The 240,613-nt window shown below is 42.1% G+C and overlaps 13 protein-coding genes and 5 non-coding genes across 21 annotated transcripts; 9 read left to right on the top strand and 9 right to left on the bottom strand.

Annotated features, from left to right (window-relative positions):
* Positions 1-5,632: 5,632 nt before the first annotated feature.
* CCDC180 (coiled-coil domain containing 180) lies at positions 5,633-24,301 on the bottom strand. The gene is made up of 36 exons (XM_053472498.1): positions 24,207-24,301; positions 23,420-23,559; positions 23,113-23,195; positions 22,315-22,424; positions 22,074-22,202; positions 20,955-21,065; positions 20,737-20,832; positions 19,944-20,107; positions 19,699-19,818; positions 18,922-19,001; positions 18,157-18,245; positions 17,611-17,737; positions 17,221-17,390; positions 17,023-17,138; positions 16,378-16,504; positions 15,396-15,740; positions 14,915-15,162; positions 14,499-14,674; positions 14,161-14,341; positions 13,487-13,633; positions 12,336-12,480; positions 12,051-12,167; positions 11,168-11,266; positions 10,896-10,982; positions 10,204-10,394; positions 9,718-9,788; positions 9,151-9,274; positions 8,651-8,725; positions 8,465-8,531; positions 7,962-8,106; positions 7,298-7,458; positions 7,040-7,177; positions 6,709-6,820; positions 6,397-6,502; positions 6,001-6,145; positions 5,633-5,795 (listed from the first exon to the last, which is right to left on the bottom strand). The coding sequence occupies exons 1-36, from the start codon at positions 24,273-24,275 to the stop codon at positions 5,664-5,666; spliced, it is 4,743 nt and encodes a 1,580-aa protein (XP_053328473.1). The 5' UTR covers positions 24,276-24,301; the 3' UTR covers positions 5,633-5,663.
* A 2,311-nt stretch (positions 24,302-26,612) lies between these two features.
* LOC128502639 (histo-blood group ABO system transferase-like) lies at positions 26,613-31,324 on the bottom strand. Its single transcript, XM_053472503.1, has 6 exons — positions 31,276-31,324; positions 30,402-30,461; positions 28,770-28,829; positions 28,206-28,241; positions 27,588-27,722; positions 26,613-27,365 (listed from the first exon to the last, which is right to left on the bottom strand). Exons 4-6 carry the CDS (start codon positions 28,238-28,240, stop codon positions 26,678-26,680), a joined length of 858 nt encoding a protein of 285 aa, XP_053328478.1. The 5' UTR covers position 28,241; positions 28,770-28,829; positions 30,402-30,461; positions 31,276-31,324; the 3' UTR covers positions 26,613-26,677.
* A 2,897-nt stretch (positions 31,325-34,221) lies between these two features.
* On the bottom strand, positions 34,222-37,595 carry LOC128503012 (histo-blood group ABO system transferase-like). Its single transcript, XM_053473015.1, has 6 exons — positions 37,552-37,595; positions 37,005-37,064; positions 36,286-36,351; positions 35,799-35,834; positions 35,362-35,496; positions 34,222-35,275 (listed from the first exon to the last, which is right to left on the bottom strand). The coding sequence occupies exons 4-6, from the start codon at positions 35,831-35,833 to the stop codon at positions 34,534-34,536; spliced, it is 912 nt and encodes a 303-aa protein (XP_053328990.1). The 5' UTR covers position 35,834; positions 36,286-36,351; positions 37,005-37,064; positions 37,552-37,595; the 3' UTR covers positions 34,222-34,533.
* Positions 37,596-44,574: 6,979 nt separating this feature from the next.
* LOC128503244 (histo-blood group ABO system transferase-like) lies at positions 44,575-54,111 on the bottom strand. The gene is made up of 5 exons (XM_053473283.1): positions 54,044-54,111; positions 47,639-47,698; positions 46,753-46,788; positions 45,833-45,967; positions 44,575-45,433 (listed from the first exon to the last, which is right to left on the bottom strand). The coding sequence occupies exons 1-5, from the start codon at positions 54,109-54,111 to the stop codon at positions 44,737-44,739; spliced, it is 996 nt and encodes a 331-aa protein (XP_053329258.1). The 3' UTR covers positions 44,575-44,736.
* A 1,298-nt stretch (positions 54,112-55,409) lies between these two features.
* On the bottom strand, positions 55,410-60,557 carry SURF6 (surfeit 6). Its single transcript, XM_053472482.1, has 5 exons — positions 60,484-60,557; positions 59,615-59,715; positions 59,276-59,407; positions 56,619-56,704; positions 55,410-56,182 (listed from the first exon to the last, which is right to left on the bottom strand). Exons 2-5 carry the CDS (start codon positions 59,706-59,708, stop codon positions 55,517-55,519), a joined length of 978 nt encoding a protein of 325 aa, XP_053328457.1. The 5' UTR covers positions 59,709-59,715; positions 60,484-60,557; the 3' UTR covers positions 55,410-55,516.
* A 1,128-nt stretch (positions 60,558-61,685) lies between these two features.
* Positions 61,686-65,994, bottom strand: MED22 (mediator complex subunit 22). 3 transcript variants are annotated; one of them, XM_053473022.1, is made up of 4 exons: positions 65,863-65,994; positions 65,297-65,377; positions 64,755-64,963; positions 61,686-62,393 (listed from the first exon to the last, which is right to left on the bottom strand). In XM_053473022.1, the coding sequence occupies exons 1-4, from the start codon at positions 65,983-65,985 to the stop codon at positions 62,201-62,203; spliced, it is 606 nt and encodes a 201-aa protein (XP_053328997.1). In that variant the 5' UTR covers positions 65,986-65,994; the 3' UTR covers positions 61,686-62,200. The 3 variants fall into 3 exon arrangements, with proteins under 3 accessions (XP_053328997.1, XP_053328998.1, XP_053328999.1); XM_053473023.1 differs by having other exon boundaries at positions 61,686-62,387; XM_053473024.1 differs by lacking the exon at positions 61,686-62,393 and having other exon boundaries at positions 64,745-64,963.
* Positions 65,995-68,435: 2,441 nt separating this feature from the next.
* On the top strand, positions 68,436-71,942 carry RPL7A (ribosomal protein L7a). Its single transcript, XM_053472911.1, has 8 exons — positions 68,436-68,453; positions 69,163-69,283; positions 69,712-69,861; positions 70,216-70,356; positions 70,632-70,711; positions 70,982-71,112; positions 71,318-71,387; positions 71,770-71,942. Exons 1-8 carry the CDS (start codon positions 68,451-68,453, stop codon positions 71,872-71,874), a joined length of 801 nt encoding a protein of 266 aa, XP_053328886.1. The 5' UTR covers positions 68,436-68,450; the 3' UTR covers positions 71,875-71,942.
* Positions 68,968-69,041, top strand: LOC128504153 (small nucleolar RNA SNORD24). The gene has a single exon (XR_008355386.1). It is a non-coding gene; the product is annotated as a small nucleolar RNA SNORD24 (small nucleolar RNA).
* LOC128504154 (small nucleolar RNA SNORD24) lies at positions 70,058-70,129 on the top strand. Its single transcript, XR_008355387.1, has one exon. It is a non-coding gene; the product is annotated as a small nucleolar RNA SNORD24 (small nucleolar RNA).
* On the top strand, positions 70,475-70,549 carry LOC128504151 (small nucleolar RNA SNORD36). The gene has a single exon (XR_008355384.1). It is a non-coding gene; the product is annotated as a small nucleolar RNA SNORD36 (small nucleolar RNA).
* On the top strand, positions 70,821-70,896 carry LOC128504150 (small nucleolar RNA SNORD36). Its single transcript, XR_008355383.1, has one exon. It is a non-coding gene; the product is annotated as a small nucleolar RNA SNORD36 (small nucleolar RNA).
* Positions 71,169-71,243, top strand: LOC128504152 (small nucleolar RNA SNORD36). The gene has a single exon (XR_008355385.1). It is a non-coding gene; the product is annotated as a small nucleolar RNA SNORD36 (small nucleolar RNA).
* A 3,494-nt stretch (positions 71,943-75,436) lies between the features above and the next one.
* Positions 75,437-81,279, top strand: LOC128503045 (sulfotransferase 1C2-like). The gene is made up of 7 exons (XM_053473055.1): positions 75,437-75,634; positions 76,167-76,289; positions 78,486-78,583; positions 78,889-79,015; positions 79,401-79,495; positions 79,595-79,775; positions 80,970-81,279. The coding sequence occupies exons 1-7, from the start codon at positions 75,508-75,510 to the stop codon at positions 81,080-81,082; spliced, it is 864 nt and encodes a 287-aa protein (XP_053329030.1). The 5' UTR covers positions 75,437-75,507; the 3' UTR covers positions 81,083-81,279.
* Positions 81,280-82,212: 933 nt separating this feature from the next.
* LOC128502754 (surfeit locus protein 1) lies at positions 82,213-86,802 on the bottom strand. Of its 2 annotated transcripts, XM_053472662.1 has the most exons (9): positions 86,648-86,802; positions 86,020-86,101; positions 84,885-85,012; positions 84,660-84,742; positions 84,045-84,236; positions 83,647-83,719; positions 83,127-83,289; positions 82,729-82,810; positions 82,213-82,395 (listed from the first exon to the last, which is right to left on the bottom strand). In XM_053472662.1, exons 1-9 carry the CDS (start codon positions 86,711-86,713, stop codon positions 82,329-82,331), a joined length of 936 nt encoding a protein of 311 aa, XP_053328637.1. In that variant the 5' UTR covers positions 86,714-86,802; the 3' UTR covers positions 82,213-82,328. The 2 variants fall into 2 exon arrangements, with proteins under 2 accessions (XP_053328637.1, XP_053328638.1); XM_053472663.1 differs by lacking the exons at positions 84,660-84,742; positions 84,885-85,012.
* Positions 86,803-87,362: 560 nt separating this feature from the next.
* SURF2 (surfeit 2) lies at positions 87,363-90,667 on the top strand. The gene is made up of 6 exons (XM_053473048.1): positions 87,363-87,485; positions 88,113-88,264; positions 88,588-88,691; positions 89,474-89,644; positions 89,857-89,972; positions 90,374-90,667. The coding sequence occupies exons 1-6, from the start codon at positions 87,411-87,413 to the stop codon at positions 90,452-90,454; spliced, it is 699 nt and encodes a 232-aa protein (XP_053329023.1). The 5' UTR covers positions 87,363-87,410; the 3' UTR covers positions 90,455-90,667.
* Positions 90,668-91,310: 643 nt separating this feature from the next.
* On the bottom strand, positions 91,311-96,310 carry FBXW2 (F-box and WD repeat domain containing 2). The gene is made up of 8 exons (XM_053473414.1): positions 96,238-96,310; positions 95,533-95,599; positions 94,864-95,373; positions 93,891-94,085; positions 93,318-93,451; positions 92,967-93,053; positions 92,613-92,782; positions 91,311-92,389 (listed from the first exon to the last, which is right to left on the bottom strand). Exons 3-8 carry the CDS (start codon positions 95,351-95,353, stop codon positions 92,101-92,103), a joined length of 1,365 nt encoding a protein of 454 aa, XP_053329389.1. The 5' UTR covers positions 95,354-95,373; positions 95,533-95,599; positions 96,238-96,310; the 3' UTR covers positions 91,311-92,100.
* An 876-nt stretch (positions 96,311-97,186) lies between these two features.
* Positions 97,187-101,991, top strand: SLC2A8 (solute carrier family 2 member 8). The gene is made up of 10 exons (XM_053473493.1): positions 97,187-97,271; positions 97,973-98,135; positions 99,308-99,514; positions 99,817-99,916; positions 100,219-100,430; positions 100,531-100,680; positions 100,769-100,877; positions 100,964-101,131; positions 101,243-101,388; positions 101,678-101,991. The coding sequence occupies exons 1-10, from the start codon at positions 97,192-97,194 to the stop codon at positions 101,855-101,857; spliced, it is 1,515 nt and encodes a 504-aa protein (XP_053329468.1). The 5' UTR covers positions 97,187-97,191; the 3' UTR covers positions 101,858-101,991.
* A 4,979-nt stretch (positions 101,992-106,970) lies between these two features.
* On the bottom strand, positions 106,971-219,213 carry GARNL3 (GTPase activating Rap/RanGAP domain like 3). The gene is made up of 30 exons (XM_053472617.1): positions 218,952-219,213; positions 170,158-170,178; positions 154,865-154,934; positions 134,781-134,855; positions 130,439-130,538; positions 129,913-130,031; positions 128,828-128,892; positions 128,374-128,437; positions 127,485-127,511; positions 126,649-126,724; positions 126,397-126,495; positions 125,735-125,838; positions 122,887-122,995; positions 122,524-122,569; positions 121,904-122,010; positions 121,209-121,324; positions 119,032-119,136; positions 118,721-118,795; positions 118,440-118,551; positions 116,989-117,087; positions 115,509-115,625; positions 114,009-114,184; positions 113,436-113,594; positions 111,827-111,893; positions 111,412-111,519; positions 110,985-111,103; positions 110,512-110,647; positions 108,479-108,688; positions 107,746-107,863; positions 106,971-107,485 (listed from the first exon to the last, which is right to left on the bottom strand). Exons 1-30 carry the CDS (start codon positions 219,050-219,052, stop codon positions 107,317-107,319), a joined length of 3,069 nt encoding a protein of 1,022 aa, XP_053328592.1. The 5' UTR covers positions 219,053-219,213; the 3' UTR covers positions 106,971-107,316.
* Between the last annotated feature and the right edge of the window lie 21,400 nt (positions 219,214-240,613).

Raw genomic sequence — 240,613 nt, 5'->3', positions numbered from 1 at the left:
GATGGGATAGATAGGGAGGGAGAGGGGGTAGATGGGATAGATAGGGAGGGAGAGGGGGTAGATGGGATAGATTGGCAGGGAGAGGGGGTAGATAGGATAGATTGGGAGGGAGAGGGGGGTAGATAGGATAGATTGGGAGGGAGAGTAGGTATATAGGGAGGCAGAGGTGGTAGATAGGGAGGGAGAGGGGGTAGATAGGATAGATTGGGAGGGAGAGGGGGTAGATAGGATAGATTGGGAGGGAGAGGGGGTAGATAGGATAGATTAGGAGGGAGAGGAGGGGACAAACTTGGCGTACGTTCAGCTGTTTGGGGACTAAGTTGACACAATATGTAATTTGGGTGCTGGTCGGGTTCTATGTGGGCAGTGTGGACACCAGGGCTGGCTTTGGGGTGTGTGACCAGTGATCTATGCCTGTAATTTAGGGTGTTTTATCTATACCTTTAATGCAGAGTTTATATGTAATTTCCAATTGATTTATACCTGCAAAGCTGGGTTTTGTGTCATTCTGTTCATCTGTATCGGCTATATTTCCATACATTATTTATGTTTACCTGCAAATATAGGATTTGCATGTCTTATTCAGTTGATCAATACCTGGAGTGCTGTTTCCATGTGTTGTTTATTTGATCTATACCTGCAATGCTGGGTTTGTGTGTTCTGTTGGTTTATACCTGCAATGCTATGTTTCCATACATTATTTATGTATACCTGCAAATACAAGTTGTTGTTTTTTATATCTCATTTAGTTGCATGTGCTGTTTCCATGTGTTGTTTATTTGATCTATACCTGAACTACAGGGTGTAAGTAAAAGAGCGGTATGGTTTAGTGAATGAGGGGATAAAGGGACTCTGGGGATGATTACAGGGGAGAGGACCTCTCAATGTCACGGTGTAGGACTGACTCTCACGGTCTTTCCCTGATCTGCAGTCAGTGTGGGAAATATTTCTTTTTTTGTTGTGGTAGCGGAGGGAGTGATTGCATGCAAGGAAGCGTTGAGCGGGGCCCAAGGAAATGCTTATTAGGGTCCAATTTTTTCACTATAAAATATATTGGCAGCAGGGGCAAATATTTATATATGTTTTGGCAGCAGGGGCTAATATTTATATATTGGCAACAGGGTCTAATATTAATATGTATAGGAAGCAGGGACCAATACTATATAAATAGGCAGCAGGGTCCAATATTAATATATACCAGCAGCAGGGGCTAATATTAATATATATCGGCAGCAGGGGCTAATATATATTGGCAGCAGGAGCTAATATTAACATATATTGGCAGCAGGAGCTAATATTAACATATATTGGCAGCAGGGTCTAGTATTTATATTCATATTGGCAGCAGGGTCTAGTATTTATATATATATCGGCAGCAGGGGTTAATATTAATATATATTGGCTGCAGGGGCTAATTATATATATTGGCAGTAGGGGCTAATATTAATATATACTGGTAGCAGGGTCAAATATTTATATATATCAGCAGCAGGGTATAATATAAGTATATATCCGCAGCAGGGGCTAATATCAACATATATCCCCAGCAGGGGTTAATATTAATATATATCAGAAGCAGGGTGTAATATTTCTATATATCGGCAGCAGGGTCTAATATTTATATGTATTGTCAGCAGGGGCAAACTTCAAAGAGATAAGTGCATATTATGTAGTTAAAAATGCACGTCTAACGTGTGTGTGTATATATATATATATATATATATATATATATATAGTGTATATGTACCGTTTTATAATTGGCCCCCCTACTTTGGTCCCTGGCCCCCCATGTGCCCCCCCTAAATATGAAAGCTGGAGACGCCACTGTCTGAGATCCCAGAAAAGAGGGGGATCAGGGGAGGAAAGAGGGGCATCAGGGGAGGAGTTTGGGGCTAAAACAGGGATACTGCTGTAATCTTGTGTCTATATCAAGATGAAGAGGGACGGCGTTCCCGCCGTGGGTGTAAAATATGGGATATTGAATCATATTAAAGAAATATAATATTTAAATCCCCATCATGCATGAGTTGTAAAGACAGCGTCACATCGATTTAAACTCACCAGCAGAACAAGAATGTGAAAACGAAAGAAAAGGCAGCTAGAATATAACATCTTCTCCGAGAAAAGGTATCCCCTGAAATAGAGGACGCAAAATAAAGGGGACACCACTAAAAGTCAACGATACACATTTACATTATTTTATTTAGTTTTTAAAAGGATTCCACAACTTATGATCATGTTTTTCAATATTGTGCTTTAGCCTCGTATCCCCGCAATGATAGCTATAAAATGGGGTGGGAAGTGGGTGGAACCTGGGTGGGGCAGATGTCACTCCTCTGCCAATCACTTACACACCTACTCTCTAACACCATACATTTACACACTCTCGCTCTAACTCCATACACCAACACACACTATTACACAATACACTAACACACATACCATGTTCTAACATACACACAATACACTAACACACATACCATGTACTAACATACACACAATACACTAACACACATACCATGTACTAACATACACACACAATACACTAACACACATACCATGTACTAACAAACACACACAATACACTAACACACATACCATGTACTAACAAACACACACAATATACTAACACACATACCATGTACTAAAATACACACAATACACTAACACACACACCATGTACTAACATACACACAATACACTAACACACATACCATGTACTAACATACACACAATACACTAACACACATACCATGTACTAACATACACACACAATACACTAACACACATACCATGTACTAACAAACACACACAATACACTAACACACATACCATGTACTAACAAACACACACAATATACTAACACACATACCATGTACTAAAATACACACAATACACTAACACACACACCATGTACTAACATACACACAATACACTAACACACATAGCATGTACTAACATACACACACAATATACTAACACACATACCATGTACTAACAAACACACACAATACACTAACACACATACCATGTACTAACATACACACACAATATACTAAGACACACACCATGTACTAACATACACACACTTTAACACAATACACTAACACACATACCATGTACTAAAATACATACAATACACTAACACGCATACCATGTACTAACAAACACACAATACACTAACACACATACCATGTACCAACATACACAACACTTTAACACAAAATACTTACATACACTCTAACATTATTTGTTTATAGATTAAAAAAAATTTATACACTGTTTTAAATTATCACTGAATTGGGTGAATTTACAGATTCTGCATATTATCAGAATCCAGTAGAATTATCAGAAAATTCTAATAATGCATTGATATCCTGATGATTTTGGATCATCCGGAACCCAGCTGTGTGATCCTAGCCAATCACAATGCTTTCTCTATACCATTATCACGAAAAGATAAGGGACAAAAGTCTGTAATGTTTATCTGTCAGGAATAACACATAAAAGGGGTTCTAAAAATATATAATAAATAAATATAAAATATATGAATTTTAAACAAAATACCCTTAAATAAAATAGTTAAATTCTAATTAAGAAACCATCTTCCCTTCATGGGTAGAAATTATTTATGAAATATGTGAAAGTCCTTTTATAACCCTGAAATATCCACAGATTTAGAGCAACTAGTAGGATAATAGAAATATACAAGCTATACCCAACACAATATGTACAGGTGCAGGACTCAGCTCCCCTCCCCCATACAGAGACGAAAAATGCAGACACTTAACATTTGTGATTTCAAAATATTTTAGCAAATTAGAACACCTGAATCCATCTTTTTTAATCGTACGTGTCTTCTCTGCAGTAGCCGGAGGAACCAAACGGCCTGTCTGAGACACCTCAAGGAGGGGAATTATTTAAACAGACAAACGGGCAAAAGTCTACTTTGTATCAGGTCTCGAATTGTGAAATTTCAAGCCTCCCCGACAATAAATGTTCATCTCGTTGCGATACATATCAAGGTTTAGCGATTCTACCCCTTAGACTGCGGTCCTCAGATTCTAGAACGCATATTTGTTTCTCTTTCTCGAAACAGCTGGGATTAGTCACAATGCAGTAAAAAAATTATATATATCATTTGTTGTCGAGTTACTTACTGATTTGAGTTATTTTCATTTTTCCAGAGATTTGAGAGAATGGGTGATGATGTATTCTGTCACGTTGGATGACTATATGAGTCCTTTGTACAGTCGGTACGAGATGTTCCACCCCTCCTATAATTATTCTGGTAAGGAACGGTAATAACTATGTATTATCAGTCAAACCACACCTCACAAGCGTCAATGTTTAGGAGAACCTATTTGGGGTTAATTCTCCCATCCTGCATTCATACCACCCAACTGTCAACCATTCATTTGCTAGAACGCAACTCCTCAGAATTCATTTATATATATTTTTATTTGTCAACCCCATCCGCTAAGGATGAGCCTTCTGCTGAGTCTGCAGAGAGTAGGTAAGGTGTGAGGTGTGATTTAAATGTAAATGTGTAGATATGTATATAAGGCACAGAGTGAGGTACATGTGAGTGTGTATATGTTTAAGTGTGTGTATAGATATAAAAGTGTGTGTATATATATATATATATATATATATATATATACGTATAAGTGTGTGTATATGTATGTGTGTGTGTTGGTATATGTATAAGTGTGTGTATATGTACATGTGTGTAGATATAAAAGTGTGTATATATATATATATATATGTAGACGTGTGTGTATATGTATGTGTGTGTTGGTATATGTATAAGTGTGTGTATATGTATGTATGTGTGTGTTGGTATATGTATAAGTGTGTGTATATGTATGTATGTGTGTGTTGGTATATGTATGTATGTGTGTGTTGGTATATGTATAAGTGTGTGTATATGTACGTGTGTGTAGATATAAAAGTGTGTGTATATATATATATATATATATATATATATATATATGTATGTATACGTGTGTGTATATGTATGTGTGTGTTGGTATATGGATAAGTGTGTATATGTATAAGTGTGTGTTTTAATGCTTTTGTTAAAAAGAATAATCTCCGCTTAAATGTTTTGGGTTTTGTTTGTAATTCCCAAGAATTAATTAATAATAATTAAATAATGTCGTAACTCCATATAATTGTGAGATGCCAGATGGGCCTATGAATTATACATCGGCAAGCAACTCCCTAACAGACAGGATCGTACACGTTTTATTAGATTGGGAAAAATGCATTTGCTTTTTAATATATTATCAGAAACATAGAACCTGCCAGCAGATCGGCTCCATTTGACCCCATCTAGTCGCCCGTTTTTCCTGCTGTAAAGACACAAACCTTAATCAGTGGTTGGTCTCGTCTTAGAGAGACAGCTGCAGCTGCGGGGGATCTGGATCTTAGTCGTCTCATAGTCAGACCTATTTGAGGTCTGATTATAAGACGAGGGGTATTTTTCAGAGCATTTGCTCTGAAATAAACCTTGTCTTATAATCGAGCAAATACGGTAAAACAATAAATAATAATAATAATAAATCACAAAGACAAGTTAAAAAAGGTTAAAAATGTAGCCAAGCGTCAATACTTTATAGATAAAGCTGAATAATAAAACATAGTTTGTAAGGCGGCGTTCACAGGTACAATTCTTTTATTTTCTGAATGGATTGTCTCCACCATTCCCTCCAGCGCTGAGCTTCACAGAACTGCTGTTCCTTCTCCTCCTTAATTTTAGCCAGCTCAGTTTCTGTGTCCTGGATAAATTTCTAGATAAAAAAAGGAAATTCTTTAAAAAAAAACAAAACGCGCCTTTCTACTTTTCACAGTATCGTGGATTACGATAGCAGATAAAGGGCTGGAGCCAATTGTCCAGCTGTGCAGAAGTGCTGGTAGCCGGATGTATTGCGCAGGTAGTAGACAGCAGTAGCCACCGGATTGCTTACACATGGTGCTAGCTGAGTAAACACTCACCTTGTAAGCAGAATCCCGAGACTCCACTGTGGACAGGTGGCTGAGAGTTGTCTTAGCGGTGGTCACTGTGGCCGTTGACTGGAAACCTGAGGTGTCTTCATGCTTTGCGTCTGAGGACTTGACGTGCAGAATTCCTGGCCAGACCCTGAGAGGGAAAACGATGCGATCGGTTAAAGCTTTGGTTTATTACATCATTTTTTATTTATTTATGCCAACGAATTGACTAAACTGGTAATCCTTTTAATCATGTGGTCTAAGGAACAAGCCATAGGGCTTTAATCTTCTGGAATAGCAGCTCTATAAAGGGTTCTGTAAACCTTTGTGAGGGTCTCTTGGTGTAATAGATCTGTAAAGCTCACGGCCCTTGGTGCATTAGTAAGGAGAGGTTATGATTACCTGCTGCCACGCTCAATCAGTGGTTGGTATTCCGCGTTTTCCAAGGGAAGTCCTGCCTGCTTGAGTCGGATCAACGTGGATAATTTCTCCTTTGGCGTCTTGGTCTCTACGTGGGTTAACAAGAATTGTTCACAACATTTTGACATATCAACAACATTCATTAGTTTGGACTGATACCAAAGTAATCTATGGCTTGGTTACACGTCATTCATTATTTGTCAAACGTTTCAATAGAGTTCCGTTTGCTTTTCATGTCACTGATTCCTTTGGAGATTTCGCGGAGCGGAATTGTGCTGCCACGCGGTCACTTACTGGCTTGAACGACATCGTCCACCGTAAGTGCTTCATCAAACTCTAGTAACATTGTCTCCGTCAGTGAAGCCAGTGATGCGATAAAGCTTTCTCTGCACTCCAAAGCACAGTCCTATAAGGGAAATGCAGACCAGGAGTCCATCATTTTTTCTCGGATGATACTCTGATGTTTACGCTGATGATTCTGATGACCATTATCTAAATGGGAATCGTTTTTTCTAGACTGTATCCACTCGCAGACAAGATACTTGTTGAGATGTTTCTTTAAATTAATAAAAAAATATAATATAATAATATTAAATAGCACCCAGGGAACGGTAGATTTCCTCACGTGTAAATTTTTGGCTCTGTCCTCAATCCCTCGAGTCTCTTCTTCTTGCCTCAGCTCTTCTTGTCGGCACAAGTCCTCCAGAATCTCGCTGTTTTCGGGATGTCCCAGACTTGGCCTCAGCAAGTTCTTTCTCTTCTCCTGAGGATTAAACAGACTTTTCAGTAGGTCACTCTACACTCAAGAGGTTTACAACGTAAAGTTTGGAGATTTGGACGCAGAATGCACGCAGTCAGATGAAGAGGGTTAGATAAAAAATACCTTCAGAAGGTCCCATCTGTCGAAGTCCTTTCTGAAGAGTTGTCGGATCTGGTCAGTGATGGTTTGTAGATTGTGCAGATGCTGTCTCCGTAGATCCTCTATGACCAACGAGGGGACTTCACTTAAGAGTTTCTCAAACCGTTCCAGCTGCTCCCTGAACTCTAAACATAAAGAAGGTACATGGGAAGGCTGTAAGAGACTTCACGCTGCATTTTGTGTATGAGTTTTTTTTTTACTGGTCGTTCTGGTGAATGGAACATGATTAAAAGTATCATGATCGGCAGTCATGCCTTAGAGGACTGGCAGGTGACAATGGACATTTGGGAACTATGGGCCACAACAGCTGGCATGTCGAAAGTCAGCCATCACTTTGTAGCCCAGAGGGCTACTTATCCTGGGCCGAAATGAGAAGACCGTGAATTTAGACAACACTTTGTGACAGCTCCAACGAATAAAGTGTATGCTATTCCAGAAGAACATACTGAATCGCAGTTTTTGAGGTCTAATTAAGTAGGCCAAATGCTAGCAAATCCTATAGTATTCACATAATGAAATAAAAAAAACAATGTCTGCAGATTAGGGAGAAATCTTGTCTTTTTGCTGCCCCTGAAGGTAAGTTGGGTGTTTTAAGGAACCCCTATGACATTGACTATGGCCTATTTACCCATTAAGCAGTTGTTATGATACTCCTGGGCTTGCTTCTCGTATGATTGAAGCTTTAAGACCACCATGTCCGCACACTCTTCAAACGTCTTCTGTAGGAGGTCGGGGCGGCTGGCGGTACGCTTATCTTTCTTTTTATAGAACTCCTATGGAGGAGAAAACAGCTCAGTGGTATTTTGGGTAATTTTGCTTAATTTGTTGGTGCTTAATAAATAAAGGGTAGTAATAATAATAATAATATCCTATAACACGCACACACGTCAAAAACGCCTTCGAGGTCGCAGACTGCTTTTAGGAATATATGGAAGCAATGGGAAAAGGGCTCTAAACACTTAAAAGTGTTATAAGATTATGGTAGAGTTTAAATGTATTATTTATTTTTGCAATTTAATAATTCAATTAATAAAAGTAATATAAATAACAACTAATGAGCCTTTCACAAAGAATACAGCACAAGCTAATAAAAAATGTAGCAAGTAGTCAAGAAAGGAGTCTTAATGTTACCTCCGCCGTATACAGCAGCGCGTCGTTGCCCTCCCAGAGAATCGCAGTCACCATCCCTTTAAAATTTCTAAAAAAATACAAAATTAAATGATTCATAAACTTAGAGGAGAGTCAAGGTAATGGAAAGGTTTTTTTTTATTAGAAGTTGATTTAAAGGAATATTGAAGTGACATATTCAGAACTTACTCAGATTCCTCTTTCTTCTCCCCGAACACTTGGTATTTCTCGTCAAATCTGGTAGGTTTTACAAGTTTTCGAATGCTGGAATTGCAAAGAATGTCTCATTAAAAATGTGGAGCTGGGATGTGCAAAGGGTGGCCAAGAGGCATATCAGTAATGGGTGTCCATCTATATCTCCAAGGGTCCATGGCACCTCCGTGACTGTAGAATATGTATATCTCACAAGTGTCCCAGCCAAATCCATATACCTCTCTTTCCTCTTCTGATGCCCTTCTTTCCTCTTCAGATGCCCCTCTTTCCTCCCCTGATGCCCCTCTTTCCTCCCCTGATGCCCCTCTTTTCTAGGAGGTCAGAATGTTTGCTGGGTATGAGGGTATCGCAGGGTTCTACAGCCCTAAAAGCCCTGATAATGTGTCTAGACATAGCGGGTAACGGGCCTTCTAAATTACGTTATGTTTATCACAAAAAAAAGCTGATTGGCTACCCTGAGTTTTTGTTTCACTTACTTGATTGGTGGATGTTTTGGAGTGCTGGTTTTCATGTGTTTTTTCCCGGCTTTCCTTTTACTTAAGGCATCACTAGTGGGTCGGGATGGTGGATGGGGTATAATGGGAGGATTCGGCCGCTGAACTGGAAAACAAAAAAAGTATTAAGCGAATGGGTATTATTATTATACTTGATCACTTACCACAATAAAAGCGGAAAAGATCATGAATTTGATCAAAAAGATGTTCCTTATTAGTTACGTAACATCGTACAAGGTCACTTCCCATTACATGGATGTCTAGTAGCTTTAGGTTGGCTAATAAAATGTATAAAACCAACATGTTATACAGTATTTTCACTACTTGTATATAAAAAGGACCGTTTGTATAGGGAGTAATTCTGGTGCAAAGTTCTAAATATAGAGCAATGGACAGTAGCATTTCATTGGTTTCCATGGCGACTGTGACACATTGAGAGCTTGGGCTTTACAAATATAGCCAATATATCCATCCATTAGGTCAGATTTCAAACAAAGGGTATTATTATTAGTATATTTAGCTGGGTGGACCCCCCGTGTTGTTACGTACCTCCTTCTTCAGGCTGATTGCTGCTTACATTGTCCGGGCCGTGTTGTGAATCCCCTACTGTTTTCTGTGATCTGGAGACGAGTAATGAAGGAATGACTTGTCTTGTAACAAATACAACCGTTTAATGATTAATTAACCCACGTAAAACAATGCTTCACTCATCATTTTTCAGGGGATGCTCAATGGCCATGTGATGCAAAAAGCAGGCACTGATAGGTTGTTGCTGGAGAACCGTTTGAAAAGTTTATTGTGTTGTTTCTATGACAAGAAACCTTCAGAAGAAGGAATACAATTAGGGATTTGCTGAAATTTCTTTGACATGTTAGAGTGTGTATGTGTGTGTGTATGTAAAGACCCATATGCAAATTAACACACAATAATTTACATATGGGAGTGTAAAGAACTGGTGCAGACACCAAGGCTCTCTATACTATTACCATTCGCCCCATTACAGCCTTATTAAATAAGCACATTGCGCACACTCACTTCATGATGTTCTTGATCACGTTCACTACAGCGTCATCCACAGCCAGCTTCCCGATTCTGCTTGGATTTAGAAGGTTATCCGGGGTCTCCAAAGCGACCCTGCTTTCCTGACGCAGCGGGACCTCCAAGCGAGACGCTGCTGCTGCTATAGGTCCTTGCAAAGGAGTTTCAGAAAGAACCGGCCTGGGTTCCTTTTTCAAGGTTAAAAAAAAATAAAACAAATAAAAATGAAAAAAAAAGAAAATATAAATAATAAATTAATGAATTCAAAAGCAAGGTCTACACGGTAACGTAATTTAGGTAGCTATTAGGTAAGTACAGGGCTACCAGACCTCCGATGGCGCAATATTCAGAGAAAATTCATATTTACCCCCCCCTAGTTGCCCAAATTTAGCATATTTGACATCTCCTAATTAATTAATGCTTTGATGGAGCATACAATGTTGTTTTTTAGTGCCCGGAAGGGAATTGTGACGCCAAAGGGTGTGATGAAGACATGTAGGTGTTTGGGTTGATTGTTAAGGAAAGGGTTAATAGGAAGATATGTTGTTTTTCCAGCTAGTTTTGAGCAAGATACAGAATAGCTTGAAAATTCACTTGTATCCACTAACAGGATACTCCTGTAATAAATGGTTTATTTAATCAAAGTTGTTGACGGGCGCCGGATTTAAAAGTACCAAACGCCGACTCACCACAAGGCACGACAGAAAAAAGCTTCTCTTGGCCAGTTCTGACATTATAGTTTTGGAAAAGGCGTACAGCTGATCACTGGTCACTCCCTGCGAACAACCCAAAAACACGTCAAGGCCTGTAATGATGATATCGATACAACTGCCCCGCATATATTTATACAACGTTATAATATCCCCTCTAACACACAATTATTCTAGTGTATATAGCATGCTGTATATGCAACTTTTTAGTCTTCCTTTCTAAAAGTATCATATTTTATTTGAGACGTTACTTCTTTATCGATATTAGGATGGGCGCAGGCATCTGTCTTCTTCCGGAGCTGGTCCAGGTAGGTGTTAATCCGCTGAGATTGAGAATTGCTGTCTGTAACCTACACAAAGGAAAGAAATCACGGTGTAAGCGTGTCTTCAACATTCCCCACCATCGATACCACCATCACTCAGCCTTTTAAACTTAAACTTGGATCAGTGAACACAACGTGCCACAGGAGTGATGGGAGTGATAAAGGGCCATTGGAACACAGGAGTGATGGGAGTGATAAAGGGCCATTGGAACACAGGAGTGATGGGAGTGATAAAGGGCCATTGGAGCACAGGAGTGATGGGAGTGATAAAGGGCCATTGGAACACAGGAGTGATGGGAGTGATAAAGGGCCATTGGAACACAGGAGTGATGGGAGTGATAAAAGGCCATTGGAAAACAGGAGTGATGGGAGTGATAAAGGGCCATTAGAACACAGGAGTGATGGGAGTGATAAAAGGCCATTGGAACACAGGAGTGATGGGAGTGATAAAGGGCCATTGGAACACAGGAGTGATGGGAGTGATAAAGGGCCATTGGAACACAGGAGTGATGGGAGGGATAAAGGGCCATTGGAACACAGGAGTGATGGGAGTGATAAAAGGCCATTGGAACAAAGGAGTGATGGGAGTGATAAAAGGCCATTGGAACACAGGAGTGATGGGAGTGATAAAAGGCCATTGGAACACAGGAGTGATGGGAGTGATAAAAGGCCATTGGAACACAGGAGTGATGGGAGTGATAAAAGGCCATTGGAACACAGGAGTGATGGGAGTGATAAAGGGCCATTGGAACACAGGAGTGATGGGAGTGATAAAGGGCCATTGGAACACAGGAGTGATGGGAGTGATTACCAGCACTTTAATTTTCACTTGAAGGTTAGTCAGCACTCTCTGGATGTTTTCTAGAAAAATCATGTCTGTAGTTAAAGAGAGAAACTTGTCTTCGAATCTTTTGACGACGTCCGTTGCCTAAATAAAAAGAAAAAGAAATTGCTTTCTTAAACATGAAAAAAAGGAGAGGAACCGACATTAGAAATACTTTTAAGGTTAATTCATGAAAATCTATGAATATTTATAACGATGTATTTAAAGTTTATGATCCCAACGTGTTACAAACTATTGTTCTGATGAACTTACCTGTTGTAAACATACAGATTCAAGCCCCTCCAGGTCTAATATAATGGACCCTTCAAACGATGCAATGGTGGCTGAGGCTTTGTGGATTTTATTACGGAGGATTTCAATTTCATCGGGAGAAAAGTTACCGCCTTCCGAGAATAATCTGCATACAAAGAGTAATATCAAGAGGTTATTGTGTGATTTTAAGCCAAACTCATATAAAAGGTGCTTTTCCGCTTATACTGGGCATTGAGTGTTTTCCTCGTGCTTAGGAAACGCAATTAAGAAGATCTGCCGTTTTATTCTTTACGCAAAAAAAAAGTTGAAAAACAAAGAACAGCATTGAGGGTTTTACAAAGCCAATTCTGTGCAATGGCAACAGCCTATCGATGATCTTTCCTTATGCCACATGACTACAGGTTACAGTTAAGCATTCCTGGAAGAAAACATGTCTGTGTTAAAATAATATAATAATGTTATATAATATAATAATAATAAAAATAATAATAATAATAATAATATATTAATATAAGACTCAAACCTTAATCAGCCGTTGGTATCGTCTTAGATTCAGGAGCCGTATGTCTATTCCATGCATGTTTCAATTTCCTCACTGTATCACCCTCTACCACTTCTGTTGAGAGGCTGTTCCACTTATCTACCACCCTCTTAGTAAAGTAAAACTTTCTTCCATTCCATCTAAGGCTCTTTAATCTACAGCTTTTTTACAGCTTTAGACACACAGTTCTTCCATAGACTCTTCTATCACTGACATTCTGAGATTCTTTCCCAAATGACTTGGGGATACACCATGCCAAATATTATATTGCATTGCTTGTCTATATTTGAAATGATGGTGGTAGAATTAAGTTACACTGATTAAGATAAATTTCTCTTTTTTTAATACTGACAGGTACATTTAAATGTAATTAAATTAATTTAATTATACCTTACATATATTTTTTTGTGTGTCAAATGATTCCAATGTAATTACATTAACTCAATTTAACTATAACTTATCGATAATATGTTTCATCTTTTTAATACCGACAGATAAACGCATATAAACCCATTGTTTAAATGCAATTAATTTAATTATAAACTATCTAGAATATTTTTGTGTTTCAAAATTAACTAGAGAGTTTTACTAGGAAAAGGAATTTTAATACCGAAAGGAGTTGATAAAATCCGAATTAGTGTCACGCAGAGTCCCGAGGGATTCTTCGACGCGTTGCCGATAGTTTCGTATGGTAGTCTTGATTTCGGTTACATGCCGGTCCAACATGGAGGGAAGAGAATTGTTCAGCGCAACAAGCCTGAAATAGAGTAATGACGATCAAATAACGGGTTCCAGAGCTGGGTTGTATATTTCGCAATAGTGGTTACCAGATCCAAAATGCCGACAATTACCCAGGAGGGGTTTCTAGTGAAACCCCCCCCCCCCAGTTATGGTGAGTTTCCCAATATTTGTGGTACCCACAAGTAGCTTGGGGAACTTGGGGCAGAAGCGCAAAGCTGATGGGTGAATAGTGTATCCGAAGATTCCTCTATTAGAGGCTTACCTTTCTAATATCGCATTGTACAGCGCTATAGGGTGGTTCTATATACAGTAATAAATAATAATAATAAAATAATAACAAAATCCAGTCCCGCTATAATAACCAGCTCTCCATGCAGCTCACGTTCCTCTCATTCGTAGCTATTTAAGTGCTTTAATAACAAACTGTGTAGGGACCTCAGGGTTAGCTCCGCGGTCCTCTCCTTGGCCGAATCGCCGCGGGACGAGTAGGTTATACGTTGGGACCTCTCAAGAGTCTAAGTTAAAATACAAACGATTTCTTACTTGTTGGACTTGTTGGAGTTGAGGAATACAGTTTCCATGCCGCTTATCTCGTTGCAGAACTCCGTGGTCTTTCGTTTAATGTCCTCTATGAGCAGAGAGCATCGGTTTTTCAGCTGGTTGAGAGACTGGGTCACCCCATCGCAGTGGAGGTCAACGCGTTCATCGTGCAGGAGAAGCTCGGCTGGTGGATAAATCAGAGCCATTTTTCGATAGAAATTCCACAAAATTGTCTAAATTACAACAGAGTAGGACACCCGGGGCCGGCATATAAGAATACAATTAGGAACTCCATTTCGTTAAAAGTGACAAATGTCGATTTGAGAGCAATCTAAACGTACCGGCACGCACGTTATGGATATCCATCTCTATACGCTTGCTTCTCGGTTCGTGTATCTGATAGAACACTTTCAGCTCGGATTCCAACTTTTCCTTCATTGTCACTACAACACTGTGGGACCTGGAAACGGATTCATCCAGCCAGCGTTCGAGGTGCTCGAAGAAGCCAAGCCGGATTCTGGAAGTGTGAATGGAATAGACAGTTTGGCACAAAATAGAGAACTAAAACGTGGATGGATGAAGCTGGGAAGCACCACCAGCCTCTTCTCCAGTCTCTGCTGGATAGTAAATGCATTTAGCATGATGTCAACGAGGACACCTTTTAGGCGCTCAAACTTGATGGACCCAGTACGGTGCTGGCATTAAATGCTCTGCCCTCTCAATATAACACTTAATGAACTGCTCTTTGGAAACCTACTTTTCCTTCAGTTCTGTAAAGAAGTTCTCCGGTATAGCCATTACTTCCAGGTTCGAGGGGATATAATCCTCTATCATTGCTTCAGTCATAAATGCTTCTGTAATCCCAGCCTGTTCATCGAAGGAGACCTTGTGTTCAACGTCATCATTTTGCTCTGAGCGAAGAACAGTGTAGGTGTTTCCGCTGGATGTAGTGAAGATCTCTGCCGCGTCCTGAGCTGCAGGTCCGTCACTTATTGGTGGTATAGCCTTCATATAAAATACAGAGGTTTTTTATGGGCTAAATATTGATGGTGTTGTTTGTCCTAAACAGTTTAGAAGCTTCAGTACCTTTTTAACAAGTTTGGCACGAGATCCATCTGAGTTATTCCATACATTCTAATGCAAACACATTCTCCCAAGTTGACTACCAAGTGGTAATGGTGCAGTAAACATGTACCCAAGCGCTTTAAAAAGCTCTAAAGAATCTAAACTCTCAGTACCTCAGTTGGCTTTCCTGGACTTTCAGAATCCTGAAAAAGCTGCTCCCCATTTGGTTGAATTGAATTTCCTTCTAGGTTCTCCTGAAGCTCCTCTCCAGACCCTGTTGGTAACTCTTCAGTGTCTTGTCTCCCTGTGTCTCCCTCCGGGGATTCCTTTGAACCCTTGTCCTCTACGTTCGAGTCAGTTTCTTCTACTGGCTGATTCTCCACAGCTTTAGTGTGATACACCGTCTCACCCCGAGGAATATCTTCCAAGCTTCCAGAAGCCACGCCAACTGGTGGAGAACCTGCACCCTCGTTGGCTTGACCCGTGATCTGCTGTTCACAAATGTTTGAACGACCACCCTTTAGGGCAAAAAAGAAAAAACGCATAATGAAACCTAAAGCAGATGAAAATTACTAGGATGCAATCAATAATTTCCAGCTAGGTAATCCACGCAATAGGGCTTGGGGTCTACATAATCATTCCTCTTCATTGAGTTATCTTTCTGATATTGTTAAATTATTCCTTGCTTTTCATAAAGCCGATCCGGCAGCCTTTGTAGGGTTAGATTAAGAAGCAGACAGACAGGGACATTTTTGGTTATGGAGATATTGCCACTCTTTGCCACTAGGTTTGGAAATCACCGATACCCTTGCAAATCAATAATAGCTCCATCTTCAGTCCAGCTTGGAGACAGCTAATCTGTATAAGCTTCCATTTTCAAGCACGCTTTATGAAATTATTTGACTTCACTGTGAGGGTGGTAGATAAATGAAAGCGCTTTCCAGCAGAAGTGGTAGGCATTAATACAGTGAGTAAATTTGAACATGCATTGGGAAGGCATTTGGCTGTTGAATCTTAGACAAGACCAAGATATGAGTTTTTTACAGAAGGAAATATTTGGCAGTCTATTTGGCTCTGTTGTGCGCGTTTCTGTCACTTCAATTATCATCAGAAATGTAGAAATGTCCCCAAATCCTTTATATCATGTTTCATTACCTGTCCAAAGACTTCCTTGACACAAAAATATTTGCTGACAGCGGTGCTATAGGCTATCAATTCCTTCATAACCAACGCAGGGAAGGTGTTCACCATTTTTATTTGGTCCTTGTGAAACCTTTCGTACCTGTGAAGATTGTTAGCAGAATATAGATAATAGATCAACAATAACGCATAAAACAGGAATTTCTCTAACCACCAGTTTAAAGATCGCTAGATAAGAAGACAGTTTTATAGCAAGTAAACATTTAAAGTATATTCTATAAATCACAACTTTATATAAATGCATATAATCTGTAGTACCTTGTGAACTATTATTATCTTAAAACCTTCCTGTGGATTTTATTTACACCGTTTCATTTATAAAGCGGATTCCTGCTGTTTCTATACACATTATCAGGGCTTTTAGGGCTGTAGAACCCTGCGATACCCTCATACCCAGCAAACATTCTGACCTCCTAGAAAAGAGGGGCATTAGGTGAGGAAAAAGGGGCATTAGGTGAGGAAAAAAGGGGCATTAGGCGAGGAAAGAGAGCTGATCCTCCTCGTACTACTTCTTTTCTGAAGTTTTTATGCAATCTGGTAGAACTCCTGCTTATGAAGTAAAGGATGTTCTGGTTCTAAGCAAAATGAAGCATCACAAACCCAGCTTTGATGTCTTTCAAGGATGCCAGAGCCTTCCCCATCATGCTCTGCAAGCGTTCTCGAGTGCTCTCTTGTCTCAGCGTATCCAGAATTATACCCAAATTTACTTCCTTTTCCTGCACAGAAAAAAACCACACTTTCTCTCACAGTGAGCCGAGTCATGTACAGAAAACAAGGGAAAATGAGGTTCTAGCGTACCTGGCTCTCCCTATCATACTTCTGTCGACGGTTTTCCATTTTGTCCTGAAAACTGTTGTTTTCTCTGGAGAGGCTGATTTCCAACACGTCCCAGAGGTGGACCGCTTTCTTTGAGAACTTGAGCAACTTTTTGATTTGAAGATCCGTCTGTCGCTCCAATGTTTTCAGAGCTTCCTGAAGGTGGAAATAACATAGTGAAGTCGTGTGCTTGGTGGCATCACCAGCATTCACCTGACGTGAAAACCAAACTGCACCCGATGTTACGCTCTACTCGGTTCTAACCATATCCTAGAGTAGGATGAAAAAACTCTTTACAATGGGTTAACATCGTAACACTTATTTAATTAACCAGTGCAGTTTGGTCTGAATATACTGTGATGGTGGGCACACATGCCTCCCACTGCTCTTGGTCCGTATTGTGCTTGCTCTGGAGCCCTTGCGTTAGTGCGCGGAGTTCGCTGGATATAAGGTTTTCAGCCTCCTCCGTGTTGCAGATATTCAGGGACACCAGTTGATCCTAGTAGAAAGCAGAGGGAGACACAGGCAAACTGTTTGAAGGCATAGGTGGCGCAGGCAAGCTGTTTGTGGACAAAGATGTCTTAGGCAAGCTGGGGACAAAAAAGGCACAGACAGCATGTTTGGTGGGCTAAGAAGGCACAGACAAGCTATTTGAGGGCTAAAATGGCACAGAAAAGCTGTTTGGGGATATGGTTGGCACTATATTCACCCTTTCAACACAAGTCGGATAAGTTGAAATGTGATTTGATACAGCGCTGATGTAAAATCATTACAAAGTGCTCTTGTAACTAGCAACATTGTTTAAAACTTGGCACTATAGCCTGAAAAGGGACGGGTAACCGCCAGAGGTTTCCGTTCTGTGTGTCCCATTAATCACTGTATGCAAACATTGAAAGAGATATGGCTCAAGGTACTTACCCTCCTGTTTTTAGACTCCTTGACCCATTTTTGGTAGACTTCCTTCTGGAAGTTAATGGATCGGTCTAAAAATTGTTTGTTCAAAGACTCTACATGAAGAGAAAACCAGAAGAAAATGGTCAGTCATATAAAGTATGGATACTGCGCTTATAAACCTTAAAGGGGAGAGACTTTTGGGTCACTGCTCTGGTAAAGGTTTGGATGTAGCTTCTCTAGTATTCCTCTGCATTCTGTATATTCATGCTGTCTTATTCCTAAAACTGATATTGGCATTTCTCACTGTTCCAAATTACAACACTGACATTACACGCATCATGACATGTATGTCACAACGCACACATTTCCGAAAGCAGACATTTGCTACGTGATGCCAGCAAGTGGATATGCAAAGTTGTTTGTTTTTTTAAGGGATATCTTCATAGGCATACAGAGGCTCTTTATCACTCCCATCACTCCTGTGTTCCAATGGCCCTTTATCACTCCCATCACTCCTGTGTTCCAATGGCCCTTTATCACTCCCATCACTCCTGTGTTCCAATGGCCCTTTATCACTCCCATCTCTCCTGTGTTCCAATGGCCCTTTATCACTCCCATCACTCCTGTGTTCCAATGGCCCTTTATCACTCCCATCACTCCTGTGTTCCAATGGCCCTTTATCACTCCCATCACTCCTGTGTTCCAACAGTTTTCCATGGAAACAGCTGCGTGACCCCAAACCTTTGAACAGTAGTGTATGACTGCTATTGTTTTTATATCTTTGCTAACCTATTTGCTTGGTCAGGGCTGTGATGGATGTGTACCACTCGCTCACTTCCGTCTTGGTGCATACTGGAGGCACAAAGTTACTGTAGAAAGAAATGTAGTTATACTTTTGTAGAACAACGAGTTTGTCAGTTTGTGTATGACATCAATTAGAAAACCGCAAAAGCATTTACAAAGCTTGCATTTTACTTATGCTGTCATTCATGTGAGCAAATACAGCCTTCTGATGTCATTCTCCTAATTAGCAAATATTCAAGATGAAAAAGCAGACAACCCTGGATAATCCGCGCATAATTAATATGGCGCTAAATAAAAGAAAAAAACAAAAAATAAACAAATAAAATTAAAAGAAAAAGCAGACAACATAATTATCACTTAAAGGCACGCTGCAGCCATCATATGTACTTTAACCCCTTAAGGACAATGGGCGGTCCCTAATCCCATTGAAAACAATGCATTTTGAGCCCGTACATGTACGGGCTTTGTCATTAAGGGGTTAATGCATATGATAGCTGAGCGGTCCCTTTACATTTCCAAAATGCATGGGGGGATCTGCAGAACCCCCTGTGCACAAGCTTGAAATAGCCAGTTGTAGGAGCTGCAGCTTCTCCTATTCACATTTTACTTTAATATGCGATCTCCTTTGATGACGCTATCAGGGACATTAAACTGTCCCTTTAAACACTATAGCCTGCGTGAACATATATAACATTATTAGCGTAGACCCCCACTTTTTCACCATTGATAGTGTGAGATGTAATACATTTAGGAAAGGCGTACCTGATTGAAGAAAGAATCTCCATCCTTTTCTCATTAAGGGACTTGAGCGACGCAATCCATGCATCCACCTCTTTCTCCAAGCTAATGGGGGCCAATCTCACTTCATTGTTTACATATTCCCTGCAAAGCCGGACACCAGACCCCATAAGAAACAGCTCTTTGCGCATTGTTCTTTAAATGTAAAATTCTGTGGCCAGACATAAAACCAAACTTAAGTAGGTTTGGGGTTAGTAGTGTGTACAGACCTGAACTCGACAACGATATTCTCCTGTTGGTAACATTTCCACGCCTTGCTCATATCTTGCCACCGGAGACGCTGTGAATTCTCCTTTTTCAGTTCAGCCTCCATCAGATTGATCGAGAGTTTGGCAACCGCCCGGTGATTTGCCAATATAGCCTGGTTTATCATCTATGGTACGTTGTGCGTGTGGCACAGAATAAAAGCACATGATTAAAGTGCCATGAATCTTTGAATAAACACCCAAACTAGTGTGATATATTTTCACAAGCCACATAAACATTATTTTATTACAGAATGTCTGAATGTTCCAAAATACATATATGTCAGTTACACGTTCCTGCCCAAAAAGTCTGAAGAAACCCACGCAACCCACCTGAAACAGATTTGGGACACTGGCAGTAATTCATGGCAAATGTTGACCCTTATCTTTCTAGTCTGGTTACTAGACCAGGGTGGAAAAAGGAAAATGTTCTCCTCCCAGGAGTTTTGTTGAATGGCTTGTGATTGTTCTACTTTTTGCGGGCAGAGGGCATCACTGTTGATGAGACCCTCTGATCTCCCGTGACTGGCCAAAGGGGCTATAAAAGCAAATAAGGGCTGTGCTGTTGGAGCACTGATCTCCATTGTAGCTCCAACCCTTGCACTGCTAGGGTTGCGGGGTGGCTATTCCGGTAAGGCTGGTGGGTGACCACATCCCTGGCCAGATCTTGGGTGGTCCCATCCCGCTCGCTTCTGCGAAAGGCCCTGCCCCTGGTTACTCGCAACTCCAACAAAAACCACAAGTCAACCCAACTCACCATGGCTTCTTCATGTATCAGCCTGTAGACATCGGACGGCATCAGGTAGTAAATCTCTATTAAAAGACGTGTGGATTTCTTCAACACGTCCGCAATCTGAGAACACGTTAACAATGTTACAACACCAGTCAATTAATGATAAAAAAGAGCTGGTTACTGTTACAAATATCTTCATTGTAAAAAAAAAAAACTGTCTATTTATTTATTTTATTACTTACACCACGGGCTCGTTTTTCCTCCAGCTCAAATAACGTCCTCTCGGTCTCTTTGACCCGACGCCTTCGGCAGCGTGACTCTTCAGCAACCTCGGCCCAAAATTCCTCTAGATCCTGCAAGGAAAAATGGAATGGAAAAATATGTTGGTATTGAGCTGGTATTTTTAAGGTTTGTCCTGATAGAAAAGCCTGGGAATCATAAAGGGGTCTCCATAGCTTTAGGAAGGTTAGACAGATATTAAGGGAGAAGATGTTTCAGAAGGGGGGCAAAAGTTGAGTGGGTCGGCAGCATCAAAGAATCCCCCCATTTCTTATGAATTTCCCCAGCTGAGGTTTAGAAGGAGGTGCAAATGTTCTTTTCTTCATCAATTTGGGTCCCTGAATCCCTGCGCTCCCAATGAACAACTGGACAGTACTGTTTTGAATAATGGTCCACATTTTAAAGACAATGAATGTTTTAATGGAATTAGTTCAAAATAATAATTTGTACACCATGATGCGGTGGTTGCGGTAATCTTCGGTTACGGACATGTGTAACTGTGTTACTTTTGGGTCACCAGAGTGTTGTTTTAAATGATTTTGTTACTGGCTCTAGTGCAGGGAGGAAGAAGACCCCCCATTAGAAATCAAAAGGACTATGGTTTGCTTTCATGGGGCCATGTATACGAGGACTCATGAGGACTTACTCACCAGATACCCAGCTTCCTTCATTAGCCAAGCCATACAGGCAACTGCCTATCAGCTGTAAAAGCAAATGTGGCTTTGTCCCCAACACCTGACTTGGTCTGGCTAGTCAGTAGGGGAAGAGCGGATAAAACAATGTCCTCTTCCATCTTTGGGAGCGTCCTTCTGTGTATATGAAGCGCAGGTCTAGCTAGACACTTGGCAAGCTGGCCCAGGGTTCTTCTAACCCATGTTAATTGGCAATAACTGCAGTTAGATCTGAAGTTATATCATCTGCAGTTAATAAGCAGTAACGATGTATACGCTCAACAAAACACCCCAGGGCCAACACTTGCCCATCAACCCTCGGAGAAAGTGACTTGGTGGCCCTACAATTACTTCCCGAGGCTTTCTCTTCCCATGCGCGGTGTGGTAAACGATCTGCTATCACATATTTACTTTGGATGTAAAACCCGTGCTGTTCACGCTGTCTTCCGTCTGCCCGAACAAGAGGTCGATTTTTTTATCGGATTCGGAAAGCTGTTCTTGGAGATTCCAACCGGTTTCCAAAACAAGGGCTTCTGTTTCCTAAACATGAAGACAAACGTAAGAAAAAAAAATATCAAAGTAAGAAAAAAAAATAGTTTGACCCTATAATATTTTTGTGGTTTTTTTTGCACTCGATTTTGTTACCCCCAACCTTGCTAATGGCGGCTAATTCTTTGTGCAGTTCAGACAAGGCCGCGTCATGCCGCTCTTGTCTGTTGGCGGCTATTCGCTGAAGGATTCCGCTGTCTTTCTTCTCGTTACCTGAAAAAGAAAAAAATCTTTAAAAAGAAAACAATTCCAAAAGACATATTTATATAAAATACATTTTTTTATTTGCCAAATTCAACATCTGATATTTGCGTTTTTCCTTTTAATTTCCAAATCCGCGCTTCTCAGTGTGGCAGTTCTGAGCCTAATTATTACTTGGGTCTATGTTGGGTCTTTTTCAGACTCAAAAACTTTTTTTAACCCTTAGGGGTTTGCAATATGACAGCTTTTGAACACAATAAAAAAAGGCATAATGAAGAAGTGGGTGGTATGATAGCAAAATCAACATATGAACAGGGGGGGTGGGTCCGATTAAAGAAGAATGTATTTTAACCCCTAAACCCATTGAAAACAATTAATTTTGAGCCCGTACATGTACAGGCTTTGTCATTAAGGGGTTAATGTACTTTATGACTATATGCATTCTTCAAAACACAAAAGAAAACAAAAATAAAACACTTGAGCTAAAGGCTGCAACATTGCTGCTTCAGCTGCCCTCCTTCTCTGTGGTCTGACTGGTTTGGGTGCTTGACATTTAAAGGGACCATGCGGCTACTATCTGCATTACAGGGTCCCTAACCAGGTCTCATAGGCTTCTTTGGCACGGCCAGTGACTGTAGACCCCAAACCTCTCCGGCGATCGGCCCCTTATATTTAAATAGAATACATATATATTTATTACCTATCCTATCGCGCAGGCCTCGCACTTCTCTGGCGGCCGCCGTGACCTCACTTTCACGTCTTTTCTTGCACGGGGATGTCTCTCTGTTAAAAAATAATATCCATCGGAAAAAGTATAGAGAAAGACAGAAGACACAACAAACCGCCAGAAGTACCCGGGGACGTGTCGCATTGGACCTGGGATGTATTGGTCATTTCACGCCACACGCATGTGCAGTCAGGAAGTGGCAGCATCCGGCTGGTTAATCAAACCCGTGAAATCAGGAGGAACCTGGAGGAGGCTATAGATTTGCTTCCTTTGGCTGTACCTGCGCCACACGGGTGACGTGCTGTCCTCCCACACGGGCCGCGTCTCCGTGTCAGTAACATAGATCTCCCCGCTGTCCATGGAGGTGCCATACTGCGGAACTCGGTTTCTTGCTTCGTGAAGCGATCGGACCAGCTGAACCTTAAATTAAATTACAAGTCAAATATTTCCTCTACTGCAGCTAAAGCACTTCCTCCAGAGTCAGAGGCTTAGATGTAAGTCTTACTTTGCTGAAAGGGAGGTGGATGATTGGGACAGCCTCCCAGCAGAGGTGGCAGAGCATATTACAGTGATGGGATTGAAACATGCATGGGATAGACATATGGCTACTGGATCTAAGACGAGACCAACGACTGATTAAGGTTTGAGTCTTTACAGCAAGACAAAAGGGCCGCCTAGCCGGGGGGGGGGGGGGGCTGGGGGCGAATGGGGCGACTGCCGGCTAATTCTTTAGTTGGTTGACCTGTCCGGCCCTCCTGCTTTCGGGTTAAAGTCCTCCAGACTTATCTTATTTAAACAAGAACTATATGGGGGTCATTGGGAAAAAAACTGCTTTGCTTAGTTATCTGTATCTTTGACAAATTAAAGAGACTGTTTAACCCCTTCAGTCCCGGGGGTTTTGGTACCCGCAGGCATGGATGTCATGGACGCCTCGCAGGCTCCTAACTTTTTGTATCATATAAAATTCTAGAAATGCAGCCATTTAAGCAAAACAAGTAAATAAATAAAGAGTCCTTTTTTTAGCATTAGCTATTTTTGAGGGAAAGGTAATAAATGAATGAGCGAACCTCGGCATCAAAGATCTGTCGGTACACCTTTCCGCTCGGAACGACGTTTATCTCTCCCACCGGCGCCATGGCGGCGCACCTTCTTTCAGAACCGCGACTCGTTAGTTATTTCTATCTAGGAATTAACGGCTCATGAAGAAACGATGCAAATATTAATACATTTTAGTATTATGCAAATATTTACCCTCCTCCTGCAATTCTGTAGGTTATATCAGGGTTTTGTTGCAAAAAATGTAATTATTTTACTTTTATGATATATATAAATACATTAAAAATCATACATACACACACACACACACACACATATATATATATAAAAAATATTTATTTAATGTGTTTAATTCTAAAATAGGTGACAGATGAGTTCATGTAAATTAAAGGAAAATTTCATAAACTCATTATATTTCATTATTTTATTATTCATTTATATAAGTTCCATAAGTTCTATTTATAAACACCGGGCTATGTTTAGAAACATTAAACTTTCTGGGGTTCTACGTGTGCAGCTATGGTTACTATGGTAACTGGTAGAACGCCCGTGCTGACCTGCTGCGCAGGGAGATCTTTGCGTCAGAATGATTCTTTATAAATATGACGCAAAAAGTGACAGTGGCTCTGAGGCCTCGCATGCCTCGTCTCTCACCCGAATCCTCGCAGTGCCATGCTGGAAAGGGGCCCGGGGCCCAGGGGCTCTCAGTCCTGGAAAGGGGCCCGGGGCCCAGGGGCTCTCAGTCCTGGAAAGGGGTCCGGGGCCCAGGGGCTCTCAGTCCTGGAAAGGGGTCCGGGGCCCAGGGGCTCTCAGTCGGGAAAGATCAATGGCCTCCGTACCCGGCGTCAGACCGTTTCCCTGGTAACAGGCCACCCCCGCCATCAGCAAGGGACTGGTTCCCATGGCAACCAACAACACCGTGCTGCCGACACCTCCCTGCAGCTCAATACGGATCACCTCAGCCTCACTGAACTACAACTCCCATCATCCCCAGCACGAGAGCACAATAATAAAACGTGTATAAACTTTATAAATATTTTGAAGAATAATGTTTTTTGTTTTATGAAGCTTTATTTATCAGATTCTTCTCATCTGTAACAATTGTGTTTTGTTTCTCTGTAATTAAAACAAACAAACCAGCATTTATTGAACCAAATCGCTATGGAGGTGATGCATGGGAACAAAACAGCAAAAACTTGATGAAAGAACCCAAACTTATTATTAGTAGTAGTAATATTATTTAATAGTAATAGTAGTATTCTTAGTAGTAGTAGTAATAGTATTATTTAATAGTAATAGTAGTATTCTTAGTAGTAGTAGTAATAGTATTATTTAATAGTAGTAGTGGTATTACTATTCTAATTAATAGTATTATTATTATTAGTAGTAGTATTACTATTCTAATTAATAGCATTATTATTTATTATTATTAGTAGTAGTAGTATTACTTTGTATTAGTATTATTAGTGGTAGTAGTAGTAGTAGTTATAGCATTATTATTTTTATTATTATTATTATTGTAGGAGTGATAGTACTATTATTACTATTAGTATTATTATAATTAGTAGTAGTAGTATTATAATAAGTAGTAGTAGTAGTATTACTAGTATTATAAGTAGTAGTAGTAGTAGTGGTAACAGTAGTAGTATTGCTTTGTATTATTATTAGTAGTCTTATTAATACCATTATTATTATTATTACTATTATTGTTAGTACTATAATTACTAGTAGCAGTGGCAACAGTAGTAGCATTAGTTTGTATTATTATTTTTAGTATTAGTAATAGCATTATTATTATTATTATTATTATTATTATAGTAGTAGTATTATAATAAGTAGTAGTAGTAGTATTACTAGTATTATAAGTAGTAGTAGTAGTAGTGGTAACAGTAGTAGTATTGCTTTGTATTATTATTAGTAGTCTTATTAATACCATTATTATTATTATTACTATTATTGTTAGTACTATAATTACTAGTAGCAGTGGCAACAGTAGTAGCATTAGTTTGTATTATTATTTTTAGTATTGGTAATAGCATTATTATTATTATTATTATTATTATTATTATTATTATTATAGTAGTAGTATTGCTATTATAATTAGCAATACTACACATTTTTTAAAAGAACCAATTAATTTCTTTGAACAAGATGTCTTATTCTTTAAACAATTAAACTATGGGGCCACTGGCCCATAAAGCACACAATGGGGCTACCAGGTTCCAAAATCCTGATAGGGGGCCTGTGGCAGATCAGGGAGGCTACTGGTGGTACCATCTCTGGTAGTCCTGTTAGCAACAATCATACCTATAATTCCGACTTGTCACATTGTAAACAAGTTCTAGTATAATTCTTTACAAACAAATAAGGAGTAAAGGGTTCGCTGCTATACACACCCTTACGAGGATAATACATGATGTTTTAATAAAATATTACGGATAAAAGGAAATTATTGGCTAAAGAGGTATATTATCCACGCTGGTCAGTTGCTTCGGACGGCCTTGACGTCTTTGTCGACGTGGAGAAGTCTTTTTACCTTTACGACGGCTGGAGAGCCATAATAATTATTCCAGGCATACTCAGGAGAGAGGACTTTGGTCGGTTTGTGAGAAAGAAAATATTTGTTTAAATAGCTCTCGTCATGCCAGAGAGCCTCCATGTTTTTCGCTTTGTCTGCCAACATAGCATGATGGGTGAAATTAGTCAACTTATAAATCTCTTCTACTGCACCCCCAAAAAAACACCCCGTGTAATAGAAGTCCCCCTCATCTACAGCAATGTAGCCTGCAGACTCTGGTCGGCGTTCATGCGTATAAGCTTCACGAGATGCTGCGAAGAACCCAGGATGGATGACTCCGACCACATCGCCTAAGATCTCCACTCCAATGTGCTCGGAAAAAACCATGTCCACGTCGACGCACACTAAGTAGTCTACCTCATTGACAAAGCGATCGCGAGTGTGATCTCTGATCATCTGCATCCTCCTCATGGTAACATCTTGCCATCTTTTGTATCCGGGGACTTCAAGAACAGACAGAGACCTGCCTTCTGCGAGAGTGAAGTTGGGAATGTCGTTGGGACGATCGGTGAAGATGTAATAGTTGACCTTGTGTCCCACCATGAAGAATTTCTCAGCCGTTTCAATATAATCTTTGATAAAAATAACATATCTAAAAAAAAATAAAAAACACCACACACAAAGCCAAACATTATTTTTCTAGCGTAGACTTTATAAAAGTTTTATTTGGGAGATCAATGGTGTCCTACAATTGGAGAGGTTGATATCGTTTGTCGCAAAAATAAAATAAAAATATAGAGCTTTTATAAAAATAAGACATAAGCTATAGACATAAATCATACAATGTCTAAAAGTTACAAGCCTTGGTACTTACTTTTTAATGGCAAACACCGTAAGACCGATTCGGACTCCAGCCTGGTGGTATTGGGCGTTCAGAATGTCTCTGTTGTAAAAGCCGTTCCAGACAATGGGTGCAAGCCAGGGAGTTATCGCTAAAACATCTGTCCTCCTAGAAATTGTAAAGATCCTTATCATTCTGATGTCACTTTGATTATTCATAAAGCACTAAAGCCTTCTTCAGAGATAACAATCTTTATAGATCGCATGAGGAAATTCCGTCACCTTTGCGTAATTCACAAGATACATTCAAAGAAATGGAGGAACCTCTTGTCCTCCCGCAGTGTAATTATTCACCTTACTATAATACTATTGTGTACTTTTATTCAATACATGGAGCCATCGTGTTCTACAGAGCTGTAATATGGAACGTATCCAACGATAGTCATAAGTGCTACTTTTCCGGATAATAGTGATTTGGGCACAAAGGTGCAAAGAGACCAACATTAAAAAAAAAAGCTTCGGTATGTTTCGGTCAGACATCATTTGTAGGCAATGGAGAACGTATCTAGAATATATAAAACCATATGGCTTTTGGTTATATCCGATTCCAATTACACGCAAAGCCGGGAACACCAAGGTCAAGGAAACTTACGGTGGACGAAGAACATCAGGCCTCTCGTAGCACATTCTGAAGACAGAATCAAGATGAGGTTAGAATAATAATGTTTTCTTCATTTATGGTAGGCATAATGAGAAAGAAATGTCAAGATGAGAGAAGCTAAGAGGTCATTTCATGGCTACATGGCTTTACTCCCATCTCATTAAACCACCCACCATGTCTTCTACATGAAGAAGAACAAGGAGAGGTCCGGGGATGTTCTGAAATAGCAGTTACCTAGAATTACATGTTAGGAGTGTCATACTCAGCATATGTAAAATGCATAGATGTTCCCCTTTAGTGTATAGACCCCCAAAGGGTCCTTTTTATTGTTTGCACACCTACAATTACCTGAATGGCCTTTCCTTACAAGACTTCAACGCGCTTCAACGGTGGTTTATTGAGCTCTGTAGAAGAACAGGCTAAGTTGGTCCTGCTGGTTCTAGAATCCAGAACCTAGACTTACTCTGACATAGTCAATGCTCATTCCCCCCCCCCAAAAAAAAGGGGGCTATGAGGCGATGCTCATTGAGTCACTACTCAGGGGTATATTTTTACCTCTCCAATTGTACTTCTTTCAGCTGGTTTAGATGTGAAATATGAATGTTCTCTTTTGTGCTTTGGAAAGATATTGAACAATAATTAGAGGTTGAAAAGCCACATAGAAAGATATAATATATATATATAATTTATTAATTTAGTTAAGCACATAATTCCTATGTTTGAAACATTTTTCAATACATATTTGGAGGTAGTTGCTATAAAATTTTAATTCATCATAGGTAACCGTCATCAATGAAAGATCAGAGAACCATAAAGTAGATTTACATTGATTTTCTTATTTTATTTTTCTTTTTTTTGTTTTAAATTGTCTCTTGAAAATAATATTTTTAGTATTTAGTCTCTATTTTTCTCCTTTTTAATTAGTTACCAATTCCATCACTTGCAATGCTACCCAAAAATAACAAGTTAAGTGGCATTGCTGTGCCGTATTTTAAAAAGGTCTCCAATATATCAGTAAATTACATTGAAAATAATTATACATTATATAAATAATAAAATAATGAATAAATAATTGTATACATGATGAAATCAATAATGACACATTATAAGCACATAAAAAGTACCAGATTGATAAAAAAAAATAATAATAATAACTTTTGGGGGGGAATCAGATTTATCTTTTTTTTTATTTTTTTTATTTGACAAACATGACCATTTACCGTAATAAATCAGTCAGTTTTGTTGAGATATAATCTGAAAGTGCTCTCACAGTGCTATAGCCTATGTCAGGGGCGTCCAACTGGCGGCCCTCCAGCTGTTGCAGGACTACATCTCCCATACTCCTCAGCCAGCCCCTTACCGAAAAAGCATTATGGGAGATGTAGTCCTGAAGCAGCTGGAGGGCCGCAGGTTGGACGCCCCTGGCCTATGTGATACAATTGTATGGTTACGATAAGTATAAATAAAGTTTATGTTGTTATCGCCTCCTTCCTCCTGAACAGGAAGAGAAGCAGTTTATATGTTTCAATAAAGACACAGAAGCAAGGAGTACCTGTGTGTTTTGCCTCCATCTTTATATATATAAGTTTCTTATATACCCGGTTATCCTATCCTAATAATTCAAATGGCAACAAGTTTAGAAAATATTTTCCTATCCATCGACATTGGTTTCCATTTGATGGTTTGTCCTGGCTCTGTTTCCCCCCCCCCCACGCCCTTTTTTTGTGGACATTATTAAAGTTAATCATAATGTCTCTGTTATCTTTGTGAGTATTTCACAGAAGCATTGAGTTATTCTGTTTCATGAGCGTGTTTAGAGGTATTGCTAATGGGACACGGCTTTTGATGTGACTTTGTGGCCTGTTGGTATGAACAAGATGAACAATGGGTTTATTTACCCCATTTAATTTATAAAGCCATTCCTTGCTGTTTCTATACACATTATGGGGCTTTTAGGGCTGTAGAACCCCTTGCTGGATGCTCCTGGGTGACGGCGCATGTGACACCGAGAACATCCTAGGGTTGGCTACCCAGGGCTCCCCTCTTCTGGAAAGACCCATATGTGTTATAGTGAGTGTGAGTGTAAGCTCTCCTAAGAGCTGGCCTCTGGTTTAAACGGCCCCAGCGTTGAGTTACGCCACCAGTTGCACAAATAGTAAAAGTGTAAACATGCTGTTGGTAACATACTTATTTACGGGACAGGTAAGTATGATGCCAGGTTGCCATTGTATGTATTTCAAGCTGTACCTGTAATTAGAAGATGGGTACAATTAAGTTATTATTACACCATTTAGTTTGTTGAGATATAATAAGTGGGGACAAATAACCTATTGTTACATTTAATTTACTATCGCCTACTATCTAGTGTCTTCTAAGGGTCTGGAAGTATGGCTGACCCTTACAAAAAATTACTGCAGTTTTTCTGAAGTAATACTGCAGTTTTTTGGACATGAAAAAACTGCAATACTGCACTTTTACTGCAGCATTACTGCACATTTACTGCAGTTTTACTGCATTTGTACTTCACTGTACTGCAGTTTTACTGCACATTTACTGCACTTTTTTTTTTATATTGCAAACCTACATTTGTAATTCAATGTACCGCAGCTTTATTGCATTTGTGCTTCCGTACAAAAATAACTGCAGTACAACTGCAGTACAGTGAAGTACAAATGCAGTAAAACTGCAGTAAATGTGCAGTAATACTGCAGTAAAAGTGCAGTATTGCAGTTTTTTCATGTCCAAAAAACTGCAGTATTACTTCAGAAAAACTGCAGTAATTTTTTCGTAAGGGGAGGGCTCCCCAAGGTCTCACCCAAGGCAGCGCCAAAGCTCCCCCCAGCGTTGAACTCTGCGCCTGCCGTCCTGTATGGACATGGGGTGCTGGGAAAGGCTACTATGGAGGCTATGTACATGTACGGGCTAAAAATGCATTGTTTTCAATGGCTTTAGGGACCGCCCATTGTCCTTAAGGGGTTAAGCAGGAGTTTAGGAGCGGTCCCGATATTCTTTATGCCCTTGGCACACATGAGAACAGCACATCGCCTCGTCTTAAACTCACCAGCCAAAAAATAAACTGAAAACAATAGAAAAGGTAACCAGGATACACCATCTCCTCTGAAACAGATTGTCCCCTAAAACAGACGACACGGGACGTGTTAACCCTTGAGATTGCAGCTGCGTGTACGTTAAATTAAAAGACAATGCAACCTGACATTATACCCTAAATTATACTAAAAGTATAGATTTTTGGACATTTTTTTAAATAAAAACATTTTTTTTTTGGCCCCACCCTTCTCTACCACCTGTCACACGACAGCGCATGCGTCGCAATTTGGAATTAACAGTTTTCTTTAAATTTCCCTGAATAATTGTTTCTAATTTCCATAAAAAAGTTATTCTTATAGCTTTAAATTGTCAAGAGAATGTTCTGATCTGCTGAATCTTTCATGATTAATTCTACTGGATCCACTAGCGTTAGTAAGGAAATTCTTAACGTGATGTCATGATGATCTCATTCGATTGCAACATTCTGTGCAATACCACTAATAATAAAAACAGAAAATCTAATAATTAAAAAAAAAACTTAAATTGAACACAAACACATACATTCTAATTGTTTTGTAGAAGATTCATGGCAACCCCAAGGACTAGTTTCGAAGGGCCTTAGGACCCTCAGCGAATGATGGAACATTAAACACAATTTGCCTTTAAAAATGTATTTTTTTTTAAAGAAGAAAAAAAATCAATATGCACAGATACAAGCCCCAGCCCCCAACGCAGAGAGATAAGGAGATATCTGAGCCGGAGGAACCAACTGGACTGTCGTCCTCAACGCAAGGAGGTGAATAACTTTTACAGGCATTTACAGACTTTTGCATTGGGTGATTTTATTTATTTTTAATTTTTTTTTACACATTTTGAATGTTTTTGCAGAAATTTCAGTCCTTTTTTCTCATCGGTAGAATCCTACGGCAAATATATCACATCTCCAACCATAAATATCGATATCAGTACACTAACATATCAAGGTTTACCGATTAAATCCCTCGGGACCCCGGTCTTCAACCGCAAGGACGCCCACTCTCACAATCAAACTCATGAGATCAGTCCAAATCCGCCTGTTTTAACTCTTTCTAAGTCACAACTAAAAACATATGTATATGTTTTTTATGGGATGAGTGTTGCGTGGCAATTTAATACTTGCATGCAAATCTGAAATGAAATACGACAAGAAAAATTCCAGATATACTCACTTTTTTTTTCCATTTTGTCAGAGAGCAGAGGTAACAATGTATTCCGTCCGAGTGCAGGGAGACCGCGAGTCTTGTGTGGAGCGGATTATGTCCCTCCTCTTGTAGATAAGAAAGAAACACACACGTTGCCTACCAAGTGTCGCCCTTTGAGACACAAATCCCTTCTCCTCTACAATTGTCCCTCCCTCCTCCCCTGATGCCCCTCGTTACTTCCTTGATGCCCCTCTTTCCTCCTCTGATGCCCCTCTTTTCTTGCTGGGTATGAGGGAATCACAGGGTTCTATATGTGGGAGCTTCCCATGGTAGGCTATCTAGAGCTGTGGACCACACGGGGAAGGGACAGGGATAAGTGTGCATGTGGCTAGTCACTTGTTTGGGTGGACAGTGACAAATTCTGGCCTAGGCCAACTAGGACCACAGAGCAGCAACCCCCCTACTGCAAAATCAGGAGGCAGATCTTGGTCTTGGATGATCAAGCACCCCTGTGCGCTGATGCTTAATGGGCTGGTTCCAGGGGAGATCTCTGATTGGCCCATTTGCCCTTATGGAGGTTATGTCGGCTCAGCACAGCCTCTGTAGGCTGCACGAAAAGGCCCTCATAGGAGCTCCGTGTCTTCAAGGCATGCAGTACCTTTTAATGACTTGAGGGGCGGCCTGTTTCGGGCCTGTTTTTGTCCTGTTTCGGGCCTAGGGCAGTGTGGAAATCGCCTTCAGTGGGTGTGCCCAAATGCCGCTACCCTGCCTGGAGTACAAAAAAGAAACTGGAGACCCAGGGAAGTGGGCTTCCCCCAGATACCCTACATGAAACCCAAAGAGCTCCCAGATATGGTTTTACGTTCATAAAATTCACTTTAAGGTGCAGTAGCCAAGAAGATGTGTTACAGGGTGACAATGTGTGTTGTGAGTTCAAGTTGGTGTTGTGAGATCATTTGCACACCTTGGAACTACAGGCAACCCGGAGCTCTCCCTCTTCCCATGGAGGGGTTCATGTGTGCTCAGGGATGGGGCTAACTGGTCATGTATGTAGGACTAGCCATGCTTGGGTCCATTGGCACCCCATACTCACATGCAGATATTCTCAGGCACGCTCTGTCAGAATAAAAACGTAGTGTGTGGCTTCCCATATCCAGCTATCAGCCAGTCCGGCCAGGGTCGCCAGTCCGGCCCACACAAGTTTTATGTTGTTTATTTCAGGACAAGAATGGCTTTCTTCAGATACCATTTTTTGATCATATTATCTTTATTTTTTTGATCGTAGATCACTTTCTAAGCTTGTTTAATGACATGACGTGTCAGGCACGTCATAGGTCGTTAAGTGACCGTTTTTTTCGTGATGTGCCTGACTCTTCAATGGACATTAAGGGGTTAAGAAAGATGATGCAATAAGAAGATTAGCTGGTTCCTCCCACCATTTCTCTCTCTTTTTTTGTGTATGGAATATTGCTATAGTCGGAGGGGTCAGAAATAGACTAGGGGCTAAAGTCTGTCCTGGCACTTTAAGGCCAGTAGCAAGTAAATTGTGTGTGTTCGAGCAGTCTGTACCCTGAAGGAAGCCACACGCGTCATCTGTCGGCCGTTGGCCACATATTATTTACGAGATTGCATCCAAATTCCTTACCACCATAATATTTAGGTATAGGTGTGATGGAGCGGCAGTTAAAGGGGCCAGACCAGCCTTTATAGGGACGAGACCAATGAGGTTTGAGGCTGAATGTGTTCTATACACTTACTATCCCTTTTTTTACATTATTAGTATTGCATATAGTCCAACTTATAGTCAATAAAATCATGGTATATTTTATTATATTTCCATAAATAATTATAATTTCCCAGGCGCATGATATAATATACATATATTTTTTTTATAGAGGTTCTCTCCTCGGTATGCAAAGAAACTTGCGCTCCGTATTGTAAACTTCTTTTTATCCACTACTTAAAAAGGTTTTGTGGACAGCTCAAAATCAGGAACTTGGATCATAATCGGGGAACACGGGCACGTATTCGGGCAAAGCCTTAATGTCCAAAAAGGCCCTCGTTGGCCCGAAGAGAAATCCAAAACGGAGCTACGAGCGGTGAAATTTTTCTGTGACTTTTCGTTTGGCGCCGGCTTCCCTCCTGTTCCGGATCGCGTTGTGGTTCTTTGGAACAGCAACAAATCTTCTTCTTTTTAGGAATTCTCGCGTCCCGAACCCATTGTCCCAAAGATACTCGGGAGAAAGGATCTTGGTTGGCTTGTGATACAAAAAGTACTTGTTCAAGTAGCTCTCGTCGTGCCAAACGGCTTCAATGTTTTTTTGCTTGTCTGCCATCATTGCGTTGTGGCAGAAATTAGTCAACTTGTAAACTTCTTCTATCGTACCCCCGAAATAACCCCCTGCGTAGTAAAAGTCTCCTTCATCAGCCGGAATATAGGCTTCGGATTGCGACCTCCGCTCATAAGTGCAACGTGACCGAGGCGCTCCATAAAAACCGGGATGCAGCGTTCCAAATAAATCACTCAAAATCTCCACGCCGACGTCATCGGTGAACTTCATGTCTACGTCCACGCACACTAAGTAGTCCACCTCGTTGACGAATCGTTGGCGAGAGTAGTCGCGGATCATCTCCATGCGCCTCATGGAGACTTCCTGCCATCTTTTATAAGCGGGCACTTCCAAAACGACCAAACGTCTCCCCGCCGGTAGAGTAATATTGTACTGGCGGACCTCATCGGCGCGATCGGTGAACACGTAGTAGTTCACGTCGTGTCCGACCATGAAGAACTTTTCGGCTGTTTCAACGAAGGTTTTAATAAAAACTACATACCTGAAATATATATATAAAAAAATTTTTTTTTTATAAAAATAAGATTTTGTTGTTGTTTGGACACTTTTTAAATAAAATGCACTTACTTTTTAATAGCAAATACTGTAATTCCGACACGTACGCCTCTCTGGTGGAATTGTGCATTGAGTATGTCGATGTTGTATGTGCCGTCCCAAACTATGGGCGCAAACCAAGGCGTCATCATCAGCACGTCGGTTCTCCTAGAAAGGGTAAAGTATACATCGTTACAAAGTTACAAATCACCTTGCGCTTCTAACTGTATCCAGCCAGCGGCCCCACTTAGGTCATTGGGCAGCCAACATCCTTAACCCCTTAATGACAAAGCCCATACATGGGCTCAAAATGCATTGTTTTCAATAGGTTTTGAGACCGCCCATTGTCCTTAAGGGGTTAAAGTGCCAGGGCCGCCTCTTTTTTGTCTCTTTTTGTTGACAGCATTTTGTGGAGGTCATCATTACTTAGTTTGATCAGATATATTCAAAAGTAAAGAAATTTAACTCACGGGGGTTTGAGGGCCTCTGGCTTCTCGTAAAGCATTCTGCAAAGAGAAGAATTTATTAATGTGCAAAGCTCTGTATTAAAGAATAATTTCCCCCATATTTACCTAAATTAGTATGAATTAGCTTAGCTGCCAAAACAGTCTAGAATTTCCCAGACAAGGAAAGATGATATTGTTGACCACAAAACGGCAATGGCGTAAAGCGTGATGTCCCACCGAACTCGCTAGTCCTCTTTCTTGATATTACTAGAGAGTCTTTATCTACAGACACAAGATTTAAAGAGACCCAGAGATGGACAGACCAAGAGAGAGACCGATATACACTCAGAAAGAAAGAACCAGGGAAACAGGACGCCGACGAGACGCAAATAAAGAATGAGCCGCGCAGGAGAGACAGATAGAAAGGCGCAGAAGCTTAACGGCTGTACATTGGAATTCCGGTGGGCAGTAACACTAATTTAATGGTAACGTCATCAAAAACTGTAGTTACCTTTCAAGTTTCACCTCCTTTAATAGGTCCAAGTGGGATGAATTGCTGACAGTATTATGGTTAGGTCTACAAAAGAAAAAGGAAAGTATCGCCAAATGACGAGATCTTGTACAATGTAGGTGGCATCAAAACTACCCACAGATTCCTCGATGTTCCTGCTATAGAATGCAATAAAGGTTGTAGATGAAGCAAAGGCTGATATTGGATCCAGCATTCCTACAAATCTTGGGATTATTCCTAAAAAGAGGTCTGCGGAGGGCTAACTCTACCCTACGTGTTTCCGGCTAAGCCCTTCTACTCCCCAAATCCCATGAAGACCAAGAGTGGGTAAACGACAAAGGGCCGGCCGGGTGAAATTCTCAGGTATGACAATGTATCAGATGATAATTCTAGAAACATACAGTGTATCCCTCTACTTGGAGACCTTCCAATGCTTGTCCTCAGGAGGTCTCCCTCTCAATAGCCATTAAAGGGTGCTGGAACCTGGAGTACGGACTTGGTGATGCTCGGCACCACTCCTTCTCACCAAGAAATCCAGCTCTGTCCCAGTGGCCCTGTTATCAGGTCTAGTTCTCGAAGCTTCTTGGCCAAACCTGGAGCGTTCCCAGGGATGGGTATGAGTACAAACGACGTACGTTGAAAAATGGTGGAGACGCCTAACTGGTATAATGCATAATGGTAAAGCTACTAGGCCCGGGAAGCTCCCACCCTATACTCACATCTCAGCTTTGCAGAAAAATAGGGCCGTGGGATGCCATTCGCTCTCCTTAAAATTATACCTGAAATACAGAAGTGTAACAAAACTCGGTTTGCTGCAGACGTGCCATACATTTTATCGTAAAGTCGCCTGACCACGAAAAGATTTAAAAAGGGGATTTATAAAAGAAAAGGACGTGTGTCGGAAATGGGTATCTATTTGGGGTAAATAAAGGGTTTGGAGGTGCCGACACACCTAGGAGTCAATTGTTTAAATCCACGTAGCTCAAATAATAACAAGAAAATGCTTCTTTAAGAATACAGAGGGTTTAATGTGATGAAGCCTATGAAAAGTGTTCATTGTTGTGCCTCATATACATGGAATGAGAGCGTCACCTAAGGAGGATACCAAATTCATATTTGACTTGAGAATTGGAGGTTATATATATATATATATATATATATATACAGATATTGCATATAGGATATATTTTCTTCTATATTGGTCATGTAGGACTTGAGGTCCATGGAGATCCTATTTAAGGATAGTTTTCGATGTCATCAACTCACCAGCTAAATGAAAAGGAGAACACAAGGAGAAGACATAAGCCAAGAAGGTACCATCTGTTTTGGGAATGTCCATCCCCTACAATAAACGGGAAAATCACTTTGTTATACATTTATATTTTTTTGCAACTTTGTTGTATAAACAAATGTAGTTTTATTTAAAAAAAATAATAATAATAATAATAAAAAAATTGTATATATATATATATATATATATATATATATATATATATATAAATATATATAGTCATGGAATTCAGGAAGGTTCACGATTTCTCTAAATCTATCATAATTAATTCTTTAGAAAGATAAAAATGAATCATTCTTCCTTGTTACCAGATACGTGGAATACACCCATAAACCTGTTACTCAGGTGGCATTAAGAATGATTTTATTAATTCCAAACATTTTAACACTAAGGGCGGGATTGTATAGGCTGAAAACATTATATATATATCACATTTTATTTAAGACATAATTCCACTAGAATTATATTATCTATCTCTTGCTCTCTCGCTTTCTTTACACATATATATTTATTTGAAACTAATATTCTATTATATATATTCTATTTTATTCTATTTATCTCTCTCTCTCTCTCTCTCTCTCTCTCTCTCTATATATATATATATATTATATTATATATATTATAATTTATTCTGTTTATCTCTCTGAATATATTCTATTATATATATTCTATTTTATTCTATTTATCTCTCTCTCTCTCTCTATATATATATATATATATATTATATTAGATATATTCTTTTTTATTCTGCTTATCTCACTATATATCTTATATTATATGTATATTCTATTGTATTCTATTTATCTCTCTCTCTCTCTCTATATATATATATATATATATTATATTATATATATTATAATTTATTCTGTTTATCTCTCTGAATATATTCTATTATATATATTCTATTGTATTCTATTTATCTCTCTCTCTCTATATATATATATATATATTATATATTTTCTATTTTATTCTATTTCTCTCTCTCTCTATATATATATATTATATATATTCTTTTTTATTCTGTTTATCTCACTAGATATCTTATATTATATATATATATATATTCTATTTTATTCTATTTATCTCTCTCTATATATATATTCTATTATATTGTGTTATATTATCTATCTCTCGCTCTCTCTCTTTTCCCTGGTTAAAGATTAAGCGGCTCTTTATAACTAGAGCAGAGCTTCACAAACTGCCCCAGTCTCACGGGGGGGGGGGTTAATGCACCCACACAACCGACATTGGTACCGTGCGATGAATGATCACCATTATTTGTATAGTAACATCATTCTGCATTTTTCTGCATTCTTTGTTACAACAACAAAAAAAGTATTTTTTTTCCTGTACAACTGCCTTTTTTTCTCGAACCAGCATGAAAAGACTAAATACAAATTAGTCATCGGTCCCCACCCTGTAAAAAGACTTTGGGCACACTGCTAAGTACACATTTACGACAAGTTTAATGCAAATATTGGATGTATTTCCTCATTATCTTGAATATGTCACACACCTGTTTAAAATTGATAAAAAAATATGATATATATATATACATGGACCAAAAAATATGATATATATATACATGGACCAAACACACGTGCAAGGCTCAGCTGGTATATAGACATAGAATATATATATATATATAGAGAGAAAATAGAAAATAATAGAATAAAATAGAAATACATACATACATATATATATATATAGAGGGGGGGGAGATATAATAGAATATATATAGAGAGAGAGATAGATAGATAGATAGATAGATAGATAGATAGATAGATAGATAGATAGATAGATAGATAGATAGATAGATAGATAGAGACAGATGTATTGATAGATAATAATAATAGATAATAGATAATTTATATATTACAATCGCTTTAATGTATCAAACTGAACTTCTAGATTGACTGACCATTAACCAAGTGTTCTGGCATGGACCATCACTGCCACTTGTCCTCGTTCCACAGTGAAGTACGAAGAATTACCATGGCAAGTTTGACCCAAAGCTGAGACCCCCCAAACTAGACTAGGTGTGGACCAGATCTCCTCCCCCAAATATCTACCTCTTCCCAGGACCTATTTATACCCAGGACTGGATCTATAACAAGGGGACATCCTCTACGGCTGGAGGAAAGAAGGTTTCTACACCAGCACAGACGGGGGTTCTTTACAGTAAGAGCGGTGAGACTATGGAACTCTCTGCCAGAGGAAGTGGTAATGGTAAACTCAATAAAAGAGTTTAAAAGGAGCCTGGAGGTGTTTCTTGAAAGCAATAACATTACAAGTTATGGATATTAGGGATAGAACGTTGATCCAGGGATTTATTCCCATATTTGGAGTCGGGAAGGAATTTTCCCCCTGGTATGGGGCAATTGGCATCTGCTTCATAAGGGTTTTTTTGCCTTCCTCTGGATCGACACAGTAGGGACACAATATGTATATAGGTTGAACTTGATGGACTTTTGTCTTTTTTCAACCTTATGAACTACGTTACTATGTTACCATCAGACACCCAGAATGTACATTTTTTCACCCGCATGTAACTTGTTTTACTTGGGGAAGAGAAGGTCACGCAGCAAACCCATATGTTGAAAAAAATATTTCCCTCTTCACCGGTTCTTTCTATATCGGCTTCAGAGCAACTGGCAAAACCCCCGCAAGAAAATGCCCTTTAAAAAATACTCCATTATATACATAGCGGTATTTCAAAAAGTGAGAAAAAATGTTTCTTATACGTATATTATAAATTATATCCTGTATTACATATTTTATATGTTCCTTTTTTAGTACAGGCTGCCTACAATATTTCTTCTGTAAGAAAAGGAAAAAAAATCTTAATTTTTTATGTTTTTTTTTTTTTTTATATTTTTTCTATATATTTTTCCCCATTAGCCAGATGATTTTTTTATGTATTTTTTTTTACCCCCGTACCTTCTCACCTTGCTTTATTTAAGGTATGGAAGTGGTAAAAAGGTACTTACGGTTCCCCATGTCTGTAGGACCAGGATATTCCAGAGGGAAAGAAGAAGCTGATGAGAAACAAATGATTGTTTTTTAAAGGAAGGTCGCTTGGCTAGTTTTCCAGTCTGCCGGACCAGCAGCACCTGCCTTCCAGTAGCTCGCAGGCGTTGGGAATTACCATACACGTCAAACTACTCTTCTCCGTTGGGAGGGCAGTCACCTAGTAGAAAGCCTCAGGCATTGTGTAATGCTGCATTGATTGAGCAATTCCTTACACTGCATCCTTTCTTCTTCATATTATAATCTTTTTTTAATCTTTTTTTACATAGATTTCATCTTGTTATAAATTGATGTATAGGAAGCAATGGGACAGGTGAGAGGGGAGGCTGTCAAAGGGGGGGGTCAATTGCCCCCTGGGCTGCCCTCTTTCGGGCTACTATCTGAAGCCTTTTCTATAAATCTGTTTTGGACAGCATGTCGCCTGGACCACTTGGCTGCACCCCCCCCAGACCAATTATTGCCCCAGTTTGGGGGGACATTTTAAGTCACACATGATGCCCAGTGGATTGCAGTTTTTTTGAGTGTCCTGGACAGCATCTTAAACAAGAGAGGCTTATTTGTAAGTACTTGTCAGGGTTCCGCCCTACCACCCTGGACTATGTGTTAATTATTTATTGTGATGTCTATCTGCAGCCACTAGTGGCCACCCTTCCCTTTCTAATGACTCGGACAGCGGAGCCCCATTACCTGGGTTTAGCCCTGCCCTTATATACCTGCTCTGCCCTTCAGTCTGGGCATTTGCATTGTATGGCTTGGGTTCCTGTTAGTCTGCTTGCAGCTAAAGCTCTGAGTACTTCATTCTGATCTCCTGTGTATGACCTTGGCTACGTTCACGACCCAGATTTGTGTACCAGACCCCGGAGTGTCCCAGGCTTGCCTACCTGCCCAGCCGTTTCCAAGCCGTGTGCCCTGTCTGAAGGCTTCCAAGCCGTGTGCCCTGCCTGAGGGCTTCCAAGCCGTGTGCCCTGCCTGAGGGCTTCCAAGCCGTGTGCCCTGCCTGAGGGCTTCCAAGCCGTGTGCCCTGCCTGAGGGCTTCCAAGCCGTGTGCCCTGCCTGAGTTCTTCCAAGCTGTGTGCCCTGCCTGAGGGCTTCCAAGCCGTGTGCCCTGCCTGAGGGCTTCCAAGCCGTGTGCCCTGCCTGAGGGCTTCCAAGCCGTGTGCCCTGCCTGAGGGCTTCCAAGCCGTGTGCCCTGCCTGAGTTCTTCCAAGCTGTGTGCCCTGCCTGAGGGCTTCCAAGCCGTGTGCCCTGCCTGAGTTCTTCCAAGCCGTGTGCCCTACCTGTGGGCTTCCAAGTCATGTGCCCTGCTTCTCTACAGTTCCTCTGTCCTCGCTACAGTTCTCCTTTATTCTTCAATTCCAGTCCTGCTTTTCTGACGAGACCAACGACTTATTAAGGTTTGGGTCTTTACAGCAGGAAAAACTGGCAGACTAGACGGGGGCCGAATGGGGGCCGATCTGCCGGCAGATTCTATATTTCTAATTCAAACTATTATGACCTGTCCAGCCCTCCTGCTTTCATTAAGAAGAATGTACGGGTTAAAGTCCTCCAAAGTTATCTTGTTTAAACAAGACTTATATGGTGGTCATTGACAAAAACAGCTTTGTTTAGTTATCTGTAGTGTTTGACAAATTGTAGAAATTGTAGAAAAACTGGTCGATGGAATAGAGACTGTTTAACCCCTTCAGCCCCGGGGGGGGTTTTGGTATCTTAATTCCCAGAGCTATCTTTGACAAATGTTTAATTAAGATTCACGTTTGATGAGCCCACAGGAATTACACAAATAGAACAAATGGGGCTTTTGTTTAAAACCATAGAAACATGCAGAAAAATAATAATTGTGAGTGCTTGCATGTAAATGTTCTTGGATTCCGTAGCGCTGTTACGAGAACTTGAAATCACACACTGACAAACGTATGAGAAAAAGGAGAAAAGGCCCTGCTCTTGTGAGCTTACAATCTAGACTTGGGGTCGTTGTGGCTAATCTTTCCCACCCCAGCTATTCTAAACTACAGTTCCCGTGTTGCGCAGGTACATGCTGTTCTGTAGCTATTACTACTGTGATCATACGCTTGTTCCTCCCACCAGAAAACCCCCTTCTCCTGAACCAACAAAGGCAGGCAATGGAGAGGAGGTAAGGGGGTCTTGAGGTAGGAGAGGAGAAAGGTGGGGGATAGTTTACCCCTCCCCCAGGAAAAATGCTGACGCTGGTAATACTTTTCCAGTGGTCAACAGGGCATCAAGTTAAGTTAGCCTAGTATAATTCATCTAAACGGAACCAATAAACCTTAGTACATCCAACACGCGTTGTAAAGTCTTTATTAATTAACAGCACGTTCCCTTTATTTTTCCTCCTACTTTGCATTTCATTCTTTAGCTCGATTTTCTCCTTCGAGCATACATATATTTTTTCCGGTCTATGCACATTTTTATTGAAATACACACCGAATTTTTATTATTTTTCTCGATAAAATGGTCCAAAAAAGTCAGCCTTTATTTGAATCTTACTCTAGTCTCCGCCTAGTGGCCATGTGTGGAATTGAAATTATTAGCAAAAATCTTTAACCTAGAATTGAACTTCTCTTTTATCTGTTTTATTATTTTTTTATCCATGTAGCGCCAACAATCTCTACAGCGCTTCTCACGTCCGCACAGTAAAAGGTTATATCATTTAAGACCTTTTCTTAGTCTTCCACAATGTTTAAAGTAATAACAAATAATAGTGTCAAGACTAATGTGCGATTTATACACTATACACTCACACACACCCACTCGTTCTAACACACCATAAACTTCTCCATCATACCCCCTTATACCTATACCCATCACACCCTTACCTTGCCATTCTTTTACCCACTGTGCTCCTGCCTCCCTGGGTGGCATGCTCCAAGTTGGCCTCTCTTTGAAGAATTTTGGACCGGCTCATGGGGGCAATAGCTACCTGCCCCAAGGCCAGCCTTTTTGTTCATAAGAAATATATGGGGCTTTTAAAGCGCATCTGTTACCCCCCCCCCCCTTAATGGCCTTCCTTTTAAAATAAACATAGCCCCCTGATATTATTCACTATGAACCAAAGGCTCCTATTGACCTATAAAATATGTTTTTTTTTTAATTCAAGAGAAACATAGATGTTAATATTTTACGCTGAATTTTATCCAGCGATACATTGTAATTGTTTCGTTGTGCGCTGTTGGAACAATGTGAAATTTGGAACAAAACTGAAAACCTAAACTAAAAAACGTAACTTTATGATAGATGTAACATGTTTTCAGTTTGAAAAATAATCCCACTTTAAAGCTTTACTATTCCAGTCCTCAAGGGCCACCAACTGGGCACAATTTTTGGGAGTCCCGGCTTAAGCACTGGAACGGGGTCCGGACTGGCCATCTAACACATCGGGCAAATGCTTGATGGGCCACTGGCCGAGAGCACCACACACTCCCCCGATCTGCCGCTCCAGGCATTAAAGTTCCGGGGCCGCCTCGCCATTGCCAGTCCGGCCCTGACAGGCATCTCAATAAAAAAACATTACTAAACCACTCATTTTCAGGCATTAATATAGATAGATTATGCTTTAGTAAAAATAGACAAACGCATCTTCTTTCAGGTTTAATAAATTAAGATTTTTTTTATCAGCATTTTATACGTGTCAGTACTACTCCGACACCGCCTTAGCTTTTGACTTTCAACATCTAGCAAATTGTGTATAAACAGTACAAGATGACCAAGACGAAACTCTTTAACAACAAACATTACAAGAACCTTGAACAAGAACCTTCATGACCATGAGATATCCCACCGTTGGCCACACACAACAGATGTCCAGGTATTGTTGAAGGCATCTAGGGAATCCACCCATGGAAACACTCCTTGGTCTACAACATATAAATATATATATGGAATTGCTGGCCAAAATGATAAAACAGTTACTAACATTGTAGGCCTTTTAACTTTAATAAGCCCATTTAATAACAAAAAAGATATATATAATGTAACTATGAGGTCTGAAGTTTTGCTACAGTACATTTTTTTTGTTCTCATGGAACGTCGCAGTCTGTCAATCCAGAAAAGTTCTATAAATAAGATAATAAACACATTGAGTGGGATTGAAATGTTGTCTTGGGATTCCGGATTCATCTTCTGTTCCGGATCTCATCGTGGTTTTTTGGAACAGCAACAAATCTTCTTCTTTTCAGGAACTCTGGAACGCCAAAACTATTGTCCCATAGATACTCGGGAGAAAGGATCTTGGTTGGCTTGTACTGGAGCAAATACTTGTTTAAATAGCTCTCGTCGTGCCAAATAGCTTCGATGTTGTTCTGTTTGTCTGTCATCATTGCGTTGTGACAGAAATTGGACAATTTATAAACCTCTTCTACTTTACCTCCAAAATACCCCCCCGCGTAATAGAAGTCCCCCTCGTCCAATGGAATATAGGCTTCAGATTTAGGATCTCTTTCGTAGGTAAACTTATTACGAGGAGATCCATAAAGACCAGGGTGCAACGTTCCAAATAAATCGCTCAAGATCTCAACTCCAACGTCATCGGTGAACTTCATGTCAACGTCCACGCAAACCAAGTAGTCCACCTCATTGATGAATCGTTGACGGGAAAAGTCACGAATCATCTCCATCCGCCTCATGGAGACCTCCTGCCATCTTTGGTAGCTTTGAACTTTAAGAATAATTAATTTTCGGCCGTCCTTGAGTGCAATATTGGCTTGGTCAATGTCCTCAACTCGATCTGTGAATATGTAATAGGTGACATTGTGTCCCAGCATGAAGAACTCTTCGGCTGTTTCGATGAAAGTTTTGACAAAACTTGTGTATCTAAGGGAAATAAAATGTTTAAATTAAAACGGGAACCAACTTGTTTTATTTCTAGTATGAGAAAGAATGGAATGACTCGGTCTTAATCACACAACAGACTTTCTTACTCATTGAAGTCTATAGAGGAACGAACTTCATTAGCATTGCCATAAAGCATCAGCTCAGTGTGGTGTTTGAGCCGGTAAATTCACTCAGTATATCACATGAATGACAGCGATGGCGGCCTCCGGCAGATAAAGAGGGTTTATTGGAACAAAACGAGATAAAACCAGGTTTTTGTCACTGTAAAGTAGAACAGCCTCCCGGCAGAAGTGGAAGACATTAGTACAATAGAGGAATTTAAACATGTTGTATTAGCTATGAACCTATCACTGGATAGGCCGCCATATTGTAACTTACTTTTTAATTGCAAAGACCGTAAGCCCAACTCGGACGCCTCTCCGTCTGAACTGATCATTCAGTATATCAATGTCATAGGTTCCGTTCCAAATAATCAGTGCAAGCCACGGGGTCATCACTTGCACATCGCTTCTCCTAAGAAAATAGAACACATCTTCAGTTAGCTTAGGAACGGGGAAGACGCCAGCGTTCCCAGTTACATATGCCCCCCCCCGTTATGTTTCCCCAGTATGCTTTACTGGAGTGCTAAAACCAGCCATGGCACTTTTAGGCCAGTGGCGGCCACGCGAGCGACCCCGTCGGACAGAAACCATTTCGCTGGTCTGCCCGACGGCCAGCATAGACCCAAAACTCTCCATCGTGTTTATTTATGATACTTATTCATTTATTCTTTCCCAGAATCCATTGCTTTGTCAGGCCAAATGTTGGAATCTTTGTAGGGAACACTTTATTGTCATGTGACGCCAAAGCAGACAGCGATAGGTTATTGCCATAGAATCTAGAAGAGCTCCTTGAGTTTCTGTGTTCTCTTTAATATTTCTTTGTGTAACATACTAACGAGGGTAATTAATGTCTGCTACCTGCGTCCACCCTTAATCCCTTAGTTGTTGGTCTCGTCTTAGATTCAGGAGCCGTATGTCTATCCCATGCGCGTTTAATACCCTCACTGTATGAGCCTCTACCACTTCTGCTGGGAGGCTGTTCCTCCGATGGAAGGCTGTGCCATATAGTCAACATGAAGCCAGGAGGATCTGGACTCGATATGGGATGGAGAACCAACCCAAAGTACACAAAAAAAAACAATGTACCTAGAACTGGGTCGGCATCAAGGATAGAACTTTAGGTTCTAGATGCATAATTGTCCAGAACCATAGCTTATGCTCTAGCACAACGCGCACTGACAACCAATTAAAACTCACCATAGCTGGGTGGCTTCAGGGGTCGGATACTCCCTACTGAAAACCAAAAATAGATGGTTAGAATAATTACATATAATTCACTGATATGGTTCGGGGGAGGGGTTAATGCGACAATTTCTGAAAAAATTCCACATTTTCTGGAAGAATAAAAATCTGGGAATAAAAATTGTCATTTTTCTTTATCGGTATTTGGAAAGATAAATACGGTTATTTCTCTACAGCTATGACATTTCTATAAAAGTTTTTTTGTTTTTTTTTTAATCTAAATTAAAAGTTCAATTTTAAGCCAAAATCAAAATACGTACATTGTCCTGTTTTTTTTTTTTCTTATTTTATCCCAATATTTTAACTGTTGAATAGCACAAAAAAATATATAAATTGAATAAAACAAAAATAAAAAATATATATACTATTTAGCTGATTATGTCATTGTTATTGTGCTTGTTATAAAATAATATAATAATATATGATAGTATTTATAATATAACAATATAATATACCTATATATTATTATTTAATGATTGTGTTTGTGTTTTTTTTAAAAACATAGCACCATCGTATACCGCAGCGCTGTACAATGGGTAAGTATGACATAACAAGTAGTGTATCACAGTTTGGAAACAAATGGTCCAAAGAGCTTACAATCAATTTTTGTGTGTAATATGTATTTTGGGTGCATAATTCTCGAGGGGGGGGTGGATTGTGATTCACTAATAATTCGCAATTTGGTCAAGCGAGCAAGAATTATTTGGAGAAAAAATGACTAAACTCAACGGGTTGGTTCTGCATTTGTGTTATTATTTGTTCGCTAATGTTAATAGTTATATTATTATTAATAAAGGTTAAGGCGAAGGAATGAGAGGAAGCCAACGCTAAAGCTACTTACACCACCTCGATACAGGGAATCGCCCCCTTGGGATTCGAGTCGATTCTCCTCAGGCCGTACCTGAAACGAGATTGTGTTGGAGAACCAGGTGTGAAATATTTTCATAGAACCTGCTGGCAGATCGGCCCCCGTCTAGTCGCCCGTTTCTCCTGCTGTAAAGACTCAAACCTTAATCAGTCGTTGGTCTCGTCTTAGATTCAGGAGCCGGATGTCTATTCCCATGTATGTTTAATACCCTCACTGTATTACCCTCTACCACCTCTGCTGGGAGGCTGTTCCACTCATCTAGCACCCTCTCCATAAAGTAAAACCTCCTTACATTCCATCTAAACCTCCGACCCTCTAGTTTTATTTTATAGTCTCTTTTTCTAACTATTTCTCCTCCAGAAACGCCTGCCAACTCATGTTTGACTACAGTAATATCTGTCCTTCACCTGCAAAGTAATTGGGAGCAAAGTACGTAACAGTGGCTCTATCAGTCTACTGTTTAACTTGATGACTTTCATTATTGAAGAGGTTTTATGGTTCTCGTAGAGACGATGACATCATACAGTGACGATGTAAGCTACCCTTACTATGGGGAGAGGGCTGGAGGCTGATAGGAGATCATTGTGTATCGGAATTTGGTTCCTGCTCTTGGGAGGTTGGTGGTAAATGTTCTGAAGAATCGTAGGGTTGGGCCACCCCGGGAATTTCCCAGGAATAATAATGTTACACGTATATAATTTAGAGCTGCGCAGTTGGAAGAAGAATATGACCGGTTTTAAGGACTCACCAGGTGAACGAAATTAAAAGAAGTATCACAAAGAATGAAAATACGCCCGCTTTTTTCCGAGAGACCTTCTGCCCTACAACGCAAAAAAAGTGTATATAATATTTTATCAGATTATGTAGAATAATTCTGAAAAACACATACAATGATTTGTTTCAGAAAATATTTGTACTTCCTCCTCGCCGTCTGCTTAAAACGAGGTATTAACCAGCAGGCAACTCAACAACCAAACCAGATTCGGTGGGACCGGCCGGTGTCCTTCAAGCTTGCGTAGGGTTTAGCTGCTACAATTTAACAAGAAAAGTAGGAATACGCTAATTTCTCTAAAAAAAAAAAGGGAGAAAATCGCAGTCTTTTCAAGAAATGTCATTCTTACCAAGTAAGTTATCAACCCCAGACCTCAAAAGACGAGCTGCTTTCGTTAGGAGGCAGAACGAGGGCTTTTCAACAACGATTTTGCCCCATACCTTTCAAGTGTGCCTACGTCTACTTTAATTACACAGAAAAAAGACTTAGTTCACATTTCATATTTTATTCTTTTTTGACCATGGAAAAAAAAAAAAAAAAAAAATATCAACAAAAAAAAGATCTTAAAAAGAGGTTAATGTGTCAAGAATCATCCGCAGGCAAAAAAAAGACATTGGATACATCAATTCTTCTTCTGGAAAGTAACAAAATATCAGGTTCACAGGCTTCTAGAAACCTGCCTGCATATTGTTCCGCCGGTCAGTCTTCGTGCCTCCAAGGCATGGATTGAAATGCGCCGGGTGTCCACACCCTAATGCTGATAGCACATGATGTAATTGTATATAATAATGCCCCAGACGTGGCCAGGGACTTTTGCTGCCGTTACGAGACATGAGGAACACATGAAACACATAGGGACACCTTTTGTTTTTATTTCAAGAACAAGTTGAGTTAGGTGGTCTGATCAAAGAGCATCAAATATCATGGCCATTAACTTAAAACAAAGGACAATCATGCTCTTTGTCCACAGAATTAACGCTTTTCTTTTGTGTTTCAGATTTTTATTCTCTTCTTTTTTTTTTTTTATTTAATTTACATTTTTTTTGTTATTTTTTTTTTTTTTTTTTATATTTTAGACTATTTTACCCACAGGAAATTGAGATCTTTGTAAAAAAAAAAAAAATAATAAAATAAATATAAAAAAAATATAAAATAAAATTGATTACGGTATCTAATCAATGTCTTATCAAGAAGTTCTCTCCCTTCTCCTCACCCATCCTTACCAAGGCTGTATGAACCAATCAGCAACTTATCAAGAGAGAAAAGAAGGGAAAACATAATTTAGCCGTTATGTGGATTTTCTTGGAATTTTTTTTTTTTTTGGTGCAAAAAAAAGTAACATTTTGACTAAATTACCGATATTTTTTTAATACTCAAGGTGGCGTAGCAGGATTTTCAAGTCCTGGTTTTTCTGCGTCTATCGTAGGACGATTCCAACCTACATCGATTAAAGCTCGACGTCCCAGGGTGTGTAAATACAGGAAGAATAAATGTTTAAAATTTGATTACCATCTGAACGCGATATTTGTTTGCGTTCATTCAATATCGGGCTTTGCCATGGAAAGAATGTTTTGCATGACGGCAGGACGGATAGGGGCTGAGACGGTTTCCACGCCACTTAAATAAATATATTTCTAACTATAGCATTATACTCTCTACCGGCAGCTATGGGGTGGGGGCACCCTCCGTCCTGCCCCTTCTTATTTGTTCAGGTTGTGCCTTTACAAAAAATGTTACTTTGTTAACTTTTAATAAAAATGGATTTGATTGATGGTTTTTTTTTAAACTGCTTCTTGGTGTTGATGTTTTAACCAACCTGAAAGACAAGTTTAGCAATTATTATGAAGGTGACTTGTAGAGGCGAGAGAATGTCGTCTCTAATATATATTTAGCCAGTGATGTTATATGCCCCAGGATGGTGGATACAATGTTTCAGCATTAAACAGGGTTGCCACGACATCAAGAAGGGAAAATTCAAAGTGTAGCCACTGAAAGTGGGTTTTTTTTTTTTTTTTTTGGGCAAAAAGCAGAAAAATCAAGGTTTTTTTTGAATAATCCTGTTCTGCTCCGCTGCGTACATGTATGGAAAGTTCTTCTACTGATTTAAATGGTAATGCTTTCTCAATGCTGATTGGCTGCTTCAAGCCCGACTATGGAGGAGGAGGGCAAGCATCTGATTTAGTAAATCAGACCGCAATATGCAAATATGGGCGAACCAGCGCACTGCCAATTAAGGCAAAAACTGGCAAATCCGGAACATATAAAAGCAAGAAGAACCTTGATCAGAGAACTACAAAACAAAAAGTATCTCCTGGTGCATCAGCGGCGTTCAGGCCAGTATTACGGTACAAAGAAAAGAAAAAATGTCCCCCCAGGCAAACAGTTAGGCTAATGAAGGACTGCCAAAGGTGTGCTGGGTAATTATCTATAAAGGACCTCGTACAGCTTATCTTACAGCAGGAAAAACCTGTGAACGTAAAGGACCTCTGAGGTCAAAGCCAACAAAAAGGCAGTAGTGTTTTGCAAACCGTTCTTTGTAAAAACCTTGTCTTTCTGCTAAAAAAAAAAACAGCTTTATGGGTAAGACAGGCGTATAGAACAATCGCTTTCCGAGGGCAAAAGGCCAGGAGGCATATATGGTTTCCTTCCGACGCTTGGTCATGCAAACAGTAATCTCTTATTGACAGGCAACAATTTCTTACAACAGACAGCGGGGCATATAAAAAGCTTTTTACGCTCTGTATAAACGCTTAAAAAAAATTAAAATATAAAAAAATAAATAAATGTGCATTCAAGGAATTTTTTTTTATTTTGTAAAAAATATTTCCTGCAGGAAAAGTAGATGTTTAAGCAGTATAATAAAAATGTTTAAATATATATATCGTTTTAAAAAATATATGAAAAAATATAAAAAAGTAAGATTTGTGCATTCATTATATAGAAAAAAAATAATAATAAAAAATATTTTATAGTTCGTAGCATCTGCCTCCATAGAGAATGCCCAGGAAAACATTAAGAAGCATTATCAGTGCTATAACACAATCTATTTTTTTTTTCAATGGCCTTATGACAATTAAATTTTGATTTATTACATATAATTTTTGCTGAATAATATATATATGATTAAACATATTGAATAGCATATAATAAACATAGCAAAGCATTTAGTAATTTTTATATAAAAAGGAGCAGCAAACACACATATACATAGTATCAGATTCAACTTCAGATTTTATAATAGGTGCAGAAAATTTAGAATTTGCCGGTGAATTTCAGATTTATATTAAATAATATAATATAAATAACATCTGCACCTATAGAAGTCTCCTATATATTGCTCCAGGAAGCACTGAATCAAAGGAGCCGCTACATCACAAGGGGTAATTGTTATTATTCTACCCTCCTGGATATGCATTTAGAGATTGTTTGGAGTATGAATATTTTTTTGTTATATTTTTTTTTTATCCCTTTAGATTTTTTTCACACCCTCCCGTGCGATTATGTACGAGAAGACAGGGGTACTTACGTTTGTCGCTATGCATTGTTACAGCGTTCCAATGCGATCTGAGCACAGGTAGGAGTGTACAGGTACACGGGCTCTGAGTATATGAGTCATGTGACTAGGTTGGGTTTCCCCCTCCTCCCTCCCCCGATGGATATAGATTACACCTGGGTCTGTCCGCAGGTGTATATAAAACCTAAACACTAAAAGGCTGAACCTCCCTTTTCCCAGAAGACACAACCGAGACACCTGCTTTTGTCGACAGCAAATGTTTGAATTCGAGTAAGCGCTGCAAGAAAACAAAAAACAAAATTAGAAAAAAAAAAGAAAAAAGAGGGAAAAAAAGAAATTAAAGGTTTACAAAAAACATGTCATTTTTTTTGCATGTTTTTAGAAATTACCTTAAGAGGGCACAGCTTTGTCGATTCAGGGGTACAGATATTTGGCCGTGTTTTAAATTTTTTGACCCCCTGAAATGTTGAAGTTTGGCAATTTCGGTGAAAATCTGCCAAAGTAATAAAATTCCCAAAGTGAAATATCTATAATAGCAGCCAGATGATAAAAGCAATACCATGTCGACAGATGACATGTTTGTGAAAATTTACCACACAGAGGGAGTTTTGTTTTGTTCTTCAATGAGAGGGTGGAAGATAAGTGGAACCGTCTCTCAGCAGAAGTGGCAGAGGGTGATACAGAGAGGGTATTAAACATGCATGGGGAAGGCATACGGCTTCTGAATGTACGACGAGACAAACGACTGATTAAGGTTTGAGTCTTTACAGCAGGAGAAACGGGCGACTAGACGGGGGCCAGCGGGGGCCGATCTGCCGGCAGGATTTCTTATGCCCCTTCGTCTTACCTTGTGGGGGGGATAATATGCGGAAACTAAATGGAGTGATGTGCAGAAATCGGGGTAACTCGCTTATAATGGGTGGATCATGCAAGTGGCCGGGGCGTCCAACATTCCAAAAGCCTGAGGGGGACACTTTTTTTAGGGGGGGTGGTTAGAGGCATGGCTGGGGGTGGGGCTTCCACTTTTATGTGACTTTGTGCCCTATTTATTTATTCCTAGAATCCTAAGGTATCTCGTGCTTCTCCTCATCATGTGAAGATTGGGGCCACAGTGGAAACCGGATCCCCCAACCGTCTACACACCCCTAAGGAGCCTCTTCCCTCCCAGGCCGAAGCCTCAAGGAGCGCCGGATCTTCTTTCCCCTCTGCACCCTAAAGGAGGAAACCATGGAAGCCTTCAGGGAGGGATGGCGGCCAAAAGGCCCAGCCAACCCCCTCACAGACGAGTTTTTGGGGACCCGACCCCACTGTGCCATTTTTCAGTGGAAAAACAAAAAAAAAAAGATGTATATATTTCAACACATACATACACAAAAATAATAGAAACAAGAACATGAATGTGAGGAAAAAAACATTCCCAACCTTCCATACCTTAAAACCAGGCTTCCCCCTCTCACAGATACTCATTAATCTTAGCCAGAATTTACATAACCAAGTGGGGCATTTAGAATAATGTGCTTTTTTTTGCCCCGTTTAATTTATAAAGCCGTTTCCTGCTGTTTCTATACACATTATCGGGGCTTTTAGGGCTGTAGAACCCTGCGATCCCCTCATACCCAGCAAACGTTCTGACTTTGGGTAATTTGTGGAAAATCAGGCTTGACAGGTTGCAGGCGGGATCATTCTGTGGGTCGCCTCGCTCACAAATTCTTTATTTTTGAGAATTTGACACATTCTGCGGGTAAAGTGTTTTAATCTTTCGTGCAGCGAAGAAGAAAGAAATTAATCGTTGAAATAGCTGTAATCCACCAATGTTTGTTTAACGCCATTGCTCGTTCCTCGAGCTATTTAAAAAAAAAAAAAAAAAAAAGAATAAAAAAGCCCTAATCCATTTAGAACAATGAGATTTCCCCTCCCTGGGACGGTGCGGGGCTTGCAGTTGCGAGAGAAAGCCGTATTCATTCGTTCCCGTGGTTACCTTGTATACTGGGAATAATATTTCATAAAAAACAGGTATGACCAGTCTGTAAGAGCCGAACCGTGTATGATTTTTACCAGCATTCTGTGAGGACCGGGTCCCTCCATGCCCTACCTTGCATTCTGTGACAGGGTCCCCTCCATACCGTACTCTGCATTCTGTGAGGACCGGGTCCCCTCCATGCCTTACTCTCCATTCCGTGAGGACAAGATCACCTCCATGTTCCTACCTTGCATTCTGTGAGGACCGGCTCCCCTCCATGTCCCAGCCCTGCATTCTGCGAGGACCGGATCCCCTCCATGACCCACTCTGCATTCTGCGAGGACCGGATCCCCTCCATGTCCTACCATGCATTATTTGAGGACCGGATCCCCTCCATGTCCTACCTTGCATTCTCAGAAACGAAGGTTGGAATACAGTAGTAAGATGGCGCACGAGCCAGGATACCACCAAGTCCTTCAATAAATCCAAAATAAAGAATCAGAGACTCAGCACTCGAGTGGTTAGGTGAGTCTATTTCACACAGGCATCGTTTCGACATACACAGCCTTGCGAAAGACTTGTGTCGAAATGTTGCCTGTGTGAAATAAACTCACCTTACCACTCGAGTGCTGAGCCTCTGCTTCTCTACCTAGCATTCTGTGAGGACCGGATCCCCTCCATGCCTTAACCAGCATTCTGTGAGGACCGGATCCCCTCCATGACCCACTCTGCATTCTGTGAGGACCGGATCCCCTCCATGCCTTAACCAGCATTCTGTGAGGACCGGATCCCCTCCATGCCTTAACCTGCATTCTATGAGGACTGGATCCCCTCCATGACCCACTCTGTATTCTGCGAGGACCGGATCCCCTCCATGCCTTAACCTGCATTCTATGAGGACCGGATCCCCTCCATGCCTTAACCTGCATTCTATGAGGACCGGATCCCCTCCATGCCTTAACCTGCATTCTATGAGGACTGGATCCCCTCCATGACCCACTCTGTATTCTGCGAGGACCGGATCCCCTCCATGCCTTAACCTGCTTTCTATGAGGACCGGATCCCCTCCATGCCTTAACCTGCATTCTATGAGGACTGGATCACCTACATATCCCACTCTGTATTCTGCGAGGACCGGATCCCTTCCATGCCTTAACCAGCATTCTGTGAGGACCGGATCCCCTCCATGACCCACTCTGCATTCTGTGAGGACCGGATCCTCTCCATGCCTTAACCTGCATTCTATGAGGACCGGATCCCCTCCAAGCCTTAACCTGCATTCTGTGAGGACCGGATCCCCTCCATGCCTTAACCTGCATTCTATGAGGACTGGATCACCTTCATATCCCACTCTGTATTCTGTGAGGACCAGATCCCCTCCATGACCCATCCCGCATTCTGTGAGGACCAGAAAGTACTATAATTATTGTTGTGTTTAAGCCTTTTTTCCTCCAATGCGGAGTGTGATGGGATTTACGTAGTCTGTTCACTGTGTGGATACCAACAAAAACCTCAAGTAATTTATTGTCCATATTGTACTTTTTTTCTTTTTTTTTACATAAAACAGAACATTCATTAACTTTCATTGTTTACAAAAAAAGTACACTAAGCTTTGTTCAAGTCCTCCGGCAAAATACGCCCTTTCTTCCTAGCTCTATTTTTCTTTTTATTCAGTTTGGACGTCTTCTTCTTCTGAATGTTGCGTTGCCTCTTGTCCTGCCTCTTCTGCATGCGCTCAGCCGTGTGCTCGATACGACCGTCCCAGCGTTTCTTCCTTTGCTCTCGCTGTTTCTCCTTGCGCTTCAAGGCCTTCTTCAACATCCCTTCATCATCCTTGATCTTCACCCCTTCGGCCTTGTACAAGACGTTGGTCCATTTGATCTTGGACTCCATCTCCTGAGCTTTACGTTCATCCTTTTCTCTTAGCTCCTCCAGTTTATTGTTTCTCATCTCTAGACGACTGAGTAGTTGTTTGTAGTTCTTTCCGGTCAAGGGGGTTATGTTTCCTTTCACCTGCTCTTTCTTCTCTTTTTTCCGCATCACCTTGTTGAGAGGCTCATCGTGGACCTCCACCTTGTTGAACACCAACGGTGCTGGATCTTTATCTTTGGCTTGTGGAGTTGGCTTCACTTCAGCTTCTTCCTCTTGGTCTACGCTTTGAGACGCTTTCATCTTCATCTCTTTCCTCTTCCTCTTCTTCCTCTCCCTTTCTTGCTTTCTCCGCTGAAGCCTCTTTTCAGACTCTTCCGCGGAAAGACCTTTTCTGGAAGCCTGTGTTTCGATAAGGAAACAAATATATATCACTCGTTAACATTGAAACTTTTCAAACAACAAGCCAGGAGCATAGAACACAAGGTACTCCACATCTTAAATGGTTGACACGGTGTCCGTCTTTCTCTGCCAGTAGTTACATTTAGACATTTAATGAAAAAAAGGGAGATGTTCTGGCACGGTCTAACGGAGGGTTTGGGAGGAAGACACTTATGTTGATTACACGGAAAACATAAATCTCAATCCATAGGTAGCTTTCATTAAAACAAAGTTAAAAGACTTGTAGAAGGAGGACACAACGGGAGTCCGGCCAATGTCTACACTACTTTAATGCGTAATCTCAAGAAGAACTATCATGTCCTCCAACTTTAGCTGCATTTAAAACGTTCATTTTAGCTCCTTATGGGGGAAACAAATTCACACAAGGGGGCTTCACCTGTCCACGTGACTCTCGGATTTTTTCTTGTAAGCGTTTTCGCAAGATGTCCACGGCGGAGAATGAGCCCTGAGCGGTCGTTTGAGCTGAAAAACAAAACATTCCAGTAAGACATGTCTCTTTGAACACAACAATGCTGAAGGCCTACTAAGATACAAATTTGTCCCGCGCCTAAGGCTTTAAACGGGAGCTTGACATTCTGGATTTTTCCATAATAATATTCAAATTGTGAATTACATTTTTTTTTTATTTTTTTTTTTAAATAAAATCAGTATATTAGCTATTTTTAGATTTATGTGCTATAATTTTCTTGTGATAAAAATTCAAATGTATATATTTAACACATATAAAAATAATAATAAAAAAATAATAATAATAAAAAAAAATATATATATACTTGGTTGCTATCTCACTTGTGGAATGCCGAACTATAAATATATAGTGAAAGGCGATGTCATAAAGATCAAAGAGCGCGTTATTTATATTTATATAAATGTTTTACGTTTTTCCATAATACTTGCCGTTTTATTTTTTATGTTACATTTTTCTTTGTAAGTTGTAGACTTACTTTTCACGTCTCGGCATTATTATTTAAACCCGCATTTTTATATTTCTATACACTAAATAAACCCATGTAACTGTGCTTTCTTTGATAAAAAATAAACCTCTTTAAAAAATATATATAAAACGTCGAGACCAACGACCGATTAAGGTTCGAGTCTTTACAGCAGAGGTGTTATTATATTTTCGGGTGATAAAAAATGTGTACGATCCTGTCTGTTAGGGAGTTGTTTGCTGGGTAATTAGTCACACGCCCCATCAACATCATCTCGTAATTATATGATAATTGCACAGATTTTATGGCATAGCTACTAACACACGCCTGACAGTAATTCTTGTTTAAAAACAAAAAAAATCTTGTTTTTAACAAAAGGATTATTTCTCGCCATAAAAGTCGCTCAGAAATAGAACGCATTGGACATCGGGGGTGGTAATATAAACGGATTAAAGACGGGTTGGGTTAGGTTTGGGCTTTTTGGTTATCAATCTGTATAAAAGGCAGACGTCCCCGGCCCGCGGCGTTCCCCCGAGCCAGCGCTGGGGCTGATTGGCTAAATAGCTGGGGAGTGGGGAAAAGGGGCAATATTGAGGGATTCTGCAGATTCGCCCCCTCTGTTTACAAATGTAACAGCATGAAAATGTAAAGGGACCATACAGCTATCATACGCATTAAAGTGTATGCGGTGCCTGGACTGTCCCTTTAAGATATACCGTATTTGCTCGATTATAAGACGACCTCCCCAAAATTTGAATATTAATTTAGAAAAAAAGAGAAAGACTGAATCTAAGACTAACCTATAAGAAAAAAGTTTTATTTAATAAAAACTACAATTGAGTTATGCACATCTGCCACACGGCTTGCCACTCTGCCCTCCAGATATGCCTTATACCCTCCTATATGCCACTCTGCCTCCCTAATATGCCACTCTGCCCCTGACGTGCCTTAAACCCCCTGGCGTTCACCGGCTGCCGGAGAGGAGGATACGGGTCCCCTGCAGCGCTGCGGGGGATCTGGATCTTAGTCTTATAGTCAGACCTCGATTTGAGTTCTGATTATAAGACTGCCTCGAATGTAAGACGACGGGTATTTTTCAGAGCATTTGCTCTGAAAAAAACCTTGTTTTATAATCGAGCAAATACGGTAACGTTGCTCAGCACTCAAAGAACAACCTTACTGTGACACCGAGATGGACTGTCTGCTTCCTCCTGCGTATGCAGCACGCACAGCGAAAGTCATGCTAAATATTCTATACACCCCGCAGATAACATATGTGTCCGAGGTCACGGGAAACATAAAACTGACTAGTATCTGCCAGCATTCGGCCCCCATCTAGTGGCCTGTTTTCCCCTGCTGTAAAGACTTAAACCTTAATCGGTCCTTGGGAGCCTTTTGCTTATCGCATGATCCCCTTGTGGTTGAATAGTGAACTGCAAGGTATGAGCCTTTTGCCTATCACATGATCCTCCCCTAGTGGCTGAATAGTGAACTGCAAGGAACGAGCCGTTAAAAGGGCACTAAAGAGAAACAAAAAGATCATTTAGTCAAATTACATGTAGTTTGTATTTTGTTTTGTTTTTTCTGTCTCATTTCTTGAGGACATGTAGTTTTAAAATATAGGACTATTTTACACCTGGGAACCTTACATTACACTGAAGCCATTAATTTAAACCGACCCATGTGATTTATATTAGTGCGTCTGACAGGGGTCACCGATGATTCGAGTTTAAAGATATCCCTACTGATAACAAAATACTGCCAGAAATCTCTCCCCCAAGCCGGACATATTGTGATCCCCTTATTCTTTCCTGGTCATTTTTATCCTGCAAATCATTCACTATTTTATCCAAAATGTCAATATCCTTCTGGATATGGGGTCTCCAGGTATTGGGTCAGACCAGAGTTCTGTTAAGTGGCAGAACCCCCTCCCACTTCACGCCACTAACGCCCTTCGCTATACAACCCAACCGCCTGTGGCGTTTTGAGTAACAAGTCCCTCTCTTCTGTTGCCGCCAACCCCAACGCTACATGCTGCCTCGCGATTTTTATGCCCCGGGTTCATTATTTTACATTTACAAACACTTCCCTAGAATATTACCTTGAGAAGTGATCAGAGAAGCGATCTGAGGGACGCTCCGTGTGTCCCTCTCGTGGGCAAACCTCCTGGAGGATTTTCGGGGTTTCTTCTTTTTCTTGGGATGGGTTTGCTCATCGGCGCCATCTTTCGGAGCTGCGAAGCAAAATAATTCAGAAATTACAAGAAGACTCCAGGTAACCAGCTTACCGGGTTCAGGGGACACCCCAACACCTCCAGCACCACAGGAGGTACCAAATAGCAGCCAAAAAATATATATTTTTGTGTGTTTTAGGCTGACAAAGTAGATCTATAACTCCTCTAGGACACAGAGGATCTACAACAGAAAATGATTGGACTCACCTAGCTTTCTTTTCCGTGGCTCTGTATTCTGTTGCATGCAAACCTTTCTACCCAGGTTTTGGATGTAAGAATCCTTACTCAGCAAGGAAGCCATGATTTATCTAAAAATGCAGAATTAAATAAAAAAAGACATATTTTAGAATAAGTGTTGTGGGGGAGGGGTTGCTCCTGGCTCTGTCATTCAAAGGCTTGATAAAGGATGGAGATTTCCTTATCGGACCAGGTAAAGAAAATTGGCACAGCCTTATAGGTCCAAGAGATGATGGGGGTCTTTAGCGGAAGTTGATACGTTTTAATCGGGCCAACATGTAAAAAGATGCAGCATTGCGTAAGCTTTCGGGACCATAAAGGTCTATTATACCCAAAAAGTATCACTTTCCACTAAAGGCTCCGTCTTTTCAGATCACCCCTTCGTACGATCGCATAAATTACTTAGTGACATAAACGCACATCAAGCTTTATTAATAAAACATTCCATTTAATACAATAAAAAGCAGATGATATTCAGACTGCACTCTAATATGTAGCCATCCTGGTGTTCTTGTACACAGGATGATGGGAGTTGTAGTCCACTAAGCATGATAAACACGTGTGTGAAGAGGTACTTGACCCTTTTGACTTATAATGGGGTATAAATGTTTAAGCTCATTAAATAAGCCCACTTTATTAGGTTATGTTGCCCCCAGGGGAATAAATGAAGCGATTTTCACATGCTCACTATTCCTCTCCTATTTTCTGCATGAATATATCACCAATTGGTACATATATACTAAATGATTTAAATATACATCGCACATCTCGCTCATGTTCATACATTTATCGTATATTTAAGAAAATCATGCATTGCGTTGCTCGCAGAAAGATATTACCAGACTTCCTGCAGCATGCAAGCTCCCGAAAACACGTGGGGCTCCAGACCAAAGCAAAGGAACGCCGATCTCATAACCCACAGAGCGATGTCATCGTCTCCACCAACCCAGCTCAATCTCTCCCAATGCTATCGATTACGAGGGTCTGCTGGGGCTAGAGTTCTATGGCTGGAGAGAGCGTCATGCGCGCCGGGAATGCTGGGATTGTGGAGGACGGAACGCAGGGTTCTAGGGATGTTCTAGCTGTTACCTAGGAAACAGCACTTTAATGCAGTATAAAAAAAGAAACTGTAGTATTTTTGAGGAGAACCTGTACTGCGGCTTTTAGTATCGTCATATTTATTTTAGGGGTTAAACAATGTCCACAACAGGGGCAGCACAAGTGTGAATATGGGGCCTTTATATGCCAAAAGCACACTGCAGAGATAGAAACGCATATCTCATAAGTGCCCCTTTTTCTTGCCCTGACCCCCCTTTTGTAGGAGGTCAGAATGTTTGTTGGGTATGAGGGTATCGCAGGGATCTACAGCCCTAAAAGCCCCCATAATGTGTATAGAAACAGCAGGAGATGAGTTTTATGGGTGAAAAAACAAACAAACCCTGTTCTTCTAAATGCCCCACTCAGCTATAATATATATATATATATATATATATCTCTACCCCAGTCACATAAAAAGTCCCGCCAAAGCCTCAGCCACGCCTCTAACCCCCCCAAAAAAACAAAGAGTACCCCTCTTCTATCTATATAATTATAGGAACCCAGGTCCTTAGGGTTACTAACCGGGAGCCCCTACTATTAGGCCTGACCAAAGGTAGTGCTCCAGCTACCCCAACCACATACCCCTAGAGCAGGGGTAGGCAATCTTCGGCTCTCCTGATGTTGTGGACTACATCTCCCATAATGCTTTTACAGTCAGAATGCTGGCAAAGCGTCAAGGGAAATGTAGTTCACAACATCTGGAGAGCCGAAGATTGCCTACCCCTGCCCTAGAGTGACTGTTTACCGCTAAGCGGCAGGATATGATGTCATAACCCACCGTGCTCCATCCACGGCCCAAAGTAAGTTCGTTATAGGGACAAATAACAAACGTGGCCCTAAACACTATGCTTTTTTGCACGCTATCGATACTCATGTAAGTAAGAGCTAAACCCAATACCATGTGACACCTTACTGTGAATACAGGACAAACCCATAATGTAACAAACAAAAAAACCCATTCTTTATTTCAGTTTATTACGTACATTACGTCGTCATCAAAACTAATCACTAACAAAACCCCCCCAAAAAAACTAGCCGTTTGTGATGCAATAACGCACCCTTAACGATTGGAACATACTTTACTTAGATAAATACAGTATAAAAATATTTTCTAAACAGTTCAACGACTATTTAGTGTACAGTAACGTTATGTCTCTTGTCTTTAGAACATATTTGCCAGCATGCCGTCTGTCTCTCTTTCATGATTACATGCACTTTGGGTACAAGGTATGGCTGTAGTCACAGAGAAACAAGAGGGGGAGAAACCCCCATATTGTATACACGTTATGATGTCATTAGACCTTCCATTTGTATTCCAGAACCACTGTTGTGTGACAGTCTTATTCCCTTTGTATTGTAGGAAACCCTACCCTAGCTTGGACCTGACCAATGGTGACTCCATCCCAATAGAACAGGCAGTAAGGAGGAACGTCATGGTGTAACTGGAGTCGGGCTTCTTTAGGTGTGTTCTGGCATGGCGGCTCCATGGCCATTAAGGTGAGGAGATGTATGGATCTGGCTTGGGTTGGCACCCGCTTCGGTCGACATGGGGACCAGCGACTCGGAGATGTCTTCTGGAGAAGAAGTCGTGCTTTCTCGGTTCCAGTAGGCTTCAGAGAGGGGCAGGTCGCTTGAATCACACACACTGTAGCTTACCCCAACCAACACAGATCGCAACAGGCAAAAGCAGATAGTGTGTCCAGGACCAGCAGCAGCGTGCAAGAGGGAGAGAAGAAGTCAAGAGAAGAAACAGAAAAAGAGGGAGCAAGACAGAAGCAAAAGCATTAAGAAAATGGCAGCAGAAATCATTTTTTAACCAAAAATTTACTTGTAAAGGGTAATTATATCCTAAAACTTTTTTTAAATGACCGAAAAGTAATTGGTGGCTTTTAAATGCCTCGTGTCTATTTATTTGAAAACAGCCTCCCAGCAGAAGTGGCAGAGGCTAATACAGCGATGGGATTTAAACATGCATGGGGTAGACATACGGCTCCTGAATCTAAGACGAGACCAACGACTGATTAAGGTTTGAGTCATTACTAGAAAGGCCCCATTTACAGTATCAGATTTTCCCATTTGCAAAAGAAAACTTCTTGCCGGTGTTAGTTTGCATCCGATGATGTCACAAACACACAGATGCTACTCGTACCGGCAAGAACTGCTTTCTGAGGACGACACACTCGGGCGTACAAAGACTCCGTTTCTCAGCTATGCCTCAGCTTACCATAAAGAAAAGTCTTAAGGCAAAGCTCTGTTTGACTTGCCAGCTGTGTGCCAGAATTAAAAATGGCCGTCATCAGCAATCTGATGTCATCAAAGCATGGCGATAAAGTTCCTTTTAGCTGCATTAAACTAGCACATTTCCATTCACTAACATACGGCAGATTACATATTTTAATATGATCCATTACAGAGTTTTGACATTAAACTGTTACGTCCCCAAACAAGGTCTCGAGATAACAAAAAGCGAGTTAATTAAATTAGCTGAACCTTTCCGGCAATAAATATGTAGAGAAATCCTTGAAAGTTAATACAGAAATCACTTTATTTAAATAGATTTATATTATATATATACACACAAACACACTATTCAAAATACATATATATATATGTTTTAATGGGGGCTTCACACGTTTAAAAAAAAAAGGATCTGCCAGCTGATCAATATCTGCCTTAAATAAAGAAAATAAAATATTGATCTATACAATATGCAGATCCGGAACAAATGCATAGACAAGCTCTGGTTTCCAAGACCACAGTTATACACGGTTCATGAGACACTATGTGTGACATTGTACGGTTTTTCTGCAGGTACAGGGAATACATTAAGTATTAAATTTTTTTATTTTTTTTTTAAAAGCTACTCTCTTAAAAACAAAACAAAAAAAAAGTGGCAAGAATCTAATACAAATACCCCAATTTTTCAGTTTATTGCTTATGGTGCTTAATGTCACAAAGGGACAGGGCATAGCCGACGCGTTTTAAGCCATGTCTGCAGCGCAGGGATTATTTGTTATGCTCGACGCATACACTAAGAGCCATTTAGGCAAAGAGCATCTTTATAGGAGCTGCCGTAAAACTGAATACAAATAACTGATGAGCTTTTATGTGATGGAAACCGATTGGTGGAAGCAAGGGGTTAAAATGATATAAAAAGGGTCAATTAATCAGACGCTAGTGTCACAGTGTGAGACCGCGCTGGCCCCAAGAACACAGAATAATCCGAGGTTAAGGCACAAATTGGTTATTTAGGATAATGTAGGGCAAATCATTTTTTTAATAAGTTTTCAGCTAAATTATTATAATTATACATTAAAAGGCACGGAGGGCACAATTATCTAGAACAGTCCATACGGGCAAGCTTGGAAAATACCTTCCGGTATCCCCAACGAAGGTTGTTTTAAATGACGAGAAACGCCTGCAAATGTTCTCGGCAACATTATTTAAACGTACCTATAGTAGAATAGATTAGACATCCGGCCATCATTCGTGTCGAGGTGAGGGCCACAGATGTGGAGGACTCTTTATCTACACCAGGAGTGCATTCACTATAAAACTTGGGGGGGGTGACCCCTAAAAGGCACTGCAAAATCTAAAGGACTTCTACATAAGAAGCCAAAGATATATTTAAAGTGTACTGTCCCTTTAAGGAGTTAAAGGGACACACCATGCCATGTAGTATATACAGCACAATGTATAATGTATAATATATATAAATATTAAACTAGTACATGCTTCCATTCATGTACAAAGGGATACTATATTAATGCAGATACACTTCTGATGCTATTATAGCTGCATTGATGGCTCCTTCAATACACGCGTGTATTACTATTATGTAATACCAAATAAACTTGTATGTATCGACAGCCGCTGCGGGTCGAGCAACGTGTGTTTTGTGATATTTGATATTAAGCTTAAATATATTAAACTGTAACTTTGATAACTGTTCCGCAGCCTTAAGGGTTAACACGATGAAGGCAGCAGGTTCCCCCCCTCGCCCTATTTATACCTGGAGGAGTAATATTCCTCTTCGAGTTCATAGAGATCTATAGCGATCTCGTCCCGCAGGGAGATCAGCTTCTTGTCGCATTCGTCCTGGAGCGCTCGAAGCTGCTGGTTGCGCTGGTTGATGGCTTCGTTCACGGAGGGGAAATCGTTCAAGATGAGGAACTGCTTTAGGTCAGACACCAGCTTCATGAGGGACTCCCCTGCTCGCACCTGCAATCAGCAAGAGGACACTAAGGAATATTCTCATGGATAGAGATTTTATATATATATACACATACATACATACTTACTTACTTACATACACCCATATACACACACCCACAAACCTGACCTTGTTATCCTGATACGTTCGATGTAATAAATAAATAAAAATTCTATTCAATGCTTATTTGACATGTGACATTAAAGCGGGTTATTCCCATATAAGCTCTGTTTTTGAGCCTTCAGGGTAAATAATAAAAAACTGTAGTATTATATATATAGGAAGTGTGTATAGTGCTGGATATGGGCAGGAAAAGAAAGCTCTGGGGAGTCTCCACTCACTATATTGGCCGCCCGGACGTGCATCTCGTAGTTATCTTGTTCACCCTGCGTTGAGCGAGAGACCTGATTTTCATCTTCAATCTGTAAGACAAACCAACGGCCTTCACCTCTTCACATCCGTGGTAATGTTAGAGTTAACAGCAACGCTTGAAATGTGTCCATTTATTAATTGGGGCAGTTTGGCTGAAATAATGCATATTAAAGTACTTTTAAGGACAAGTGGCAGCTCCCTGCCGCCTCCAACAAGTTGAAGCAGCCAATCAGCGGCAGGAAAACGCACTCATTGACATCAATGGGAGCTCCTTCCATGCGTATTCACGGAGGGGGTCTTGTTTATCATTATTATCGTTGTTGTTTTAAATTAAAACAAATGCCTTCAGCTGTAAAATCGGGATAACCCGTTACGGGCTTGCATGTATGGCTGTTATATTTGGGGGAACTAGGTTTTTTTAGGGCTTTTTCTATATGGAAAATAAGATTTTTTGGGGGTTTTAAAGAATATTTTCACTGCCGGCCCGCGGGTCAGTAACCGGACGCAGCGTTATCATCCCGCGCGTCACACTAACCCGGGCCGTTTTGATGATCTCCGTGAAGTTGTCCATGATAGACTTTACGTCATCTTTTAACCTCTTGTTGTAAGACTGCAGGAGAGTCTCCTTGCTCTGCGGAAGCACCCGCTGCTGGGACATCCTCTTAACTCAGCGGCGAGACGTACGACCTGAGCGAGAGGAACGGAAACGACCTGAATGAAAGGATCAGAGATAAGAACCGGTGGTGACATGTTTGTAATATCCTTTACCACGTCTGCTGGGAGGCTGTTCCACTTATCCTCCTTAGGTTCCTCTAACCCTCTGGATAGAACCATGATTCCCTCCCCAGCATTATCAGTCAATTGGGGCAGCTTTAGTGCCGTTTGATTGGACTGAATGAGAAAAGCTGCATCATAATTAATGATAGAAAAACGAACCTTAACCCTTTACAGTCTACACATGCAGCTATCTAATAACACAGCGGTCTTTGTGAAGCCCTCATTGGACACTCAGACTAAACCGGTGTATTGCACTTCCTGAAATCCCTATTAATAAACAAATGTTACCGTCAATCAATGCTATTATAACGCTTAATTGAGTGGGATTAAATTAATTACCGGGACAGGACTCGGTATCCACCAGCTCCCTGCAGCAGAAAAGCATTCAACTACAGCCCGGTCACATAAAACCCTCCCACGCGCCTCGTTGATTGGGTCCTATTTCCCCACTAAGAAATCGGATTGGCTCACGTGAATGTCAGTCACGTAAAGGAAGTTGGTTTGGCCTGAACATGCCACTCCCTTCCACTTGATTTGTCCGCTTTTTTCCCTTGTAGGCTTTGATTGGCTGCTTTAGCTCGTCAGCCAATCTCAGTTGTGTCATGTTAGGTTGCGGCAGCACACATCTCTTAAAGTGACAGCGCGTAAGAAAACACGGATCTGTGCGGTTCATTCAGTCTCAACAAATATAATCCGGTATTAAGTAACTTTATTATAGCTAATAAAATGTATTCTTCTGAAGCTATTTATTAAATAAAATGAGTCATTATAGTTTATTTAGAGGAGCAGTCTCCCAGCAGAAGTGTTATAGGGTAATACAGTGAGGGTATTAAACACACATGTGGCTCCTGAATCTAAGACGAGACCAACGACTGATTAAGGTTTTTACAGCAGGAGAAACGGGCAGACTAGACGGGGGCCGAATGGGGCCGATCTGCCTCAGATGTTTCTAGTATCCAATGGCAACAGGAGTCGTAAAAAGCGTTGCTACACTCTATAACTATAAAGTTTAACTAGAAAGTTGATATATAGGACATTTCAGTTTTTGAAGTTAACTCTGAAGAGTTAATGCTGAATCGCGGTTTAGTTTAGGAGGACTGCCCTTCCTGAAGAGGGACACTTGGGAGGTATGTGGAATGGGAAGAGATTAGCAAAGAAAGTAACCTCTGTTTTAATAGCAAATCTGATCAACAACAAGAGTGCTGTGAAAAGTCATTAATACACGGTAGTCATTTTGGGAACTGTCAGGGTTTGCCCCGAAGTCCCAGGGTTTTTTCTCCGGAGTCTCGGGGTAGATTATTGGGGTCACGCAGTCTGCAGCCTTCCTGTTCTCCCCCCGCTGTGATCGGACGTAAAGCTCGTAGTTGATGTTTTTGCTCCCAGACCGCTGATTCCCCCGTTTGGGAGGACGGCAGAAAAATGACGTTCCTGTTAAAAATGATCCTACCCTTTAATAGCCTGTCGTTACGATTCTGTGTAGCCAAGCCATTGTTACCGAAATGGCTCTGAAACCGGTCGTCATGGAAACCTTGACTTATGATGTAAAGACACGAGATGATGTATGACCTTGACTTATGATGTAAAGACACGAGTTTGGGGCAAAAACTCAAGTTAGTTCCCAGGGATGAAACTCCACGTGGCAACTACTTCAGTGCTGATGGCAATTTGCCCCTAATCCCCTACCCCAAAACGTTATTTTCATGCCCTAAGGGGGCCAGAGTCTGGACAGAGGCGGGACATCACAACATACATGTGCAACATACAACACGTATGACGTCGCCGCTTCCCTTTAGCCGCAGACCCTCACGGCAGGGACCAGGTTTCACGTCAAAGATCATAAAGTCATATTAAGACCGGCCATATTTATTTTAATTCATTAGCAATAAAACTTTTCATTTTACCAAAAATTAAAAAAAACGCTGGATTTCTTTTTAAATCTACAAACTTTATTTAACAAACAATGTATATTGTATGGCTGAACTAAAATCATGCAAATGCATTTATTATTATTAATATTATGATTATTATAATATTATTATCCATTATATATTATTAATATTATTATGTATTATTATATTATGTATTATCCATTATTAGCCATTATTATTAATATTATTATTATTATCTTTTATTATTATTATTATATATCATCATATATTATCATTAATATATTATGTTATATAGTTTTATAAACATCATTGCGATTTCGATATAGAGAGCGCTGTCCCTTTAAATTCCAGCCTTTAAATCTCGTGTCTACGCTACAGGAAACTCTCGCGAGATGTGGTGAGCGATACAAATATTACCCACAATGCATCCTTCTTCCTTTCTCTACCCCTGTCCACCATGGTGAGTGTTTTGTGGAGCTGCTCGCTATGAGGGGGTTTTCATCCGCTGCCATCCTATGCCTGCTGGACTCTTACCCACCCGGGTTCTTGTTCACCTTACACGGCAGAGGCTTATCGTGATCTGGCGTGGAATATCTCGTGGGATGGAGAGTTATTTGAGTAATATATCGCAGAGTTAGGGGCTGCCCCCTCGTACTGTCGTAGCCGGCCCTAGTGGGCCCCATGCCGAGTTCTCCTTATAGCTAAAGCCCCTTGTGGCCCGCGGGGTGACTTTTGCCGCAGTTAAACCCCCTGCGTGCTAAGTTAACAGGTACCTGAGAATAGGCCTGAGTCCTCGGCCTTTCCTAAACTGAATGCCCGTTTTTCTGTAGCCTTCTCGGGATAGTTGGCTGGTATGTAATATGGCCCATGTAGTGTGCTTTGGGCACTGGTTATGACACTGTCGTACTCTTAAGGACTTGAGGGGGTTTTTACTTCGTTGACGAGTTTTTATTTCGTTGGGGGTTTTGTAGACTTGCAGATGATGCAAAGAATATTTGCTATCTGATTGTCTCTGATGACAAACTTATCCACCAAGATCGCTGATGCACGTCTACTCGCATCTCTACGGCTTTAACTATCTGCTGGGAGATGGAGTTTAATGTCTTAGGGCTCCTTCTCATTAAACCTGCATCTTGTAACTCAAACCCTTCTCTTCATTCTCAATGCAGCCTAAAGGAAAGAAGGCCAAGGGGAAGAAGGTGGCACCGGCCCCTTCTGTGGTGAAGAAGGCAGAAGCCAAGAAGGTGGTGAACCCTCTCTTTGAGAAGAGGCCAAAGAACTATGGCATCGGTGAGTTGTGGTAACGCGGGGCACATGGCTCCTAGTGGTTGTCGTACATGTGTTGTGGCAGTATGTATAGACTACAATGCTTCCAGTGGCTTTCAATCTGCTGCTTAAACTCAATGTCATGCTTTGGGTGTCTTATTAAACAGTTTTAGAAACTACCTATTCAAGGTGTGGAATGTTTATTTCTAGAGGGTATCTTGGACCCACGTTTTGTCTTATATACCTGTCTTGTGTGGTCCATCTGGAGCTTTCAGGGGCTTCATAAGGCAAATTGGTGGCTCCATGTTAAGAGTGGCTTGGGTTCCTTCAGGTTATTCTTGGGGAACAATGTTTTCTCATCGGATCTGATGTCCAGCGATGATGCTTCTACCACGATAAAGATTCTCGTTTCATGAAACGCCTGTAATTGGACATCTAACATCTTTCCACAGGTCAGGATATCCAGCCCAAGAGGGATCTGACTCGCTTTGTCAAATGGCCCCGTTACATCAGACTTCAAAGGCAGAGGTCCATCCTGTACAAACGTCTTAAGGTCCCACCTGCAATCAACCAGTTCACCCAGGCTCTGGACCGTCAGACAGGTACGAACCGTGTCCCGTAGCGCCTGCCCTTTGGGGGCCTCAGACGTGCTGGAATCTGGTTGCCTGAGATGCGCATGTTGAGTAAGCGCTGATTGTACTGAGAGAATTGGCATCCCAGGTAGATCTGGATTCTAGCTTGGAGAAGTCTCCCGAAAGTCCTTGTGTGAATGTAATGCTTTTGGTTGCTCTGTACATTCGCAGATGATGTAATTTAATATTTGCTATCTGAACACTGTGATTACACACTTCCACCAAGATCGCTGATGCAATGTACACGAGTGCCTCGACTCACTGCGCTAAGCTCTTTGATTTTGCGGCATGTGACAGAGAACTAACTTATTTCTTTCTAATTAGCCACTCAGCTCTTCAAGCTGGCCCACAAATACAGACCTGAAACCAAGCAGGAGAAGAAGAAAAGGCTGTTGGCCCGTGCTGAACAGAAAGCTGCTGGCAAAGGGGATGTCCCCACCAAGAGACCCCCAGTTATCCGAGCAGGTAAATATAATGCAGCTTTAGTGTTTCTCGCTGTAATGCCTGAAACTGTATTATGGGAATACTAAAAACTGTAAATCAGTCCTATAGCTGGCAGCCGGTGATTAAGTAGTGAGTGCTATTGCAATGATGTCTGAATTTCTTCACCTGAAACCTAATATGTAGTTCACAAATGAGCTTTTTAACCCTGAGCAATAGTCATTTGTAAAGAGTTGGCTACCATCTGGTCAAACGCTGGCACTGAGAATACCGCTGACCCTTTGATTGTATCCTTACAGGTGTCAACAGCGTCACCACTCTGGTGGAGAACAAGAAGGCTCAGCTCGTTGTGATTGCACACGATGTGGATCCTATTGAGGTAAGTCCATGGAAAAGGGATGACGTTCTGCCTTGCAAGGCAACTGTTGTCTGTTAAAGTGATACTCTGGAATATCTTCCGACACGTCTAGAAATCGGGGAAACGTGAATTGCAATGATGTATCTGAATTTCTTCACCTGACAAATCATGAAGATTAAATAACGAGCTTTTTAACCCTGAGCAATCGCCGCAACCCCTGATAGTGAAAGCATTCATTATGATGTGCTGTCTAAACGTTCGGCTAACGGTTCACCCTCATTCTCCCCGCAGCTGGTTGTCTTCTTGCCTGCTCTGTGCCGTAAAATGGGTGTCCCCTACTGTATCATCAAGGGCAAGGCTAGACTGGGCCGCCTGGTACACAGGAAGACCTGCACCAGTGTTGCATTCACACAAGTCAACCCGTAAGTAGACTAAAGATTTTAACGCTGGATATTGGAGCTCCTGACGCAAGCTTTTTGAGCAATGATGTTTCTAGAATTTCTTCACCTGAATGCAACCGTGTGGCACTTAGAGCTTTTTAACCCTGAGCAGCAAAAGGCTTTCTGCTGTGACTTGTTAAGCGTTGTCGCTTGCGATCACATCACTAACTTGATGTTCCTCCTACAGTGAGGACAAGGGAGCACTTGCGAAACTGGTGGAAGCTGTCAAAACCAACTACAATGACAGATACGATGAGGTAAGGGTTAATGCAGAAAGGAGGGTTGTGGCCGGGCTGTGCTTGGAGTTCTCAGGCTTTTATTTATTAATCTACAATAGAACCCCTTCCATGAAAGGACGCTTGTGTTTCACAAACTGGTGCCCCTTACATGAGCTTTCACGGTGACACAAGAAGTCTTAACGTGGCTGCAGCGTGTCTCTGAAATGTGCCGAGAACCCATTTGTACCCAATGGAGGGAGTTTATTAACTAATATTATGCCCAGAGAGATCATCCTGAAGGCAACACAAACCATGCCCTGGCCATGCTGAATGTAGAACCAGGGGTATAAAGTTGGCATATTGACGTATTGCGTTTTTTATATATATATATATCTCATCTGATAAAACTGTTCTCTTGCAGATCCGTCGTCACTGGGGCGGTGGAATCTTGGGTCCCAAATCTGTGGCCCGCATTGCCAAGCTTGAGAAGGCAAAGGCCAAGGAACTCGCCACAAAGTTGGGTTAAATGTACCGAGCGTGTCCTCTTTGTTCTGTACATAAAGAATAAAAACTACTTAAAAAAATAAAAAAAAATTCTCTGTATCTGTTGTGGGTGAGTGCGATGCGAGTGACTGAGACACAATTGTGCTTGTAACGGCCGGTTGTTAACATTCTTCTCGCTTATTGTAATAGCTCTAAAGTGAAAATCTTGCAGTGTTTCATATCCAGAATGAGACCCGCTGTCAGCGTAATCTATCGAAACAATGTCCTTGTACTAAATGCAAAGGCTGACCCTCTGAAGCATCTTAAAATATGGTCAAAGTTTGCATTTAAGCATGACGGCAAAGCTGACATGCACATACTTCTGGTAGATTGCGTTGCGGTTCTAGGAGGGGCTTGCAAGTCTAATACAGAATAGAGGGGGTTCAATATGGGATACTGTGGATTAACGGCCCCTATGATAAACTCTGGCCCGTTTCTCCTGCTGTAAAGACTCAAACCTTAATCGGTCGTGGAGCTATCCCATGCATGTTTAAATCCCCTCACTGTATTAACCTCTACCACTTCTACTGGGGGGCTGCTCAATTTACCACATTCTCTGTAAAGTAAAACTTCCTTGCTTTTGTTTTCCGACAATTGCAAATATAATTAAAATACAGCAAAAGCTCCTACTGATGGGACCCTGTGTAACGATTACTATTTTATGTGTAGTAACTTAGAACTTCCATTCCATCAAAGTATGGCTTCATACTTATCTTTTGAAATTTCTCTTCTGTACTTTGTTAAATCTCAAGTATTTAAAAGCTTCTTTCCCAACCCCTTTCCTTCAGTGAGGACAGTCTTTTCTCAGAGGTCAGATTCTCTGCTGGTTAGGAGGGTAGCGCAGGGTTCTACAGCCCTAAAAGCCCTGACAATGTGTATAGAAACAGCTTTATAAATTAAATGGGGGGGGGGGTGTAAATAAAATGGGTCAGTTACCTTTGACTTTGTGGCACAACAGCAGTGGCCAACTTTGTCTGGAATTGAATTTTATAAGCAAGTCATACATTTTTTTTTTTTCTTGCTCCAAAGTCCTTAAAGTGTTAACGGGCCGGGCATGTTATTTAATATGTGTAATTATGCTCTTTTTGTTTGATTTAAATATACTCCTATCCATGCGGTTTCGGGTCTCTACTCGTTCTGCAGGTTTTCGGCTTAGCTTCAGCTTTGAGAATGAAATGAATTGGCCGGTGGGGATTTTTATAATCCTGTTTAATGAGGACCTTTTTAATGGTGTTTAAGCAAAAGAGTTTCTTCTGAAACATAATGCTCCTTAAGAGGGTTTCATGGAACATTTCCAGGGATGGAAGTCTAAATTGGGACTGTCCTATAGGGAGACCTGGTCATGCTAAGTCAGTTTACCAAAATACTTGTTTGTCTTTAATGCTGGGGGCAGCCACCTCCTAATAACCCCCCTCCCCCAGCAGTGCACCGGCGGTCCTTGCTGCCACCCGCACAGACCTCCACAAATAATTGGTGCTTCTCGGCTGGCGCGCCGCATGCTGTCACATTCTGCAATACGAAGTATCTTGGAGCTGTGCGCCAAAAGCAAAGTAGGAATCGCTAGTTATGGGGCGTCCAATGTGCGGGCCAAGCGCGGACTGCCCCTACTCACGGTGCGGCCGTGAGATGAGGTGGTAAGACTGTCGTGTGTGCACGCCGGCTGCTTTAATTTTTTTTTTTAGGCTTGCACACACCGTGCTGCTGAGTGGCAGTGCCCCAGTGGGGCTCTTCGTCCCGCCCCTTTTAGATGCTCAAGGGGGCGGGGCTCACAGAAGAGTTCCTCGTGATGGGGAGAGGATCGTCACGTCAGAGGAAAGAAAAGCCAAAATGTAAATATTGAAGAAAAAAAAAATTTAAAATAGGGTTTGAGTAGAGTGAACCTATATTTAAGGGAGGGGGGAATTCCCTTGGGACATTAAAACTTAAATACAAAAGGGGATGGCTGGGTTTTGAAATTACAAAATCAATATATAAACGGGGGCTGCCTGGGGGGCATCACATTAACCGCTATAAAAGGGGTGGGGGCATCAATACACAAGGGAGGAGGGTTGACTGGGGGCACACATAAATCAAGACACATGGGTGTGGTGGCATAAATGCACAAGGTTGTGGGGTGGAACACAATCAATACTAAAGGGGGGCCTGGCCGGGGCATTAATACACAAGGGTCGCAAATATAAAAGGGGGGGTTAATGACAAAGCAGTGTAGAAAATAGATTTTTTATGCTTCGTAGTGGCAGAGCCTGTCCTGGTGTGCCTGGGTGTCGGTGTGGCAGAGACTGTCCTGGTGTGTGGGTGTCGGTGTGGCAGAGACTGTCCTGGTTTGTCTGGGTGTCGGTGTGGCAGAGCCTGTCCTGGTGTGTCTGGGTGTCGGTGTGGCAGAGCCTGTTCTGGTGTGTCTGGGTGTCGGTGTGGCAGAGCCTGTCCTGGTGTGTCTGGGTGTCGGTGTGGCAGAGACTGTCCTGGTGTGTGTGTCTGGGTGTCGGTGTGGCAGAGCCTGTACTGGTGTTTGTGTTTGGGAGTCGGTGTGGCAGAGCCTGGTGTGTATTTGGTTGTCTGTTCCCTGGCACTTTACTTACTGTAGGAATAAATAGATCTATTTAATTTTGATTTAGTTAGAGATAAAACGCCCTCCTGAATTTGTAGTCTCTTCAGAGGACAAAACTTTCTTGGCCCAGAAATCAGCGAGAGGAAAAGTAAAGGTTTTGTGTTATTTACTCTGTTTCAATCTGCATATTTTATGAAAAAGGATCAACCTTAAATCCAGCTTCTGCCCACAGTGTGCTCCAGCCTTGTGCAGGTTTATTTGGCTGAACTTGTTTTTAATGGTTTCTGGACTGACTTCTGATGAAGTGGCCCACTGGAGAAACAACTTGCACTCCCCTGCACTAGTGGAAAAAGCAAAGTAGGAATCACTAGTGAAAAGGTGGTGCACCTAAAGCAAAGTAGGAATCAGTAGTGGAAATGTGGTGCACCTAAAGCAATGTAGGAATCACTAGTGAAAAGGTGGTGCACCTAAAGCAAAGTAGGAATCACTAGTGGAAAGGCGGTACACAAAAAGTGGGGTCTGAATCACTAGTGGGAGGGTGCTTCGCACAAGGCTGGTAGGAGTCACTTGTGAAAAGGTATGAATTGCTGGTGGGAAGTTGTGAAAAAGCAGTGTGAGAATCACTAGTGGAAATGCGGCATCGCAGGCTTGGTGCATCCCTGGCACCTATTGAGGGAGCCCAAGGGGCAGCTACTGTGGGGCTCCTGTGGTAGCCCCAGGCTCAGGGCAGCGGCCTCTTTGGCCCCTTTGGCACCTGTGTGCTAGTAGCACGGGGTGAACTTTGTCTCATTTGGCGCGTTATTTGGGCAGCGACCTCAGATTATGGGGCCAGTGATAGCTCAGTATAAAGTTATTGCGAAATCGCACTGTAGTCGCTGGTGTTTTTCCTTCTTCAGATTGTATCTATCAGTAACGCCCAGTGTCCAACACCGTGCCAAACCTCCTATTATTTAATGCAAGAGCGACACCGGATCAGTCTCTCCGCACCTCCCGCACGAGACACAGGGCTGATCACGCGGAATTAAAACGTGGCCACGGATTAACACAGGAGCCGGCAAACTCTCCAAAATGAGGGGGACGCTGGAAAATGTCGAAGGAGTCCCCATGGCCGATGCAATTGTCAAAAACTGGCAACAAATCAAGACTTTTGAAGCCAGACCTGGTGACATCCTCATTTCTACGTACCCCAAATCAGGTATTTTTTTTATTTTTCTGCCGGGGGAGGGGGGCGACTGAATGCTAAACCCAATTAGAGCTGCAAAGATGAATACGCTGATTATGATAAAGGAGAGGCGTTTTCCAAGGTTAAAAACATGGGCTGGGGGGTAATCTAATAGCGTTGATGGCCCCACCGCGAACCTGGCTTAGGGGCGCTCTTCATGTATGCATTGTGCTGTGTGTGCGGACTCGTTGCGCATGTGTGAATGTGCTACTCACATGAAACTATTTTATGGGGTAAAAAAAAACAAATAAGCACATTGCACACGCTTGATCATTGGCAGCAGATTAGTGTCAGCTTTGAAGGACCCTCTTGTGCACTAGGAAGCCTAGGGGTCCCTTGAGACCTGTACTGCAGGATCCTACGTTATGCCCCTGCTGACTACAGCCCATGCTTGCTATCGTCCCTCGTTAAACGCCAGCCTTGTGACATTAGGGGCCCCTAAGGCTGAAGCCATCCCCATTTAAGGGCAGCAGTGATGTCCATGTCCAAATGTCATCAATTTCAGGAACCACGTGGATCCAGGAGATAGTAGATTTAATCATGAACAACGGAGACGAAGAGATTTGTAGAAGAGCCCCCATTTACGAGAGGATCCCGTTCATTGAGTTGATGCATCTGATGAAACCGGGTAAGATTATCACGATCGCATTTTCTCCATCATTGATCTGAGTATCAGTGTGAAGGACCCCGTCCATCCCAGGCGTGGTACCACACTGACCCCAAACCTAAAGTTCTTCTCCGTTCTTGTTGGTTTCTTTCGTGTTCTCCCTTTCGATCTTGTGCACCTGTGCGATTTAAAGATGAACATGTTCTATGCAACACTTCTGGGGTCATCTACAGGTCTCTGTGACCACTGATGGTCCACTCGGAAAAGGTGGACACTTGTCCGTGAAAACGTAACACGGATTTGTTTCGCTCGTGTACAAAAGGCATTGTTTGGAGGTTATTGGATAGGGATTTCTGTATCCTGGCCACTGGCCGGGGCAAGAAGGGGTCTTCTTACAGGTGAGAAGCCCCCTGGAAGACAGAGCTCTCGGCTTTAAAAACCAAACCAATGAGAGTTCCACCAACCATCGAGGAGCCATCAAGCTATTCTCTCCTCCACGCCTTTCTTTCAGCCCTCGGGTCCTATGGGTTTGGCCAATAATTATTCTTTCTCCTGCTGGCTTCTGAGATCCTGGGATCTAATTTCTTCTTTTCCTATTGGTCGAAAATTCGTAATGTAACGACAAATTGTCTTCGTGCCCAAAATCTTCTCTGCCATTTGTAAGATAAACAACCTTATAAACTTCACTGACCCCAACTGAACTATAACCGGGTTATACGGCATTATCTCAAAGCATGATACGGTCATTCGCCTTTTACGAGGATATTGCTCGTAAACGGCTTTATATGACATTTTATACCCAGTGTCCTAAAGATACGTACGTGATTATTCCATACATCGAGCCCCCCCGCTACATAATGTATTGTTTCACCATAATAACACTTTTAAACATTATTTTATTATTATATGAAAAAAATGTATAAATAGAACATATAATATATAAATATTTAGTAAGAATATTTAAAAGTGTTAGAAATATATTTTTAAATACTATAAATTTATTACTATTTATATTTGTTTCATATAATAATAAAATATTTAAAAGTGTTAGAAATACATTTTTAAATACTATAAATTTATTACTATTTATATATATTTTTTTCATATAATAAAATAATATTTAAAAGTGTTAGTAATAAATTTATAGTATTTAAAAATATATTTCTAACAATTTTAAATATTATTTTATTATTATATGAAAAAAATATATAAATAGTAATAAATTTATAGTATTTAAAAATATATTTCTAACACTTTTAAATATTCTTACTAAATATTTATATATTATTATTGTTATAGAAAATAATAATTAATATTTTTAAATATTACATTTATATGTATATAAAACATTATATTTCTAACAAATTATTATTATTTTATTATACTAAATACATATTATTGTTATAGAAAGTAATTATATATTTTTAAATATTAATATTATAATAATATAAAATGTTAATTTTAGAACACTTTTAAATATAAATGTCTTTAAATATTGTCATATCATGAAGATTGTATTGTAGCGACTCGCTATTGGTCAGAACCATATGGCTGCAATAATGGTCCTTATAGAAACCATGACTTGTCAGGAGGTAAGGATATTCTGAATGAAGTCACCTGTATTCAAGCAGGGGATTTCAGCTGTGATAAAGGAGTGAGAAAAGCACCAATCGTCATCATAGTAGAATGTGATGAGCTGGTTCTTGTGGTCTGGACCTTGAGATTTGGGGCAGAAAGCCAGGTATGACTATACAGCAATGCCCAGCCCAGGAGGTCAGATGTAGAAATAACTTGTTTTTGGAACGAATCGGATTATTCATGAGTTTCTATTGGAAGCAGCCGCTGGGAGTATAAAGCTTATCTCATCAGTCATGGTATTTAAGGTTATCCACCCACTATTTGGCAAACATCTTCTCCCAGCATAAAGATCCCAAGATCTGGAGATACATTCATTATATCCAGCAAAACTCCGCTTTCGGTTAAAAAAAAAAAGAAAAAAAAAATACTCTCAATTAATTAAGATTTCGGGCTTGATAAAGGGAGGCGGATGCTCTCAAAATCTGGAAAACTAAATGTTAGCCCAGTGAATAAAATACTAATGCCAACGGCAATACTATATATTTTTTTTTTTTGAGTCTTTACAGCAGGAGAAACGGGCCGAATGGGGCCGATCTGCCGGCAGATTGTATGTTTTTTTTCTTGTTTTTCTTGTTATAGGGTTAGAAGAAATTAACGCGATGCCTTCGCCCCGAGTCCTGAAGACCCATCTGCCTGTGCAGCTCATCCCGGCTTCTTTTTGGGAACACAATTGTAAGGTAAGGGCTTTAATCGGGAGGTCGGATAATGTCGGTCGCTTTAATCTTGTAATGGTTTATACCAGGGGTGTCCAACCTGCGGCCCTCCAGATGCTGCAGGACTACATCTCCCATAATGCTCTTTCAGGTAAGGGGCTGGCTGAGGAGTATGGGAGATGTAGTCCTGCAGCAGCTGGAGGGCCGCAGGTTGGGCGCCCTTGGTTTATTGAATGTCCATCGGCTCGATCAGCTGACCCGTTATTCGCCGCGTGAAGCTCGGACGGCGACCTCGACTAAGAATCTTCTCGTCATTCCCTTTTTTTAAGGTCATCTACGTCGCCCGTAATGCCAAAGATACGGTCACCTCCTTTTATCACTTTGACCACATGGTTAAAATTCACCCAGAACCAGGAACCTTCCCCCAATACTTAGAGCGATTTATGAACGGCAACGGTAAGAGACGGAAGCAGGTTGTTCAATTTTTATTTTCTTTTTAATTAAAATTAAATTTTATTTTCCTAAAAAAAAAATATTTTCACCTAACAACCTCCTTATATGTACAAAAAAAATCTAGAAAAAATTGAATTGCAATTAAACTATTTAGCATTTCCATAAATGCATTTAAAATAAAAAAAAAAATAAGATCATAAATGGTCAAATAAAAATGTTATTTAATTTTTATTTAATTTGTATTTATTTTAATTTTTATTTTATTTTGGGAGGGTTTTTGCGGTTGCCCAGGGGATAGGGCGTTAATGAGAATTTTTAGCAGATCTGTAACTTAGAAAATTCTTTTTATCTTAACCCCCCCCAATGATTAATGTTTCTTTGCTCACAGTCGGATGGGGCTCTTGGTATGACCACGTGAAAGGATTTTGGGAATGGAAAGACAAGCGTGACATTTTGTACCTTCTCTACGAAGACCTTAAAAGAGTAAGTGAGATTATTTCCAAACCCAAAAGCTCTTGGACCGTGTATTTTAAATATATATATATATTTTTTCATGACTCTCATTTTCCTGCCAACGTCCAGAATTCTCTTGAAGAGATCCGGAAGGTGATGAGGTTTTTGGATAAAGATCTCTCCGAGGAAGTGCTGAAGAAGATCGTACATTTGAGTTCCTTCGCCCAGATGAGGAAGAACCCGATGGCCAACAACTCAACGTTCCCCAAGGAAATCATGGACCAGACTGATATGAGCTTCATGAGAAAAGGTTTGCAACGAGACGCCGTCAGATACTAAATGTTACATTGTAACCATAGTTTAGATCATACATCAAAGATCACTGAATACAGGATCTGATTGGTGGTAATTGGCAGACAACCTCTTTATAGGAATAGTCTCCGGTAGACCAGATGGTGCCCACCGGTTTTAGGTCAATATTGAACACCTAACACCTGAATCAGGCAGATCAAATGCCTCGCCATTATTTGTGGAGCTGTAGCTTCCATCAAACTCCGTGATCTGATGGGCAGGAACGCTACGGTTTGTTGTCCTAATCGCCTAAGTTGGCCGCCCGCATTCTGATCCAAACCAGAGTGGTCTTTGGTGGGACGTGTCAGACCGTCATGGCGTGATCTTTGATCATACAAACTTGATGAGCGTACGTTTCATAGGATACCCCGCCAAGGTGCCGAACCCAAGAAGAAATTGAATCCATCCCGTCTGCCTCTCCATAAACGCCACATTATGCCGCAAAGTACAATACGCAGGACAGCCAATGACCGCCCTGGGATGTTGTCACATGACGCCGCTCACAACCAAACAGCAATCACATAACTTTCCCTACCCGCAAGTTAATGCAACACTTTAAAGCATATCGCCATGGAAACTAGATACTAAGCCGGTCAGGGTCCAATCATAACGCAGCAAGTGCACTACGCTCAGACCTTGACTTTTAACCCATCCAGGGTTACCAATAATCCCCGCTGCGACGCTGCTTTTATAACCATAACGATAACAAATTTATATAATCAGAGATTTGTTATAGTGTAGATTTTTTGTAAATTATTTAGTAATTTTCGTTTAGCGTCGATTATCAGTGAATCCGGTTTTTTAGTGCGTTCTGCTACATAAGCGGCGGCCGAGGTAGAGGTTAACGTGAACTTGGCCCCGTTTAGCTTCTGTTTACTTGTTCTTGGCGAACGTGCCGGCTGGCGGTATCGGCAGGGGTGGGAATTTCTTATTTACCCAATAAAAGTGATTATTTACCCATTGGCTGCCGGCCGTGAGGTCTAATAACAGACTATTGGATCAAAACTAAATATTTATTTCACTTTAATCATGAAAAAAGAACACCTGCCGAATTATATTGGTCTTATTTTTTATAAGGATATTTTTTTGTGTAAAATAAATAAATAAATATTTCCATTAATTAATTTAATTTACCATTTTTGCGCCTCGGCAGGCACGGTTGGCGACTGGAAGAACCTATTTACTGCCGAGCAGAGCAAACGGTTTGAAGAGCATTACAAACAACAAATGAAAAACACTACTTTGATATTCCCGTCAGCGATCTGATTACACGGGCCTACAATCCGGGGGAAAATATCCACAACCAATCCAAAAATCCATCATTTTCATCGCTCTGGGAAAGGTCGCAATTATTTTTCACATACCAAAAATCTGCATTTCCTTATTTCAATTTTTCAATATATATAAAAAAAAATACTGAATGTAAATTTTAATAAATGGGCGGGGTTAATGCCGATAAACCAGATTCTTGCTTTCCTTGTCATCTGCTGTAGTGGCCGCCATCTTGAAGCTGGCCTTTCCTGGTGTGGCTTTTTGCTCCTACTACTGGTGTTGACCTTAAGGTGGAGACGACCAATCATCTACGCTCAAATCTTTCTAATATCGAGGTAGTTTAAACTGGTTTCGACCGGTATTCTTAAAATTCTATTCTAGTTTCTTTACGTTGTTGATAACCGGCTAACGGTCCTGTGTATGGTTCCTCTGGTGGGTTTAGCTCGTATGGTTCCTCTGGTGGGTTTTAGCTACCTTCTAGCTGCCCACCGTGGGTGAAAAGAGAGTCTTCTGTCCCAAAAAGATGCACCGAGGGTTCTGTGAAAGTACCAGTATTATACTTGAGACCCACTTTATTACCATAGAGAAAACCTGGTCCATACAGAAAGTCCGCGGCCGGGTGAAACCTTCTAATACCAATTCTTAAACCAGTTTGTTCCAGGCTATAGGAAGGAGCCCACTAATACCTCCGCCAATATGATTTATATCCTTAAACAGTTCCATGGGGTAGCCCTAGGAATCTCTGCCATGGCCGGCAAGGTAGACATTTGTGCCGAGACCCTACATGCAGAAACCTCTTGCTCCTTCTTGGAACATCTGGATTGTCTTGGAGACCACTGAGGAGAATACAAGCCAACGTCCACCATCTCCAGACAATCTTATATGTGAACAGAACCATGGACGTCTCGTCCGTGTCTAAAGCCGGGTGGGTGTTCATGAAACCATTTGGCCGAGGTTACCTTTAGCAAGGGAGGCAGCCCGATGCGGAGGAGGAATTCCGTAGCTTACAAGACATGGCTGGTGACCTCAGCGGTCCCTTTCACGTCTATGTATTTCTTGTACTAAGCATCTTCATGGTTACCCTTCTTTTTTTGTTTTTTTTAAACAAACGATAACTATTTCAATTTTTTTAAATAAACATCGCTTTCCTTTTCTTTATTTGTAGTTATAAAAGTTTTGTAACATCTCAGGCAGGCCCCAGGCAGCCGGTCTGGAGCGTCAGTAAGTCTTAAAGGGTTTGTCACACGGCAAACTTCCGAACGAACTTCTTACACCATAGATACGTGGTAGCCGCACAGAGACCGTACCTATAAGGAGACGCAAGAGGTTGTAAGTTTTTTTGAGATACACAACGTTCACTTATCTATATGCCATTAACCCATTGTACTACGCTGCTTTCAACGCGTAAGCATGTTAAAGATGAATTCCAATGGACTGGAAAGCTCAGTTTTTAGCAGTAAAAACACCCAAAATATCACATGACGGACAATAATGGCAGATAAAGGGAATTTATTGGAACAAAATGAGATAAAACCAGGTTTCTCCCAATTCCGGCTAACATTACTCTATACAGCTTTGGGGGGGGGGATGGGGGGGGTATCACTCTATACTGTGCTGGGGGTGGGGGGTGAGATACTTACCACGTTATAATGTACTGCATGTGTTCATTTCTCAGGGTCACCCTGGTTTGTCCACCAATCGGCCCTCCGGGGATCGTGCTAGCTAAAAAAAACGTTATTACACCGTAAATTGAAGGTGCTGTTCCTCTAAAACATTGTGCTCTCTAGTATCCCTCATAACCTCTTAAGGTTCAACACAGAATTATTTAAAAAGCTTCTTTTTGTTTGTTTCTATGGCAACATCCTATTAGTGCCTGCTTTGTATCACATAATTTATAGTTCAATAGTACAGCACGGCGATATATGATAAGACTATATAAATCGCTAATCAACAATAGTAAGATCTCTTTAAAGGAATTTTCCCGGTATTAATTATACTCTTAACAGGGCAAATCGTAGGCGTCCTGCTTCTTACGTACCAAGATCTGCGTCTATTAGGATAGGCTCCGTTCCAGCGGCCCTTGCCATGGCCGACAGGTCCCTGTAGTGCCACAGGTTTCTTTGAGGGTCATTTTCCGGGACGAAAGGCTTCCGTATCTCTGTCAGCCTCACAATACCCACCAGCTCAACCTCACCGGCAACCTTTGGAGAGAAAGAAACATTTAGAGGGATCCCCGAAGGCCAAACAACGATCCCTTCCTCTACTACAAGGGCGTCCAGCCTGCGGCCCTCCAGCTGCTGCAGGACTACATCTCCCATAATGCTCTTTCAGCTACAGGGCTGGCAGAGGAATATGGGAGATGTAGTCCTGCAGCAGCTGGAGGGCCGCAGGTTGGATGCCCTTGCTCTACTAGATTATAACTGTTTAATTGTAATGCCCGCTGGGTACAATCAGTATGTTATGGTTGATAAGTGGTTAAGTGGGCATTATATATATTATATATATACTGCCCCTGGAACGAGATGTTCTTTAGGAGCTGGTGCTGGTTTTTATCTCACCTGTCCCTTCAGCCGGGTCTCTGGATTCATTTTCTTCTTTGGAACAAATCCTCGGTTCACCAGGATGGGGATTCTGACGGAGGCAAATAAGCAGATTAGGAAGGTCAGTCCCTCTTTGAAAACCCCTGGTGCCCCTCTTTCCTCTCCTGATGCCCCTCTTTCCTCCCCTGATGCCCCTCTTTTCTAGGAGGTCAGAATGTTTGCTGGGTATGAGGGTATCGCAGGGTTCTACGGCCCTAAAAGCCCGGATAATGTGTATAGAAACAGCAGATAACAGCTTTATAAATTAAGCGGGGTAATTAAAGCCTTATTCTTCTTTTAAATCCCCCCGCTATATAAATGATTACATCTTTATTTACCCCCCACATGTTTTCTGTATACGGTAGGAATGTACGTACCCGAGGTCAGAGCAGTAGAAAGGGGTGATTATATGAGCCCCGCTCTCTGTGCTGGACGATATACGACCTGACTCCCGAGCTTCTTTCTCCGGGTCCACTAAAGTCCGAGGGAGAATATAAAGCTCCCGTGAGTGATCGAAGTGACCCCTCACCTTGACCGGGCAATACTCTAAATCCCTGAGCTCCTCCGGGCTGGAATGATAAAAAAAACAGAACGAGAAGTGTAGGAAAGCACGAAACACTGGTCAGTTGTGTTGGGAGTGTTGGGAGTGATAAAGGTCCATTGGAACACAGGAGTGACAAAGAGTGATAAACGCCTATGAAGAGATTCCATTAAAAATCAGCCGTCTCCAGCTTCAATAGTTGTTTACAAAATTAACCCCGCCTGCGCTGGGTTTATCAAGCCCTTTTTATACAGCTGTAAAATGGTGAGTTCCAGAGCTAGCAGTGAACATTATGGTTATTCTATAGGGGGATGGGGCAGGTATCAAAGCTTAACCAGTCGTTGGTCTCGTCTTAGATTCAGGAGCCGGATGCCGCCCTATCCCATGTATGTTTAAATCCCCTCGCTGTATTGGGCTTTACTACTGTTTTAGCGTCTATTTGTGCTCTTACTCAGTCGGGAGCGGAATAGGCTTAGCTCTAACTCGTGACTCCATATCCTTGATGAGTTCCAGTTTCCACTTGCGTCTCTGGACCTGAAAGGACACGATAACAACAACAACAAAAGTTCTTAATTTGCCAAAAAATATTAATGGGGCTTCATGTTTAAAGGGTCTCAACAATTCAACGCCAGTGATCATTTACTCAGCTCTTAAACATAAGAGATACTGATGGTACCTGCCACGTGCCCAGACCAAACGTGGTCACCGGGATCAGCAGGAGGATCCATTTGATGATGGTATCTTCTTCGGACTCAGCAGCTTTGGCCGAAGAACGGATGAACCTGAATGACCCGAAGCCAAGAGCTGAACGAGAAAAAAACAACAAATCAAACGATGGAATTTTAGAAAATTCTATATAAAATGCATTTGCATACAATGGCAGGACGTTAAAATCATATAACGGTTTTAAGTTGGGTAAATATTTCCTCAGCCAGATAATAACCAAAACTCCGGTGTGTTCAACATCAACTGAAATAAGACAATCCTGGACAAGGTTTGAGATTAAATTAAATGTAGATATTTAGCAGGCCAGAGGAACTAAGTGCTTCTCATCTGCTCTTTCTAATATAATTTCATTCAGTATGTTTCTGATTTACGTGCAGTGGTTTCTATCGTATTTATATATATCCTACTGTTCAAAAGTTTGGGGTCACTTCTTGTTTTTGAAAAGAAAAGAAGATTTTGTCCATTAAAATAACATGAAATGGATCAGAAATCCAGTACAGACGGGGTTAATGCTGTAAATGACTATTGTAGCTGGAAACAGCTGATTTTTAATGGAATCTCTCCATAGGCGCTCATCACTCTTTATCACTCCCATCACTCCTGTGTTCCAATGGCCCTTTATCACTCCCATCACTCCTGTGTTCCAATGGCCCTTTATCACTCCCATCACTCCTGTGTTCCAATGGCCCTTTATCACTCCCATCACTCCTGTGTTCCAATGGCCCTTTATCACTCCCATCACTCCTGTGTTCCAATGGCCCTTTATCACTCCCATCACTCCTGTGTTCCGATGGCCCTTTATCACTCCCATCACTCCTGTGTTCCAATGGCCCTTTATCACTCCCATCACTCCTGTGTTCCAATGGCCCTTTATCACTCCCATCACTCCTGTGTTCCAGTGGCACATTGTGTTCGCTGATCCAAATTTAAGCTTAAAAGGATAATTGATGGTTAGAAACCCTTTTTGCAATTATGTTACAGCCAGAAATGTCCTTGTTTTCCCTGAAAACAGCTGAGTGACCCCAAACTTTTGGACAGTAGCGTATGTTCTTTTCCATCTCCAGGGGGTCATAGTCCGTCTTTACCTTTTTGTAGATGTGGTTGGAAGGACTCCGCTCGCCGGCAGGGTTTTGTGGTCTGGGATAGTCTGGCTGCACAATTTAGACTCTGAAAGAAAAGAAAGATTATTTTCAGAGATTTTGTCCTCTTATCCTCCATAATAAAGCAGGCTGCACTATGGCTGAGGTCGAAGATTTATTTTAATGCTTTAATGCTATAAGTCACGGCTTTACTGGGACCTTTAATGTGACTGTGGGCTGTTTGAAGAAGAATAATGGGTTTATTTACCCCGTTTAATTTATAAAGCCGTTTCCTGCAGTTTCTATACACATTATCGGGGCTTTTAGGGCTGGAGAACCCTCTAGAGACAGAGGGAATGGGGATGCTCACTATATAAATATAAATGAACGTGTAACATAAACCAAAAAGTTATATGATATAAACGAAGGCCGATACAGACGCGCAGCATAGCACGATAATAAATCCACCAGGTCTATAGGCATATAAGGGCTGTCCTTAGGAGTCTGGGGGAAGTTGGCAGCTATGATGTTATGCTGTACAATGCAGGGACAGCTCCCAGGGGTGACCTCTACAGAAAGTTCAGGTTGTGGAGGGTATATTTGGGATTAGAGAGGGGTCTGGGAGAGTCCTTACCTGCCACCCACCCCTGGGGGCAGAGAGCAGGGTCCTGATCCCCACACATCCCAGGAGGAGCCTCATCCCAGGCGCTGGGAAAGGACGGTACCCGGGTGTCAAAAACTCAATTCAGCACACTTCCTGCTCCCACAGCCTGGAAACCATAACTTCCGGGTCACGTGCACGGGGTCCACGCACTCCGGAAACCATGGTAACCGGGAAGCTTTGACTCTTTTTGCTTACCTGATCGGAAACAAAATAAATATGAGATCATTCCGATTAACCCACGTGACCCAGTCTATATGTCTAGAACATCCGTCTCACAGCACATGTGTACATTAACCATTTGAGCGCAAGAGCAGATTAGCAGTGTCTGGAATGTCACCATGCACAGCTTGACCCTTTCAGTGCCAGAATTGTGTGTGAGCAATGTAAACATAGAATGCTTTGGCAGGACTCATATAGGTATTAACCCCTTGGGTGTCAGATCAGATGAGTGACAGGGGGGGGTGACCGATGCATCCCTTTAAACCATGTGATCAATCAGCTTCCAGTGCCGCTGTGCGCATGAAGGGGTTCTGTCTGCTTCTAAGGCATTGATATTAATAATTTAATAAATATTCTACATTAACAACAATGATTCTCCCCCTGTCAGCTGCACGAGTACAGTAACGCTTAGTACTGCCTCTCTAGGCAGCCGTAGCTCATCTCTATGGTCAGTGAGCACTTCCGGGTGGAGGCTGAACAGCAGTTTACACGTGGGTGCCTGTGTGTGACTGTCATGGAGGCTCTGTCTGAGGAGCTGCACCAGTTCCTGAAGCTTCACCCCAGTCTGGAGCTAACGGGGGAGAATAAGGTGAGGGCACTTGGCAGGGGTAACACAGGGGCAGCCTGGAGCAGGGAGAGCAAGGTGAGGGCACTTGGCAGGGGTAACACTGGGGCAGCCTGGAGCAGGGAGAGCAAGCTGAGGGCACCTGGCAGGGGTAACACTGGGGCAGCCTGGAGCCCAAGAAGGGGGGGAACAAACTGTGGGCACCTGGCAGGGGTAAAGGGCCTTCATATGCCTCCAGTCCGTCAGTTGTTTCAGCATAAAGAAAAAAAAAACCTCAAATTATGTGTTTTTTGTCTAATTGTTTTTTTTTTTTAATTAACCTACTCTTGTAAAATACCCCACATGATTTTTTAACGTTTAATACCAGCAGGTTAGCTTCCAAATGTGCCCAATATTTGTAATAAATAGTTCTATGTAGCGTATCGTATAAATGCAGGTCCTTTAATTGGAATAACTAGTTGTATTTATTTTAATGCATTTAGGTAATTAATGTAACATTTTACTCTTTTAGTACCCCAGTTATATATATCATTTGCTTGTGGAGGGGTGAGCGGAGTGATCCCTTTACATTTGTGACCCAAGTCCCCATACCTGAGAAACGTTATGATTGATAAAGCTTTAATTATACGGTTATTTCTCCTGTGTCTGTAGGTCAAGTGTACCCTAAACGGACATGAGCTGCCGTGTCGACTTCCCGAGCTGAAAAACTTCACTGAAGGAAAGAAATATAAGAGATTGTTTTCAGAAAAAGCCTTTGATTTCAGCAGATTCGAGCCACATATTGTCCCGAGCACCAAAAACCAGTACGTATCTGAGCGGGGGTAAAATAGATCGGATGGGGGTTCAAGAAATACCTATTTTGTGTCTGTATTTTTAAAAATTTGAGAATTAAGTCCTTCTTTTGGACCTTCGTTTGTTATATGGCTTCCTATAGTAATTATGAGATAGATCGGTGACATCAGGAAATGCATAAGGACGGGTTTCTCCTGTTTGATTTATTAGAAGGGACTGGCTCACTTTGGTGATCGACCTGCGGAGAATGAAGCGTTTTTACTGAGAAATCAAATAAAGTAATTGAAGGTGATTGCGCTCTTCGTGACTAAAATCGTTTTCGTTTTAACTGCAGACATCAGCTGTTCTGTAAGCTAACTCTCCGCCACCTCAACAAGACCCCAGAGCATGTTTTGAAGCATGCCCAGGGCAAGCGCTACGTGAAGGCCTTGGAGAAATGTGAGTAAGTGTATGTAAAAAATAATAATAAACTCAAAAAGGTAACTACGTTTCCCAGCTTAATTTTAACCTTCTCTTGAGTTTTATTCTGCTCACAAAAAGGTTGAATAGTCTTAAGTTGACTAGAATTCCATCTTGACGAACCCATGCAAGTTGGTCAACTGAACATGACAACGTTGAGTTGGTCAACGAACCTTGGCTTGTAATGGGATGTTTAGCCATTTGTTCCTTTAGGGAGAATCATGTCCGCTAATAAGCTCCCAAGGGGACTTTGGGAGAGGGGTTGGGTTGATCTGGAACTTAAGTCAATTCAAAAGGACAGACCAACATGACCAAGAGACTGCAGCACAGTTGAATTGAACTCGGCAGCCAAGAAGTGTAGATCAACAGACCTCTCTAAGAGATTCCACTCCACTCAACAGCAGTCGATCCAACTCGACAGTACCTCAAAAGCAAGTTAATCTTTCAGTTTCATCAAGTGATGTTGAGTAGATTTCAGGTCGGTCATGTGACCTCTGTAACCTTAACTTCAGTGAGTATAGAGGCTATAATCGTAAAATTAACCTTCTATGAGCATCTTTCAGCTTTTTGAAGGTGGAGAATGTGTTTAAATAAAAAAGGACTGAACTTGGGATTTTAACTAGTGGAGAAATGTTTGCCAACAAGTTTTATACCTGGGCCAGGTGATTTTTCCTTCTTACGTTATTGCTTAGTGGTTGTATTGCTATGGTCCATGCTTTGGCATAGGGGGGCTTCCATTCACCAGAGTCCTCTCTTCTTAGATGAGGAGTGCCAGAAACAAGGAGTGGAATATGTGCCGGCTTGCCTCCTACAGAAGAAACAGCAGAAGAGGTCTGATGGTGATGGACCTTTGCGAAAGAAAGATATGTGGGAACCCCCGAATGACTCGGATGACAGCGACTCGGGCGATAGCATGAGTGACCTGTATCCAGGTGAGGTTCTTCATATCTGTCCCTAAAGCATCTGGAAATGTCTGCCCTGTTGTAATACTTGGCGGAAAATGTTCACACGGAGTTCTTGATAATGAAACAGTGGTCCTTCACCCTAGAGGGTTCTAGAGTCCCAATCTAGATAATGCGGAAGCAATATTATTTAAGGTTCGGTTTCGTAACGTCCCGTTCCGCGGTTCTTCCTTTGCCTGCAGACTCCATGTTCAAGTTGAAAAATGGCGAGGACGAGCCAAATGGAAACGTTACATCGGGTGGCGAAGAGGAGATGGAGGTGGATACATCGACGCAGAACAGGAAGAAAAGGCAGCAGGTAACTTACTTCATTCTGGAACAGCCTCTGTACGGTTGGCCTTGAAGATATTTATTAAAAATTCATAAAAACTGATTTTAGTTCTAGAGAATCAGACTTGGCGTTTGAGTCAAAGTGGATGTCTTAGAAAATACTGACTTCCGATAAAGTGGCGTTTACTCTGAATACTTCAGATATCGAAATAACTACAGTTTGAGCAATTTACTCACTGCTGCTGGGCATCTCCCGCGTTCTTCCTTATTTCTGTAAACTTTTTCTGTAGCTGACATCAAGTGTCAAGTGATTGACCGTAGATGTTATAAAAAGAAACCCCGCAGCTTTAGGGAAGTCTGACCTGAAAGTATATTTAGAAGTCTTGTCTATTTCGGGGACTGGAGATCTTTGTTCGTTTGCCGTTACAGAAGCAGAATGGTCCGCCGAGAAAGAAGTTCAGGAACGGTAACCAGAAATCCAAATCCGCCAGGAAGTCAGCGGGGAAGTGATATATTTATCGTACTGTTTTTTTTTTTTTTTGTCCCCCCCCCCCTTCTTAATACCATTAAAATAGTTTATTTTTGTAAATGATATTCCATAGTAGTGAGGGCTGTTACCCATCTAGTAAACGGGGGGATGAGCGGCAGTGGGAGCGAGTAGATGGAATGTGATCCCCCTCACTAACGGGTGACTTACAAAAATAAATCGTGAATGTGGCGGTGCTCTTTCCGCAAATGTTTTGTACTGAATCCGGCCCGTCGTACCACAGGGGCAAAACTCTTAGACAGGTGCCCGGGGTGTAAAGGTCATACCCCGGGATAGATATTAGTTGTGAAACAATGCTTTGTGTCAGAGGGGCAGCTTCAATGTAGCTTTTTTTGTAGTGGTCCTACAGGTGCTGCTTTTCTATCTTAAGGCCGGTATCAGTGGCTTTTTTCTGAGCACCGGTCCGGCAGTCTGACACCAAATTACTGTATGTACTGGGGGATCCTGAATAGGGCTGCGTCCAAAATACGGGGGAAGGCAGCTCTCTCTCTCTGCCCGGTGGAAACATCCACGCGTGCGCAGTATTTCACGAACGGTGCAAATTAAAATTACTCAGATGCGACTTTATATAAAGTAAAACAGCAGAATAAACATGAATCGGCTGAATTGCTTTGTAGACATAGTTCACAGGCAGGGTCCTCAGCTTCTGTTGTACTATCCCCTTTTTAAATTGTGCAGCGCTGTAGAATATGTTGGCGCTTAATAAAGAATATGAATTTCCAATGCTTTGACCACGGCGTGTCCTTCGGGCATCTAAAATAAATCGTTCTCCCCCAACAGTAGCTAAAGAAATAATGAAGTAGCCTCCAGCCCTGGAAATAAGACAATCGAGATATCTGAAATTTTATTTGGATGACCGTTTACAGAAAGGACAGGTGTGTGTAAGTCCTCTCTGCCAGCGTACAGATCACATCACGCTTTCACTGCAATTCCCGCTATAAAAGCCGGCCATTCTTCTATCTGGCTCACGTTTAGCGAACGGCCCCCTTTTCTTTTTTTTATTTCCCTCTCGGCTCCCAAATCAGGCGGATTTAAGCTTCTGGCACTCAAAAGAATCTTCTATTTTTAATAAAAAATAAAGAAACATAAGTAATGTTCAGCAAGGGGAGGCCCCTGCTTTTGGGTCTACGATGGCGCCTTTATACATAATATTTAAACTAAATATGTTACAACTATTTTTTTTTCCTGTATTAAAATAGATTACATTTATAAACACTATTGAATGTTGAGATATTGTACAAATGGGCTAAGATGGAATGCCTGCCGTCCGGATACTCTTTTTTTTTTTTTTTTAATGGGATCAGAATATATCTGTTTTTTTCTTTATAACTTAACCGCAGTTGTCTGGCTGGATCATAATGAGAACAGCAAACCTATAAACGCTCATAGAAATTTCTGGTGAAATTCAGATAGCATGCAGCCTGTTTCCGGGTCAATCGGACCGCCGCTTCCGCCCGCAAACGTAATAGAAATGATTGTGCACTGCATGATGGGATACCGGATGTGAAACTTTGGTTCATGCAAGTTATACTCTGAAAGTCGGTGGTAGAAAAATCACCAGTCTCAGCGTCCTGTTTAAAAACAGCCGGCACCAGGCGTCCTGCGGCCATCAACCGTTTTCTTTCCACAACACCAAGTGGATACTGTGGTCTGGCATACTCGTGGCGAACACCAGACCGATGTCATTCACGCCATCCAGACCATTTAACCACGACGTTTCTCCGGCCAAAAAGCTGGAGCCCCTCTTGGATTTCCGGTACTCTGGCAGAGGCCATCGGCTGATCAGTTTCTCTGTCCTTAAATCCATAATGTATAGGTAGTGGTTGTCGAACAGGAGAGCGAAAATGTCTCCAAAACCCAGTAAGGAAAGGTTTACAGAATCCGGCATTTTGATAACTCTGAAAAGCAGGAAATATAAACCATTTAACAGAAGAAACGAGGGGGGGGGGTCATGATTGAAACAGGTTGGTGAAATTCAAAGTTTGAGGGGTGCTTCCTTACATAAATTTGGTTGATTAGATTACCCTTAATTATTAAAGCTTTGTGTATCAGAATTCTAAATGGCAGTTCCAGAATAGCGCACAAATTACAAATTGCTTTTTATCACAATATGTACTATACCTTAGAATGTCGTAGCTGGCAAAGTCCCACTGGTAGAGCCCAATGGCCGAGCTGCACACGATGTATTTTCCATCAAAGTGCAGCCGCGGCTGTAAGCATATACTGCGATCGTCCGATACGTACAGCGTCCTCAAGCATTTACAGTTTATTTCCCTTCCGATCGGCCAAATCTATAAAACAAACCACAGGTAAACGACTAACGCTGGATCTAATTTGGGATACATATTAAGTTAGCTGTAGGGCATTTAACATGGCTTTATGTAACTCTCAGAGTTTAAATGTTCTGTTACAGTAAATATTCTCCTCCTGCTTTGTTTTTTGGGGGGGGATTTGCGGGCAGGTGAATACACATACCTTGATTTCATATTTATCGGCACTAAGTAGGATATAATCCCCGGGACTGTGCATGATGGATTTGACTTGACATTTCTGCAAAACTACCTGGGGAGAGAAAAACCAAACAAAAAAAAATACTCAACATTCCAACAAAAAGTAACAATAATAAACTACATACACCTAAAACAGACACAATCTCATAGCTAATGTATGGTATTATGGCTAATATTGTCATTAAAGGGCTCTTTCTAAATCATTTTCTGCATTCAGTGAACGGGATAAGGGTTCTTGAACGTATCCATCGCGAGTTAAAAACTTGGTTCCTGTTACTTCTTAAATCCCCGCAGGGGCTGAACGGCTCAGACCTACTTTTGTGACCCATTCAGTATGGCCAGTGAGCGTATTCAAACAAGATCCGGAAGATAAGGCCCAGATTTTCACAGTGTTATCTGCAGAGCCGCTGACGAGTAAATCGAGCTCGTCGCTGTAATCCACGCTAAAAACTGAAAAGAAAAAAAAAAAGAAAAGGCTTAACATTCCATACTTTTACAATGTATTTCGCTTTATATAACTAATACTGATTTGTATCAAACTTAATATCACTAATTATCTTAGAACTTCTAATTATCTTTGATTACTTTCATTACTGTACATTTTTTAAGGAAGCCCATTTTGCCCGTTTGCTTTTGGGTATCCTTGGCAACTAATATGCAAATATTCTAATAGCACATCACGAAGATGACATCTAGAACAGGGAGGACTGATCTTCAAGCCCATCCCTTTGGGAGTCGGTAAACTTTAAAATGCCACTTAAGGGATATTCTATGTAGAGTCTCTTTACATTAAAGAAAACGTACAAATAAGATAAAAAAAAACCCATAAAAATAAGAGTTTAAGCAGAGTAAAGCGAATCTTACAGTTGTCCTGTCTACGCTTCGCTACCTGCTCCAGTATGTCCTCTGAAGTGCTGAGTTCTGGCCCCTGAAATCCAGTCCCAACAGGCGACAGTGTTATCAAAGGATCCAGTTACGAGTTTTTGTTCGTCGAACGTCACAGCCGCACACGTGTGAGTTTGGATGCCATAAATGCACTGCCCGGTGCTCACGTCCCACAGCTTCGCGGACAGATCATCTGAACCTGGAATGCAGAAACATAACAGAATCGAGACGATCCACCATCATCATCATCCAAACCAGCGCAAAACAGTATTAGAGTCAGAGTGTCCAGCTTTCAAGGTCTTCCTCATAGGCTTATTGCTTACTAATTCTGGTTGTCGGTGACTCTCCTGTCTGTCAATGACTCCTTAGCTCTAAGCAAACCGAAATCAGGCTTGGACCCTGATGTGTTTCCGAAGCTCATTACTGTTCTGTCTGCCCTGAACCCTCCAACCTGCCCTTTTTTATGTATCCCTGCTGTGTTCTTCTGGGGGCTACGCATTTTCTGGGACCTATCATCATGGTAAGGCTGACTCCTACAGGTCAGAAGCCCTGTGATGGAGCTACAGCTAGAGGCTATATCCTGCTAGGATGTGTTCTCCTTCCTGTGACCTCGACGTTTGGGTTTCTAACCTCTCCAAAACCCAGGCGTGGAAAATATAGCCCAGAAATCCTTTATTATACCCAGATTTCTAGCTAAGTGACAAAAGCCCCTGAATGAAAATGATATCACAGTGTAGAACCTTCTTGGGACTTCTTCAACGAAAGCCCATTTTTTACGGATCCACATAATCATCAAAGTGATATCGATTCTACTTTTTGCAGAAAACGTAAAAATCTGTAATTTCTATCCTAATAATTTCTAACAGCGACCTCACCCCCTTCATGCCCCGTTTCAAGCATTACTTACTACAACATACAGAATAAATCATATATATACACCCTACAAAGCGCACTTTGCTTTCCTGTATTTTTAGTACCTGTACACAGGAGTCCATTTTTATAGTAAAGTGCATAAACCCTGGCACTATGTCCAATTAGCGATGCGGTTTGGAAGGCTTCGTGATCCTCCAGTTGTTTCATTCTTAAAACGGCCTTTAGGTAAACTTTCTTCCAGTGCAAAGTCTCGTGCACGGCATCGTCGACCTGCCAGCCCAAATTCCTACAAGCCGTTTGCCACACTTCCGTACAGGCACTTATAACCTTATTCCATTGCTTAGAGACAAGGCAACACGTGAGTAAGGTCTGGGGGTCCAGCCATTTCAGCAGGTAGAAGCTCAGTTCCAGCGGAAGTAGTCTGAGAAAGTCCCTCTTCAGCAGGGTCTCTAGGTTGTTGGAGAGGTGCCTCAGCTGGACAGCACCGCTCCGGCTGATCAAGTGATCCAGTGTTTCATTTTTCTGCAGGTCCGTCAGGGTGTAAAAGGTAGCCGAGAGGTTTTCAAGCCATGACTCAAATTCCTTCTTCTCCATAGGTTTCCGGAAGCATCAACCTGCAAGACGGTAACGTTGACACATTAAATAATCGCAAGAGACGCCATGCGAAGACCGCCAAGGCGAATGATACATTAATATACAATATAAACTTGCGGGGGGGCAAAAATAATATATAATGCAGGAAAAGAATTCCAAGTTATTACTTAAATGCATACCATATCAGTTACATTTCTTATAGGTCCAGGTACGTCGCTGGATCAAAGTATGTTTCATAAAATGCACCTGGAGGAAGAAACAAAAAGATTATTGTATAGAACAGATGCTTTTATTCATCCCGGAAACAATATGTAGGAAATAGGGTGACTCTAAAGGTGCTGTCCCATTATTAGAAGAAAAAGAACCTGCATCCCTGATATCAAGCTTGGTTCATAGATTCCCAGGGACCGATTAATCCTAGACTTTAGATCACAGGGAAGGTCGAAGTAGAACTATGCGGGAGGGACTGTCACTATACATGGATGACAGCTGGCAGGTATGACTATTGTTTTTTGACAGTACCACCTCTGCTGCTTACAGTCTGATCTCAAACAACCTGAGAAGAAGAGCAGAGTACTCTAAACATGACAACCCACTTGACAGGATGTCACTGTCACGTGTCAGGGCCCACGAGTGACTGCACTTTTAACCCACTTAGAGGAAAGCAGGCTCTTTGCTGATATGTCAGCCACACTTGTTTGAGGGGAGCCGGTTTCACTGCTGCACACAAAGTTGACTTCTGGCCTACAGACTGGGGCAAATTCTCACTGTGGGGGTAATTTTAGGTCCCTGACTAACAGGAGGGTTAATAGAGTCTCCTACGTTAGAGACCTGTGTCGTATAAGTAATTCCCGGCTTTATACGGCCTGTGCTTTAGTAAATACCTCTCCCCCTGCAGGTTCTCTCCTGTCCTTACGGCAGCCATACTGCTAGAGGCGGGCGATCGTCCTCCCGCCAGCTCCTCCTTCCGCTACAGACCAGACGCAGCCGCCGGAACCAATCGATGCGCTTCATGGAATCCCCAAGAATGGATGTTTCGACGATCGATTAAACGTACTTAGTGCACAAGCAGTAGTAAGTGTTGGAACTACGGGGCGGCTGTCGCGAGATGTCCGGGAGCTGACATTTTTCTATAGGGCAAAACATGTCACTTGCAGTCAAATAGGGGTAGCTGATTAGTGTTTCCAGGGGCCCATTCATATATATATATATATTTTTAACGTTCAAGCTATAGATATAGCAAATGTGCTGCACACGAGATCATTCATGTGATTTGTTGTTATCATTAATAATAACAATAACATACTAATAATAATAATACATATTATTATTATCGATGTCATTATTGTAATCATTTTTACATTTTCAGCTTCGAATTGTCGGATATAAAATGGCATTGGATATTTTAATGACATTACAAAACCAGGGGAGGCGTAAAATATATATATTTTCATAATAAAAAAAAAATAAAAAAAATATTATCTTCTGTCAGTGGGCTGTGGGATGTCTGGTGTTTAGAACTCGGTTTGACACAGCCTAGCGCGCTCACTCTAGAGAGTGAAAGCTGTGCGTTCCAGCATCACGTGACCCCTGTCAGCTGGTAAGAAGGAAAACTATCACATGACCTACAGCCGAGCCTAACAAAGACGGACAGGGAGCAGGGGTGAGTAAGAACAGTAACACGTTTTATTTCCAGTTAATTTAATTAGTGCAAGCTGTAAATAATCATATGAGTGACCTTAGCGACATATAGATATATAGATTAAAGCGGCACCGCGGCTGATAAAAATACACCATTGGTGGAAATCAATACTTTACACCTTTTCAGTTTCAGGAAGATGGATCCGGATGATCTGGAGCCCCTGCTGGACCCCCGAAGACACCAGGAGACCGAGAGTCCACAAAACAGATACTTAAAGTAGGTATTTTAAACAATTTACATTTTATTCCGATCAGCATTCATTCTACTGAATTTATGAGAAGGAAGTGGCTAATATTATATTATTATTTATTATTATTATTATATAAATATTATTATTTATTATCAAATTCCGTAGCGCTGTACAATGGGTAGACTGGACATAACAAGTGGTCTATTTATTTCAGCTTCGTTTGGATAAATGGCCGTAACGTTTGTGTCAGATTGCCCTTTTTTAAAAAACATTTCTGCTACTGTAGTAGCAGAGAAACCATAGAGATGTACTGTCACGGACAGTGTGCCCTCCAGCATAAGATGTTGTTTATACCCAAACTTTATCAGGAAGATTTATCCGAAAGGGCAAATTCACCAAAAATAACAAAGTCGTTTACCCAAGAATCAGAAAAAAGAAATGAAATAAAGATTTATTCTGAGGATGCCTTCCTTGGGTAGAAACGAGTATCTCAGGTTATAGTGACAGCCCCTTCACTGACGTGATACAGAAGCTCGCCTGAATCTCTATATGGGTTGCAGGTAAAAGATGTCGATACAACCCTAGTCCGTTAAAGGAACCCAGTTATTCTTTTATCTTCTCTCTGTATCTCTTCTGCTTTGTCGGGTGGCACGGAGGGTATTACTTCTATGTGTGGATGTGAGGTGACTGGCGAAGATACATTTCGTGTCAATTTGTTTCCCTTCAGCAAAGTCCAGAACAAGAATCTCTATCTGTCCACGTTCGGGGCAGTTCTGGGCCCCCTGAGCTTTGGCTTCGCCCTGGGATACAGCTCCCCGGCCATTACAGATCTGAAGAACGCCGACGACCCACGCCTGGTCCTGGACAAGAACGCGGCCTCGTGGTTCGGAGTAAGTTACTTGCATCATGCTGCGGGTATGTTCTAGAGGGGACGGTGCTTCAGCTGGTGGGATATGAGAGCCTAGGTGGGGCACGTTAGTCTCCTGAACACCGGTGTTTGGAATAATAAACCCATGTCTACAGGGATGAGGTCTTGAGAAGTTGTCCTAGTGGTTCAGCCAATGTGTCCTCGCCCCGGAACCTGTAGATTATTATAAAGCTGAACTCGCCGTAGGTTAAAGTCTAACCCCTTACGCGCCGAGTGTGGTTTTTGTGGCTCGTCAGCCAAATATCTTAATGCGGGAAGTAAAAGCTGCAAGTGCGTTCTTTTTTCTTGTGATTTTGAGCACATAGAGGAGGCAAAGGGTTACAGCGGTGAAAGTGCCTCGTTTTGTGCAAATTGAAACTTTTCACCCATATCTTGGCTTCATTCTGCTGATGGGGTTTAAAAAACATCCTTCATGACTGCTGACTCCTTCTACCGTTACACACAATACACCAAATATACCTACATCTCACTCTGTGTCCTTCCTAAAATAGCTCAGTGCCTCTCTTGTTCTCTTTTTCTCCTCTCTCTCTCTGTTTTCTCTCTGTTTTCTCTCTGTTTTCTCTCTGTTTTCTCTCTCTTTTCTCTCTCTTTTCTCTCTCTTTTCTCTCTCTTTCCTCTCTCTGTCTCTTTCCTCTCTCTGTCTCTTTCTTCTCTCTCTCTTTCTTTTCTCTCTGTCTTTCTTTTCTCTATCTCTCTCTCTCCCCCTCTTTCTTTCTTTCTTTCTTCTCTCGCCCTCTTTCTTTCATCTCTCGCCCTCTTTCTTTCATCTCTCTCCCTCTTTCTTTCTTCTCTCTCGCCCTCTTTCTTCTCTCGCCCTCTTTCTTCTCTCGCCCTCTTTCTTCTCTCGCCCTCTTTCTTTCTTCTCTCGCCCTCTTTCTTTCTTCTTTTCTCTCTCTCTCTCTCTTCTTTCTCTTTCCTCTCTCTTTCTCTTTCCTCCCTCTCTCTATTTATATATGTATATGTGATTTGATGTTTTATTTCTTTCCTCAGTCTGTCGTAACCATCTCTCTCTCACTCGTTCTTTCACTTTTTCTTTCTCTCCCTTTCTTCTCTCTCTCTCTCTCTCTCTCTTTCTCTCTCTCGATGATTTTTTTATTGCGAGTAACAGTATGTGTGTTTTATTTCTTTGCTCAGTCCGTTGTGACCATCGGGGCCGCCGCGGGAGGAGTATTCGGCGGGTGGGTCGTGGACCGGATTGGCCGGAAGCTGAGCCTCATGCTTTGCTCGTTGCCGTTTGTTCTCGGCTTCACTCTCATTATCTCCGCTCAGAACATGTGGATGCTTCTCGGGGGGCGACTTCTCACCGGCCTGGCTAGCGGAGTCACTTCGTTAGTTGTTCCCGTGAGTATCGCGCCGTTTGATTGTGTATACAATAATCTGACAAAAACATTAAAGTCAGAGGAAGATATTTTCTGTTAAAGAAGGGGTGTGAGGTTTTAGGAACGTGTTTTAGATTGTAAGCTCTTCAGGTCAGATCTCTTCCTTCGTGCTAATCTAAACTCCAGATGTCATCAGTTGTGATGTTTTGTGTACGATGTCATGGAGTATGTGGGTGAACTCATAATAAATTGGATAGTGGAGTTAAATATAAGAAAGGAATAAGGTATTGTGTTCATTTGCCGTTTTCTGCATGTTTTTTTTAGGTCTATATTTCTGAAACTTCACACTCAAGAGTGCGAGGGACCCTGGGGTCTTGTGTCCAACTGATGGTAGTAACTGGAATTGTTGGATCGTACATAGCAGGTAATGATGTCATAGAAAAAAAAAAAGGAGTGTATTTGAATGGGGGGGGGGTGCTGTGCCACAGAGTGATCGTAGCGCATGTTTCATGTATCTTACGGACCGTTTCTCCTGCTGTAAAGACTTAAACCTTAATCAGTCGTCGGTCTCGTCTTAGATTCAGGAGCCGTATGTCTATCCCATGTATGTGTAATACCCTCACTGTATTAGCCTCTACCACTTCTACAGGGAGGCTGTTCCACTTATCTACCACCCTCTCAGTAAAGTAAAACATAAACATTTGCGTGTTTTCTCCCGGCGATCAGGAATGGTGTTGGACTGGCGTTGGCTTGCCGTGTTCTGCTGCGTACCCCCCATTCTCATGCTGATATTCATGTGCTTCATGCCGGAAACGCCACGATATCTCATCAGACAGGGCAAGTTCTCCGAAGCCTTATCGGCCTTAAGGTTTCTGAGAGGTCCACAGGCTGACCACGAATGGGAATTCAGGCAGATCGAGTCCAGCACCGATGATCAGGTGTGTATTGGCTATGGACCCCTTACTCACCCTCGTCATGTTCCTCGTCTGCTGGTTGGAGAACGTGGTGCAGCCACCATAACCTTTTCTGTCCAATCAGGAGGCCAGCTTGAAGATGGGAGAATTGAGGAACCCCTCCATTTACAAGCCGTTCCTGATTGGGATTTTGCTGATGTTCTTCCAGCAGTTTACCGGCATAAACGCCATCATGTTTTATGCAGAGACAATCTTCGAAGAGGCCAAGTTTAAGGTCGGTGGAACGTCGGCGGCGGAAGTTTATGCTCTCGCGGCGACGCTTTGCGCCGTTCATCTCATTCCTCGTCTTCCGTTCTCTGCAGGACAGCAGCCTGGCGTCTGTGATAGTCGGGCTCGTCCAGGTGTTCTTCACGGCCGTCGCCGCCCTCATCATGGACAAAGCCGGCAGGAAGGTTCTGCTAATTATTTCAGGTATAGGTGCCAACTGTCCGCACTCTATCGGGACGCTCCTCATAAGAATATTCCCTAATGTCCCAATTGCTTCACGCCCCCCGCAGGAGTCATCATGGCCATCAGCGCTGCTTTATTTGGAGTTTACTTTAAAATCACGGAGGTCCATGTGAACAATTCCTCAGGATGGCTTCCACCGCCTACCGACGTGGCCCCCGGTCCAGCAGACAGCCTGGCGTGGCTGGCCCTGGCCAGTATGGGTCTCTTCATAACCGGTAAGTGAACTTTAAAGGCAGACATTGGGCAGATTAGGAGTCGGGGACGTTTCTCATATGCTCTTCCATTAAATTACTGAACACATTGTTGGCGTCCTCTACCCATTGCAGGCTTCGCTCTCGGTTGGGGTCCCATTCCGTGGCTAGTTATGTCTGAGATCTTCCCGCTTCGAGCCCGCGGCGTGGCCAGCGGCGTGTGTGTGGTCACTAATTGGGGATGCGCCTTTCTGGTTACAAAAGAGTTCCACGACCTCATGGTAAGATTCCGTTAAACGTTCTAGACTTAGAAGACTTTGGCTTTGAGGACAAAGATGGACAAAGACAGAAAGCATCTTCCTGAGGGTTTCTTCGTTCTCTCGTTCCGTATAGAAAACTATTTCTTTGTGCAGTTAAAGCAGTTAAGATGTGGAATCCACAGAAAAATGATAAATAAATATATCTAAAGTTCTGGTTAAAGTTGGTAATTTTTTTTGGAAGGACTTTCCTACAGGGTGCATCACAGTCCAAAACGCTTTGTTTTTTTTTATATTCTGTGTGTTCCTGCAGGATTCTCTGACCTCCTATGGGACTTTCTGGTTCTTCGCTGGTTTCTGTCTCCTGAATGTGCTTTTTACCGTTTTCTGTGTCCCGGAGACGAAAGGAAAAAGCCTGGAGCAAATCGAAGCGTATTTCCAGCGAACGCCGACTTCACAGACTTTTGGTTCTTTTGCCGACACGGTACAGTAGCTGGTGAGATCGCCAAGACGGAGAAGACGCTTGGCTTTGTAGCGTACTCTGTGTATTACAGCTATGGGGTCTGGGAATGTTCCCCCGACGCCTTATCAACAGATCCTTAATAGTTAATGGGTGGGGGTTCATTTTTTTTTTTTTAGAAGCTGAGCAATGCTACATTTTTTTTTTTTTTATAAATTTAAGTTTAGTTTATGTAGAAACAGGGACTTTTATACAAAATCTCCCATATCACTTAAGCTGTATCCAGGGCCAAGTCGGCCCTTCTCGCAGGAGGAGCTCACTGGAGTTCGCCCTTAATAATGCAGAATAACGGAAATTGTTCAACTCTCCTGCCAACTCCTTCTTTAGTGAAAGGCTCCAGTGATGTTCTCCGAGAGGAGCTTTGCCAGACTAGTGACTGTATTTTAATTTAATCAGGGCAATTGCTGTTACAATGGGGTAGTTAGCCTGAAAGGGGCAATACCGTATTATTTTGAGTATGGGGAAGCGAAGTCCGCTCTTTGATGAAGAGCACGGAATCCCAACTCTTATTGGTGCTGTTCTTGTGAAAAAAAACAGTAGATTTATGAAGATCGGCTGTGGTTGGCAAGCATTATGCGATGGAGCGATCCATGAAGCTCTGTGCCCTCAAGAGGAAGGTCTGAGAGTTCTGGTGGTCATGAGAGGGCGAGGGACATGTCTATTGGCGCAGGTCTCACGCGTTGCTTTGGCTTCAAACCCTGCCTTGCGTCAAGCTGTCGAGAAGCAGCTGTCGAGATCTAGAACACCAGGTCAAAGGGTATGCAGAGCACCAGGGACTTTGGGGCTGGTCTTGGCTGTACCCAGGTCTGTTTTGTATATTTTCTAAAATATGCAATAGAATTGTGAGTTTCTTGACTTAAAAACAGTATTCAAGCTATAACCTGACAAGGTCTGTGCGATGGAGCACACTTTGGCCTCATCAGATCCATTAAGCTGTGGAAACGTGCCAAACCGGGCCAAGGTTTGCTACAGACCTCATCTTAGTTAACGCGTCCATTTGGCCCTTAAAAATCATTAGTAGATACTGTGAGACGACGATTTCTAAAGCGTGTTGTGAATTACAATGTATCTGATTGTTACTCTCCTTCTGCGTCTTCCTATTAATCTTATTGCCAATTTCTTTAGAGCACAAGGGTCGGCAGAACGAGGTCATTAGTCCGGAATATGCACGTATTGTGACAATTCTATGTTCAGCATGTCTTTTATTTAAAGGGACACTCCAGCGCTCATTTACACTTTAACGCATACGATAGCTGAAGGTCACCTTATATTTTGCAGATGCATAGACAGTCATATGAATCCATGCATTTGCTCTATTTTGGCCCCCCTGGCTATTTGCCTTTAAAGAGCCTCAGTCTATCGCATGCATCTCCTGCAAGTCCTGCAGTTCTCTAATATGCATTCATCATTGGTGAGGCTGCAGATCGTCCCATTAAGGTTACCCTTCACACTGGTAAGTAATGGGTTAAACACAAAAAGTTACTGTTAAAAAAAAAAAAATACTGTATTGGATTGTTTCACCCCCCCCAAATCTGTGTTCCTTTAAGGGGTGATAATATGTACTGCTAGATTTCCAAGAAATGTGAATGAATGTGTAATTCTGTTACATCGACGGCCAATTACTGTTACTCGGATTCTATGTAGCTTAATATCTGTTATTTGGGTCAAGGATAAGCTATATAAATAAACACACCTTGTTATCTACTTTATTGGGAAAAAGAAAAGAATATCCGAGTATTTATTTGAACCCCCCTCTCCCAAATTTTGTGACATTTTTATCATGATTTTAAGCTGTTTATAGCTCAACATGTATATGTAATGATCTAATATGGCCACAAGGTGGCGCCATGGGCATTAACTAATTTGCTGGCATTGTTATCTTTTATTTATATGGCGCCAACAGTTTCCGTAGCGCATCTTGCAGTCCTGTATGGACTCAAAGGGTCTGACAAAGCTAGAACCGACAGACTAAGACTAACCGACACATTAGGGGGGGGGGAGAGGACCCTGCTGGCAAGCTTATATTTTCTGTACTTGGTAAACAAATAATAATAATAAAAAAATCCCCAATAAACCGGTGGTTAAGACTGTAAATTAAGGTAGGCTTCCGAAGATAATATTGCAACGCATTTTTTTTTTATTTTTTTGGGAGAACACTGGCTCCTGGGGAGGAATAAGTTAATTTCTGCCTTGGTCAACCACTCTCAAACCAATAAAAAAAAAAAAAAAAAAAAAAAAAGACTCGAGATGAAATATCATAAATATTTATTACATATCAAGAACAATAGTACCTACCTCCACAGCAGTGATCCCACAGCACTTAAAATATTATTGTAATTATTATTATTTTTTAATATTTTTTTTACAGGCCACATTTGAAACACAAAACATTTACAATATCACTTGGCATTAGAAACAATGGCAATACAATATATTTTAAGACACTTGGTGGTATTTTTTTTTTTATGTGTTTTTTTTTATATCACAGAGGTTTTAAGAACAGTCTACCAGTACATAATTAAAAGTTACAAAACCACTGCTAAGATTTCAGGGTTATCAGGAAAACAATGAAACGACAAAAAACTCCCAAAAAACAAAACAAAAAAAACTAATTTGTACAAACCTCGGCATCTTTAACATTTTTTTTTCCCATACAACAAGTTTAAATATTTATTAATAAATAACAAATCTGCAAAAATATTCCCATTTTTTTTCTCTTTTTTTTCTCTTTTTTTTAAATGTTCTCCTCAAGGCTCATAGTAGTGTTTATCAGAGTTCACATTGAAACAGGTAAACAAGAGGTCGTCCAATTTTTTTGTTCAAGTGCAAGAGCAGGGGTAATGGGGTGAAGCAGGCATGCATTATACGGGCGATGCTGTAGGGATGTCACAATTCCACACAATCCCCCCCCCCAACTCCCCATTAATCTGGTAGGTGTCACAATACTTGCAGGTTTCCTCCCCAACGCGTTCCACTTATTTGGCATCTTGCTTATTTTAATAAAAAAACAAACAAACTTACTTTTGTATTGGATCATTAAGAATTGCAATGTAAGGAAGTCTCGGATGGATAGAGCGGTAGATAAATGGAACAGCCACCCAGCAGAAGTGGTAGAGGGTAATACAGTAAGGGTATTAAACATGCATGGGATAGACATACGGCTCCTGAATCTAAGACGAGACCAACGACTGATTAAGGTTTGAGTCTTTACAGCAGGCTGGGGCCAATGGGGGCCGATCTGCCGGCAAATTCTGTGTTTCTATTGATAGTTTGCTCATGATCTGCTCTGGAGATTCATTTGGGAAGACAATGGATGGAATATCGTGGGATTCTGGATTAATGGGGTCCTTTGGTTAAGGGGTTTATTCACTAAGCCATGAGTTGCAGATGAGTTGAAGTATCATCAACTAAACCATGGATTATGAAGGACCATGCCTGGTAGGCTTTTCCCAACGTTGGGTTGAGTTGGAACTCAATATGTCCAGAAGATGCATGTCTTCTACAGGGCCAGTGGGCTCCTCCTCACCTGGCCGGCCCTTCATAATCCACAGTGAACTCGGGGAGAAGAAATCTTATAACTCACCTGAAAATTGAGGTTCGGTGACCTTGCCAGGGTCTGCAGCCGAAGGTCTGCTTCACCGGAGACTAATTTGATGGGATCTCTTTCACCTTAATTAACTCTGTCTTCTCTTATGGAACCTCAACTAACGTTAAATGTACAATCACTGACACATTGACTGAAACCCCCAACTATTACACGTCGAGAACCTTGAGCGCTCGTCCTGCTTCGCGGTGGCAAGCGGCCATTGTCTGCATTTTCAGCAGCTGATTGCAGCCGAAATGGCCTCTTTCTTGTCATACTATACAACACACTAATATTATGTATAAAAAAATATCTATTCTAACTTATAATACGGAAAACAGACTTCTTTTGACTTTTGCTAAGGGCCAGAGGCGATAAATCAGCAATTACACGATCGCTGAACTACAAGCCCTTGAGCCTCTGATCCAAGAATATATATATCTATAACTTTATATATATATATTTTAATAAATAATTTAATATAATTTCAATGAAAAAAATAGATTTTTAGGCTTAGGGATTTTTTTTTTATCTGTATTAAAGTCTCCTACGTTATAGTTGAAGACAAAAATGCCTCTAAAATCAATAATCTGAGTCTTTTTTTCCCCTGTTTATAGACCCCTGGCTGCCATAAAGTTAAAGCAGAGCTAGAAAGGAGGCAAAACATAAACCAAGAAAATAAGAAAAAAAAATAAAATAAAAATAAAAACAAAGCAAAACCCTGGAAAGCTCCCTGTCTGCTCTCTTTATTTGGATAATCTTGCTACTCTGTATCAAGGTCCCCCCCCCCAAAAAATAAAAAACAGAAGTCAGGAAGACTACATCTTATTAATATATCAAAGATACCAAACTCTATATAACACTAATAAATATATATATATCCCCGTATACAGAAATATATTCCTAATAACAGAGTCATTGCGAGGACACCCAAGAAACCGTATGGATATCACGGTCTTATTATTGGTTTTATGTCTTAAGGGAAGGAACGATGTAAGACACGCGGCGGATCCTTGGCACGTTTAGCGAGAAGTTAGCGATATGGACGCCAACGGCACGTATCTGGTTTCTTGGCTACTTCTTACGTCTGCGAGTAAGACTTTAAAGCACAAAGTACGTACGTCGCTTTTCTGAGTTACCACCTCCCATTCTTTTGCTACAAAATGCTGAGGTATAACCGGGGGGGGGGGTTTGGGAGTAACAATTAGCAGCTATAATTCTAATTATGGACAAAGCATTGTTATTTGTTTAAATAAAATAAAAAATCTTCCTAACACGCGCCGTTAAGTTACACCTTGGCAGAGATGGCCAACTAGCCCTTTTTCCGTGCTGCTGGCACAGAAAGAGTTAAAGGAACTAGCTTGCCCTTGTATATCAGGTTATGATCAGCTGTAACCCTTTGGGTGCCAGAGTAGTGTGTGTGTGGGTGAAGGGTGCCATTGGCACCCAGTCCCAATTCATTCTACACCCTCAGGCACAGAATGGGATTAGATTGCCCCCCCCTTGGAGATCCATTGACATGTTCTTGTGCCAGACCATAACCGAAAATGTTCTCTGAGCCTAGCGAACAGCTATGGAAGCAATAAATGCAGTTCTGGTACCTTAATGACCCGTTCAACTGTGAACTCTTAAGGTCAAAGTGGTAGAGAGAGAGAGAGAGGTGGATCAATAAATTTAGAGTGTTCTAGACCTGGAACTCTAGCGACTTCCTACTATCCGGTGGCGAGTCTCGGACATTCTAATCTCCATCTGATAGCAACGTGCTGTATTGTGACATTCCTACAGAGCCTCGACATTTGTTAGAGAGGGAGGGGATATATAAGGACAGGGGGGGTTACTGAGATTGTCTTCACTTTAGGTCAACAATGTCCTCGTCGAATGAAGGAACCACTTGAAAGGGGCTGCTGCTGCTGTTAAAAATTGGGCTTTCCTCCACGCTGATATTAGTGTCTGGATCGAAACTGGTGGAATAGTGGCGCTGTCCTTCAGAACTGCTTTCGAAAGAGCCTGAATGTATCCTGTAGGTGGAAGAAAAAGGATGGATTAATAATATCTGTCCTTCAAGCAGTCTTTATGAATTGGCTTCCCAGTTCCTCATCTGGTGGACTCATCTAAGTTTGGAGTTAGGGCTAGCGTTGACTTGAGATATTTGACCCATTTTGGTTCGCAGCCAAGTCATCTATGTGAACACAGATCTCGAGAAGGAGGATAATCTGCCCAACGATGAGACCCTTCCTGGTGGAACCAAGTCTCGGGCCGGAGCCGGAGCGTCACCTACCTGTCGGTACTTGTTGATCTCACGGCTTCCTGTTTTGATTCTTCTTCCGCCTGCTTCCTAGCGAGCTTCTTCTGTTTATGGTACGATTCAGATTTGGACGTGGGCTCTCCGGACAGGCCTGGTAATCGGATCAAATGTGAATAGGAAGTTTGTAAAACATTCCATTGAGTTTTTGGAACTCGATCTACAACCATTACTCGTCAAAACAGAAACAAGCAAGCTCAACGCAATCTGGAACAAGTCGAGATAGGGGGCCGCATAGGAGCCTGCCCTCTATAGAGGTCCAAGTACTGGACTCCATCGGACATGGAGGACACAATGATTAAAGGGGAGGAAAAATGGCAGCATCTTCTCTCGGCTCACGCTCCTTCTCTTTTAATGGGGTAGGAATAATAATTCTTGGCTAAACTTAAACCCACATCATCTGCCCACCTCTATAGAAAAGGTAGACTATATGCAACCAAAAGCAGGTCGAATGTCCTCATTTCTTGCCTATACAATGTTCTACAATAGAACCCTGACCCGTATTTTACTTCCATACTTATCAAGCCTTAAATCCGGTTACGCCGGGGGTATATAGACCTATAATAGATAGAGCTATGTTGCCCCAGAGAATCTGCTTCTCCCATTGGCTGCACAGAAGTCTAATTCTACATTAGAACATTAGGCCCCATCCCGATGTAATGTACAGAAATCAAAAGTATAATAGAATTATTTTAGGGTGCGATATTACCTAATAATTCTTTCCTAGTCCTGCTCGCTATCTCTTTGATCTCCATGCGGGATAAGGACAGCGAGTGCGTAACGGGGATGCAGGCGATGCTGGCGGACGTCGGGGTTGTGATGACCTTGGGGACTAACGGTGACTTTAAAGGTCGCTCGATGCTTCTTCCGACCAAGTTGCTCAGAGGAATCTTGTAAATATTCTTGGACTGCACCTCGCCTGTTAGAAAGACAAAAACGAGAGATATAAAGAAAGATAACGTTTATTATGTCATTCTTGTAATTTTATAATTTAATTGTCCTGCTGTATGATGTAAGAGATCATTTATAGAATATTTAGCGGTATTGTGGTTCTGGGTGTCACCGTGGATCATATGTTGGATGGAGAGGGATGTCAGCCATTTTTTTGTTTGTGAAACGTTGACATTTCAGGGTTTTTTTCTGTTGTCGTTTGCGGTACGGGGAGAATATGATTTCTGCAAATTAGACCGGACAAGATTTAATTATGGAAGCGCGCATGTTCTCAACCCTGCTCACCTTTTGGCATTTAAATCGTAAAATATCTTGGATTTGACGTGATGCATCAAGATCTGTTACGCGTGTGCCAGTGGGCTCGTAAAAATATTTATTCAATTATATGACTGGGTTTTTTTGTATTATTGTTTTGGAGATAAAAATACCCCACGCCAGTCTAATTGATTAAAACCGACGTGAATCAAATGCTGGATCATTTCTCCTCTTATGCCTCGTAAGATCACCAGCACGGTCTACATCCAATAATGTGTATAGAAACAGCAGGAAATGGCTTTATAAATAAAACGGGGTCAATAAAACCTACCAACAGGTGGCAAACTCGTACAAAAAGTCTTGGGGTCACTTAAACATGTCCTTGTTTTTGAAATAAAGGCAAATTTTATCCATTAAAATAACATGAAATAACATCAGAAATCCAGCGATTTTTAATGGAATCTCTTCATAGGCGTTCATCACTCTTTATCACTCCCATCACTCTTGTGTTCCAATGGCCCTTTATCACTCCCATCACTCCTGTGTTCCAGTGGCCCTTTATCACTCCCATCACTCCTGTGTTCCAATGGCCCTTTATCACTCCCATCACTCCTGTGTTCCAATGGCCCTTTATCACTCCCATCACTCCTGCGTTCCAATGGCCCTTTATCACTCCCATCACTCCTGCGTTCCAATGGCCCTTTATCACTCCCATCACTCCTGCGTTCCAATGGCCCTTTATCACTCCCATCACTCCTGCGTTCCAATGGCTCTTTATCACTCCCATCACTCCTGCGTTCCAACGGCCCTTTATCACTCCCATCACTCCTGCGTTCCAATGGCCCTTTATCACTCCCATCACTCCTGCGTTCCAATGGCCCTTTATCACTCCCATCACTCCTGGGTTCCAATGGCACGTTGTGTTCGCTGATCCAAGTTTAAGTGTAAAAGGATAATTGATGATTAGAAAACCCTTTTTGTAATTATGTTACAGCCAGAAATTTCCTTGTTTTCCATGAAAACAGCTGAGTGACCCCAAACTTTTGAACAGCCCTGCCATATGTGTAAATTATGAGGTAGGGATTTAAAAAACGTATCTATTTCTTATTTTAATTTGGAAATTATGGTGTTATGGAGGGCGCTGATCTTTAAAATCCAACATCTGCCTGCAGCGAGTGATAAAATCTAATCTCAGATACGTTGTGAAGGCCTCTACTGACAGGTGGAGAAGTAAAATAAAATCGCTCCAGGCATTCACGCCGTCACAGGGAAGATGCGATACCCCCGAGGATATATTTTTCCCCAAACAGCAGCCCTACTTAATGGGTATAAAATGCTTCTCATTAACCGCATTCAGGGCCGAGAGGCTGAGCTCACGATGGAAAAAAGACTTGGTGGGAAGCCATGGATATGTTGTGGTTTTTCACAGCAAAAGTGTTCGTTTGATGTCACAATGTGAGAAATTCTCAATATATAAACAATTGTTAGCATCTCTTGATAGGTTGTCAGGTATAAAATCCGAACTCGGCTATTTACCTTCTGCCGGAGACGAGGGAAATGGCGGCAGGTCGTAGCCCGTGGGGGTCTGCGGGGAGCTATGAGAGCTGGTGTCCTTTGAACTGCTGTTGGATGACGATATGACGGCGGCTGTCGCTTTAAAATAAATATCTGACTGGAAAAGAGAAGGATTGTGGAGTTTAATGTAACCTCTTGAAACATTTATCTCGAGTCGCTCCATGCCTCCTGTCCCAGGGGCGGCTGGGGTTCCTCATGTCTGTATGAAGAACCCTAAATAACCCCAGAAAAAGGTTTATGCCACATACTGTCCATGCTAAGCAGGGTTAAATTAATGGTGTCATTATAATAGGAAGTAAAAAGCCATGGACATGGAGCAGGTGGACATCGGTAGAATAGACGTGGACTGGTAGAAAACGACATTGTGATGGCTGACAACCCCCATCTATATGCTAAAGATCCGGTATACGTTATGAAAGTTTAAAAAATCTTACCCTGGACGCCACAAGCTGCAGTTCGGGAACAACGGCGGTGTGGACCAAATTGCCATTGACCACCAATCTGATTTCTATGGAGTCCGTAGTGAAAGCCAAGATGTACGGGAACGCACAGACTGTAGAAGACCAGGAAGAGACACATCGTGTTATAAGAATACGCAGAAATGTCATATTCAATCTAAAATTTAATTCTAATTCTAACCATAGAACTATCACGTGATCTATGGAGCTTGTACAACGGGCAGCATGCAGCTCAAATGATGTTAAACCAACACATACTATAAAAGCATCATGTGAATTGTAGTCCATCGTCTGCCAAGATGCATGTTGGATAGATTAGTGATGGTGACCCTTCATGGATGGACTACAGTTCTCACGATGTTTTGACTGCTGGAGGATTAGTGAATAAGATCTGGCCGCTTACCAACGGAGTTAGGAACTTGGTTCCAGCTGAAATGGAAGTCGGATGCCGACGGCTGGATCAGAGGGGAGCCGCCGTTGAATGGACTCACCTTCTTGTAGTAGCAAATATCTGTAATACACAAAAGATCCTGACTTTTTCTGCCGGTGTTTAAAGAAAATATGATCCGGTGTAAAGGAAAGATACATTTTCAAGTCATACTGTAACAGAGTAATTTGGGTAAAAAAAAAAGACCTTAGTCCATCATCGGACCAGCAACAGTATACAATGTAAAAGTTCCCTTAAAATCTTCTAATTCAAACAAATAATCCTTAAATTAATATTTTCCTAAGTAACAGTATGCCCTTTGAAATTGTATTTAATAAATATAGGTAGAAGTTAGAATAAAACGAGTTCCGACGTATATTCTCACACTTACAGTTATAGCAGAGCAGTAACCCGGCTTCCCCGTCTTCGTACACATCAATAGCTGCAACAAAATGAACCTGCAATGATAATGTGTAAGGGCTAGTGCTCAAAGTGGATATTTTAGGATACAGCACCAAGTATAGGTGACCCCTATGCACGATGTATTGGTGATAAGTATACGGCGCCAAAAATATTTACTCAACTGGTTCCCCTCAAAAAGGACCCCAAGGAGCGCCAACCTTGATTTAGAGATGGCGCTATGGTTATATAGATAGAAACCAGGACCGTTATGCACCTCAGGCCTAATGGTAACATAACCCAAGAACCCCTGGCTTACAGAAAGTCCCTCGTATGGAATTTTGTATCCTATGATCTCTACTTGGGTCAAACTCAACAGGACCCTCAGTGCCAACGGACCCAAAAGTTGTGATTTTGGAGGAAACCCAAAGCTGACTCTCTGTCGGCCACTTTCCCCCCAAAGTTCTTCTATTTAGGACAACTCTGTAAAGTTCTGATTTGGTTGGCAGATAGGTAGGAGCCTATCAGACGTAAGTTTATTGTATGGTAGTGGTGCCCTTGTAGGCAAGAGTCTGACATAAGCCCTGCCCACTTTTGACTATGCTCCGCCCATTTTTGCCCACGTACTGCCCAGTTCCCATAAAATATGCAAATTATTTAAGCGTTAAAATGTATTTTTTTTCTTTCACCATAAGAAATGGCCGACGGCGTCTTTCGGGTTGCATAAAAAGCTATCTCGTTGGGAAAATGAAAAAGAGGCTCTTATCACCATAGCAACCAATGGAATATTCCAATCAGCTGGGACTTGCCATCGGTTGCTACGGCAACGAGACTACATTTCAAAAATGGCACCAGAATAATTTTTTTTTTTTAATACCTAACCCCCCCACACACACACACTTTGTGGCTGTTTCACATTCAGCAAAGTTATTAAGGTTCGCTAGACGGGGAAGGGGTTAAATGTTGTTTACCCATACAAATGCTCGGGCAATTATCTCGGCAGCTCACCCCGAAAAAACCAGCACTGTTTGAACCTTGTGGAGCGCATCGTCTGATAACACAGCCAGCGACACGTATTTACAGAGCGGAATAAACAAAGCTGTTACTTAGCAATAGAATAAACGCGTAGGCCAGCTGAACTGATGGCATGAACGCACAGAAAGCGGCTGAAATGATGGCATATGGCATGGTGGTCTCTTTTTCCGTAGCCACCTGTGCAGATTTAGGCTACCAGCTGATCCGCCAATCATAAGAAAAGAGTTCATGACGGGTAGACGGAGGGGCTTTTCCCTGCCTGTTACCCTAACCAGCTCCATAGCTGCGTACGCTATAGAACGCTCCATGCAATGGCGTTAAGTAACTCAACAGCGGTCTAACAGCGGAGGACGTAGCAAACACCCTTTAGGAAGAGCACGCTGGCATTGGGAAACGTCTCATGCTGGTTGGGTACGCCTTATAACGTAGCACAGCCACCGATAAACAATAAACTTGATGGGGACTTAGAGTTTGGGGTTACATAGTGACGTTGGTGATGAATTTGATGAACGGCTAATATCAAGAGCAGCTCCAACCAAAATCCTTTAAATCAAAAGGAGTCTTACCCTACTCGCATCCACGTGATGCAGTCGGCAGGACTCTCCCGTGCTCTCGTTCACCAAGTCGAACTGGTGTTTGTACGCGACGCAAATCATGTTGTCATTATCTCCAGTTGGCCCGTCCACCAGGGTCATCACGACTGGAGGGTCCGACAGACAAATCTCCTGCGGGCAGACAAGAGATCACATACCTAAGTCGTTATTTTATTTATTTGTGGTATTATAGGCAAAAAGAAAAATCAGAAATAAAACTTTGGACACATTTTGTATAAAAAGTGGCTTCGTTACCCCAGGAACTGAAGGAATATTTCCTCCAATACCGTCGCTATACAACGACCACTTCCCAAACTTTGCACCGGCATCCCTTTGCTAGATGGGTGGAATGGTTCTTATCTGTTGTTGGGTTCATTGTTTATATGTTTCTTTTATCTCTAGATCACAGTTTTCCTCTAAGTGACACGGCATATGGAATAGTACGGCATTCATTATTTATTGCCTTTCTGAAACTCTACAGATTGAGGGGCTACAAAGAAGACCATGAAGAAGACCTTCAGAAGACACCTTTAAATGTCAGCTCACCCTGATGTACTGGAATTCCTCCACCGGCGAGTCAGTAGAAGGCGAGTTGACGGGGATGCCGGTAAACGAGTTGAGTGGGTTGTGTTTCCGGGTTATCAGCAGCAGTTTGTTCCTTATGGCCACGACGATTCTCAGCTCGCTGCTGTGGTGGGTGTTGGTAGCGTACATGTGGCACCCTGGCAGACGAGGAAAAAAAAACAAATGTGTCGTGAACGAGAGAAAACAAAACATTCAGTTCGAATTACGTCAGTGTTATTGTAATTGATATCTAAAGCTCTAATAGATGACACTGCCAGTGGAAGACGCCATGTGCATGATCATCGGTGAGGGCTATGGAACCATCGCCTGCGTTGTAGAATTCTCAACAATGAGAAATCTAGATATGTTAGAACACTCGGAACCCACATTGAGCAGTGACAACTCTTCTGGGTGCCTCAACTAAAGTCTACCCAGCCTGAGCACATCAGACAAGTCCTCCGTTAAATCAATGATGAGAGATCTCAGGAGAAGAAAATAGTTTGTAGGCCACAACCTGCTGACCACAATCTGTGGACCAAAACGCACTCAAGTATCTGACACTAGATTATGCCAAATACATTTACCTGAATGTTTCATGTTCATTAGGCTCCACCAAAGTGTATGACAATATTAAAATACGAATATTATAGCGGTTTTGCTGAGAATTTCCTTAAAAATCCAAATTTTTCCTTAACATATAGACATTTTTGTTTGCTTATAATTTAAGTTCTCATAGGTGATGTTCATCTTGAAAGAAAATGCTAACGTTCTACGAGACAGAATATATTATTATTTTACCCTAAGGCCAGTTTTGAAACGTATTCAGGCTGATAAATAAAAAAAATAAGGTGGTAATAGAAAAAAAAGGATGAATTACGAGAAGCGAGCTGGACGGAAGCCATCTTGAAAGCGTCTGTATCATTAACTACACGGGAGGCTGGCGGGGGGTTGGAGGTAAAAGGTTTCCTATGCCGTTATTACACGTACATTTTAGCCGTCGGCTCCCGCGGCTGATTGCCGGTGTCGCGGTGGGAAACGGCAGGTGGGGGAGACAGGCGTTTGAGACACGGCCAAATGTCTAGCGAATGAATGAAAGCGACGCGTGAAGACCCCATGTGACGATCGCCCAAAGTCCGGCCAGATTCTCTCATCTCATAAAGGCGCCCCATAATCACCCCACTTTCGATTTGCAGTGTAAGTAATCCCACGTTAAAGGTGCTGTTCCATTTATATAAAATAAATCACTCTCTCTAGCGTGTTAAGCAAATAAACCCGACTTTAACCTCATTTTAGTCTTTCAGCCGTAAGAAGAAAGATGTTTGGAATGCTTTGCTCAGTTCATAGGTATTAATGACAGCATGGAAAGGATGGGGGTAATTAGAGAGCGCGTGGGGCTCATGCTCCACTTCAATTTCACGGGGACTGTGAATTATTTTGTTGATGGCAATAAAAAATGTGTAGAAAACTAGAGCGATAACTTGCCTTTTGTCTTTTCAAGCTTATTTTCTCTGCACTCGTACTTGGTCTTCATCGCCTGTTTGTCTTCCAGCCCTTTTCTGATGGAGCTGAGTCTGAAGACGTACAGCCGAGCATCCTTTCCTGGTTAAGGAGAGAGAGAATATATATATATATATATATATATAGAGAGAGAGAGAGAGAGTATATGTAGATACAAAAGATAGCGATGGAGAAAAAACATCACGCCAGCTTTTTAGTTTAGTGGTTTTTTTATGCGTTTTCGCTCTGTTATCTGAGCCCCAATCTACCAACCAAACCCCCGACTCCTTATCATATCGCCAGTGGCTAATGATAGAATAGCTCCGTTTTAATCACCCAGCCTGACTCTCTGTAATAATCTACATATTGTTTTTTTTTTTGCTTTTTTAACCCTTTATTTGAATACAGCTGGAGGCGAGTGAGGGGGTATTGGACTGGAAACCGATCTATTCTTCACAAAGATCTCATCCATCAACAGCCATCAAAAGGCAGCAGTTCTTATTTGCAATGTAAATATCATAGCGGAGGTCGCTGGGCAGGTACTGAGTATACTGACAGCGTTGGGAATAAGGCAAATGCGGGATAACGTACAGCAGGCTTTCAAAATATTAAGTTTACCACTAAGGGGGTATTTTGGCTCATAAAAGTTCCCAGGTGTGCATATGGTTAGGGTTTCTAGACATGAGAAACCCATATTATCTGTATACCATGCCTTCCAGCTGTCCCGCTTTGCATAGGACAGTCCCAATTTCGTCACACCTTCCGAAGTCTACCTCTGTCCCAAAAAGCTTGGTGAGCTTTGCGTCCAAATTATGAAATTGCCCCCGGGAGATACTGACCCTACCCCCAAGTCATCTCCTTCCAAACCAGATTTGGGTAATTATTAGAAAACCTACCAAAACCTTGATGGTTTACACTAAACCCGGATCCCATCACTCACAGGTTACTGAAGGGATCCGATATTTGGTACATTAACAAAAATACAGCTTTTTATAAAAACTCAAGAGAATCACAAGGAATTTCACAGAAAGAGTAAGAGAGACGTTGCCGCTATTATCGCCTCAAGCCCTTTGCGTTGTAAATCCCCCAAGTGTTACAGTAATTGTTGTTTTTTATCCCATGGAGTGGTTGAGACCACAAGAGAGGTCACTCCGTGTCATCCGTATCATGGGGGCTCGGCTTGCGTTCCAGGAAGCCGGGGTCTAACGAGACCCTCGTGGTCATGCGCAGAAAGCGTTCCCATTGATTTACCCGGAGACCCTAATGCCGACACGCGGCTACCCCAAGTTCCATTGACGAGCTGCCATCTTCAAACACCCCCCCCGGCAAAAGGAAAACATAGAGTTTCCAAATATTATTCTAAACAATAAGACGTAGATTACAAAAGAAATCAAAACGGGTACAAAAAAAATAATAATAAAAAAAATAAAAAAAAATCGAAATGTTCTATTATTTTGATCCTTGCCTTTGTCCGCTCGGGTGATGAGAAGATCCAGGGTTTCCAGCACTTGGATCTGCTTGACCTGAAGAGTTTTATCGAAGACCGGAATCGACGGCTGTCCTTCTGCAAATAAATAAATAAATAAAAAAGGTTAGCGTGTGTAACGGGTTTTGACATTTAATATTCTGTGGGTTTACACAGCTGTCTTCTCTCATTTACAGGGATAAAGCGGCACGCGACGGGAATCCGATTAGCCGTTTATAACGATGTTTTGGGAAATTCAATTTCGCAGTCGTAGCTTAAAGCAGACATGACACCAAAAAGAACGACCCCCCCCCTTAATCAGGGTATATAGAGGTATATATCAACCTGTCTACCATGGAACGCCTTATGCCTTTAATTTCTTGCTCTAGAGTCCTGCACCAGTTATTTATTTATTTTTATTTATTTATTTATTATGGTCAATTTGGGGAGTCCTGGCCATGATCTGAATTCTGTCTTGTGATAGGCTGAGAATACCAATAAGCCAATCATCTTTAATTGAAGATTTTTCATATCTATCCCTTTTGTGGATCTACATATATTGCATATTTTTGTTAATCCCAATCCTCCTTCCATTCTTCCGGCAGCCGAAGTCGAATGCAGCAAGTCGTTCGGAGCCTTCGATAGTAGCGGCTGGAAATAAGGCGTAATTGGTCTTCTGCACATACCATTAATAAAACAAGCGAAATAAATGAATCAATAAAAGGCCTCGAAGAACCAAAAGGCAGTTTAATGAGATGGAGGAAGCCGGCGCCGATTCTCGCTCCTTGCTGCCTCGGAGAACCGGCTTCAATCGGTCCCCGGAGAGCTTTATGGGAGCTGTTCTATAAAAAATGAAGCAGGAGCTACCCCCCCCCCCCGGCTCAATACGCAAGCTCTTTAAAAGATCTAAGCGACAGATAATCTTTACTTCCATGTTGGATCCATTAGGGATTATATATAAATATATATTTATACGTATATATATATTAAATATGCAAAATGTAAGAATGTGCCGTCTTTATTGAATTTCTAGCATTGCAGCTCATCTAATTTGCCCGTTTCTCGAGCCTTACTTGGTCCTTGGTCTCATCTTATATTGAGGACAGCCTTTCTAATTCAGGAGAGTAGGTGGGATGGCACCTTTAATGGCATCCCCTAGTGCGATGTTTGGGGCTTATTAGCAGAGGACCTTTAAATGTTCACCTCAGAGGACCTAATATATAAATCCAGCTGCCGCATGGAAGATCTTCACCGACGTCGGTTATTCTAACCTTAATGCCCTAGGAGGAGGTCAAGAGGGATACTCACCCCCCCACCACCTTAAATTAAATTATGTAGGTAATATTTAGCCCCCAGACCCGGAAAAGATTTTTTTGGAAGCCCAAAACCAACACGCAGAGTGGTGACGCTTTATAAGAAGTCTTCCCAAAACATGTCGTAGGAATACTCACCATCTATTAGTAAGACCCCGGCATCCGTGGAAACGAGCAAAGACTGACCCCACGAGTCGCCTCCGATTGCCTCATGAGGAAAGTTGCTACAGAAACACTGGGATTCCCACGGCTGCGTAATAAAGAAAGAACATTTTTTGGGGGAATCCGACATTTTTGTTGCCTCGCATCCACAAAAAATATCAAACGTGGTCTTTATGTCTGGAAAAGCAGTAGAAAGCCCCCCTACGTCCAACCAAACGTTAAACGTTCTTCTCAAAAGGAGTAGAAGACACACACACCTCTTTCCGACATAGACCTGTCGTGGCCAGACTTGTCGGAGCGTCCCCTCTGACGATGGTCTTCAGCTTCAATGCCTAATAAGGAGGAGAAGAGTTGAGAAGTCAACAAGGAACATCTTTTTTAGATAAAAATACCTTTTTAAACCAAATCGCGCAGAAGTAGAACGTGACCTTTGTCAAGTTCCGTGATCGCTTAAAAATCATTTGACCAAAATTAGCTCTTTAACCTTTGGTTGGAGAATAAATCGCGATGCTGGAGATACGTTTTTGTGGAACGTAGAACTTTTGGGTTGTGCCGGTGCCATACTGACCTGGCCGATTCGGACAAACTCCGCCTGACGAGCCTCCTCCTTTTTTCTGGCGGATTTGGGCGATTCTGGCAGCACGTCGCTGAAAGACCGTCTGTTGAGCATGTTCTAAACCAAAATAACGCATGACTTGTATTGGAAAATTGCAGAACACTATATTATGGTGTATAAAACACATCTACCAAGCTATCCATCGGAATTTATCATTTATGGTTAGGTTTAAAAATCCACGGCCGTCATCCCATTGGATCCCTCCCTTGAAAAGGGTAGCGGTTGGCTATTGAAACGTTGGGGGATCTCGTTGGGTGTCGGCCATGATGTCTTTATTCATTGTTTACTGTATATTCATTACATTGCTCAACTGCCTTGGGTATAATATTAGATGGGCCGTACACTCCATACTTCGCTGTTCATATATTATTCAGCTCTATAAATATAGAATATGTGTTCTCCATGGGTCATGTTCATAAGGGGTAATACTCCCTCCAAATGTCTCCCCAACAAACCAATGGAATGTTCCTAATCAATGGTTATCCCTTTATCTGCAGACCCGGAGGCCGCCATTGTTGTCAGTCGTGTGATATTTTGGGTGACTTTCGCGGCTCAAACACCGCACTGAGCTGATGCTTTACGGCGATGCTGATGAAGTCCCTTCCTCCATAGGCTTTCATTAGTCAGAGAGGCCGACCGGGTGATTAAGACCGAGCCATTCCTTTGAAACATTTTAATTTGAGTTCCCCTTAAAAAATAGTTATTCTTTTCAGGCTTTAGAAGCTGCATTTGTTCTTTATTCTGCTGGGGCATCAGGCTGTCTGCTTGATTTCTATTACGATGTGTCTGGGGAGATGTAAAAATAAAAATGTTTATTCTCCCAGCTTTTGTTTCATGGATGTACGATACTCTTTCAAAGTGATCTAATTCTGGAGTGAAAAAAACCCCCCCGGTAACGAATGTTAAGATCTCTGCAGAGCTTTGCTAATGCCAAGCCATCACGCAAAATGAATTATATCTATTTTCGGAGACTCATCATTGTTACGAGAGTCTGTGCTCGGGCTGCGAATGACAGCGGTGTTTCATCAGATGGCGCTTATTAATATGATACCCCCGGTTCTGATAGATGGGACCAGAGGGGACCTTCGGTTAATGTCTTCAGGGCTGATTAGGTACATTTTTCCTCCCCGGAGAAAGACACCGAGAAGGTCTGTGCCTTGTATTATGAAATAAAAGAACAAATGAAATTAAATTTTAAGTTGTTAAAAAGCTTTGTTGTATTGTATCTTTATTGTATTGTAAAAATATTTATATATTTTTATTTAAATAAGGGTTATACCCCAAAGTGGAAATGTCATCATTAAAGGTGGCCAAAATATTTGTCCAAAAATATATCAATATATATATATTTTATTGCTTTTATTGGATTTTTATTGGTAATTTTTTTTCTTACCACCTCGCTGGTAAAATCCTGTTCATTGGGCGTTATAACATTAAAGACGCAAGTCTAGAATCAGAAGCTCCTGAGCAGGTCTTTATACGCCGAGTGATGACCACACTTGGGGGGCAATAAAGTTTGGCCCTGAAGGTTCTGGGAATAACAGCTGATTACTGGTAGTGCGTGTGGTTGGCTGTGCCCGCTCCTTTGCCCCTTTCTGCCCATCTGAGGCCAATTCCATCCAACACATGGCTAGGCTTGCCTTCCCGGTCCTCTATAAGAAGCAGGAATGGGAGGACTCTGAGACAGTAGAGGTCAGAAGGTCCATGGTGGGGTGATGGGTTACAGAGTGAGCGAACACTTTTTGGGTTGTATGTTTTTTGTGTTTTTTTTTTTTTGCAGACACCTCTATGGCTGTTAATTAAAAACAAAAGTAGGAATAAAAACTTCTGGTAGCGATCCAAGATCTTTAGGAGGTAGCGCCTTGCCCCTCTGGCACGTCCTCCTCCTTTGCGAGGAACCCCCAAGTACATCTTTAAAACGAGGTTAATTGTTCTTTGAGCGACGCAAGAACCCTTTCTTATTTCAATGGTAACATAAGGAGTTTGCCTGGAATCCGGCGCCTTGGCAGACCGACAATCCCCAAGCAGATGTTCAGTATGAAAAGATGAGCCGACAGATTCGAGTGTTGGCTACACTGTGGCAGAATATTTCGCAACAGCCAACGGAAAACATAATAAATCGTGATTACCTTATGCAAATCGGGCATCAGATCCTGATAGAGAGAACGGATGAGCATATCCAGAGTCCTCTGCCTTTTCTGGGCGAAGGTTGGCGTCTCCAACGTGGCTTTCTCGCCGTTTATTACTGGGGGCAGAAACAGAGTTACCATCAAATACGTGAAACATTCTAATCAAATGGAAAGAAGACTCCTTCATTAAGGGGATGCTATGTTCTGTAGCTCACGGTGGATGGGGTCCACTTCTAAAATACTTTTTGGCTCATGCCCTCTAAATCCAAGGATGAGAGTCAGCCTATGGTCCCAATGGAATCCTAATTTGATCCTGGGGCGTATCTCATGTCGATCCAATAGTTAAAGGGAAGATGGGTATCTCTGCCATGCTTGGCTGCTCCAATCTTGGAGACCCTTGGGACAAGGCTATGATGTCATAACCGTATCTACATGGACGGTTAAGGGTGCGAAAAAGCCGGGAAACCTGAGAACCACGGAGTTACCCCACTATGACCATTGTAAGCAACCCAGATATTCATCTGAGTTATCTGGGTGAAGCCAGGGGCCCTATTTGTCACTTCTAGACTGTACCCTGCAATTAAAGATGCTGTTCCACTTAGACCAACCATTAATTGGACTCTCTAACACGTCAAGCAAATAAACCTTAGTAGATCAGCGATTTATTTGTTTCCTAGCAGGTCCGGAAAACTTACATTTAACTAGAACAAAATCCCTGAATTCTTGGTGATCCGTAAAGACAGGAGGCGACGGGAGGGGGGGCCCAAACAGAGGTACGCTTTCTTCCGAAAATATCTTCAGCCTGGTGGCCGCGTATAGATCAGATAAGAAAAAGAAAGAAAAAAAAACATTATAACGTTTAACAGTCAGATTCTACCTTTTTCTTGTTATTTTCTTTTATAAAAAAAGTTATAAAAGAAAAAAATGGAAGAAAGGGGATTGAAAGACCGTAAAATAATTTTATGCCAATGCTTTTTTGCTGATAGTTTGATTTTTTGGTTATTTCCCCATTCCTCCATTTGCGGTCCTTCTATGCAGATTTGTTTCTAGATGAAATACTTAACTATCTATACATGTTGTTACAAATGTTACTAAAATATACGTTGGCCAAACCTATAATAGATTGCAAGTACCGATGTACCAGGTGATTTAATACATGACATTATATTTATTTAAACAATATATCTAATATTTATATTGTAATAGTGCTAGTAGCTAATTCTGTAGAGCTATTACAATAGGGGAACAATAGAAATGTAACAGTATAATGTATATTTTTTTTTCTATAGAATGAATCATATTGGACAGAACATACCTATAACTGTCATTCTGTTTATTATACCTCACTAAGGCAAAAATATCTTGGAACAATATTAAGGAATCACAACTGATTTGCGAAGATATATTTATTTAAATAAATGCCAGCAAAGAAATGTATACTTGTGAATGTGAGAAAAATGATCAATTTTACTTTTAAAAAAATGACATTCTTTCATTCATTCGCTCACTCGTTCATTCATTTTATTTTTCCATCCACTTTTTTCCCTTTCCTTCTAATCTACTGATTATTTGATTTATCTAGAAACTATAGAGAAAAAAATATATCTTTTCAACATTTCAAACAGCTGACAATTATTGAGAATTAGAATTGTTTTAGAATAACCAAGTAAAAGGATACGTGTAAAGTGAGAACGAATCATGGATGGTTTGAAAGACGGGGACGATTCTTCTCCTTCCTGGAAGACTATGGTTACTATGTCATTCCCGATGTGACGTTTCCTTTCTACCTGAAGAATACGGGGAGATCACTTTAAGACACAATCATTACATTTGGTTTTATTATGAAATAATACAAGTTAGCAAATCTGCTTTATATAGTGGATAAAAGTCTAATTTTTTTTTTGCCTTCTCCTGAATCAACAGAGATATGCACTTGGATGGATTGAGCTTGATGGAGTTTGTATTATTTTTCTACATGAAGAATTTTACAATATATATATATATTTTTTTTTTTTTAATTTACATAACACTAAAAAATAAATATTTAACATAATTGAGAATAAATTGGTTTCATTGACATCAATAACTGAAAAACTAAATGAAAAAAAGTATTAAACGTAGAAATTATTGTCTACAATTACTAAAACTGAATTTTTTTGTGTGTTTTTTCTATATAGAGACCGAAGCCAACAATGCATTCACAGCACTTTCATTATCATTTTTAAACCCTTGATTTGTAATTTTATGATTATGTAAAACATTACACAAAAATGTATCATAAAAAGGGTTAACGTTAAAAAAAAACATAAAAAAGCTTAACTGTACATACAAAATCTATTAAAAAAAATTTAAAAAGGGGTTAAGAAAACCACCAAAAATTCCTTAAACTTAAATACAAAATCTATTATAAATATAGGAGAGGATAAAAACCACTTAAAGTAAAATACACATTTTATAATGAAAGTAAAAAAAACAACACCAAAAGACAGCATAAAAAGATATTTAAACTAACATACAACTAACATACAAAATCTATTATAAAGAGGGAGAGGGTAAAAAAAATAAAGAAAAATAAATATATTTAATAATATATATATATATATATTTTTTTTGTTTTTATTTTTTATTATAGGTGCAAAAATTCACTAAATATGATATATTGTTACCTGTTTATGGTAACAATGCTTACATTTTATCAATAATGACAGCGAGACATACACATCCGCGCTATTCTAAGTACTTGAAGGTTATCAAGTCGGAATCATATTGGTTTTGATTGATTAATTACAGATCAAAACAATTTTCCCAGCCCTATGCAGCGCGGCTGAAGATCCGCTCGCGGTCCCAGACGTCGGGGGCAGAATTAATTTCATTTGATACAAGATATCTCTAAATTCGATACGAGAGCCCCGACGCTAATGTCCGCCTAATACGGAGAGAAACATTGCAGTCTCTTCTAATACGCTTGATTTTATTTTCTCTTAAGACGTTGACCCTTGGGGGACCGAGCAACAAACATAATTTCAAAGAGATTAGCAAAATCGATCATGGTCTCTAATTACCATTTCAGATTTTTTTTTTTGCCCCCCACAAGAAACATTATTACATTTTCCTTCTGTGCATTTAATGATTAAAACATTTTTCTGCTAGCGATCAGAAGCAAATATGTCTGCGTTAACCCCTTAAGGACAACGGGCGGTCCCTAAACCCATTGAAAACAATGCATTTTGAGCCCGTACATGTACAGGCTTTGTCATTAAGGGGTTAATATTTACAAATCCCTGTCCTTGGAGAAAATTAGCTGGTTGTAATTGATTTGTTATGATTTCTTCAATTAATGGGACGGCCCAGCCATCATATGCACTGAAATGCCCCTTTAAAATGTTCATGGCGCCCCCGTGAAGGTCCCTCCATAACAAGACCCCCCCTCGTACGAATGCCTGCATTGGTTTCAATGGGAGCAATATCTTACCACTGATTGGCTGCTTTAAACAGCCAATCGGTGCAATGAAACACTAGACCATGGAAGGAGCATTCTACAGTTTTAATAAAGGCATATAAAAGTATTTTCACATGCGATCATTCTCCGAGGAGCACCTTAGGACAATGGAGCGCCCCCTAAAGGCGGAATGTACTCGTTTTTTTAGTTTGTATTTGTACCAGATCCAATTAAGCTAAAATGTTCTTAATATACATTCGGCGTTGTTGGGGGGGGGGAGCTATAAAATTAGGTTTTTTTTGTAGCCAAAAATTTGAAAAAAATGTATTAAAACATATTAACGAATTATTCTTAATTATTACAAATAGAGAATGAAATATACATTTTTTTAACGTGTTTTGAAGAACAGCAGAGCATTCTATTAGAATCTTGAAACAAAAAAAAAGTAACTATCCAAAGCTTTTTAACCATAATCATCTTTAATCCTATTGATTTGCGAGATGTGTTTCCGGCAAATTGGTTAAAAGGACAATATATATATAAATATGTTTTTTTTTTTTTTTTTTTTATTCCACTTTACAGCTGCCAAATTCCCACTGAATGACGTGTGATCCAAACAGGACGACTGAACGTATATGTCGTGCGATTTCCCCAGATGAAAGCCGTGCTCCTGGAGGTCTTCTATCTCTCAACAACAAACAATCCCGGGTCTGAATTCTATTTCATTGGAAATATGTCCGTCCACTCGTTTAAAGAACTCGCTGAATGTGTGCGTTAAACTCAAGCCGTTGTGTATTTCAGCCGCTTTTCTGAATCGTGACCAGCGGCTTCCATCTAGAATGACTTCTGCTACAAAATCTTTGATGTTCTTTTTGCTGCCGGTGAAACTCAGACTTTAAAACATTACGCTAAAAAAAACCCCACTTTTATTAAATGTCTTCTTAGCTTAAAACCACTCTTTATATCTGCGCTTTTAACCCCTTAATGACAAAGCCCATACATGTACGTTCCCGTCCACCCCACGTGAAACGTCGATTTAGTGCTAATTGCGTATTGACTTAGATGTACGGCGCGGGGCATTATTTACCTGTTGTCTGTTGTCTTTCGAGTAAGGTAACATTGTTGAGACGTGGAACATGATCTCATGGCCCTGGTAAACGGTGTAGACGGAATGTATTCCTGTTGTGTCGTCTGCAACCCGGGAAGCAGAGGAGAATTAATATGGGTAAAAGCACTACGAGGCCCATATTTTATTCATGCTGACAAGATCCGCACAGAGCGGCGTGCGTGCGGAATTTTAATTGCCGGGACGGTGAGGAATACGTTTAGAGCTTGTGTCCCGGACTCTCTAATGATCAGAGAACAAATATTTAGATAGATATTAATATTTTCTTTTTTCATCATTTCCTGATAGTGTGATGTGTATAATACAGCTCCCAGACAAGCTGCTTTTTAATATTAATATATTTTTCCTTTAACTATTTTATTATTATTATTAATAATAATAATAATAATGCATTTCTTTAATATTATAGATTTTGAGCCTAAAATCATTCTATAATTATATTCAAACATTCTAAAACAAAACACAGATTGGATGCCTCGACATAAAGTATATTAGCGCTTAATATTTCCCTATCCCAGCAATATTTATTATTTACTGGCGTGGCGACCTTCTCTTACTTGACTTTACAAAGTGGACATGGGGCTTAGGTAATTTCAGTAAAACATTAACAACTGCTTTCTTACTTTTGGTGTCTAGTCCTCCTCGGTAGCCGACCCAGCTTTTTAACGTGATGGTGTCTCCAAGCAAGGTCAATAATTTTTGGAAGCTTTCACTCCCGACTTCTAAAGAAACAAAAAGCAGAGAAATGGACACATAATTCCCGAAGAACTGAAAGCGCTGCGTTGTGTCCGGTGTCTCGAGTACCAGCTTTGGTTGGATCACTTTTCACAAAACCAGCAAAGGGTTGGAGACAAAAGAACCTTATTGGCACTTACCGTTACTGAACATTTCATCATCCGTAAGCTGACCGTCTTTGGCATATAGAACTCCAAACTTAAAATTCACAGAACCCTAGAAATATTTACAAAACACACACAATGTATGAACATTTCAGCCATAAAAAGTAACAATACAACCTATGCGATGAAACATATAATACATAATAATCAAAATAATCAGATCTTATGATAAAAAATGGCTCCAGTAAAGAAAGGCACGTATATGGAAAGAAGTGTGAGTGTTGACATGAGTGCGTATGTGCTAGTGTGTGTTGGCATGAGTGTGTATGTGTAAGTGTGTGTTAGCATGAGTGTGTATTTGTGAGTGTATATGTATGAGTGTGTGTTCACATTATGTCTTTACATTAGTGTGTGTACATGAGTCTGTATATGTGTGTTGTCATGAGTGTGCATGTGTTAGTATGTGTTGGCATGAGTGTGTTTGCGTTAGTGTGTGTTGACATGAATGTATATGTGCTAGTGTGTGTTAGCATGAGTGTGTATGTGCTTACATGAGTATATGTGTGTTGTCATGCGTGTATATATGTTAGTGAGTGTGTATATGTGAGTATGTGTAAGTGTGTGTGCGTTTGTGTTAGGAAGGAACTATTTTTGCTGAATATCCCCCATGGAGTTTGAACTCAAAATTGTATTCAAAATATTCGACCATTACATCTAATAAGTGAAAAAAATCCATTATTTGATGATAGGATTGTTTATAGAATAAGAAAAATATCCAGGTCTGTAAGCAAAGCCTAACTTATCAGCAACATGCGCAAACTCAGAATTCCCTTAATGGATCTTTGAGTAGAAAATGATTCGGTTTTACTTACTTCTTGTTCTTCTAAAACCAGCAGGTCCTATTGTGGGAAACACGAGTGTTAACTCAAAAAACAGCCAAATAACGGAGAATCACAGAGAAAGATTTCTTTGTTAATGGATTCTCTTACAAAATGGCAAGTTTCTGTAAATTAAAACCTTTACGAGACTTTTTTTTCTTCACTTACCCCGGATAGAACAGGATGGGGCAGGATTTTTTTATGGTTTATGAGACTGGAAAAATGGTAGTTTTATTGAATTTATTGAGTTACAATTTCCTGATTAGGGAAAAATATGACTTATAAATTAATTATTAGTGCACCTCAGCTCATAATTAACGAGGGAAGGCAAACACGCATGGGACAGGCATACGGCTCCTGAGTCTGAGACGAGACCAACTACTGATTAAGGTTTCAGTCTTTACAGCAGGAGAAACGGGCGACTAGACGGGGGCCGAATGGGGGCCGATCTGCCGGCAGGTTCTATAGTGCTTTATACCACATGTTACATAAACATATATTATAATTTAATATCTTAGTTCCATTGGTTGGTGAAGCAAGAAGTTCCAAGAGAAACTCAACATCAGTGAACATGTGGAGTGCTAAAGGACCATCTCGACCACCATTCCTGGCCATTGTGCTTCCCTCCAGTCCGAGCCATTGGCATCCATGGAATTGCTTTCCAGGAGGGAGGACAACACATCGGCCCTATGGAACACGGGCTACCTCTTGCCACCTACGACGGTGACCCATGCCCCTGACAACCTGCATCAACCTCTCTCCCAGAAACCACCTCTCCGCCTTATCCATCTCTAACTCCTCTCCATGACGATGAAACATCCTCACCCAAGCAGTCACTCAATCTTCCCATCGGCGAGCGCGGAATCGAAAGAAAACGTCTTACCTTTTGGATCTCTGGGTTAAGAATTTCCCTGGGGCTTTTTTCAAATCTGTCAAGATTCATGGCACTGAAAACACAAGTGAAGTCATTACTCGGGGGGGGGGCCCAAAAGTACCGCTTCCAAAGTTTAACCCCTTTCTATTACTACAATACTCTGCCGCATGGAGTTCTTATGAAACGCAGGCTCGTGGTGTGGCGTAACCTCTCGACGTTTCAAATCGTTAATGAAAATTATACAGAGCCATAAATGACTTATCCTTGTTGGGTGGGGGGGAGGGAGGCAAATGCCCCTTATCCTGCCATCGTCGAACATTTTGCATGTATATTTGGCCATGTATTTCCAGACATGCCCCTTAAGGCTGACGGGTACCAGTCCCACCATCCATTGTTGTCCTGTCGGCAATGGATTACCTTTATTACATTTTGGGGGATAATATTTTTACCCCCGAATACTTACCTTAGTATAGATTTCACGGATAACGTTTTTGTAGGGCAGTATGGGAGGCATATTTTTTGTGTACCCTGAAAAACAAAACAAAAAAAAAACACGAGCAATTAAAGGGTTAATCCTCGAAGAGTATCGGGTTCAACTGATTTGAAAGTTTCCCAGATTGTAAAAGGGGATACATATCACGAGGAACTTTAGGAATAAGGACATGGCAGAAGAGGACTGATATTGGCAGGCCGGGGTTTAACTCTTTGCGATGCCCTGGATCTAGCACTCAGGGGTTAACCGGCTGTGAGTTGATATTTCAGGAGGTCAGAGATGGTCTAGATTCTATGCGCCATCACGGGTTTCCATCCTTCGTGCCGTAGCCGGAAGGCAAACGCATCACGGTGCAGCAGCTGCCGTCAGACCGGCTGTCGGCCGACAGGAGACGTTTCCAGCGTTCTTGCTCATCTGATCTTGTCGAGAGCGTTGGCGGAGCTCTGGCTTACATGTTTAGCGGAGCTCTGTGTACAGGAGGGGTCATAATACGCAATCCGCTCATTCATATAATCCCTTTGGTATCCGTTCATAAAGATCGGTTCCGTTAACCCTAAGACCGAGCCACCCAACCCCAAGAAGACTTTATAGCCGGAGGTAAAATTGTGCGTTTAGCAATCACCGTGCCTTACCTTTAATACATTTCAGTAATAATATATATATAAGAAGCTCGTATATAATAGCTGTAGGTCTTAAGCCCCAATATATAGCGCCATAAATGACAATATAGACAAAAAGTAACTAAATTCATCTTTCCAATGTCAAAATTCATACAATTACAATTTAAATACATTTTTTGGTTCTTTTTCAATTTTCTACAGAGGATCAAGAAATACAAGATAATGAAAAAAGAAAAACTAAATTAAAAAACAAAGTATTTTTGTAAAAAACATTTAAAAAAAAAAAAAAAATACTTTTCCTTAATGGAAAAAAAAAAAAACAGGTAAAATCTATGTCCAAATTGCATTTTAGAGATTTATTAAAACTAAAGCACATGTGAAAAGAAAAATGTAGATAATATGACGTCTCTGCATCCCCCCCCCAGTGTCACTTACTGTCTTCCGCCATAGAATTGCGCGGTATTGAGGGACCCGCTGATTGTTTTGGTCGGAAAGTACCACTGAGAGAAAAAAGGGGTTCTTTTCAGCATCGGTTCCAATGTAGTTTTGATGGACTGAAAAATAAAAAATTTATATTTTTTGGCTCTATGGATGAAAAACAAATACAAAACTATAACAAAAAATAGTAATTTTATAAGAGAAAAAGTTTAATTAGAAATATGTGTTAGTCATGCGAACATAAACCCTCTCAATGTTCCATGGTATTGATTGGTGATGTCATAGTTTCACTTTAAATAAAGTAGAAGGGTTAATTAAACCCGGCATTGTCCAAGGTTCTCTCCCAAGTTGATCAGAAATAGTAGTAGTGGTTTGAGCAAAGAATTTTAGACTTCATCCCCTCCCCCCTTTTCAAAAAAATACACATTTTTGATAACTTTATCCTAGAAATCTGTCGACATGTTGTATAATGATGTTTTTTTTTTTTGTTTTTTTTTTAATTAACAGAGAGAGTTATAATCACCTTTGCCGAGAAAATATTTGAAATACCATCTGGTGTGATATTCGGGGTTTTCTAAATGTACGTCGGTTCTTCTCCAAGTTCCCGGGGTGTAGTCAACATTCTGTAAAGAAATCCAAAAGGGTGCAGTCAAAAGGACGTCTGAAGGTTAAGCCAATGAGGAACGGTAGCTGAATTTACATTTGGAAGCATTTTAGTTTAATTATCATTACTGTTGGCATAAGTCAACTAGGCTGTTGAGCCGCATCTACACTAACTTCACGTTCTTCAACCCAACTCCAAAGCGGCTCCTTGGATGATTAGGGCGAGGGGGAAATGCGGTAGGGGTGGCGAGGACCCTATTTTTAAAGTTTATTGGAACTTAAGTTCTTGAAGGGCTTGGGTATGAGCTGGGAAACCAAGTTGGCTCTAGGGATGAGAGTCATGAAGCCCACGGAACTGGTGGCATGGTGGTGTTCCAACAAGAGAAGTCTTTTGGTAAATTCCCCGTGGAATACGTTAAATTAAGTAATTGCTAAACTGTACACAATTTTTGGTATTTATTTGGACTTATTCTTATTAAAATTTCCTTCTTGTGTATTTCCTTGGGCACATCGGGGGGGGGGGGATAAGTTTTGGGTAGATCCACAAGGAATTTCGAGGTCAACCACATGGTTTAGAAGAAGAGAATTATAATTTGGGGATGACTGGTCCACCTAGATCTCCTTACTCGACAAATGTGTCTGAGCTGAGACAGGAACACAAGGCGCTAATTTGTTTTGTGGTCAAGACGACCTGAACTCGAAGCTGTCTGCAAAAATTAGAGATCTAACATGCGCGGATTGGTTCTGGGAACCGATCTGTCACTGAGACCTCAGAAGACACTAACTCACCTTGGGTTTTTTTTTCATTCCCTTTTTACCTTGAAAAAGTTTAATTAATCACATTAAGTGATTCCATTTTCTAGGGACGTGGAGCTTTCATCATATTAACATTTTATAACATTTTTCTCCTTGGACGCAAGGACTGGAAACGACTGTATTTGTCATCAGAGGAGGCGTATTTTGGTTATGGGAGACGTCAGACTTTGAAAGGCAAAAAAAAACCTTCTAAAGAGGGACACTTGGGATGTATGAGTATAGCATGAGTGCGTGTATGTGCATGGTGCACACGGGTCTTATATATACGTCCAAAACGGTAAACTTTTCCCTATACCCTCCCTTCGTTTACATACAAGGGCAGAAAGGGACTACACATTGGCCCAGTAATAAAGTGACCCCCCCCCAAAAAAAAAAGGTCTAGCACAGACTATCCCAACCAGCCCAAAGTTTGGTTAGTTCTGCCCGATACATACTGGCAGGGATCATCCATAGAAGGATCCTAGACAGGTTCTGGTGATGGTGCATATGGTTCCTATACAGCCATCTGTATTTAACTATTTAACTTCTGTTTATAACGCTATAAAAATAGCCAATTTCGCTCTTTAATGTCGACTCTCTTGATGTGGCACGCGTTCAGCCTAACATGAATATTTATCATCAAAAGAAAAGATAAAAAGGCCATAGAGGAGCCCATTAGCCTTGAAATACCGTCTGAGCCCCCCCTTACTGTTACTGCCGCCATCGTTATTCACGTTTCTGCTTTTTCAAAGGGCATCGACTTAAAATTCACCCTGTTGCCTTTCTGAAAAGAGACACACGGACCACGATAAAAGGCAAAGTATATTTGTCTTGCTTTATTTCTATTCCCCCCCCCCCGAAAACATCTGTTCTGCGGGAAAAAGAGTTCAGTAAACAGATTTCGCTTCTGTTTTCTTTCTATGGCGCAGATGCGTTCCGCTGTGAACATAAACATAAAGGGGGCAGCGCTATTCACAGCTTTGTATTATTATAATGCCCGGGGAGACAGAACGCCACCCCGCCGGCGAATATGGCGGCGGCTCAGACGAACACGTGGCAACCGGTTCACGTCTAAATCCAATAATAGATTGTAAGCTCACAAGAACAAGAGCCTCCTCTCCCCCTCTACTAATATGTCTCAAAGCCTGCTAATCTTATTGCCAATTTTAATGTGAATTTTCACTGTTTCCTTATTATAATAGCGCTACGGAATCCGCTGGCATCATATAAATACATTAAATATAATATGAGATAAGTAGAATATAAATGTGACAATATTGACTATGTATAAATATATAAATATATATATAAATAAATATATATAATACATTATAAATCTGTATTTAACTAAATTTACATACTTTAAAGCCATACAAGGTAAAACTTTGGTATTGAGTTTTAGTCTCTGGGGGAGAAAAGGCCGGTTTTACGATAACTTGGTCACCGAGCCTTCCAGATTGTGTTTGTCCTACTAAAAAGCTGTAGATAATAAGTCTATTCTATAAACTTAACTCGGTTAAGGATATTTGGCCAACAAGCTAAGGTTCCAAAAAGGAACGGCATTAAAACCACTTGGTTACAGTCAAGAGGAACGCTGCGCTCAACGAGGAGCTCCCAGTGGCAACAAAGTCTCATAGAAGGACCCTTTTCTATATATTGGTGTTCATTTTCATTCTTTTTAAGGATTTTAACGAATGTTAAACTAATTTTAACCAACGCTACCCCTTCATAATCACAGTTACTTAGTAACCCAATGGATTTGTCCAGAAAGCTTTGGACGCCACCGCCGGTTACCGAGCCTCCAGGGCAGCCTTTGATCTTCAGGTCGGTTTCCGCAGGGTCTGCTTCAGGGCCGGAGTAACTGTCTAGTGGAACATTTTGGTCCTTATATAAAGGGGACAGGAGCGAGACACAGCTCACCCGACATAAATCAAAGAGACATTAACAGCAGTTTCCAATCCACCGCTGCATTACGTCACGTTGTGAAACGTTCATGGTGACTTGTTTAGAAGGTAGAAGCTTTGGAGGTCGTTTATCACCCCGGTGACCTTCGTTTCCGCAGTAGAATAATTCCCGATTAGTATTCAGGGCACTCTTCGGTCTCTCCTGTATGGCTGCATTAGGAAAACTGTCAGCTACTCTCTGTTTTAACTCTATTGTCCTGATCGCCATTCTATATAATATTTAGTAGCCTTGGGAAGTCTTTTCCAGTCCCAGCTAACTGCCTGTAGAAAACCTCAGTAAGATTTTTAATGAAACTTAATTTAGTATCTAGAAAACCAGTCAAGACGCTGTATGGTCTCATATGTTGGAGAACATCTGATGACCTCATGAACGAACCTCATCCTCACAGCTGGATTTGCTCAGGTCTAGATATTATGTACCTGGCATAGCTCCAGTATAGAAGATATATGTCCTATTCTTTTTTTATTCCACCCATTCCACCTACACCCAAACCATAAGACCATTTTAATTCCCGCTGGGGTGAGGAGGTCACCGAACACCGGGAATCAATGGGCCAACACTGGAGCTTCCAGGATCTCATCTAGACTTGGTGGACTGACCTACCCTAGAACCGACCTACTACCACCTATGGTTTCAACCTGGATCCACTGCTTCTCTGTTAGCAGCTCTTTAGGGACATCGTATATTTATCCTTCAGCTTGGAAATCGTATTTCCAGGATTATTAGCTTTTAGAAATCAGTACACATCAGTCATACAATCATCTTCTTGAACCCCTGTGCGAGGTTTCAGCTGAGACGCCTAATTAGTCATTTTCCACCGACCATAGGATCTTCTCTGCTGCTCAACCAGAAGCAAAAATAATGTGTTTTGATCCCTGCGTGTCCATCCTTAAACCCTTATTAGAAGAATAATGAACCTCCGAAAGAAAGAGACATGCCAAGCAGAGGAGGAATCTTATGAGAAATGGGAAGGACGCAACGAGAGAACAACAATGGCCGATGTTAACCCCGCAGCTTGTCTGACCGACATACATAAGGTATACAAGATACAATAAAAAGTGCCGGCTTTTATCTTATTGATATACAATAATATAAACCGTTATTTAAATGTCACTCTATTCATACCAGGACAGTCTCAATATGGTTGATTTTTGTATGGCTGAGAGAGATTTTTTTAAATTGTTAAAAATAAGACAAATATCACAATATATATATATATATAAATATAATATATTGCTTATTTTTTTTAAGGAAAAATGATATTCTGTTTGTAGCTTTGTAAATGTTTGCATTTGCCTTAAGTTTCAAGTATTCATGGACCAAGGACCATGAATGGTCCTTCTCAAACTAGTCTCATCTCCTCCGAGTCTTGGACGGTAATTTCAGGAGGACGAGAACGCTCTACGGTTCATTAAAACATCCTTGAAAGCTGGTGTTTGCGATACATTAACTTCTCTGGGACAAAACGCGTGTCTAATCTCCTATATATTTGTTGGTAGTACCTCATCTGAAGATCCGTTCTCCACACGAAATCTTCCAGCTCTTTGAATAGCCCCATCGGCATCACTTGAAATGAGCTGGGGGGGAAAAAAAGAACAATAATTGAATACGTTCTGAATATGTTATATTTATTGGCGAGGAAGCATCATCGTTAGAAACAATCACCAATTCCTTTACAAACCGGTGATCAATACGTCAAACCAACCCCCGTTCTTCACCCTTCCAGGACATAAAGGGGGGGGGTCTTTAATAACAATCCATCTGGGGGGGTCTGTAATAAAAATCCATCTGGGGGTAGCGGAGTCTGAAGTTACCTGAACATAGAATCTGCTGGCAGATCGGCCCCATTCGGCCCCCATCTAGTCTGCCCATATTCCTGTTGTAAAGACTCAAACCTTAATCAGTCGTTGGTCTCGTCTTAGATTCCGGAGCCGTATGTCTATCCCATGCGTGTTTAAATCCCTTCACTGTATTGCCCTCTACCACCTCTGCTGGGAGGCTGTTCCACTTATCTAAATCTCTCTCTGCCTCACACTCCATCTGACCCTCTAGTTTTAGATTACGGCTTCTTTTTCGAACCCTTCTCCCTCCGTGTAACACGTCTTCTGTTGAACCTCGCTTGTAACCCGTAGAACATCGCGTCATCTCATTAAAAAAAGGTTCGTAACAAATAAATACATTAAGTAAAAACAAATTCGGAACGTTGCTGCTTTCTTAGATTTCCGAGAGGCAGCGGTGATCGTTATTGGCCGAGATCCAAAAACCGCATTAATAACATAGTGTGTTACAGACGCGCTCGAAGAAGCCGTGCCAGGGTTCCTTAGCAATTTATCCTGAGGATTGCTGCAGACGGAGGGAAGGTTTAACGATCACAAGTTACTTTTTTTAAGATAGGAGAAAAAAATATTGAATGAAAAAAGAGAGAAAAAAGGGAAAAAGGGATTATTTATTCAACCGAGAACGACCTGGTTGGCGTAAAAGGGTTTGCGATGGATAAGGGTTGTGGTTGGAGTGCAGGTGCAAGTGTTAGATTTACATGTTATTAAAATATTTGCTTAGAAATATCACATTATAATTCTACCCCAGGGGAGTTTTTGGTCTATTTAATACTAGATAAAGGGAAATGGCTACAAAAAAAACTACTAGTATCAGATCTAAAATCAGTTTTCAGAAATATTGTGCAGTTGGAGTTTTTTTTATCCAGAATATGTTTTCAGGCAGCTGCATATCAGCCGTTTGTATGATTCTCGCTCTGTTATCTGAGCCCCGATCTACTAACCCCCCCGACTCCTTATCATACTGCCTGTGGAAAACAATAGAATGTCTCAGTCTTAATCACTCAGGTAGACTCTTTGACCAATGAAGGTCTATGGAGGAAGGACTTCATTAGCATTGCCATAAAGCATCAGCTCAGTGTGGTGTTTGAGCAGGAAAGTCACCCAAAATATCACGTGACTGACAACAACGGCGGCTCCAGGTCTGCAGATAAAAGGGAGTTTATTGGAACAAAATGAGATAAAACCAGGTTTTTATTACCAACCGACATTACTGTATACAGCGCTGGGGGTTATTACTGTATACAGCGCTGGGGGGTATATTACTGTATACAGCGCTGGGGGTTATATTACTGTATACAGCGCTGGGGGTTATTACTGTATACAGCACTGGGGGTTATATTACTGTATACAGCGCTGGGGGGGTATATTACTGTATACAGCGCTGGGGGGTTATTACTGTATACAGCGCTGGGGGGTTATATTACTGTATACAGCGCTGGGGGGTTATATTACTGTATACAGCGCTGGGGGGTTATATTACTGTATACAGCGCTGGGGGGTTATATTACTGTATACAGCGCTGGGGGTATATTACTGTATACAGCGCTGGGGGTTATATTACTGTATACAGCGCTGTGAGTTATATTACTGTATACAGCGCTGGAGGGTGATTTCTGTATACAGCGCTGGGGGGTTATTTCTGTATACAGCGCTGAGGGGTTATTTCTGTATACAGCGCTGGGGGGTTATTTCTGTATACAGCGCTGGGGGGTTATTTCTGTATACAGCGCTGGGGGGTTATTTCTGTATACAGCGCTGGGGGGTTATTTCTGTATACAGCGCTGGGGGGTTATTTCTGTATACAGCGCTGGGGGGTGATTTCTGTATACAGCGCTGGGGGGTGATTTCTGTATACAGCGCTGGGGGGTGATTTCTGTATACAGCGCTGGGGGGTTATTAGACCCCGGGATTCCTTTCTTTAAATGCCATCGGAAGAACTGATCTTGAATGAGTAAATTGTGGTCAGAATCTTGAAGCTCCCTCTGCATCTCGTTCCTAACGTATGTTGGCATTCTGCAAGGAACGTCTCCTAATCGAGCGCGCAGACATCCATAACAACACAGAAATACCTTCCCGTTACCTAGAACCTTTACCCAGAACCTTTAAACGGCCATGTGGCTCATTAAGGCCACCGGCAGGTGAAATCCTTAACTGGATTAGGGATGTTAGATAAACGAATTATGTGATAATGATTCAGTAATGAGCCCGGGCCAGATTATAACAGAGATTTTCGATCTAATTTATCAGCGTTACGGATTATTTGGGTTGGGGAAATTATATTATATTAGAATAAATCCACTAAATCGATAAAAACGACGGCTGCATCTGGATTGTTAGTAGGTTTGGGGCAAACATAAAACGCCATGAAAATTTGTTATATACGTTGAGTGCATTTTTTTTTAAAATTAAATAATTTCTCACATTCTGTACATTATCAATTGTTAGATAAATTTATAGAATTGTTGCATGGAGGCGGTGTATGAATTTAACATACTACATGCTTTAATCATATCAAAATCATATGTGTCCAAATCTAAATAGCCAATGGGGTAACCCGAATCCAATTTGCAAAATAAATACCAACAATGGGTGTCTAAACGCTTAGTAAATCATGACACCCTTTTGGACTTAAAGATGTTGTTCCACTTAGACAAAGCATTTCCTTGGAAGATTTAATCACATAAGAAAAACATAAGAATAATCTTTAAGCCTTTTTTTTTATAGCCTCTGTAGTTACAGCCTATCAGTGGCTGTGTTTGTATCATGTGATAATTAAACATTCCCTAAAAAAATTCCCATGATTAATAGTTTCATGGAAGACATTTAGCGTTTGGCTACATTTACTGAAACTGTTAAATTCCGTCCAGTTAGTGGAACAGCATCTTTACCACCCAATGCATCCTTATTTTTTTTTATGTTTTTTGTTTTTTTTGTTATAGTGATTCAGAGGAAGAAAAAGCTGTCTGAAAAAAAAGCAAGATTTAACAAGATCAATAGACACAGCAGATGGGGCTGCGGGAAGAGAGACAATTCCAAAACGGAACAAGGGGAGAAAAAAAGCCCTCGACAGAGAACAGGGTCCGAAAAAACTGGGAACATGGGGGTCCGCGCTCCTGGCACCGGCTAACCGGAAAGAATAGAGCCTTTAAAGCATATCCCAGGAACAATTAGCGTGAGTGGGTGAGCGGAGCAGGTCACGGCCGCCGCAGACAGTGGATTTCTTTTCGGTGACAGAGGAGGGGGTTATTTACAGGGACTCTGCGGGAGCGAGAGGCTTTACAGTAGATTGTCTCATCAGGCTGCAAAGGCACACACAGGAGCCTATTCTCAGCCAAGTCCAATTATTCGGCAAAACAAAGTGGGGGGGGGATAAAAGCAAACAAAGTCAATACGAGATGTGGCGCCTGAAGCCCCCCCCCCCCGGTATCTCTCATGTTAGCTGTATTTTCTTGAGAAATACCTCCTTAGAAATTTACCGACGTTGAAGAATTATAGCGGCGCGTTAACGACCAATTGTATAGCGGGAAATATTATAGAGAAGAAACAATGTATTTGATTTCTAAAAAGATCTATGCATGCGCCGAGACATTCTGTTGGGGGGGGTGGGGAGAGTTTCGGCAAACGTGTCGGCATAATTCTAGACTTTGAGAATAAAGAATCCTGAATTTGTTTTCCGATTCTATTATTTCTTATTTTTCAGAATAAGAACTTTCTTGTAAAGTGTGAAAAAATGTGACAATAATATATTTATTTTTTATTTATTATAACAAAAAATACTTCTAAATTAGAATGTGCGTAATTCTGAGCTAGCATGTGCGTAATTCTGAGCTAGAATGTGCGTAATTCTGAGCTAGCATGTGCTTAATTCTGAGCTAGAATGTGCTTAATTCTGAGCTAGAATGTGCGTAATTCTGAGCTAGAATGTGCGTAATTCTGAGCTAGAATGTGCGTAATTCTGATTTAGGATGTTTATAATTCTGAACTAGAATGTGCGTAATTCTGAGCTAGAATGTGCATAGTTCTAAACTAGAATGTGCGTAGTTGATTTAGGATGTTTATAATTCTGAACTAGATTGTGCGTATTTCTGATTTAGAATTTTTAGAATTCTGAACTAGAATGTGCGTATGGGGGGGCATGTCTATGATATAGGATATTGGTTATTAATAGCTATAAAACGTATCATAGTTGATAATTACGGTTCGCGGTGAAGGAACGGACTATTATACACATGGAAATTAAGACTGTACGTGAAACGCTGTGGGAACGAGCGGCCCATGAGGTCAGAATTTCTATTGTAAGGTCCTTAGGAGCCTTAGCCTTGAAAGATACAAAAGCCTCATTCCTTGAACCCAATAACCGTGGAAACAAGAACATTCCAAGAAATAGCCGCAACAAATCAAAGGGGAAATCAGCGCCAATATTTATAGTCCAGAGAGCTGTAGAGTCAACGCAGGACGGGACAATAGCAATGGCGGCCAATTAGAAGAATGTGGAGAACGTAGATCATTATTTTCTGTTCCTTCTACATAGGAATAGAATTATTTGTTTTTATCTTTAATGAGAGGATTCCGCTATTATTTATCCCGAATATAACGACCTGAAGAACTTCAGACTGAGAAGATGCTGCCGGTATGGTTCTTGGTACTCGAAGACCTTGCAGCGATGGGGTAAGGTTCTGATCTATTGTCCAAGGAGACCTGTGATGACTTTCAATGGACAAGTTCCCCGTAGGGTAAGACATAGCTTCAAATAAGACCTCAGCGGCCCCTTATTCAGATGTAGCATCTCATACAGTAGAAACACCTTTGAAGGGATTGTAAAAATAAAACGGGGGACACATTTTAATGCTTTATTTCTATGATTCCAACAAATTACATGGAATATAAACTGTAAAAACTAGAAAAAAAAAATAGCAAATATTTTTCAGTATTACTAATTATTATTATTATTATTTTTTTTTTTTGATAAAATAAATTGTAAAATAAATTGTATCAAATAAGTTGCCGGTAATTTTTAGAATGGCATTTAATGAAAAAAAAAAAAAAAAAAAAAATAAAATCCAACATATAATTAACCTTAAGGGGGTTCCGGGGAATAATTCCAAGAACAAGTAGAAGCCGGTCACCTTGTAACACGGGGTGATTATCAGGATTCTGCACACTTTTGGTTTAATATTTTGTGACCCCAGGAAATTTTATAATACAAAAGACGTTACTCCCCCTTATGCCGGCGTTCACGGGAAGAGTTATAGGTCGTCTAAGTAGAAAAGGATAGAAACAGAGGAAAGGATAGAAACAGAGGGGATGGCGGCTGCTTTATTCTTGTTACTCGGGGAAATTGAAATCAATGCTCTTTCCAGTGTTGGATGCTCTCCCAGAATTGATTACCCGGACCACTGGAAAGATAGTCAGTGAAACGCGTTGGGGGGGGTGGAGAACACGCCGGCCATGATTTGGGGTGCACCAGCCCTTCTTATATTGAGCTTTGCTCTCTATCTCTCACCCGAGAGCATGCTGGGAATTGTAGTCACCGCCTGGAAATGCCCGGCCGCACGCTTCACGAGCAAAAAAATGTACCGTGCAGCCACGTATATCCAGCCATAATAATTTATCCAAGTGACATCACAATGACATCACAGGTCATCTGTCAATGATATCAGATATAAGTAAGCACTGACAGTAAATCATTGATCACTGACATCATATTTAGTGATATCATAGGTCATGAGACGACTTCGTAGCCAGCGACGGCCACTCGATTACATCATAACCGTTGACATCATTGCTATAGAGACTGACACGTTTTGCAATCTTTCCGATTACATGGGAAAAGAACAAAGCGCACAGCAATGTTGATTGGATTAGCTTTGATCGGTGTAAGTATTGATCACGACCAGCAAAGGACATCATCATCATTAATAGATATCGTCTGCCGGGGTTCGGGACGAAATATAACGCAGAGCCGTATAATGGAGTGGAATAATTGCATTTTTTTTTATAATGTAAAGCCTGCGAGCATTTAATCCAATTAGCCTTTTTATGACCTTCCCGTCCTTTGCGGATAATACAGAACAGGAGCGGTGCTTCATCTTCAGAGAATAACAGACAGCGGAATTATTAAGTTGTACTTTTTTTTTTTATTTCCTCTGTAAATATTTGTGCAAGAAAATAGCTAAACGATACAAACACGTTAAGGGTTTCATTTATTCAATAATCTCCGAGATATGTATATTGTGGGCGTCTTATGATGTAATGACCGGAATGTAGCTACCGGTCAAAGGTTTGGGGTCACTCAGCTGTTTTCATGGAAAAACAAGGACATTTCTGGCTGTAACATAATTACAAAAAGGGTTTCTAACCAACAATTATCCTTTTAAACTTGGATAAGCGAACACAACGTGCCATTGGAACACAGGAGTGATGGGAGTGATAAAGGGCCATTGGAACACAGGAGTGATGGGAGTGATAAAGGGCCATTGGGACACAGGAGTGATGGGAGTGGTAAAGATTGATGAACGCCTATGAAGATATTTCCATGCCCCAAAATATGACAAAACCTAGGTTTACCATTCCTGCTGTAAAGACTCAAACCTTACTTAGTCATTGGTCCCCTCACTGTATTAGCCCCTACTACTTCTGCTGGGACGCTGCAGCCAGCAGCTTTGCTAAGTGTCTCAGAGCGTTACTGAGAAGGTCAACCATTCTGTCCATCAAATATACTGTGAATGAAAACACTGAGAGACAAAGCGTTTCTTCGAAAAGATGTTCTTCTCGCTAGCAACATTTCGGCTGGATCCAAAGATTAGCAAGATCAAACGCATTTCAATTATAACACAAATGCGTTGGACTGGAGATTTAAGGAACACGCCAAGAACTACGAACCATGAACTATCGAACCCACTGATGCTGGCATCGCGCTGTCCTCAAAATCCTTGAAGTTATGTGAAGCGGCCGTGAGAAAAAAGCCGATATCTATGATGTTACTGGAGCTGTTATTCCAATTTGTCCAGAGGAGATGTGAACTGAAATACCCCGGAAGGTGCATCTTGTGAAGCATGCTGTTTATATCCTCGCTGGCGTGTAAAGTGTTAAATCTAGAGAGTAATTTAGCTTCCTTGGAAGTTTGGAACCATTTAAGGAGATCATCTTGAAAAAAGCAAGTCTGAACTTTTATCCCCCTGATGGATTGGGATGCTGGGGGGCGGAGCTTGAGAGGTAGAATGTCACTCAAACTGACAACGCTACTGTGCATGTGCACAATTCTGCACATGCTCAGTACGCATTCTTCCCAGACACCAACTAACGAAAACAGGACGGCGGGATTGCAGTCCTAAATCCTGCTGTTCCGCCAAGCTCTATATCTCTATATACCAAAAAGCGGGACAGAGGTAGAGCTCGGTGGGAGAGTGGGATAGAGTGGTCAAATCGGGACTGTCCTATGGAATGCGGGACACTTGGGAGCTATGCAAGTCAAACTTAGATGGGGCAGTTTCTTGAGTAATCAAGCACCCCTTCTTCATGCTGCTGCTCAATAGGCTGCTTAAAGGGGGTGGAGGATGGGGGCCTCCAGCTCGGTGCAGGCTACAAGTCTGGAGTTCCTTCTTTATATATATTGTATCTTTCAAATAAATAAAAAAAGAAAATATACCAAATCTAAGTCCAATTACTTTTCCATTTAGAAAACAAATTGCGTCGAGTGTTCTGTCTAACGATCTGCTGTGGGAATACTCCCGTTTCATTAAAATTACAAATAGAAACTGGTTTTAGAAAAAAAGAAAAAAAAAAAAACATAGGCGAAACTGGAAATCACACTTCTAATCTGATGAGGACGCCAAAAAAAAAAAAAAAAAAAAGAAGAGAAACCGGCGGTACCTGACCTAGAAATAATGAAGTTTGGCTCCGTGTCGAGAATCGCTCGAGATTCCTGAAAACCGTATTGTACCAAGCAGCAGGAAGGTAAAATTATGCTCTACATAACAATTTGCCTGATTAAGCAAACTACTCCATTTAGTAAAATATTAATGAATATACATTTTTTGGAGCATGTGCCAGAGCTATTTAGAATACCGTGAATAATTCATGCCAGGTCTGTTTAACCGGCGGCTCACAGACTCGGGTCTCCTTGGGGGGGGGGGGATCTGGGTATCCGTGGCCTCCCGCTCCATTGCCATTTCAATATGTCTCCTAGATTGTAAGCTCCTTTGATTCTATAAATCCAAATTGTTACGCGATACGCTACTTGCTATGTCCTGTTTACCATTTGTACATCGCTACGGAATATGATGGTGCTATATAAATCAATATAAAACAGTGTTGTGTTAACCCCTGAAAGGAGCAAACTTGTTTGCAATTCTAGTCATCCTCTAAAATTTGGCTAATGAGTCAAATGCATCTCCTGTTGACAAACCCAGTAATGATGATTTTTATTACATTATTTTTATTCTTATTTCCCAAAGCAAAACAGATATTTATTATTATTTTTATTATGTTATTTATATTTTATTTCACAAAGCAAAACAGATATTTATTATTATTTTTATTATATTATTTATATTCTTATTTCACAAAGAAAAACAGATATTTATTATTATTTTTATTATATTATTTTTATTTTATTTCACAAAGCAAAACAGATATTTATTATGATTTCACTAATTCTTTTTATATTAAAAAAGGTTAAGGGAAAGTTTGTTACTCGTTAGAAGGTTCCCTGCTGCGTTATGCTTTGATTTTCTTTATATAGAGCTTGGTAACATTTTGTATCCCTACAGCTGTTCCGGTTTTCTTATTTTTTTATTTTTTTTTTAACTTCCTTAGCCTATTATGATTCTCTACCATACCCTATCGTCATTCGCGGATAAGACTAGCAATGGGTTAAACTTAATGGCGACGTCTTCTTACGGCCTGTCAAATGTCATGTTTCTCCCAAACTGAAGAAGAGCAGCTGTTGCAACGCAAAAAAATATAAAAATAAATAAATTGAATAAAACCTTTTTTTCTTATAAAAGTTATGCTTCATTCAACTCTCCAGGACAGACATGAGGTCCTTGGAGAATTTTAGAACGCAAGGAGAAATCTTCCTGCCTCTGAGCAGAGACCCGTCGGCTATCAAACCTTTACAGTTTAGAGACAAGCAGTGTTCATGACAGCAAGCGCTTCATATAATAATTTTTCTATCCAGCCATTTGGAAATAGGGTTAATAATCTATTAATAATTCGAAATACAGGCATCCATACTCGCTTAATTGTCCATCTTGGGGACCCAGATCACTTTGCAGGGCCGTTGCTTCCATAGGGCTAGAGGGACAGTGGCCCCGTGGCCCCAGGTGCTGTAAGCTGAGCACCGCACTTCAGCCACCTGTCGGAAATGCCCCTGCACCCCAAAACCTCCAGGTTTGACCCAGACACTCAGGTTGGAGCAGTGCTTACCAGAGTCTCAGAGTGACTTCCAGCTTTTCTCCAGGCAGGGGACCAGCGTTTAGCCACGCCCACTCCCTGCCCACTTTCTCTCCTACTCAACACTGTTTGAAGCTAACCACACCCCTCACAAACCTACTGCCCAAGAAGGGAGAGTGCGCCTAATAATTATGTCTGGGAAGGTCCACATCCAGGGCAAGAACAGCAAAGCCTTAATTACATCTCTATCTCTGAGTCCCTTTCCTCCCCTGATGCCCCTCTTTTCTAGGAGGTCAGAATGTTTGCTGGGTATGAGGGTATCGCAGGGTTCTACAGCCCTAAAAGCCTCGATAATGTGTATAGAGCCACATAACATGTTACAGTAAATAAAATGCTCCCTAGCAAGGATTCTAAAACTGCCCCTCTCCTCGCACTGAAGATATTGGGGTACATCCATAGCTTTGGGGGTTCTGCTCCACCATTACTCTTTTATATTCCTGCAAAGTAAACATGTTAATATAGAAAACATTTTGGACAATTGAGTAGAGATTAGCCGTGCATTGTATATATATTCAAATGTTTGGGGTCACTTACAAAGAAAAGAACATTATGTCCATTAAAACAACATGAAATGGATCAGAAATCCAGCGCAGACAGGGTTAATGCTGTAAAGGACTACTGTAGCTGGAAACTGTTGATGGAATATCTATATAGGTGCTCATCACTCCTTATCACTCCCATCACTCCTGGGTTCCAGTGGCCCTTTATCACTCCCATCACTCCTGTGTTCCAACGGCCCTTTATCACTCCCATCACTCCTGTGTTCCAATGGCACGTTGTGTTCACTAATCCAAGTTTAAGTTTAAAAAGGCTAATTTGTGGTTAGAAATCAGATTTGTAGGTCATCAAAAAGATGCAAAATGTTTTTTTCTAAATAGCTGTTTTTTTTATCTTTGCATTGACTTTTATAAGTTATATGTCCACAGCTCACACCGCAGACACCCCCCGTAACAGGTTTACTTTGGGGGCATCGGCAGAACGCGCGATCAGCCTGCGATAAGAAAGTTTCTGGCCAGACGATGAAACGCTATTTGTCTCTGAATCATTCCAGAATCCTGCTCTCTGTCCAAATAAATCAATTAGGAGAAATGAATGTATTTCTGCTGCTTTCGCCAGGCACTCAGACATCTGTTTATTCTGGGAATTCGCACTTTTTCATTAAACAATTAATCAGAGAATGAATCTCCGCGACATCGCTGCTCGCTTTCCGCGCACAACGGATGAATTTCGATGCTCAGAAACGCAGAGCGGCTCTTCCCATAGGCTTTCACCAGCGCGCCATTTGGTCACTCAGTCCCTCTTTCCTCCCCTGATGCCCCTGACATCCGCAGGTAGTCCTGGCCGCGTCCCACAAGAGAAATCTCCAGGTAGCCGGAGCCCAAAACTTCCCCAGTATGTGTTTTATCGGCATGTTCAAAAACCGCTACTAACCACTCAGAATATTGTTACAAAGAAACAGATTTTTTTCTCCATTCTTAACCCCTTAAGGACAACGGGCGGTCCCTAAACCCATTGAAAACAATGCATTTGGAGCCCGTACATGTACAGGCTTTGTCATGAAGGGGTTAAAGAATGGCTTCCAGGTAAAAGATGTCTTTGAGAGTCGTGGAAGCATTTGAAACGATGTATGTTACATCTCATATAAAGATTACTTCCCTTCTTTATACCCGGCTGAACAACTGAACACAAAAGTACAAAATACCCCCGAAGGGCAAGCAGGATTCTTTCGTTTTCATCTTATTTACCGACAAGACGGATCTGTGCAGAAGAAGCCTTTTCCGCGTCTGAACGTTCCGATGTTTAACAATATGTAGCTCGGTCTTTGGAACCGGACGATCGGCCTTGGAAGAACCTTCAAGATGAGATCAATATCCCGTAGTGGGGGTCATCGACAAAAAGTGTTGCGGTCAACAGAAACGGGGATGAGACACACAAAACTGCGAGTGTGCTGAAAAACTACGTTATTTTGAGGGAAGACGACCCAAAAAGTGGATCTGTGAATGAAAAAAAAGAGTAAATCAAGCCATAAAAATGGTCCTATCTTGTGTGGCCTGGACAGTGAGGGACTTCTAGTGGAGCAACGTTCAAAGACTAAGAAGTGGAGTCACATAGGCTTTGAGGGCCTTGGTAGTCTTGTCTAAAGACAGGACCTCTGAGGACTTGAAAACATATGTGACCTTACATGTGACCCTCTGCATGTTTTCCTCTAAAAGGAATAACAACCATCTTTGGACTTTTTGATCTTCTTGAAGACCACCAGTAGAACCTTTGTGCTCATAAATACGTTTCTAACCTTGGATACCTTGGATTGATACAATCATTTCAGTAACTTTGAACAATAATATAGAACAACTGGCTCAGATGGATAACAGATCCCATCCAACAAGAGGAATAAGGGTTTCTGTCTTCCACGTTCTTGGCTTTTCTCCTTAATTGCTAACAAGTAACCAAGTATCAACACAAGCCAAGGGTTTGCTGAGTGGTCTAACTCTTACAAAATGAAAGAAAAAAAATCAATCCAGAAACGTCCCCATGAATATTAATGCTCTATCTGGGGGGAAATTGCTTTTGCATATTTTAGAGGAGGATAACCGTTTACGTCGTTGACTGCCAGTCATAGAGATGATTGATGTGGACATCTGGAGAGGGGTTTAAGTTGGCTTCTCCATGGCAGAGCTTCCGGTCGATTTTGCCTGTCCTGAAGTTCTGCCCCTTCTCCTCCTGCTGCCGCCCTTACAAACGCTTGGGCCAATCAACAACAACCACTGGCGTAACAGTAAGGGAGAGAATAGTCAATGGGGAGGAATAAGGATGCAGATCCCAAGATCAGGAAGTTTAGTTTCTCCTGGCGACATGCTACTTCTCCCCAAGAAGCGTTTGGCTATTATATCAGAATGCCTACATTTTTACATGATTTACTGTAAATTAACACTTTGCGGTAAAAGTCTACTCCAGAATAAGGGTCTATGTCTGCGAGATCTTAATTACAGTAATTGGCACTTTACAATATTGTTACATTTTGGCAGCTCTCGCACCCCCTGGGTATTTATTCCCAGCTGTATCAATGGGGTATGATTCAGCGTACGTTGGTTTATTACCCTGATAAGTCTATACGGCGCCCAGGAGCCTACTGATCATGACACTTCTCTCGGTTTTTATTACTCAGGTATGATTTATGGGTCTATAGGAAATTTAGGGTGATTTTAAGGATGGGATTAATGGGAGTATTTATTTACAGCGTGCCGGCTCTATATAAAATATATGAATTCATCATTCGGGTGGGATAGTATGCGCGTGCGTGCGTAATGTAAAGGGAATCCTAAAGTTATTCTATATATTATAATAAGTATCTTCATTATGAAGAATTATTAAAGGGCACATTGAAAATTATACCAACAGGGGCAGTTTTAGTGCCCAGATGCCCCTAGAGGGGTTACTATGTGAAGGAAATCAGTGAAGCATTGTGTTACATATTAAATAATTAACCTGCATATATATATATATAATTTTATCTATATTTATTTTTATTATTATTATTATTTTTATTATTATTATTTTTTCATCAGGGGGAGGAAAAAAGGGCAGAGTGGTTTGGAGGGCAAAGAGTGACTGGCTAAACTAAATAGGGGTATTTGGCAGATATACAATACTACCCATAGAGTTCAGTAGGAGATCAATGAAATAAAACAATAAATACGTCAAATCTTTGCTGGGCTTGCTTTGCCGTAATGAAGACAATTTTTTTCCCCCCGCTACATTGAACATCGAAGCAAAACTCTCCCATGGGGAACGGAAAAGAGGAAGGGAAGTCATTAATGCAATTTCTGTACATCTGGCAGGAAATATTTGGAATAGAAATGCGAGTTATAAAGAGGAATTTGAATGGCGGGTCGTAGATGGCGCATAAATTAAGTGCAATGAAAGCCAACTTTCTCTTCTTCCTAGTGGTCCGTCTTATGTAACTAAAGTCCTGGTCCGTCGGTTAAATTATTTTTGGTGATACCTCCCTAGACGCAAAGCTACGGTGTCCCGAGTGTGATGTCACAAGATGACATCGCAGCTGCTTCATAAGAGCACAGGGGGCGTGGTCAGAGGCTAAGGGTGGGGCTTTATCAAGAGTTTTTATGCAACTTTTTAACTGATTCACACAACTCATACCCTTTTTCCTACCTTGGGAGGAAAAAAAGGGACACAGGGATTTGGGTCCCAAAGAGGAAATATTCCTCCAATCAGGGGCGAGAGTGTATGCGAAGGCTCCGCCCTTTTGCAGTAGTGCTCCGGGAGGCTGGTTAATGGAAAGGATAACGGGGAGAGAAAGAAGACAGAAGAAAGAAGAACAAGAAGAAGCAAGAGAAGAAGTGGAGCTGCAAGACAGGAGATGGAAGCGGTCGGAGCAGATGGCAGGGAGACATTGAGAGAGAGCGTGAGACAGCATGGGATAAAGTGAGAGAGTGTGAGAGAGTGCAAAAGCAACAAATGCTAATGAAAATTCAAGCTCTCTACTGAGGGTCCCTCCGCCTTTTTGGACATTCATACGAATTTCATGAAAATTAAAATTCATACGGACCCCAATACACAAGTCTACTGCTACGTTCCTTTCTTACCTCGTTTCTGCGAGTCCATATTGTTATGTAATGCACTACGTTTTATGTCCTGTTAACCAATCGTACAGTGCTGTGGAATACGATCGCGCCATATAAATTAATGAATAATAATAAAAAAAAATCATAGAGTGCCAGCAGATCCCATAGAGCTAAAATGGGAAAAAATGTAGATATATCGGGACAGATTAATTAACCGAGATAACATTTAATTACCAGCATTTAATCCAGACCATTGCCGTTTACCATCCATTGGAAGAAGGCTGGTGATGACAGCGGTCGCAGACGTATCTAGGAAGGAATTTCGGGACCCGCGATCCCGTCACATGCATCTGAAGGCTGCTCTTGCGCCCCTCATGCTCATTAGTGACACATAAACGGCAAGATCACTTTCATCTGACATTTATGTTAGGAAAATATTCCATTAACATCACAGAAGAATTCATTTTACGACCGTGGTTAATTGCCAATTAGTCGGGCCCACCACTCCCGGGGATGGCTGACTTGCACCTGAATTTTTTCGTTTATGACAAAACAGAAGAGAATCTGACTATTCAGAATATTCATATTATGACAATCTCTCCTCCCAAGAGGGATCCGAGACATATTTGATTGTCACAAAGTTCTGACAGTTCATCCAAGACGAGACTGAAGGTACCCACGGCAACCGGCGGTCCCACCTAAAGATTTCGTTAAAATAAGAAATCTTTATTTTATTTTATTTTTGCAGATAATTTTTTTTGTTGCTGTTAAATTAACACATAAAATGGAATTTTTTTTAACTGCATTTTAATGAAGTAGAGATGTTAAAAACCGAACGAGGCGAAAATTAGTTTAAAAAAAAAATGGCCGGGTAGGCAAGTTTGAAGTTGGAAGATGAAGTTGTGATGGAAAGTGTTACTTTCTGTAATTTTGGGATTCTGGACAAGGGCAGAAGAGAAAGCGGTCTTGAATTATGGTGCCTGGTGGGCAACGGGGAAAACTCAATAAATAAGACAAAGCACCCAAAGAATGCTGTTCCGCTCGACCAAGAAGGTGGTCCTCAGATGACTCTGAAGCTTGAGGACATCATGCGTTCAAAATAAAAACGTGTCTTCAGGACCAGTAAAAACATAGGTTATGGTGTCTCTACACTATCAAAAATGGTTCCATGCCCTTCAGACCTCTACTTCACCCACGTTACATATTTGTTGATGATGCTCAAAGATATTAAGGTGGAACGTTCCTTTAAATTTTTGAACTATATCGAGGGCCATCAGGAAAACGCGGTCATCTTAGGACACATTATTTACTTGAGTCTAAGTAACCCCCCCCCCTCTTATAAAACGAAAACTCAGAAGATCTTCCAGGTGCCGACCCAGCAAGCTCGCCAAAAAAAGAATGCGTCGTAGGAAGAGCCCATGTCCGATTTAATTGAGCTATGATGCAACTGGACTGATAAACGGTTATCTCTGAAACGTACTTTGGAAGCCAATTAAACAGAATCTCCCTGAAGCTCTCATGAAGAAGAAAAGGAAAATTCAAGGGAAAAAAAAAAATTCAACTAATAAATAATGGCACTCTTAACCTCTTAAAGGCACCAAGGTAACATTCTCAGGGGATGGAGATAATCAGTTGAAGGGCTATTAGGTTTGGTACCCCCGGCGTTTAAATACAGAGGATCTCTCTACCCAAGTGCTAGCATTTAAAGTCATTGGGGTTATGTATCAAGAGTGGTTGTTATCGGCGGAAACATTCCATTCGTTGCTATGGTAATTGCTCCACTTTTATAACTTGGCAAAATGATTACATTATGTGTTTTTTTGGAATTTATTGGTCCCCTAAATGTTAGAATGACCTGGTGCTGCGTATCACTACTAGACCACCTATGAAGTTAATGCAGGTGACGCGCAATAGAGAGATCGCTTGTTTGTTATGCAAATTAACCGGAAAGTCGAAGGCAACCACCGGTAGACACGAATGGGGTGATGCAAATCATCAAGTTGAAATGGGGGAAGAGGACAAGGAGTAGATTCCTAAACTCCTAGAGAAGAAGGACATCAAGAAGGGACATAAGAATATGTTGGGTAACAAGGAGGGACTGTCTCCCTAAACTTGGTAGATATGATTTTGAACTTTAATTACAAAAGGTTAGTGTGTAACAATCACTCACGGCCCATACTTCTTCTTCCAAAAGATATCTGAAGCAGCTAGAGCTCGTTACCTTTCCGTTAACCTCGTTCCCTGGCATGGAGAAAGAACGTGGCTTCTACCCCGATAGCTGCCGGTAATATATCGCTGTCAGGATGAATAATTAGGGGTCCGCTGCGTTTCTCTCTGTGAGCTCCGGTTAACTGAAGTTCGTTTTTCTCTAAAAACCGGCTCTGCGAGTATAGAAATATTTTATGTGATAAGGGATGATAACCTGGAGATGACTCCTGGGAGGAAGAATGCTTGGAGTTCCTGGCAGTGACGGGTTGGCAGAGCACGCATGGGCTGTGCGTTTATACAATCCGTGTAGAACATCCATGTATTTCTGTCTAAGTTAAACAGATGCTAGAGCCGGACTGGAGTTGACGAAGGTCAATGGCCGCCAATCGGCATAAGGGCTGCTGCCCTATCAACCACCGGCCAACCAGTAAGCCAGATGGCCAATCCGGGCCTAATGCTCTGATGCCCCTCTTTCCTCCCCTGATGCCCCTTTTTTCTAGGAGGTCAGAATGTTTGCTGGGTATGAGGGTATCGCAGGGTTCTACAGCCCTAAAAGCCCCGATAATGTGTATAGAATCAGCAGGAAACGGCTTTATAAATTAAACGGGGTAAATAAAACCCCATTATTCTTCTTCTAAACGCCCCGCTCAGTTACCCCAAACCCCCAGCTATAGGGCATTAAGTCTTGGTTAAGCTTCGCCAAAAGCGTCCCTCTCTGAAACGTACGGAGCTACCGCATGGCGATGAGTCTGTTTCACCTAAGAAGTTCTGGAGGAATGGGATTAAAGGGAAGAGTAACAGGAAGTTGATTCACGCGGATATTTAATGATTGTTATTCTGCCTCCAGGAACAAAGTGTTCATCTGCAGAGCGGTTGTATCGGTCATCTGGATACCATCAGCATGGAAGGAGTCCGGTGCCTCCGCTCTGACAGCCAGGTCCGGTAACGGGAACACCGCCGTATCTTCATAATCAGAAGCCAAGATTCCTGGGGGGCAAATCTAGCACTCCTTTTAACCACGGCCGGCAGAACGGCCCCATTCGGCCCCGTCTAGTCTACCCGTTTCTCAAACGTCATCAGTCGTTGGTCTCGTCTTCATATCCCATGCATGTGAAAGTTCCCTCATTGTACTAGCCTCCACTACTTCTACTGGGAAGCTGTTCCGCTTATCTACCACCCTTTCCGCAAAGCTCAAGATTATAGCTTTTCTCCTCCTTTAACATGAAACCAATAAGCTGGTTACACCTAAGATACAGAAGCGTTACCATAAAACATGAAGGAGAAGCGTGTGAAATAATGAAAAAGGTGTTTGGAACAATATGCGAGTTGGTGCTAAGCAGGTAGAGGAGTCGGGTGTAGGGGAGCGAGGACTCGGGTGTAGGGGAGCGAGGACTCGGGTGTAGGGGAGCGAGGACTCGGGTGTAGGGGAGCGGGGACTCGGGTGTAGGGGAGCGGGGACTCGGGTGTAGGGGAGCGGGGACTCGGGTGTAGGGGAGCGAGGACTCGGGTGTAGGGGAGCGGGGGCCGAAAGGGGTTATAAAGATAAGGTGTGGACCAAAGGGAACCTTGGAAGTCGCTGAATTATCCCAGATTCCATTTCCTGCCTCCAAATCGGATCTCCGAGACCCTTCACCGTCTTCCCGTATTATATTGCCTATCCTGCGCCCAACGCTAATACATTAACACGGCTCATGAATATTAACGAGGCGGTGAACTCATGTTTATTCAAGCGACACGTTGGTAACATTTCACACCCAACGCGACACCTTGTAACACGCAACGCTCGCCGTGATCTTCTGCAGCTGTATGGAAGATCCTGTACATACATGTACCGAACATCCATGGTTACAACAAAAACGGGCTTTATATTCCTTAAAATATTTCAAGAATTAAAAGACGGATACAAAAACCCATTTAAAAAAAAATCCCATCATCACAAAATTTTCAATTAAATCCCATAAATTCATCCCATAATTTTCAATTAAATCCCATAATCACAGGCCCTGCTTCATATCGCTGCTCTCTGTTGTTATTAATCAATAACAACAATTATTAAATAAATGACTTTTTATACAAATGAAATAAAAAAACTCTAGATTTTATTTTCCTTTTGTTTTTATTAACCATGATCTCAAGATGTAATGAAAGGTAGTTTTACTTTATTGAAAGGGTGGTAGATAAATGGAACAGCCTCCCAGCAGAAGTGGTAGAGGCTAATAGAGCGAGGGAATTTAAACATCCATGAGTCTAAGATGAGACCAAGGACTGATTAAAAAATGGGCGGATTAGATGGGCCGAATGGGGCAGATTTTAAGTAATTAGCTTAAGACGTCTTTTATTAACAGTAAATATATATTTATTTTACAAAAAATACCACATCTGCCCAGTTGCCACTCAGCTCTACCCAATCGAATGGCTTAGCAGACAGACCTAGCTGGCCGAGCCAGAACAAACCTTCAAATACTTCTATTTTACTTTTAAATGAATTTTAAATTATTTATTCCTGATGACAAGGGGTTAATTTCCCTCTTGTATCCATTACTTTACGGTTAAAATGTCTGTTTTTTTCATGCATTTTCTGCTTTTTCAAATATTCTAACCCTTTGTGTGCCAGTGTGCTCTATCAAACAGCAGCTGGCCCCTTCCGGCACCCACAATACTGCCGCTTTGAAACAGGTTTTGTACGCATGCAAAAGAGTTCTCCGAAATGCAAATAATGGGAAATAAATATCAATAGGTGGGGGTTCTGCCAAAACTGCTCCACGCAACTGTCCAGATTAAAAAACATATAAAGTATACATCAGTAGGAAAAAATTTATAAAACGGAACGAAGAATAATAAAAGAATATTTATATTTGAACTAATAACAAAATTTTTATTATTACAATGTTAAGCATAGAAACCCAGAACCTGCCGGCAGATCGGCCCCATTCGGCCCAACTAGTCTTCCCATTTTTTTCCTTCTCTAATCCCTTTCCCAAACATCTTTAAATTCCATTGCTCTATTAACCTCTACCGCTTCTGCTGGGTGGCTGTTCCACGTATCTACCAACCTCAGTAAAATAAAACCTCCTTACATCACATCGTAGTACTAAGACAAACAAAATGCCGTAAATACCTACCTATATTAATATATTTATAATGTAACATTTTTTTTAATGAGACATCCTTTTCACTGGCTTTTTGCCACCAAACCTTAAATGATTATTTTTCCACTGGAAAATAGTTTTGTAAAAAAAAAATAAAAAAAAAAAATAAAAAAATATATAATAGCAAATAAACATTATAATAGAAAATAATAATAAACATAAAATAAAAAAAAACATAATATTATTATTAATAATAATAAACATAACAATAATAACATATTATTATTATTATGAAGAAGAACATAATAATAATAAACAATAATAAAAATAATAAAAATAATAAAAAAAAAACAATAATAATAATACAGAATAAAAATACACAATTAATAGTAATATTAAAAATAGAACTTACCAGTTCCACCGACCCATAGTGTTTCCTGCTGAATTCTCCCCGTCTACAGCCCAGGTCTTCCGAAACAGAACTGAAACAGAAATGCTTCATCAGTAGACATAGCTGGCGGCGCGCAAACCCTCGCTCGCCACCTCAGCCCGAGAGCATGGAGACCGAAACGCCGGGAGCCGGAGCATCATTTAGTCTCTGCGGGGGGGGGCTCCTCGCTCCCATCAGCCAAACCAATTCCTCCCATGAAAACCAATGAGCGCCTTACTAAGAGGGGGGGGGGTTAACCCCATCACGCCCAGAAAGGATTTGTAAGGCATCGACGAGCCCAGAGAAGAGATCTTAAAATCCGACTTTTATATGTCGGATGTCTCGGTTTGCTGCGTCAGTCGTCTCCGTCTCGCCCCCGGCCGAGTCATTTTTTGGTACATGGATTCTGTTTAATGAGAACGCGTGTAGTTGGGTGATGTTAACCCCTCTCGGCCTCCAGTGTACAAACACGCTGGGATATATAATAGGGCTGCGTATACCGTACAGCTTAACGCAAGTTATTTCTATATTCTGGAGAAGATATTTCAATTAAAAAAGGTTATTTTGCAGAAGCACTGAATTTTCCTTGAAAGGGTTAAACATGTTCAAATATATAGGGAATAATTAGAATTAATAGTCGTTGGTCTCGTCTTAGATTCAGGAGCCGTATGTCTATCCCATGCATGTTTAAATCCCCTCACTGCATTTAGCCTCTACCACTTCTGCTGGGAGGCTCTTCTACTTATCTACCACCCTCTCGGTTTCTTGTTAATTGTTACGCGAAGTACTTCTTGTTTTGTTTTGTTCTTTTCACCCATTGTACAGTTGCACGGAACCTGCTGGCGCTATATTACATGTAATGTAATGTAATTAGTGATCAATTCACTGCCCACTGGCACCAAAACCACAAAGTTTCGCTTCTGCTTCACATGCGCCGCTGCGCTCTACAAGGTGCGTTTCCCAACACAGTTTTACGAGTCACGTCTGTTGCACCAAATGTATTTTGCGTTGTGACACTCACCGGACGCTCTGTTACTTAATACAACTACTACTCCAGCAGCTAAACATAGAAACACAGAACCTGCCGGCAGATCGGCCCCATCCGGCCCCCGTCTAGTCTGCCCGTTTCTCCTGCTGTAAAGACCCAAACCTTAATCAGTCGTTGGTCTCATCTTAGATTCAGGAGCCGTATGTCTATCCCATGCATGTTTAAATCCCCTTACTGTATTACCCTCTACCACCTCTGCTGGGAGGCTGTTCCATCACGGCTACTCAAAATGTACCACTTTGGGCCAAAATTGACTTTACAAAATACCTTTTTTTGAATACCAGAAGTTATTCACAGTAACCTCTGTCCATCATACAGTCCCCATCAGTCTTGTCAAATGTCAGAGCCGCTATCCTAATAAAGCTGTTTTTTTTCTTATCGGAAGCCTCTCGTAATCCTTTCACCCCGTTGCCTGGCAACCCCTAATGATAATGCAGAACCTGACCCATCACAAGCCTTATCTACCATTGATCTTTACCATTTATTACAGAAATGAAACAATTGCCCCGGCGTCACCCGCCCTCCCGTTCCTCCGTATCCCCCGGAATGTAATATATATGTTAATTAGAAGTTTTAGTGCATACGCTTTCCTAGGAGACGCGATCTGCTCCTCGCTCGATGCCGAAAATAAGCCTCGGTAATGCTGCTTAATCAATATGGAACAGAACGAGGTTGAGAGGCTGCTCCTCCTATATTCCAGGGGCCCTGGCAACACAAAATCAAGCTATGTCATAATAACATGGAACATTCCGGCCCCATTCGGCCCGTTTTAGCCTCTACCACTTCTGCTGGGAGGCTGTTCCACCCAGTCAGTAAAGTAAAACTTCTTTATGTATCCTTCATAAATGCTCATAGTTTGTTTTTTATTATTAAGCCAACGTTTCGGCCATAATGGCCTTCATCAGGGTTATAAAAAAAGGCAATTTTATTTATTTCAACCAATACAATGGCTTCCTACAGCAGAAAATGTATGGGTCAAGTCACTCCCCCAGTGGAAGCTGCATTGACACACACGCCACTCCCCGCCCTCTTCTCCACCCCCTTTCCCACCTACCACTTATAATTTTCATGCGTTTGGGGCTAGCCCCACCCAAATCAACAAACCACCCACTGACATCAGCAGCCCACCCTCGAGTACCTGGAGCCCCATGTATGTTTGGGCCATGCCCACTCTCGCCTCCAACCCGGCCTATTTTGACATCGGGCCACACCCCTTCCTGCCTTTAGCCACATCCCCCAACACGGCTGTCCCGATTAGACTTGTCGAGGGTTCCTATTATTCACAGGCTGAACTCTCTATACCCGGACGCGGTCAGGAACCAATGGGGTGCCACGATAGGCCGTGACACACGCTTACACACGCTTACACCGTGAATATATGACTCCATTCCCCTGACTTTGACGAATAGACCTTTTATCGGAATGATTTATTACATGGAAGGAAACCTTCGCGGGGACTTGGGGATTACATCATATCGGTGATGTTACTCGATACAGATAACACGCTATCTACGTTGACAAGGTTGACAAGGTTGACAGGGGGTCTTGTAGTCCCGGCTTCTGTAAAGACACTGATCCAGATGATGTCATCATCACCCCCCCTCCCCCCCGAAATTCATTACACAGAACTCGGTCATAAAGTCCGAAACGATCAGTTGATCAAATGATCATTCCATCTGAAGAAGAGACCTCCGTGGTCTTGAAAGCTTTTGTAACTTTCATTTTTTTTCTATGTTAGCCCAATAAATGGGTCTAAAAATACATAAAGCTGGACTTATGAGGTTTGTTTCTCTTTGAGAAGTTAATTTTCCTTTTGGCTGAAGAAGCTGGCCGAGGGAGACGAGACGGATGAGAACAGGTCAGAGGAACAATCTTTCTTGTCAAAATGTCAATTTGATTGAGAAGGATATCAAACCGGGGGAGCGATAACATAAAGCGGAAAACCCGAGCCTGCCGCGTCCTAACCGTGGAGAGACATCTCATTCTCCCCGATTCCCCGAGTCATCTGGACTCTCCGCCGTATCTTTATTACGAACGCTCTTTCTTGGGGTTCTAGGAAATGAAACAGAGACGTCTCCGCTGAGAAGTCAATCAAGCAGCGAGGTTAGGAACTACTACAGAGGGATTCTGATGGACGTCTTGTTAAGAAGTAATGACATATATGCGAGTGTGCGCGTGTGAGTGCAAGTGTGTGCGTGCGCGAGTGTGTGTGAGCGCGAGTGTGTGTGCGTGCGCGAGTGTGTGTGTACACTTATATGATGACATAAGTCTGGTTATCCAGCTACTGGAGCAGCGGATTGTCGGCCATTGGTGATTTGTCCGGCGTGCCAGGAGGACCAGTGACCAATGGAAGCCTTGCTTTTTGGCTGTGGGGTAATACTAGATATTTATTGGCCGTTTGGGGTCTACGTTGCCTCCTGGCTCTCTTGTGCGTAGAGGGATACCAACCGCACCCCACCGACGAGGCCCCCTGAAGGCCGAAACGTGTGTCTGGGGCTGTCGGTTCCCTCGTGCAGAGAAAGTCTGTCTTCACACTCCATTTCTGGGCGGCAGTTCCACGCGTGCGGTAAAAAAAAAAAAAAAGGTCACTACAGGATGGCAGCTGGACGGCAGCTCCACGCGTGTGGCGAGAAGGAAGACGGCAGCACCTCGTGCCGCCGCTGCTCAGCCCCTAGGTCTGTAACGGTTTTTATTGGTGGGAAAATGTTGTTTAGCCCCACCCACTCAGACACACCCCTTATCCCTTCTATCCATTCACAGCTCAGTGCGTTTTAAAGCTTTCTAGTGTCTATCCACCCCACCCCACCGGACCTAGTCTGCCTGTGCTGCTGTGTTTAGGTCCTAAAGAGGGACTGTTGCTTCCAAACCAGGACACATGGGCGGTGTGACATTGGGTAGAATCTCACAGAGACCTTTGTGTCTTTTAAACTTTTAACCACCCCACCCGCCCGGTGTCCCCGTCTTACCCCGCGTCAAACGATCCGTCTGCATACTCTTTGGATTAGCTGTACGGTGGTTACCCGTTGGCGACGGCCTTTTAGAGGGCTTTATTGGCTTCCGTTCTGTATAAACGATCCTCGGAAAGGTGGACCGAGCGTCGAGCGTCACCAGCCGCCCGGAATAGATACAGAAGTCAGGTGACACTAACAGAACAAAATACTTTTGCCTAAAAAGGTCAATTTTTTTTAAAAAAAAATCTCCTCCCCAGTTTCAGACTCCGGCCGACGGCAGAAAGCCTCCAAATTGATTAGAAACATAGGATTTACCGGCAGATCAGACTTTTCCTTCTGTAAAGACCCAAACCTTAATCAGTCTTAGAGTCAGGAGCCATATGTCTATCCCCTCCCTGTATTAGCCTCTACCACTTCTGCTGGGAAGCTCTCCAACTCATCCACCACCCTCTACTTCTAGTTTAAGAATGTCCCCTTCCAGGACATCAGCACATGGGCAGTTTTGCAACATTGGAATATGATGGCGCTCTATAACACAATAAATAATAATAATATTGCAACATTGTAGCGCATCGCCCTCGACACATACTGTACACCATCGTGATGTCACAGCGGGTTCCGCCCGCAGAATATTCAGTGTATGCTGTGGCCGGCACTCGTTGGAACCGTATTGTGTCTTTTGGAATGTTACATATTTATTGGCTATTAAATTGCTTTTGTGGGATTCCCAGAGGCAATTCTCACACATCTACTTAACCCGCCTGCGAGAGAAAGTTCCTGATGTGGTCCGCTTATTTATAACCCTACAGGAAAGCAACTCAGCCGCTTTAATCCGGGTCTTAAGTGAGATTATACGTTTAAAGCAAGTAGTTGTTAACAAGAGATGTATTACGAAATCAGATTGATATAAACAAAACAAATTAAAAAATGAGGTAGGCAATCGGTAGACTTATATATATATATATATATATATATATAGTAGGATATTTTTAATTTACTGAGAGGGTGGTAGATTAGTGGAACAGCTTCCCAGCAGAGGTGGTAGAGGGTAATACAGTAAGGGGATTAAACATGCATGGGATAAACATACGGCTCCTGAATCTAAGACGAGACCAACGACTGATTAAGGTTTGAGTCTTTACAGCCGGAGAAATGGGCAGACTAGACGGGGGCCGGATGGGGCCGACCTGCAGGCAAATCCTGTGTTTCTATGATACTAAAGACACATAATAGATCGGACCGTTTGGTTTCTAAAAGGTCCAACTATAGAGTCACTGTTTTCATGATGTCATCGGTGCAGAATAGATTTTCATAGGTATCCTCCCAGATTATAATAATAGGGAACCACCTGATATTAATAGACCAATCACATCGCTTTGTGGTTCGCCTGATGTAAATTCGAACGTTGAACGAGAGATGGTAGGAAGAAAAACTTCCACTATGGTCCATCCTGGAGGAAGTGGAGAGTGGGGCTTTAATGGAGAGCTGTCTCTTCCTGTTGGGAAAGATGCTGATGTAGCCGGAGAGTGGAAAGTGCTCCAACACGCCACTCATAAAAACATGGGAGGTGGGAGCCATTCGGCCCATTTGGTCTGCCTGCTCTTCTTGATGTCAGGACTCAAACCTTGACCTGTCCTTAGTCCCTCAAAGATTTTCACCGCAAGACAACATGGTGGGCTTACAACCAAGTCCCTCTATGTGCCGCTCAACTACACGGTCCATTCCAAGCCAATTCCACGAGTTTATCCATGAATGAATGTATGTTCTGAGCAACCAATTCCATTAATGCTGGGCAAACCGAGAAAGTCAATAAATTGTCTAAATAATACCAGTTCAACATTATAAAATGCCATAGTACGCAGTTGGCCATTTGGCACAATTAGCTTAATAAGCAAGAAATAAAGGATAAAATTAGGAGATTCTACACAAAGAAGTAGAATTCTTCAAGGGGTATAAAAAATCCACTAAAAGGGTATGCCTTATTATGTTCACATGGACCCCCACATGACGAGACCCCCGCCTTTCTTTAAAAAAAAAAGATAGCAGGATGAATATTTAATCTAAAGCTGACACTGTTACGATGGTGGCGATGGGAAAATGAATGGAATTCATCAATCTTGGCATTTAAACTTTAAATCTTAATTTTCTAACAGTCGGTTTCAATGGTCGCGGTGACAGGGGGTCTTATAGCTTAAAACGATGGAATTAAAGGTGACGCTTTACAGATTACTCGACCGATCAGTTAATAGAGCAACGGGAACCAAAAAAAAACGGTAACTTAACAGAAAAGTACACCGGGCTGTATACTGGACACGGGCGTGCGTTTTGGGGAAGATTTAATAAATTCTACTAATTTCCTGCTAGGCGATTTTTCAATGGCGGGAGACCCGTAGAGTTATCATAGAGACGGCACGACAGCTAAACATCAGATCAGCCTGATCTCTCAATAAAAATACAGAAAAAAAGGGAAAACCGAGGGGGAGGATTTAACCATTTCAGTACCAGAGAGGTCAATAATGCTTTGCCCCCCCTGTACGACAGTCAACAATTTCTTGTAATGCATGCATTTATAGCATTATAGAATTATTCTATTTTATTTAGAATTTTGAAAATTTAAAATTACATTTAAAAAAACACTAAATAGCTGAAAAAAACCCAATATTTGACATAATTCCCCATTCTCGATCACCATTAACCCATAAACCTGGAATCTCATTAGCATTAATTAGACCGTAATTTTAGCGCATTCTCCCATATTGCAAAGTGGCAAAACGGAATTCTATATAAATAAACAAACAAACAAACAATAATAATAATAATAATAACAATAATAATAATAATAATAGTAATAAATGTTACCGTTGGGTGAAGCTCAGTAATTTGGTAGAAGCTGGGTCTGTGCTGTAGATATCCATAATCCATACGTGTTTAATTGCCCCAGCTCAAAGCAAATATTTCTCCCCCCTTTTTTTTTAATGGGGTACCTTGAGAGGGGGCATTCCTCTGTCCCCCCCAAAATATGAATTGTATCTGCTGCCAGACACTTGTTTGTCGAGTGTCATTCAAACACAAGTCATTCTCGATACCCCGGCCTTTGTCATTGGTTACTTCGCAGGCACCTGTGCGATGGATGGAGCATCTTAGAGAAGAGGCAAAAAGAAAAACGCGCGGGGGAGGGGGGTATCTTCTCTGAATCTGTACGTGACTTGGAGCCGTATTGAGTTGTTCCTGCTGTTACTAGCCTAATACTTTCATTCTGCGCTCCAACATTCATATCACATTCTCCCTTGACAAGAACCCTCCTCCTTCCCGGGGCTGACCAGCCTTCTCCAGTCCCTCTCCACCCCCTCCAACCAGCCTCTCTCTCTCCCCCCCCCTCTCCTCCTCATCTAAAGGCAGCTGCATGCAGCAAGATCATAGGGTTTCTTGTCACATCCACAGGCTGCTTGCTAGAAAGTCTCCACTTCCTGCCACCGCCGGGCCTCGTTTGCCCCTGCCGGGGCATCTCGCTTGGGCTGCCCAGCCTGCTTAGGTAGAGAAGCTTGCGTTCTGGGGGTTTGCGACACCCGTTGTACAGTGCTGGGGAATATGACGGCGCTACAGAAATCAATAAATAATCATAACAGCGGCCTTTTGATACATTGCTTAGAATGTGGTTAAAAAATAAGGATGTAGGGGGCGGCCATGTTGAATTTTATCCAACCAGCTTTATAAATTAAGAGAGAAAGAAGGGGGTGAGCGACCAAAAAAAATAAATAAATCACCCTGGGGCTCCAGGCTTGTAGTCGTTGCACCCCTGTATCTCCCGCATAATTAGCACTAACCTAAGCGGCTGTTTGGGGGCCCCAATAGCCAAAGGGCCCCTCTTGGCGAGCATGATGCATACACAGTCGCCTATGTAAATTTATATCACTAAGAAACTTCTTGTTCCTTAATTTAGATACAGTTATCCTTTTTCAGCACTAGTACTATAGACGGGGCCCCTAAATCATTGTACTTCGGGCCCTAAAAAGCCTAGCGTCTATAAATCAGAGAAAAGTATTTATTACACGCTTATATACCTAGTGCATGGGGTTATGTCTTTTAGATTGTAAGCTCCTTTGAGCAGAGCCCTCCTTACCCTTTGTTTCTGTAAATCCGATTCTGTTATTTACTACTCGTTATGTTACAGCACTGCGGAATATGCCGGCGCTATATATATATAAAACAATAAATAATAATAATAGTTCTGACTTATTAGTTATACTTGTTCCCATTTCAGTAAAAAACGGATGTCTCATGTGATGAATAATAATAATAAAAATAATAACTATTTGATATTGATTTATATAGCGCCGATATATTCTGCAGCGCTGTACAATGGGTAAACAGGATATCATTATTTTATAACTGTTATACGAAGAGGTAAGTCTTCTGCCGATGGTTTTTGTTGCAATTACAATATGTTGCAAATTGTTCTCAGATTATCCGTTGGATACTTTTACTTCTTCAAATCTCCAGAAGGCTCCAGTTTTTTTGTGCAACTTGTAAACCACAAAACTGGAAATATTGTCACCGTGTAGCAATCGCACGTTTCTTGCGGCTACTTTCTTTATATTTCGCAAAATTATTATTGCAATTCTTTACAATTAGATTCCTTCCCGACTCTCTGTGAGTGACATGCCTGCCTTTACCAAGTGATCTCCCTCGACGGGACTCAGAGCATTAAAATGGGAGACTCTCTGACTATCCACTAAAGAAAGAGTTGGCAGGAAAGTTGTGTTGACTTCCCTATACACTGTGAAGGTCCAACCTCAGAGGTCTTCTGCTGCAGGAAGACCTTGGCTGGTCTTAGATAACATGTCGTCAAATCAAGTAGATTTCTTTAAGGTATAATGTATAGGTCAATGGCCAGCCATTGAACTATACATTATACATGACCAGCTCAGACCTTAGAGACTTCCCAATGTTGACCCTTCACAATGTAGAGTGTAATTAAGGAATTGAAACCTTCACGTAGTGAATAGACTCCTTCAACTCAAATTCCACTTTCTAGGGTTATTCCCGAATGGGATACCAGAGAGGACTTTCCGGTTTTTGTGTTCAAACAGTATAACCGTCACTGGACAACCTTAGGGGTCCTAAATGAAGAGATGATCTATTGCCAATCAGGGTTGTAAGACAAAGCTTAGTCGGATTATATGGTTGCACCATATGCGCATGCTACCATGATGGAACATTGGGCATGTGCAGAACTACATTGAGTGACGGTTTGAGGTCCCCAAGTGTAGTGACTTGGAATTCATTATCCTCTCCATAACTTCCATAATATAAGGACCAACATTTAATGATTCGCATAAATCTCTAGGCCTGTCACAATCTGGGAAAGCAGACATTGCTTTATATTCCAAACCTCATGTTACAAATCTTGGCCATGGCAGAAATGATCCAATGACCAACCGCATGACCTCACTGCGCCTTCAATAAATATAATGAAGCCGTCGCTCGGCGGTTTTATTCTTAATAATTTACGCTCAATCTATGAGGTTGTAAAGTAAAGAACAGATTTAAATCATGGCTCTTGGGGGGGATTATGTTATGTCAGGGGGCTCTGATTGGCTGAAGAGCCATCATTTTCAGGATGTATGTTTACTTAAGCCGTTAAATTTGCGGACTCTGCCTTTCCATTAAGAAATGACATGTGTATCGATTGAGTAAAGCTTCGTGAAATACAGGCTGATGACTATAAGTCTGTCTGGGCAAACAGGTGGCATTTCTCAATCAGACGTTGTCCTTACAACGGGCCACAGAGATATTCAAGGAAAAAAACTGAAATAAATGCATTAAAAAAAACAAAAACAAAAAAACAACAAAAAAAAAAACACCCATTCTGGGAATAAATGATGATATACGCATGCATAAAACACTGTGCTTTACTTCTGAAACCTTGGATATAGATAAAAGAACACACAAGGTCAACCCCCCCCCCACAGATTTTTGACAAGTATATTGGAAAAGAGCAGCTTTACACCAACAATGTAATTTTAGATATTAAAGAGAGACGTGTACTGGCCAGCTCTTTGGCCGCACAACAATAGATTTCTCTTCCAACAAAACTTACTTATCCCTATGTAATCCAATCAAGGGGGCTCCCAAGGCCAGTAACAGACTAATAGCTGGAAAATATTTAGGTCATCGATCGCACTTAGAGAGATCCTGGGAGATGCTTTTCCCAGGTGGCCACATGTTGTAGCTAGGTTCGTACGGCTTGAAGAGCTAATCTGTCTTTGGAATCTGTTTCTGAAGACATGGTCTCCTTAGAACATCTTCACTGTCCCACCATAGATCCTCAACCACCTTCGTGAAGATGGATCCCTTTCAATTCCACTTTTTTACGACACCGGTCAAGGTTTTCCATGTTGGACATGTACTTGTGCCCCTGGCGTTTTACCGGTTTTTATGGCTCTACAATCTAGATGCTTCCATATCAACTAGGGTCCTGATTGTGTCTATTCTCCTACCTGGAAAAGTCTATGGACACCTATATCTACATACGCATTCAATACGTCTAGGGATCAACATGTCCGCTCTTAGGGGCTCGATTGTTGTCGGTCTTTGGCTTGATTTGTCTAATGACACCAAACATCAAGACGGATGCCGTAGAGGTGACACCGTAAACATAATGCATGGAAAATACAATGACAGATGTCCAATCCGACCCGCTAAGGTAAATTAAATTGTTGTGATTCAATAAAGGATCAACACTTCTGCAGGAAATTCAATTTCTTTGATTTTTATTGGCTTGAAATGAAACCTAGAGATTGGGAACCTCTCAATGGAATTAAAATAAGAATTTCATTAAACTCTTAATTGGGACAAGCCATCATTTGACACTTCCTCTGGAGAATTTCCGGGGCCAAATCGAACGGATATCATGCATTAACTAATTTAATGGAATTGTCCAAAAATACTGTTTCTAACTTGACTTTGGAAGAGTCGCATGGTGGATGGAAATACGATTTACTCAACATCTTGGGCATTCATCAAAAGAATATTCAGCAAAATATCCTTTTGATGAATTACAAAAAAAAATTCCACCGAAATTAGAAGACACCAAGCAAGACGCTAGATGCATGCTGGAAGATATTTTAATAGTTAATAGATGCGTTGAAAGAGATGTATCTCGGCTAGGCGCTACCCTAGGCGCTGGTTCACCCATCTCCTGTCACTTGCCTCTGAGGTCACTGTCCACAGCTCTGCACCTGGATATGATGTCATATTCCAGCGTGCTGCATGTCGGATCACTATGGAGCCTGTGCCATTGGGCTTTACACCTGGGAACATTCAGGCTCCCGCTACCTGAAGCCCTTCCACTTCGGGGTTGCAGGTAGGAGATCCAACTGACACCAATAGGTAGTCCGCTGATGTTACCGGCTAGCCCCACATGCAGGAAAACTGGCGGCGGTTGGGGTGAAGTGGGCGAGGTGTGCCCATAGTTTCTCCGAGATGACCCACAGACCCGGAGAAGCGGGTATACGCAGTTATGTGTATATGTTCTGGTTACAAGGGGGGGGGGGATCAATGATCTCCCCAACTTGCCCATGAAGAAACGGAGCACAACATAGCAATCTGACCCCGTTAATGCAGCGGAGGGGCTGCTGCCCCCTGGAACTACCTTAGGCCCTAGTCTGTATCGGCCAGAATACACCACTGGTTTTACACGCCAGTGATTAACGTAAACATTATGCTTGGGCAACATGTCTGCTCTCGGTCTTCAGGAACATCTTTGACCCGGAAGAACGACCTTTTCGCGAGGTTTACCATTCAGCTGATCATAATTAGGATGGAAAAAAAAACCCCAGAAGCAAACATATCCGCCGTGCAAATAAATCCCCTCAATTGAATTTCAATTGCATTGCTAGACGCTGGCACTCCGCGGCAAAGCTTCTAATAACAGCCGCAAGCACGCAGAACCCGAGGAATGTTATCGTTTCGAGGGATTGGATGAGACGGGGGGGGATAAATATTTTATGGAAAATCCTGTTGGGGGGAAACAAAGCCGCCCGAGGTGGGGATGTTAAGAACGTACATTTACCAGAGGATATCGCGTAGGGTCGCAGACACAAACATCAGCCGTAAAGCTTCGAGGAATTTCAGAAGCTCGGAAATCGCTCACGGCTTTTATGAAATAGACAGATTTCCGGAATATCAGGAGTGGCAGCCGTTTAAGGATAGCGCTGACACAGGACTAGGAGTTGAAGGCCAAAATCAATAATGATTGTAGATGCTATGGAGGTTGGGGGTCATAGTAAGGGTATTATCTATTAATCCCTGGGGTTCGGTGCTAAATTGGAGATAATTCTCAGGAACGTGCGAGAGACCAAGTCCGCTTGGTCATAAAGGGGACCAAACTCTTGGCACCTGAGTTGGCTTCCATTTTCAATGAGTTTTGACACCCAATAGAAACAGTGGAGACCCCCCCCCCATGAGCTAGCAAGGCCTAAGACCAAGGCTGGACTGGGGACGATGAGGTGGCTCTGGCACCAGGTCGGGTGCGCATGGAGCGATGTCTGCCAGAGGTTGGTCTGGGCCTGTATCCTACTCTGATGCCCCTCTTTCCTCCCCTGATGCCCCTCTCTCCTCCCCCTGATCCCCCTCTTTTCTAGGAGGTCAGAATGTTTGCTGGGTATGAGGGTATCGCAGGGTTCTACAGCCCTAAAAGCCCCGATAATGTGTATAGAAACAGCAGAAAACGGCTTTATAAATTAAACGGGGTAAATAAACCCATTATTCTTCTTCTAAATGCCCCCACTCAATTACACCAATAGCTGCCAACAGGCCACAAAGTCATAATTTTTTTTTTTTGCTGCACAATATGCAGTTACTTTTCTTACTTAAATAAGTAAAAAATGTCATATATTTGTTTTGATACAATGTTAAATTACATATATTATTCCTTTTGAAAGACATGGGTCAGTAGTACATGTATTTGATATGGAATAATTCAACATAATATTAAATGAGATCCAGCGGGGGAAAATAAACTGCATTAAACATTCATGTGAAATCACTCCTCGCTCCGATACCAGTGACATACTTCATGTCATTCATTTCGAAGGTTTTGAATTATTGCAGGACTTATTTTTTTGACGTGGATGAATGTCTTTCCAAAAGAGATCTATAACCCAAATAAATTATTAATGGCTATTAGGAAATATATTATATTATGAAATAAAACGTAAAATAAATTCATCAATTAAAAAGGTTGAGGAAATTGTCAATAATTGCAGATTTTCTCCTTAGAAACCGCGAAGCGCGGAATAAAAAAAGGCTTAGAAATAAAAGTTGAATTCGTATTGGTCAGGCGTCAGCCAATCACAACACAGAAAAGTTTCGAGCTCACGGCCAGTGACTTAAAATGCCCCGAAAAGAAAATACCCCTAACGTTTCAGGGGTCCAAATTGGGACACCTGTGTTAGGGGGTGTGGCAAGAAACAGGGTGGGGCGGGGTCAACTCTTGAAGTGGGTGGGGCATGACATTGAATAAAGGATAATAGTTTATATATTTTAATTCAATTTTGACATTATTATTTTTGTAATTTTTATACATTTTAATTGAATTTAATGCCACCGGGGTCAAAGTTCACCCATTTTTAACTCCCATCATACATTTCATAAAGGTTATGCTCAATGGGACAGGGGGGTTATGGATAAATAATACTTCTGGTGTTCATTGCATTGGTTGCTATATCGACTGCAACAGTTTTACCGCTTTGCATCAGAATTTTAACCCATAAAGTCTACAATCCCATTGGATCAGACTGCAGGATATGTAATAATTTTGCCAGATTTATTCAATTTCCTGAGTAATGAATAACGTTGTTTTTTGTTATTCCTCCCCTTTTGCCCCATTATTGATTTTGCCCTTTTCTCTATAATCTTAACACCACGACCAAATGTAATTCAGCTTTAGTGGCCATGTCTCCCAGCGCACAAAAAACGCAGGCCTCACATTCAAAGTCCGTTTATTTCCAGGCTGCGATGAATTTGCATTCGCATTTAATCACCCTTTAACCCTTTATGTGCCACAATGTTTACAATGTAAAGGCAGAGCTTAAATAAGCACCCTGTGCAATACTCTATGCAAATAAACAGCTCCGACGGCCACCGCTTCATTTGCATATATGGAGAGGGCAAAAACATATTTTTGCATTGTGTACCCCGTGTTGACCGTAAACTCTGGTTGGACAGCAAGCACCAATACCGTATGGGATCGGGGTTATTGAATTGGCATAATGGGGTAGTGACGAGTTGGATGAACTCTTCATTATTATTATACGGCCCAAAAGTCCTGGTTTTAATGGGACAGTCCTGAATTTTGAGCATTGCCCTGCTTTGCCGCCCTAATGTCCAACATTCGTGGGAAGTTTGGAGCACGGGCAAGACCCCCACTGACTGGCCATGACTCCCACCATACCTAGGAACTCTCGTGGTCCCCCCCCCCTGAGACTCGAGGTGACGTTTTGGGAAAACAAAACAACAACAGAATCAGAAGGACAGAGATGTGAAAAGGTCTAAGACTAACGTGTGCGACATACGACGGGAAACAGTGTAACAAGAGAGAGCCGGACAGACAGGTTCAAAGATTCTCAGCATCGGTTCTGAAGTCTCCCCCATCTTGGTTTTTTTTTTGTCATATGAGCACAGAGGGCCCTCTAAAGTGGACCTATCACCTTCACAAAAATATTACAGTTCTGTACGCTCAATAAACATATAATTGTTTCCCAAAAGTCAATATATATTAGAACCCCACCTAGGGTATATACAGTATACCAGCTTAACCAGTAGCCATCTTCATTTCCTATTCTCAGTTTCTCCATGAATATTCGTTATGTTATCCCCCGAATGTCAAGCTGCTGATTGTTTTTGATTGGTACAGACAGCCTTTGAAGGGGGTGGGGACAATGCTAGTTCCGCCCCTTTTAGTCACATATTTAAGCTTCTGTGAAAAATAGTTCCTTGCTTTTAAACTGTCTGTCTTCAAAGCACCACTGATGGAAATGCTCCAGCTATATGCAGTTTTCATAAATTAAGTTCTCCAAAAAAGCAACCTCTTTAAAATTGCAAGAAGCCAGTGATTGGTTGACCTCGGGACCTCTGAGGAGATCCTGAAAGCCCTTATTGAGGAACTTCAGAACTCACATTGAGAAACTCTGCTGCGAAAGATACAGGAACAGCCATATATAATACTCAACAAGCACAGAAAGCCCATAAAGCATATAACGAGAGGACTGTACCTGACGGGGGAGGCTGTGGCTCTGTGGAACGAGGAAAGTGGCAGCAGAGAAGAGAAAACAACACAAGGCATTGGTATCAAACAGTGAAATCAACTGAATAATAATCCGATCCTATCACCTTTATGGGATATTTCAATTATTTTGCACATAAATCTCAGAAACATACATTTTTTTTATAAATGACATCACATAATCCTAATGTTTTAAAGGGAATTCCCATCATATAAAAATCAGTTTCAAAAATATTGTTTTCTCTTTAAACCAGTTGTAGGTTTGGTCCTGTAAGGTTTCCAGGCAGCTGCATATTAGCCGTTTGTATGATTTCTCACTCTGTTATCTGATCCCCGATTTACTAGACCCCCCTCGACTCCTTATCATACAGTCTGGTTAACAGCAGGGGAAACCAACCGACATTACTGTATACAGCGCTGGGGGGGGGGTTATATTACTGTATACAGTGCTGGGGGGTTATATTACTGTATACAGCGCTGGGGGGGTTATTACTGTATACAGCGCTGGGGGGGGGTTATATTACTGTATACAGTGCTGGGGGATTATATTACTGTATACAGTGCTGGGGGATTATATTACTGTATACAGTGCTGGGTGTTATATTACTGTATACAGCGCTGGGGGTTATATTACTGTATACAGTGCTGGGGGTTATATTACTGTATACAGTGCTGGGGGGTTATATTACTGTATACAGTGCTGGGGGGTTATATTACTGTATACAGCGCTGGGGGTTATATTACTGTATACAGTGCTGGGGGATTATATTACTGTATAAAGCGCTGGGGGTTATATTACTGTATACAGTGCTGGGGGGTTATATTACTGTATACAGCGCTGGGGGGGTTATTACTGTATACAGCGCTGGGGGGTTATATTACTGTATACAGCGCTGGGGGGTTATATTACTGTATACAGCACTGGAAGGGGTTATTACTGTATTCAGCTCTGGGGGGGGTTATTACTGTATACAGCGCTGGGGGTTATATTACTGTATACAGCGCTGGGGGTTATATTACTGTATACAGCGCTGGGGGGGTTATTGTATACAGCACTGGGGGTTATATTACTGTATACAGCGCTGGGGGGGTTATTACTGTATGCAGCACTGGGGGTTATATTACTGTATACAGCGCTGGGGGTTATATTACTGTATACAGGGCTGGGGGTTATATTACTGTATACAGTGCTGGGGGTTATATTACTGTATACAGCGCTGGGGGGGTTATTACTGTATACAGCACTGGGGGTTATATTACTGTATACAGCGCTGGGGGTTATATTACTGTATACAGGGCTGGGGGTTATATTACTGTATACAGTGCTGGGGGTTATATTACTGTATACAGCGCTGGGGGTTATTACTGTATACAGCGCTGGGGGTTATATTACTGTATACAGTGCTGGGGTTATATTATTGTATACAGCGCTGGGGGTTATATTACTGTATACAGCGCTGGGGTTATATTATTGTATACAGCGCTGGGGGTTATATTACTGTATACAGCGCTGGGGGTTATATTACTGTATACAGGGCAGGGGGTTATATTACTTTATACAGCGCTGGGGGATTATTACTGTATACAGCGCTGGGGGTTATATTACTGTATACAGCGCTGGGGGTTATATTACTGTATACAGCGCTGGGGGTTATATTACTGTATACAGGGCTGGGGGTTATATTACTTTATACAGCGCTGGGGGATTATTACAGTATTCAGCACTAGCAGGGTACTGTTTACAGCCCTGGGGTTTTTACTGTATACAGCGCTAGGAGGGGGGGGGGGTTGTTACTGTTTACAGTGCTGGGGTTACACACTGTGTTTAACAGCCCTAACAGCCCCAATAGCGTATAAAGAAACCGCATTAAACAGGTTTATAAATTAAATTCTGGAAATTAGATTCTTCTCCTTCTAGGTGCCTGAATGACATTTGATGATACAAAGTAACACAGAAAGCAGTAAAGCCCTCCTTTCTGGAATTCTTGCAAAATCCTTTATAATAATGGCATAGCATTGCTACATAAATAAATGAAATGAAAGGGTTAACAGTGTTTGACAGCAAATCAATAGCCATCCCCCATGCCTTCCAATCAGAGCCACGGCAATCGCTCATTAAACCGGCACCGCTCGCTAAGCGGTTATGGTTAGACATTGGGTCGGGATGGCGATATATCACTAGCAATGGCCGCTCTTTCTGTTAAATTACATTTTTATGCAAATATCCGAGAATCCTAAATCCCTCGACCACTTCGGGAAAAGACGTTCGCAGACGTGCAGCTGATATCGCTGATGGACGGCACGGCCAACCACCGCAGAATGAGACGTGGACTCAAAATGAAATGCCGTGGTGTACCCTATAGAACGGTTTCCAGCAGGAGACCAGCGGGTCGGGTACTCGGACTTTAAAAGTGGACATCTGTGGATTCTACATAAACACCAACCACATAATAGCATTAATTAATTGTATAAATGGGCAGTTTTTATACCTAAAATCCATAGGCGTCTTCTTTTACGTGGCCAATCGGGTTAAACCTTCTCACTGGGCAGGTGCAGCGTTTTGGGATCGGAAATAGAAGACCATCGGTGTCTCTAAATGAGTTTTTAGGGCCATACTAGTTTATAAACATTCTAAAGAACACCCTTATTCACCATGTCTTCAACTAAGACGTTGACCTAGACTGACCCCGAGAGCCAGGTGGAGCAATTCCTAAAACGTTATATCTGCCCCCTGAGCTTCTGTGTTCTTTTATATATTTTTTGAAGGACGCTTTCCTTCCGGTTCCTTTGTTGGCCAACGATGTCCACCACCAAGTCAACCAAGGGCGGCAACGCTCATCACCATACCTGCGTTACTCACCAAATTGGCTCTGACACTCACCCTCGTGGAAACCTTGACTTGTAAGATACGCTTAATTGAGTAACCTGCATTCAAGCAGGGATATCAACCATGCCATACCGGCAGCAAAAGCCTTTATATATGATCGCAGTAACATAGAATAGGGAGGAATCAGCTCCAGACTGTGTGACCCGGAGAAATTGCCCCTTCACCATGAGATTGGGGCAAAAACCCTGAGACTTCCCGGGTATGCCTATCGCCTTTAAAGAAAGGCAGAGACCCAACGATGCCTATTAACCAGGAGAGACCCCTAGGAGTCCCCCGATCGTCTCACTGATCGTCCAATATAACTTAATATTTTTAAATTCAGTTTAAAGGTTGAGTTAAATTTAAAATGCTTTTAAAGGTAAAACCTCTTTAAAAATCCCAGAAGGAGACCTTATTATATTTCTGGCTGTATATTCATTCAGCCTCCACCGGAGGGTACATATACGGAAATATTTTTTAACCCATTAAGTATAAAGATCAGGTTATGTATCCGTGATATTATTAAAATAAGACAGGGCAGGTTAACGTAAAAGGTTTCCGTTGAGACCCAACGCTGTAAAAAGGTTAATGTTTTTTTCTGCATTTAGGCCGTTTCTGCCATCGTCGGAAAAAGGTTTCCCCGGTGTTTACGGTGAAAAATGTAAAGGGGCTTTGTGGGGAATAATAATAGAAAAATCCTTCCATTGATACAACGCTGCCCTTTTTGAATTTGTCCAGCCAATCAGCACGCGGCGTTGGCCCCTACGGGCTCATGGCTATGCGTCTTGCCATGATTAAGGTGATGTCACTTCAGGTTGGAAGGACCCATAGATTGTGTGTCTCCTTACACTGCGGTCGAACGCTAGGCTACCGAAGCCCTCCCCTCCTCCTCTCCACCATACAGACACACCTCCCCCCCTCTCTCTCACCTCCCTCTCTACTGTATGTATCACTGGAACACAAACATCCATGAAGTGGAACACGGTGCAGAGAGCAGGTTCGGCAACCCCCCCTCCCCATGCCTTCATCACTGTCGATATAATCGGTGATCTGAATACCACCCGGTAAACAATCCACCCCCCCCCAACCATGCAAACACGCAACCATCGCACTGCATTAATTACAAGGCGTTCAAACAGTCCGTATCACCGAAGTCAAGAACGATTAACTTTCCATCTGCAGAACGAACGCGCTAAAAGGCAACGGTCATCACACAAAAAAACAAACAAACAAAACAAAAAAAAAAATACAAAAAACGTAAATCCCACCCTTACCTCATGCCGTTAATTCTTTCCCATTTTACTGAGTCAAATATAAGGAACAGAGAGAGGGTTTTATAGGAAGAAAAGATGACAGGCCACTTTAGAGATGCATTCGGCACAATCATTGGCACGAGCTCCGTCTAGCTTAATTCGGGGCGAATTCGGAGAAGCTGCTTGCCAAAGGAAGATAAATATTCCTTAGCCTGTCTTGGCGGTAGTACGATGCAGCATACTCGCTGCAGTGCTAAACTGGATAAGGAAGAGAATTGTGTGGTTTTTTTTTTCTTCTTTCCTCGTTGGGTAGAAGCTACAGCTGGCTCGTGGCCAGAGATCCCAAAAAAAAATAAATAAATAAAAAAAAAAAAAAATATTTTCTACGGAAATGTAAAAAATGTAAAAAAAAATAAAAAAAAAATCTGAAAAAAAAAATTAAAAGTTCAAATAAATCAGGGATGGGCAGAAGACAGGGGACATAGCTGGCAGCTAGCGAAGCAGGCATTTGAAGGAGGGCAGGGTCATGGAGTCATGTAGAGGAGAGAGAAGAAGAAATGGATGCAAGGGGTGCAAAAACACAGCCATTAAAGGGTTAAGGCTACGAGACGATGAATAGCGTAAAGGTGCTGTCCCACTCAGACTTGGATGTTCCGATAATAAACCTCAGCAGATCTGTTATTGTATTCTGGATTGGGATGTTTTAAAAAGCATTTTTTTTTGGGGGGGGGATCACAAATAAGGCAAATTTTACAGGCTTAAAGAAATGTTTCAGGTAAAGGTTTGGGGATTCAACCGTAGTAGAAATTATATTTCTAACGCTGTAATTAGAGTTAAAATCCACATATTTAAGGGGGTACTCGTCGAAAAAGTGATGGCATTTAATGTTTTCAAAACTTTGTGCTTTTTTTTTTTTTTTTTTTTAAGAAAAAAGTTCTAGTTTTCTCATAATATAATGTTTTCAGGCAGCTGTATTTTAGCCGTTTGTATGAGTTATCGCTCTGTTATCTGATCCCCGATCTACTCGACAGACATCCCGACTTCTTATCATACCGTCTGTGGGGAACAATAGAATGGCTCGGTCCTAGCCACCCAGACTGATGCTCTGACTAATGAAAGTTTATGGAGGAACGGACTTCATTAGCATCGCCATAAAGCAACGGCGGCTCCAGGTCTGCAGATAAAGGGAGGTTATTGGTAGACTTGGGCACCAGGGGGCTCTTCGTGTTCGTCTTCGTGCTCGTCTTCGGGGGAAAAAAAATCTTCGTATTCCGCGAATATTCGCCCGTTCCTGTCTTCTCTTCGGGCGAATATTCGCGGACATTCTTCGTGCTCGTTTAATCTTCGTTTTCCTCCTGGTTGCCTAGCAGGGGTTAATACGGGGTTAATAACACATCACAGCAGCAGCAGCTGCCGTGAAGGTACGTGTGTGCAGCTCTATTGGTCGTTTCGGCAGGGGGCTGGTCTGGCATCAACGAGTGAATTGCAGAACTGCAGAATGCACTTCATTCGTTGATGGCAGGCGAGCCCCCTGCCGAAACGACCAATAGAGTTGCACACACATACCGAGGTGTACTGTCCATAGATGTTTAATAAAAGAATAGGGAATATTTTACATTTTTAAATTGATTTTGGACCACTTTACATGCCTAACATTTGCTACCTATTTACAATGGCATACTTTGCAACAACCCAACTTACTTATTGGACAGGACTGGAAAATAGCAGGACTGTCCACCAAAATCTTGGGTGTGTTGGCAGGTATGCTGATGGAAAAATGTTGGACAAGAACTAAAAAATAGCTTAGGGTTAATGTACGGTTATGTTTAAGATTAGTAGCAGTGCACTGGTTTGGTTAAAGATGGATTATGTCTAAATAATAATAATTTAATTTTAATGTTTTTTTTTAAAAAAAAATAGGGGTTTATTTAAATGTATTTTAAAGTTAGATTTATTATTTAGTACTTGATTATATTTATTAAATGTTTATAGTAGCGTTACCTACCGAGCTATACCTACCTATGTGTATTTGCATTTTGCATACCTAGTTTAGCTAAATTAGATGGGACAGGACTGGAAAAAAGCAGGACTGTCCCTGAAAAAGTTGGGTCTGTTGGCAGGTATGTGGATGGAAAAATGTTATAGGGTGAAGTGTGAGTTATAGTGTTAATGTAATGCTATTAGTGAGTGAAGGCCAGGGCAAATAACAAGGAAAAGGTCCTTGTGTTTTGTGCATTGTAAGTGTGTGTGTATGTGTGTTATGTGTGATGTCACTGTGTGTTATATGTGTTATATGTGTTATTGTGTGTGTTATGTTTGGTTGGTTGTGTATCAGAAGGAAAATAATGAAATGGAAAAGGAAATGGGAAAGGCAAATGAGTGGGCAATTGGCGACCCGCTCACCTGTTTCACCCCAGGGCAAAGCACCCAAACACTGTCAGTCTTAGACGTTTGGCAGCAGACTTCCAGAGCTCAGACACAAGGCCCTAGCGTAAGCTGGCCACTCCGGCGGAGGTAGCAGGCGTTGCCACACCGCAAACAGAGGCAGCCAGGGGGGAGAAACTGCCCTTACCATTAGGGACATTTTGGGCATGACTCTAGCCAGGAAGCGAACTGGCAGAGAAGAGATGCTGGCACCACCACCAGCAGCAGCATTGAAAAGGCGAATGAGTGGGCAATTGGCGACCCACTCACCTGTTTCACCCCAGGGCAAAGCACCCAAACACTGTCAGTCTTAGACGTTTGGCAGCAGACTTCCAGAGCTCAGACACAAGGCCCTAGCGTAAGCTGGCCACTCCGGCGGAGGTAGCAGGCGTTGCCACACCGCAGACAGAGGCAGCCAGGGGGGAGAAACTGCCCTTACCATTAGGGACATTTGATTCATGACACTAGCCAGGAAGCGAACTGGCATCGAAGAGACACTGGCACCACCACCAGCAGCAGAATTGGGAAAGGCGAATGAGTGGGCAATTGGCGACCCACTCACCTGTTTCACCCCAGGGCAAAGCACCCAAACACTGTCAGTCTTAGACGTTTGGCAGCAGACTTCCAGAGCTCAGACACAAGGCCCTAGCGTAAGCTGGCCACTCCGGCGGAGGTAGCAGGCGTTGCCACACCGCAGACAGAGGCAGCCAGGGGGGAGAAACTGCCCTTACCATTAGGGACATTTGATTCATGACACTAGCCAGGAAGCGAACTGGCATCGAAGAGACACTAGCACCACCAGCAGCAGCAGCAGCAGCAGCAGCAGAATTGGGAAAGGCGAATGAGTGGGCAATTGGCGACCCACTCACCTGTTTCACCCCAGGGCAAAGCACCCAAACACTGTCAGTCTTAAACGTTTGGCAGCAGACTTCCAGAGCTCAGACACAAGGCCCTAGCGTAAGCTGGCCACTCCGGCGGAGGTAGCAGGCGTTGCCACACCGCAGACAGAGGCAGCCAGGGGGGAGAAACTGCCCTTACCATTAGGGACATTTGATTCATGACACTAGCCAGGAAGCGAACTGGCATCGAAGAGACACTGGCACCACCAGCAGCAGCAGCAGCAGCAGAATTGGGAAAGGCGAATGAGTGGGCAATTGGCGACCCACTCACCTGTTTCACCCCAGGGCAAAGCACCCAAACACTGTCAGTCTTAAACGTTTGGCAGCAGACTTCCAGAGCTCAGACACAAGGCCCTAGCGTAAGCTGGCCACTCCGGCGGAGGTAGCAGGCGTTGCCACACCGCAGACAGAGGCAGCCAGGGGGGAGAAACTGCCCTTACCATTAGGGACATTTGATTCATGACACTAGCCAGGAAGCGAACTGGCATCGAAGAGACACTGGCACCACCAGCAGCAGCAGCAGCAGCAGAATTGGGAAAGGCGAATGAGTGGGCAATTGGCGACCCACTCACCTGTTTCACCCCAGGGCAAAGCACCCAAACACTGTCAGTCTTAAACGTTTGGCAGCAGACTTCCAGAGCTCAGACACAAGGCCCTAGCGTAAGCTGGCCACTCCGGCGGAGGTAGCAGGCGTTGCCACACCGCAGACAGAGGCAGCCAGGGGGGAGAAACTGCCCTTACCATTAGGGACATTTGATTCATGACACTAGCCAGGAAGCGAACTGGCAGAGAAGAGACACTGGCACCACCACCAGCAGCAGAATTGGGAAAGGCGAATGAGTGGGCAATTGGCGACCCACTCACCTGTTTCACCCCAGGGCAAAGCACCCAAACACTGTCAGTCTTAGACGTTTGGCAGCAGACTTCCAGAGCTCAGACACAAGGCCCTAGCGTAAGCTGGCCACTCCGGCGGAGGTAGCAGGCGTTGCCACACCGCAGACAGAGGCAGCCAGGGGGGAGAAACTGCCCTTACAATTAGGGACATTTTGGGCATGACTCTAGCCAGGAAGCGAACTGGCAGAGAAGAGATGCTGGCACCACCACCACCACCACCACCACCACCAGCAGCATTGAAAAATTGGAAAGGCGAATGAGTGGGCAATTGGCGACCCACTCACCTGTTTCACCCCAGGGCAAAGCACCCAAACACTGTCAGTCTTAGACGTTTGGCAGCAGACTTCCAGAGCTCAGACACTAGGCCCTAGCGTAAGCTGGCCACTCCGGCGGAGGTAGCAGGCGTTGCCACACCGCAGACAGAGGCAGCCAGGGGGGAGAAACTGCCCTTACCATTAGGGACATTTGATTCATGACACTAGCCAGGAAGCGAACTGGCATCGAAGAGACACTGGCACCACCAGCAGCAGCAGCAGCAGAATTGGGAAAGGCGAATGAGTGGGCAATTGGCGACCCACTCACCTGTTTCACCCCAGGGCAAAGCACCCAAACACTGTCAGTCTTAGACGTTTGGCAGCAGACTTCCAGAGCTCAGACACAAGGCCCTAGCGTAAGCTGGCCACTCCGGCGGAGGTAGCAGGCGTTGCCACACCGCAAACAGACGCAGCCAGAGGGGAGAAACTGCCCTTACCACTAGGGACATTTTGGGCATGACTCTAGCCAGGAAGCGAACTGGCAGAGAAGAGATGCTGGCACCACCACCACCACCAGCAGCAGCATTGAAAAATGGGAAAGGCGAATGAGTGGGCAATTGGCGACCCACTCACCTGTTTCACCCCAGGGCAAAGCACCCAAACACTGTCAGTCTTAGACGTTTGGCAGCAGACTTCCAGAGCTCAGACACAAGGCCCTAGCGTAAGCTGGCCACTCCGGCGGAGGTAGCAGGCGTTGCCACACCGCAGACAGAGGCAGCCAGGGGGGAGAAACTGCCCTTACAATTAGGGACATTTTGGGCATGACTCTAGCCAGGAAGCGAACTGGCAGAGAAGAGATGCTGGCACCACCACCAGCAGCAGCATTGAAAAGGCGAATGAGTGGGCAATTGGCGACCCACTCACCTGTTTCACCCCAGGGCAAAGCATCCAAACACTGTCAGTCCTTGGCGTTTGGGAGCGGACTTCCAGAGCTCAGACACAAGGCCCTAGCGTAAGCTGGCTACATTGACGGAGGTAGCAGGCGTTGCCACACCGCAGCAAGTGCAACCAGGGGGGAGAAACTACCCTCACCATCAGGGACATTCGAGGCATGACACTAGCCAGGAAGCGAACTGGCATTGAAGAGAGACACTGGCACCACCACCAGCAGCAGCAGAATTGGGAAAGGCGAATGAGTGGGCAATTGACGACCCGCTCACCTGTTTCACCCCAGGGCAAAGCATCCAAAAACTGTCAGTCCTTGGCGTTTGGGAGCGGACTTCCAGAACTCAGACACAAGGCCCTAGCGTAAGCTGGCTACACCGGCGGAGGTAGCAGGCGTTGCCACACCGCAGCAAGTGCAACCAGGGGGGAGAAACTACCCTCACCATCAGGGACATTCGAGGCATGACACTAGCCAGGAAGCGAACTGGCATTGAAGAGAGACACTGGCACCACCACCAGCAGCAGCAGAATTGGGAAAGGCAAATGAGTGGGCAATTGACGACCCGCTCACCTGTTTCACCCCAGGGCAAAGCATCCAAGCACTGTCAGTCCTTGGCGTTTGGGAGCAGACCTACAGAACTCAGACACAAGGCCCTAGCGTAAGCTGGCTACACCGGCGGAGGTAGCAGGCGTTGCCACACCGCAGCAAGTGCAACCAGGGGGGAGAAACTACCCTTACCATCAGGGACATTCGAGGCATGACACTAGCCAGGAAGCGAACTGGCATTGAAGAGAGACACTGGCACCACCACCAGCAGCAGCAGAATTGGGAAAGGCGAATGAGTGGGCAATTGACGACCCGCTCACCTGTTTCACCCCAGGGCAAAGCATCCAAGCACTGTCAGTCCTTGGCGTTTGGGAGCAGACCTACAGAACTCAGACACAAGGCCCTAGCATAAGCTAGCTACACCGGCGGAGGTAGCAGGCGTTGCCACACCGCAGCAAGTGCAACCAGGGGGGAGAAACTACCCTTTCCATTAGGGACATCTGAGGCATGATTTCAGCCAGGAAGCGAACTGGCAAAAGATACTGGCACCACCACCAGCAGCAGCGTTGGAAACGGAAAAAGGTGAATGAGTGGGCAATTGACGACCCACTCACCTGTTTCACCCCAGGGCAAAGCATCCAAAGACTGTCAGTCCTAGGCGTTTGGGAGCGGACTTACAGAGCTCAGACACTAGGCCCTAGCGTAAATTGGCTACACCAGCGGAGGTAGCAGGCATTGCCACACCGCAGCAAGTGCAACCAGGGGGAGAAACTACCTTAAACATTAGAGAGAAAAAATTTAACTTTCCAAGCTAAGAGCTGGGTAACCCAATTTGGGCAGATTGAATTTAAGAAAGGCAATCTGCTCCATCAGATGAGGTGCCATGCGTGAGCGCTGTGGACTCAGTATGTTTCCAGTCATAGAAAACACGCGCTCACTTTGAACAGTGGTTGGCGGACATGATAGAAGCTGCTGCGCAACCCATGAGAGTGCAGGCCACACACTCTTCTTTTCATCCCAGTAGCTAAGAGGATCAACATTAGGAGCAGAAGGAACTTCACAGAGGTAAAGTTTGACCATTTCAGCAGCACTACTCTCCTTTCTGCTGCTAGCTCTGTCAGATGGTCCAACTATACTGCCAAGTGCCTCTTCCCAAAACGCAGCTGCTCCACTCAGCTGTGTTGTGCTGCTTGTGGCACTGCTGCTGATGCTGCTGCTAGGGGTAGCAGACCACATCATCTCTTCCTCCTCCTGCACCTCACCCTCCTCGGACAGCATTCCCATTTTACGCTGCCAGTCACGCACCTTGTTGACCAATTGCTCCCGGTAGCTACTGAGAACATTGAATTTCAAAGCTAGCTTTCCCTTAATTCTTGGATCACAAAGGCACGCTAGCATCATTTCGGGACTCTCTTCCATTCGCTTGCGAAGGTGTACTTTTAGCAGATCCTTCAGCTTCCTGACTATGGCTGCTACGTCAGGATGTAGAGTGCCACCTTGAACAGCCTCACGGTTTCCAAGGAACACATCCATCTTGCTGCCTAGATGGGAGAACACTGGGATTACCTGGGCCAGACTGGCAGTGTTTGAGCTTAAATTTTCTGTGGCATCCCTGAATGGTTTAAGGACTGCCACTAGCTGGGCGATCACTGTCCAATCCTCCCTATTCAATGGAGAGGTAATCCCAATATTGTGCTCTGAGGCAAGATTATGGATTGCCCTCTGCTGCTCCAAAATCCTCTCTAGCATGTCTAACGTGGAGTTCCACCGTGTACTGACATCCTGACGTAGGCAGTGTACGGGAAGACCTGACCTCTCTTGCTCTTCCCTCAAAAGTTGGCTAGCCTTAACACTATGGTGAAAGTGCCCAGCGATCTTTCTGCAGCGGGACAGAACTACTGCTGCCACATTAGTTCCTTCTGACATTGCTGCCTTCACTACAAGATGGATGATGTGGGCTGCACAGCGCACACCAACAATATGACCATCTCGCAGCGCTTTCACCATATTGGCACCTCCGTCAGTTACCACAAAACCAACTTCAACATTGGTGCCCGCCTCTGCTCCCACCCAAAGGCTAAACATTTTCCTCATCGCATGCAGAATGTTTTGGGAAGTGTGCTTTTCATCCATCACTTCTGCATGGAGAAGGAAAGATCGGTAGCCTGCTGCAGCAGCTTCCTTAGACACACCGGGCTGCCACCAGTGTGCTGTCAAAGAAAGAAAGGCATGCTGGCCGCTAGGTGCACTCCACAAATCTGTAGTGAAATGAACAGACTGACCAGCAGCCTTGGAAAGCTCCTCTTTCACTGCTGCAACACAGGACCGATACAATGAGGGGACAATGTTCCTGCTGAAAGTGGAACGTGACGGAACTGTATATTGTGGAGCCACAGCCGCCATCAATTGTTTGAAAGGCTCCCCTTCGATCATAGAGAAGGATGCCCCTCCAACAGCAATGAACTGACCAATCAGTCGCGTTACTTTATTGGCCTGCTGTTTGGGCATTGACCTTTTGGATTGGAATGCCACAAATTGTTCCAGGGTGGGCTGGACATGCAGTGCTCCAACCTGCCTTGGTCTCTGGCTGCCAGCACTAGTTGCTGCTGCTGCTGCTGCTGCTATTGGCTCAGAAGAAGAAGCTGTTGGGGTTTTTCCACGGCCACCAGCTATGCTGCCTGCACTAAGTTTTACCTCTGCATCTTTCCCCAATAGCACAGCGTTGTGTTGAGTGCTGAGGTGATGCTTCATGCTAGCACTGGTAAAATGGCCAGACACTTTCCCTCTGCTTATTAGCTTCCCACAATGTTTGCACTTTCCATAGCGCCCTTCTTCAACATTTTCAAAGTGCTCCCAAATTGGGGCGCGCATAGCCTTGGAGTGTGCCTTGGGTGCTGCTCTTACTGCTCGGGGTGGATCAACAGAGGCAGAACTAGTGGTGGTGGGACTGGTGGTAACAGTACTGGCCATAGTGGGACTGCTAATTGCTTTAGATTTGCTAGGTTTTGCTGCTGCTGCTGGTGGTGGTGATGGTGATGATCGTAGCGGAGAAGGTGGAGGCTCAGGGGAAAATTGTGCACTAGTCATTTGGACACTGCTCCCTGAGGAATCTGATTCCTGACCACTCATCTCCTCTACTTCCTCTGGCTCATAGTCTAGCTCTTCATTAGCCAGATCGAATGGAATTCCTGCTAGGCTGGAGCTAAGACTGATATCGTCGTGAGACTCGTGACTAGTAGTAGTGCGAGCAGGAAGAATAGACTCTGCACTTGGCCTCTCAGTCTCAGGCTCCTCTGCTACCTCGCTAGGTGGAGTTCCACTATGTGTAGCCCTCTCTCTAACTGTCTTTACAAAAATTTTGTAAGGACTTGGTGGCTTGCTAGAGGTACTAGGAGGACATGGCGTGGCGGTACCAGTGGGAACAGTAGGCGCAGCACTAGTGGTGGTAGAGGCGGGGGTGGTGGTGGTGGTGGTTTTCCCTACAAAGGAATGAGATCGCTTTGGTTTGGGACCCCTCTGAGTCTTGCTGCTAATTTGGCTCTGCTTGGTACCTTGCATGCTGCTGGTGGATGGGGAAGATGCTGCTTGGGGCAAAAGGCACTTCTTTTTAGTCACTGGGCTGGTACTACTTGTGCTACCCTTTAACTTTGAACGTGCTTCTGGTGCTTTAGGCTTTCCGTAAAAAACCATAGAGCTTGTGGGCCTAGCCGCACTACTACTGCCTGCTTTTGGTGCCTTTCCTTTACTTGATGATCCTTCAAGCAATGCTTCCCCAAATGATAAGCGAGAGCTTGGCCTACTTGGCCGACTAGACTGACGCAAAGGCTGCATCTTAGAGCTGGTGGTGGTGCTGGTGGTGGTGCTGGTGGTGGTGGTGGTGGTGGTGGTGGTGGTAGATGGAGCTTGTCCCTCCTTAGTCCCAAAAGGAGGATCCATTTCAAATTTTGTGTTGTGTGTGTAGTGTAGTGTAGTGTAGTGTAGTGTAGTGTTTAAAAAACTATAAAAAAAAAATAAAAAAATAAAAATAAAAAAAAGGAAAAACGAATTAAAGACAAAAAAATTAGAGGAAGTTCTCTTCAGTGCTACTGCTTAAAAAGTAAAACTATGCACTACTGCACTGTGCTGTGTGCAATCTGCCAAAATCCTAAAGTTATTTAAATTATTAACTCAAGATTAACTATTTAATAACTAGCAGTATTTTATTTTTAATTTGAATTTACACGGGCCTAAGAGCTTAGCCTACTACTATGCTAGCCTAAAGCTATATTTCCTTACTATAAGTCTACCTCTAGGCAGACGCTCTCAAACCCACTAAGCTAAAGTGAGGTTAAATCAGATTCAGTATATGATTTATTAATTAATATTAAGTTATATAATATTAATAGATTAGAACTAATTTACTTATATATTATGTATTATAGATAGAAGAATATAGATTATGAATTAGAATTTAGAATTAGAATTACTTATATTATAGATTATGAATTAGAATATTATTATTTATAATATATTATAGATTAAGATTAAAGAAGATTAGAATTATTTTAGTACTACAGCTAGTAGCTTGAAGCTTTGCTTAGTACAGCTCGTCACAGTCAATTTTTCTTGAAAAGAATTAGAAATAAAATAAAATGTCACAGCAAAACAGTTATCTTCACTGCTTGCTGCACTCACTAGCCCAACAAGTTCACTTCACTGATGGACTGAGGTGAGCAAAACACTAAGGGTACTTTTAATAAAATTGAAATAAAATGTAAAATAAATGAGAAAATCTTTGCAAAACAGTTAACGTCACTGCTTGCTGATCAAAAAAAAACACAGCACTTATGCGGCTGCACTCACTAGCCCAACAAGTTCACTTCACTGATGGACTGAGGTGAGCAAAACAAATGAAATAAAATGAAAGATTAATTAAGAAAAATTGACTTGGTCTCTTACTGTTGCTAAAACAAAGCACAAACTATAGAGCTGCAGCACCAGTACTAATAAGATTAGCTGAACTATACGCTAGTAGTAATTAATTAATATTATTACTTTTATTTATAGCTAATTTAATTAACTATTAAGATAAGAAAGAATTAGAGAATTATTGATATTACTGATTTTAGATTAGACACTAGTAGATGTTCTGAATGTCTACAGTACACTCTACACTAGTATACTATTACTAACTATAACTGACAAATATATATATTTTATAATGAATTCAATTATTAATTATATTAATTAATATTACTGATTTTAAATTAGACACTAGTAGATGAATGTCTACAGTACACTCTACACTAGTATACTATAGTATATATATATATATGACTGACAAATATATATATATATATAATATTATAATGAACTATTAAATTATAGATTCTATTAAATTGTAATTTATAAATTCTATTTAATTTATTTAAGCAGGACAGGCAATAGGCACTAGTGCCAGCCCAGGGCAAGGGCACCCCAGTGCCACTGAGGCACTGGGTGCACTGTCAACTCAACAGCACTTACACTAAAGTTGATGACAAATTAATTTTAAAAAAATTAAATTAATCAAATTATTATTATTAAATTAATTATATTAAGTAGCACTGAAGTGAGGATGAAGTACACTGTGAGAAAGGCTTACCAGTCTCACACAGAACAGAACAATCTCTCTCTGTAACGCTCGGATGCAGCACAGCAGTGTTGCCAAAGCAGTCACAGCGAAAAATGAATGGATCTCTCAGGCAAGCTCTGGTCTTATAAAGGCGCCTTCAGAATTCAAAAAACAGCAGCACAGGCATTGGACGAGACCCTTAGCGTTACGTCACAAGAGTGAGCTGATTGGACAGACGAGGATCAGCTCACTCCTGTTTGAAATTTTGGCGGTTGCGCGGCAAAAACGAAGACGATCACGAAGAATCTTCGATTCTTCGTGATTGTGAGTCTTCGTCTTCGCCTACGGTTTGCCGGCACTGTATTCTGTTCTACGTTCCTTCGGAACGAACAAAAAAACGGCCTCTTCGTGCTCGTTTTCATGTTCGCCCGAAGACGAATGCACAAGTCTAGTTATTGGAACAAAATGAGATTAAACCAGGGGTTTATCAATGCTGACATCACTGTATACAGCGCTGGGGGTTATATTACTGTATACAGCACTGGGGGGGTTATATTACTGTATACAGCGCTGGGGGTTATATTACTGTATACAGCGCTGGGGGGTTATTACTGTATACAGCGCTGGGGGTTATATTACTGTATACAGCGCTGGGGGTTATATTACTGTATACAGCACTGGGGGGGTTATATTACTGTATACAGCGCTGGGGGTTATATTACTGTATACAGCGCTGGGGGGTTATTACTGTATACAGCGCTGGGGGTTATATTACTGTATACAGCGCTGGGGGGTTTATATTACTGTATACAGCGCTGGGGGGTTTATATTACTGTATACAGCGCTGGGGGTTATATTACTGTATACAGCGCTGGGGGTTATATTACTGTATACCGCGCTGGGGGTTATATTACTGTATATAGCGCTGGGGGTTATATTACTGTATATAGCGCTGGGGGTTATATAACTGTATAAAGCGCTGGGGGGGTTATATTACTGTATACAGCGCTGGGGGGGTTATATTACTGTATACAGCGCTGGGGGGGTTATATTACTGTATACAGCGCTGGTGGTTATATTACTGTATACAGCGCTGGGGGGTTATATTACTGTATACAGCGCTGGGGGTTATATTACTGTATACAGCACTGGGGGGTTATATTACTGTATACAGCACTGGGGGGTTATATTACTGTATACAGCGCTGGGGGTTATATTACTGTATACAGCGCTGGGGGGTTATATTACTGTATACAGCGCTGGGGGTTATTACTGTATACAGCGCTGGGGGGTTATTACTGTATACAGCGCTGGGGGTTATATTACTGTATACAGCGTTGGGGGGTTTATATTACTGTATACAGCGCTGGGGGGTTTATATTACTGTATACAGCGCTGGGGGTTATATTACTGTATACAGCGCTGGGGGTATATTACTGTATACAGCGCTGGGGGTTATATTACTGTATCCACGGGGGGGTCATATTATTGAATACACCGCTGGGAGATAATTTACTGTATACAGGACTTTCTCTTTAAGGATTAGAGTCACTGTCAGTATGCTTAACATCCCGATGGTTCCGTTTTTGCGTCACAACGACAGAGGGGTCCAACTTTGTTTTTGTTGCTCAACGGGCAGAACGAATGTAACCCTCATCCTTAAAAGGAATCTTCCACGATGAGCAAAAGAGCCATGACTAATTCACTTTGAATTATTACATTTATGCCGTTCGTATAAAGAACGCACTCTCGCCCTTCAGAGGACCGATAATTCAGTTTGTTGGGGTATTTTGTTCTTGTACCGGCTCCAGCTTCCCGTAAGCCTCTGTTGATACCAAGCAGATTAATTAAATAACAGAGAGCAGATGACCGTTCAAAGTTTTCCAAATAAAACTGACATCAGAAGAAAATGTGAACAATCTAAAGGCTTTTCCCAAGCAACGTTGGATGGATTTCTTTATCTCCCTAAACCTAAAAAGTAGAACTTATTTTGTTTCTTTTACTTTACTGAGAGAGTAGTAGATAAATGGAACGGCCTTCCAGCAGAAGTGGTAGAGATTAATAACACGCATGGGTTAGGCATATCGCTCTTGATTCTAAGAAGAGGCCAACGACTGATTAAGGTTGGAGTCTTTACAGCAGGAAAAACAGGCAGACTACACAGGGCCGGATGGGGCAGACCTGCCGGCCCATTCTATGTGTCTATCATCTATGTATCAATGCGTGGAAGGTGATCTGAAAGTCCGAAAAAGAAGTATCCTAATCTGGATAGGAATATTATTAATAGGCTAGGGCAGTAAAGAAAATGGTGGAGGTGACTCAAAAGAACAGAGGCTAAAATGGTGCAGGTGAGCGGTTTGGGGGTTATTTTGATGGCACAGGCAAACTGGTTGGGGATTATGATGGTACAGATGAGGTGTTTGGGGGGTTATGATGGCACAGGCAAACTGTTTGGGGTTATTATGAGGGCACAGGAGAGCTGTTTGGGGTTATGATGGCACAGGTGAGGTATTTGGGGGTTATTATGATGGCACAGGCAAGCTGTTTGGGGTTATTATGAGGGCACAGGAGAGCTGTTTGGGGATTATGATGGCACAGGTGAGGTGTTTGGGGGGTTATGATGGCACAGGCGAGGTGTTTGGGGGTTATGATGGCACAGGCAAGCTGTTTGGGGTTATTATGAGGGCACAGGAGAGCTGTTTGGGGATTATGATGGCACAGGTGAGGTGTTTGGGGGTTATGATGGCACGGGCGAGGTGTTTGGGGGTTATGATGGCACAGGCGAGGTGTTTGTGGTTATTATGATGGCACAGGCGAGGTGTTTGGCGGTTCTTATGATGGCACAGGCAAGCTGTTTAGGAACAGAAGCTCACCGACGACATGATGGACATCACAATGATGGATATCTTCAAGAAATGTTACAGGTTTCTTGGGGAGGAATTGACAGTAGAGGGGTATATGTATGATGATAAAGGGTAGGTATACTGATAGGTAGACTGGGACAATAATGGGATTTGGGGGAGAACAGGCACATGACATGTTGGGCAAGTGGCGGCTGTAGAAATGTATTCCTCAAATGACATCTGAACCAGAAACACAAATGTTAATAAAAGTAAAATAACGGGACGTTTAACATGGAAATCAATAACACTTACCAGGTAACCGGATAAAAAGGTCCGCAGGGAACGCGTTTCACAGAACACACGTTTCCATGCATTGGTAAAAATGGATATTTTGCTAGAGGCAAGAATGAAACATTTCTCGCTGTCAGTGACTATGCGTTTAAACAGCGCATGGCGAGCCGTCTGTACGGACGGGACCAGATTTCTCCTAATTTAATGTGTTTCTGAGTGTTATACACTACTGTTCAAAAGTTTGGGGTCACTTAGAAATGTCCTTGTGTTTTAAATGGAATCTCTACATAGGCGTTCATCACTCCTTTATCACTCCCATCACTCCTGTGTTCCAATGGCCGTTTATCACTCCCATCACTCCCGTGTTCCAATGGCCCTTTATCACTCCCATCACTCCTGTGTTCCAATGGCCCTTTATCGCTCCCATCACTCCTGTGTTCCAATGGCACGTTGTGTTCGCTGATCCAAGTTTAAGAGGCTAATTGATGGTTAGAAAACCCTTTTTGTAATTATGTTACAGCCAGAAATGTCCTTGCTTTCCATGAAAACAGCTCAGTGACCCCAAACTTTTGAACGGCAGGGTACATCTGTGTGAAGAGGTTCAATTTGATGTTCCTAGACGTTAACACATCTACTGGAGCCGTCTAAGATGCATTGATATAAAAGTATTCATATAACAGCGATAAAGAGTCACTCACTGTATTAGCCTCCACGACCTCTGCCGGGAGACCGTTCCACTTATCTACCACCCTCTCAGTAAAGCGAATGTATCATGGATAAAGTAACATATTGTAGATTATGGGAGATGTTACTTTCAGCGATCACAGTGTGTTAAAATCATGTCTCTGTCCCCATAAAGATGCGCCGCTCGCCCTATGAAAAAGAGCGCCGCGTAGCTTTGCTGATCTTGCAACAAAACAGAAAAGGCCGGATTTTAGCGCAGTCAGCAAAAGTTCCCGCAAGGTCGATTGGATTGTTTTTTTTTATATTCCCCTTAGGATAAGCTTTACCAAACGACATTATGTAACAAAGCAGGTGCGATGGGTACAAAAGAGCCAAAAGGGAAGCGAGCGCAGGTGGTATCCGCGTAACGAAACGCGTCGGATACAAAGGGATATTCTTTAAACGATCGCCTGGTAACAGTTGCGCGGGATGGATAAAAAAATGAGAACGCAGCTGTGTAACAAAAAAAGGGTTTTTTTTTTTGTTACCGATAACAAAGCCTGCTGAATATTTTAGCAAACTGTTTATTCATAGATCTTTTAACCCCTTAATGGCAAAGCCCGTACATGTACGGGCCCAAACTGCATTGTTTTCAATGGGTTTAGGGACCGCCCATTGTCCTTAAGGGGTTAATGTAGGGAAGGTGGATATAGTGCTTATAATACTAAGTGTATTAAAAGAAATCATCTGAAAATCCATCTAGCTTCCAGGCAGGGTCTACCTCTTCCTTATCTTTACCCCCCCTAGGGGTGATATTAAAACGGATTACTAGTCGAGTTGGGGGGGGTTGTGTATGCTAAGTGGGTAGAATCTACTACAAGGTTGCAGGAATGCATACATCAGGCCTAAAGTGGCCATTTACCACCCCAGGGCAATTACCCAGTGGGCTGCCGGCCCTCAGCATTCCCATATTCACCCCATCTGCCCCTCCATTGGCGGATTGGGTGTTGCAATGTATGGCCGACGGCTGGATATGACCGGTCGCACGCCATATCCAGCCGTCGGTCACGCTTATGCCATCAGGTGGCCACTCGCCTTAAAGTGTCGGGGCCACCACGTCATCGCCATCGCAATCTGGCCCTGCCACACATACACAATTATTTAATCTTCATGTCATGTGACCCCGGACTAGCCATCTGGCACACTGGGCAAATGCCCCGCGGTATGCTCCCTGACATCGCTCCCCACACACCGGATCTGTAGCTGCCGTGGCACATCAGGTGCTGTAGTGTGTGACTAGGGCCCGACCGCATAAAAACGTAATGTGTGCCCTATCCAGCCGTCATTTGCTGTCATTAGGTGGCTGTCGGCCTTAAAGCGCCAGGGCCGGCCTTGAAGGATACATTAGGCCAAACAGTGAAACCAGAGGGCCGCGGGTGGATCTTAAACATTAAGTTCTTCAGCCGATCATTTTATTTGGAATATTTTAAAAAAAATGTATCGGCCTCTAGACGTTTTCATTAAAACCAAGTCCCGGTTCAGTTACAAATTCCTTAATGGTTGTTTATATAATGTTTAATTTTATTTAATTCACTCCCGAATCCCGTTACATGATTTCTAACGGTCGTTAGTCACCCGCCGACAAATGATGTTACATGGCCTAACGTGGCGGAAAATCAAGCCGCCGTCCCGCTTGGCGCAGACTTCCTCAAAAAGAGTGGATACGGAGATATTTCTCATGGTTTTTTGTTGTTCACATTTTTCACTTTTCCAGCTGAAACGCAGCGACCCGCGAAGGCCGCGCACGTACGCAAGCCTGCTTAATTACTTGATCTTTATTAATTATTAAAACTATCCAGAAATACGAAACACCTGTGGCGTGAAGAAGCGCATTTCCAAATTTAGACATTTTTTTTTTTTGCAATAATGGAACCGAGCCGGATTGCTGAATTCTGGGGCCCCTTTACAATATTTTCATTTTTTGGGAAGCCTTTAAGCCGTACTTTTAACACTAATAATGATGGGGGGAAAAAAACCCTTTGTTGTATATAATTTTGATATCTGGAGACATACGCATTGATAAAATTAGATTTCCAGCCTGCTGCGTCCGGTACCAGCATTTCCCTTTTTAATATCCGCTCTACTGCGTCTTCATGTTCTGCTGATCTTTATCATCCGAATTCGTTTTCCCATCACCGCCTCAAACAACAGGCTCCTCTAATTTATCGAAAGGCTCAGTTATTAGCCCGTTTGTGAGGAAATGAGTTTTGGGAAATCTGCTCTCCAAATAACCTACTGTATATAGGAACATCTGGAGCACCGGTGGGCCACCGGCCGACAGCCCCCCATCCTCATGCGTCACCATGGGGCATCGTATGCCACACCGCATGGTGTGTGAGCATAAAAGTAACTTGTCGCTTCGCATATCCAGCCATTGTCTGCAGTTATGTCATCAGACGGCCTTTGGCCTTAAAGCGAAAGAGCCGACCCGTCATCGCCAGTCGACCGCGGGGCATAAGAAGCTAGCGGTGTCACGAAATTGTCCAGTAGAGAACTTTGTCCTGTTTGTCTGCCGCTGGCCACCCAACGTTCTAATTTGGAACTACGATAACCTCTACTTTTTATATATTAGCAAATATACTAATGCTTTGGTGGGCGTTAGACCCGGACAAAAATGTTTCTTTTCATTTAATTTTGTTGCAACTCGCATTGTTTAAAGAGCGACTTGGTAAGAAAAAAAAAAAAAGTAATAAAGAAATATATAATTGGTATTATTATTATTATTAATAGCCTAGTATTTAAGTAAAAATAAATTAAAAAAAATTATATATGAGTAGTCTAGAGGGTATAAAAAATATCCAGAAATATCTTTTTTTTTTCCCATTACAGAAAATATAATGTACCGGTCTAAGAGCGCCATCTGCAGGTTATAAGACAAAGTGCTTTTCCCTGAATTATAATAGCATTTAAACAAAAAAAAAAAAAAAAAAAACACTGGAAACTAACTAAAATAGATTATAAATAAACTAACCAAGGAAGAATTACGGTCACTTTGACAAAACTATTGTTTTAGGTAATGTTTTCCATAATTGGAAAAAAAATATTCAGAAATGTTCACAATTATATTGAATTATTAATGTCATAAGGGCAATATGTCCATTTTAAAAATTAAATATATATATAATTTTTTTTTCACACTCTGGGCTAAGCTTCCTACCTTTTGAATTTTGAGAAACTTAAGCCTCTATTTCCTGGCAAATAAAATGCGTTTTTTTTTAATTTATTTATTTTTTTTTACAATGGAAAGTTTTTTAAATCACAAACAGCAGACCTGTTTCTTTTAAGAGGCACCCAAAGTGAAATAACGAGTGTAAGCTCTGGCGTCGTCTTACAAACACATGACCTTCCAGCTGCGAGACGACCAGATTCCTTCCCAGAAATAAATACCGGTAATAAAAATCCCCCAAAAAACTTTTAATAGAAATGCCATGAATTAGGAGCCAGAAGACGGACCTTTAAATAGTTTTGCCGTGGATATTCCAAGATGATGACGCAGAGCCAAGATTTGTACCGTGCCGGCCTGGGTAATTGCACAATGGAAACTATTTATAATATGTCCAAACAGTTAACTTTGGCATCCATCTGGAGGTGAAAAAGCGAACGTACGCACGACTAAAAACTAGACTTGGGCACCAGGGGGCTCTTCGTGTTCGTCTTCGTGCTCGTCTTCGGGGGAAAAAAAATCTTCGTATTCCGCGAATATTCGCCCGTTCCTGTCTTCTCTTCGGGCGAATATTCGCGGACATTCTTCGTGCTCGTTTAATCTTCGTTTTCCTCCTGGTTGCCTAGCAGGGGTTAATACGGGGTTAATAACACATCACAGCAGCAGCAGCTGCCGTGAAGGTACGTGTGTGCAGCTCTATTGGTCGTTTCGGCAGGGGGCTGGTCTGGCATCAACGAGTGAATTGCAGAACTGCAGAATGCACTTCATTCGTTGATGGCAGGCGAGCCCCCTGCCGAAACGACCAATAGAGTTGCACACACATACCGAGGTGTACTGTCCATAGATGTTTAATAAAAGAATAGGGAATATTTTACATTTTTAAATTGATTTTGGACCACTTTACATGCCTAACATTTGCTACCTATTTACAATGGCATACTTTGCAACAACCCAACTTACTTATTGGACAGGACTGGAAAATAGCAGGACTGTCCACCAAAATCTTGGGTGTGTTGGCAGGTATGCTGATGGAAAAATGTTGGACAAGAACTAAAAAATAGCTTAGGGTTAATGTACGGTTATGTTTAAGATTAGTAGCAGTGCACTGGTTTGGTTAAAGATGGATTATGTCTAAATAATAATAATTTAATTTTAATGTTTTTTTTTAAAAAAAAATAGGGGTTTATTTAAATGTATTTTAAAGTTAGATTTATTATTTAGTACTTGATTATATTTATTAAATGTTTATAGTAGCGTTACCTACCGAGCTATACCTACCTATGTGTATTTGCATTTTGCATACCTAGTTTAGCTAAATTAGATGGGACAGGACTGGAAAAAAGCAGGACTGTCCCTGAAAAAGTTGGGTCTGTTGGCAGGTATGTGGATGGAAAAATGTTATAGGGTGAAGTGTGAGTTATAGTGTTAATGTAATGCTATTAGTGAGTGAAGGCCAGGGCAAATAACAAGGAAAAGGTCCTTGTGTTTTGTGCATTGTAAGTGTGTGTGTATGTGTGTTATGTGTGATGTCACTGTGTGTTATATGTGTTATATGTGTTATTGTGTGTGTTATGTTTGGTTGGTTGTGTATCAGAAGGAAAATAATGAAATGGAAAAGGAAATGGGAAAGGCAAATGAGTGGGCAATTGGCGACCCGCTCACCTGTTTCACCCCAGGGCAAAGCACCCAAACACTGTCAGTCTTAGACGTTTGGCAGCAGACTTCCAGAGCTCAGACACAAGGCCCTAGCGTAAGCTGGCCACTCCGGCGGAGGTAGCAGGCGTTGCCACACCGCAAACAGAGGCAGCCAGGGGGGAGAAACTGCCCTTACCATTAGGGACATTTTGGGCATGACTCTAGCCAGGAAGCGAACTGGCAGAGAAGAGATGCTGGCACCACCACCAGCAGCAGCATTGAAAAGGCGAATGAGTGGGCAATTGGCGACCCACTCACCTGTTTCACCCCAGGGCAAAGCACCCAAACACTGTCAGTCTTAGACGTTTGGCAGCAGACTTCCAGAGCTCAGACACAAGGCCCTAGCGTAAGCTGGCCACTCCGGCGGAGGTAGCAGGCGTTGCCACACCGCAGACAGAGGCAGCCAGGGGGGAGAAACTGCCCTTACCATTAGGGACATTTGATTCATGACACTAGCCAGGAAGCGAACTGGCATCGAAGAGACACTGGCACCACCACCAGCAGCAGAATTGGGAAAGGCGAATGAGTGGGCAATTGGCGACCCACTCACCTGTTTCACCCCAGGGCAAAGCACCCAAACACTGTCAGTCTTAGACGTTTGGCAGCAGACTTCCAGAGCTCAGACACAAGGCCCTAGCGTAAGCTGGCCACTCCGGCGGAGGTAGCAGGCGTTGCCACACCGCAGACAGAGGCAGCCAGGGGGGAGAAACTGCCCTTACCATTAGGGACATTTGATTCATGACACTAGCCAGGAAGCGAACTGGCATCGAAGAGACACTGGCACCACCAGCAGCAGCAGCAGCAGCAGAATTGGGAAAGGCGAATGAGTGGGCAATTGGCGACCCACTCACCTGTTTCACCCCAGGGCAAAGCACCCAAACACTGTCAGTCTTAAACGTTTGGCAGCAGACTTCCAGAGCTCAGACACAAGGCCCTAGCGTAAGCTGGCCACTCCGGCGGAGGTAGCAGGCGTTGCCACACCGCAGACAGAGGCAGCCAGGGGGGAGAAACTGCCCTTACCATTAGGGACATTTGATTCATGACACTAGCCAGGAAGCGAACTGGCATCGAAGAGACACTGGCACCACCAGCAGCAGCAGCAGCAGCAGAATTGGGAAAGGCGAATGAGTGGGCAATTGGCGACCCACTCACCTGTTTCACCCCAGGGCAAAGCACCCAAACACTGTCAGTCTTAAACGTTTGGCAGCAGACTTCCAGAGCTCAGACACAAGGCCCTAGCGTAAGCTGGCCACTCCGGCGGAGGTAGCAGGCGTTGCCACACCGCAGACAGAGGCAGCCAGGGGGGAGAAACTGCCCTTACCATTAGGGACATTTGATTCATGACACTAGCCAGGAAGCGAACTGGCAGAGAAGAGACACTGGCACCACCACCAGCAGCAGAATTGGGAAAGGCGAATGAGTGGGCAATTGGCGACCCACTCACCTGTTTCACCCCAGGGCAAAGCACCCAAACACTGTCAGTCTTAGACGTTTGGCAGCAGACTTCCAGAGCTCAGACACAAGGCCCTAGCGTAAGCTGGCCACTCCGGCGGAGGTAGCAGGCGTTGCCACACCGCAGACAGAGGCAGCCAGGGGGGAGAAACTGCCCTTACAATTAGGGACATTTTGGGCATGACTCTAGCCAGGAAGCGAACTGGCAGAGAAGAGATGCTGGCACCACCACCACCACCACCACCACCACCAGCAGCATTGAAAAATTGGAAAGGCGAATGAGTGGGCAATTGGCGACCCACTCACCTGTTTCACCCCAGGGCAAAGCACCCAAACACTGTCAGTCTTAGACGTTTGGCAGCAGACTTCCAGAGCTCAGACACTAGGCCCTAGCGTAAGCTGGCCACTCCGGCGGAGGTAGCAGGCGTTGCCACACCGCAGACAGAGGCAGCCAGGGGGGAGAAACTGCCCTTACCATTAGGGACATTTGATTCATGACACTAGCCAGGAAGCGAACTGGCATCGAAGAGACACTGGCACCACCAGCAGCAGCAGCAGCAGCAGAATTGGGAAAGGCGAATGAGTGGGCAATTGGCGACCCACTCACCTGTTTCACCCCAGGGCAAAGCACCCAAACACTGTCAGTCTTAGACGTTTGGCAGCAGACTTCCAGAGCTCAGACACAAGGCCCTAGCGTAAGCTGGCCACTCCGGCGGAGGTAGCAGGCGTTGCCACACCGCAAACAGACGCAGCCAGAGGGGAGAAACTGCCCTTACCACTAGGGACATTTTGGGCATGACTCTAGCCAGGAAGCGAACTGGCAGAGAAGAGATGCTGGCACCACCACCACCACCAGCAGCAGCATTGAAAAATGGGAAAGGCGAATGAGTGGGCAATTGGCGACCCACTCACCTGTTTCACCCCAGGGCAAAGCACCCAAACACTGTCAGTCTTAGACGTTTGGCAGCAGACTTCCAGAGCTCAGACACAAGGCCCTAGCGTAAGCTGGCCACTCCGGCGGAGGTAGCAGGCGTTGCCACACCGCAGACAGAGGCAGCCAGGGGGGAGAAACTGCCCTTACAATTAGGGACATTTTGGGCATGACTCTAGCCAGGAAGCGAACTGGCAGAGAAGAGATGCTGGCACCACCACCAGCAGCAGCATTGAAAAGGCGAATGAGTGGGCAATTGGCGACCCACTCACCTGTTTCACCCCAGGGCAAAGCATCCAAACACTGTCAGTCCTTGGCGTTTGGGAGCGGACTTCCAGAGCTCAGACACAAGGCCCTAGCGTAAGCTGGCTACATTGGCGGAGGTAGCAGGCGTTGCCACACCGCAGCAAGTGCAACCAGGGGGGAGAAACTGCCCTTACCATAAGGGACAATTAAGGCATGACACTAGCCAGGAAGCGAACTGGCAGAGAAGAGATGCTGGCACCACCAGCAGCAGCAGCAGCAGCAGCAGCATTGGAAAAGGCAAATGAGTGGGCAATTGGCGACCCACTCACCTGTTTCACCCCAGGGCAAAGCATCCAAACACTGTCAGTCCTTGGCGTTTGGGAGCGGACTTCCAGAGCTCAGACACAAGGCCCTAGCGTAAGCTGGCTACATTGGCGGAGGTAGCAGGCGTTGCCACACCGCAGCAAGTGCAACCAGGGGGGAGAAACTGCCCTTACCATAAGGGACAATTAAGGCATGACACTAGCCAGGAAGCGAACTGGCAGAGAAGAGATGCTGGCACCACCAGCAGCAGCAGCAGCAGCAGCAGCAGCAGCAGCAGCATTGGAAAAGGCAAATGAGTGGGCAATTGACGACCCGCTCACCTGTTTCACCCCAGGGCAAAGCATCCAAACACTGTCAGTCCTTGGCGTTTGGGAGCGGACTTCCAGAGCTCAGACACAAGGCCCTAGCGTAAGCTGGCTACATTGGCGGAGGTAGCAGGCGTTGCCACACCGCAGCAAGTGCAACCAGGGGGGAGAAACTGCCCTTACCATAAGGGACAATTAAGGCATGACACTAGCCAGGAAGCGAACTGGCAGAGAAGAGATGCTGGCACCACCAGCAGCAGCAGCAGCAGCAGCAGCAGCAGCAGCAGCATTGGAAAAGGCAAATGAGTGGGCAATTGACGACCCGCTCACCTGTTTCACCCCAGGGCAAAGCATCCAAACACTGTCAGTCCTTGGCGTTTGGGAGCGGACTTCCAGAGCTCAGACACAAGGCCCTAGCGTAAGCTGGCTACATTGGCGGAGGTAGCAGGCGTTGCCACACCGCAGCAAGTGCAACCAGGGGGGAGAAACTACCCTCACCATCAGGGACATTCGAGGCATGACACTAGCCAGGAAGCGAACTGGCATTGAAGAGAGACACTGGCACCACCACCAGCAGCAGCAGAATTGGGAAAGGCGAATGAGTGGGCAATTGACGACCCGCTCACCTGTTTCACCCCAGGGCAAAGCATCCAAAAACTGTCAGTCCTTGGCGTTTGGGAGCGGACTTCCAGAACTCAGACACAAGGCCCTAGCGTAAGCTGGCTACACCGGCGGAGGTAGCAGGCGTTGCCACACCGCAGCAAGTGCAACCAGGGGGGAGAAACTACCCTCACCATCAGGGACATTCGAGGCATGACACTAGCCAGGAAGCGAACTGGCATTGAAGAGAGACACTGGCACCACCACCAGCAGCAGCAGAATTGGGAAAGGCAAATGAGTGGGCAATTGACGACCCGCTCACCTGTTTCACCCCAGGGCAAAGCATCCAAGCACTGTCAGTCCTTGGCGTTTGGGAGCAGACCTACAGAACTCAGACACAAGGCCCTAGCGTAAGCTGGCTACACCGGCGGAGGTAGCAGGCGTTGCCACACCGCAGCAAGTGCAACCAGGGGGGAGAAACTACCCTTACCATCAGGGACATTCGAGGCATGACACTAGCCAGGAAGCGAACTGGCATTGAAGAGAGACACTGGCACCACCACCAGCAGCAGCAGAATTGGGAAAGGCGAATGAGTGGGCAATTGACGACCCGCTCACCTGTTTCACCCCAGGGCAAAGCATCCAAGCACTGTCAGTCCTTGGCGTTTGGGAGCAGACCTACAGAACTCAGACACAAGGCCCTAGCATAAGCTAGCTACACCGGCGGAGGTAGCAGGCGTTGCCACACCGCAGCAAGTGCAACCAGGGGGGAGAAACTACCCTTTCCATTAGGGACATCTGAGGCATGATTTCAGCCAGGAAGCGAACTGGCAAAAGATACTGGCACCACCACCAGCAGCAGCGTTGGAAACGGAAAAAGGTGAATGAGTGGGCAATTGACGACCCACTCACCTGTTTCACCCCAGGGCAAAGCATCCAAAGACTGTCAGTCCTAGGCGTTTGGGAGCGGACTTACAGAGCTCAGACACTAGGCCCTAGCGTAAATTGGCTACACCAGCGGAGGTAGCAGGCATTGCCACACCGCAGCAAGTGCAACCAGGGGGAGAAACTACCTTAAACATTAGAGAGAAAAAATTTAACTTTCCAAGCTAAGAGCTGGGTAACCCAATTTGGGCAGATTGAATTTAAGAAAGGCAATCTGCTCCATCAGATGAGGTGCCATGCGTGAGCGCTGTGGACTCAGTATGTTTCCAGTCATAGAAAACACGCGCTCACTTTGAACAGTGGTTGGCGGACATGATAGAAGCTGCTGCGCAACCCATGAGAGTGCAGGCCACACACTCTTCTTTTCATCCCAGTAGCTAAGAGGATCAACATTAGGAGCAGAAGGAACTTCACAGAGGTAAAGTTTGACCATTTCAGCAGCACTACTCTCCTTTCTGCTGCTAGCTCTGTCAGATGGTCCAACTATACTGCCAAGTGCCTCTTCCCAAAACGCAGCTGCTCCACTCAGCTGTGTTGTGCTGCTTGTGGCACTGCTGCTGATGCTGCTGCTAGGGGTAGCAGACCACATCATCTCTTCCTCCTCCTGCACCTCACCCTCCTCGGACAGCATTCCCATTTTACGCTGCCAGTCACGCACCTTGTTGACCAATTGCTCCCGGTAGCTACTGAGAACATTGAATTTCAAAGCTAGCTTTCCCTTAATTCTTGGATCACAAAGGCACGCTAGCATCATTTCGGGACTCTCTTCCATTCGCTTGCGAAGGTGTACTTTTAGCAGATCCTTCAGCTTCCTGACTATGGCTGCTACGTCAGGATGTAGAGTGCCACCTTGAACAGCCTCACGGTTTCCAAGGAACACATCCATCTTGCTGCCTAGATGGGAGAACACTGGGATTACCTGGGCCAGACTGGCAGTGTTTGAGCTTAAATTTTCTGTGGCATCCCTGAATGGTTTAAGGACTGCCACTAGCTGGGCGATCACTGTCCAATCCTCCCTATTCAATGGAGAGGTAATCCCAATATTGTGCTCTGAGGCAAGATTATGGATTGCCCTCTGCTGCTCCAAAATCCTCTCTAGCATGTCTAACGTGGAGTTCCACCGTGTACTGACATCCTGACGTAGGCAGTGTACGGGAAGACCTGACCTCTCTTGCTCTTCCCTCAAAAGTTGGCTAGCCTTAACACTATGGTGAAAGTGCCCAGCGATCTTTCTGCAGCGGGACAGAACTACTGCTGCCACATTAGTTCCTTCTGACATTGCTGCCTTCACTACAAGATGGATGATGTGGGCTGCACAGCGCACACCAACAATATGACCATCTCGCAGCGCTTTCACCATATTGGCACCTCCGTCAGTTACCACAAAACCAACTTCAACATTGGTGCCCGCCTCTGCTCCCACCCAAAGGCTAAACATTTTCCTCATCGCATGCAGAATGTTTTGGGAAGTGTGCTTTTCATCCATCACTTCTGCATGGAGAAGGAAAGATCGGTAGCCTGCTGCAGCAGCTTCCTTAGACACACCGGGCTGCCACCAGTGTGCTGTCAAAGAAAGAAAGGCATGCTGGCCGCTAGGTGCACTCCACAAATCTGTAGTGAAATGAACAGACTGACCAGCAGCCTTGGAAAGCTCCTCTTTCACTGCTGCAACACAGGACCGATACAATGAGGGGACAATGTTCCTGCTGAAAGTGGAACGTGACGGAACTGTATATTGTGGAGCCACAGCCGCCATCAATTGTTTGAAAGGCTCCCCTTCGATCATAGAGAAGGATGCCCCTCCAACAGCAATGAACTGACCAATCAGTCGCGTTACTTTATTGGCCTGCTGTTTGGGCATTGACCTTTTGGATTGGAATGCCACAAATTGTTCCAGGGTGGGCTGGACATGCAGTGCTCCAACCTGCCTTGGTCTCTGGCTGCCAGCACTAGTTGCTGCTGCTGCTGCTGCTGCTATTGGCTCAGAAGAAGAAGCTGTTGGGGTTTTTCCACGGCCACCAGCTATGCTGCCTGCACTAAGTTTTACCTCTGCATCTTTCCCCAATAGCACAGCGTTGTGTTGAGTGCTGAGGTGATGCTTCATGCTAGCACTGGTAAAATGGCCAGACACTTTCCCTCTGCTTATTAGCTTCCCACAATGTTTGCACTTTCCATAGCGCCCTTCTTCAACATTTTCAAAGTGCTCCCAAATTGGGGCGCGCATAGCCTTGGAGTGTGCCTTGGGTGCTGCTCTTACTGCTCGGGGTGGATCAACAGAGGCAGAACTAGTGGTGGTGGGACTGGTGGTAACAGTACTGGCCATAGTGGGACTGCTAATTGCTTTAGATTTGCTAGGTTTTGCTGCTGCTGCTGGTGGTGGTGATGGTGATGATCGTAGCGGAGAAGGTGGAGGCTCAGGGGAAAATTGTGCACTAGTCATTTGGACACTGCTCCCTGAGGAATCTGATTCCTGACCACTCATCTCCTCTACTTCCTCTGGCTCATAGTCTAGCTCTTCATTAGCCAGATCGAATGGAATTCCTGCTAGGCTGGAGCTAAGACTGATATCGTCGTGAGACTCGTGACTAGTAGTAGTGCGAGCAGGAAGAATAGACTCTGCACTTGGCCTCTCAGTCTCAGGCTCCTCTGCTACCTCGCTAGGTGGAGTTCCACTATGTGTAGCCCTCTCTCTAACTGTCTTTACAAAAATTTTGTAAGGACTTGGTGGCTTGCTAGAGGTACTAGGAGGACATGGCGTGGCGGTACCAGTGGGAACAGTAGGCGCAGCACTAGTGGTGGTAGAGGCGGGGGTGGTGGTGGTGGTGGTTTTCCCTACAAAGGAATGAGATCGCTTTGGTTTGGGACCCCTCTGAGTCTTGCTGCTAATTTGGCTCTGCTTGGTACCTTGCATGCTGCTGGTGGATGGGGAAGATGCTGCTTGGGGCAAAAGGCACTTCTTTTTAGTCACTGGGCTGGTACTACTTGTGCTACCCTTTAACTTTGAACGTGCTTCTGGTGCTTTAGGCTTTCCGTAAAAAACCATAGAGCTTGTGGGCCTAGCCGCACTACTACTGCCTGCTTTTGGTGCCTTTCCTTTACTTGATGATCCTTCAAGCAATGCTTCCCCAAATGATAAGCGAGAGCTTGGCCTACTTGGCCGACTAGACTGACGCAAAGGCTGCATCTTAGAGCTGGTGGTGGTGCTGGTGGTGGTGCTGGTGGTGGTGGTGGTGGTGGTGGTGGTGGTAGATGGAGCTTGTCCCTCCTTAGTCCCAAAAGGAGGATCCATTTCAAATTTTGTGTTGTGTGTGTAGTGTAGTGTAGTGTAGTGTAGTGTAGTGTTTAAAAAACTATAAAAAAAAAATAAAAAAATAAAAATAAAAAAAAGGAAAAACGAATTAAAGACAAAAAAATTAGAGGAAGTTCTCTTCAGTGCTACTGCTTAAAAAGTAAAACTATGCACTACTGCACTGTGCTGTGTGCAATCTGCCAAAATCCTAAAGTTATTTAAATTATTAACTCAAGATTAACTATTTAATAACTAGCAGTATTTTATTTTTAATTTGAATTTACACGGGCCTAAGAGCTTAGCCTACTACTATGCTAGCCTAAAGCTATATTTCCTTACTATAAGTCTACCTCTAGGCAGACGCTCTCAAACCCACTAAGCTAAAGTGAGGTTAAATCAGATTCAGTATATGATTTATTAATTAATATTAAGTTATATAATATTAATAGATTAGAACTAATTTACTTATATATTATGTATTATAGATAGAAGAATATAGATTATGAATTAGAATTTAGAATTAGAATTACTTATATTATAGATTATGAATTAGAATATTATTATTTATAATATATTATAGATTAAGATTAAAGAAGATTAGAATTATTTTAGTACTACAGCTAGTAGCTTGAAGCTTTGCTTAGTACAGCTCGTCACAGTCAATTTTTCTTGAAAAGAATTAGAAATAAAATAAAATGTCACAGCAAAACAGTTATCTTCACTGCTTGCTGCACTCACTAGCCCAACAAGTTCACTTCACTGATGGACTGAGGTGAGCAAAACACTAAGGGTACTTTTAATAAAATTGAAATAAAATGTAAAATAAATGAGAAAATCTTTGCAAAACAGTTAACGTCACTGCTTGCTGATCAAAAAAAAACACAGCACTTATGCGGCTGCACTCACTAGCCCAACAAGTTCACTTCACTGATGGACTGAGGTGAGCAAAACAAATGAAATAAAATGAAAGATTAATTAAGAAAAATTGACTTGGTCTCTTACTGTTGCTAAAACAAAGCACAAACTATAGAGCTGCAGCACCAGTACTAATAAGATTAGCTGAACTATACGCTAGTAGTAATTAATTAATATTATTACTTTTATTTATAGCTAATTTAATTAACTATTAAGATAAGAAAGAATTAGAGAATTATTGATATTACTGATTTTAGATTAGACACTAGTAGATGTTCTGAATGTCTACAGTACACTCTACACTAGTATACTATTACTAACTATAACTGACAAATATATATATTTTATAATGAATTCAATTATTAATTATATTAATTAATATTACTGATTTTAAATTAGACACTAGTAGATGAATGTCTACAGTACACTCTACACTAGTATACTATAGTATATATATATATATGACTGACAAATATATATATATATATAATATTATAATGAACTATTAAATTATAGATTCTATTAAATTGTAATTTATAAATTCTATTTAATTTATTTAAGCAGGACAGGCAATAGGCACTAGTGCCAGCCCAGGGCAAGGGCACCCCAGTGCCACTGAGGCACTGGGTGCACTGTCAACTCAACAGCACTTACACTAAAGTTGATGACAAATTAATTTTAAAAAAATTAAATTAATCAAATTATTATTATTAAATTAATTATATTAAGTAGCACTGAAGTGAGGATGAAGTACACTGTGAGAAAGGCTTACCAGTCTCACACAGAACAGAACAATCTCTCTCTGTAACGCTCGGATGCAGCACAGCAGTGTTGCCAAAGCAGTCACAGCGAAAAATGAATGGATCTCTCAGGCAAGCTCTGGTCTTATAAAGGCGCCTTCAGAATTCAAAAAACAGCAGCACAGGCATTGGACGAGACCCTTAGCGTTACGTCACAAGAGTGAGCTGATTGGACAGACGAGGATCAGCTCACTCCTGTTTGAAATTTTGGCGGTTGCGCGGCAAAAACGAAGACGATCACGAAGAATCTTCGATTCTTCGTGATTGTGAGTCTTCGTCTTCGCCTACGGTTTGCCGGCACTGTATTCTGTTCTACGTTCCTTCGGAACGAACAAAAAAACGGCCTCTTCGTGCTCGTTTTCATGTTCGCCCGAAGACGAATGCACAAGTCTACTAAAAACCTCCTTAATAAGAGCATTCGATGAGATTTATAAAGGGATTTAACAGGAGGGACGTTTATTTCAAAAGAGGAGAAATCTAAGAACAGGCCATAATATAAAATTAGAAGATCAGAGGGTTAAATGACATGTAACGAAGTTCTTCTTTACTGAGAGGGTGGTAGATAGGTGGAACAGCCTCCAAGCAGAAGTGGTAGGGGGTAATACAGTAAAGGAATTTAAACCTGCATGGGATAGGCATATGGCTCCGTAATCTAAGACGAGACCAACGACTGATTAAGGATTACAGCAGGAAAAATGGACAGACTAGACGGGGGCCGAATGGGGCCGATCAAATTCTATGTAATAGTACAGCGCCGTGGAATATGATGGTGCTTTATAAAATAAATAAGTCTGGGTAAGGAAACATTAATGGCCCCACCCCCGAGGAACAGGAGATCTCAGGTTCCCAAGGCCTACCTGCCTTCAAGAGTATAAGACGCTACAATATATTATTTTTCGGGATTATTATATATATTTATTTGTCAGTATTATTTTCAATACAAGCCTTTTTCTTCTATTCCACTGAAAACCTGGTAGCAACTTTGCGAGTGCGAGCGGCGAGGCCATTTGTTTTACTCAAATGTTACAAATGCTTAAAAGTTATTAATTCCAAATTCCTGGTTTTCTTTAACAAAAAAGTAAGACAAATGGGTATCTCGCTTTAGAGCCGCACAAAAAAAACACGTGAGCCGAGAAGATGAGTCCTGTCTAATAAATACACCTTCATCCTACTACGCTCATTGCTGACGGCATCACAGATTGAGCTGCCGAGATGAAACCGCCACGTTGAGTTATGACGGACGTCAACCCAAGAGTTTAAAAGGTCCTCACTTTCCCCTCTAATGTCCCTTCTCTCTATACCACTGCCCTGTGTGAAGAATGTCATCGATATATCTTCTCCCGGGCTGATTTTTCGGGGGTTAACCTGAAGGAAGCACGAGTGCAGTTTCTGGATTATATATTTTTTAAACTGCTTCTAAAAATAAGACAACAAGGAACATGTGCGAGACAGCCCAGAACACAGCTTTACATTCTACATATGTTTCGCGGACGGTGAAACAGGACGATCGAGAGAGTTCCGGTAAAAGGCTGCGGATCTCTTAAATATCAAAGGAGATTAGAACCATTTGGACGTTGCGGTCCTCTGTTTTCTGACCTTCTTTTAAGTCTTCGTGGGGTTAAAATAAAACTTGGAATTGATTATGTTTCATTACACGTAGACAGCTGTAACTATAAAAACGTTCTCCACTGCTTCACCATGACTTGGGAATAACCGCTGCCTTACTCTCGTGTTTCATCCATGAGAATTCAGCCTAGGGGTTCAAGTGACAGTAAACCTCATAACAAATTAGGCAGTAATGGATAAAAAATAGCCTAGTCCTGGATACCTCCTACAGGGCTTGACTTTGAAGAATGGCCAATGCTTTTGAGGGCCAATACGTTGGTCACCCCTTTTCTCTATCTACGGTTTTTTGGGCATGCCAGCTATGACCAAACTTGTGGCATCGTTTGCCATAAATCATACTGAGCATTAGAAAGTCAATGAACCCCACCAAGAAACCCCATCAAGAAACTCACCCTACATATTTTCCACCCATAATGTCTATTGACACCAACATTGTGTGGGCCCAACTGGGTCACTCAAGCAGGTTCTGAGTGTGTGACCTGCCACCGGTGCCAGCCACAGACTCCAGCCCAGTCTTGAGCCAGAAGGTTAAAGGCTGGGGCTTTGGGCCAAAGGGATTGAACGCCCTGCGTGGAAAATGACTAGGAGGGGGAACCCAAATCGGTAGCTCGCTCCATGGTAATCTGGTTCTGATTTGAAGGTTTCTATCTATACGTGCAAAGGGTTTAAAACACAAGCCACAGTGCACATTAGAGATGGACATTTAGGGGAACCTTGCATTGGTAGATCTTAGGAATCTATCCCTACTTAAAGCACTTGAAGAACGTTTTTATTATATAGTGCAGGAAGGCAGACAATTCTTTCTAGAAAACAGAAAACGTAACTAAGGAGCGTAGCATTAAAAGATGAGAATCATCAAATTGCTAAACTTGACAATTTCTATTCAACAATTGTCGAAGGGGGGGTTACGCATTTTTTACAACTTTAAAATAAAAGTTTTAAAAACACTATAAATGTAAAAAAAAAAAAAAATATATAAGAATCTGTGTCCTGAGAGCTGGTAGTTTTATCTAATCCTAGATGAATTTTTGGGGCAACCCACCACTTAACACCAACGTTTCCTTTCTATACATCAACAAAACAAAACAAAAAAAAGATTTAACGAAACCATGAATAATTCATGTTTCAAACCGATAGCTGTCAAGGGTGTCACATGATGCAGCGAATTAAATGTAAGAACTGTCACAACCATCCTAAACTTGCTACATTGTTTGCGGAAACCGAAGCTTTTGAGCGACGCAGGGTCGCCGCTGGAGACTCGAGCTGCTAAATCCTCTGCAATTAGCTGTCTCTGAAAGGTCGGGAGAGTCAGCCGGGATCTGAATTTCATAAATATATATACTTAAATTTTACTGTTTGTTTTTCCTATACTTTTTTCCTAATTCTTGCACCGTATAGTGGTAGAAGGCAAGAACTTCAGAAATGGATTAAGAACATGATAGTTTTGCCTCCTTAAGGTGTTTTTTGAATAGTAATTCCTGCTTTGTTTTGTGTATTTATTGGTCAGTATTATTCTAAAAGCAACCCTGGAACCTGAATGTTTTTTTTATGCTTTTTAGGTCGTGTGATCCCCTTTGTGTATATGTTTTTTGCTGCCATTGAGTCTACTTATTCCTAAAAAAAGACAACATTTATTCTTCATTTTATTTCCTGCTAAGGACAGTCATCTCTCTCTACACCAAGAGGTCCACCATCAAAGTAGCCTCCACCATCTCCATAGAAGACTATTCATGGAACCAAAAGTTATCATAAATTCCAGTTTCCATTCCATACGATTAAAAACGTAATAAAGGCTTAATCTTATCTCTCGGCCATTTGGTGGTCCAACATCTACCTTGCGTTAGTCAAGAGCTGAGGAACAGAAGATGTGTCAGATACTGGATACAGCTTCTCTACAGGAGAAACATTGACCCAATTACAAGGATGGCCATGGGGGATAGCCATGGGGAGCAGATAGACCGGTCACACATTCATCGACCCCATGGTTGACTCAACAACGGCTGTGAGAGAAGTGGCTCTGAAGACCGGCCTTACTGCGGCACTCAGACAATGGATTTGCCCACGTCTGTTGAGTTTGTTGACTCATCTATAATGGGTATAATGGGTATAGCGAGTCTTTTAGAATAATCGCCCATTGTTCCGCTTCTTCTACACGGACAGAGGGTAATTTATTTATAATATTGCTTATTATTATTATTATTATAACACTGAATCATAGTTTAACGAGGACCTTTACATGCTTTTCAGAGAATGACCATGGTACGGCGACATCCAACGGTGCAAAGCATTGTTCAAGCACCGTCTGTACCCAAAATCGACATGTTTTTGAAGTTTGACATCAAAAAGAGTTTACGTTTGCCTTTATGCTCAGATGTATTCCTTATGATGATGATGATGATGATGACACTTTCCCTCTCATCGGCTTATAACTACACATTTTTTTATTTTTTTTTTATATATAAAAAACTAAGATATTAAAAGTAATCAAACCAAAATATATTAGGTTTAAAAGTTAGGTTAAAGTAGAAGTCCACCCTTTAGGGAGCTTAATGGTGGAGAGACAGGGAGTTTAATGGGCTGTTTGGAGAAGCAAGTGAAGAAAGAAGAGTGTAGAGAAAAGGAGCATATTGAAGAGACGAGGAACAATAATAATAAAAATAATAAAAATAATAATAATATGAGAAGCAGACGGTAGGGTGTAGTGACATGGGAACGAACAATTTAAATTAAGATTAACCCCTTAAGGACAATGGGCGGTCCCTAAACCCATTGAAAACAATGCATTTTGAGCCCGTACATGTACGGACTTTGTCATTAAAGGGTTAAAATGTCAAAAATCCATAAGTGTATATCTCAACCAGAAAAAAAAAAAAAAAACTATTTATCTGAGGCTGTAATTATATTTTCTTGTGTCCTGGAAGAGGAAAATAATGGCAGCCCCCGTACTCGAGACGATCCGATGAACTGTAATGAGGTGGGAGACCATCTGGCTCTTATACTCTGACTCCAAAATATGCAAATAAGAGGGTGAGATTCACAAACAAAAAGCTTCACATTTGCAGATCCGTCACGGGCAGATTTAATTGATTTAAGACGTTCGACGGAGGCCGGAGGTGGGGGAGGGGGGGTTCCATGTTTCGGAAACACATGTGAAAGCAGAAAATGTATATTCACTAAAGGAAATCCCAACCTTTAAGTCAATTAGTATGACGTAGAATATGTTATGGAATTCTATTATATCTCATAAAATCAGATTATATTTATATTACTTTAATTAATATTGGGGGGGGGCGGGGTTAGATCTTTATATTGCCAAAAATGATTAATCTTGGGGTGAAAAATGAGAGCAAAATATAATATTTTTGATAATTACGGTCTAAAATAACCGTCCTAGTTAACTAGATTGGCTTTCTAAGTAATTATTGACCTCTCCACATAGTGTCTTTCCTCCCCGTAACAGTCTAAGTAGAATTGGCTCCTCGGGTGTCTGCCGCAGCTGCGTCACCCCTCGGGGACCCTGATAAGACGTCAAAATAATGGGATTTTTATTAGTAAGACTGCACTAAAGTCTGGGAGATAAGTGAAAATCTATAAGACGGAAGACAAACGAGGGCCGCCGCGTTCCAAACAGCCACTTCGTATTTAAAATGAACAACAAGTAGATTCTAGAGATTTTTATTTCCCAACAGCCTCGATTTTTGTGGGACAGTCCCGATTTTCAGGCAAGTCCCAATTTTTCAGGCGGTCGGGGATTGACCTGTTGAGGAGATTCTCTAATCCCCCAATTTGCCCAACGAGCCCCCGCGTGGGCGTCGGTTCAGGTGTGCAGGTGGTCATGCCTTTAACCCAGCCCCCTTCTGGAGCTGGCCCCTCCTCTCTTATAACAACATACCTCCCAAGAGTCCTGTTTTTTTTTATGGGACATTCCTGATTTTCAGGCAAGTTCTTGCCCCACCTTCCCATATTGGTCCCACATTGACCATGGGTGGCCATGCCTTTAGCCCAGCCTAGGTCTAGAGTTGGCCCCTCCCATTCCCACCTATTGCCACACCCCCAACACAACGGTGCCCGGTTATATTTCCTAGAAAAATGTAATTTTTGAAAGTTTCCTGTTTGACTTTGATACGAAGCGTCATGAGAACCCGACAGGTGGGAAGAAAAACAACTTTAATCTTCAATTTAAAAAAAAAAAAAAAAAAAAAAAAAAAAAAAAGTATTTACAAGAAAAATAATAAAAATATTAAGGAAGAAATAGGATATTTCACTTATAAATAGGGATTCATGAATACTACTATTTGAAAAGTGTTTCCAATTTTAAAAAGTTTATTGTTTGCAGATTAAAAGCGAACTCCGCCGTCCGCAGAGCAAACACTCTAATCGGAGACGATCGGCGCTCGCTGCTCAAGGTTATTCACAGAATTCTGTTTGTTTGTTTTTTGCTACCGAACAGCTCAAGAGTAGCGGAGATTAGAACGGAGCGTTAATCAAACATTAAAAGTAAAAATGTATCTTAAGGAGAACAATGAACAAAGCCCTTCCATTGTGTGGGTCCGGATGGTTCGTTACGTGATGTTTTTAAACGTATTAAACTCCGGGACACTTGGGAGGTATGGATAGAGCTTGTTGATGCCAAAGAATAGAGCTGAACTACTTGTTGGGGCATTAAATTCATAGTAACTTAGTAATTTAGTAATTTAGTTTTAAAAAAAAGAGCCATTAAGTTTAACCCTTCTAGCCTTTGATCCAAAGGAAGGCAACCCCCCCCCAAATTAAGCTATATTAATAAAAAATAAATAAATAATAAAAAAAACCATTGGTTTTAGGGGTTGATTTTTGGGCTGTTTCTATACACATTATCGGGGCTTTTACTGCTGTAGAACCCTGCGATCCCCTCATACCCAGCAAACATTCTGACCTCCTAGAAAAGAGGGGCATCGGGGGAGGAAAGAGGGGCATCAGGGATTTGGGGTACAAAGAGGGACTTTTGTGTCGGAAAAGCAAAAGAATAAAAAGTCCAAAAGTGTCCTTAACTGCAGATCGGTGGTTAGATCATCACGTGCATGAAGACGCGTTCAACCAAACACAGACAGCGAATGGAGGGGGGTACGGGGCAAATGTACAGAATTCTGCAGAATCCCCCCCCCCCCATGCGTTTGCATTTGGCACACCGGCAATTTTTAAAGGGTCTTTATGCATTAAACCGCCTATGATGGCTGGCCTGTCCCTTTAATCTGCTCTTCTTTCTATCACGTTCCGGAAAAGTAGAACATATCATTTTCGTTAAAAAAAAAAAAATCCCTTATTTTTCCTGAGAAAACCGGTCAAACCATCGCTCTCCGTTACAGCTCTGTAGGCGCTCAGCGATTTAATCCCGGAGAATCACCGACTTCTAACGATTCTCAGCACGCCTGAGCACTTTCTCTGATTACGTGGGAAAAGAACGTGGGATTTTATAATCAGACTGATTAACACTGTACGATCGCGATGCCTTTCTGAACGGTGGGGGCTCCTTTGTTTGTTTGTTTGTTTGTTTGTTTTTGAGCGGAATAATATCCCAAGCCATAAGAATTACTGCTGTAAAGACTCAAACCTTAATCCCTCGTTGGTCTCGTTTTAGATTCAGGAGCCGTATGCCTATCCCGCGCATGTTTAATACCCTCACTGTATTACCCTCTACCACTTCTGCCGGGAGGCTGTTCCACTTATCTAAACATCTTACACTATATCCAAGATATATCATATGACAGCGAGAAGCCTCCTATTACGGTCCATATAATCCTGTTAAGATTAGGGGAGCCCCAGGTACAACTTGTATTAAAAAAAAAAATATATCGCACAGTGAGGGCTGTAAAGCTCCGGAATCCACAGCCATCGATTGCATTTCGGGGACTATTAAAACTAAACTGGATATTTTTGGGGGGGCAAGGAAGGCCGTTCACCGGTAGACATTTTAATTGAAATAACGGATCCAGAGGTTATTCTGACTACCCTTGTCGTGAAGAGTTTAACCCCTTCTGGGCAAATTGGCTCAGTGCAATCCAACGCAGCTAAATAAACGCTCTCCACCATGCCAAATCCGGCGCGCCTCGTCCGCCTTTGCTTTTCATGCTTCGTGCCTTTAAGGGGTAGAAGTGGGATTAAGATAAAGGGATTTAAAAGCTTCATGGGGGGGGGGATACTGCCAGAAATTAGAAACACCTTTATCTGAAAACCTATCGTACCGAGAAGAAGCGCGAGAGAGCGGAGCGGAAAGAATGCCTCTGATCCACCGAATGATATCCTGCAGAATCTGTAAACAAATAGAATCATTCTCTCTAAACAATAAACAAAAAAAAATAATAAGAAGAACCGCAGTGGCGATGATGTCACAGAGCGAGATCGGCACGGCGATCGCAGACCCGGATCTCACGGTGGGCTCTCCCTGAGACCTTTTACTTATTAGACCAAGGATCGTCAACGTAGAGTACAAAAAAAAAATATTTTGTCATTGGGCTCTAAAGGTCACAGAGGGCACACATAAAAAAAAGTTAAATATCCATCAAAGGCCTACGTCCGTCCTCGCCTTATTCTGACTTATTCTAGCACTTTTTACTCGCCTCTTATTTAATTTGTATGCAGCCGCACTCCACAACGGATTTCCAAGGTCATCCATCATCTGTCGCGGCACTCAATTTTCTGCAATCGTAGAGCCATATAACAGCTGCATTATAGGCTGATAGCAACGCATCAGCCTTAACAGCAACGCTAAGTGCTCCTATTATTTTACGGGCAAAACGCAAGCCAGAGCTCGGCATTTAACCCACATTCTGCCGGACGAGACAGATACACAGCATACACTTCGCAGAGCACTATGTATTTCCCCTTATCTACCACGCAGTTATCTATACAGGCACCCATGTAATAGAGGATTGTGGGTCTTGTAGTTCTGAAGCATAATTGCAAACTTGAAACGGGACATTAGAAGAACTACAAACCCCATGATCCCCTGGTGATAGACGCGAGCCAATCAGAATGCATGATTCAGATGTGCACGCCCACGAGGTTCCCAGAATGTTTAAGTGGTCTCTGGCTTCTGCTATAGTTTAAGAATACAAAGTAGGGGGGCTCCATGGTCATAACTGGTTAATTTTAATGACTGCTTAGTTTATATAGAGACGCATACACTTCATTTTTTGGTAAATTTTGTAAATGTTGCATTTATTTGAAGAACTAATAGTGTGGCATCAGGTGGCCATATATGTGAAAAGAAGTTATCTAGGTCAAAAGGATTTTTTTGTGCTGATATGATTGGTAGATTGGTGCAACCAACCAATCATATAAAAAAAAATAAAGATCTAAATATCTATTGATCATTTCCCCCTCTAAGAAAAAAAAACTCGATTTCATTGTAGTTTTGCCACCGTTCCAAGTTAACACTTTTGTAACTAAATGCAATATTGGAACCATTAATGCCAAACCTTTTCCTAGGAACAATTCTTTCATCATGTAAAATTTTGACTTAATTGTCATCTGACCCAAAATATCAGGCGCTGATAGGTTATTGCCATAGAATCTGAAAATGTTTCTTAAAAATGTGCTGTTTTATGCGATTGAATCGTCAGGGGAAAGAATAAAAATAACTATTTGCTTAACATATAAACGTTTTGTCTAAGTGGAACAGCACCTTTAAGCTCATTGCGGCAAAAGCAGTATTGCGATAAAACTAGAAACATTCTATAATAAAAATGTATTTATTTATAAAGGAGGTGTAGGAGAATTCCGGAACGCATCCTTATCTCTCGAGTTCATCAAAACCGTCTATAGAACAGGTACTTAAGGGTTAATCCGCCAAAGCTGTTTTCCCCAAGTCTCTGTTTGTTCACCGATAACACAAACTCCATGTGTGTTCAATTTGTTTAAATGTTTACATAGGTTCCGTCCTCTGTATTGTCCCACCAGCCGCCCCGCATCTAGAAAAACCCTCCCCGGATAACAGCAAAGACCTTCGTCGACCTCTAAACTACGGCCGATGAATAGAAACATCAACGAAAAGGACATTTGTCGCTATTGATTGTTATTTCTTTTGTATATGCTTGGTTTTTTGTTATTTTTCATGAACAAAACAGCCAATTTACACTAAATGTCTCAGCGCAGCCTTCATCACTGCACATCTTCTGACCACGGATGGGGGCAGCTAGGGGCACTGCCTTTGGTAGATAAGTCACTGGGTAGGGGGCAGGTAAAATAACTTTTCCAATTTTTAAAGTAGAAGGGTTGGTGGACAACTTTTTTTTTTATTCTTATGGTCAAGAAATATATTTTTTTTTGTTTAAAAACCAGCTTTCATCTGGAAAAGTTGAGTAGAAAGTTTGGCGAAGATCCCCAAACTCAACGCCGAGAGCTTGAAGAATTCCACCAAGTCCTACTCTTTGGTGGCAGCAAACAAATAACTCCTGACTTTATTGAAGCAGGACAAGTGAATTCTCCAAGATCCATAGTACATTAGTCAAGAACACTCATATACTCCGGATACATCTCACGCTCTTGGTGAGGGTGACTTCCAACTCAACGCTCAAAGCAAACTCCACCAAGTCCTACTATTTGGTGGAGACAACAAATCAATAACGCTGAAGACTAAACTTAAGTGCATGAGTGAATTATCCAAGTTCCAGAATAGATTAGTCAAGAACACTCATGTACTTTCGATACCCCTTTCTCTCTTGACAGGGTTCCTTGGACCTCCAACTTGGCCAAACTCAACAACCAAAGCTTAAAGAACGTCATCAAGTCCCACTATTTGGTGGAAACCAACCAGTGACTTCCGAACGAAGACTTTAACTATAGGAGGGAACTCTCTAAGTTCCGGAACAGATTAGTCAAGAACTCACGTTATTAGGATATACACCTGACTCTCCTCGAGTGCCAAATTCACATCTACGCCGATATACCATGCGTTCCACCGGCAAGAACTCAACATCTGCCCCAAATCAGGAAAGATAATTTAACACCGAAGGTGGCTCCTTGAAAATACTTTTCCGCGTCTATAATTACAGTCGTGAACATCGTTTCTATGGCGTTAGAACCACATTCCGGTTCTTCGTCATTTCGAGATTGAAACGCTGTACGAAAGGTTGAAGAGCACAGAAAACGTAGATTAGACCCCCACGCGTTTTGTGTATTACGCATCTCTAGCCGATTCTCCTCTCTTGCTGAACGTCTGAAGTCAACCCTCGGCTCATTCCCTCCCCCTCGAAAGACCCACATCGATTGTTTCAAAAGCCATAATTGTAGCGTGTTCAACAATGGCAAGCAACACAGTAATAACACGGATCACGATACGAATTCTGTATATATTTAGGAAGACGCTGCGTCATCTTTTTGCCGAGGAATTCTATGGGAAGCTAATATGTGTGAACATCACTGCTGCCTTCCTGGAGTGGACCACTGTTATGGTCTTTTTTGGGGTCAAAATGGTATTTGTGGAGTAATGAGCGTTCGGTCCGCTCCCATTGTGATTGCTCCACCTTTAGAACTTTTGCCCCCTACTATAGAACGTAGACTCGTTTAGAATGCGCGATGGATCCATTTTGAAAAGCCTCCCGAGGTAGGGGTGATCTGCTTAATGTATATTCCTGGAGATTACAGGGCGACGTTTCCAGATTTAATGGAGATGCTCGTGGATAAAATGAATTATTTACATGTCCTGCATCAAAGGAAAGTGCTGGTAGCCTCAGCTGAAAAAAAGATATTGAAGAGGCTGCCGATCGGCGTTCTGTTCTATAGGAATCCAAGGTGAACGTCTTGGACATGGGGCAGAAGGATGAGGTTGGAATTTGGTGGAAGAGGTGGCCTTTGGGTGCCTTCCTATTGGGTTAGTACCAACACTTCTTCCTTACCAAAACCGATTAAAAAGGAAACTTCCACCATTTTTTTACCAGATTAAAATAAGTTTTCAAAAATATTTCACGCAGTTTTCTTTTATAACCCAGTTGTAGTTTTTGGATAATATAAATGTTTTCAGGCAGCTGCATTTTGGCCGTTTGTATGAGTTCTCGCTCTGTTATCTGAATTCCAATCTACTGGACAAACACCAAGACTCCTTATCATACTGCAATAGGAAAAGAATTCCTCGGTCTTAATCACCCACCTGGACTCATGAAAGTCTGTGGATGAACATAGCAGTGAGGCAGAGCCCTTACACTCCCACCATAGGAAGCAAGGTGATTAAAAAAAGGGGGAAGTAGATAATGAGAAAAGGGAGAGATTGATAGTGAGAAAGGGGAGAGATGAAAATGGAGAGACAAAGAGAAAGATATAGGGAACGATAATGAAGAGGAGAGAGAAAGGGGAGAGATAGAGAGAAGGGGAAAATAATGAGAAAAATGGGAGATATAGTGAGAAGGCAGGATAATGAGAAAGAAGAGTGATGGGAAGCAAGGGGAGAGATGGAGAGAGAAAAGATGAGAGATGGGGAAAGTTGAAGAGATAGAGATAAAGAGGAGGAGAGATAGAGAAATAAGAGAGATAAAGAGAAAAAAAGAGATAAAAGAAAGGGGACAAGAGATAAAGAAAAAGCAAAACAATGGAACGGACAACGGAGCAATATTCATATTTTCTGGGAAATGATTTACGGATCTCTGGCGTAATATTTGTAAGTTTGGCAGGATTTAAATACATTACGGGAAGAATTTACCAGCGATACACCAGGGCTCGCGTTCTGCAGCGGTAATGCTTCCCAACATTTCATTTTTAAAAAAATACTTTTACGTCCCCACGATGCATGTTTTCTGTGGCCCCTGAAACTGTATATTGGCTACTAAAATTTCGAAGGGATTCCAGCTCCGTGCATTAATACGTCGTGTATTGCATTTAGCATAGAAACTGCATTCTTGGTGTAGCTTTGAGCTGCTGCATTTTGCACATTAAAGGGACATCATATTCACTAAAGAGACATCACAGGGATTAAAGAGACCGCATACACATTAAAGAGACAGCATATTCACTAAAGAGACATCATACACATTAAAGAGACAGCATATTCACTAAAGAGACATCATACACATTAAAGAGACAGCATATACACTAAAGAGACATCATACACATTAAAGAGACAGCATATACACTAAATATACACTAAAGAGACAGCATAGGGATTAAAGGGACAGGATATGAATTAAAAGGAGATCATATACATTAAAGGGGCAGCGTATGATGCATCCCACTGATTGCCAGCAGGCATCCATAACATTGGTTTGGCCAGTAGCCCTTAACAACCCTTTGATGTAGCAGGAAAATATTGGATCACACAAACAAAGAACCTGACGGCAGATCGGCCCATCCGGCCCCCGTCTCCCGCTGTAAAGACTCAAACCTTAATCAGTCGTTGGTCTCGTCTTAGATTCAGGAGCCGTATGTCTATCCCATGCATGTTTAATCCCCTCACTGTATTACCCTCTACCACCTCTGCTGGGAGGCTATTTCATGATGCTCGTTCTGCCTCCCGGTGGCTGTCTGAGACTCATGGGAGTTGTAATGTATACCTGTGCCTTGCTTAAACCCTCTCGGTTGCCTCTGTCAGTAGCCCAGCTGCATTAAATATAAATAGCTTTTGAATCTCGTTCTCCTCTTTGGGGGTTTGGAGTTGGAAAATCTTTTTTTTTTTTTTTTTTTTTTTAGACCTTCTGTTTTAAAACCCACACGGACAGCAGGGAAGAAGAGAAAGCCGGAGCCAAACCGCCGGTCCACCCAGACAAAGAGAAACGATACTATAGCACAAGCATTTTCTCCTCCATTAAACAAACGGCTACTAAATTACATTATTGGCTTCTGGATTCGTAGGGTAACATTGTATCATCTCTAATCAGCAAACAGCTGGCAGCCCCTCCCCCTCCCATTATATATATATATACATACAGGTGTAGGTGTGTGTGTGTGTATATGTGTAATATATATATATATACAGGTGTAGGTGTGTGTATATGTGTAATAATTATATATATATTATATTGTATAGCTATCTGGACATTGGCCATCTATGCCTCTAACACACAGAGTTTACAATCTAATCTTCATGTTTTTAAGTATATTTCCCCCAAACCAATGAAACCCTAAATCCCAGAGTCCGACACCATCGGGCGTTTACAGGTTATCAGCAGAAACTTGTACAGAAGTAATTTGATAAGGTAGCACATTAACCATTTCAGTCCCAGTTTCCATGTGTTGGGAGTTTTTTTTTTACCACCTCTGCCCAGCACGCCGGTGTTTGCTATACGCTGTATAGGTTAAACCCAAACGTATGTATACTGTATACGGATACACTTGCAATCACCCCCCCCCACCTCCTTTTTTATGCAGTTTCCCATTAAAACGTACGTCCGATCGGAGTCCGTTTGCTGCTCCTTCTCCGTGGCGTGCGGCGGATAATGTCTTTATCAGCTGGGTAACAGATTCCTGTCCGGCACGTTTAGGAAATTGGTAACCTGTGTGGGTGTATTTCCCCCCCCCCCCCCCCCCCGCTGCCCTCCTCTAATCCCCTTAATAAACCTTTTTTTTTTTAACCCCTAAACACCTTTTTCTTCTTCCCCTTCCAAACACATGAAAGGGTTAACCCACTACAGGTCCCTACAGTTATTTTAACTCATAAAAAGTTATTCTCTTCCAGTAGAAGAGGGTTAAAGAATGTTTAAAAAAATATATAAAAAATATTAACCTCTTCCGTTCCTGAACCGTGCACCATGCATCGCCTGACCATCTGATAGCAAAGGGTTAAATATGTTGCTAAAAATATGTAAGACCAAAACCAGAAATTATAAGCAGGTTTCTCCAAAAAAACAGCTTGGATTAGGGGTTACTATTTGCTTTCGGGTCCCCCCCAAGCGCAGGGTTTGATTTTAACCCTTAGATTGCTCCTACTGGGAGTGATGGGGTTAATGGCTTTTTTGTTCCACGCAAGACCATAAGAAGTATTTACTATTTACCTACCTTTGTATCTCGAAGCTGCAGCCTTTCCTCAGCAGAGCCGCTCTTTTCCGCATGATTGAGGATTTCTCCTTCCCCACGTAGGAATCAACTTGAAAATCCATGGTGGGTTTCTGTCCCTGCGAGAGGAGACCCTCTGGAAGCAGACTGGGGTGGGAGGGGGGGTCCTAAGCTGTCAGTGTGCTCTGCGCCTGGGGTATACGGGTACAGCTCCGGCACTAACAGCAGGAATGGTCTGACATCCTCGATCTAGACTGCATGTACCCGAGCCTCGTTCCTTTCAGCTGGTGTGTGTCAGAGAGGAGGTGCTCCTCTACACCCTCCTCTGCACAAACGCTCCCTCCGCTTCTCCACATCACCCACTCCACACCTTCCACATCCCCACGGCTCGTGGAGGGACTGGCGCTAAAGAAGGGGGCCACCCGGCAAACTCATTAAACTAATCTCTGAAATCATAAAGCAAGGGTTTGTTTTTTTTATTTTTCCTCCCCAGTTCTTAAGGAAACAGTTGGGAGAAGCTTGTGGAGAACGCTGGTCTCTCAGCCAGACTTTTACTTAATATCAGGGTACATCCTACAATTATAAAATCTCGGCGTATGATCCAGAACGGCGTATGGCGGCGTGGCCCTGCAAGAGGTTCTGCAGCAGCTGTGCAGCGATTATAATAAAAATGTGGCGTTCAGACAGCGGCTCCATAAGCAACAGAACATGACCCACAAAACACCAGTTTGCATCCAAATTGGTTATATTTCGAAGTATATTATTTTAACTGTTGCAACGTACTGTTTACTATACAGAGAGAGGGTGGTAGATAAGTGAAACAGCATCCCAGCAGAAGTGGTAGAGGCTAACTCAGAGAGGGGATTTAAACATGCGCAGGATAGGGATACAGCTCCTGAAGACCCTTCATATAATGGTCTAATGTAACTCTGCAACATTCTGGAGGCCGCCATTGCTGTCAGTCATGTGATAATTTGGGTTACTTTCCCGGCTCAAACACCACACTGAGCTGATGCTTTATGGCAATGCTAATGAAGTCCTTTGCTCCATAGACTTTCATTAGTCAGAGAGTCCAACTTGGTGACTAAGACTAAGCCATTCTATTATTTCCAAAAGGCAGTATGATAAGGAGTCGGGGTGTTTAGTAGATCGGGGCTCAGATAACAGAGCGAGAATCATACAAATGGCTAATATGCAGCTGCTTGAAAACATTATATTATATATTAGTGAATATGGGAATTTTCCTATTTTTGCGAAAGCAGGACGCCATCGGGATCACCGCACGTCTTGGGTCTTGAAAACCGACAAAAATAATTGAATCCTGGATTGAGCTGCAATTTACAGCCCCTCTTGGCAGTGAAAAGGTATAAATATTTCCCGGCCAGCTATTGCGGCATTCGGTCTCGGAGCTGCGGCCGTTCTCTGGCTTTATTGATAAGATTGCGCAATATCAGAGGTGGGTTGAATTAGATGTATCGCTCTTATTATTGGAAATGTTTGCTCAGCTCCACACGTGACAGACCTTTGCGTGTTCCCGTGCACACCACGATGCATAGAATGCAAACACACCGCAGACATATGACATGGCTAATTACCCTTAAACAATACGTAGGACTTTCTTTTGCCGTACGACTACAGTGGAAAACCCTTTTTTTTATTCCAATTTTCACATATTCAGGGTAAAAGTTGAGTCGAGGTTGACACCTTTTTATTGGGCAAACATTAAAAAAAGGTGTTAAGTTACATATGCTTTCAAGACCTCAGAGGTCTCTTCTTCAGATGGAATAAAGGTACCTATGAGATCGCAAAAGCTTATGTCAGACAATAATAATTTGAATGCCGGATCGCAGCATTAACCTTAATATGTCTTTCCGGTGCTCCAAAGAAGGAGAGACCACCATAGAGATGACTATAAAAGGCGCTGCATTTAGGAGACATGGCCCTCATATACGCCCAGCTCTGTGTAAGACCCCGCGAGGATGTCGGAAACGGAATCAGACCAACGCATTTCAAGCCTCCTTTTCTCTTGATCTATTATATTATATATTATTAGCCGGCCGCTGCATTAGCTAAATGTATAGATCAATTGGCTTTTTCACTGCAAACTCTGATTGGGTGAGATTTAATTTAGAATTCTTTCCGGGCACTAGAACAAATCAAATTTACCAAATCGGAATCCTTTTTTTCTTATAAATCCTTACAATTCCAATAAATTCTTGATTTTTTTTAAAACATTTTATAAATAATTATCATGAATTAATTGACAGCGACAGTTTAAAAAAAAATGCAACATCTTTTGACACATTCCAGAATTTTTTTTCCATATTTTTTTTTTTTTTTTACAAATTATTAATTGATTTTTTTTAAAACAATTAATTAATTTAAAACGGACGAATTTTTCCAAAATATGTGCTTACTAATCATTTTTTTCAGTTATTCCAATTAATTTGAATAATAATTACAATCTTTAAATGTTACATGATCTGTAGCTTTGTTATTCACTAAGATTCCAAATGAGAACAGAAGGGGGAAAAAAATGGTGAATTGCTTTCAATTCCACATAATAAAGGTAAATTGCGTTTTGATCTTCGAACGATCCAACCAATAATTGCATGATAACGTGTAATTAGCCATCCTGTCTCCGTGTCTGCGCATGTTTGCCCTTTCCATAATAAATTGAGAAAAGGCAGTAAGCCGAGAAATAAATATGATTGATGGGTTTGCAGCGTAATGAAAGGACTACTCGGAGCCGAGCGTAGAAAGGGGACTTTCAACTGAAAAGAGCCAACGGTGATGTAAGACGGGAAAATTGCATGTAAGGGGGCTGTCTATTATTAAAAAAAAAACAGTGAATGGCGCATTTTACGAACCGTTAGGAACGAACAGATTGTTCACATAACCCTTAAACCAAAGAAAAAGTCACAAAGAAAAAGAAAACCCTCCTGCCATTTGCTAAAAGCAATCTTGGAAGTAATTGGCGAGGACATGTAATGCAGCTTATAGAATTCTACGTACCAGATGCACCTTGCGATAATGAATGACTCTTTCTGCCCAATGTTCTGTTACTTTTATTTAAATTTTAAGAAATGGCACATTTTTATGATGACAAAAAGTAAGGCGGGTGGTCGGGGAGGAGAGAGTACAGTGTAGGAGGGGGGCATCCGGGGCAGATCTTGTTCAAGAACTGGTTGGGGGGAATTATTTGGAAACCAGTATAAAGTGAGTATTATCTGACCCCCTCCTTAGAATGTTCTTTTCTTGTATCTGTTCTCCTTAACCATCCACCTGCTTCGAGACTTTCTCCTCTTTCTCCTCAAACTCCTACTTTAACCCTCCGCCCCCTTCCTCTCTCCCCTTCTCTCCCCTGTGCCTCTCTCTACCCCAGCCTTGGTCTTCTTTGATTGTCTCAGAAACTTTTCCTTTATCTCAACTCCAAACATATTTTTCCCAGGATCATTTCCCTCTCGTATTGGAATTCTACTTCCTATCTCACCCGACTTTAGATAAGAGACAGACCATGCCTCCCTTGCATCATACATGGTCAGGAGATACAGGAGAACAATCGTACCACCTTATCGTCTAATGAGAAGACGTCAAGGTCTGGTGGAATAACGTGGCTTTATAACTGGGTCTTGGATGCTGGCTGAAAACCTTGATCCTGAAAGTCGCACCTTGACTAGGTTCCTTGATAGACATCTCTTTGTAGAGTCTTGGGGCCAATCCAAATTGCAGATGGCACGCCATTTGCGGAACACATGGATGAGATTCAGAACATTTGGGTTTCTCATCAAATGCCAGAAGATATTGGACAGATGACCTTAGTAAAGCATTTTTCTTGGGAGAGAAAGAACTGGTTCTCCTAAAAAAAAAAGAAAGCTGTAGAAATAGATAGAATTTAATGGTATGACGGATAAATCATAATTTGTGCAAATAATTTTTTTCCCCTAGAAAATTAAAGTTAACATTTATCAAAGGTCGGATTGTGTAGAAACTGCTCGGAACAGACGTTAACATCAGTTCCAATGATCGTGGCTTTATTAAGGAACAAATGAGTTATAATAATAATACATATAAAAGCTTTAATCACCGTGCCGAATGTGGCTCATGCACCTTACAAAAGTAAGGTGCTTGTGTCCCAACTACATACTGACCGAACTATGGTTGGGGGGCGTTTGGGGGGGCAGGCTATGTGGTGGGCCCCCGTAGTACCAGAAAGATTGTCCCATGGTCAGTCTTTGGACACCAACTTGAAAGGTTATAACCCAACGTAATGTGTAAACTCCATGGGATGAACCCAACTGGCAGCCTACGGGGACAACCATCTCCCATCTCCTTCCAGACAGACCAGCAGATACAGAGGAAGCCATGTGTCCAACCTGCTCGGACCCGGGGTCTGTTTTTGTGACTCCCATAGGTGTATCGTTGACTATTCTTCCACTTGCACAGGCAGCTCATTAACAAAGATTATTCCCTCCGTGAGACGTGATCCTGAAGACCTCTACTTTCTAGAAGACCGGTGAGACCTCCTCCATACTGAACTCTGACACCGAATTTTCAGTTGCGTTTGTGTTAAGAAAAAAATAATTTGCTCTCCTCGTCCTCCGTTCCGTTTAATTTTAGCGTAGGAGCTCTAATTGACCGAAAGGATTCTGGGAAGCCATATGTTGCTGTAATGAGATTGTTAAATGGCATATGGTTGGGTTAGAAATAAAACCGGTGTATTAAATATATATTCGCCATGACGTCCCACGGGTCATTCCAGAAGTATCGCTTTCTGGGGAAAAATATATATACGTCGGCTCGCTCGATATTTCTTTTTTGAACGCTGTGAGGTGGTGGCTCTCCGCGACAATCTTCATAAAGAAGACGTTCTAAAAACTCCTATATTCTTTTCTTTTACAGGCGGAAACCAATTTTAAAGGATATGTTTGTCTCGTATGAGCCAGGCATATGGTCTCCGGAAAGTTCTTGATGGCTGTTTGCTTTTCACAAGCGGCAGGTGATGGGGATGAGTGAGGCTCGGGCGTTACGAGATGTTTGACTAGTCAGGTCATTACGTGCATTTTCTGCCCAGATTCCTCTCTCTGTACACACCGACTGTTTGCTTTTATTTCTCGTTTAAAGAACGATTTCACTTTTTTTCAGTATTGTTTTCCGGGCATCTCGGTCACAAACATGAACAATGCTCTGGTGGCCCCAGAGAACCTCGACCACATTTGTAGTACCTTCTGGTGGACCAACATTCGTTGGGTAACATAAGGTATGAAGGGCCCTTTAAATACCCTGGTTCTCCAACGTCCCTTCGTCAGATGTCCTGGTGGATTGAAGAGACAAGCTCTTGATTCATTTGGATTAATAACCGTGTCGGAACCTTGACCACAGACGTCTGTGGTACCTTCTGGTGGACCAACATTCGTTGGGTAACATAAGGTATGAAGGGCCCTTTAAATACCCTGGTTCTCCAACGTCCCTTCGTCAGATGTCCTGGTGGATTGAAGAGACAAGCTCTTGATTCATTTGGATTAATAACCGTGTCGGAACCTCGACCACAGACGTCTGTGGTACCTTCTGGTGGACCAACATTTATTGGGTAACATAAGGTATGAAGGGCCCTTTAAATACCCTGGTTCTCCAACGTCCCTTCGTCAGATGTTCTGATCTTTGGTGGGTTGAAGAGACAAGCTCTTGACTCATTTGGATTAATAACCGTGTCGGAATTAGTTATTGATTAGAACGGAGCTTATTAGATGATACTGTGAGACATCTACAGTGTATACCTCCCCGATGTTCCTTTGCCGGTCATGGCTGCTTAGGCCTAGGGGCTCGTACCCCCAACCCCTTTACCCACCCACCTTAAATGAAGACAAGAGCCGTTATTTTGGATGGGAGTAACCATACAACAATAACATAGACCTAAACAACGCCAGCTGCTGGGTTCCATAGTGTTAATGGGCCGATTGAGTAGTGGCGTTATGTGGCAATGGGCCTGCCACCGCCCCACTGGACCTGGTACCCTAGAACTTACCCCAGCAGTTATACCTTCCTCACAACTTCCCCCTCTCTAGCCGTTAACCTTTCATCACCCTGCTTAGCTCATTTTCACTTTTTATCACTCTTAATCCTTTCCACGCCCTTCTCCCTCCATTATCCCTTTTGTCACGCGTATCTTCCTCCCATTAGCCTTCCACACCCTTTTCGGTGACCAAAGCCATTCCTTATCACCTCGTTGCCCTTATCTCTATCTCGCACTTATACTTTTTTTTTTCTCCTCATCACTTTCCTTATTTCTTTTTTCTTCTTCCTCACCCTTATTTCTCCCTATTTAATATGTTTCAAAATCTGTTTCGATCTGACCCTGGGGGTCGCCATATTCCCGATTAACACAACTAACATTTTTATTAAAGTAAGACCTTTTCGGGTAATTTTCCTGCTTCTCCATTCCTTTGCGACGCTCCTTGATCTTTTTTTAATGTTCCTGCAAAACAAACCTTTTCTTTCATCGCATTAATTAAATTGAACGCAACATTTTTTCCTTGTTGTTCGCAAAACAAATCATTTAAACATATGGTAAAAAAAATGATAATTACTCTTCCTTTGTTGTTGTTTAATTGCTTTGAAATTTCCACGCGCAACCATATCCAAAGGACTAAAAAATAGAATTATTTATCATATATTTTACTGAGAGGGGGGTAGATCAGTGGAGCAGCCTCCCAGCAGAAGTGGTAGAGGGTAATACAGCGAGGGGATTAAACATGCATGGGATAGACATACGGCTCCGTCCGGTCCTGTTAAGCAGAACGCAAAATTTGCCCAGCAATTATATCAAATTTATTAAAAATGTATTTATTGCGAGTTTTCTGGAATAAATATTTAAATGCCGCCCAGATCCCGTTTTCTTTGCTATTATTTTTTGTCATTATTGCCTTTTTTGACTTGTTTTCAAGAACATCCAGTCTCGCGAAGCCTCCTCGTTACAGCCGAGCGATATCTCTGAATTTCACTGCTGTTTACCAATAATCCGTAATTTACGGAAATTGCAGTCCTGGTCCTCGTTAAGCGAATCCTTTTGGAAGAATAACCGTCATTTGTGAAATTTAATTTGCGGCTCGGTGGCCGCCGCGCTTTGTTTACCGCGACTTCTCAACCCTTCTGTAAATTAGGATCAGGTACAAGGACTGAAAATGCTATTTTAAGCTATATATATATATTTTTTTTATTATTTTTATTTTTTAAATAAAACCACATATTTGTTCTTTTTGCAAATAAAAAGAATCTACATAGAAGGTGCTAAGGGGAAACATGAACAAGTTGTCCTCATGCAAAGTTCTAGAATTTCATTATAGACTTCAAATTTATTTATTTTTTAAATATTTTGGGAATTTTTTTACCTATTTTTCACCAAAGGTTATCTTATAAACGGGAAAGAACCTGAATAAATAATACATATTATTTAATATATTTAAATATGTTTTTTTCCCAACAGAGCTGAATAGTTCCTCCATTTTCCACGATCTGCCGCCCGGCTAGCGTCGGCCAGCGGCCACAGGGTCAAAACTGGGTCCAATGGACATTATAATGGTGGTCCGACATCTAGCCGGTTACCAGGGAATGATGGATCTCATGAGTCTGGCATCTCGAGCGGTAACACGACTTGTCTACTGTGCCCAGATGCAGAGACATTGGCAGATAATCCAGAATCGAGATCATATCAACTGGTTTTCATTGTTTTCGCCCCAAAATCAAAGGAACAAAGACTTTTCATATAACAAAGACACAGAGAATCTGCTGGCAGATCGGCCCCCATTCGGCCCCCGTCTAGTCTGCCCGTTTCTCCTGCTGTAAAGACTCCAACCTCAATCAGTCGTTGGTCTTCTCTTAAGTTCAGGAGCCGTATGTCTATCCCGTGCATGTTTAATCCCCTCACTGTATTACCCTCTACCACTTCTGCTGGGAGGCTGTTCCACTTATCTACCACCCTCTCAGCTGCTGATTTGAAACTTGTGGCAGTCGGCAGGATTGTATGTTCAGGTCTCAGAATATTCAAGATGTTTTAGTGACAGACCTTTTCGCACCTGGTTTGCTCGGTATTAGGGATTTTAGTAAATTGATTCTGGAATCTGCTGCTTCTTACTGGAAGGTTGTGCGTTGGATCCCATTACGATTATTGATGAGGTGTGAGCACCAACACACAGGCAACCAAAATGTCAGGGGAGGAAAAATCAGTCGATGGATGTTGAAAATTACCATCTATTGATCTGCCAAACAGCACTAATATGAGAGTTATTGATCGTTTTAGGTGAGCAGGTGCAGAAGCCCCATAATCCAACTTAGACAAATAAAGTATTGCGTGTGTTAATAAGACCACGCTTGGGCAACTGATTCGTACAAAGCCCCAAAAATTAGCCCAGACCCCCCACGATTCTGACGACAGCTGCTGCATCTTCTTCATCTTCTATCTTCTCCTTTCTCTCTTTTCCCCGGCACCACCATATTGCCCCCACGGAGCTGGGGATGAAGACTGAAGGTAGAAGATGAAGAAGATGAAGCAGCGATCGTCAATTGGTCGTCAGAGAAGGTGTGCAAACACTTAGAGAGCATGAGAGAGATTGTATTAGAATGAAAGTGTGAGTGAATGAGAGTGAATGCTCCTGAATTATCAGCCAAACCGAATGAGCTGGAAACTACATTTGTTGCCTGAAAACGAATGGGCCGACAACTTAGTCCAAATCATTTTTAGCCCATTTGCCCTTGTCTAGAAGCTCTTTCTTGCCAGAGCTACCATGGAGGTATGAAATATTTGCCGGCTACCATGGTTCTTTTGCCCTTGAAAGTGAGCGGAAACATCAGAAAATACACGCTGTAAATGCGAAGGAATTAACAATGCCGTTTGCAATACTTAGAATGTATTAAACTGTTTTATCCACTTTATTATTAATTTTATGCTTAATTTATTACGCGCCGTCATATTACATACTACTCAGCGCTGTACAATTAAAATGGGCAATAAGGATCCTGCCCCTGAGCTTTCCTGAAGGTCCCGCTGGTGAGCTTACAATCTAAAATAAATGATATGGGTACTTGAAACAAAAAGGAGAAGGACAGAGAAGAAGAGCCGCTAAACGTTACAGGACTTTGCATTGAAAGGACAATAAATACGGAAGCTCCCCAGAGGTCGCTAACAGAGCAGGAGCTTCAGATGAATAATTGATGATTTTCATTCATCTCTCAGAGATTACATATTTTTCGTACGCAATTAAAAATGAATAAGGCTGGTTAAAATAGTTTTTTGCTGGGTTATGGCTCCAGGCACTTCCACCGGTCTGATATATTAATGGAGAGGATCTAAATTATCGAGATACACGTTCAGCAAGCATTTCTTTTGGGCTATTTTTCTGATACTCCTTTCCCAGCAAAGGAGCTCCCGCCAAACCCGAGCCCACCTCCTTACCTGAACTGCAGATTTCCCGCGCAGTCCTGCAAGGCTGCCCTCGAGTTGCTCCCTCACAGCGTCTCTTCTCTTGCTCCGCCCAGGAACAAGGCGGAGTCGCGGGAAGTGACGTCACATCACGTGACTCCGTTTTGTTCCTGGGCGGAGCAAGAGAGGAGACGCTGTAAGGGAGCGGCGAGAAGGCAGCCTTGCGGGACTGCGCGGGATTACCGGGACCCGCAGGTACAGTGCCTGACCGCCCGCTCCCGCCTGCTAGGCCCACAAGTTTTTTTGGAGGGTCCCGTGGGACCTGCCTCCCAATGCCGTCCTCTAGTATGCACTCAGTATGTTGTATGTATTCAGCATGTAGTATGCACTCAGTATGTTGTATGTATTCAGCATGTAGTATGCGCTCAGTAGTATGTTGTATGTATTCAGCATGCCGTATGAATAAACATTTCAGGTATTCATTTCATCAGGGATGTCAAATCCTTCTTTTGCCGCGTGATTAGCCCACTTTTGACATCATAGGGGACAGCGTAATCCATCCGACTGACTACGTTAGCCCGGTATCTGCTGTCAAAACAGTGTAAAAAAAAAAAAAAAAGAAGCTTAAATTAAATACGCACTAAAGTAGAATTTTCATTAAGCAGATAAAGCGCGCCGTCAGTCACACTGTGATAATTGTAGTTTTGATTTCTTTTCGACGGGACTATTTCCATAGACATGGAGTGGAGATAATTGAAGGTAGATCATTCCCCGAACATTTTAATGTCGTTTAATAGAATTCCAGTTTGTTTCCCTAAATAAAGTGACAGCGCCAAACCCAATATAGTCTTTTGCTTCGTTCAAGGTTCCGAGGCAACACAAAATGATTTTTTTTTTTTTTTTTTTAATTAACCCATGCTCCGCTGGAAAATATAAGTGACGCGTTTTCACAATTTCTAATTTTTTTTATGTTTCGTACAAAAATGACTGTGTTTATTGCAACAATTGTTACTGAACATATTACAAAATAATATGAGAGACATTATAGCCAAGGATGGGCAGGGACGTTCCTCATGTGTCATAAAAAGAGCCAAACGCACTCTTAGGAAGTTTTTTTTTTTTTTTTTTTTTTTAAATGTGCTTGATTTAGGTGAAATGTAATTTACATTAAGCAGAAGCATCCGTATCCAATTACCTTCTTGTAATCAGATTGCGCTAATTGTATATTTGATTTCAACATGAATATTTACACAGAGATGTCTACGAGTACCGATAATCGGGGGTGCCACGCACGGATGGTTCTTATTAAAAACAATGAGTTCCTTATTGAAACCATTGCTGAAATTCCAAGTTCTTTAAGGCATGGATGGAGGTGGGTTGTTGGGAAACCTGTAGGGTTTTGTCCGTGGATGGTAAAGGTGGACCTACTCAAATAGCTTAAAGGCTCATTGGCGTCTGAGCCAGAATGTACCAAAGAGTCCTTCAAGAGAAGAAGCAGTCTCCTCTTGGACCAGCCTGGCCATCTGGCAAATGCCCAGTGGGCCACCAGTCAACATTGCTCCATACTCACTCGAAGTGTCGCTCCGGAGGCAAATTGGGTGCTGCACTGTTGATATGCCCGGCCGCAGAGTAACAACACAACAGCCGTTGTGTTGGGGCTGCCTCGCCATCTTCTGTCCAGCCTTGGTCTCTACTGAGAGAGCACTCCATGCGTTTGCCTGTCTTGGTCACCCCTCGGCTGTTTGATTGCTATAGCCAACTAAACTCAAAGTGCCATCACTCATCTCGGGTCTGTTTATCCCAGTTTCCTTCGAGACAAGAAGTTATTTCCACTTTTCAGAATAAGAGAGTTTTGTGCACCAAAAAAGCGTAGCTGTCAAAACCTCTGTTGCTAATCGTCTGTTCCTCCGAGAAATGACCACACATGATTGAGTAGGTTCTTGGCTGCCATCTTATTTTGACTTTTAAAGGAGGCTTCGAAACTTTATTTAGCCTCATTAATTTTCATTCTTGGCAGGACTATGAACATAATGTACTGAGACAAATAAATCGATCGAGACAAATGCCTTCTGGTAACGGCGAGGCAATTATTCTGAGTAAGGGACTAGTTTGGCAAACATGGACTACCAGCCAAACGGAGCTTGCCTTCTGCTCCAGGGAGCAGTTACGCTGGAATAGAAAAGGGTCCTCCCCAAACTGTTGGAAGCATCGAATTGTCCAACATGTCTTGGTGCCGAAATGAGTCTGGTGTGGAAGAACTTGGCCGGCCACACAGAACCCCGACCTCAACCCCATAGAACACCTTTGAGATGAACCGGAACGGAGTTTGCGAGCCGGGCGTCTCGTCCAACATAAGCGTCTGACCTCACAAACGCTCTACTGGATGAATGTGCAGAAATTCCCACAAAAAACTCCCCAAAATCTTGTGGAAATCCTTCCCAGAAGAGCGGAAGCCGTTATATCTGCAAAGGGGGGACCGACTTCATATTAATGTCTATGGATTGAGAATGTGATGTCATCAAAGTCCCTGTTGATGTAATGGTCAGGTGTCCCGATACTTTTGTCCATAAAGTGTATATAGATGTCTGTGGGTTCCTTTTTTAGTCCCCCCCCCCCCAGAATGCACATGGCTCGGCCTTTTCTCTATAACCTACTTGACAACAAATGGAAAAAAACATCCTTTTTTGCAATATTAGTCACACTAATGGAAAAAAAGGCCGAAGAGACAACAGCAGCTAAAGATTAAAGGACAATAAACATCTGGCTTCGAAGAAACGTCGAAATAAATTACCCTTCAAAAAGAAGAAAGCGTTAAAGTCTCCGGACTCCTTTTTTTTTTTTTTTTTTTAACCAAAAAACATCAGTTTCAAGCTACGATATTTTCGAGCTGCGACATCTCTGGCCCTTGTTTTCACGCCGATGCCGCTTTCAACCTCGGAGAAACCATTTACTGTATTTTATCAGCAAAACCCACATTTCACTCAAGCTCTTTGATGACACGCACACTTTAATCATGTTTTTTCCCTTTCTCCTGGCCTTCGCAAATAAAAATACAGAAAAAAATGTGATTATTTAAATCACATTTTAAAAAAAAATTTAATAAAAAAGTTTCCATGGATTTTCAGTAAAGATTGGCGCTTAAAAAAAAAAATAGCGCGAAATGCCAAGTGTATTATATTTAAATTGACTTTAAGAAACAAGGAAACTTTTTTTTTTATCGTTTCTGTGTATTTTCACACTCGTTGATATGTAAATCTGGAATTTAAGTTGCTCCATATAATTAACGAGCCAAATGAGCCGAATATTAGCCGACTAACGCAAGCAATTTTCTTATGCGTTCCAAATGAGGCCAAGATGGGACTTTGCGAAACGCGTCAGATGAGACCTTCTGGCCTTCATTGAACTGTCCATCCGGCCCTCGACAAGGGCTGATATTTTTTTATGTGCCCCTTTTTTTTTATGAGCTCCTATTTTTCAGGGGTTTTTTTTGCGACTTGTGACCTGGTATACGAACCAGGACTTTAGAGGTGTAGAAGAAGGTCGGCCGTTGAGGCCAGAATTGGAGACGTTTGTTGGCCTCTTCAACCTCCTTTCCTCTATAATGAAAACTCAATGTGTTTTCTGGGGAAATATGTAGATAATAGAAAAATTTATCCAAAATATTGCATACCTGAACGACTATTTGAGATAAGAATTCAGACGATATTAAAAGAATCCCTGCCGCTTCGTCCTCCAAGCAGAGAAAGCTGAAATAATAGTCTTTCTGCCATTAATTGACCGGACGAAGCCGTATTTCTCCATTTCTTCAATAAGGCAATAATAGGAACATTATTTTTCATTACGCCAGATGGACAGAAGGCATCTGTAGGGAGCAGCGAGAGATTCGTGTTTTAAATCCAAGCTACATATATTTTACTGAACCCTTTACATTTCGAGAGAGATGTTACAATCAAAGATTTTTTTTTCTTTAACCATTTTTTATAATAAGGAGAAGACTGGCGCTAAGTATTCCATTCATCTTATCTGCTTTCACCCATTAATTTTATATATCCATTTTTTTATAATTTTTTTTTTTTTTTTTTTAAGGAAAATGAGCATTTCAAACAGTTTGAAAAAAAAAAAAATAGGAAAAAAGAAATCTGTGTTCTACATTCCTATATCAGAGCAGCGGTATATAATTTCCATTTTTTTTGTGTGGAAAACATATATTTATATAAAATGTGATTTTTCAGTCTTTTTGAGGGCACAGTTGGTGGTTTCGTGTCCAGTCAGCCATGAGAGAGCCTGATCAAAGTTGTCATCTTTTGAAGACATATGGAGAGGCAGCGTGGAACGGAACGGAAGCGTCCTGACCTCCCTTAGAACGTGAGCGGAAGAATATCCCGTTAATAGTCTATCGAGATGTTTCCTTCTTCCAAATGACCATGCAGCGCCCTGCCTTCCGTGTAGAAGACCAGATTTTTCACAGATTTTTTTGGTGACTCCTCCTTTAAAATGTTAATTATTAAAATTGCCTTTTTTTTGTACTATTATCATGATTTCTCATGCACGTGGAAGAATGTCCCGCATTCCACCATAACGATTATTATAGAAACATAGAATCCGACGACAGATAAGAAACAATCGGCCAATTTCCAAAGACGGTTGCCAATTTTTTATGAGTCTAGCTGGATTCCCAGCAATGGGAGAAAAAACTATTATAAAGAATATTCTTCTTCGGATGAAAAACCAAACATTGGATCGGCTAACCGACAATTAGCTTTGATGACGTCTCATCCGCTATTAGAAGAAGACAGGAGACTGTAAAGCTAACGTGGAAGACAATTTCTCGGCTCATCGGCCGGATTCTTTTGGCTTCCTTGCCGTTCATTTAAGTTTTATAAATCTCGGTGATGTAGAAACGTGCGTCTAATTAAGATCATTTTAACAATAGGTCCTAGAAGCGTCTTGTCTAAAGGTGTTCCAATTATAGCGGAGAGACAGGGAGCCAGAATAGGAACGAGGAACAGATTAGTATCTCTCTCACACAAAGGGAAACAAATTACATGTCGTGGGGAGCCTGAAATATTTCTCGGCAAAGAAAATCACTTCCATGGAGTCTAACTACCGGTCTTGTATCATAATCTCATTTTATTGCATTACATGACCAGGTATCGACCTGAGTAACGTACAAACTACAAAGTACCTCTTTTTAATGTTCATTCTTCTCCCCTCATTTATTTAGGGGAACACTATTTAGGGGCACATGCTCAGGAAGCATACTTAAGTGCACTTCCTGTTTTCAGTAGAGCCAGGCAGTGGGTGGGGTGGAAAAAACGAGACAAAAGTCTTCTCCAAACACAACAGAATGAAGGCAGATTTTCAGGCACAAAATGCGTTGGTGTCCATGGCCTCCAATATGTATTATTATTACTATCTTTATTATTATTAATTATTTATTATTATTTTTATTATTACTATAAAAAAAATTGGGGACTCTTTTTTTTTTTGCATCGGACCGATTCTAAGATCCATTTTTTTCAGAAATTGCTCGTAATCACTTTTTTCCCACCATAGGATAAGGGCGCCTGTGTGTAGAACATGTCGCTTTTACCCCCCGGGGGGGGAATTGTCTGCTCTTCTCTCTAATCGGCTTATTGAGGTCAATCATTAAACAGACCAAAAAAATAGCAAACATTAAAAAAAAGCATCTGTTTGCCCTCCAGGATCTAAAAAACCAGAAGAACATTTTTATTGAGACCCCAGACGGCGTCAGTAAGAAGAACATCTAAAAAATGTCCTCTCAGAAGACGCGTTCTGTATTTCTGGGCTCAAACGGCTTCATGTCACAAAAACAAACGTTTTTAACCACTCTGTGTTGGTCGGTAATGTTCCATTATAAAGATATTTTTTTTGTATATTTTTCTGTAATGCCCTGCTGTTATAAAGAGATGTTAACGAATAAAAAAAAACATCATACCTCCCAACAGTCCTATATTTTTACAGCCTAAAAGGAACTGGATCATCATTCTTATGCGACGTTCTGGAAGACATCACTTTTTCTATATTATTCCGTGATTAGATAAATAAAACAAAAAAAATATATACTATTGACGATAATCCACACTATATGTTGATGTTTAGGCTGCAGGGGGGAAGTCATTTGTCGATCCACTTCACTTTGCCTCAACACTCCACAAAGAGCTCTCAAGAGCAAGTGCAACCATGAATTGCTTCCCTCATCCTCTTGAAAAGCTGTCAACAGCGAACTGAAAACCCATCATTCCATTTCAAAACACATTCGTTTTGCCGACTATGAAGATAACGCAGCGCTGTCAGCATCCCTATGGACACCGGATCCCATTTCTGTCTCTTTAAAGGCAGCTGAATCGTTTTCCCGCCGCGCAAGTTCTCCAGGGGGGTCCTGGTCACCGATGGTCCTCATTAATGGATAAAAAAGGTGCCTTGAAAAACCTGTATTTACTCTCATTCGCTCAACATAAACGAACGGAATACACAGTTATGTCGTGTCGCTGACACGAGAGTACAAATTGACGTTACTATGGTAACCCTGCATCAGCACCAAACGGTTTCCTTAATGCTCTGGCCTTGATAGATAAAATATATCATTTTTTTTTTAAATAATGTATCTACAGTTCTGAAACATTTGATGTAACAATCGGGCTGGAGTGGCAAGTAAGAATTTTTGTATAAAAGTTAATATTTTTGGAAATATTGTACACATTTCCAGATTAAATATCAGTAAAAAAGTATATCTATATATATATATGCACATTTAAAGCATTTTTTTAAATGTAATCAGAGTTTCTTTGCCATTTAACAGATTTTGGGACTTCTGCCCATGAACAGATTCATTGCATTATTTCAAAGTTAGTGTAAAGCGTGTTATACATTATTATACCTTTCAACAGTTGTTAAAAAAAAACTATTTAAATGACTCAATTCGACAATTATATCTAAAAGGCAACAGCTTGAATTTAAGAGTCAGCTTGGAAAAAAAGAAATTGGTGGCAGCGGTGGGATTTTTTTGAAATATTAAAATTAACGATGACTCCTCTAGGGGGGAAAAAAGGGAGCTTTGTCATTTTGTGTCTTTACTCCAAGCCAATTTCTATCAGTTTTGGCAACAAAGTAACTCAAGTGACAGAGACGCAACAATATGCAAATTTCAGTGTGGTCTGCGAAAGGGAACAATATGTTCTCACTTTTAAATATTAGAAGAGTACAGAAAGATGGAACGGGTGCATTTTATGTGTTGGACACGAGAACTCCGCCATCTGCCAAAAATATTGACACAATTAATACATTTTTTGTTGTTTTTTTCTCCCTTAATTTTCTGCTTAAGGGTAACTGCCGGCTTCACAATTTTTAACATAATTGCATTTATTTATTACAAAATTTTGCCATATTTAAAAAAATATATTTTGTTTAAAAATAAGTAACTACCGGTATTTATTTATATTTATCTCCCATGGCATAGACTTTGTATTATATTTGGAAATGACTTGACGAATATGAACGGCATACCTTCGAACCTCCACCCCCCAGTGACGCCATGAAGGTGCAGCGTCACCCAAACTGGCAATTCTACGCATGTCGCAGACACCAGAGAATGAAATCCGAATCCCGCTGTCCCGTTGAGCTCAACCTCTGTCCATCAAAGTGGAAGAGAGGTAGAGCTCGGTGGGACTGCATAACAGAGTGGCAAAATCAGGACTGTCCAGCGCAAATCGGGACAGTTGGAAGGTACGCAATGGTGTCTCTGGCTCAGCGAGTCTGGATGGTAATTGATCTCTAGGCGCTCGGTTTATTGATTGGAAGAGTTCCAGAATTTTCATTAGTCCGTAACTGGTTCTTATCTCGTGTTGGTGAAAGTAAAACGTTTCGATCTGTGTTCGCGGGACAGTCAGACAATCTGAACTATTTCACTCTTTACCAAAAAATGGCGCATCGTTTGGGTATTTGAATTTATGAAAAAATGCATTATTTGGTATCATTAAAGAAAAACAATATCCCATCGATTTAACGCTCCGCCATCTTTCTAATCCCATCCATCTGTAGAAAAATATCCAAAAATAAAACATTAATAAAAAAAAGTGTATTATAAAATTCAGATCTGGGGCTCCTGCTCACGTGTCGAGCTCGTCTCTGTTTGTATTCTATTATATATACAATGACATCATCTAATTACAATATCGAAGGCACTTTTTTATTTAGCAATCGACCCAAAAAAATGGTTTCAAAACACAAGCGACCTTTCCAGGTTATGAAAACATAACAAGCAGAAATGTGACTTATTGAGTGATAAGATCGATTCTGACATTAACTGCCCGTCCCACCGAGACCATCCGTAATCCTACACGCCTTAGACGCCAATCAATGGCCAAGTGAACGTGGACAGACGTGGACAGGATAATCCCTTGGTGGGGGGGGGGTGACAGGTAGTACTTGACTTCTTCTTCCTACTTTCATTATCATGAAACACGTTCCAAAGACTCTGGCGACTGGAAACAACACTTACAAACTTTTACAGATGAGGCTCGTTGGTTTGTGTTCACATCTAGAATGATACAAAGTAACACGTTGGGTTCATGTCCATGGCTGTCAACGGCGGTCATCCACATCTTGGCTGCCTTTAAAATTGTGGTTGGGTGGACAATTGGTGGAATATTGTCCAAAGTTCTCCGGTTGACAAAAAAAAATGGCCCAACCGGTCCCAATAGGTCCCAAATGGTCCAAGATAAAGCTAAAGGTTTTCTTTAAGGAACAGAAGGAGGAGGTGGTTGAACATCGGTGGCTCATGGCGAGAATGGACAGAGCTACCATGGAACCATGGACGCTTCTCCTGCACTTGGCCAGAGGGCCATCCAAAACGTCCATGGCATCAACATCCCCCCCCAGTAATCCCAGTATGGCTGGGATATGGTTATAACTGGGTTAAATATTTTAGCCCCACCCACCTCTTTATAACGATACAAGGGATTTTCTGGAAAGGCTTCATGCCGACGACGTCCCACCATTCAACCGAAGACAATAACTCATAACACAAACAAGACCGGTTGATATAAAACATTATTCAGATACTTGGGTATAATTAAAAGATGTTTTTACGAAAAATAATCGTTAAATAATAAGTGTATTTTTTAAAATCGTAATGATGAAGACTGGTCTCAGTTTAATGGATATAAAATAGCTTCTGGAATATCTTCTGGATACGTAAAGCAGAGGAATTAAAAGCGACTCCATATTCGTTTTGGCCAAAGAACAGGAAGAATGTAAAATGCCAAGAATATATTTTCTCTCCTACCCTAATTGCGCAGGCAGGGTTATAATTAAGTCCTGATGCACGGCAAATAATACCATTCCGTAGACGGTCGCGAAGAGCTATCAGCTTCGGGCTGGAAACGGCATCAAAATATTCTGTTTATTTAAAGAGGAACTGATGCCATCGCAGCTTTTGACCTAAGTACGTTTATTGAACGCGTTTGTGTTTTGCTTTTAAAGTCGGTGGCAGCCTGTGGCAGATCCAGAATTATCTCATCAATGTCCTCCTCTCCCTTCTTCCAAGACGAAAACCCAAGGCCATATTAAGGCTAAAACAGGGCTGAATGGGTCTGATGTGCCGCCAAACTCTATGTTTCTTCTCCCGCTGCCCTTACAAAGGCTGCCTGAACCAATCAACGACAATCGGCCACTTAAAAATATTAAATGCCGAAATAAAAAAGAAAAAGAAAAATGTAGGATTTGGGAAAAGTGACAGATTTGGTTAAAAGGCTGCGCATAGTATACGTTTCTGTTATGCTATAAACAAAGGGTGGGCAACGCATTTCGCCACGGATCTGTTTATTGCCTTCTCTAGAGCTAAATCGCATAAAATGTAAATCCAGTTGTCGGATTCCAGCTGTTATCCGCGGAAGGCCTAATCACCGCAACCGGCTTTCCGCTGGGAGGCTGGGCATTAGCGGTAACGGAGGCGACAGGGAAGGTGTTTAGGATTCGTATTCTGTTCCCGCCTCGTTTAACACGGAATTAAACCCTGCGATCCCCTCATACCCAGCAAACATTCTGACCTCCTAGACAAGAGGGGCATCAGGGGAGGAAAGAGGGGCACAGGGTGTGGGGCCAAAAGAGGATTAACCCTTCTAAACTGGGACACTTGGGTCGTATGAAATAGCCTAGGTTTGCGTCATGAGAAACAAACCCTACAACGCGTGAATGTACATCTATAAGGAATCAGTCAGGGGATGAATGGCTTTTATAATCACCTCCCGGACCCCAGCGCCCGATTAAGCTGCAAAAAAATAAACATTTTGAGAGATCGCCTCTGGCCCGGAAGGCTTAGAGAGCAGAATAATCCGCATTCACAGCTGCGGGACGGCAGATACGCGGCGCATTTGTATTCAAGCCGCGGTTTCATTAGGAGACATGAGAGGTAAGCCGAGCAGAGCCTGTTCTGCGCACGTTAATAAAGCCTGATCGGGGTAGCTACATCGCTACTTGGAATGATCATACAGGTTTAACCCCATGTGAACCGCGGAGTTGCCACTTATAATGGAAACAAAGGGTTAAGATGCAAATGACTGGCACAGGAAATCAGATAATGATACTAAATATACGAGTTACGGGTTTACGGATAGACGAGGAAGAATTGTCACTTTGATGGCATTTTGCTTAAATAATTTCATCAATTAAAACTGCGTATAGCTTGTGGTTTGTCGTCATCGTGTAATTGGCCTGGAGATATTTGATGTAAGGTGGGGTTGGTGGCAGCCTGTGGCAGAGCCGGCAATTTCTAATCAAGTTCTGTCTGAGCCAATCAACAACAATCAGCGACTTAACGAGAGGGGAGAGATAGACATAGAACAGGAAGTCACCATGAATGCGCCCGCGGGGGTTCACATAAGGTGGGATTCTACATAGGACTGCTTTAAGCTCTAAACATCATGCGTTTGTGAGGTTTATTTAGGAAAATTTACTATAAAATGTAAAATGTCTTAAAAAGTAACCAATTTTCCTTAAAAGAGTCCACAAAAGGTAAAACGTCTATAATAAAGTAACGCACCAAACGTCACGAGGAATCACACGTTGGCTCCCTAGGCTTCATGATCAGTATCTTTTTCAAATGAAGATCTGAGGAAGCTTTGAAGGACTTCGGAGAGACGCGGACCATCTGGACGTTAATTAAACGCCGACGCAGTCTTAATAAGAAATGAAGGAGTCAGGATGTAGCCGTAACGCTACGACACGGAGATACATGAACGGCAAATCACTCCAGATTAAGTCTATTAGCCGGCGATACGGGCAACATTTCAAAATAAAATACGATTTCAAAAAACACAATATCCATAAAAAATACACATTGGATCTTCTATCTACACATTTATATTATATATATATATATATATATATACATGGTTTTTACTGAAAACATGGGTAGTAGGAATAGTCTTCAACCAATGGTTCTAGGTGGACCTCCAGAACTGGAATGGCCTTCATCACAGATGTTCTTGGGGTGATGGGTTTTTGTAAAATTCTATAAATTACCTAAAAAATGTATTATTTCTTACGTCATTCTACAGAAGTCACAAAGATATTTCCTTCAAGTTAGAGAAGAGTTTAGATGTGGAGATCACCAGATGTTGTCCTATCCAACCAAAGCATCCTCGATGGAATGTTCTTCTAATTGTAACAACCGTATTAAAAATGATTTTTGCCTTCTGCCGAGTCATCCAAAAAGGGGCCGTTTCTGAGCCTGAATTTAGTCGACTGCTCCCCCCCCCCCCAGCCCACCATAACAAACTGGATACTGTTTCTGATGTATGCTTTGTTCATTACGACTCAATTTCCGTTCGTATGAAGCACATTTCACAGACCGGAGAAATGACATTTATCTTCTGAAAAATGCAATATATATATAAAAAGGTCAAGCGCTAATATAGAAATGTATCAAAACACGCGTGGACGGGAAGGGTGTTTATACAATGATGAGGATCGGCTGGGTTTAGTGGAATTAACATTCGATAAATTAACTCTGGAAGGGTAGGAGCGGTTGAATGAAAAAACGTTCCTTAAGTAAATTCAGGATTTAATTATTTCTGCCAGAGACGTCCAGGCAATTAGTGGGTCGCAGGTCTTCACCGTAGACAAGAAATAGGTCATGTCTCTTAAATGGTGCCAAAGACTTGTAAGAACCGGGATAGGGGTTTGGAAGAAGAGCCGACTCACCTGGATTTCCCGCTAGTCACGGAGC

Source organism: Spea bombifrons, chromosome 8, assembly GCF_027358695.1.
Source record: "Spea bombifrons isolate aSpeBom1 chromosome 8, aSpeBom1.2.pri, whole genome shotgun sequence".
In the NCBI taxonomy this organism is placed as follows: domain Eukaryota; kingdom Metazoa; phylum Chordata; class Amphibia; order Anura; family Pelobatidae; genus Spea; species Spea bombifrons.
Note: the sequence above shows the minus strand (reverse complement) of the source record. Positions and strands in the feature narration are given on the sequence as shown.

Excerpts from the sequence above, each read along its gene's own strand:
- CCDC180 (XM_053472498.1), bottom strand. The coding sequence starts at position 24,275 with ATGGCGCCGGTGGGAGAGATAAACGTCGTTCCGAGCGGAAAGGTGTAC. Across the intron at positions 10,983-11,167 it reads ATCCTAATATCGATAAAGAA|GGAGTGACCAGTGATCAGCT; the intron begins GTAACGTCTCAA and ends GGTTGTTCGCAG. Across the intron at positions 6,821-7,039 it reads ACAGAGCCAAAAATTTACAC|GACTGTGCTTTGGAGTGCAG; the intron begins GTGAGGAAATCT and ends TTTCCCTTATAG.
- LOC128502639 (XM_053472503.1), bottom strand. The coding sequence starts at position 28,240 with ATGTGCTACGAGAGGCCTGATGTTCTTCGTCCACC. Across the intron at positions 27,723-28,205 it reads CCTGATGTTCTTCGTCCACC|GAGGACAGATGTTTTAGCGA; the intron begins GTAAGTTTCCTT and ends TACAATTTCTAG. Across the intron at positions 27,366-27,587 it reads ACGGTGTTTGCCATTAAAAA|ATATGTTATTTTTATCAAAG; the intron begins GTAAGTACCAAG and ends ATTTTTTTTTAG.
- LOC128503012 (XM_053473015.1), bottom strand. The coding sequence starts at position 35,833 with ATGCTTTACGAGAAGCCAGAGGCCCTCAAACCCCC. Across the intron at positions 35,497-35,798 it reads CCAGAGGCCCTCAAACCCCC|GAGAACCGACGTGCTGATGA; the intron begins GTGAGTTAAATT and ends TACCCTTTCTAG. Across the intron at positions 35,276-35,361 it reads ACAGTATTTGCTATTAAAAA|GTATGTAGTTTTTATTAAAA; the intron begins GTAAGTGCATTT and ends TATATATTTCAG.
- LOC128503244 (XM_053473283.1), bottom strand. The coding sequence starts at position 54,111 with ATGGAGGGGACCCGGTCCTCACAGAATGCAGAGTACGGTATGGAGGGG. Across the intron at positions 47,699-54,043 it reads ACCCTGTCACAGAATGCAAG|GTACGGCCTGAGGAGAATCG; the intron begins GTAGGGCATGGA and ends ATCTCGTTTCAG. Across the intron at positions 46,789-47,638 it reads ATTCCCTGTATCGAGGTGGT|TAGGGAGTATCCGACCCCTG; the intron begins GTAAGTAGCTTT and ends TTTGGTTTTCAG.
- SURF6 (XM_053472482.1), bottom strand. The coding sequence starts at position 59,708 with ATGGCTTCCTTGCTGAGTAAGGATTCTTACATCCAAAACCTGGGTAGA. Across the intron at positions 59,408-59,614 it reads GCCACGGAAAAGAAAGCTAG|CTCCGAAAGATGGCGCCGAT; the intron begins GTGAGTCCAATC and ends TTTGCTTCGCAG. Across the intron at positions 56,705-59,275 it reads TTCTCTGATCACTTCTCAAG|CTCAAACGACCGCTCAGGGC; the intron begins GTAATATTCTAG and ends TTTGTTTTTCAG.
- MED22 (XM_053473022.1), bottom strand. The coding sequence starts at position 65,985 with ATGTCCCAGCAGCGGGTGCTTCCGCAGAGCAAGGAGACTCTCCTGCAG. Across the intron at positions 64,964-65,296 it reads ACGTCCGGGCGGCCAATATA|GTGCGAGCAGGGGAGTCCCT; the intron begins GTGAGTGGAGAC and ends TGCTGATTGCAG. Across the intron at positions 62,394-64,754 it reads GAGGAATATTACTCCTCCAG|CTACAGTGTGTGTGATTCAA; the intron begins GTATAAATAGGG and ends GGTTGGGGTAAG.
- RPL7A (XM_053472911.1), top strand. Across the intron at positions 69,862-70,215 it reads GGCTCTGGACCGTCAGACAG|CCACTCAGCTCTTCAAGCTG; the intron begins GTACGAACCGTG and ends CTTTCTAATTAG. Across the intron at positions 71,388-71,769 it reads ACAATGACAGATACGATGAG|ATCCGTCGTCACTGGGGCGG; the intron begins GTAAGGGTTAAT and ends GTTCTCTTGCAG.
- LOC128503045 (XM_053473055.1), top strand. The coding sequence starts at position 75,508 with ATGAGGGGGACGCTGGAAAATGTCGAAGGAGTCCCCATGGCCGATGCA. Across the intron at positions 79,016-79,400 it reads GCGATTTATGAACGGCAACG|TCGGATGGGGCTCTTGGTAT; the intron begins GTAAGAGACGGA and ends CTTTGCTCACAG. Across the intron at positions 79,496-79,594 it reads TCTACGAAGACCTTAAAAGA|AATTCTCTTGAAGAGATCCG; the intron begins GTAAGTGAGATT and ends GCCAACGTCCAG.
- LOC128502754 (XM_053472662.1), bottom strand. The coding sequence starts at position 86,713 with ATGAGGCTCCTCCTGGGATGTGTGGGGATCAGGACCCTGCTCTCTGCC. Across the intron at positions 86,102-86,647 it reads CCCCCAGGGGTGGGTGGCAG|AGTCTAAATTGTGCAGCCAG; the intron begins GTAAGGACTCTC and ends CTTTTCTTTCAG. Across the intron at positions 82,396-82,728 it reads ATGCAGTACATTATAACGTG|GTACGGTCTCTGTGCGGCTA; the intron begins GTAAGTATCTCA and ends GTCTCCTTATAG.
- SURF2 (XM_053473048.1), top strand. The coding sequence starts at position 87,411 with ATGGAGGCTCTGTCTGAGGAGCTGCACCAGTTCCTGAAGCTTCACCCC. Across the intron at positions 87,486-88,112 it reads AGCTAACGGGGGAGAATAAG|GTCAAGTGTACCCTAAACGG; the intron begins GTGAGGGCACTT and ends CTGTGTCTGTAG. Across the intron at positions 89,973-90,373 it reads ACAGGAAGAAAAGGCAGCAG|AAGCAGAATGGTCCGCCGAG; the intron begins GTAACTTACTTC and ends TTGCCGTTACAG.
- FBXW2 (XM_053473414.1), bottom strand. The coding sequence starts at position 95,353 with ATGGAGAAGAAGGAATTTGAGTCATGGCTTGAAAACCTCTCGGCTACC. Across the intron at positions 94,086-94,863 it reads AAATGGACTCCTGTGTACAG|GTTCAGATGATCTGTCCGCG; the intron begins GTACTAAAAATA and ends TCTGCATTCCAG. Across the intron at positions 92,783-92,966 it reads CCGATAAATATGAAATCAAG|ATTTGGCCGATCGGAAGGGA; the intron begins GTATGTGTATTC and ends TTTGTTTTATAG.
- SLC2A8 (XM_053473493.1), top strand. The coding sequence starts at position 97,192 with ATGGATCCGGATGATCTGGAGCCCCTGCTGGACCCCCGAAGACACCAG. Across the intron at positions 97,272-97,972 it reads CCACAAAACAGATACTTAAA|CAAAGTCCAGAACAAGAATC; the intron begins GTAGGTATTTTA and ends GTTTCCCTTCAG. Across the intron at positions 101,132-101,242 it reads TATGGGTCTCTTCATAACCG|GCTTCGCTCTCGGTTGGGGT; the intron begins GTAAGTGAACTT and ends TACCCATTGCAG.
- GARNL3 (XM_053472617.1), bottom strand. The coding sequence starts at position 219,052 with ATGGATTTTCAAGTTGATTCCTACGTGGGGAAGGAGAAATCCTCAATC. Across the intron at positions 154,935-170,157 it reads GCCACAGCCTCCCCCGTCAG|TTCTGTTTCGGAAGACCTGG; the intron begins GTACAGTCCTCT and ends TTTCTGTTTCAG. Across the intron at positions 126,496-126,648 it reads TGATGAAATGTTCAGTAACG|AAGTCGGGAGTGAAAGCTTC; the intron begins GTAAGTGCCAAT and ends TTGTTTCTTTAG.